Source organism: Notolepis coatsorum (genome assembly GCF_963971535.1).
Source record: "Notolepis coatsorum genome assembly, chromosome: 5".
Classification (NCBI taxonomy): domain Eukaryota; kingdom Metazoa; phylum Chordata; class Actinopteri; order Aulopiformes; family Paralepididae; genus Notolepis; species Notolepis coatsorum.
In genome coordinates, this window is record NC_140169.1 from 87171266 (window position 1) to 87458765 (window position 287500).

Here is a 287500-nt window from a genome sequence, read left to right on the forward strand (position 1 = left end):
CTGGTGTTTTAAATGCAATACAATACTGAAGAATTCTGCTAGAAGATTAGAAATCAACCATTAAAAGATACATGTTCCTATTTAACAACATGCCATGATAGTTAAATGTATTGCTATTGTACAGCCTGAAAACTGATCCTGGGACAGTTGGCTGCTATTGTTTATGATCTAAGACTAGTGATGTTTGCACATTGATGTAATTGTTCACATTGTACAGTATGTAAAAACCTGTGCCATTTCAGGCTTTGCTCACTATCCCTAACCCGACATCACCTCCCTAACACTACATCACCTCCCTAACCAGCCATCACCTCCCTAACGCTACATCACCTCCATAACACTACATCACCTCCCTAACACTACATCACCTCCCTAACCAGACATCACCTCCCTAACACTACATCACTTCCCTAACGCTAACACTACATCACCTCCCTAACCAGACATCACCTCCCTAACACTACATCACTTCCCTAACGCTAACGCTACATCACCTCCCTAACACTACATCACCTCCCTAACACTACATCACCTCCATAACACTACATCACCTCCCTAACACTACATCACCTCCCTAACACTACATCACCTCCCTAACACTACATCACCTCCCTAACACTACATCACCTCCCTAACTCTACATCACCTCCATAACACTACATCACCTCCCTAACACTACATCACCTCCCTAACGCTACATCACCTCTCTAACACTACATCACCTCCCTAACACTACATCACCTCCATAACTCTACATCACCTCCCTAACACTACATCACCTCCCTAACACTACATCACCTCCCTAACTCTACCTCACCTCCCTAACACTACATCACCTCCCTAACACTACATCACCTCCCTAACTCTACATCACCTCCCTAACACTACATCACCTCCCTAACACTACATCACCTCCCTAACTCTACATCACCTCCCTAACACTACATCACCTCCCTAACACAACATCACCTCCCTAACCAGACATCACCTCCCTAACGCTACATCACCTCCCTAACACTACATCACCTCCCTAACACTACATCATCTCCCTAACTCTACATCACCTCCCTAACTCTACATCACCTCCCTAACGCTACATCACCTCCCTAACTCTACATCACCTCCCTAACACTACATCACCTCCCTAATGCTACATCACCTCCCTAACACTACCTCACCTCCCTAACACTACATCACCTCCCTAACACTAACACTACATCACCTCCCTAACTCTACATCACCTCCCTAACGCTACATCACCTCCCTAACTCTACATCACCTCCCTAACGCTACATCACCTCCCTAACACTACATCACCTCGCTAACTCTACATCACCTCCCTAACACAACATCACCTCCCTAACACTACATCACGTCCCTAACACTAACACTACATCACCTCCCTAACACAACATCACCTCCCTAACCAGACATCACCTCCCTAACGCTACATTGTGGGATCGCAAGAAAGGATGAAACGGGAGACGGTAGTCGAGTCTTTCCTTTTACTTCCCAACATAAATTACATACATCCAACAGAGTGCAGAGACGTTTAACGTTACTACTTGAAAGTGACAGCAGCCAGCTGACAGCTGACAGGTGACATAATATAGGTCACCAAATACCCACCCCGTTCCCAGAATCCCCAGGCTTAAAGGAACATTCCTCCGCTCCTCAAGTCCAGTGAATGTCTGCACCAATTGTGCGTGATAAGTGAGTCACCACACAGGCCCCCCCAGAATTCACAATAACCCCCCAAAAGATCATCCACAGTCAACGAGGCAGGGGGCGGATCAGGCGCCCAAAACGACTCCGTATCACCCGTGCAGGGGTAGAGGTGGGGATTGGGGCGTGTGGGGGGGATTCAGGAGATATGAGGTGACTGTCTAGGTCCAAATGGGCAGGCTTGAGCCGGTCGACCGATACCCACTCTGACCTTCCTCCAATGGTCACCATGAAGTTCTTAGGCCCCGCCTCCAGGATGCGAAAAGGGCCGTCGTAAGGGGGCTGCAGAGGAGTACGGTGGCTGTCATGGTGAATGAAAACATACCTGGCTGACTGCAGATCCCTAGGCATGTAGGACTGCGGGAGGCAGTGCTGGGAAGTTGGGACTGGGGTGAAAGCACCGGCGCCATCCCTGAGCACAGTCCGAGATGAGGTGACCGACCAGGGAGCCTCGGCATCCGGGAGGAACTCCCCAGGGACTCGCAGCGGCTGTCCGTACACCAGCTCAGCAGCCGAGGCCTGCAGGTCTTCTTTGGGGGCGGAGTGCAGGCCAAGCATGACCCAGGGAAGCCGGTCGACCCAGTTGCAGTCCGTAAGGCTGGCCCGCAGAGCAGCCTTCATAGATCGGTGAAATCGTTCACACAAGCCGTTGCCCTGTGGGTTGTAGGCTGTGGTGCGGTGGAGCTTCACTCCCAGGCCCTCGGCGACTGCAGTCCAGAGCCCGGACGTAAACTGTGGGCCCCGGTCGGATGTGAGATCAGATGGTGTGCCAAAACGGGCTACCCAGGACCCAATGAACGCCCGGGCCACCTCGGCGGATGTGGTCGACAGGCCCCGGGTGCGACAGGCCATGGATGGCTTCGAATACCTGCCAGCGGGAACCATCGGACGGGGCTGACCGGTGGAGACGTCGCAGAGGAGCGTGGTGTTGGCAATACCAAACTGCACATCCTCTAACCTTAGCCCAGTGTCGGCTGTTTGGTAGTCCTGCATGTCCTTGTCAGTGGCCTGGTCGGCAGCCATGGCAGCGTAGTCCAGTCCCAAGTGGACGGCCCCCACCACCGTCCGGGAGAGGCAGTCAGCGACGTAGTTGTCTTTACCTGCGACATGCCGTAAGTCTGTGGTAAACTCGGAGTTGGCGCTGCTGGCGCCCTGACCACGGCTCGGTGGCCTTGGCCATGGGGAAGGTGAGTGGCTTGTGGTCCACAAAGGCAGTAAACCGTCGGCCCTCCAGCAGGAATCTGAAGTGCCTGATGGCCAGGAAGAGGCCTAGGAGCTCCCGGTCAAAGGTGCTGTACTTTCTTTCATTGTCCCGCAGCTGGCGACTGAAGAAAGCAAGCGGTTGCCAGCCCCCCCCCCACCCACTGTTCGTACACTGCCCCCACTGCGTAGTCTGAGGCGTCAGTTGTGAGGGCGATAGGGGCGGTAGGAAATGGGTGTGACAGTAATGCGGCATTGGCCAGTGCTGTTTTAGCGCCCAAAAAAGCGTTGTCGGTACACAGGGACCAGTCCACCTCGGCCTTGGGGTCCTTACCACGCAGGGCCTCATACAAGGGGCGCATGAGGTGAGCAGCACGGGGAATGAGCCTGTTGTAGAAGTTCACCATGCCTAGGAACTCCTGCAGGGACTTCACGGTGCGGGGGCGTGGAAAGCTGGCAACGGCGTCCACCCTGGCAGGGAGCGGAATGGCTCCCTCTGCTGAGACCCTGTGCCTGAGGAAATCAATAGACGACCGGCCGAACTGGTACTTGGCGGGGTTAACAATGAGCCCATGTGCACTGAGCCGCTCAAACAACTGCCTGAGATGTGTCAGGTGCTCCTCTGCAGACGTGCTGGCTACGAGAATGTCGTCCAAGTATACGAACATGAATGCCATATCCCGCAGCACCGAGTCCATTAGTCGCTGGAAAGTCTGTGCCGCCCCCTTGAGGCCAAAGGGCATCCGCAGAAACTCGAACAGGCCAAAAGGAGTGATGACCGCCGTCTTGGGAACGTCCCGTGGGTGAACTGGTACCTGGTGGTATCCCCGCACCAAGTCCACCTTGGAAAAGATGGTGGTCCCCGCCAGGTGGGCGGAGAAGTCCTGTATATGCGGGACGGGGTACCGGTCCGGGGTCGTGGCGTTGTTTAGGCGTCGGAAATCGCCACAGGGACGCCACCCATCATCAGCCTTAGTGACCATATGCAGGGGGGAGGCCCACGGACTGTCAGAACGGCGCACAATTCCAAGGCGTTCCATGGTTGCAAATTCCTCCCTGGCAATGGAGAGCTTAGCTGGGTCAAGGCGCCGAACACGTGCATAGACCGGGGGACCGACAGTGGCTATATAGTGCTCCACGCCATGCTTAGCGACTGCTGAGGAAAATGTAGGCGTGGTGAGGATAGGGAACTCCGCTAGGAGGCGCTGATATACATCCCCAACAGCAAGCATGTTGGACAGACCTAGTGTCCCTGGCCCTCCCAGCGTGCACGGGTAGGTAGCGAAGGAGACAGCATCGATCAGGCGACAGTTTGTAATGTCCACTAGCAGCCTGAACGCACACAGGAAGTCCACGCAGAGGAGAGGAACTGACACAGCGGCCATGACAAACTCCCACCCGAAACGGCGCCCGCCAAAACACACCTCTACATACCGGGTTCCGTAGGTACGTATAGGCGTGCCATTAGCAGCGTCCATGGGGGGACCGTGGCCCCCAGCCCTAGTGTCCACAGCTGTAGCAGGCAGGATGCTTCATTGCGCGCCCGAGTCGACTAGTAGTCGCCGGCCAAATAAGGTGTCCTTAATAAATAGCAGCCTGCTGCCTCCGCCAACGCTCATGGCTGTTAATGAGCATTGGCCCTGGCGTTTCCCTGGTCACTGTAATTGCACGGTGGGCGACACTGTTTGGCCCTGGCGCCAAACCGGTTATGGAAATAACACCATCCACTGTTACCCTGGCGACGGGCAGTCACTGCTGCAGCGGTGTCCGCAGCGTCCACTAGGTGGGTAGGTGGGTGGTAGGCTGGAAGCAGCGCATGCACAAACTGCTGCCGGTTGGCGAGATAAATCCTGTCCGCTTCGGCAGCCAGCGCGCGGTAGTCCTTGGTGAAGGAGACGGGAGAGCTGGCCAGGGCGGTGCGCACAGGCGCTGGGAGCTGACGCATGAAAACATGTTTAAACAAAAAAGAGGGATCTGCCGAGCCCAAAACGGACAGCATCCTGTCCATCAGTTCGGACGGCTTGCCGTCGCCGAGGCCGTTAAGTGACAATAGACGATCCGCCTTTTCAATTTCCGACAGTTCAAATAATTGCAAAAGGAATGCCTTGATAGCGTCATATTTGCCGGCAGCTGGCGGGGCTTCCAGCAGCCCCATAGCGCGGGCCGTCGTCTGGGCATCCAATGCTGCTACCACATGATAATATTTCGTAACATCCTGTGTTATTCCTCTCAACTCGAACTGAGCTTCAATGTGTTGAAACCAGGGTCGAGGGCTGTGATGCCAGAAGTCGGGTAACTTAATTGCAGCGGCGTAGATAATGTTCACTTCTCCGTCCGTCATGATGTAATATTCACTCAATTTCTTCAGGTCACCAATGTGGGATTGCAAGAAAGGATGAAACGGGAGACGGTAGTCGAGGTGTTGGCAATACCAAACTGCACATCCTCTAACCTTAGCCCAGTGTCGGCTGTTTGGTAGTCCTGCATGTCCTTGTCAGTGGCCTGGTCGGCAGCCATGGCAGCGTAGTCCAGTCCCAAGTGGACGGCCCCCACCACCGTCCGGGAGAGGCAGTCAGCGACGTAGTTGTCTTTACCTGCGACATGCCGTAAGTCCGTGGTAAACTCGGAGTTGGCGCTGCTGGCGCCCTGACCACGGCTCGGTGGCCTTGGCCATGGGGAAGGTGAGTGGCTTGTGGTCCACAAAGGCAGTAAACCGTCGGCCCTCCAGCAGGAATCTGAAGTGCCTGATGGCCAGGAAGAGGCCTAGGAGCTCCCGGTCAAAGGTGCTGTACTTTCTTTCATTGTCCCGCAGCTGGCGACTGAAGAAAGCAAGCGGTTGCCAGCCCCCCCCCCACCCACTGTTCGTACACTGCCCCCACTGCGTAGTCTGAGGCGTCAGTTGTGAGGGCGATAGGGGCGGTAGGAAATGGGTGTGACAGTAATGCGGCATTGGCCAGTGCTGTTTTAGCGCCCAAAAAAGCGTTGTCGGTACACAGGGACCAGTCCACCTCGGCCTTGGGGTCCTTACCACGCAGGGCCTCATACAAGGGGCGCATGAGGTGAGCAGCACGGGGAATGAGCCTGTTGTAGAAGTTCACCATGCCTAGGAACTCCTGCAGGGACTTCACGGTGCGGGGGCGTGGAAAGCTGGCAACGGCGTCCACCCTGGCAGGGAGCGGAATGGCTCCCTCTGCTGAGACCCTGTGCCTGAGGAAATCAATAGACGACCGGCCGAACTGGTACTTGGCGGGGTTAACAATGAGCCCATGTGCACTGAGCCGCTCAAACAACTGCCTGAGATGTGTCAGGTGCTCCTCTGCAGACGTGCTGGCTACGAGAATGTCGTCCAAGTATACGAACATGAATGCCATATCCCGCAGCACCGAGTCCATTAGTCGCTGGAAAGTCTGTGCCGCCCCCTTGAGGCCAAAGGGCATCCGCAGAAACTCGAACAGGCCAAAAGGAGTGATGACCGCCGTCTTGGGAACGTCCCGTGGGTGAACTGGTACCTGGTGGTATCCCCGCACCAAGTCCACCTTGGAAAAGATGGTGGTCCCCGCCAGGTGGGCGGAGAAGTCCTGTATATGCGGGACGGGGTACCGGTCCGGGGTCGTGGCGTTGTTTAGGCGTCGGAAATCGCCACAGGGACGCCACCCATCATCAGCCTTAGTGACCATATGCAGGGGGGAGGCCCACGGACTGTCAGAACGGCGCACAATTCCAAGGCGTTCCATGGTTGCAAATTCCTCCCTGGCAATGGAGAGCTTAGCTGGGTCAAGGCGCCGAACACGTGCATAGACCGGGGGACCGACAGTGGCTATATAGTGCTCCACGCCATGCTTAGCGACTGCTGAGGAAAATGTAGGCATGGTGAGGATAGGGAACTCCGCTAGGAGGCGCTGATATACATCCCCAACAGCAAGCATGTTGGACAGACCTAGTGTCCCTGGCCCTCCCAGCGTGCACGGGTAGGTAGCGAAGGAGACAGCATCGATCAGGCGACAGTTTGTAATGTCCACTAGCAGCCTGAACGCACACAGGAAGTCCACGCAGAGGAGAGGAACTGACACAGCGGCCATGACAAACTCCCACCCGAAACGGCGCCCGCCAAAACACACCTCTACATACCGGGTTCCGTAGGTACGTATAGGCGTGCCATTAGCAGCGTCCATGGGGGGACCGTGGCCCCCAGCCCTAGTGTCCACAGCTGTAGCAGGCAGGATGCTTCATTGCGCGCCCGAGTCGACTAGTAGTCGCCGGCCAAATAAGGTGTCCTTAATAAATAGCAGCCTGCTGCCTCCGCCAACGCTCATGGCTGTTAATGAGCATTGGCCCTGGCGTTTCCCTGGTCACTGTAATTGCACGGTGGGCGACACTGTTTGGCCCTGGCGCCAAACCGGTTATGGAAATAACACCATCCACTGTTACCCTGGCGACGGGCAGTCACTGCTGCAGCGGCGTCCGCAGCGTCCACTAGGTGGGTAGGTGGGTGGTAGGCTGGAAGCAGCGCATGCACAAACTGCTGCCGGTTGGCGAGATAAATCCTGTCCGCTTCGGCAGCCAGCGCGCGGTAGTCCTTGGTGAAGGAGACGGGAGAGCTGGCCAGGGCGGTGCGCACAGGCGCTGGGAGCTGACGCATGAAAACATGTTTAAACAAAAAAGAGGGATCTGCCGAGCCCAAAACGGACAGCATCCTGTCCATCAGTTCGGACGGCTTGCCGTCGCCGAGGCCGTTAAGTGACAATAGACGATCCGCCTTTTCAATTTCCGACAGTTCAAATAATTGCAAAAGGAATGCCTTGATAGCGTCATATTTGCCGGCAGCTGGCGGGGCTTCCAGCAGCCCCATAGCGCGGGCCGTCGTCTGGGCATCCAATGCTGCTACCACATGATAATATTTCGTAACATCCTGTGTTATTCCTCTCAACTCGAACTGAGCTTCAATGTGTTGAAACCAGGGTCGAGGGCTGTGATGCCAGAAGTCGGGTAACTTAATTGCAGCGGCGTAGATAATGTTCACTTCTCCGTCCGTCATGATGTAATATTCACTCAATTTCTTCAGGTCACCAATGTGGGATTGCAAGAAAGGATGAAACGGGAGACGGTAGTCGAGTCTTTCCTTTTACTTCCCTACATAAATTACATACATCCAACAGAGTGCATGAATGAATGAATGAAAACTTTATTTAACAGATTGCAGAATGGGTACAATACAGTACGGCTCAATACATACAATTGTTAAGGGGATGCAGACCTGAGAAAGACGTTTGTCTTGTTTCCATCAGGGTCCCCCCAGATACGTTTAACGTTACTACTTGAAAGTCACAGCAGCCAGGTGACAGCTGACAGGTGACATAATATAGGTCACCAAATACCCACCCCGTTCCCAGAATCCCCAGGCTTAAAGGAGCATTCCTCCGCTCCTCAAGTCCAGTGAATGTCTGCACCAATTGTGCGTGATAAGTGAGTCACCACAACATCACCTCCCTAACACTACAACACCTCCCTAACTCTACATCACCTCCCTAACACAACATCATCTCCCTAACACTACATCACCTCCCTAACACTACATCACCTCCCTAACACTACATCACCTCCCTAACACTACATCACCTCCCTAACACTAACACTACATCACCTCCCTAACACAACATCACCTCCCTAACTCTACATCACCTCCCTAACTCTACATCACCTGCCTAACACTACATCACCTCCCTAACACTACATCACCTTCCTAACACTACATCACCTCCCTAACACTACATCACCTCCCTAACACTACATCACCTCCCTAATTCTACATCACCTCCATAATGCTACATCACCTGCCTAACACTACATCACCTCCCTAACCCTACATCACCTCCCTAACGCTACATCACCTGCCTAACGCTACATCACCTCCCTAGCGCTACATCACCTGCCTAATGCTACATCACCTGCCTAACGCTACATCACCTCCCTAACACTACATCACCTCCCTAACACTACATCACCTCACTAACACTACATCACCTCCCTAACGCTACATCACCTGCCTAACACTACATCACCTCCCTAACACTACATCACCTCCCTAACACTACATCACCTCCCTAACACTACATCACCTCCCTAACACTAACACTACATCACCTCCCTAACTCTACATCACCTCCCTAACTCTACATCACCTCCCTAACGCTACATCACCTCCCTAACTCTACATCACCTCCCTAACGCTACATCACCTCCCTAACACTACATCACCTCGCTAACTCTACATCACCTCCCTAACACAACATCACCTCCCTAACACTACATCACGTCCCTAACACTAACACTACATCACCTCCCAAACACAACATCACCTCCCTAACCAGACATCACCTCCCTAACGCTACATTGTGGGATCGCAAGAAAGAATGAAACGGGAGACGGTAGTCGAGTCTTTCCTTTTACTTCCCAACATAAATTACATACATCCAACAGAGTGCAGAGATGTTTAACGTTACTACTTGAAAGTGACAGCAGCCAGCTGACAGCTGACAGGTGACATAATATAGGTCACCAAATACCCACCCCGTTCCCAGAATCCCCAGGCTTAAAGGAGCATTCCTCCGCTCCTCAAGTCCAGTGAATGTCTGCACCAATTGTGCGTGATAAGTGAGTCACCACACAGGCCCCCCCAGAATTCACAATAACCCCCCAAAAGATCATCCACAGTCAACGAGGCAGGGGGCGGATCAGGCGCCCAAAACGACTCCGTATAACCCGTGCAGGGGTAGAGGTGGGGATTGGGGCGTGTGGGGCGTGTGGGGGGGATTCAGGAGATATGAGGTGACTGTCTAGGTCCAAATGGGCAGGCTTGAGCCGGTCGACCGATACCCACTCTGACCTTCCTCCAATGTCCACCATGAAGTTCTTAGGCCCCGCCTCCAGGATGCGAAAAGGGCCGTCGTAAGGGGGCTGCAGAGGAGTACGGTGGCTGTCATGGTGAATGAAAACATACCTGGCTGACTGCAGATCCCTAGGCATGTAGGACTGCGGGAGGCAGTGCTGGGAAGTTGGGACTGGGGTGAAAGCACCGGCGCCATCCCTGAGCACAGTCCGAGATGAGGTGACCGACCAGGGAGCCTCGGCATCCGGGAGGAACTCCCCAGGGACTCGCAGCGGCTGTCCGTACACCAGCTCAGCAGCCGAGGCCTGCAGGTCTTCTTTGGGGGCGGAGTGCAGGCCAAGCATGACCCAGGGAAGCCGGTCGACCCAGTTGCAGTCCGTAAGGCTGGCCCGCAGAGCAGCCTTCATAGATCGGTGAAATCGTTCACACAAGCTGTTGCCCTCTGGGTTGTAGGCTGTGGTGCGGTGGAGCTTCACTCCCAGGCCCTCGGCGACTGCAGTCCAGAACCCGGACGTAAACTGTGGGCCCCGGTCGGTTGTGAGATCAGATGGTGTGCCAAAACGGGCTACCCAGGACCCAATGAACGCCCGGGCCACCTCGGCGGATGTGGTCGACAGGCCCCGGGTGCGACAGGCCATGGATGGCTTCGAATACCTGCCAGCGGGAACCATCGGACGGGGCTGACCGGTGGAGACGTCGCAGAGGAGCGTGGTGTTGGCAATACCAAACTGCACATCCTCTAACCTTAGCCCAGTGTCGGCTGTTTGGTAGTCCTGCATGTCCTTGTCAGTGGCCTGGTCGGCAGCCATGGCAGCGTAGTCCAGTCCCAAGTGGACGGCCCCCACCACCGTCCGGGAGAGGCAGTCAGCGACGTAGTTGTCTTTACCTGCGACATGCCGTAAGTCCGTGGTAAACTCGGAGTTGGCGCTGCTGGCGCCCTGACCACGGCTCGGTGGCCTTGGCCATGGGGAAGGTGAGTGGCTTGTGGTCCACAAAGGCAGTAAACCGTTGGCCCTCCAGCAGGAATCTGAAGTGCCTGATGGCCAGGAAGAGGCCTAGGAGCTCCCGGTCAAAGGTGCTGTACTTTCTTTCATTGTCCCGCAGCTGGCGACTGAAGAAAGCAAGCGGTTGCCAGCCCCCCCCCACCCACTGTTCGTACACTGCCCCCACTGCGTAGTCTGAGGCGTCAGTTGTGAGGGCGATAGGGGCGGTAGGAAATGGGTGTGACAGTAATGCGGCATTGGCCAGTGCTGTTTTAGCGCCCAAAAAAGCGTTGTCGGTACACGGGGACCAGTCCACCTCGGCCTTGGGGTCCTTACCACGCAGGGCCTCATACAAGGGGCGCATGAGGTGAGCAGCACGGGGAATGAGCCTGTTGTAGAAGTTCACCATGCCTAGGAACTCCTGCAGGGACTTCACGGTGCGGGGGCGTGGAAAGCTGGCAACGGCGTCCACCCTGGCAGGGAGCGGAATGGCTCCCTCTGCTGAGACCCTGTGCCCGAGGAAATCAATAGACGACCGGCCGAACTGGTACTTGGCGGGGTTAACAATGAGCCCATGTGCACTGAGCCGCTCAAACAACTGCCTGAGATGTGTCAGGTGCTCCTCTGCAGACGTGCTGGCTACGAGAATGTCGTCCAAGTATACGAACATGAATGCCATATCCCGCAGCACCGAGTCCATTAGTCGCTGGAAAGTCTGTGCCGCCCCCTTGAGGCCAAAGGGCATCCGCAGAAACTCGAACAGGCCAAAAGGAGTGATGACCGCCGTCTTGGGAACGTCCCGTGGGTGAACTGGTACCTGGTGGTATCCCCGCACCAAGTCCACCTTGGAAAAGATGGTGGTCCCCGCCAGGTGGGCGGAGAAGTCCTGTATATGCGGGACGGGGTACCGGTCCGGGGTCGTGGCGTTGTTTAGGCGTCGGAAATCGCCACAGGGACGCCACCCATCATCAGCCTTAGTGACCATATGCAGGGGGGAGGCCCACGGACTGTCAGAACGGCGCACAATTCCAAGGCGTTCCATGGTTGCAAATTCCTCCCTGGCAATGGAGAGCTTAGCTGGGTCAAGGCGCCGAACACGTGCATAGACCGGGGGACCGACAGTGGCTATATAGTGCTCCACGCCATGCTTAGCGACTGCTGAGGAAAATGTAGGCGTGGTGAGGATAGGGAACTCCGCTAGGAGGCGCTGATATACATCCCCAACAGCAAGCATGTTGGACAGACCTAGTGTCCCTGGCCCTCCCAGCGTGCACGGGTAGGTAGCGAAGGAGACAGCATCGATCAGGCGACAGTTTGTAATGTCCACTAGCAGCCTGAACGCACACAGGAAGTCCGCGCAGAGGAGAGGAACTGACACAGCGGCCATGACAAACTCCCACCCGAAACGGCGCCCGCCAAAACACACCTCTACATACCGGGTTCCGTAGGTACGTATAGGCGTGCCATTAGCAGCGTCCATGGGGGGACCGTGGCCCCCAGCCCTAGTGTCCACAGCTGTAGCAGGCAGGATGCTTCATTGCGCGCCCGAGTCGACTAGTAGTCGCCGGCCAAATAAGGTGTCCTTAATAAATAGCAGCCTGCTGCCTCCGCCAATGCTCATGGCTGTTAATGAGCATTGGCCCTGGCGTTTCCCTGGTCACTGTAATTGCACGGTGGGCGACACTGTTTGGCCCTGGCGCCAAACCGGTTATGGAAATAACACCATCCACTGTTACCCTGGCGACGGGCAGTCACTGCTGCAGCGGCGTCCGCAGCGTCCACTAGGTGGGTAGGTGGGTGGTAGGCTGGAAGCCGCGCATGCACAAACTGCTGCCGGTTGGCGAGATAAATCCTGTCCGCTTCGGCAGCCAGCGCGCGGTAGTCCTTGGTGAAGGAGACGGGAGAGCTGGCCAGGGCGGTGCGCACAGGCACTGGGAGCTGACGCATGAAAACATGTTTAAACTAAAAAGAGGGATCTGCCGAGCCCAAAACGGACAGCATCCTGTCCATCAGTTCGGACGGCTTGCCGTCGCCGAGGCCGTTAAGTGACAATAGACGATCCGCCTTTTCAATTTCCGACAGTTCAAATAATTGCAAAAGGAATGCCTTGATAGCGTCATATTTGCCGGCAGCTGGCGGGGCTTCCAGCAGCCCCATAGCGCGGGCCGTCGTCTGGGCATCCAATGCTGCTACCACATGATAATATTTCGTAACATCCTGTGTTATTCCTCTCAACTCGAACTGAGCTTCAATGTGTTGAAACCAGGGTCGAGGGCTGTGATGCCAGAAGTCGGGTAACTTAATTGCAGCGGCGTAGATAATGTTCACTTCTCCGTCCGTCATGATGTAATATTCACTCAATTTCTTCAGGTCACCAATGTGGGATTGCAAGAAAGGATGAAACGGGAGACGGTAGTCGAGCCTTTCCTTTTACTTCCCTACATAAATTACATACATCCAACAGAGTGCATGAATGAATGAATGAAAACTTTATTTAACAGATTGCAGAATGGGTACAATACAGTACGGCTCAATACATACAATTGTTAAGGGGATGCAGACCTGAGAAAGACGTTTGTCTTGTTTCCATCAGGGTCCCCCCAGATACGTTTAACGTTACTACTTGAAAGTCACAGCAGCCAGGTGACAGCTGACAGGTGACATAATATAGGTCACCAAATACCCACCCCGTTCCCAGAATCCCCAGGCTTAAAGGAGCATTCCTCCGCTCCTCAAGTCCAGTGAATGTCTGCACCAATTGTGCGTGATAAGTGAGTCACCACAACATCACCTCCCTAACACTACAACACCTCCCTAACTCTACATCACCTCCCTAACACAACATCATCTCCCTAACACTACATCACCTCCCTAACACTACATCACCTCCCTAACACTACATCACCTCCCTAACATTACATCACCTCCCTAACACTAACACTACATCACCTCCCTAACACAACATCACCTCCCTAACTCTACATCACCTCCCTAACTCTACATCACCTGCCTAACACTACATCACCTCCCTAACCCTAACACTACATCACCTCCCTAACACTACATCACCTCCCTAACACTACATCACCTCCCTAACACTACATCACCTCCCTAACACTACATCACCTCCCTAACTCTACATCACCTCCATAATGCTACATCACCTGCCTAACACTACATCACCTCCCTAACCCTACATCACCTCCCTAACGCTACATCACCTGCCTAACGCTACATCACCTCCCTAGCGCTACATCACCTGCCTAATGCTACATCACCTGCCTAACGCTACATCACCTCCCTAACACTACATCACCTCCCTAACACTACATCACCTCACTAACACTACATCACCTCCCTAACGCTACATCACCTGCCTAACACTACATCACCTCACTAACACTACATCACCTCCCTAACGCTACATCACCTCCCTAACACTACATCACCTTCCTAACGCTACATCACCTCCCTAACACTACATCACCTCCCTAACACTACATCACCTCCCTAACTCTACATCACCTCCCTAAAGCTACATCACCTCCCTAACACTACATCACCTCCCTAACGCTACATCACCTCCCTAACACTACATCACCTCCCTAACTCTACATCACCTCCCTAACGCTACATCACCTCCCTAACACTACATCACCTCCCTAACTCTACATCACCTCCCTAACACAACATCACCTCCCTAACACTACATCACCTCCCTAACACTAACACTACATCACCTCCCTAACACAACATCACCTCCCTAACCAGACATCACCTCCCTAACGCTACATTTACATTTAGACATTTAGTCATTTAGCTGACGCTTTTATCCAAAGCGACTTACAAGTTCTGTACGACAAGCCATCAGGAAGGGCACAACTCTATCAGCTGAGCAACAATGTTCATCAAAGTGTTGAGTGCTACAGTGTAGGTTAGTTTATTAGGACAAGTGCATGACAGTACGGTTAGTTAGGGTTAGATTATTTTTTTTTATATATATATATATATTTTTTTTACATCTACATCTACATTTACATCACCTCCCTAACTCTACATCACCTCCCTAACACTACATCACCTCCCTAACACTAACACTATATCACCTCCCTAACACAACATCACCTCCCTAACCAGACATCACCTCCCTAACGCTACATCACCTCCCTAACACTACATCACCTCCCTAACACAACATCACCTCCCTAACACTACATCACCTCCCTAACGCTACATCACCTCCCTAACACTACATCACCTCCCTAACACTACATCACCTCCCTAACACTACATCACATCCCTAACGCTACATCACCTCCCTAACACTACATCACCTCCCTAACACTACATCACCTCCCTAACACTACATCACCTCCCTAACACTAACACTACATCACCTCCCTAACCAGACATCACCTCCCTAACACTACATCACCTCCCTAACCAGACATCACCTCCCTAACACTACATCACTTCCCTACCGCTAACACTACATCACCTCCCTAACACTACATCACCTCCCTAACCCGACATCACCTCCCTAACGCTACATCACCTCCCTAACACTACATCACCTCCCTAACCCGACATCACCTCCCTAACGCTACATCACCTCCCTAACACTACATCACCTCCCTAATGCTACATCACCTCCATAACACTACATCACCTCCCTAACACTACATCACCTCCCTAACACTACATCACCTCCCTAACTCTACATCACCTCCCTAACACTACATCACCTCACTAACACTACATCACCTCCCTAACATTACATCACCTCCCTAACACTACATCACCTCCCTAACTCTACATCACCTCCCTAACACTACATCACCTCCCTAACTCTACATCACCTCCCTAACACTACATCACCTCCCTAACACTAACACTACATCACCTCCCTAACACTACATCACCTCCCTAACATTACATCACCTCCCTAACACTACATCACCTCCCTAACACTACATCACCTCCCTAACGCTACATCACCTGCCTAACACTACATCACCTCCCTAACACTACATCACCTCCCTAACATTACATCACCTCCCTAACACTACATCACCTCCCTAACACTACATCACCTCCCTAACGCTACATCACCTGCCTAACCCTACATCACCTCCCTAACCCTACATCACCTCCCTAACGCTACATCACCTGCCTAACTCTACATCACCTCACTAACACTACATCACCTCCCTAACACTACATCACCTCCCTAACTCTACATCACCTCCCTAACACTACATCACCTCCCTAACACTACATCACCTCCCTAACACTACATCACCTCCCTAACTCTACATCACCTCCCTAACTCTACATCACCTCCCTAACGCTACATCACCTGCCTAACACTACATCACCTCACTAACACTACATCACCTCCCTAACGCTACATCACCTCCCTAACACAACATCACCTCCCTAACACTACATCACCTCCCTAACACTACATCACCTCCCTAACACTACATCACCTCCCTAACACTACATCACCTCCCTAACACTACATCACCTCCCTAACACTACATCACCTCCCTAACACTACATCACCTCCCTAACACTACATCACCTCACTAACACTACATCACCTCCCTAACTCTACATCACCTCCCTAACGCTACATCACCTCCCTAACACTACATCACCTCCCTAATTCTACATCACCTCCCTAACACTACATCACCTCCCTAACACTAACACTACATCACCTCCCTAACACAACATCACCTCCCTAACCAGACATCACCTCCCTAACTCTACATCACCTCCCTAACGCTACATCACCTCCCTAACACTACATCACCTCCCTAACACTACATCACCTCCCTAACTCTACATCACCTCCCTAACACAACATCACCTCCCTAACACTACATCACCTCCCTAACACTACATCACCTCCCTAACACTACATCACCTCCCTAACACAACATCACCTCCCTAACCAGACATTACCTCCCTAACGCTACATCACCTCCCAAACACTACATCACCTCCCTAACACAACATCACCTCCCTAGCGCTACATCACCTCCCTAACACTACATCACCTCCCTAACACAACATCACCTCCCTAGCGCTACATCACCTCCCTAACACTACATCACCTCCCTAACACTACATCACCTCCCTAACACTACATCACCTCCCTAACTCTACATCACCTCCCTAACACTACATCACCTCCCTAACACTACATCACCTCCCTAACGCTACATCACCTGCCTAACCCTACATCACCTCCCTAACCCTACATCACCTCCCTAACGCTACATCACCTGCCTAACTCTACATCACCTCACTAACACTACATCACCTCCCTAACGCTACATCACCTGCCTAACACTACATCACCTCACTAACACTACATCACCTCCCTAACGCTACATCACCTCCCTAACACAACATCACCTCCCTAACACTACATCACCTCCCTAACACTACATCACCTCCCTAACACTACATCACCTCCCTAACACTACATCACCTCCCTAACACTACATCACCTCCCTAACACTACATCACCTCCCTAACACTACATCACCTCACTAACACTACATCACCTCCCTAACGCTACATCACCTCCCTAACGCTACATCACCTCCCTAACACTACATCACCTCCCTAATTCTACATCACCTCCCTAACACTACATCACCTCCCTAACACTAACACTACATCACCTCCCTAACACAACATCACCTCCCTAACCAGACATCACCTCCCTAACTCTACATCACCTCCCTAACGCTACATCACCTCCCTAACACTACATCAGCTCCCTAACACTACATCACCTCCCTAACTCTACATCACCTCCCTAACACAACATCACCTCCCTAACACTACATCACCTCCCTAACACTACATCACCTCCCTAACACTACATCACCTCCCTAACACAACATCACCTCCCTAACCAGACATTACCTCCCTAACGCTACATCACCTCCCAAACACTACATCACCTCCCTAACACAACATCACCTCCCTAGCGCTACATCACCTCCCTAACACTACATCACCTCCCTAACACAACATCACCTCCCTAGCGCTACATCACCTCCCTAACACTACATCACCTCCCTAACACTACATCACCTCCCTAACACTACATCACCTCCCTAACTCTACATCACCTCCCTAACACTACATCACCTCCCTAACTCTACATCACCTCCCTAACACTACATCACCTCCTTAACACTACATCACCTCCTTAACACTAACGCTACATCACCTCCCTAACGCTACATCACCTCCCTAACACTACATCACCTCCCTAACTCTACATCACCTCCCTAACTCTACATCACCTCCCTAACACTACATCACCTCCCTAACACTACATCACCTCCCTAACTCTACATCACCTCCCTAACACTACATCACCTCCCTAACTCTACATCACCTCCCTAACGCTACATCACCTCCCTAACACTACATCACCTCCCTAACTCTACATCACCTCCCTAACACAACATCACCTCCCTAACACTACATCACCTCCCTAACACTAACACTACATCACCTCCCTAACACAACATCACCTCCCTAACCAGACATCACCTCCCTAACGCTACATTTACATTTAGACATTTAGTCATTTAGCTGACGCTTTTATCCAAAGCGACTTACAAGTTCTGTACGACAAGCCATCAGGAAGGGCACAACTCTATCAGCTGAGCAACAATGTTCATCAAAGTGTTGAGTGCTACAGTGTAGGTTAGTTTATTAGGACAAGTGCATGACAGTACGGTTAGTTAGGGTTAGATTATTTTTTTTTATATATATATATATATTTTTTTTACATCTACATCTACATTTACATCACCTCCCTAACTCTACATCACCTCCCTAACACTACATCACCTCCCTAACACTAACACTATATCACCTCCCTAACACAACATCACCTCCCTAACCAGACATCACCTCCCTAACGCTACATCACCTCCCTAACACTACATCACCTCCCTAACACAACATCACCTCCCTAACACTACATCACCTCCCTAACGCTACATCACCTCCCTAACACTACATCACCTCCCTAACACTACATCACCTCCCTAACACTACATCACATCCCTAGCGCTACATCACCTCCCTAACACTACATCACCTCCCTAACACTACATCACCTCCCTAACACTACATCACCTCCCTAACACTAACACTACATCACCTCCCTAACCAGACATCACCTCCCTAACACTACATCACCTCCCTAACCAGACATCACCTCCCTAACACTACATCACTTCCCTACCGCTAACACTACATCACCTCCCTAACACTACATCACCTCCCTAACCCGACATCACCTCCCTAACGCTACATCACCTCCCTAACACTACATCACCTCCCTAACCCGACATCACCTCCCTAACGCTACATCACCTCCCTAACACTACATCACCTCCCTAATGCTACATCACCTCCATAACACTACATCACCTCCCTAACACTACATCACCTCCCTAACACTACATCACCTCCCTAACTCTACATCACCTCCCTAACACTACATCACCTCACTAACACTACATCACCTCCCTAACATTACATCACCTCCCTAACACTACATCACCTCCCTAACTCTACATCACCTCCCTAACACTACATCACCTCCCTAACTCTACATCACCTCCCTAACACTACATCACCTCCCTAACACTAACACTACATCACCTCCCTAACACTACATCACCTCCCTAACATTACATCACCTCCCTAACACTACATCACCTCCCTAACACTACATCACCTCCCTAACGCTACATCACCTGCCTAACACTACATCACCTCCCTAACACTACATCACCTCCCTAACATTACATCACCTCCCTAACACTACATCACCTCCCTAACACTACATCACCTCCCTAACGCTACATCACCTGCCTAACCCTACATCACCTCCCTAACCCTACATCACCTCCCTAACGCTACATCACCTGCCTAACTCTACATCACCTCACTAACACTACATCACCTCCCTAACACTACATCACCTCCCTAACTCTACATCACCTCCCTAACACTACATCACCTCCCTAACACTACATCACCTCCCTAACACTACATCACCTCCCTAACTCTACATCACCTCCCTAACTCTACATCACCTCCCTAACGCTACATCACCTGCCTAACACTACATCACCTCACTAACACTACATCACCTCCCTAACGCTACATCACCTCCCTAACACAACATCACCTCCCTAACACTACATCACCTCCCTAACACTACATCACCTCCCTAACACTACATCACCTCCCTAACACTACATCACCTCCCTAACACTACATCACCTCCCTAACACTACATCACCTCCCTAACACTACATCACCTCCCTAACACTACATCACCTCACTAACACTACATCACCTCCCTAACTCTACATCACCTCCCTAACGCTACATCACCTCCCTAACACTACATCACCTCCCTAATTCTACATCACCTCCCTAACACTACATCACCTCCCTAACACTAACACTACATCACCTCCCTAACACAACATCACCTCCCTAACCAGACATCACCTCCCTAACTCTACATCACCTCCCTAACGCTACATCACCTCCCTAACACTACATCACCTCCCTAACACTACATCACCTCCCTAACTCTACATCACCTCCCTAACACAACATCACCTCCCTAACACTACATCACCTCCCTAACACTACATCACCTCCCTAACACTACATCACCTCCCTAACACAACATCACCTCCCTAACCAGACATTACCTCCCTAACGCTACATCACCTCCCAAACACTACATCACCTCCCTAACACAACATCACCTCCCTAGCGCTACATCACCTCCCTAACACTACATCACCTCCCTAACACAACATCACCTCCCTAGCGCTACATCACCTCCCTAACACTACATCACCTCCCTAACACTACATCACCTCCCTAACACTACATCACCTCCCTAACTCTACATCACCTCCCTAACACTACATCACCTCCCTAACACTACATCACCTCCCTAACGCTACATCACCTGCCTAACCCTACATCACCTCCCTAACCCTACATCACCTCCCTAACGCTACATCACCTGCCTAACTCTACATCACCTCACTAACACTACATCACCTCCCTAACGCTACATCACCTGCCTAACACTACATCACCTCACTAACACTACATCACCTCCCTAACGCTACATCACCTCCCTAACACAACATCACCTCCCTAACACTACATCACCTCCCTAACACTACATCACCTCCCTAACACTACATCACCTCCCTAACACTACATCACCTCCCTAACACTACATCACCTCCCTAACACTACATCACCTCACTAACACTACATCACCTCCCTAACGCTACATCACCTCCCTAACGCTACATCACCTCCCTAACACTACATCACCTCCCTAATTCTACATCACCTCCCTAACACTACATCACCTCCCTAACACTAACACTACATCACCTCCCTAACACAACATCACCTCCCTAACCAGACATCACCTCCCTAACTCTACATCACCTCCCTAACGCTACATCACCTCCCTAACACTACATCAGCTCCCTAACACTACATCACCTCCCTAACTCTACATCACCTCCCTAACACAACATCACCTCCCTAACACTACATCACCTCCCTAACACTACATCACCTCCCTAACACTACATCACCTCCCTAACACAACATCACCTCCCTAACCAGACATTACCTCCCTAACGCTACATCACCTCCCAAACACTACATCACCTCCCTAACACAACATCACCTCCCTAGCGCTACATCACCTCCCTAACACTACATCACCTCCCTAACACAACATCACCTCCCTAGCGCTACATCACCTCCCTAACACTACATCACCTCCCTAACACTACATCACCTCCCTAACACTACATCACCTCCCTAACTCTACATCACCTCCCTAACACTACATCACCTCCCTAACTCTACATCACCTCCCTAACACTACATCACCTCCTTAACACTACATCACCTCCTTAACACTAACGCTACATCACCTCCCTAACGCTACATCACCTCCCTAACACTACATCACCTCCCTAACTCTACATCACCTCCCTAACTCTACATCACCTCCCTAACACTACATCACCTCCCTAACACTACATCACCTCCCTAACACTACATCACCCCCCTAACCCTACATCACCTCCCTAACACTACATCACCTCCCTAACACTACATCACCTCCCTAACGCTACATCACCTGCCTAACGCTACATCACCTCCCTAACGCTACATCACCTCCCTAACGCTACATCACCTCCCTAACGCTACATCACCTCCCTAACGCTACATCACCTGCCTAACACTACATCACCTCACTAACACTACATCACCGCCCTAACACTACATCACCTCCTTAACACTACATCACCTGCCTAACGCTACATCACCTGCCTAACGCTACATCACCTGCCTAACACTACATCACCTCACTAACACTACATCACCTCCCTAACACTACATCACCTCCCTAACACTACATCACCTCCCTAACACTACATCACCTCCCTAACACTACATCACCTCCCTAACACTAACACTACATCACCTCCCTAACTCTACATCACCTCCCTAACTCTACATCACCTCCCTAACACTACATCACCTCCCTAACTCTACATCACCTCCCTAACACTAACACTACATCACCTCCCTAACACTACATCACCTCCCTAACACTACATCACCTCCCTAACACTACATCACCTCCCTAACACTACATCACCTCCCTAACACTACATCACCTCCCTAACACTACATCACCTCCCTAACTCTACATCACCTCCCTAACACTACATCACCTCCCTAACTCTACATCACCTCCCTAACACTACATCACCTCCCTAACGCTACATCACCTGCCTAACGCTACATCACCTCCCTAACGCTACATTTTATTTTTTTTACCTTTATTTTACCAGGTAGTCACTTGAGATCAAAGATCTCTTTTTCGAGCAAGACCTGGCCAAAATGGCAGCAAAAACAAAAAAAACAAACATACAAAAATACATAAAAGGCAAAGTGGGGCAAGGCAAGGGGATACATTTGAGCTGCAGCAAATCAGATTGAATGGGATTGGGGGGAGATTGGAGGGTAGGGTAAAAAGGTAGAAAGAGGATGGAAGGTGAGGCCCTTCCAACTACATCACCTCCCTAACACTACATCACCTCCCTAACGCTACATCACCTGCCTAACGCTACATCACCTGCCTAACACTACATCACCTCCCTAACACTACATCACCTCCCTAACTCGACATCATCTCCCTAACTCGACATCACCTCCCTAACACTACATCACCTCCCTAACTCGACATCACCTCCCTAACTCGACATCACCTCCCTAACGCTACATCACCTCCCTAACACTACATCACCTCCCTAACACTACATCACCTCCCTAACACTACATCACCTCCCTAACACTACATCACCTGCCTAATGCTACATCACCTCCCTAACACTACATCACCTCCCTAACCCTAACACTACATCACCTCCCTAACCCTACATCACCTGCCTAACGCTACATCACCTCCCTAACCTTACATCACCTCCCTAACACTAACACTACATCACCTCACTAACACTACATCACCTCCCTAACACTACATCACCTCCCTAACGCTACATCACCTGCCTAATGCTACATCACCTGCCTAACACTACATCACCTCACTAACACTACATCACCTCCCTAATGCTACATCACCTCCCTAACACTACATCACCTCCCTAACACTACATCACCTCCCTAACACTAACACTACATCACCTCCCTAACACTACATCACCTCCCTAACTCGACATCATCTCCCTAACTCGACATCACCTCCCTAACACTACATCACCTCCCTAACTCGACATCACCTCCCTAACTCGACATCACCTCCCTAACGCTACATCACCTCCCTAACACTACATCACCTCCCTAACACTACATCACCTCCCTAACACTACATCACCTCCCTAACACTACATCACCTGCCTAATGCTACATCACCTCCCTAACACTACATCACCTCCCTAACCCTAACACTACATCACCTCCCTAACCCTACATCACCTGCCTAACACTACATCACCTCTCTAACACTACATCACCTCCCTAACACTACATCACCTCCCTAACACTACATCACCTCCCTAACATTACATCACCTCCCTAACACTACATCACCTCCCTAACAAGTTTCAAGTTTCTTTAATAGTTGTCATACAGAAGTACAGAATACTTTCATACAAAATGCTTCTTACTGTTACGCTCCAGAGACTGTGCTAGACAAGATAGTATCAAATAACATAGTATAGCATGTAATTTAGAAGTAGAAAATGAGGTCACAGTGTTCAGTATAGACATATGTACAATGTTCGATGCAGAATAGACGTAACTGAGTTACCATATAATATACAATACTATGCAGTGTACTAATGTACAGTACTATATAGTGCAAAGCAGAAATGGGATGAGGTACAATTTAGGTACAATTTACAGTAAGGTGTACGAGTTGTAGTGCAATCCTTCATCAATAAATATAAAGTGTGGGGAGTGGGTGCTACAGTGTGTTTGTTTAAAGTGAGTGTGTAATATAAAGTGTGTGGAGTGGGTGCTACAGTGTGTTTGTTTAAAGTGAGTGTGTGCGTGTGGATGTGTGTGCTATGTGCGTTTGATGGTTGTTGTTGTGTAGTGTTCATTGTTCGTTTAGCAGCCTGATGGCCTGGGGATAGAAGCTTCTTCTGAGTCTTTCTGTGCTCGCCTTGAGACTCCGGTATCGCTTGCCTGACCGCAGCAGTTCAAAGAGGCAGTTGTTCGGGTGACTGGAGTCTTCTATGATTCTCTTAGCCTTGCCCCTGCAACGCTTGTTGTAAATGTTCTGGAGGGTGGGGAGCCCCCCTCCAATTGTGCGTTCGGCTGAACGTGTCACTCTTTGTAGTCTGCTTCGGTCTTGTGCAGTGCTATTCCCAAACCAGGAGGTGATGTTGCCAGTCAGGATGCTCTCTATTGTACATGAGTAGAAGTTCTTAAGGATCTTCTGACTGATTTGGAACTTCCTTAGGCGCCTGAGGAAGTAGAGGCGTTGTCGTGCCTTCTTCACAACACACACAACAATCCCAGATTATATGAATAATTAACCAAACAGACCCAATCTCGAATTAGGACCTGGAAAAATGCCAGCGATATCCTAAACAAAAGAAAAACAAAAGACAATCCACTTTCCTCAGTTCGCATTGGGAATTGGGATGCCATCTGCCATGTAACCAGTTTATGTGTGTGTGTGTGTGTGTGTGTGTGTGTGTGTGTGTGTGTGTGTGTGTGTGTGTGTGTGTGTGTGTGTGTGTGTGTGTGTGTGTGTGTGTGTGTGTGTGTGTGTGTAAGATTCATACCAACATTACACATACAAACACAACCCTGCTATAAACTAGACACAAATTCATTATCTATAATTAAATATACACACAGATAGATCTGTTGGATTGGTGTATTTAATTAAATCAAGTAAGGTGTCACAATACCATTATTTGATTATTGTGTGTACTTATTATGTTTTGCACCAAGACAAATATACTAGGATTTTGGATCTAGAGGAAAAAACATCTCACATTTTAAAACTGTGAATGAAGTGAACTATCTTCTGTGTGCGTGTGTGTGTGTGTGTGTGTGTGTGTGTGTGTGTGTGTGTGTGTGTGTGTGTGTGTGTGTGTGTGTGTGTGTGTGTGTGTGTGTGTGTGTGCGTGCGTGCGTGCGTGCGTGCGTGCGTGCGTGCGTGTGTGTGTGTGTGTGTGTGTGTGTGTGTCTGTACTTTATATCAGATACAAGTTATCTTCTTTTTGTGCCTCTCTCCTCTCATCTTCCTCTCTGTTCTTATATCATCTTCCTCTCTGTTCTTCCTCTCTGTACAGGCGCCTTCTTGTACGCTGTGACCTGCTGGGGCAGCGGACTGAGAGCAGGGGACACAAACAGGCTGCTGGATAAGCTAGTCAGGCCAGTAGTGTGGTTGGGGTGGAGCTGGACTCCCTAGCGAGGGTGGCGGAGAGGAGGAGCCTTGCTAAGCTCCAGGCCATCAGGGAAAACCCCTCCCACCCACTATACACAGACTTGGCTGACAGGAGGAGCATGTTCAGTGCTAGGCTCAAACTACCCAAATGCAGCACTGAACGGCACAGGAAGTCCTTCATTCCAACAGCCATCAGACTATACAATGCATCACTGTGCCTCACTGCATCACTGAGCACAGAGTGGCAGTTACCATCTTCCTGGACTTAGTTTGAAACAGCACTGTGCAATATTACACCTACTGTAGACCTCAGTATATTTTTACTGTATTTATTTACTGTATATTTTATTCCATTTTTATTCTATTTTACTCTACTCTTATCCTAGGCAACTTGATTTGATTCGTTTTATTATTCTAATTCGTGACCTGTTCTGTCTAAATGTTTAAACGTTGAACGATTTGCAGTGTCAAATTTCCCACGGGATAATAAAAGTATTTCTATTCTATTCTATTCTATTCTATTCTATTCTATTCTATATCATCTTCCTCTCTGTTCTTGTATCATCGTCCTCTCTGTTCTTATATCATCTTCCTCTCTGTTATAATATTGTAGCGACCCTGGGATTTGGGTCAGCCGAGCTGTCACTCTGCACTCTACCAACCTGGGGCTGGCAGGCGACGCTGTTGGTCGCGTGGGCCCGGGTTGGTAGAGGGGAGGGGGCAGGGGCTGACCTGGGAAAGGTATAAGAGGGTGTGGCACCTAGGCTGCGGCCTCTTGAGGCATGGGCATTTACAGTGATGAGTCCATGGTACCGAAGCATTACCTGATGTTTGAATAAAGAAGCAAAGTGAGAACTAATATATCTGCCTTGAGAGTCGTCAATAACAACAACAAAAGTGGGTTTGTTACAATATCATCTTCCTCTCTGTTCTTATATCTTCCTCTCTGTGTGAAGGGACAGGTACTTATTAAATGACCACACCAGTCACTGTGTCATTCTTTTTTCACAATCGTTCAAGTCAAGTCAAGTCAAGAGTTTTATTTGTCACGGCATACAAGTATACAATGAAATGCGGGTGGTCTTGCCCGCAATGATGTGCAATACAGTAGTACAACATATAATAGAATCCAATAAAACAACATTGTGCAATAAACAGGTAACATAGTAGGGCATATCGGTATTTGTACATAAGTTATTTACAGAGCATGGAGGACATGCTAGGTCCTTTGGTAGTGCAATACACTGTTACTGTTGCTATACTATTTTTAAAGTGACCTTTCCTTTGTGGCCATAAGTGTGGGCGTGTGCAGCATGAGTGTGTGCTTGCTCATGTTAAAGTGGCTGCTAGTGTGCGAGCGTGTACAGCGTGCGTGTCGTGTGTGTGCTCATGTGTGCTTGTGTGTGGAGAGTTCAGTGTTCTGTGGCACTCAGTGTTCAGTGTTCAAGGCTCTGACGGCCTGGGGGAAGAAGCTGAACCGAAGCCTCTCTGTCCTAGTAGCTGGGGTTCGCAGGCGTCTGCCTGACCTCAGCAACTGGAACAGGCTGTTGTTGGGGTGGTGAGGGTCTTTCATTATTCTGCAGGCTCTGGATTTGCACCTCTTGTTGTATAGAACCTGCAGGGGAGGTAGTGCAATACCCGTGGTACGCTCGGCTGAGCGCACCACTCTCTGTAGGGCCTTCTTGTCCTGTGCCGTGCTGTTTCCATACCAGGCAGTGATGTTTCCAGTCAAGATGCTCTCTACAGCTCCGGAGTAGAAGGACTGGAGTATCTTCCCAGATACTCTGAACTTCCTTAACTGTCTCAGGTGGTAGAGGCGCTGCTTCGCCTTTTTTACGACTGAGTCTATGTGTGTTGACCATGTCAGATCCTCTGAGATGTGGACCCCCAGGTACTTAACGCTGCTCACCCTGTCCACTGTAGCCCCGTTTATCCTCAGTGGTGTGTGTGTCTCCTGCTGTCCTCTCCTATAATCCACGATCAGCTCCTTGGTTTTACCAATGTTCAGGAGCAGGCTGTTGTCCTGGCACTAGCGTTCCAGTACCTCAACCTCCTCCCGGTAGGCCTTCTCGTCGTTGTCCGAGATCAGCCCCACCACCACTGTGTCGTCTGCAAACTTCACTATGGAGTTGGAGCTGAACTTGGCCACACAATCGTGTGTGTAGAGTGAGTACAGCAGGGGGCTCAGAACACAGCCCTGGGGGGACCCGATGCTCAGGGTGATGGTGTTGGAGGTCTGACCCCCCACCCAGACCGCCTGGGGCCTTTCACTCAGATAGTCCAGTACCCAGGCGCTCAGAGCGGAGCTCAGACCCAGCTCGATCAGCTTGTCCACCAGTCTGGTGGGGACTATGGTGTTGAACGCTGAGCTGTAGTCAATGAACAACAGTCTCACATAGCCCCCCTTCTGGCGGTCAAGGTGACAGAGGGTGCTGTGCAGTACTTGGGAGACCGCGTCGTCAGTGGACCTGTTTGTCCTGTATGCAAATTTCATAGGGTCCATATCACTGGGGAGGGAGGCACAAATGTGATCCTTGACCAGCCTCTCGAAACATTTCATGGCCACAGAGGTGAGTGCCACCGGTCTGTAGTCATTGAGACATGTTGGGGAGGGTTTCTTCGGTACAGGGATGATGGTAGACATCTTGAAGCAGGCAGGGACCACTGACTCCACCAGGGATTGATTAAATATGGCGGTGAACACAGGGGCTAGCTGGTTGGCACAGGACTTAAGTATGCATCCTGTTATACCATCTGGGCTAGCCGCTTTCCTGGTGTTCACCTGCATAAATGCTCTTCTCACACTGTGTTCCGACAACGAGAGAGCATCCCCGCCCCCCCGCGGTTGCCCCCCCCCCCCCCCCCTCCACAACAGCCGGCGCGCGAGTGACGTCACTAGCCGTTGAGCTAGCGGCGCCACTGTCTACAGTACACCAAACCGAGCGTAGAAAGAGTTGAAACGAGTGAAACGTTTGGTAGTTATTTTGTGCCTGTTCACCACATCCATAGGCGTCCATTGTAAGAATTCCACGCTAATGTAGCGTGATTCACTCAGGGTTGTGTGGTGTAGATTGAAAAGACACCGCTACAACAGTAGGGTCAGCTTACGTCCATTTTATTCTTCTCCTGTGAGCAAACAAAGAAAGACAATACACGGTGAGCAGCAACTCTCCTCCTCTTGTGTGCTCCACCTTGTCCTTCACTGATCCAGTCAGAAAGAGCTGAACAGAGAAGCGTGCAAACAGCAACCGACACATAAAGTGTACACCAACATAATATGCAATTATATCAGGAAGATATCTACATAATGATAGAAAGTTGTGCAATTATAAATTAAATAAAAAATAAACGGAAATACAAAACAACGCTACATACCTGTGATCAAACAAAGAAAGACAATACGGTGAGCAACAACTCTCCTCCTGCCAATTATCAACAAAACCATCCTAATTACTCTACAGTATTTGAGCTGTTTGACACAGGACAAAATAGTTGTCAAAACACATGAAAATTGCAGCACCAAAGCTAAACCAATAACACACAATAGCAATGCAGACATAGTAATACAACCAAAAATATCGGAGCAACGAAATGCGTCCCTTGTCCTTCACTCATCCAGTCAGAAAGAGCGTGAACTAGCTCAGTGAACGACTTTCACCCAAAACAGGTGAATCCATTATTTACATTAATTTATATACACTAAATACCAAACCAAAAAGATGATCTATAACCACTAAACACAATGTAATAACGAAGGAAGATTTTGTTTGGCAAATCAATAACTCAACACTTGGAAATTAATATAAAACCAGGAACTTAGCAACAACAACATAAAAGTCGAACTTGCCCACTTTGCTCCTTCAAAATAAAAGTGTATCTGCCTTAACTACTAATTTAGATGAAAATAAAGGTTTCTGGTTATAATCTAGCATAATAACAACACTTTTGTTCTCCTCTGAAAAGTTGCTCTATGCATGTTCACATATACTTAAAGCCTATGGCAGTGGTGAATCAGCAGAAAATAACTACAAATGTTTCACTAACATAAAATGTTATTATAGATGTCACCTTCACCCTGGCTGATCACAGTGCTCGATGTCCATGCGGCACAACGGTGGTTAGTGCTTTGAATTGCATTCTGACTGTTAGTTGGTTTAGAAATTAGTGAGGTCCTCATGCCTGGTTACAGCCATGTAGCCTACACTGTGATTCAACACTATACACTGTGATTTAACAAATCTATACTGTACACTGTGATTCAACACGATAGCCTACACTGTGATTCAACACTATACACTGTGATTTAACAAATCTATACTATACACTGTGATTCAACACAATACACTGTGATTTAACAAATCTATACTTTACACTGTGATTCAACACTATAGCCTACACTGTGATTTAACATTATGCACTGTGATTTAACAAATATATACTGTGATTTAACACTATAATCTGTGATTTAACACTATATTTAACACTATATACCCATTCCATCCTCCTCAACCGCCTATCCAACAACCTCGGAATCACTGGCTCAGCACTCTCCTGGTTCCAATCCTACCTCACCACCCGGACACAGTTTATCACCATCACCATCGTACAGAGCCAAGGCGTCCCCCAAGGCTCTGTACTTGGCCCAATTCTGTTCACCATTTACATGCTCCCCCTCGGTCAGATCATCCGCCGCCATGGCCTCAGCTTCCACTCCTATGCTGACGACACACAACTCTACCTATCCACCAACCCATCCACCCAAGATTGGATGTCATCTAATCTTCTCAAACTCAACAACAATAAAACTGAGCTCATGGTTGTGGCACCCAAGGCCCTGCTCCGGAAGGTTGGGGATCTCACCCTCAACATAGACGGCTGCTCCATCTGCCCATCCCCAAAGGTCCGCAACCTGGGCGTTATCCTGGACTCCACCCTTTCCTACCAAGCCCATGTCAGTTCCGTCACCAAATCCGCCTTCTTCCACCTCAGAAACATATCCAGACTCCGACCATCACTTTCCGACTCTACAGCTGAGACCCTCATCCATGCCTTTGTAACCTCCCGCCTGGACTACTGCAATGGGGTCCTGTCCGGGGTCCCAAACAAAACCCTGGACAGGCTCCAGTATGTTCAAAATTCAGCTGCCAGGGTTCTAACCCGCACCAAACCCTGGCAGCACATCACCCCCACCCTCATCCACCTCCACTGGCTCCCCATCAAATCCCGCATCACCTACAAAACCCTCCTGCTCACCTACAAATCCCTTCACGCTCTGGCACCTCAGTACCTCACTGACCTCCTCCACCCCTACACTCAGTCACGGTCCCTACAATCCACGGACACTGGTCAGCTCTCCATCCCCCGAACCAGACTGCGCACCTTCGGGGACAGAGCTTTCAGTGTGGCAGCTCCCACCCTCTGGAACTCCCTCCCCGCAGAACTCTGCACCGCCCCAACTCTGGACTCATTCAAAAAACTGCTCAAAACCCACCTCTTCAACTTGGCCTTTAAACCCTAATCTCTCACTTTATATGTATATGTATATGTTGTGTCTGTCCACTGTCTGTTACTTTGTTATTCCCCCCCCCCCCTATGTAAAGCGACATTGGGTCTCTTGAAAGGCGCTATATAAAATTAAGTTATTATTATAATTATAATTATTATTATTATTATTATTATTATTATTATTATTATTATTATTACACTGTGATTTAACACTATAATCTGTGATTTAACACTGCACTCTGTAATTTAACACTACAATCTGTGATTTAACACTATACTCTGTGATTTAACACTATACTCTGTGATTTAACACTACAATCTGTGATTTAACACTATACTCTGTGATTTAACACTATACTCTGTGATTTAACACTACAATCTGTGATTTAACACTATACTCTGTGATTTAACACTATACTCTGTGATTTAACACTACAATCTGTGATTTAACACTGCACTCTGTAATTTAACACTATACTCTGTGATTTAACACTATAATCTGTGATTTAACACAACAATCTGTGATTTAACACTACAATCTGTGATGTAACACTATACTCTGTGATTTAACACTATACTCTGTGATTTAACACTACAATCTGTGATTTAACACTATACTCTGTGATTTAACACTATACTCTGTGATTTAACACTACAATCTGTGATTTAACACGGCACTCTGTAATTTAACACTATACTCTGTGATTTAACACTACAATCTGTGATTTAACACTACAATCTGTGATTTAACACTATAATCTGTGATTTAACACTACAATCTGTGATTTAACACTATACTCTGTGATTTATCACTGCTGAATTGCGAGATGGTGCTATTATATATATATTATATGGCCGCTGTGTCTTGTGCTTTTCAGCGACCTAGCAGCCTTTTGCTTATTTTATAGTTTTTTTGTATTGTTTTTACCTCTACATTTACATTTACAAAGTAGCCTGCTATGTGACAGAGACTGAACATAATAGATTCAGCGATCAGATCACTTACTCAGAGTTGGTGTTTCTCCATGAAGACCTGGTTCATCTGATGTCTGTATGTTTTAATGCTGCTGTCTTGGCCAGGTCTCTCTTGCAAGATATTCTTAATATGATGAGACTTTTTATCTTATATATATATTAGTGCTGTCAATAGATAAAAAAAAAAAGTAACTAATTAATCTCACAATTTTCTGTAATTAATCTAGATTAAAAATAGCATTTTTCTACTTAAGACCGAAGCTTGTAACAGATATTTACTTGAGTAAAATCATGGAATTAATGTAAAATCAACACAAAGAAAGTATATTTCGATTCAAAGACTATTTTAATAGCTTTCTTTGAATACAGTTTCTCTCCTGTGAAATACAAATGGTCAACAAAACCATCAACATTGACTCAGCTAGGCCTGTTTCTTATATCCGCGGCGCTAAAATTGAAGATTTTTTACTCCATAGATTAATCTAGATTAATTTATTTTAATGCTTAAAATAATTTAAATTAATCTCCAAAGTTAAAGCTTTAATTTTGACAGCCCTAATATATATATATATATTATTATTATTAAAATGTAATCAGGAGGTCTGGTGTATTCTGGGTGGAATGCCTCTTTAAGTGAAGTACCAACTGAGTAGAGGAGAGATATGAAAGAGAGCTCTGCTGGTCGGGTCACAGAGGAAGCAGGAAGAAGGCCGGAGACAAATGGATAGAATGAAGTCACTATCATCCTGCGAAGTGGCTGAGAGCCCTGATGTCGGACAGGCGGCATGATGGGTAATCAATAACGCTTCATTATTGATGAGGATCCTGCTTCATCTGCAGGAAGTTAGATCCCGTTAACAGCTCATGTTACCTTCACACACACATATTCATCACACGCACACGCACGCACGCACACACGCACGCACGCACGCGCACACACACACACACACACACACACACACACACACACACAGGGACACACACACACGCACATCACATGCACACTCATATACACACACATGCACGCAGACTCATATACACACACTCATACAGTATGCACACACACAGACACATTATCTCAGACACGAGGGAGCGTAGCAGGGTGTGTTTGGCTGACATTGAGCAGTGACCTTTATGAAAGAGAACACAGGAAACGTCCAGGCCCCGCTGAGCTGGACGGATAAGACTGTAACGTGATCCCTCCACCGAGTCCATTCATACTGTAACTGTGACACACCTCTGACTCTCTCCATGACTTCATCACAAGGTCGTCTTCATCGCCTCACAAGGAGAACACTGTTGTACAGCCAGGCATATGTAGCAGGGTGGATTATCCCTGCTTCGTGGGAACTGTGGTGTGCGGTCAATAGGTAGCGAGACACAGTAGCACTCTGGCCAGCTGCAACTCCGTCTTTGGGGTCCGGAGCGTCAACTGGAGGCTGGCAGTGGGGATGTATGAGGCCCAGGATTTACAAACCTGGTCCGGTACTCTGGTCTTCCTCCCTCTCTCTGGAGCAGTCAGCAGTACTCCCCAACACACCCTCACCCTCCACGATTGTCTCTTTTGCCCTCCCACACCTAATGACCGGATGGTAGAGAAATAACTTGGTTCCCCCCGCAAGCAGTACCCTCCCTTAGTGACACCAGAAACCTTACAATATAAATGGAAGGTAGAATAGGAAGGGGTTAAGGTTAAATATATTACCCGCATCAAAGGGTTAAGGTTAGGGTTAGGAATAATAAAAGACACGCACACAGTGCTCCCGTTCTGGATGAATGTATTGTAACTCAGCCTAGTTACAACAATGCTACGTCTGGTGATTACTGCACCATGGGTATCCATACAATAATTACACTGGCATGAATCAATGGCATGAATCAATGACATGAATCAATTATCGTATTACACCCAGGCACCAAGTGCTCTCAGGTACCCAGACTAAACGCTGCCCACGTCTGGGCGGAACACAGTATTTACCTTCTCTAAGGAATTACACTCATACTGTCCCCGGTTGAGAATATGGGGAAGGAAGGGGGAGCATAGGGAAGAGAATAAAGGGATTCACTGAACGGGAATTATTTATGAAATACACGCCTTATCCCGCTCAAAGAAAAGGAATGAAATAAAAGAGTGAGCCCACAAAATACCTATAAAGTCCTATCTTAATGCCGGCATATATTGTTCGGGGTACCCCTATGAACTGGTAGTAGCAACGTTACTTTCGCCCGCGGGCTGCACCACACTGTGTACTGTATATGGAATCGGGAGCATCAATGCTCATTTGTACTCATCCGAAATGGCCGCCTCGCCACTCCACTGTTGTCCGGGAGGCAAGATGGCGTCGAACGCTCTCGCGAGGATGTCAGCAGGCGGAGCTAGGCAGAGAGGCAGCGCCAGCTGAGAGCATGTACTGAGTGATGGCGACCCCTGTTGGATGGGCGGAACTCCCGTCGGCCGCAGGCAGCCTGGTGCAGTTCTGAGTGAAGTCCTCCGGGGCAGGCTGAATGCAGGCAGCCGGTCGCAGGTCTGGTCGAAGTCAGCCGGAGCAGACTGGTTGTTGGCCCACGTTCGTCCTGGGGCGCGCGCTCTATACCGCACACTGTAGCTACTATAACTCGGTACTTAAAGACTTGGATAATTGTTTAACCGCACGTTACCTATACCGCACACTGTAACTGCTATAACTCGATTGCTAGTGCCTGGCTCTGCACTCATTGTTCATATAATACCGCTGGTACTGCTAGGATATCGTGTCCACTAGCCAGTACTCGTTATCACCCGTTGTCCTCTTACGGGGCCCCCTGGCATAACGTCAGCAACAGGGCTATCCAGAGCCCCGTTAGCTGCGACTACTCGTTGTCAAGTTCACTGCCGAAGAGAGCGACTTCCGCTGGACTCCTCCCTTTATCATCTCCCAGCTCTCTCCGCCACTCTCTGCCTGCTACTGCCCCCTGCAGGTCCCGCCTGCCAGTCACAAGGGGAGACGCATTGTAGAATATGAATCAGTACTGTCATTTATAATCCGTATTCCAATGCTCTTCGGGAGGGGATGTTTGTGTCATTGCTCGTGTGAATCAATGACACTAGTTAGAATGTCTTTGTGTACAAAAAGGGATATAAACACAGTCAGCAGTTCTGAATAATATACCATATTTTCCAGACTGCTACATTTCCCCCCACTTTGAACTTGCTAAGTCCTCTGCAAGTTAACAACAAAACACACGCATGCATGACAACGGTCCTGAGACCAACAGTTTCACACATCGGTTGACAATTACACATTATGCCAACAGTTTTACACACTCCTTCAGGAGTTGGACACACTGTTCCGCGAACACGCTCTTGAGCACATAGTCCTGACGATACCGAGCGGGTAGCCGACCTCTGGTGCTCCTCTGGGGCCGAGCGGGCTCCACTCTGGGGGGTTCCACCTCCCCCGCCTCCGACTCCGTGTCGGATTCTTCAGTGTCCGTCGACGGGTCATGGACCACGGCCTCGCCCTCCGGGGCCATCGGTGGACCGCCCGCGGCCTCCTCTGCAACTCCGTCTCCGCCTTCCTCCCCCTCTCCTCCCGACGGGGTCGACTCCACGTCGGACCCAGCGTTCGCTGCCTCTTCCGGGGCGTCCCGCACGGGCCTGGGGTGGTTACACGCCCTAGGATGTGGTTCTCGGCGGCACCCGAAAGCATCTCCACTGTCTGACTCGGACAAGCTCCGCAGCGCCACAGGAGTCTGTCGAGGGGCCCTCACCCTTGCTTCTGGGTCGGAGGCTAGAAACGGACAGGTCTTGAGCTGGTCTCGATGCACGGTCCTCTCAGGGCCCCCTGCTTCGGGCCTGACCGTGAACACGGGCGTCCCTTCGTGGCTCTGCTTAACCACCACATATGACGTAGGCTCCCACTTGTCTTGTATCTTATTACGGCCCCGGATTCGGTGGTCGCGTATCAGGACCCGGTCTCCGGCCCGCAGGAGTGCACCTCTGCTCTTCCTGTCGTAAATCCTCTTGCGTCGATGGGACGCCTGCTTCGCCGTGGCCTCAGCGGCCTCCGCGGCGGCCTTTAGTCGCTCATGGTGACTCTGCACCCACTCGTCTAGGTCCGCCGCCCCCTCCTCAATGACGTCTCTGCCCCCCAGGACATCCCGGGGCATCCTAGCGTCCCTCCCGAAGAGCAGGTAGAAGGGGGAGTACCCCGTGGAGGAGTGCACATGGCAATTGTATGTGAGTACCAACTCGGGTAGGTGCTCTTTCCAGTCTCGCTTCTTCTCGGCGGGCAGACTCCGCAGCATGTCGTGCATCGTCCGATTGAACCTCTCGCATTGCCCATTCCCCTGGGGATGGTACGGCGTGGTGCGGCTCTTGGAGATTCCGTACAGTCGGCAGAGTTCCTTGATGACGCTCGACTCGAAATTACGCCCTTGGTCGGCATGGAGTCGGGCAGGGCAACCATAGTACACGAACCAATGCTTGATGATGGCGGCGGCGGTGGTCTTCGCCGTCTGATCTTTGGTCGGTACGGCAATAGTGAATCTGGTGAACATGTCGGTCAGCACCAGTACGTTCTCATAGCCACCCACTGATCTCTCCAACACGGTAAAGTCCATAGCAAGGACCTCCATGGGGGCTGTCACGTTGGTGCAGGACATCAGGGCCTGAGCTTTAGGAAACACGTCCCGGGCTAATGCGCATCGCTTGCATTGCTGCACCCATTTCTTCACCTCTTCTGCCATCCCGATCCAGTAATAACTTCGCCTCATCAGGTCCACTGTCCCTTGCCCTCCGTAGTGTCCTCCATCTTCATGTTGGGTCTCGTAGATCCTCCGTCGCAGGGCCGTGGGCACCACCAGCTGCAGAACCTCCTCCCCGTCCCGGGGGTCACTGACTCGTCGAAACAGTACTTGTTGGTGCAGACGGAACCGCTCCCACTGCCCGTATAACTTGCGGAGTCTCGGGTCTCCCTCCTTTAACTGTACATTGGTGGGGGGAACTCCCCGGGTCACTGCCCGCCACACCGGGCCCAACTCGGGATCGTCCGCCTGTAGCTGCCGCATTTCCGCCCAGTCATACCCGCTGTTCCCTTTCTGTGTTGCTATCCGACAAGCACTGGCGCTCGGGACTTCCCATGTCTCGGTCGGTCTCTCGGGGCCTAGCAGGGCCCGTACCTCTTCCGCTGGGACCAGGACGTAGCCATCGCGGGCGACTGAGGCGGGGGCGCACAAGGAGGCGGTCCGTTCCGGTAGACCCTAACGGGTGTGAGTGCCGGTCGCGGGTCACTTAGACCCTTTGAACCTCCCTTACGGGCGCAGTTCCAGGCTGGGTCCCTTTCCACCCCTAGGCTTTACCGTCCAGACTCCTCTGGACCGACAAGCCTTAGCTTTCTGCTTCCCGGCATTTTCTTTTCAAAAACACCGATCACAGAAACACTACTCGCTTACTAACTCATTCGGTTTCAGCTTATAGTGGCCTGACTGTACATTGAGCCGAACGCGGCGGCCATCACCATGGTCTTACTGCCATATGCGATCCGACCGGCAGGTGACCCAGTCGATAGCGATCCTAGACCCCGTAGTGATTGTTGGCCACCCAGGTAAGAACCGACGGTCTGATCCCCACCCCACTTTGCTTTGGGTATGGAAACTTTGACCGTTTTCACCCACCTTGCCTGTTCACAGAGGTGCCCGTGCATGTCTCTGCTAGGTGTGGACTGTCATCCACGTACCACGTGTTGCCCCCACACTTGCGTGTGCGACACACACGCCGACTAGACGGTACCACGGTGGTATGTTGATTCATACCTCATCAGACACGGGGGCCCTTCAGTCTCTCCCCAGCACTATATTTCCTATTTTAACGTGCCCTCGGGACTTCGCAGTCCCACCGCCGCCTGTTAACCACTAGAGGTTCGGGGCGCCTACCCCCTCCCTAATGGTTAGGAAGTCTTTTTCGGTATCTTCTACCTCAGGTTCGGCATGCGAGACAGGGCGTCTGCGTTCTGGTTGAGTCGACCAGACGCTGCTCCACTGCTCCCAGGTTGGCCGTACCTAGGTGTTTCAGTGGGTTATGGTCGGTGATCACGGTGAACTGGGCGTACATCAAGAGGTCTCGGAACTTCTCAGTGACTGCCCACTTCAGGGCGAGGAGTTCCAGCTTGAACGCGCTATAGTTCTGGTCATTCCTTTCGGACCCCCGTAGACCTCGGCTCGCAAAGGCGATGACTCGCTCCACGCCCTCTTGCTTCTGGCTTAGTACTGCTCCCAGTCCCAAATAGCTCCCGTCGGTGGTCACTATGAAGGGGAGTTGGAGATCGGGGTAGGCCAGCACCGGAGGCGTCAAGAGGCACTCTCGCAGATGATCGAAGGCCGTCTGACATTGCAGAGTCCACTTGAAGGCCTCGGGCCGGCCTTTAGCGAACCCCTTCTTTTCTTTTCCCATCAGGGCATGCAGGGGCTGGGCCACTTGGGCGAAGCGGGGCACGAACCGCCGATAATAGGACAGGAACCCGATAACCTGCCTCACCTCCTTCGCAGAGCGTGGCGCTGGCCAGTCCTCCAACGCCTTCACCTTGTCGGTGTCGACCTGTACGCCGGCCGCGGAGACAATGTGCCCCAGGAATTTGACCTCGGTCTTCAGAAGGAAGCACTTTCGGGGCTTGAGTTTGAGCCCATGTTCCCGCAGTCGTCCAAACACCAGGTCTAACTTCTGGCAATGGCTCTCGAAGTCCCGGGCGAACACCAAGACGTCGTCCAAGTAGACGAGTAGGACGTCGAGGTAGGGGGTAGGCATCTCGGTGCGTCACATTATTGAGGCGGCGGTAGTCACAGCAGAACCGCACAGAGCCGTCTTTCTTTATGACGATCACGGCCGGTGACGCCCACGGGCTGCAGCTCTCTACTAGCACCCCCTGGTCCACCAGGTCTTGTACGTGCCGCTTCACCTCCTGAAACACGTGAGGCGGTATTCGGCGATGCCGTTGCTTGACCGGGGACGCGTTGCCGGTGGGGACGTAGTGAGTGACCGTGGTAGTGTAACCGTAGTCTCCGTCGTCCACGGAGAACACCGCCTTGTGTTTCTCCAGCACTTGATTTAGTCGGCTCACTTGGGCCGGCGTGAGATCTTGCAGATTCGCCTGCACGGGCACGGCCAGTCCTCGGACTCTCCCGTACAGCTCTACTTCGGGTGGGCTGTCTCGAGCCTCAATCGCCGTCACTCGGACGCCTCCGTCTACTTCCTCCACGGTCACCCTCTCCTTAGGTCGCACTTGACGGGGGCAGTGGAGCTCCGCCAGCCTGGACCTGGGTCTGAGCACCATCTCAACATTGGTCGGGTTCAACACCCGCACCGGCACTCTTCCCTGTCGAGCGTAGGTCACCACGTTTGCCACCAGCATTCCGGGGGGGCAGGTTCGCACTTGGCGTGTTCTCTAGCATCACGGGGCGTCGCATCCCCACCGTCGTCTCGCAGCGGCCTGAGACGATCACTTCGCTGTGTGGGGGAATAACCACCGGCTCTCGGCCGGCCACTTTGACGTATCCCATACTTCCCGGGGTGGCACACTCTCTGGCCTCTTGGGCCATGGCGGTGACGATACGGCGGATGGCGATGCTCCTAGCGTCGACCCGTCTTCGGCTCGCCAGGCGCATCCCCTTGATTCCTCGGAACAGGCCGTCTACCCCACCGAACACCTTCATGCCCAGAAGTCCCTGGACGGCGTCTTCTGGTGCCATTCGGGCGGGGTCGTCCTTGAGGATGAATATACATTTCCCCGCAAACGTCATCTCTAGGCACTGCACTTCGGCGTACAGACACCCCACCACTGGGATCTCCAACCCGTTGGCGGCGATGAGGGTGATCCAGTTGGAGGGGGTCAACCTCGACCGCGGGAAGTGTCTTCTGAAGTGACTCTCGTTCATGGTAGTGACTTCGGCGCCTGTATCGAAGAGGCAGCGGGTCTCGACCCCGTCGATCTGGACGTCTAGGGTGAGGCACTCCCCGTGCACGTCCTGCATCCCCCTGCCTTCTGTAGCCGAGTCGGTGACTCCGGCTGTGACGGCGTCCACTGTTTTTCATGACCCAGGTCGGTATCCTGTCGGGCCCGGAGCTTCGGGGGCGGGGTTAGTGGCTATGCCTGGCCCGCGGGCTGAGCGGGGACACTCCCTGCTGATGTGGCCCGGCTGATTGCAGGCATAGCAGATCAGCCTGCCCTCTTCATCTCGGCGGGGTGGTTCCCGTGTGGCGGCGGTCGCGTCGTCCCGGCGGCGCCGCCCAGTGGCACCTCTCCGGGGTGCGTCACGTTCCTGTTGGAAGGCCCGGAATAGTTGCTCTTGGCGCGCACCTAGCTGTTCCTGTCCGGCCTTGAGCTGCTGAATAGCTTCTTGCAGTGCGTCGACATTCGGTGGGGCCTCTCGTCTCTCTGCGGCTGCGGCGTGTACTAAGCCCCGGGAGGAGCTCTTGTCGGAGGGGAGGACCAGCTCGTCCTCCGACCAATCGATCGCCGCCTTCAGGACTTGAGGGAACGGTCGCGTCCCGTCCTCTCTCATGTACTTCCGCATTTCTCTCCTCAGGGCCTCGTCTCTGAGGCCGACTACAAACCGTTCTTGTAGCAGGGCAGCGGCGTCAGCAACCTGCGTAGGCGCCCGACGTCGTAGGCGACGGATCCTCTCTTGCAGGTCATAGGCGAATTGGCGTACGGTCTCGCCGGCGGCCTGTCTTCGGTCGAAGAACTCCCCCAGTCGAACGCTGACCGGGACCTTGTCCCCATAGGTTTCTTCGAGGAGTGCGAACAAGCCTTACGGGGCTGGGATGGTTCCCTCTGTCCGGAAGCGTACCATCTGCTTCGCTTCGCCTTTGAGGTGAAGCTGTACGACCTCCGCTTGTTCTTCCGCGGGCACTCGACTGGCACGGAGATGGGTCTTCATGGCCTGGATCCAGTCTTCCACAGGCAGTTCCTCTCTCTCCTTTTCACCCCTGAATTCGCTGCACTTCCGCTCTCGTTGGACGTACACCACCGGGAGGGGCGCTGGAGGGAGCTGGAGGATCATGGCTTGCGCCGCTGCAAGCGACTCCTGGCGCCGGGCCCTTTCCAATTGTTCGTGTTGGTGATCCAGGATGCCCGCCTGGTCTTGGAGTTGACCCTTTAGGGACTCCACTTCGGCGGTCAAGGTCCGCACCGTCTCGGCTTCCCTCTCTTCCTCTTTGGGCGGGGCCGGCGAGTCATCTCTTTGCTGCACCCGGGACGGCCCGGCTTTGACCTCCGGCTTCGGGGCGTCGTTGTCCGACATCTCAGGCCTCTGGGTCGTCACTTACAAGGGAGTGGAGTAGGATGTTGATCCTGTTCGTGACGCCAAATGTAGCAGGGTGGATTATCCCTGCTTCGTGGGAACTGTGGTGTGCGGTCAATAGGTAGCGAGACACAGTAGCACTCTGGCCAGCTGCACCTCCGTCTTTGGGGTCCAGAGCGTCAACTGGAGGCTGGCAGTGGGGATGTATGAGGCCCAGGATTTACAAACCTGGTCCGGTACTCTGGTCTTCCTCCCTCTCTCTGGAGCAGTCAGCAGTACTCCCCAACACACCCTCACCCTCCACGATTGTCTCTTTTGCCCTCCCACACCTAATGACCGGATGGTAGAGAAATAACTTGGTTCCCCCCGCAAGCAGTACCCTCCCTTAGTGACACCAGAAACCTTACAATATAAATGGAAGGTAGAATAGGAAGGGGTTAAGGTTAAATATATTACCCGCATCAAAGGGTTAAGGTTAGGGTTAGGAATAATAAAAGACATGCACACAGTGCTCCCGTTCTGGATGAATGTATTGTAACTCAGCCTAGTTACAACAATGCTACGTCTGGTGATTACTGCACCATGGGTATCCATACAATAATTACACTGGCATGAATCAATGGCATGAATCAATGGCATGAATCAATTATCGTATTACACCCAGGCACCAAGTGCTCTCAGGTACCCAGACTAAACGCTGCCCACGTCTGGGCTGAACACAGTATTTACCTTCTCTAAGGAATTACACTCATACTGTCCCCGGTTGAGAATATGGGGAAGGAAGGGGGAGCATAGGGAAGAGAATAAAGGGATTCACTGAACGGGAATTATTTATGAAATACACGCCTTATCCCGCTCAAAGAAAAGGAATGAAATAAAAGAGTGAGCCCACAAAATACCTATAAAGTCCTATCTTAATGCCGGCATATATTGTTCGGGGTACCCCTATGAACTGGTAGTAGCAACGTTACTTTCGCCCGCGGGCTGCACCACACTGTGTACTGTATATGGAATCGGGAGCATCAATGCTCATTTGTACTCATCCGAAATGGCCGCCTCGCCACTCCACTGTTGTCCGGGAGGCAAGATGGCGTCAAACGCTCTCGCGAGGATGTCAGCAGGCGGAGCTAGGCAGAGAGGCAGCGCCGGCTGAGAGCATGTACTGAGTGATGGCGACCCCTGTTGGATGGGCGGAACTCCCGTCGGCTGCAGTCCTCCGGGGCAGGCTGAACGCAGGCAGCCGGTCGCAGGTCTGGTCGAAGTCAGCCGGAGCAGACTGGTTGTTGGCCCACGTTCGTCCTGGGGCGCACGCTCTATACCGCACACTGTAGCTACTATAACTCGGTACTTAAAGACTTGGATAATTGTTTAACCGCACGTTACCTATACCGCACACTGTAACTGCTATAACTCGATTGCTAGTGCCTGGCTCTGCACTCATTGTTCATATAATACCGCTGGTACTGCTAGGATATCGTGTCCACTAGCCAGTACTCTTTATCACCCGTTGTCCTCTTACGGGGCCCCCTGGCATAACGTCAGCAACAGGGCTATCCAGAGCCCCGTTAGCTGCGACTACTCTTTGTCAAGTTCACTGCCGAAGAGAGCGACTTCCGCTGGACTCCTCCCTTTATCATCTCCCAGCTCTCTCCGCCACTCTCTGCCTGCTACTGCCCCCTGCAGGTCCCGCCTGCCAGTCACAAGGGGAGACGCATTGTAGAATATGAATCAGTACTGTCATTTATAATCTGTATTCCAATGCTCTTCGGGAGGGGACGTTTGTGTCATTGCTCGTGTGAATCAATGACACTAGTTAGAATGTCTTTGTGTACAAAAAGGGATATAAACACAGTCAGCAGTTCTGAATAATATACCATATTTTCCAGACTGCTACACATACAAACAGTAGAAACAATAGAATAGCTGCATTTACATTTTACATTTGGTCATTTGGCTGACGCTTTTATCCAAAGTTCTGTACAACAGGCCAGCAGGAAGGGTATACCCTTGTAACAATGTTCCAATGAAGTTCGTTCCAACATTGTGGAGCAAGGACCGAGAATAGCCGGCTTCTTCTCTTTGATGACCCTCCCGGAGCTCGGATAGGAGTGGGTCTGAGGCGGCCAGAAGATGCAGAGCGGAGGGGTCTTGAGGGTGTGTAGTTAGAGACCATAGACCAGAGGTAGGCGGGAGCCGTTCCCTTCGCTGCATGATATCACGTCAGGTCAAGGACCTTGAAGCTAATTTGCGCGGCGATGGGAAGCCAGTGCAGTCGGGTAACATGGGCTAACTTTGGTAGGTTGGAGATCAGGTGGGCCGCTGCATTCTGGATGAGTTGAAGAGGCTTGGTGGCGGTAGTCGGTAGACCAGTGTGGTATAATATAATGTTCTCATGTAAAGATATTCCCCACCCCTTTTTCCCCAATCCTGTGCCCCTCTCCATTTGACCTATCAAATGGGACCACATCTCCCCCTTGTTAACTATATAAGTCTCCTCCCGAGATCAATCCAGGGCTTTTCACCTGGGTCATTTCAGCTGATCACCTGGGGCGAAGCCCTCAGCCATTCTCTCTATAATTCTATCTGTTTGGTTAATAAACCTTGTTATTATCCAAACCTCGGTTGACTGAGAACATTCTTCTTCAGGATATCCACAAATATCCCACACCAGCCAGCACTCCATTTCCAGTAGTCCAGGGCAGTCGCGGACTGGGACCATAATTCCTACCGGGAATTTGACTCAGGCAGGCCAGGCCAGGCCAGGCCAGGCCCATACCCATACCTCCAAATCATCCATCAGACTTATAGCTGTTCTATTTCACGGTCAGGTTCCAACAAACTGTCTTCTTTAACTCCCAGCAGTACATCCAATAAAGTGATCAAGTGATCAACATCCGGAGTTTTCACGTCAATTTCAATGTCCATCTGATTCAAAACTCGCGTAGTAACACGGAAGAGCCCTTCGGAGCTAAACCAATCAGAGAGCGTCTTCGCAAACTGCGGCTACGAAAAAAAATCACGTAACGTATCTGTAATCGATCGTTCTGAACTAGTATTGTTGTGAAGGATCAGATTAAACCGAATATGTATATTTATTTATATATATTTAATTGTATTTGTATATCGTTTGATATCCCCTGTATATTCCTTGTACAATATGCATTGAATATCCCCGTTTCTACTAAACAGCCCATAATAGTTTCATTCTACCATTGGACGAGAACCTGGCGCCAGGTTGCCATACCCCTAGGTCCAAGTTCAATCGTGCCGCCTAACATGTCGAGGCAACCCCCGGTTCCGCGCAGTAATATGCCGGGCGAAATACGAATGGTACTATTTGTTCATAGCGCATATGTATATGGCGCTCGTAAAGTAGAACTTTCTTTTAGTCCAGTTCTTTACCCTCCAACAGAGTGACAGACGCAAAAGCCTCCCCACGACGCACGTGCGGTGTAGTAAGGCCTACTTGGCCCAGAATAGGCATTGAGATATCGTGTAGATTAATAGTTGAATGGTCATAGTTTGGCACCATACCGTCGAGTTGGACGTATTCTATTAAGCTAATAATAGTCTATTTATGTATGGTGCATCGTTCGGTTAGAGTTCTACAGTTATCAGTACCCCCATCGTTCCTGACGTTATCTGGACGCTTAACCAGGCTGGTCAGACCCCTAGTGGTGATTGCATCCGAGGAGCTCCGGGCCAAGAGCGACTGGACCTGTATATTGGATTACTCTACCCAGACGACGGCGAGCCTTCCACGGCTTGGATTATGCTTTGTGTGCTTTGATTATTCCATGGATAAAGGCCAACACTGCCGAGTGTTGGAATTACCCCCCGGAGAGGACTCCAGGTGAGACGGCGCTCTACACGTGAGGTCGCCTCACGTCTCTCCGTTGTGGACCGGCAGATACCGTTCCACAGAGGGTCCAGCTGTATTCGTCTGCGGCCCGAGGTTCTGTGGGCACCGTGTCCAAGACTTTGGATTCTCCCAAGACACCGTCGGCCAGATGGGATACCGCCAGCGGCTTCTCTAACCCCCCCCTCCTACTGTCTTACAACCAGCGGGACCCCCCCCCCCCCTTAGTGTATCCAGCTATAATCATTTAAGTACCTTCGCTATCGTTTCCTAAATATTCCAGGTTGTATACTTACTCCCTGCGCAACCAGAGATTGGACATTCAATGTTGATTTACCTACGAATACTCATTTGCCATAAAAGTGCATATTCCATATTTCAAATCATAAATGTAATTAAGTGATCGTTGTATACACCCTTTGCTGTATTAAACTTTCGATTTGGTACATTTGTGTTGGTTCGTTTCATCAGGTGGGAAAGTGTTCATCATACTTATATCTTGTACTGGGTGGCCAGAAGTTAAAGTACATGAGGTAGTGGTATTAAATATCATATCTAACAATACAGTCAGGGAATTGTACCCCTCAGTTACAATTGGTCCTTCGAGCCGGATGGTAACTAGTGTAATATTAATATAGTGTTATTAATATCGAAATGGCCTATGATGAACACTCCACGAAACGATCCTCCTAACCTAGAACGCCCGCGGCGCAGACGACAGACACCTCAGTACTTAGAGGCTTACACTGTCAGTCAACTACCTAGCCTTCGACAAACGGTAAACGTGGTAAAAGTAGAAAGTAAAATTATGTCTGACCTTAACGACCAGGTTTCCCCGACCACAGAGGCCCTAGTAGGTCCTAATGTAACTGACCAAGCCCACGGTGGGGACCAGGAGGGAATTGACATGCCTTTACCCCCCGCCACTACTAAAGAAGTAGTCCCCGACAAGCCCCGGGAGGAAGACAACCCTACAGAGAGAGAACTCTGCACGGAGGAAGAGGAGGAGAGCGCCGAGGAACTAGAGCTCCAGGACTCCCCAACGAGTACCCCCAGGAGCGGCTCACGCAGGAGCGGCTCACCTCCACTACCGCCTTCCCCCAACGAAACGGAGAGGACACTACAACAGGCGTTCCTCGTCAGCCTGACAGCCTCCGCCGAGCGCGATTGGCTCCAAGCACAGATGCTTGGCGAGCGCGAACACCTCCAAGCGCAGCAACGGAGCGAAGAACAGCGCACACGTCTGGAGATGAGACGTTTCCAGATGGAAGAGAATATGGCAAGAGACCGGGCCGACGCCCAGCGCGCCGCTGCCGGTGCCCAAAGAGAAGCAGAGCGCGCCGCCGCCGATGCCCAGCGCGCCGCTGCCGATGCCCAAAGAGACGCAGAGCGCGACAGGATACAAGCCGAGCGCGACAAGCAACAAGCGCAGCTAATGGAGCAGCTGATCAAAAGGACAACTCCCTCTCCCTCCGCCAGGGGCTCAAGGAACTCGTCGAGACAACAGTCAAGAGCAGCGTCACCGCAACGAGCAAGCGACCCTGAACTTGACCAACAGACAAAGCCTATACCCCCCGCAGACCCCTTTCCCAGACCGGTCCAAGCGAGACCCAGCTACAAGGAAGGAGCGGCATACACTGCGGAGAAGCAAGATAAACCACTACAGGATCCGGAAGATCTGATAGAGGAAGAAGAGGGAGAGGAGGAGAACCAAGCCCGACGACAGCACAGTACTCCACCGGACCAGGAGGTCCCATACAGTCCAGGCTATAACCCCCGCGGCGCTGCGCTACAGACCCCCGACTCCATTCACGGGTGAGCACGACGCACGACCAGCCCCGAGGAATAGCACCTGGACCAGCTGGCTATGGTGCCCTGCCGGTACCAGCCCACAGAGAGACCAAGAGGACCCAGCAGCAGATGAAGAGGTCCAACACAGTGTGAAGAACAGTTTCTACGTGGACAACTGTTTACAAAGCGTCTCGACTCAAGAAGAAGCCGAGGCTCTCCTAATCAAGTTACGTGCCTCCTTAATCAAAGGTGGCTTTGATCTCAGGCAGTGGGCCAGCAGCGACCCGCACGTATTGCGCAGCCTCTCCTCCGCGGACAAGGCTGCCAGCAGCGAGACCTGGATGGCGACAATCCCAGGAGAAGCCCAAGAAATGACACTAGGATTAGTCTGGCGCTTCAAAACAGACTCGCTCCACTATAGACACAAACCCTTGGCTCCAGAGCAAGGAAGGTCGGCGGCGATACCGACCACCAGACGGAGTGTGTACAGAACACTCGCCAGACAATATGACCCGTTGGGATGTATTCTACCTTACACCACCAGGGCAAAGATGATTGTACGAGCACTATGGGACAAGGACCAGGGCTGGGACGACCCAATACCCGCACACCTTGCCTCAACATGGAGAGAGTGGGAGACGGAACTCCGCTCGCTCCCAGGTGTCAATATACGCCGCAGCTACTTCCCATCCACAGTGAGGCCAGAGACATGCGAGATTGAGCTACACGTCTTCAGCGACGCCTCCGAAGTAGCCTACGGATCGGTTGCCTATTTGCGTGCCCAAGAGATGGGAGGAGAGATACACACTGCTTTCATACTGGCCCGCTCAAGAATAGCCCCACGTAAGCAACAATCTATCCCACGTCTAGAGCTCTGCGCAGCCCTCGCAGGAGCGCATCTAGCCACGTTAATCCAACGTGAACTCACCATTCCGGTGCATAGAACAATCTTGTGGTCAGATTCCACGACAGTACTCACATGGATTAAGTCTGATTCATGCAGATACAAAGTCTTCGTGGGAGTCAGAGTCACCGAGATTCAAGAATTAACAGAAGAAGCAAGCTGGAGGTATGTGGATACCAAACACAACCCAGCTGACGTCATCACCCGGGGAATGTCCCTGGATGACCTAACCCGTCGCAACATCTACAGTGACGGACCAGCATTCCTCCAGCTCCCGGAAGGAGATTGGCCTACGCCCACCCCGAGGGAAGCAAGTAACGAGGAGGCTGAGAACAAGAAGCCTATGTTCTGTGGACTGAGCACTGTCGCCTCCACAGACCCCAACATAGATGACTGCATTACCCTAGAGAGTGCGCAACAAAGAACATTCCTGCGGCACCACCCAGAGATTCAGTCCACCACTGACATGTCAGCAGCTGACTACGAAGAAGCAGAACTTCTTCTACTACAACGAGCCCAGAGAGACTCGTTCCCCGATGAGCTAGACTGTCTACAGGGAGGAAACCCCGTCCCATCAGACAGCAGACTGATTCACCTGGCACCAGAGAGTGACGCACATAATCTCATCAGAGTGGGTGGTCGCCTGCGGAGAGCCCCCGATCTACCAGATGACATTAAGCACCCGATCGTCTTGAACAGCCGACACAAGGTCACAGAGCTGATCATAAAGAAATACGACGAGGATGTACACCACGCAGGAGCAGAGAGAGTCTTCGCGGAGATCAGACGTCGTTATTGGATATTGCAAGGGAGAGAAGCAGTACGGCGCTTCCAGCGAACCTGTCTAGACTGCCGTAAGTGGCGCGCGCAGCCCAGCATACCACGGATGGCTGACCTACCCCCCTGTCGCCTCCGAATCGGCGACAAGCCATTCCACTCCACAGGCATGGACTGTTTTGGCCCGTTGTATATAAAGAGAGGAAGAGGCACCGAGAAGCGGTGGGGTATTGTATTCAAATGCATGACCACCAGAGCGATACATATCGAGCTCCTTCCGACCATGAGCACAGACTCATTCCTTATGGCCTTCCGGAGATTCACATCACGGAAAGGAAAACCGTCTACATTGTTGTCTGATCACGGGACCAACTTCAAAGGCGGAGAAAGAGAGCTGAGAGAGAGCTTCCAAGCTATGGGCCCAGAACTTAAGACCCACCTCGCTCCAGCCCAGATTGACTTCCAGTTTAATCCCCCGAACGCACCCCACTTCGGTGGAACCTGGGAACGAGAAGTACGTTCTATAAAGACAGCCCTGTATGCCGTACTCGGAGCCCAGACTGTGGCAGAGGAAGTCCTAATGACAGTCCTCACGGAGATCGAGGGAGTATTGAACTCAAAGCCCCTCGGTTACGTCTCCAGTGATGTAGCAGATGTCGACCCAGTCACCCCCAACACACTCCTAATGGGGCGGCTGGACCCCGCGCTACCCCAGACAATGTACAGGCCTGAAGAAGCGAACGGCCGAAGAATGTGGAGGTACAGCCAAGTACTAGCTGACAAGTTTTGGAGCAGCTTCCTACTTCACTACCTACCGTCTCTAGAAGTGGGTAAAGGAGAGAGACAATTTGACAGAAGGAACAGTCGTCATGATAATTGACCAGTCACTACCCAGAGCTATGTGGCCGGCTGGCCGCGTAAGCAAAGTGATCACCGGTGCCGATGGCAAGGTCCGAGCAGCTGAAGTACTCGTCCAAGGGCGCACCTACACACGTCCCGTGGCGAGGCTCATAGAACTGCCCCGACTCCCAGATACTATCGATGATGACCATGACCCTATGACTTTGTGAGTTGACTGACCCTTACAGCGGACCTTGAGTGGAAGACAGTGCGGTTAATCTGTCTCTGCTTAGCTAATTAGGTGGGACTAATTAGGGGGCGGCTGTTGTGAAGGATCAGATTAAACCGAATATGTATATTTATTTATATATATATATTTAATTGTATTTGTATATCGTTTGATATCCCCTGTATATTCCTTGTACAATATGCATTGAATATCCCCGTTTCTACTAAACAGCCCATAATAGTTTCATTCTACCATTGGACGAGAACCTGGCGCCAGGTTGCCATACCCCTAGGTCCAAGTTCAATCGTGCCGCCTAACATGTCGAGGCAACCCCCGGTTCCGCGCAGTAATATGCCGGGCGAAATACGAATGGTACTATTTGTTCATAGCGCATATATATATGGCGCTCGTAAAGTAGAACTTTCTTTTAGTCCAGTTCTTTACCCTCCAACAGAGTGACAGACGCAAAAGCCTCCCCACGACGCACGTGCGGTGTAGTAAGGCCTACTTGGCCCAGAATAGGCATTGAGATATCGTGTAGATTAATAGTTGAATGGTCATAGTTTGGCACCATACCGTCGAGTTGGACGTATTCTATTAAGCTAATAATAGTCTATTTATGTATGGTGCATCGTTCGGTTAGAGTTCTACAGTTATCAGTACCCCCATCGTTCCTGACGTTATCTGGACGCTTAACCAGGCTGGTCAGACCCCTAGTGGTGATTGCATCCGAGGAGCTCCGGGCCAAGAGCGACTGGACCTGTATATTGGATTACTCTACCCAGACGACGGCGAGCCTTCCACGGCTTGGATTATGCTTTGTGTGCTTTGATTATTCCATGGATAAAGGCCAACACTGCCGAGTGTTGGAATTACCCCCCGGAGAGGACTCCAGGTGAGACGGCGCTCTACACGTGAGGTCGCCTCACGTCTCTCCGTTGTGGACCGGCAGATACCGTTCCACAGAGGGTCCAGCTGTATTCGTCTGCGGCCCGAGGTTCTGTGGGCACCGTGTCCAAGACTTTGGATTCTCCCAAGACACCGTCGGCCAGATGGGATACCGCCAGCGGCTTCTCTAACCCCCCCCTCCTACTGTCTTACAACCAGCGGGACCCCCCCCCCCCTTAGTGTATCCAGCTATAATCATTTAAGTACCTTCGCTATCGTTTCCTAAATATTCCAGGTTGTATACTTACTCCCTGCGCAACCAGAGATTGGACATTCAATGTTGATTTACCTACGAATACTCATTTGCCATAAAAGTGCATATTCCATATTTCAAATCATAAATGTAATTAAGTGATCGTTGTATACACCCTTTGCTGTATTAAACTTTCGATTTGGTACATTTGTGTTGGTTCGTTTCATCAGGTGGGAAAGTGTTCATCATACTTATATCTTGTACTGGGTGGCCAGAAGTTAAAGTACATGAGGTAGTGGTATTAAATATCATATCTAACAATACAGTCAGGGAATTGTACCCCTCAGTTACAAGTATAGTGGAATTTCCCTTCTCTCTGCATTGTTGACTCTTTGTTCATTCATTCATTCAATTGGTTGGTTTGAAGGAATTAGATACGGACGAGAGCGCTCGGTTCCAACCAGAAGATCTGTTTATTCATCAATAAAAGCCTCAGATCTTATTCTAAAAGTGGTTTCCAGCTGCTCCCATATTGACAAGATACAAGCTGGATTCCCTAAATGTTCACAAAGATATTGTTCAAGATGCTATGCTTCTGCGGAATCAGAACGCCGTCTTCTTCAGTTTGTTGATTCTGGTTGTCATGGTAACACGCGGCCACATCTCTGGCAATCGTCTGCTGGGGGATTGATTGGTTCCGCTGGGTTTCCGTGTGACTCTCCTTCGTCTCTCTCAGAGTTCCTGTATATAAAAACAAACAGCCCGCTCCTCCTCGCGTCGCCTAGTGACGATCACTAGGGGCGTTACTTCTTTCTAATTGGCTAAGCTTGGCGACGACCATTTAGAATCTTAAAGGGGCAGGTAATTTCTATGAACGAGGACTATTTACCGTTCTGGAGTTTAGCATTCAAAAGTATACAGTCTATTATTTGACTATCTTTAAGAATTAGATATTAGTTACTACTTGGTTCAGACAGTTAATTCAAGTCTTTTAGATTTCTGGGGCTTTCTAAATATATTTAAACCTATTATTGATCTTTAACTATGCTTATTGTATTATATATATTCTAAAATAGTACATTTGACTTAGTTTTAGCCTTTTAAACACTAAGCATCTTAATCTAACTTCTAATGTTAATCCATAATATGGTTTGTAGCGTAACTCAACTTTTAAACTGTCATCCTGCATCTTTATAGTCTTAAACTTACTTGTATCTTCTTATCTAACCATTGACTATATTTGCCTGTATTTATTATTGTATTTAAACCAGTTCTTAAATTCCTTGCACAGGGTTCTCTTGTGAACCAGGAGGAGTCATTTCAACTGTCTCCGGGCCCTCAGGAGATACAGGAAACCATTTTGTTTGAAGTAGATAGCAGCTGGATAGCAAATGGCTTATCTACACCCAGCCTAAAAAGGGGGGCTGCTATTCAGCACTTTTTCCTATGTTGCAGCTGGGTTTGTGAATCACCATAAACTACATTTAGCTGACAACCTATTCATCCGTTCTATCTTGGTCAACAAGACCATCTATTCAACTGTTAAACTTACTGGCCTCAAGGCCCCCGAGACTTCTATAGTATTCAAAATAGGGTGTTGTCTTAGTGACCTCTCCTTTGCCAGAGAGACAGACAGATAATTTGATCCAAATTAACTAACTATTGTCCAATGTATTCTCTAATCAATGCTACGTTTAGTCATTTTGTCATTTAGCTTTATCACTTGATATTTTCCTAAGAATCTATTGAATAACAGCAGAATATGGCCTATTGGTTATCTTATACCTATGTTTTCTGGGAGTACTCTATTGTATTTTTAGCATGATCTAGTTCCTTGCACTTATTTATCAAGGGTTTTTGGCCAGATATAAACTACAGATTAAATGTTTCCTATAACCACTTACAACAGGATCGCCCCGTAGAGTGTAGACCTTTGGGGAAAGTAATGTTTCATTTTGATAATATACGACAGTCCCCCGTTTGGGGGTTCATACCCACATATAGACCGTATAATTCTAAATTAAACATCTCTGTTTCCTTATTTTAACCATAATCCTGCTAATTTTCAAAAATTTCAAAAATACAAAAACCGAAATACCAAAACCCTGTTTCCTTGTGTACAATCATCATTCACTCTTCCCCCCACCCTCGTTAGACTTCTCCCCAGTCACACACACCATCAGTTATTGATACGACTTCAGACTATTGGAAGGTAATCAATCAAGAATTGGCTTCCAAATTTATCAGCTTTTCTGTTTATGACTATATTTTATCTGTGTATTTAGCTTAATGTGTCTAGTTATGCAATGTACTCTGCAAGAAAAGATTAATACATCACACCAAAAAAGATTAACATTCTAAGAAAAGAGGGAGACTTTAACAAAAACATATATACAATTTCTCCCTCCTAAGGACCACTGCTGGTCTGTTTATCCTTAGCTTCCAGCTAACCAGTTACTCCTCAATATACCTCTGAGGTTTACTGCTAACTTGTTTTAACCGTTGCTCCTTTTTTTGGTCTGCGCTAAGCGCTTGTTTCTTGGTTGTGTGCAGCCTTGGTACTGCCCTGAGATCCACAGAAGGAAATCATGTTTCCCTCTGTCCTTTTATTGCTTTTGGATTTGTTATTACAACACACCATTGATTGGAAGATCTCATTTTTCCCCCTCAGATACATTCTTCTACTGTTCTGCATTGACAATACATTTTACCCAATTTATTTATCTATTACTTTTACATGGCTTCTTATGTTATTATTCAATTAAATCAATAATGGAGGTACTATCCAAGGAGGGGTCCGGGAGGGGGGGGTTCGAGCTGGAGCATATGTGTGTAGGGTTTTAGAAAATAGGTATTAGGGGTATGTCCTATATAAGCATTTGTATAATTGTTAATTTCGCTGGATATACACTGTATACGGTTAAAATATTATTATAGACTTTTTTTTTTGTCTTGTTTCTGTACTTGCATGTAATTTTAACCACCTTGACTGTTAGTTTCATTATGTATTATGTGTTGAGTACTGACTTTTAATAATTTTTGTTTTGCAATAATAAAAAAAAAAAAAAAAAAAAAAATAAGCTCCTGAAATGACGGCGCTATAGATATTTAAATTACGAGACATTCGGAAGTCCATTAGCTCCATTTCCAGTGCAGCCTCATCTAACAAGGTTAACTATCATAATCGATCGTCCCACTATATTCCTTTATCCGTAATTGATCAGTCTCCCCAGTTAGTAGCTAGATTAATATATTTAGCGGAAGTGTCAATAATCTATCGCGGGGGATTCCCCAATCTGGATGCGTCAGCCCCAGTCTCCTCCGTAGACCAGACCATCTCATTTAACAAGACGAGGCTTGTTTGAGATTCAATAAGTATAATAATAAGTAAGACAGCGGATAAGTTTAACGAATTCCATATAAATCGATAGTTTTAACATTAAACATTCAACATTAAACCGGTCCGTGGCCGTCAGATAGACGGTTGCGTGTGCGTAATGTAGGATAGACCGATAGAGAGGCGCTTTATAATACAATGGAAAAAAGACAAAGGTATAATGTTCAGTGCAAGTATATGTCGTTTACAGTTTATTATGCCACCTATGCAGCTCGTTTATTTTGACAGAGTTAAACATTTTTCACTATCATTATATTAAATTAGCCATTGTTTTTGGTTCTGGCCCGCCAAACAATGGCTTGGGGAAAAATGTGCCCGCGGCCAACCCTAATTGCCGACCCCTGTCATAGACCTTCCTACTAGTCCCGCTGTGTCACCCACCAACCTGTACCCTGACCGACGAGAGTACCCTCTCAGCCCGTCAGTTCCTAAGAAAAAGATAGAGAAAAGAAACGAAAAAAAGAAAACGCAAAAAAATAAAAGAAATTGTGAGTGTCATATCATGCAACACACCCATCAAACAAACTCAAACTTCCATCCTGAGGCATAAATACCCCTGTAAAAAACTAGGAAAGAAATAAAACACTATATATATATTCTCTCATGACTTTTTTCTTTTTCTTTTCTTTTTTTTTCTTTTTTTTAAGTCTTTTTGACCACCCTTTGATCAAGCATGTATAATCACTACTAATCACTACTGAAGTAGTCCTTTTTTATTACACTGTCTAATATTAAAATGTTCCATTTTTCCGGTTTTAAACCACCCTTTTTTTGTTAATATGATTAGTCATGCATTGCCAGCTACTTCATTCCCTCACAACCCCAACTTACCACTGTTAGTCTTCCACAGCCGTTTTAGTAACTTGCACACATACTCTAACCATCCAACTTATACATACATACATACATTTTTATTTTTCCTCTTATCCCTTCTTCTTCATTTCCTATATATTCTTCTCTTTTTTATTCTATTCCGTCTCATGATTTAATATCTATCTCTATTTCCCTGAGCGTCATAGCGTCTCCTGTGCATTTCCTCATCGTTCTTCTCCGCCTGTGGCCTTTACAGACACAACCTTACCACCTTGCAATCGGTTTGATAATGACCCAGTACGCCACAGTTCCAGCACAGCTGTCTGCCGGTACCACAATCCCAGAGGGCCTCCTCTCTGTTATTTCCTCTACCCCTGTGTGTTGTTATTATAATACATAATATTGGTTCCGCCCTGTTGTTGTAGTACCCGGACCGAGGGACCGGGGTAGAGGAACAGTGCTTGATGTACGGATGCACAGGAGAGAGAGTGCCTTGATGTACGGATAGACAACGTGAATAAAAGCCAGTAAAGAAACCCTAGCCTGTTTATTCCTAGTTAGGAATACTGGAAACAACTAACATAACATGGTGTCAGATAATGGAACTGGCGACGCGGAGTTGAATCGACGTCAAGAAGGAATGTGCTGGATTCCGAAGGCACACATGTGCGCAGGGCAGCCTGGGAGAAATGCGAGGCCCTGTGCGAGATTTAACGCGAGGCCCCCCCCCCCCCCCCCCCCCCCCCAAAGGTAAAAAAATAAATATATATATATATATATATATATATATTTTTTTTTTTTTTTTTTTTTTTTTTATATATACAGTCAACATATTCTTAAATAATAGCGCTGCCCGAGGCGGGGCATGATACAGTCAACATATAGCAAAAGAGAGAGCGAGAGAGAGCTCCCGTTCTACAGTCAATATACAGTGTACAGAGAGAGAGAGAACATGTGTTTGTCATGTGTGTGTGTGTTAGAGAGAGACTAGAGCATGTATGACAGATTCAAAAGGACAAAGATCAAAAGAGAGAGAGAGAGAGAGAGAGAGAGACACATTGGAAAGAAATTGAAATGCTATTTGGCCCTAAACAGAGAGTACACAGTGGCAGAATACCTGAGCACTGTGACTGAAGATCCTTGAGCACAGCCTAGCCATCGAGAAAGGCCGCCATAGGCAGACTGTGTGTGTTAGAAAGAGAGAGAGAGAGAGAGAGAACATGTGTGTTTGTCATGTGTGTGTGTGTTAGAGACTAGAGCATGTATGACAGATTCAAAAGGACAAAGATCAACACTTAAATCCAACAAGAAGAGCAGGGTATACCAGAGAAACCAAAGCAAGGAGCCAATGGCCGACATCAGCTAAATAGGCTAGCCAGGTACTCTGTGACACCAGGCCACACACAGCTTTGGCCAATGGCCCAACGCTACACAAGCTACACAAGCTACACAAGCTACACAAGCTACACCATTCACACACAGCACATGTCGTATCTCCAAATGTTGTGAAGTAGCATATGTTTTGCCTGGAAAAAAACATCGTTATTAACAAAACATTCGGGAGGGGAAGGAAGTAAGAGTGGGGTAATGTCATGACATTTTCATTAATCTTAGTTACCTGGCTGCACGAGGGCGCAGGGCGAAAGGCCGCAACACAGGTCTCCACGTTGACGAAAGGCCTCAGCGCGCCTCCCTCCACCTTCGCTCCCCACCCCTCCCTCCTGGTATAGTACGGGGGGCCACGGCTCCGGCCGAGGAGACTGGGTGTGGGGAGGACGTGGTGGGCCGACAGCCAGCCAGCCAGCCCACACATGGCGTCTGGCTAACAGTTAGCTCAATCAGGCACGTGGCTCTATGTAGCTGCATACAGCCAGGTGCTCTCACCACCAGCACAAGGCACACACCGTTAGCGTTAGCTACTAGTAGTATTAGCTACAGTAGTCGACCAGTTTGGCTCCAGAGAGAGAAAGACAGATCCACGGCGGGTATATAATAATATGTTGACTCACGGTCACTCACCATAACGCAGTATCAACGTCACGTGGAAGGAGACTTTCTTGGCCCCACGGTGTAATTTCTTCTTCTTCTTCTTCGAGTACTTTCCGGCAGACTGGACACCTTTCGGCGTATTGCTTCTTTTGAAAAGACATCCACTCGCCTCGCCTCGCTCCTCTGGATAGGTTAGCCGTTAGCTAAGCTAGCTACTAGCCGGCGACAGCATCATGGCTATCCCGACTGAACCACACGGGATAGCACTCAATATTATAACGTAGCTAAAGCTAACTAGCTGTCCCTGTCTTTAGCCGGGATGGCTAGCCTGACTGAACTGTCTAAGTTACATGCAACAACTTTCATCTTCAGTCCATCTGCCGAACGATGTCCTCTTCACCTTGGCTGAGGCTCGGATAACTATTTAACTAATTAACCCAAGATCGGTAACTAAGCATAGTCAAAAGCTGCACGCGCGAAAATGTCAAACGCAGCCGACTCACGCTGCCGGCGTACTGTCTACACATGATGTAAGTAAAACCACTCCCTTCGTTGAAACCAATGCTGCTGCAGAACCCCAGAGGCTGAGCTCCAATAGTGAGTATGTCTGCAGCTGCAGGACTGCAGACCCAGGAACAAGTCAGACACATTCTACAAACGTGTCTAATGTGAAATATATAAGCATATAAGCAAAACTAGATTTTAGGTCTGTGATGAAAAAGGGCCTCGCGGGAAGGGGGGCCTCGCAAAAAAAAAATAATAAAATAAAAAATAATAATAAAAAAAATTAATAAAAAATATTTTTTTTTTTTTTTTTTTTTTTTTGCGAGGCCCCCCTTCCCGCGAGGCCCTGTGCGACCGCACTGCTCGCACACCCCCTGAGGCGGCCCTGCATGTGCGCACTGCTAGCGAGAGGATCAGCATGCGAGCATGTCTACTAGTGAAAGTGAAAGTGATCGAGCTAACGACGTGAGTGAAAACGTTTCAACCAATCAAGAAGGAGACCAAGAAAATCCTGCACCCGTAGTGTTTCCCGTCATGGATAAGCTCAGTCCTCCCACACCCATGCAGTTCAGTGGCAATCTTGCTGATAATTGGAAGAGATTTAAGCAGAGATTTAGTATTTACTTGGCTGCAAGTGGGGCGGGGGGAGATGATGAGAACAGAAAAGCGTCTATATTTTTGCATGTAATAGGAGAAGATGCATTGGATATTTACAACATCTTTCAGATAGATGAGGGAAATATAACATTGACTGAGCTAGTGACAAAGTTTGAGGAGTACTTTGTGCCCAGTAAAAATGTCACTTTTGAGAGATATACGTTTTTCTCCGCCAGTCAGAAAACAGGTGACCGTTTTGATCAGTACTTAACTGAACTACTTACGTTGAGCAAGTCATGTGAATTTGAAGATTTAAGAAACTCATTAGTCAGAGATAGAATAATATGTGGAATTCCTGATAATGGGCTCAGAGAAAGATTACTACGTGAACATGATTTAACGCTAGAGAAAACAGTTCACATGTGCAGAGCAGAAAACAGTTTGTAAAACAAAAGCCTACAGAGCAAAGTCCCAGGAGTCCAAACAGTAGATGTGGAAGATGTGGAGGCAAGCATATGTCTAGGGCATGCCCTGCTTATGGGAAAGTCTGCCACAAGTGTGGGAAGGATAACCACTTTGTGAAGTATTGCAGAGCTGAGGCTTCAGGGATGAAAGTGAACACAGTGGAAGAAGAGCCAGAGGAGTTCTTTGTGGACTCAGTAGTACAGTCTAGCATGGCAGAGGCGGCAGAATGGATAGTCCCATTAACTGTGAATGAGACCATAATTCCATTTAAGATAGACACTGGTGCACAGGTCAACCTGTTGTCCATAGACGATTACAGGACCCTCACAGTTAAGAGCAAAATACACCCTGTGAAAGTAAAAGTGACTGGTTATACAGGAGAGACTGTTCCAGTTAAGGGGTGTTGTGTAGTGACTCTAAAGCACAAGGGACAGCAGTTAAGGGCACAGGTGCTCATAGTAGAGAAGAGCATACAGCCAATCCTAGGTCTGAGTACCTGTGAAAAGCTTGACTTAGTGAGGAGGGTGTTTGTAGTGAATTCCCAGACTAGCACAGACCACAAAGCAGTCATGCAGGAGTACAGCGATGTCTTTGAAGGACTAGGATGCTTGCCTGGTGAGCACAAGATATATGTGGATGTTTTTAACAAACAGGGTTTCTGTAGATATGAAGAAATACAGAAGAAATTTAATCTCACCAAGTCCACACATCTTTTTTACTTACAGTTATTGTTATGTTTGAAGACTCAAGGTGTTCCATTAACGAAACCAATTGAACACCACAGATACCACAAATTCTTCTATGAAAGAGAGACATCAAGAGGTTTTGTTTCAGATTTTTATCATCAATTACTAACGTCCTCATATGAAACCCTCCACCTAGACTCTGTCTGGAGGAGGGATATACCAGACCTGGAAAGTGATTTTGATTGGCAAGAAGCCTGGGCAAATGTTCGACTCACATCAAGGAACCCGGACCATCAACAAATCAATCTTAACTATATTCACAGGACATACTTGACTCCTATATGACTGAAAAAAATGGGTCTTATACAAGACTCCAAATGCTCTCTATGTACAAATGGGGACGAGGGGACATTTATGCACATGTACTGGGACTGCCCACCAGTTAAGATATTCTGGAAAGAGGTGACCCAGCAATTATCAAATCTCGTAACTTGGAATATACCTGTACACCCCTCTGTATTACTGCTGAATGATGTTTTTGAGTGTGCAGTACATCCACAGCTAAAGAGATTGGTTTTATCGGGTATCACAGTGGCTAAAAAGCTGATAGCATCACGATGGTTCCAACCGGAAAAAATGTGCCGAAAGGTCTGGATTATTACATATCTCGATGTGATCTATCAAGAAATATCTACAGCAAGAATTTTGGGTCTCAATGAATCCAAAATGACATTGTGGTTAGAAGTGGTGGAGAAAATAAAAGCTAGCATATAATGGTAATGTCTGGTTAGGAGCGAGGGAAAATGGATGGATTATCCAATGGGGGGTCCGGGAGGGGGGGGTACGAGCTGGAGCATATGTGTGTAGGTTTTTAGATAACAGGTATTAAGGGTATATCCTATATATGACAATTAACTAAAATGTGATTTCATTGGATGTGCACTGTCAACTAATGCTTGTGTATCTTATCGTGTGTTGTCATGTTTGTTTATATGTTTGTTTAAAAAATTATAAAAAAATAAAATACAAAAAAGATATGTGTGGATGACACAGTGACTCCTGTAGTGCATGCGTGCAGAAAGATTCCATTTGCACTAAAAAGGAGCTAGCCCGCATGGAGAAGATGGGCATCATAAAGAAAATAGATGAGCCAACAGATTGGGTGAGCTCACTAGTAGTATTGACGAAGACAAATGGGTCTCTACGCAGTGGCGGCCCGTCGATGCTTCGCCACTAGGGGCGCTATACCAAACATTTTGCAAACATGTACAGTACCACGCAACCGACTCATGGCAAGACGTGAGCGATTCGACTCACGCTCACGGCAATGAATCGGCTCTTATGAACGAGTCGCTCAGCTGTTACTACAACAACACACAACCAGTCAAATAAAGTATAGTCTAATTCACAATCACAACTTGAAACACAATATATAAATAGAAAAGTTAGAAACAAAACTCGCTCCGTCTCCAAACACGCAGATCTCTCCCTCTCTCCTTCTCTCTCTCACACACAGCGCGACGTGGAATCGATTCGTTACACAATCAGACCTATTATATACCAAGAATAACTTCAGTATGAGTACAGGGCTGTACACATATTTTGCATATTGTTAAACGAGCCAAGGCTAGCTATTAAACTATCGATATGAATCGAAAATCTGGGACCCTGATGTAAACAAGACAAACGTCTTTCTCTGGTCTGCATCGCCTTAACAATTGTGTGTATTGAGCCGTACTGTATTGTACCCATTCTGCAATCTGTTAATAAAGTTCTCATTCATTCATTCATTCAAACATAGACGATATTGAACAAGCCATAATCCACGTATTTTCAATCCAAAAGAAGAGAGAGAGAGAGAGAGAGAGAGAGAGCGAGAGAGAGAGAGAGAGAGAGATACTCACTGTTTAGTTGACACGTCCAGGGCAGGACTCAGGGCTTGCCTTGATAAAGTGTATAATCCACTGTTGATGTATTCCAGACCACTGTCCACTGTGTCCAGACTGCATCCGCCATATAGCTTGTTAGCCAAGTGTTAGCTTGTTAGCAGAAGCACCACACAACACAAGTACTTCATTCCTTTGTCCATTTCCGCTCGAACAGACTGCAAACTACCTGGCGTTCTATCGCCATGCTCTAAGACAAACTCTAACCTTAACCAACTTTGAAAGAGTGCCTAAGCTTAACAGTCTAAAGAACTTGCAGTCACGGCACGCTCTAAGACAAACAGCTGCCTGCATCACCAACCTAGGAATAAGCTAGAATTGGAATAAGCTAGAATTGGAACATTAGAAATTGGATTCGGCCAATCAGAGATCGTCTCTGTGAAATTCTGCTACGGAAAAAAATACTGGCGTCGGCCAATCAGAGAGCGTCTCCACGAAATGCGGCTACAGAAATTCTTGACGCTACTGGCTAGACCGCTTTAAATCGCGCCCGGATTCCAACATAATAGTCATATTTCAACGCACAACGCGCGTGACGGATACAGCGATCAAACTGTGACGCGCACTCAGAGCGCTATCGCGTCTAGCCCGGGCCGAGAAATACGAAAAAATAAAGAAAATAAAAAAACGTCACTTCCTGCTCAGGAAAACGAGTGTTTTTTTATTTTAGATAATAACGTTATATTGTGCATTGGAAATACAAACATACTTAAAATGAGTAAATATTATTCATTTTAAACATGTTTATATTATTTATAGGGCTATAAAACAAAAAACAAAAAGATACTTTTTCTTGTTCTACTCTCATATAACCAGGCAGGGCCTAAAGGGGGGGCGGCGCCCTTGCGCCCCTAGTGGCAGAGCCGCCACTGTCTCTACGCACCTGTCTCGATCCACGGGATCTAAACAGGGCTATAAAGCGTGAGCATTTCAAGCTTCCAACAAGAGAAGAGATCATGTCACAGTTTGCCGGTGCTAAATGGTTTAGCAAGCTGGATGCGTCAACAGGCTTCTGGCAGATGAAGCTGGATGAGGCAAGCTCAAAACTGTGCATGTTCAATACACCAGAAGGAAGGTTTCGCTTTCTGCGTTTACCTTACGGTATTCTGTCTGCGCCCGAAGTTTTCCACAAGACAATCCATATGATCTATGAGCACATAGAGCAGGGGTTCCCAACCTTTTTTCCCCCAGGGACCCCCAAACATCTCTGATGAAATTCCTGGACCCCCCTCCTAATAAAATACCATAAAATAATTTTTTTTTGTCATTTTAATACTTTTTTTTGTCATTTTAATAACAAACTGCTTATACACAGGCATATGCATCATAATTAGACCCACTATGCTTCTTTGACTTGTGCCTTCAATCAACAAATCTCATCTTGCACCATATGTATTTCAAAATGTTGACCAATATTCAAATCCTGTATTCATCCTCTCAAATCAGGCCCTAATGGTGAACGGTTTGCATTTATGTTGAATGAAGTAAGAATCCACTGCAGTACAAATATCCTCACCTCGAGTGGTGGTAGTAAGGTTGACTGACATGAGAATGTCCTGCTTCAGATCCTCATTTTCGATATACTGCACATAAACGATGAGCACAGCCTCGTCTGCGACAGTTGTAGTTTCATCAAGTTGTATGGCAAATGGACCCTTTCTAAGCTTTTCTGACAGCTGCTGCTCGCAATCACTTGACATCTTATCAATTCGGTCTTTCACTACATTGTTCGAGAGTGGTACTGATTTTAGTTTATCCGCCACCTGTGGGCCGCACAGTTTCTAAACCATTTTGATGCAGGCTGGTTTGATGAGCTGCTCGCCAATATTGTGCGGTTTCTTTGCTTTTGCAATTAAAAGCGAACACTCAAAGGAGGCTTCGGTAGCCTTCTGTAAATCACTGCCACCCCTGCTCCACGCTACTCTAACATCAACGGGCTTGTTCGCCTTGAGAGACTGTTCTTTCCTCCGAAAAAAGTCTGGATCCTTCCCAACGGTTTCTGGGTGCTTAGGCGCCTGATGTCTCTTCAGCTTGCTGGGCTTCAGGCTCGAGTTTGCCAACTTTTCTCCACAAATCACACACTCAGGTCGTTTGTCTGGTCCCTCAGTGAAGCCCATGGTGATGTAATTTTCGCGATTGCTGTAGGTCCTAACTTTTTTTGCAGATGAGCTGCCGTCATCAGGCTGAGATCCAGACGCCACCGTACACCACTGCCCAGTATATTGCTAGCCAATGTACAATCAATTGACAATAAACTGGATGACATCCGAGCAAGGATTCAATATCAAAGAGACGTTAGGGACTGCAACGTCCTCTGCTTCACCGAGACGTGGTTGACGCCGGACGTCCCAGACCACGCAATTCAACCGGCTGATCACTTCTTTATCCATCGCAAGGATCGGACATCAGCAGAGTCCGGTAAACAACGTGGAGGAGGTATTGCCTTCATGTTTAACAAAAATTGGAGCGATCCAACGAACGTGAAGGAATTATCCAACCACTGCTCCCCAGAACTGGAATATATAACCATCAAGTGTCGTCCTTTCTTCCTCCCGAGGGAGTTAACGGCGATCGTCCTGGTCGGAGTGTATATTCCACCGCAAGCCAGCAACAAGGTTGCGCTCTCCAGACTACACGACGAGGTAAATAGAATCCAAGTGGCGAATGTTAACGCCGCCATTTTAGTTCTGGGAGATTTCAATAGCGCCAATCTGAGAAAGGTATTGCCTGACTTCTATCAGCATGTGACTTGCAACACCAGAGGCGGTAACATCCTAGATCACTGTTACACGCAATTTAAAGGTGGCTACAAGGCTCATTCTGATAGTGGCTTTGGTAAGTCAGATCACGCGTCCATCTTTCTTTCACCAAAGTACAGACAGAGAATTAAAAGTACTCCCGTAGTCTCGCGAGAGGTGCAGAAATGGGATGTGACGTCAGAGGAGACGATCCGGTCAGTGTTTCACCACACAGACTGGAATGTGTTCCGCGACACAGATAACATTAATGTCTACACGGAGACAGTGCTGGACTATGTTTGTACTAGGGTGAAAGAAACAATCCCCACTACCAAAATGAAAGTTTACCCAAATCAAAAACCCTGGGTAGACAAATCCGTCCGTGAAGCTCTGAGAGAGCGCACCAAAGCATACAACGACGGCCTAGAGGCAGGCAACATGAATGACCACAAGGTGGCGCGATACAACGTAAGGAGGACAGTGTCAGAGGCCAAACGACGCTACAGGGATAAAATTGAACTCCAGTTTGAACAAGCTGACTCTAGAGCTATGTGGCAGGGGCTCAAAACGATGACAGACTACAAAGGCGCCTCCCTCAAACTGAACAGTGACATCTCCTTAGCAAATGACCTCAATACCTTCTATGCGAGGTTTGATGCTGGTAATAACAACACCAGCTCACAAGCCTCGGCAATGGGGGGGGGGGGTCGGCTGCTGATGGAGGCGCAGTGTTCAGGGTAACAGAGCATGAGGTGAGGCGGACCTTTAAAAAAGTGAATATCAGGAAGGCAGCAGGTCCAGACGGCATCCCCGGCCGCGTCCTAAAAGTCTGTGCCGACCAACTGGCCCCAGTATTCACTGACATATTTAACCTGTCCTTAGAACAGGCTGTCATCCCCACCTGCCTGAAGAAGTCCACTATTATCCCTGTACCCAAAAAATCCAAGCCTGCTTGCCTCAACGACTACCGCCCTGTAGCTCTCACCTCCATAGCCATGAAGTGCTTTGAGAAGCTAGTAAAGGGCTACATCTGCTCCTCCCTCCCCATCAACATGGACCCCCTGCAATTTGCATACCGCCCCAACAGGTCCACGGAGGACGCCATATCCCATGTGCTGCACACAGCAGCATCACACCTGGACAAGAGGCAGGGGAACTATGTGAGAATGCTATTCATCGACTACAGCTCGGCATTCAATACCATAGTCCCCTCCATACTCATAGCCAAGCTCAGGGACCTGGGCTTGGGCTATGACCTCTGCCAGTGGGTCTTGGACTTCCTGACTGGCAGACCCCAGGTGGTGAGAGCAGGCAACTGCACCTCCTCATCCATCACCCTCAACATAGGGGCCCCCCAGGGCTGTGTTCTGAGTCCCCTCCTCTACTCCCTGTACACACACGACTGTGTGGCTCAGCGGAGTAGCAATACAATCGTCAAATTTGCTGACGACACAGTGGTGGTGGGCCTGATCTCTGCCAACGACGAGAGGGCCTACCTGGAAGAGGTCAAGGTCCTGGCGGGATGGTGCCAGGAAAACAGCCTCTCCCTGAACGTCAGCAAAACAAAGGAGATGATTGTGGACTTCAGGAGGTCGGGGGTCAAGGACTACAGCCCCCTCAGCATCGACGGGGCACCGGTTGAGAGAGTCAACAGCTTTAAGTACCTCGGAGCCTACATATCCGAGGACTTGACATGGACCACACACATTAACAGTGTTGTGAAGAAGGCACGACAACGCCTCTACTTCCTCAGGCGCCTAAGGAAGTTCCAAGTCAGCCAGAAGATCCTTAAGAACTTCTACTCATGTACAATAGAGAGCATCTTGACCGGCAACATCACCTCCTGGTTTGGGAATAGCACTGCACAAGACCAAAGCAGACTACAAAGAGTGACACGTTCAGCCGAACGCACAATTGGAGGGGGGCTCCCCACCCTCCAGAACATTTACTACAAGCGTTGCAAGGGCAAGGCTAAGAGAATCATTAAAGACTCCAGTCACCCGAACAACTGCCTCTTTGAACTGCTGCGGTCAGGCAAGCGATACAGGAGTCTCAAGGCGAGCACAGAAAGACTCAGAAGAAGCTTCTATCCCCAGGCCATCAGGCTGCTAAACGAACAATGAATGAACACTACACAACAACAACCACCAAACGCACATAGCACACACATCCACACGCACACACTCACTTTAAACAAACACACTGTAGCACCCACTCCACACACTTATAGCACACACCCACTTTAAACAAACACACTGTAGCACCCACTCCCCACACTTTATATTTATGGATGAAGGATTGCACTACAACTCGTACACCTTACTGTAAATTGTACCTAAAATTGTACCTCATCCCATTTCTGCTTTGCACTAGATAGTACTGTACATTAGTACACTGCATAGTATTGTGTATTGTATATTATATGGTAACTCAGAACATTGTACATATGTCTATACCGAACACTGTGACCTCATTTTCTTCTTCTAAATTCATGCTATATTATGTTATTATGTTATTTGATACTATCTTGTCTAGCACAGTCTCTGGAGCGTAACAGTAAGAAGCATTTTGTATGAAAGTATTCTGTACTTCTGTATGACAACTATTAAAGAACTTGAACTTGATCTCCTTTTCGTTTGTCACACATTTTCGCCTCTGGCGGCTGACTGCAGACAAGCAGAGAAAGTTAACTAGCGTGCTAGGCTAGCTACGGAAAGTGATACAGTCAACTGATTCGCGTTTTAGCGGCTACCCGGTAGCCTACTGTTAACGTTCAAAAATCATGTCTAGATGTTTATTTATTTATCTTTCTTTTTTATTGTAGTGGAGAGGCTATTCATGCTTCTGATGATAAAAATATGCTAATTAAATATTTCTTTGAAAAAAAAAAAAAACCTCAAATCATCTGTGGTCTGGTGGACCCCCTGCGCCCCTTGGTGGACCCCCAGGTTGGGAATCACTGACATAGAGGGAGTGGAGACCATGATGGATGACATCATCGTGTGGGGATCCACAAGAGAAGAACATGATGCACGGCTGAGGGAAGTACTGGATCTGACACGCAAGTCCAATCTGAAATTAAACCGAGACAAGTGTGAGTTTGCAGTGAAAAGCCTTACCTTTGTGGGAGATGTGATTTCAGAGCAAGGTGTCAAGCCGGATCCAAGGAAGACGTCAGCCATAGTGAACATGGAACGTCCACAGAGCAAAGAAGATGTGAGGAGATTTCTGGGAATGGTCACATACTTGGCTAAGTTTATCCTCCAGTTGTCTGCCCAGTCAGCACCACTCAGAGGGCTTCTAGAGCAGAAGAACGAGTGGGAATGGTCTCATGAGCAGGAAGAATACTTCAAAATGCTGAAAGAGATCTTAACCAAGGAACCAGTGCTCAAGTTTTATGACCCAGAACGGAGCACTAGGATATCGGCAGATGCTTCTCAGTACGGCCTAGGAGCAGTACTGCTACAGATGTATGACAACAGCTGGCAGCCCGTAGCCTACGCATCTCGTGCATTGACAAGTGCTGAAGTTAGATATGCACAAATAGAAAAGGAACTTTTAGCCAGCACATATGCATGTGAACGTTTCCATCAGTACATATACGGAAAGGCTTTTGAAGTGGAAACAGACCACAAGCCCCTAGCATAGACGCCTACGTAATGGAGCAGGCGAAGCGGGTGCTCTACCAGTATTGAACTTGGGGGAGCAAACTTGTCTCTTTGCTCCCTCACTTTTTGATCATATGATATATCCCCCCCCAATATATAAATATTATCTAACCATAACTACGTAATTTCAATCAAATTAATAATACGCAATGACACTTAATAGCAAGTTTTTAAGTTTCCAAAGATTGCGACACCCCCTGCCCGATATGGTTTGATCCAGCCCCCAGCAGACATAGCGGAGCCCGGCCGGCGCACTCCAGTCTCACAGCGCTGCAGGCAGCCTCCAGGTGTAAACTGGTACGCAGGCAAGCAGCGTGAACACTTTGTCACAACAGCAGGATCTTCCACTAAGTAAGTTCAGTTGTTCGAACAAACTATTATGTTAGACATCATCTTTACTATTGAGTGGTATAACTTCTACCACGCAATACAATAAAATTGTTTCACGGTCCGAAATGCCATCTGGTCATACCAATAATAATAATAATAATAATAATAATAATAATAATAATAATAATAATAATAATAATAATAATAATAACAAAGTTTCCCTCTGGTTGGTGTTAGTTTTAGTGCTAGCCGCTAGCTAACGTTGTCATATATCTAGATATGTGGTGTCGTCAGCTGGATAACGTTGACTTCGTTTGCAAATTTTAACGTTCGCTATGGCAGACGAGCAGGGCCGGATTAACGACGGCCGCGGCCCGTGGGCCTTTAGTGACGAGGGCCCCCCAATTTTTTTTTTTTTTTTTATATAATAATAATAATGCAATAAAAGTCTGAAAATGAAGGGATTATGTCCATGAGTGTCATTTTTAGAAATTAAGGCCTGCCTCTTATATAAGCCTCTCTAATAAAGGCCTGGTGCTCTTTGCAGCTGAGGTAAATAGAAGACCCGTCCTATATTTGAGGATTTACGGTAAATCAAGATGTTCAATTATCTTAAGGTACAATACCTGAAATGAAAATGTGTGTGTGTGTCCAGCCAACCAGGTAACATGGCAGAAAAAAGAAAGAATACAGACATCGGAGCATTTTTCAGTACACCAAAACGCAAAGTAAGAACCCTGGTAGCCTAATAGCTCAAAGACTTAAAGGGCGGGCTCCACAAATAATGGATTGCACGGTGTTAATTGCACCCTTACTTACAATTCATTATGAATTGTAAATGGGGGACCCTGATGTAAACAAAACAAAAGTCTTTCTCTGGTCTGCATCCCCTTAACAATTGTGTGTATTGAGCCGTACTATATTGTACCCATTCTGCAATATGTTAATAATATTTTTTATCAATCAATAACAGATTGCAGAATGGGTACAATACAGTATGGCTCAATACACACAATTGTTAAGGGGATCCAGACCAGAGAAAGACTTTCGTCTTGTTTACATCAGGGTTCCCCATTTTCAATTCATAATGAATTGTAAGTAAGGGTGCAATAGAAATGTTTCATAATGATGTTCAGTGTATTCATAAGTGTATTGCTCTCCTTAATGTAGAATGATATGGTGACTGTACAGACTCAGGAAGGAGAGAAAGAGACCCAAGAGTTACAGGTAATGGAAATATCAGACAGTCAGCTTAAAGTGTAGGATAACATAACAAATTAAGACACAAATACTTGGATTATATATCCCCCCCTCTCTCTCTTTCTTTACAGAGTAGCATAAAGATTGTGTATTCAAACCGGTTCAGTGTATTCATAAGTGTATTGCTCTCCTTAATGTAGAATGATATGGTGACTGTGCAGACTCAGGGAGGAGGCAGAGAAGGAGAGAAAGAGACCCAAGAGTTACAGGTAATGGAAATATCAGACAGCTTAAAGTGTAGGATAACATAACAAATTAAGACACAAAATAGGCTATATTTACAGCAGACCCTGTTATTGTTCCTTGTTGGTATTTTTTCTCTCTTTCTTATTAAAAACTTGGCCTATTTGAAAGGAGATTGATTTAATAAAAATAAAAGAGCGAAAAATCAATATACAGTATATATACAGTATATATATATATTAATATATTATTATTATTATAGTAATTGGCTATCATACTGCAATATAAACTGAGTTTTATAGTGAAAAGAGCAGCTTTATTAGTCAAGATTGAAGGCTCTATATTGCAGGAAATTGCACGTACAGGTTCATTAAATGAAAAAAATATCTGCCGTGGAGGGGTCATGCCGGACCCCCTCCAAACCACCCCTTGCCTGTCAAAAAATAATAATAATAATAATAACTTTCAACTATAACTAGGCGGCCATGGCCCCTAGTATCAATAATGGCCAAGCCCCTCAATGATTGTCCTCTTAGGATTCAGCGACTGTCAATCAGACTGCAGAAATATGATGTGAACATGGTCTATACACCAGGAAAATTCATGTTTGCTGCTGACACGCTCTCACGCGCAGTCAACAAAATGGAAAGTCCAAATTAACAGAAAAGCATAGAAATACAAGCCTATGTTGACATGATTGTCACATCACTTCCTGTGTCTGCTGAGCGAACAGAGAAGATCAGGAAAGCAACTGAACTAGACGACACAATGAAAGAGCTCAAGAAGACCATACTGAAAGGGTGGCCTGAGCAAAAGCGTGAATGCCTGGGTCAGATCCAAGATTACTGGGCATGCAGATTAGAGCTCTCAGTTGCTAATGACATTGTTTTCAAAGGAAGCAAGTTTGTCATCCCGGCATCCATGCGCAAGGAAATGCTGCAGAAAGTGCATGAGGGACATTTGGGTGAGGAAAAATGTAAACGTAGAGCATGTAAAGTAATGTACTGGCCAAGACTCAACCAAGACATCAGCCACACCACAGCTGCATGTGAAATATGTCTCACCTACAGGTCTAAACAACAAGCAGAGCCGCTCATGCCCCACCCTGTACCTGATCACCCGTACCAGAAGGTCGGAGTCGATTTGTTTGACTGTAACGGTAAAAGCAACATTGTAGTCACAGATTACTACTCCAACTACCCGGAAGTTGTAACACTGTAGTCAACATCCAGCAAAACAGTCATAGCCTACCTGAAAACAGTCTTCGCGAGACATGGAGTTCCCTGTGAGCTGTTTTCAGATAATGGGCCACAGTTTTCCAGCAGCGAGTTTGCTTCGTTTGCAGATGACTGGGGTTTTCACCACGCCACCTCAAGCCCGAACTACCCGAGATCCAATGGGCTCGCAGAGAGTTCAGTCAAGATCGTCAAGGCCCTCATGAAGAAGGCTCAAGATGGACAGGAGGAGTTCCAGAGGAGTCTCATGATATACAGGAGTGCCCCATTGGAAAATGGTTTGTCCCCAGCCCAGATGCTGATGGGAAGGCGCTTACGCACTAACCTTCCTATCCATGAGAACCTGTTGACACCAGAAGGAGCACACAAAATCAGCTCAAGGAAACAAGAACAAAAAGAGAAACACAAATTGCAACATGACAAGAAGGCAAAACACTTACCAAGCCTCAAGCCAGGCGATACAGTCCGTATCCTGGATCACACAACAGGCACATGGAGACAAGGAGGACGCGTGCAAAGAGAAGTTTCACCACGCTCATACCAGATCCAGACAGACCATGGTGCTTCTCTGAGACGAAACCGTGTGGATTTGAGACCACAGGTGGCAGTCCCAGAGACAGACTCTCAACAACGAAGCACTGCAGAGGTGTTAGATGCTCCCAGGAGTGAGCAGTTTTTTTTTTTTTTTTTTTTACTTTATTTTTATTTCTTTTTAGCGTTTATCGCTTTTCTGGTCAAGCATGACCGACAGATACAGGGTGAAACGGGATATAGATCAGGGGAAGACATTCTGGCAAATGACGGCGGGTCCGGGAATCGAACTCGGAGTCCACCAGATCCGTGACGCAGCACGGTTTTCCCCGACGCAGAAATAGCGCCGAGATATGCAGTGAGCTACTGGAGCTCCCCCCGGAGGAGTGAGCAGTTTTGTCAGAGTTCCCCAGACCGCAGTGACTCTGTCATGCCAAAAGGGGGCAGCACGCCCTCTGAGACCTGCTGCAGGCCTAAAAGGACTGTTAAACCTCCTGAGAGACTTATTGCACAGTGCTGAAAGGCATGTGGACTGTGGACGTGGATAGGGTAAAGAAAAGAGGACACTTGATGATGAAGGTTAAATGAAAAAGAAAATGTAAAAAAAAAAAAAAAAAAAAAAGAGGATTGTAAAGAAATATTTGATGCATATGCTTATTGTTTGAATGCATACGTTCATGTTTGAAATTAATGTTTATTATTGGAATGTACAGGTTTAAGAACAGTCGGAAACGAACGTTTTGTTATAGACGACTACAGGAAAAGAACAAGTTGTTTCTGTTTAAAAGAAGGGAAGATGTGTTGTTATTATAATACATAATATTGGTTCCGCCCTGTTGTTGTAGTACCCGGACCGAGGGACCCGGGTAGAGGAACAGTGCTTGATGTACGGATGCACAGGAGAGAGAGTGCCTTGATGTACGGATAGACAACGTGAATAAAAGCCAGTAAAGAAACCCTAGCCTGTTTATTCCTAGTTAGGAATACTGGAAACAACTAACATAACACCCCGTTCATGGCTCTCCGGGCTCGCCACCCTTTTCCACAAGACCTGGCCAGATGTCCCTGTACCCCACAAGGCCAGCATTATTTCACTCCGCCCCGGTCCCCCCTGGGCTGTTCCCCGGCTAAGTCCTGTTGTTGGGGGGGGAGATCCACATACCTGTCTTTCTCGGCCGCTCCACCTGCGGCCTGGCCTCTCATTGCTGGGCGGCCTACAAAGTCCACGGTACATCTTTCTCCCCCTCGGGCCTGTTTCTGGGAGGGAACTGGAAACTCACCCCTCCTGTGGTATCCATCACCATGCCCTTGCTGCTCAGCTCCCCGTTCAGGTAACGGAGCATGTGGCATTTTTTTATCATGGAGCCCTAGTTCTGCAGCTCGAAACATTATTTCACAAACCACATCACTCATCAGTTCATTCTTTTTAGCCAGTTCTTGCTTTAGTACTTCCATCCCGTGCGCGGCTCGATCGATAGCCAGCTGTCTCTCCACCAGGTCTCTACGGACTGTCTCATGGTGTTCGAACGCTTCTACGAACGCTCTCTGTCGTTCTTGAGAGAGGCAGGCCTGCCTCTCTTCCTCCACCCTGGTGCTGGCTGTTTGGCTCCCCGTCACCGGGCCTCTCGCCCCGTTCTGGCTCTGGTGTTGGGCATGGGGAACTTGTGGGCTGAGAAAACTGTTCATGTATATTCCCATACCTGTTGTCGGTCCCACGTCCCCGTGGCTCTGGATCGCTTAATATTGGCCACTCCATCTGCGACCCCAACCCCTGTCCAGTCTCTGTTCCAGCCGGAAGGCCAGGGTGGGCCTCTTGGGACTGCCGTGACAACGCAGCCTTCCTCTGCCTCTTTCTCTCTCCTTTCGTCAATTTGCAGTCACCTGAAATGGTTAATCCAGCATGGATCGGCTCTTGCTCGACAGACACTGGTTGGAGTAAAACAGTTGTCTCTGGTTGTCTCTCCTCAATGACTCCCTGTGTTGTAATCAAAGTCATCATTTCAAGTCCCTCTATCACATGAGGGAAGTCCATAACATCCAAATCAATCAGGTTAATTTCAGGTATCAATCCTATTTGGGGAGTGTCTGCAAAGGTTGTCGGCTCTCTCCCACTATCGGCCTTATTTTTTCCTATCGCCCTTCGTGCTTTCTTTTTCTGCTTTTTGTTTTGGTTATGCAGTCTATAGCGACCTCCTTTTTTATACTTCAATACAAGGTTTTGTAAAGGCCTGAATATTTTTGGCCATTTCTTTTTCACCTCTATTGTGATATTTCCAGTTATTGAAATAGACAGATTGTCAACCTTCGCTATTGTTATTTCATCTAAGCCTTTAGTTGCTCCTATCAACGTTTCACCAAGGTGAACCTGCTGTGTATTTGACATTCTCACCACTTTCAACCAGTCCTGGAATATTACCGTTTGAAAAAACAAGTTTCTCTGTGTTTACTGTTTTTACCAACTTGAGTTAAAATCACTCACACTTTCAGATTTTTACCGGTGCAGACAGGGATTGATAATTTCCTTATCATTCATACAATACCCCCAAGGCTTTCAATAGCCACTTTTCCCCAGTTGGAGTTGGAATCATCAGAGCCTCGTCTGTCCTCGCCGAGCACCTGTCGGGAAAGAAAGAAAAACACACACGCACTTAATATCAGCGGTATTTCCCTTTTTATTCCATAAAAAATTTACGCATGGAATGTCGGCCGTCTCTATACTAATAGGACTTAGAAAGACTTGGTGCAATTTATTTGAACATAACGACACGGCCTTAGCTTCGTTTTGTCCGTTGTCCAATCGGAAACCTGGATGTTCCAATCACTTGTCGTGTAACCCCTCACACTTCTCTGGGGAATACAAATTTGCATCAACCTCGCCCGTCCGTTCCGGTATGCTGTTGGTCCTCCTTTGAACAATGAGAATTAGTTCCACAACAGCCTATCATCTGCTAACATTCTGGTGGATATTTGTTATTTTGCTGTTAAAAGTCGGTCCTTCTTGATGATTTGTCATATAGTTCTCATACGTTACTTTGAATAACCTCATTAACTAAATGACTAACTGCGACCTTAAATGTAACAATTTTCTTTTGTTTGTTTGCTTCTCAAATCCTACTATGGGGAATCAAAAATGTACTTCTCCCTACATTACAATCAACATTTACATTTTAACATTTCATCACCTACTTCATACAACATAATTTTCATAATTAATAAACACTTCCCCTCCTTTAACACCACTTCGGTGTTAACCTCATCCGCCACCATCTACAGAGGAAAAAAATCTATTTCAGCGGTTTATACCACTGAACTCCCCGATCTTAATATAGTGCCCAGCCGCCCATGTCATAAACCACAGACGCCAGCACCATACTACAGTAATATCCCCACAGACCCTCGACTCCTCAAAGGCCTGCCATCTCTCAGCCTAAAGCACCTCCTCTCAGTTTCGAACCTGAAAGAAAAACCCCTCTGCCCCCTTTACAAGGAATATCACGATTAACGTCCAACCATATTCATACCTAGACAGGCCAGTGCCCATACGGTACCCACACTCACATTTATAATAACAACACCTCTACCCAACTAAACACATCTCTCCAACTAAAAACACACACAATATGGCGCAAAGCCAACCCTGTGTCCAAATACTCCCCCAACCCCCACTAACACACTTCTACCCCACAAAATTTATGTACAAACTCAAACTGAAAATGAGAAGTGAATTTCCTCTCATAGCCATTTCCCCTGTCACCTCAGTGACACATGCACAATGGACGACTAGTACCCTAAATAACACCAGTCTATCGCCCGAGCCAACATCTACTTAACAACCGCCGCAGAAGAAAGGGGCTGTGAGAAGCTTGGAAGGGGGGGCCACTGAAAAAGGAATTACAAAACATAATAGGAGGGGGGAGTAGGGGGCTGGTACCTTGTCTGAATGAAAAAATATATCCCATGCCCACTCATCAACTGTCCCGAAGAAATCTTAATCTAATGTAAAACATTCCCATCATAACAAACCCGACTGGACTTTGTACACCCAGTCGAAATAAATATCCAACATCCAAAGCTGAATATAACCCCAGGGCCAGTTAGGGAGATGGGGGGGCCTCTGAATGGAAAACTTACCTTAACACAACTATGCATTCCACAATCTGAACCGGAATTGGTTAGCAGTGTATCCAATACAACTTGTAATCATTCGAAGGGCAAGCATTGATGGAGAAAGGGAAAGAGGGAGGGGGGGGGGCAGGCAGGGAGGGAGGGAGGGAAAGAGAGTGAGAGAGAGAAAGAGAGATGCCTCTTCCCTTAACTCAGCGTATCTCCAATCACCTTCAGTCTAGACTAGAGAGTAGAGAGGGGGAGGGAGGGATTAATGAAGAGGGCTGGTGGGAGGGATGGAGGGAAATCAAGGGAGGGAGGGAGGGAGGAAGGAAATAGGGAGAGGGGAGGGAGGAAATTGGGAGAGAGGGATGGATGGAGTGGGAAAGAGGGAGGAAGGGAGAGAGAGGGAGGAAGGAAGGCAGGAAATAGGGAGAGAGGAGGGAGGGAGGGAGAGAGGAAATTGGGAGAGAGGGATGGATGGAGTGGGAAAGAGGGAGGAAGGGAGAGAGCTAGGGAGGGGAGGGGGTTAGGGGTGTAGGGGAGAGAGAGAGAGAGAGAGAAAACTAAGGGGGGACGGGACGCAGCCTTCTACCACAGCAGACCACCATGTCGCTGTTCACCCTACTAGTCTGGTCAACACCGCCCCCTGTCATACTTTACTGTTCACTGTCCTAACAAAAAGCTCAACTCCACTACCTATAATCCTCCACCCTTGTATCGACAGCACCGTGGCGCGCATGCGCAGACCGACACATACCGTCCATACGTTCTTAAACATAACCGCCACCCTTCACACTGCTTACTATTGGTTAAAACATTTTGTAAAGTCACAACCAAACACACACTCACCCCGTCTCGTTTTCCCACTACCGCCATCATACTGGGCTAACAACAGATATAGATTGATAACCAGATATGTATGCCGAAATATACAGTATATTAAATCCAACGTACCCCAAAGTCTCCCCGACCGGACGCTGCAGCGACGACTTCCGGTTCTAAATCATCGATTATTTTGATTTCTATTACATTAAACAACGATCTTAATACCACAGAAATTAATAATCGTAACTTACAAGTCGCTTCCTAGTCCCCCTAACTCACAGTCAGGCATTCATCAATCATACATACTTAGCAAAACACATTGTCCTAGTTATATACATTCCATCCATTTGGCAACAGTCTTCCTTAGTGCTTACTTACTCTACTCACTTGTTCCTATTTAGCAACAACCATCGTGGTAACATTTATCATTATTATATAACAACAACATTTACAAGTGCATCTCTTAATCTAAACCCCGCCCGTAATATACAAGTAATGTCCTAACCATAACTCAATGTCCTAACCATAACTCAATGTCCTATTTTAGCTCAATGTCCTATTTTAGCGCAATCCTATTTTAGCTGGCCAGCTTAAGTACTCATTATTATTCATACACAAACCAGGCCTTTGGAACAACGATCCAATCTTGCAGACGAACTGCTCCATTTCAGCAGAATTCTCATACGGAGACTTGACGCAGGAGGATCTCAACCGTCCCTAATCGATGTTTGTAACCACCCTGTGCTCCCAATGTCGTTACAAATTCCGATATCCCCACACCATTCCCCAATTTAGAAATATTCTTTCCCTCGATTTGATCACAGTACGCAAATCAAGGTCAAATTGTTTGGACGTATCGCACATAGCCTGAAGTTTACAACGAGTTGCAATTATGCAATGTCGCGAGCATCGATTTAAAACAGTTCATCCTAACAAATCAGATTTCTCCGCTACCCATTAACCTGGCGGCCGCGCGATCTAACCCAGCAGAGCCCTACTTTACCTTCCTTACTGACCACCATATCATTGTTCAATAGACGGTTTTGCCACACTTGTATGACACTCTCTCCACCCATCGTGCGAACTCCAGAGCGAGCGGTACGCTGCCGATAAGTGGACAGTGTTCCCATACTAGCACCTTCTCATTAAAAAACAACATCCTAGTCAGTCCTGTACCATTCTCTTTTCCACCCTGTTCGGCAGCAGTCTGAATGGCCTCTACCCTATTCACATCGCTACTAGTCCTGTCCAACGCAGGGCTGATAGCGATGTAAATTAATTTCAACCCATTACACTAATACTGGATTTCCTAATCGAACGCACCTCAATTCCCTAACCCAAATCTGTGCTTCTTAGACATTATTCGTGCGGCCGAGACCAGAACCAAGGTTGTGAATATTGGTTACTGGCGTCTGCCGATACCAATATATCTCCGGAAGCACGGTCCTTAATTACAGCAAACCCCAGACGGAGACTGCTCGTCCTACACCAATTTAGACGCCACATCCTCTCACTCACCTACAAATCCGTTGTCCTGGCTGATGAGTTGTTGAAGAAACAGTCGCATACCTCGATGAGAGAGAACGACTCGGTCCCTTGAGAAGTAATGCCGGCGTCTTTCATTTGGTTTCGTCTGAATTCAGCCCGGCGTCATGGCGACAATTAACGTATCTGTAATCGATCGTTCTGAACTAGTATAATGGAATTTCCCTTCTCTCTGCGTTGTTGACTCTTTGTTCATTCATTCAATTGGTTGGTTTGAAGGAATTAGATACGGACAAGAGCGCTCGGTTCCAACCAGAAGATCTGTGTTTATTCATCAATAAAAGCCTCAGATCTTATTCTAAAAGTGGTTTCCAGCTGCTCCCATATTGACAAGATACAAGCTGGATTCCCTAAATGTTCACAAAGATATTGTTCAAGATGCTATGCTTCTGCGGAATCAGAACGCCGTCTTCTTCAGTTTGTTGATTCTGGTTGTCATGGTAACACGCGGCCACATCTCTGGCAATCGTCTGCTGGGGGATTGATTGGTTCCGCTGGGTTTCCGTGTGACTCTCCTTCGTCTCTCTCAGAGTTCCTGTATATAAAAACAAACAGCCCGCTCCTCCTCGCGTCGCCTAGTGACGATCACTAGGGGCGTTACTTCTTTCTAATTGGCTAAGCTTGGCGACGACCATTTAGAATCTTAAAGGGGCAGGTAATTTCTATGAACGAGGACTATTTACCGTTCTGGAGTTTAGCATTCAAAAGTATACAGTCTATTATTTGACTATCTTTAAGAATTAGAGATTAGTTACTACTTGGTTCAGACAGTTAATTCAAGTCTTTTCCTGATTTCTGGGGCTTTCTAAATATATATTTAAACCTATTATTGATCTTTAACCATGCTTATTGTATTATATATATTCTAAAATAGTACCTTTGACTTAGTTTTAGCCTTTTAAACACTAAGCATCTTAATCTAACTTCTAATGTTAATCCATAATATGGTTTGTAGCGTAACTCAACTTTTAAACTGTCATCCTGCATCTTTATAGTCTTAAACTTACTTGTATCTTCTTATCTAACTATTGACTATATTTGCCTGTATACTTATTATTGTATTTAAACCAGTTCTTAAATTCCTTGCACAGGGTTCTCTTGTGAACCAGGAGGAGTCATTTCAACTATACCGCAGTACAAGCGTTTCAGTTTTCAAAAAAGGGTTATCCCAGGCCTACGGTATCAACGAAACTTTACTTCGGACCGGGCCCGGTGGCACGGGAAGCACAGGGTTACCAGAGGAGGTCCAAGACCACCCCAACAGCCCCCTCTTCGCCACGCGTGAGAGTGGAGCGAAAAGAATGGAGAACCAGCCCTAAGCACACCGCACTTGGTATTCCCAGGCGGTCTCCCAACCAAGTACTAACCAGGACCGAACCTGCTTAGCTACCGAGATCGGACGAGATCGGGCGTGTACAGGTTGGTATGGCCGTAAGCCATTACGATAGTGCAGAGTACAACATGTACCCAACAAAGGGTCTCCATAACGCCTAACCCTGTGACACCCGGACCGACCCGGCATTTTTCCCCCCGAAAAAAGCACAAGTCCCTCAGGGTACCAGAACAGCAGATCTGCATCCCCGGTGGACAACGGGTTAACTGACCTGGACCAGCGCGACCAGACCAGTCCCGTGTCCTAACCACGCCGACATGCCCACTCCAGAAGAGGGGGTAGGTATGCATGTCGATCTAAAACATGAAAAGAGGGCGCCACCCAGACGGTCCCCATTTGGACCGTGCTCAGTGGCCCACCCCAAGGTCGTGAGACCCCTCTACCTATGTTCTGATCTATTCCGTTAACATCCCCCAGATATGAACGAGAATTCATCGAGACAACCTAGTAAACTGCCGCTCGGAAGAGATAAAACTCCATCCCAGTTGCCCTATAAAAACGCTGTTTTAACAAGCAACCAAGGCGCACTTAGCCCCTGTGTGATTCTTTAACAGAAACACACCGAGCCAGCACTATGTATACGTCGAGACCCAAACACATCAATGGATAGTCTAGCAAGACACCAAACATTGTTCCTCCAAGTCGCCTGGGAGAACAACACGGAGCCGTCGTGCTTCATGTACCTTCCTCTTTTTATTCAAAAAAGAAAGAAACACAGACTGACATGAATCCCACGTGACGCAGCTGAGGGTAATTTTCTTTTTACATTTTTACATCCCACCACCCTCGCCATAGGGAGGAGACGGAAATCCCCAGAGAGACTTCCCACGCGCGCTGTATAGATTGAAAAGAATATATTGCAACATTGAGCTATGTAATATTTGGGTTAGGGCTCTCCGAGGAGGAGGCACTGAACCAATACACGCTCAATAATTGAATTGAATCGAATACACACACAATAGAGCAGAACTCCTTTTTGAAGTTCTACTCACCTTGACAATCTGAGGAGGAGGCTCTGAACTCTGAGGAGGCTCCCTCACAGGGAAGGAGAGTCCGAACTCACAGAAGGCCCGAGGAGGAGCTTCGTGAGGAGGAGCTCTGACAACTCCCTGAAACAGATCCATAACATGGACCTGAACAACTCACGGAAGTCTTACCAACAGAGACGTGCACAGTGACCTACTCTATGGCGGGGGAATTTCTGCGGTGCACACGCCCAATCTTCCAGGGCGTGGGACCAGGAAACTCCCCCCCCCCCCCCCTCTTACCCTGTAACGTGCCGAACAGCAACGTGACAGGAACCTTGAAGGACAGGAGGTTTTAACCCCTGACCAATCAGAAAGGGGAGGAAAGGATTACCAGTTCACCCCTTTACGACCCCACACCCATGATACGATGTAATGACAAATAGAGCATGACCCAGTCATAGTCTGCTACATGAAGTATCTCACAGCTTCACATAGCCCATGTACTAACCTGCTATCTGATTTTTACTAAGGAAAAAACACAGAATAGAGAGGGCCCCTTTAAGAGCCCCGGTACCAGACTTACACATGTGCTTCTGTGGCCAAACCTAACCCAGTTGTAGATCACAAGACACACACAACCCTTCATCACAATAAAAAATGGCAAAAGTACACTCTTGCTACAGAGGAACGCCGTTTTTCATAACGAGAGAATACAGAATCCTCGATTATGTATTGGCCACAGGCCTTGCTAAGCACACACGATAAGTGACCAAACAATCTTTTCTTTAGGAAAATATAGTTTCTCAAGCGGTTAGCACAACCCCAGCAATTAAGCTGAGGGTTACATCGTATCCCCATAAACACAGCGACACAATATATTGTAAACAACATGTCTGAGAGGAGGGTGGGGAAGCCCCAGGGAACCGGGGGGATCACCCCTCCTTCCTTACCCTTGATACGACCAAGTTGAACAGGTAACCCTGTTAATATATGAACACACTGTTCATTGTCATTACAGGCTGAGAAAAGAATTCATTCCTTAATCACATGTCACTAAGCATAGCTTTATAGGTTAAATAACCCCCTTAGTTGTGAGTTCACGTTTACATGAACACACATGTTCTCATCACAACTAACCAGATCATTTTTACACATGTAAACAACAACCCGATTTCTATGGAGAGAGAAACTATACCAGTGACAAGACAATTCACACACAACACGCGCCGTATCCTCAATGTATTGCAGCAACACACGTTTTGGAAAACATCGTTATTACAAAACATTTAGAAGGGAAGGAAAGAAGAAGTGTTTAAGGTCTGGTCGGGACCTTCCTACCCTGAGCGCCGGCCAAGAGAACTGCAATCTGGCTAACGGGGCACCGAAGTTGAACACAGCATCCCTGTGTTGACGACGAGGGTAACGCCATTGCGCCACCCAGCCGCTACGTTTCTCCATGTTTGACGCAGTCCTTGCTGGCAGGGCTCCGGTGTAGGCTCGACTAACATCCTCTGTCAAAGATGACGTCGTAGTCAGAGTGTTTAAGGCATGTTATAGTCATAGAAAACGTTCAACAGTGTAGCATTCAGCTAACAGCCGTTCGACCGATAGCAACAAGCTAACGTTTACTAGCCTGGTAACACAGCGGGCTAGCGTCGCAGCTAACAGCTGACTGGCTAACACAGTAGTCCACAACTAGCACGCAAGATAAGCAGCTATCACCTGAACTGTACACAACGACATAACAAGCCACACTTAAGACAGGCCGCTGTCCAAGTCCCTCCCCTAAGAGGGAAAAGAAAAAGAATGTCAGAACACAGTTTTCAACGGTGATCCAGACATGCAGCGGGGCCAGCACAGTTCCCATTTCGGGCTGCAGCCGACTTTGAGCATGGAACTCCCAATAAAGAAGATCCTATGCCCACATTTCCTCGTTAGGGTATACTTTCATTTGTATATGAAAGATGGGGCCTGCACGGGACAGAGAAGCATCCGCTCGAGAATCCTGGGATCACCAGGTCCTGGTCGGGGCCCACTAGATTGACCATCATGGGCGTCAGACCAAGATCCTCCGACCGCCGTTTAAGCCGAGCAGAGGACCCCAGCCTGAAGTCGGCGTTTCGTAAATTGTCAGCTAACCCCCACACCATCAACAACAACCAGAGCTCGCAAGCAAAACAGTACGTACCCAACCTGGAAACAACCGCTTCTCACAACAGTCGGTGCTTCCCACAGTCCAGCTGTGTGGCCGGAGGGCAACCCCATCCAGCCGCAGCAAGGAGGACTGTAGCTGGGGAGCATGTCAGCGGCGTGAGCTCCTAATACGAAAAAGCCGTTGAAGGTCGGAATGACCATCATCTTCCAGACACTCCAGTAACGAAGACAATATCGCCGTATTTTCTCGAAAATAGTGAGAGAGAAAATAAAGATATGATGTCAACGTATCTTCTTTTGTTTTCCAACTTTCTTCTACTAACAACCTCGTCAAGTGGGGATCTACCGAAGGCACTTCCTTGTGGTGAAAGTGAAGAAGGAGGCGAGTAGGTGACCACACTCCTGCTTATGAAGGTAAGCGGATGGGGGTGTGGCCAGACGAATGTTGGGATGTAAAGGTACATGGTGGAATTTTTTATTCAGTGCTCGTGCACGAAGTGAAGTACAGTGCAACTGGTGCTGAGCGAAGCCATAACGAAACAGAACTAACTATTGTCCAATGTATTCTCTAATCAATGCTACGTTTAGTTATTTTGTCATTTAGCTTTATCACTTGATATTTTCCTAAGAATCTATTGAATAACAGCAGAATATGGCCTATTGGTTATCTTATACCTATGTTTTCTGGGAGTACTCTATTGTATTTTTAGCATGATCTAGTTCCTTGCACTTATTTATCAAGGGTTTTTGGCCAGATATAAACTACAGATTAAATGTTTCCTATAACCACTTACAACAGGATCGCCCCGTAGAGTGTAGACCTTTGGGGAAAGTAATGTTTCATTTTGATAATATATGACACACGCATTCCTGCCTGCTTGCCTGAACTTATTATGCGCAAATATAAACATGTATACTGACCTGGCCTGCTTCGGAGTTCAGTGGCCTGACTGCGGGCACAAACAAACAAATTAAAAAATTTTAAAAGCATCTGCCAGTCTGCCAGGGCAGCCAGGCCATGCCAGTCTGCCAGGCCACCGGGAAAACTCCCTATGGTCAGTCCGCTAGTGGTCCAGGGTGAGACATGACTGTTGATTGCACGAGGAGTTGAGTGGCTTCTTTTGTCAGGAAGGGGCGGATCCATCTGACGTTTCTCCGGGAGAATCTGCAGGTTCTGGTTGTTGCTGCTACATTGTTCATAGTGATTGAGAGGTCGGTCAGCTGGGAGGATTTGGCCGGCAGGTGAAGCAGCTCTGTTTAGCTTATAGGTTCAGTTTGAGATGGTTGGTTGTCATCCAGGAAGAAATGTCGGACAGGCAGGCTTAGATATCTGAGGGAGGAAAGGAGAGGAAGAGTTGAGTGTCATCGGCATAGCAGTGATACGTGATAATGTGACCCAGAGATTTGGTGTAGAGAGAGAAGAGGAGGGGTCCAAGGGCCGAGCCCTGGGGGATGGTCAATTGTCGAATAATTGTAGATGAAAGCTTTGGTGATGTGCGTATGGTGGCTAAGCTACTCCAAGAATCACTCAACTTGGACTACACCCCGACAATTGACAGAGCGCACAGGAGTCTGCAGCCCAAGCCATAGGATGGGGATCCCCTGTGACAGATTGTGATCAAACTCCACTACTTCCAAGAGAAGATGTACATCCTGAGGAAGGCATCAAGTCAGCGACCCATCCACCACAACAATAAACAGATCTTCATCTACCCAGATTACTCGGCCGCAGTAAGGAAACAGCAGGCAGCTCTCAAGGAAGCTGGAGCGCTGCTACGTAGCTTCCCAAATACCAGGTTTGGTCTACTGTTCCCAACGAACATAATATAATATACAATTATACATCATGATCAAACACGGTTCATACCTGAGTGACAATCATTCTACAATGTGAGATGACTTCTTTTTAAAAAAAAATTTTTTACTAAAATTTTTATTTTCAGTTTAGATTTGTAAACAACTTAGAAAATACATTTCGACATACAAAACTATAAAATAAATAAAAATAAAAAACAAATAGAAGATTGACAAAAATGAGAAGAGAAAAAAGGGTGACATGGGTCCTTCGGTCCATTCTATTTTTACATTGTTTATTTACATTTCAATTTATTTTCTTGTTTCATTTTCATTCTTCTGTGATGTCGTTCCTTTTCTTCCTATATTCCTCCCACTTTACCCATTTTGACTAAAATGTCTCCTCTTGCAGCCTCAGCATATGCGTGATTCTCTCCATTTCATGTATCCCCTCTATTATCTCTGTCCATTGTTCCTTCGTCTGTACTTCTACCCTGTACCACAGTTTAGTCAATGCTTTCTTGGCTGCTACTAATAGTATCTTAATCAAATATTTGTCTTCTCCCTGAATGTCTTTCTGTGACAAGTTCCCTAGACCTGTCTGGGGTATTTCATATCCTACTATTTCATTTATTATCTCTCCTATCTCTTCCCAATAGTTTCTTATTTCTGACATTCCCAGAATATGTGTGTGTGGTTCGCTACTTCTTGCCCACATTTTCTCCAACATGGCTTTTGTGTTGGCGTGTAATTACCCTGTATTTCTGGTGTTATAAAGAATCTAATTATGTTTTTCCACCCAAACTCCCTCCATATCCTTGATCCTGTGGTTGATTGTTGTATCTTACATGTGTTATACCATTCCTCCTCTGTTATCTCTATAATTCTTTCTCCCACTTTTCTTTTATATACAAGGTTGTAATTTCCTTACTGTCCATTATTGCCTGATATAGTGCTGATATAACCCTCCCCTTCCTTCCTTCATATGATTTTATCTTAATTAACCCATTCTGTTATTTGTCTCTGTCTTGTTTTATTTCTTTGTTATAGTAATCTCTAATCTGTAAATATCTAAAGTGGTCTTTATTCTCTAGTCCGAATCTTTCTTAAAATTTTTGTAGAGACTGCATCTCCCCTCCTTCTATCATTGTACATAATGCTGTTATCCCCCCCCCCCCCGTTCCCATCTTTTGAACCCATGGTCGTCTGTTACGGTTGCGCTTTGGTGGCATGATGAAATGGAACCCAATTACAGATATAAACTCACAGAGAACTTGGAGAGAGCAGGCAGGAAACGGCGGTGTGATAACAAAAAGCTTTACTTGCAAGAAGTGGCAACATAGGATAACGTGAAACACAAAACACGAACCAAAACAAGGGTAACATCAAACAATGACCCAGCAAGTGTATGCTGGGCCCACAACACCTAAATACAAACACTAATTAGAGACAGAGGGTGATTGCTAACAAGACACAGGTGTGGTAGACAGAACTAACAGAAGACAGAACACACAGGGGAATAACTATAGTGAATGTACAAACTGAGACATACAAGACTAAAAACTAGAGGTGGGCATAGATTAATTTTTTTATCTAGATTAATCTATCTGCAATCCTGGAGTTAAACTAGATTAATCTAGATTAAAATGGCAACAACAACAAAAAAAGTCTGCCGAAGGCATTCAAAATAATGTGTGTTCTACCCAAATAATGACCAGAAGTAAGTCCTTACTTTTTCTTTCCTCCTTACGTTTCTCAGGCCAGGTGGCCCATTACACCATGAGCCCATCTCCCGTTTCCAAAATGCATTACAGACTGTTTGAAAAAGCTGTTTTGCTATGATAATTGGTAATGAAATATCAAAATAATGTAAGTGTGGTACGTGCAAACTGATGTTTAAAGTTTTATTTAATATTACATGCCGCGGTGGGTTGGTTTCAGGTTGGAATGAATATTCAGCCAGTTGGATGGTTATATGCTATGGTTGGATGGCTGGGTATCCAGCCTGAAACCAACTTAACCGTGGTAAATTAAATAAATTAAATTACATAAACGTACCCAAGGCGAACGAGTGAAGTTCCCAGCTGGCATTGATGAAGTGTACAGTAACGCTATCGTATCGTACGTTATCGTTGCTGACAGATGTCCAATGGTCCCCAGTCAGTGCTACACACGCCGCCGCGGCCAACTTCTCATCTTTCACAACTTTCTCTGTGGCGTGTTGGTCATGGATTCTCCTCATGATAGTTCGCCTCGCAGGCAGTTTGTAACACGGGTCGCCTGTTGCCGCCCGGAGAAGAAGCTCGAGTCCATTATCTTCAACCACGCTGATAGGCCGGCAATTGATTGCAATCCACTGGGCTAGGAGGTTCGTTAGCTTGGCTGATAAAGCTGTGCTGATGGGCTTGCCTCGGTTGCACTCAAACAGTGTAGTTTGACGAACACTTTTCCCCGGTGCAGCAGTGCTTGGCCCGGCGGCACCTTCCTTGCTAACATCAATTTGATGCTTTTTGCTTAGGTGATATTTGAGACTCGTGGAACTCCTACAGTAAGTCATTTGAGCTTTGCACAAAGTGCAAATCACCTTGGTCTTGTCGAGGTTTCCATCAGGAAGCTTTTTGTAAATGAAATAGCCCTGAAGCAAACCCGGCTTCACACTGCTCACAGCGTCCTCCATTGTCATGCAGCTGATGTTTTGATATGGTAATTATTTTCACGCATGCCCTGCTCGGACGTGTTCATGCCCCCCCCCCACACACACACACAGAGTAGTTCGACCAGGTATACATCAGCTAATGTCCCAGACCCAACTTTGAGAAATAGATTAACGGCGTCAATTATATTATTATATTATCGGGCGATAATAGTCTCGCGTTAACGCAGCACGTTAATGCCGTTAACGGCCCAGCTCTACTAAAAACACATTTACAAAACACAGACAGTAGGGACACAAGTCTAACACAGTGGAAATAATACAGACAACAAAGACAACGAATAAACAAAACATAAGTGGAGGAAAATAATGTTCAACAGGTGAGTGAGCTGATCCCAGATCTGCCACATCTGGATCAGCCCACCAGGTGGCAGTGTTGTAGTGTGCAGTGGTGTATTGTTATTGAAAGGGGTTCTGAAGGGGAGTTGTGAAGGTTCAGCATGACCGGGGGAAGCGTTACAGTCGTCTATCCCTGGTTTGAATTTGTTGTTGTGTGTTATCCATCTCAGTATCTTGGATTCTTTTTCTAGCTTGTATTTCTTTACTATTGTGTTCCATATGTTTATAGTGAATTTGGTAATTGGGTCTAGTAGTGAACAGTTGACAGTTGACAACCTAGGATGGCTTAGAGTAGACGACAGAGTACAGCAACTTGCAATGGGCCTGGTCTACAAGATACACTACACGACCAAGGTACCCATGTACATGTCAAAATACTTCCCAAAGGGCAGTGAATACCACGATCACAACACCAGAGGGAGCTCCACAAATCATGTTAAACCCAGATTTGGCTCAAACAAGGGACTAAACACGTTTCGCAATTATGCCACATCAATGTGGAACGCCCTACCCAAAGCTGTAAAGGAATGTGAATCACTACCCACTTTCAAAAACACTCTCAAAAAACACCTACGGGAGACTGCAATTCGAAACTGGCCCCTGTAAATGTCCTAACAACCCCCTCCAATGCACAGTAAATTACCAAGTATGGTCTTGTCAATATTCCAATGTACAGTTTTGTCTGTACAGTTGTACAGTGTCCCCCACCCACCCACCCACCCTTGATATCTGTCTATCCCATTCCCTGAATTGTTTTTGTGGTATTAATATAGGTAAAGACTGAAATAGGTATAATAACCTTGGTAATATGTTCATCTTAATGATTTCAATCCTTGAGCTGAAATCTGTCCATCTTTCTAGGTCTCTCTTGATTTTCTGATTAATCTGTGTATAGTTTGCATCGTATAACCCCTCCACCCCTCTTGTAATGTTCACCCCTAAGTACTTGATCCTGTCCATGTCCCATTTAATTTTGTATTTTTCTTTGATCTCTATCGTTGGAGTGTAGTTCAGTGCTAAAGTCTGTGTCTTCGTCACGTTGAGTCTATACCCTGAGTAATATCCATATTCTGTCAGTAAATCCATCAGTGTCGGAAAGCTTGTGTCTGGTTGTCTCATATATACTATCACGTCATCTGCGAACAGTCCCAATTTATGTTCTGTTCCCCTTATCTCCACCCCTTTGATGTCTTTGGTCTGTCTAATTAGTTGAGCCAGTGGTTCGATGAATACATCGAAGAGCGTCGGCAAAAGACAACAACCCTGTCTGGTAGCTCTCTCTAGTTTAATCCTGTCCGTCAGACTGCCATTTACCTTAATCCTTGCCGTCGGTTCTCGATATAATGCCCTAATTATTTTCATAGCGTTTTTGTCGAATCCAAATTTCTCCAATACTTTATATAGAAATATCCAGCTTACACTGTCGAATGCTTTTTCTGCATTTAGGCTAACTAATACTGCACTTCCTCTTTCCTTTTGTATATCCTCTACTATCTGCACTGTCTTCCTTATGTTATCCTGTGTCTGTCTTCCTTTAATGAATCCGGTCTGGTCTTTGTCTATAATATCTGTCATAAATGTCTCAAATCTTTTGGATATTATTGATGTATACATCTTGTAATCTACATTAAGTATGGACACTGGTCTGAAACTGCTACATAGTTCTCTATCTTTCCCTTATTTTGGAATTGTAGTAATTATGGCTTCTTTCCATGAAGGTGGCATTGTGCCTTCTTTCCTCGTGTGTCTGAATGCTGCTTCTAATATGGGGCTCAGTTCCTGTCTAAATGTTTTGTAGAATTCAGAGGGGAATCCGTCACTACCCGGTGACTTACTGTTCTTTGCTTTACTGATCGCATTCCCCACTTCCTGTTCTGTAATCTCTGCGTTTAATATTTCGTTCTGTTCCTTCCCTATCGATGGTAGGCTATTTTTTCAAAAGATTTCTCTATCTCCTCTTCTCCTGCCGCTATCGGTTGTGTGTATAGTTGATCTTTCCTCTAACTTCCTTTACCTCTCTAAGTGTCTTTTGGTTCTTTGAGCTTTAGTGTTCTTTCTCTAATTCTTTCAGTTTCTTTATCAAGTTCTGTAAATTTTCCATAAAATGTTTGGGTCTACCTCTCCATTATCATTTTCTTCTCTGTATCTAATTATGTCTCCTTTTACTTCGTTAACCAAACCTTTGTTATTTAATAGTCCTACGTTCAGTCTCCAAACTGTATTTCTCCGCCTACTTTTAAGATTCACTGTCAGATATATTGCGCTATGGTTTGATATGTCCGTTACCCCTATCCTGCAGTCTTCTACCCTGTATCTGTCCCCTGTTGTCATGAGAAAATAGTCTATCCTTGAATATGTTGTGTGTGGATGTGAATAATGTATTCTCTGTCTAGTGTGTGCATTTCTCTCCATATATCCATGATTCCTAATTCTGCCATTTGTATATTCATATATTTGCTAATGTTTGTCCTCCATTTCTTTGTGCTTGTCATGTCTATGTCATAGTTCAGTACTACATTAAAATCACCTGTACAGATTAGGACCCCTTCCCCTTCCATCGCTATGATATCAAAGATTGTTTCAAATAGATATTTCTCACTTTCTGGTGGAGCATACACATTCACTAGTGTTACCATTTGACCTTCCATTTTCCCCTTGACCATTACATACCTCCCCTCTTTATCCCTTATTTCCCTGATCATTTCAAACTTCACTGTGTTCTTAATTAGTATAGCTACTCCTCTTCTAAGGTTCTGTTAGAACACATTCTCATACCCGAATCTCTTCATTCTCTCTTTTTCATGTTCTTGTGATATTAGATGTGTTTCTTGTAAGAAGATAACCTGCGCCTCTTCTTTCTTAAGTTTCGTCATCACCTTACTCCTTTTGATCGGACTATTCATACCATTAACATTCAACGACATAATTTTGATACCCTTAACTTGTATCATATTTCTTTTCCAAATGTTCTCCCGTTCTACCCATGTCACATAAAATAATATTTGTGGTTGTAGCCTCTGCTATCCCTGTCTGATTTACCCCATGTATTGCACTATCACAGGACCTAGCATGTCTTACCATGCTTTTGAAAAACTCATGTACATATACCTATGTCTTTACTCTTATGACTTGTATTATTGCACAAATGTCGCATTCTCATCCCTTGGATTCTTATTATTGTATTATTGTATTACTGTACTATGCACAATCATTGCAGGCAAGACCCCCCACATGTCACTGTATACTTGTACATACATTCTACTATGTTACAGGAATTTGGGAACTTCCTGTTATAAATAAAATTTAAGCAAAAGTCTTCTTTTCCCGGTAAATAATATTAGTAAAGTACTGAAATACGACCAATTTCCTTTTAAAATTGAGCAACAATCCTTTAAATATTTAGGCGTATATATATCCACTCTCACAATGGCAAATTTGTATACAATGTTGGACGCACAAGAGCAGATTTCTCCAGGAGTGCCTGCTCGGCATCGAGAGCTGGATGGGGAGTAACTTCCTCCAGTTAAATGCAAAAAAAAGGCTGATCGTAGCAGCTGAAAAGACTGCAGCTAGAGTGGCCACTCACTTGGAGTCCCCTAAAGACAACATACGTCCCCACCTGAGAAACCTGGCTGTTGTCTTCGACCAGGCCATGAACCTAGACAAACATGTCAAAACACTCACACGCACCTGCTTCTTTCACCTCAGAAACATTGCAAAACTATGCACCATCATATCTCACTCTGAACTAGAACTGTCCGTGCATGCTTTTATTTCCTCTAGGCTTGACTACTGCAACTCACTTTTCACCTGTCTCACCAAATCATCCACAGACAAACTACAAATGGTCCAAAATGCTGCAGCCCGGCTACTCACAAGGTCAAAAAAATCATGTCACATCACTCCCATTCTGGTATCCCTGCACTGGCTCCTGGTACACTATAGAATTCACTTCAAAGTCCTCACTTTCACTTTCAGAGCACTTCACGGTCAGGCCCCTATCTACATCACTGAACTCATCCATCCCTACACCAACACCCGCTCACTCAGATCTGCCGATCAGCACCTCCTGGTGGTCCCCAGGTCCAGGCTGAAAACAAGGGGTGATCGAGCCTTCGAGGTGACAGCACCAAGGCTCTGGAACGCTCTCCCCCTGGACCTGCGAACTGCCCCCTCTGAAAACTCTTTTAAAAAACAACTAAAAAAACATTTGTTCAGACAGGCCTTTGGTCATACATAGGCACTTTTTCTTGTCCTCACTGTTCTATAGTTTTGTTTTAATTAGTGACTCATGATTTTATCCAAATTCTTTTATTCTACTTTTTCTATCTGGTTTCACTGTTTTTAACGGCTGTTTGTTGTTGTTGTCATTTATTTCTGATTTTGTTTTATTGTGTTTTTATATTAAGCTGTAGTGTAAAGCACCCTGTGCATTCGTGCTGTGAAGGGTGCTATATAAATAAAGGTCATTCATTCATTCAGATTTAGAACGCTGGTCATGCCTACCAATTTCCTTAGCTGGATATGTTAACGCTCTGAAAATGACAGTATTACCAAAATTCCTATATTTATTTCAAGCACTTTCAGTCTGGCTTCTGAAACAATTCTTTATTTATTTTAAATGTTTTATAAAAAAAGGATTTCTCACTTTTTCTGTATTTTTGCTCCCATCCCAATTTAGTCGTTATTCCAATTCCCTTCCTGGTCGTTGCGCGCATTGTCCCACTGTCGGCCTAGGGAGGGTGTAGAACTACCACATGCCTCCTCCAATACATGTGGAGTCAGCCAGCCGCTTCTTTTCACCTGACAGCGAGGACTCTCACTGGGGGAATGTAACGCGTGCAGAGGTTCACGCTATTTCCCCCCGATCCCCTCCCTGCTGAACAGGCGCCCCGACCGACCAGTAGGAGCCGCAGTTTACAACGACCAGGACACATACCCCGCCGGCTTCCCACCCGCTAACACTGCCAATTGTGTTAGTAGGGACGACTGACCAAGCCGGAGGTACCGCTGACAGCTGGATTCGATCCCAGAGTCTCTGCGGTGGTAGGCGACTGCATTCTCCACTGCGCTACCCAGCCACCCCAACAATTCTTTATTAAATTAGATAAATACATTTAAACTTTTATCTGGAACAAATCAACCACCGGTCTATCTGCAAAAGACCTAAATCTGAAGGAGGGTTGGGTCTTCCCCACTTTCTCTATTATTACTGGTCAGCAAATACCAAAACTGGCATATTGCGTGGCAGCTAGGGATGTCCCGATCCAATCACGTGATCGGGATTGGCGGCCGATCACGTGATTTTCAGAAGATCGGGATCAAAAAAATAAATTCTAAAAATCTGGATTTTTTCTTTAATTCAACAAACATGACCATGTTCACGTCTTAAACTCATACTGAGGCCATAGTTTTGTTTTAAATTGCATATCATCATTCATTTATTTATTGTCACACAGAGCAGAAGAATTTTGCCAAAACAAACGCATTTCCTTTGATTTAATTATACATCAAATGATTTATGTCAAGGATGAGGGACATCCACTAGTTGCAGAACTTGCAGTCACCTGATTTTTACAGACGATGGCGCCATTGCTCTCATGAAGCAGCAGGTTGGAGGCAGAGTTTTTAGATTACGGTTGCAATGCCTCGCTTGAATGAAGTTAACTTTTCACCTGGATAATGTCAACATTCAGGGTGAATGTAATGTGAGAAATTGGGATGGGAGAAAAATATTATTATTATTATTTATATTTTTTTTATACAAATCTTTTTTTGGTGGTCGGATCGGGAAAGATCGGTATTGGTAGATACTCAAAATCGCATGATCGCGATCGGATCAGGAGCAAAGAAAATGGATCGGGACATCCCTAGTGGCAGCATTCACGGAGAGGGACAATGGAACTCGACTCACATTCATCAATTTCCATTTTATCTGCTTCATTGCCAACATGCATTAATGCTATGTTTTCTAATCCAGTAGTGCTCAATTCCATTAAAATCTGGATACAATTTTGTTTAAATCTTAATCAGATGAATGGTCTATCTGCCCTGTCCCCATCTTTTCACATCCTCACAAATGGATGCTATACTTTTGCTGGTTGGCATATTAAATATTAAATCTGAATTTGTTCAACAGGGGCTTAATCTCCAGAACATAATGAGATTATCCAAAACATTGACCCACCAACAAGCACTAAAATACGGGAAGCTTGGGAACGCGATTTAGGAATGGTTTCCCCTGAGGGTATCTGGGAAGTCTGCATCTCCACTATACATACTTCCTCCATTTGTATTAGACATGGTTTAATTCAATTCAAGGTGTTTCACAGAATACACTATTCTAATGACAGACTGGCTAAAATATACCCATCTGTAACATCCCAGTTTCATCGGGCCACATGTTCTGGTCCTGTCCCTCTTTAATACATTTCTGGTCCAGAATATTTTAATGTCTGTCTGTCCTATGTAATACACCTCTTAAACCCACCCCACTAACCTCCATAATACCAGTGGGAATTCATACCACAAATGTGCAAAGGAAAGCAATAGGATTCAGTAGACGGATACAGGAGGTGCTATCTTTGTTGCAACTTGAAAAAATAAGACATACGTTGAACTATGGACAAGTTCACCAAAATATGGTCTCCTTTTATTGAATATGTAAAGGGATTGACTTTTTGATATAATATCAAACCTGACGGGTGGTTTATTTATTTAGTTCACAATCCACACCTATACAACCCTTTCTGTGTATATATATACTGTATGTATGTCTCTTTTATATGAGTAACTAGTATGAATACATATTTTTTCTCTGTCTTTCCTTTTCTCTGGTGTGCTCTAGATCCCAGGGGTGGTAGGTGTAATAGTTAACTAAAGCCAGAACCCAGATGCAGACACAAACAGGCAGAGACGATGTGAAATCAGAGAAAACCCAAATGACGGGTATATTTATTTAGAAAAAGGAGAATACGGTAACCAGGTCCTTAGACAGTCCAGGGAGTGAACGAGGACAAACAAATTCACACAGAGCAGAGTAGTCAGGCAGGCAGAGGTCATACACAGGGATCCAAGACTCAGGAGCGGGGTGTGAAAGGCAGGTAAGGAATGGTAAAGCAGCTGCGGATGTTCTAAAAAATTTCCCCAAAGAATAATTGCAAAGTCTTCAGCCGAGAGAGAGGAGGGGGGGGGGGTGTATGGAGAGTGAGGTGGGAGGACATAGTGGCGTGCAGTTAACGGAGGGTCTTAGCCGAGGCCTCGATCTTATGGTGAAAGAAAGAAGCTTTGGCAGTAGTAATGTTTTTGGAACTAAACTAAACAAAACCACATGCTTGCATTTTACAAGCTGTAGTGGTGCCACTTTAAATTATGTTTTTCCTGTTTCAGAAACGTCTACTAAGGATTTTAATCTGAACTCCATTCTCTAATACTCAAGAGCTCTGTTACCCAGACTGTACAAACTCTGTTTACACCTACCCTGATGTATAGCCACTGTAGTCTGTGTGTCACACAACATTATGTGTATGCATGGTCCAGCACCACCTAGTGTCCCAATTTGGGATTTAGAAAATCTGGTTATCCTATGGAATTATCACTTTTAAAAACCTTTTGACAGAAATGTCAGCTATTTGGCAGACCATTTAATGAATTACGAGGTATCACAGTGGATGTATTGGAGTAGCTTCAGCCTCCAGCTTGGTGTTGTCTTTCTGCTGCCTCTGGTGGTGGATGGTGGAGAGTAAGCATAACAAGACTTGACTGTGCATCTTGGAATTTGTGTGAGTGGCACTGTTGAGTTCCTCCTTCTTCTTAGTTAGACGGAGCTCCAGACTGGTGTCCTGTGTCTGGGACAGACTCCTGGTCTCTGAGGGCTTCTTTCAGCTCTTTGGCACCGTGGTTCTTCTCTCTCAGGGCACTCAGCATTAAGTCCTTCTCTTTCAGACTTAATGTAAAAAAATATTGTGCTCTCCAGGCTTCTAACATGTCCCTCTGCCTCGGCTAGTTTCTGGGTGAGGGGGCCATTATGGGCCTCTGCTCAGCTAGTTTCTGGGTGAGGAGGCCATTATGGGTCTCTGCCTCAGCTAGTTTCTGGGTGAGGAGGCCATTATGGGCCTCTGCTCAGCTAGTTTCTGGGTGAGGAGGCCATTATGGGCCTCTGCTCAGCTAGTTTCTGGGTGAGGGGGCCATTATGGGCCTCTGCTCAGCTAGTTTCTGGGTGAGGAGGCCATTATGGGCCTCTGCTCAGCTAGTTTCTGGGTGAGGAGGCCATTATCGGCCTCTGCTCAGCTAGTTTCTGGGTGAGGAGGCCATTATGGGCCTCTGCTCAGCTAGTTTCTGGGTGAGGAGGCCATTATCGGCCTCTGCTCAGCTAGTTTCTGGGTGAGGAGGCCATTATGGGCCTCTGCTCAGCTAGTTTCTGGGTGAGGAGCCATTATGGGCCGGAGCCATTATGGGCCTCTGCTCAGCTAGTTTCTGGGTGAGGAGCCATTATGGGCCTCTGCCTAAGCTGCGTTATTTTTTTCCGTAGCCGCATTTTGCGGAGACGCTCTCTGATTGGCCAGACATGTGCGCCCAATCGCGTGACGAGCTGTGTCTTTGACCATTTCCGGGTCTAACAGCCTGCAAACTATCTAACGCCTAGTTTATCACTGGTTAAGCTTAGGCGACTCTTTCGAAGTTGGTTAAGGTTAGAGTTTGGAATCAGGGCTGGTGTTCTATCGCCATGCTCTAAGTTTCTGGGTGAGGACTGGAGGCCATTATGGGCCTCTGTCTCGGCTAGTTTCTGAGTGAGGAGGCCATTATGTGCCTCTGCCTTGGCTAGTGTCTGAGTGAGGAGCCATTATGTGCCTCTGCCTTGGCTAGTGTCTGAGTGAGGAGGCCATTATGTGCCTCTGCCTTGGCTAGTGTCTGAGTGAGGAGCCATTATGTGCCTCTGCCTTGGCTAGTGTCTGAGTGAGGAGGCCATTATGTGCCTCTGCCTTGGCTAGTGTCTGGGTGAGGAAACTGCATAGTTTGAAATTGAGAAAAAAAATGCTTTAAAAGTCAAGATCAGATTCTCAACTTCTTCTTTAAAAACACACTTTCGGGCGGCTGATTGGCGCAGTGGGCAAGGCGCTCGCCACTAACGCAGGATACGAGCCCAGCTCTCGGCGTTGCTGGTTTGGCCGGTCGTTCATACTAACACAATTGGCAAGTGTTAGAGGGTGGGAAAGCCGGTGGGTGGGGATTGGACGTTGTGGACAGCGACTCCTACAGGTCGGTTGGGTGACGCCGGTGCGACGGAAAGAGGAAGTAGCGGGGGCAGCGTGAGCCTCCCACGCGTTACTCCTCGCCACTGAGAGTTCGAGCTGCTGCGGTGAAAAGATGCGACAGGCTGCCTCCTCGTGTACCGGAGGGGACACGTGATGCAAGGCTTCTATCCTCACTACAGCCGACCAGTGGGAGGCATAGTCCAGCAACGTTCAAGACAGGGGAGGGAAGAATTGGAAATACGAAATTGGGATGGGAGAAAAAAATTGAAAATGGGGAGAAAAAGTCAATAAAGAAAAAGAAAAGAAAAATTCAGACTGATGAAATTATATGACATTTCTACTACTACTATGTTTTGACAATATCTCTGAAATCAAATAAATCAATAGTGTGCCCAAATATCATTGTTTATCAGCTTGATTTTGCACTCAAATTATAGAAATCTGACTTTTAATTTAGTTGAAATTGCTCAAAGAATTATTCATCCAGAAATAATAATCTCTATCTCAGTTTAGACAGGATATTTAGAATAGAAATAAAAGACAAGACAAAATATCACATATGATGTTCCTGTGTCCTGGTTGTTCCTCAGACAAAGATAATAACTCTCTTCAGGTGCAGTTTCAGAGGCTTTCACAGAGGCTTTCTCTCTGTCGTGACAAGAGAGAAGATTATCCTCTGAGCCTCAAACATCCTTGTTAAATACCTCCAGAATGTGATGTCATAATGCGGACAATTCCCTTGTAACAATAAAATGTACTCCTCACTAAATACAGCACGTTCTAATTCTATGATTTGGTTCCCTCACATTTTTTACTCTGTACTGAAACCCATTTACACTTGCTACATTACAATGTCAAACCCTGTAATAAATGTGTGGCTTATATATTTCTATGGGTTTGATTAATGATTTGTTTTAGTCAGACTGGCTGCTGCACGACAGCAGTCTTCACCGTCTCTCTCTCTCTCTTTCATGCAGCAGTGGCGCACAATCTTTACACAGAACAGCCCTCCAAATAAAAGGCCTTGCACGGAATGTTTGTTTAGTTTTGAACCAGCAACTTACTGCTAATGGACCCCAAAAATAAACTCTCTAATCTTATACATTAAATGTTGACAGAAAGGATAAATCAGCAGGAATGTAAAATTTAAACCACCTCCAGTCCCAAGACGAGATTAAAATGGCGATGTGTTTATCAAGTGAATATAGGAGTGAAAACCAGGCCATGGACTGAAAATAGTGCAAGTGTCCCATGTTTGACCCAGTCTGGATGTATGAAATCGGAGAGGCCCAGCCGAGTCCAGAGCTTAGCCAAGGCAGTCATTTACTGTAAGCATTGCTTTATGTAAAGCCAGAGCAGTCTCTCTATGATCCTGTTGTCATGGTTCCTTCTGCAGCGGTGCTCACTAGCGGCACAGAGTGGTGAGAAGTGGGATAACTCCTCTCTGTATTGGAGTAGCAGTATCCACTGCACCCCTTGTGTGACCCAGCTACTGGAGATAATGGGGCACTGTTTTGAGTATGACTGACAGCTACTGGAGATAATGGGAGAGTGTTTTGAGTATGACTGACAGCTACTGGAGATAATGGGAGAGTGTTTTGAGTATGACTGACAGCTACTGGAGATAATGGGGCACTGTTTTGAGTATGACTGACACAGCTACTGGAGATAATGGGGGAGTGTTTTGAGTATGACTGACACAGCTACTGGAGATAATGGGGCACTGTTTTGAGTATGACTGACAGCTACTGGAGATAATGGGGGAGTGTTTTGAGTATGACTGACAGCTACTGGAGATAATGGGGCACTGTTTTGAGTATGACTGACAGCTACTGGAGATAATGGGGGAGAGTTTTGAGTATGACTGACAGCTACTGGAGATAATGGGAGAGTGTTTTGAGTATGACTGACAGCTACTGGAGATAATGGGGGAGTGTTTTGAGTATAACTGACACAGCTACTGGAGATAATGGGAGAGTGTTTTGAGTATGACTGACAGCTACTGGAGATAACGGGGGACTGTTTTGAGTATGACTGACAACTACTGGAGATAATGGGGGACTGTTTTGAGTATGACTGACACAGCTACTGGAGATAATCGGGGAGTGTTTTGAGTATGACTGACAGCTACTGGAGATAATGGGAGAGTGTTTTGAGTATGACTGACAGCTACTGGAGATAATGGGGCACTGTTTTGAGTATGACTGACAGCTACTGGAGATAATGGGAGAGTGTTTTGAGTATGACTGACAGCTACTGGAGATAATGGGGCACTGTTTTGAGTATGACTGACAGCTATTGGAGATAATGGGGGAGTGTTTTGAGTATGACTAACAGCTATTGGATATAATGCGGGAGTGTTTTGAGTACGACTGACAGCTACTGGAGATAATGGGGCACTGTTTTGAGTATGACTGACAGCTACTGGAGATAATGGGGGACTGTTTTGAGTATGACTGACAGCTATTGGAGATAATGGGGGAGAGTTTTGAGTATGACTGACAGCTACTGGAGATAATGGGGGAGAGTTTTGAGTATGACTGACAGCTACTGGAGATAATGGGGGAGTGTTTTGAGTATGACTGACAGCTACTGGAGATAATGGGGGAGTGTTTTGAGTATGACTGACAGCTACTGGAGATAATGGGGGAGAGTTTTGAGTATGACTGACAGCTACTGGAGATAATGGGGCACTGTTTTGAGTATGACTGACAGCTACTGGAGATAATGGGGGACTGTTTTGAGTATGACTGACAGCTACTGGAGATAATGGGGGAGTGTTTTGAGTATGACTGACAGCTACTGGAGATAATGGGGGAGTGTTTTGAGTATGACTGACAGCTACTGGAGATAATGGGGGACTGTTTTGAGTATGACTGACACAGCTACTGGAGATAATGCGGGAGTGTTTTGAGTATGACTGACACAGCTACTGGAGATAATGGGGGAGTGTTTTGAGTATGACTGACAGCTACTGGAGATAATGGGGGACTGTTTTGAGTATGCCTGACAGCTACTGGAGATAATGGGGGACTGTTTTGAGTATGACTGACAGCTACTGGAGATAATGGGGGACTGTTTTGAGTATGACTGACACAGCTACTGGAGATAATGGGGGAGTGTTTTGAGTATGACTGACACAGCTATTGGAGATAATGGGGGAGTGTTTTGAGTATGACTGACAGCTACTGGAGATAATGGGGGAGTGTTTTGAGTATGACTGACAGCTACTGGAGATAATGGGGGACTGTTTTGAGTATGACTGACAGCTACTGGAGATAATGGGGGAGTGTTTTGAGTATGACTGACACAGCTACTGGAGATAATGGGGGAGTGTTTTGAGTATGACTGTCAGCTACTGGAGATAATGGGGGACTGTTTTGAGTATGACTGACACAGCTACTGGAGATAATGGATACTTACACAGTGTTTTTCACAAGGGTAAATGTTCGAGAATGAGGTCCATTGTCGCTAAAGCAAAATCAATACTTAAGAACTCGACATACAGAATCCCCAGAGTCTCCATGGAGCATAATCACTCATTATCTGGTGAAACGGTTCAAATAAAATCATTCATATTTCATTTTTATGACCACCGTGACAGCGTTGTTTATTTTCCCGTGCCACCAGGCTTACAGTGGTGTTACAAGAGAGGTTTCTTTCACAGTTGAGCAAATAATTTCCCTGCAGGGACAAGACAACAAAAGGCATCATTTGTTGTTCACCGCAGTCAGCGGTGTGTGATTATTACATCCATACATCAGGAAGCAGAGTGTGATTATTACATCCATACATCAGGAAGCAGAGTGTGATTATTACATCCATACATCAGGAGGCAGAGTGCCACAGACTCCGTCTTGTGCCTCAGAGGAAAAACTCACGGCACCTTAGAGAGTATTTTCTCTCATTACAAGACATTGATCGGCAAGTTGTCCGCACCAATGAAAGCTATTCGGTGTGAACGCGACACGTGGAATCAATTCTTCTGTTTCACGGTGGCGTCCCGATGTAAACAGAATGCATTATTGCTGTTGCCTGAGAGGTGGATTAAGTGCCACCGGCTGCCACTGAGAACGACCAGAGCTGCATTGAAATTAGTAATAATCACCTCATCGTTTCAAATAATAGCACACTTTCTTCATTTTAACCGCGGTGAGGGTAAGATCAGTGAAATACACGTCTCCAAGCCTCATCTTTTTAATTGAGATGAGAGACAAGAATAAAGCAAAGAATAATACAAAACAAAAACAAAAATGGCTAAATCCCATTCATTAATCTAACGGCCATCTCTACGACTTTGTTGTTTACGTAGATCATAGTAGAATAGAACAATTCTCGTGTGTATCCACACCATGGTAGGAAATCAATAGAGGCAAGACAAGGAGATGTATACCCATGTCCTCTCTACATTCAGCTAGCCTAGCTTAGCACAAATGAATAGAAGCGGATGTGGACCGGCAGCTAGCCTAGCTTAGCACAAATGAATAGAAGCGGATGTGGACCGGCAGCTAGCCCAGCTGTTGGCCAAAAGCTCCTCTAGGCTAGTGGTCCATATTCACTGCCATTCATATTCAATGGCATTACAAATGTATCCAACACCCCATAACATTTATCAAACGCCCCTGAAACAGGATTACAATACAGGTACAAAAAATGGCCTTGCAAAAATACCGACATTGTATCACAATTCTCACATTGCTAGGAATAAGCCAATAATAATAAAAACCTGTTTTGATGACATTCCCACAGCAACACAGAAATTGTGCCCTTTAAAACCAGTTCACATGGGCAAAATAACGGCCCAATCCACACACGCGCACGCACACACAAAATGGAAACGGGAAAAGATAAAGACAAAAATAAGCATACATAAAGAGTAGGGATGCACGATAATTATCGGCCGATATCAACTATTATGACGTCATCCCGATAAACCCGATAAAATTATTGATAGCTCCAATAATAATTATTTTTAAATATATATATATTTTTTAACTTTTTTCTTTTCATGTCAACGTTCACACGCACAATATATGCTTACTTAGGATTTGACTTGATTCAACAACAAAGCAGTCGGGGCAATGGCAAGCCGAAAACGGTCGAAAATGTGGTTATTTGAAGTTTGGATAAATTTTTTTCACAACTGAGGTAGGTAGATTTTTTAGAGACTAAAGTACCGAAAAAAGGTACCGTTGGGTACCGGTATCGATTCACAGGTACCGGTGCCCATCCCTACTGACAAAGCACAATTCCTGTTGGTTTTTAGTTCACTCATTGTTCAGGGAAACACATTGTTAATGACATTGACGGATTGTGAATTTTGTGATTGATTCAAATTATATTTATTTGGAAAAATAAATATAGTCACTTTATTTGAAGAGTCAAAACTGCTCTCCTGGCTTTGTTTTGTTCATAGTAGTAACGCTCATGTCATGATAAATCTGGTTAGGTCAAAACTACAGGAATATACATAAAAATAAATATTATAATACAATAAATATATATATATCGGTTATCGGTATCGGTATCGACCTTGAGGAGCAGAAAGTTATCGGTATCGATATCGAGGTAAAAAAAATCAATATCGTGCACCCCTAATAAAGACATACAACTACATAAACAGACATCCAGACACACACTAGACCTTGGCTCTCTTGCCAGCCTCTTGGTCCCAGTCAACATCCAGATCGTCGTCGTCGTCGAAGTCCCCGGAGTTGAACAGAGACAGGCCCGAGACCAGGCCTTTAGAACCCACACCGTTGCTCGTGGTCATGGGGCCCAGTGCGAAACACTTTCTCTTCTTAGGGTTACCATGGCTCCCGGGGCCGGTGGGTTCTGTTCTACTGTCCTGCGAGAGAACGTGTGCCTGTTTAGCGGGTATCCTCATTGAGAAACCCTTGGACAGGGTTTGAGTTTGTGAGCGTTCGGTACGTCGGTCTGGGACGGCTAGAGGCACTTTGGGTCGCCGTTCTGTCGCTGGCTCCTTGGCGGTGGCCGGCTGCGCGCCCATTACTCTGTCTGCCGTGGCTGTAGGTCGTAGGCCTTTCAGTCCTTCAGAGGGTAAGGGAGTTTTGAGGACTTTAATGGCCGTGAAGGAATTCTGCTCAGTGGGGTCTTGAGTTTTATGTTCTCTAGACGTTTTAAAGGCAGTGCTCTTTGTTTTAGATGCAGTTTTCTGACCTGCAGAGGGACTGATGGTTGTAGTTTCCTGGACTACAGTGGGACTAGTGGATGTAGTTATTTGGACTACAGTGGGGCTGGTAGCCTCTTGCTCCGTGAATCCAGTGAAGGAGAAATGTGAGAGTTTGGCCAGGGTAGAGAAGGCCACAGCAGGCTTGGCCTGGTCCGGTTTGGCTGCCGATTCCGGAGCTTGACCGGCGTTTGGTTTACGTTGAAGGCCGCCAGCAGAGGAATCAGGTTCGGCCTCGACTCCTGTGAGTCTGTTTAGTAGCTGCTGCCGTTTGTGTTCCGACGCCTCAGTTCCATTTGTGTTCCCTCCCCTTTTCTTTATTCCATCATTCCTGTCACCACCCTGTTCTGGTCTCCCATCCATCCGGCCTTTCGCTCTCATCTTTCCTCCCTTGCTTCCGACTACACCAGGAGCACCTCTGCTGTTCAAAACACTCTCTCTCCACTCACCCTGAACTCTCAGCGCCTTTCGCCCTACACTGCCGCCATCTGAAGGTGACTCTTGGTACTGCTGCTGATTCTCTTCTCTCTGACCCTTCTTCCCTGACCTGGCCGTCTCCGTCGGAGAGGTAGGTGAATCGAGCCCGACTACGGGTTGGATCTTCCGTTTGCAGAGTGGCTTCTTCCCGCCGCGGTCGGAGCGGAGCTCTGAGCTGTCCACGTCAGGCTCTTTTCGGGGTTCCGACCTGTGACTCGGAGGTCTCACGTGGCTCATCCTACCCCTGGGCTTGAACGTGAAGTCTGAGAACTTGGCGTGCAGGTTGGCTCCTCCCCCTGTATCTACGTCTGCTCCTGTCCCAGCTCCTCCTGCCTCAACGATGCCACCTCCTCCTGATGTTAAACTCCCCCCTGACCCTTCCACAGCCGCTCTAGCTGCTCTCTCAGCCCCCGTCCTGCCCTCTTTCCTCCCGCCTTCGCTCTCAAACCTCCATCTCTCCCCAGAGGCGTCGTCATCCAGGGGGACGTCGTTCTTCCTAGAGATGCCTTTCTTTCTCGCTGCAGGTGTGCTGTTGGCCTGGATGACCAGCAAGGCGTCCGAGGAGAACGCCCGTTCTAAATCCTCTACCCAGACGCTACCGTTATCTTCCTCTGCTCCTCTGCCTCCTTCACCCTCTCTAAGCTGCTTGTCTCTGAGCTCCTTGGAGACTTTCTGTACGGAGGAGCCCGAGGCCCCTCGGTCCGCCGACGGTGACATTTCTTTCCTCTCTTTCCCTCTCCCTCCCCTGCTCTCCCGCTTTCTTTCCTCTGGCGTTTTAGAGTTCTCTCTCCTCCTCTCGTCTTCCCCTCTCTCTCTCCTCCTCCTCCTCCTCTCCTCTTCCCCTCTCTCTCTCCTCCTCTCGTCTTCCCCTCTCTCTCTCCTCCTCCTCTCGTCTTCCCCTCTCTCTCTCCTCCTCTCCTCTCCTGAAGCGGCGGCGGGGCTCTTGCCAGGGGCCTTCCCTGAAACAAGTATACTCCCACACCGGGACGGTGAGCCGCTGTTGCCAGGCGACAGCACCCCGGGGGGGCGTTCCGGTGCCCTTTGGTCTTCCTTTGAAGTTGGGCTGTCGTGTGGTCTGGGCACCGCGGTCGTTGTTTCAGGAGAGCTGCTGTTCAGCCGTTTCCCAACGGTGTTGTTGTCGCCGCGCTGCGTCGACGTGACGGCGGGCGAAGTGATGTCGTCCAGGGACGATGCCGACCGGTCCTGGTCGCTCTCGATTCTTACGTCGTTGGCGATAAGGTCGTCCGCGGTGTCGTCCTGGCCTTCCAGGCCGCGTGGCGGGTTGTTGTTGGGGTTGTTATCAGTGAGGCGGCGGAGCTGGGGGGTCTCTGGGACAACAGGAGTAGAGCCTAGACCCTCTGTCTTCAGCCTGGGGGAAGAGAGCAAAATACAACACCTTATAAAGGACCATACCAGTCTACGAGAGACTGCCCCTTTCTTTAATCTGTCTTTGTTGATAAGTGTATAAAGTGTATGGTTTGGTAGATCTCAGCCTACCTTTCACACCACTATTGATGTAGAAAAGGTCATTAAACCCTTGTGAAAATCACTATTATTTATTTTCACTGATGTTACTGTATTACTCTACTACAAGCTATTCAAATCCATGCAGCAACCGAGAGGTAATAACAAGAGCACCCAACTGAATGCAAAAGTGTGCTGTGCCGCGCTTCTAGTAGAGTGTAGCGAAAATAAAACAGTACAGTGGTTTTCAGAAGGATGAGTTAGATGAGTTAGACTAGCAACTTTCAAACAACATTCAAGTCTCATGGAGTATTTTCTACCCCTTTTCAACATCGAAGGCAATTTGAACGGCGTTTAGTAAGGTAAGCTGATATCAGATAAAACACACACCGTATACACCTACCGTATGAACACAAGATGTATTAAAGGGCATTAAAGTCAAAATGGGATGGGTATGGTTAAGGTATACATCCATAATGGTTTAAAATGTCTGTCTATCTATCTATCTATCTATCTATCTATCTATCTATCTATCTATCTATCTATCTATCTATCTATCTATCTATCTATCTATCTACAGTATCTATCTACAGTATCTATCTATCTACAGTATCTATCTATCTATCTATCTATCTATCTATCTATCTATCTATCTATCTATCTATCTATCTATCTATCTATCTATCTATCTATCTATCTATCTATCTATCTATCTATCTATCTATCTATCTATCTATCTGTGTCTGTCTGTCCATCTATCAAGTCCTGTCACCTGGCTAGTCTGTCCATCTCCTTGTCAAGAAGGTGAGGCAGTTTTAGTCCCTCCAGAACCACCTGACACTGGGTCTGGTACTGCTGACAGGGGTCTTTGGGGAAAGAGGTGTGCAAGGCGTTCACATCTCCCAGCAGAGCGCCCCCCTGAGGACACAACACACAGTTGAGTAGCTGGGCACAGGATATGAAACATAGTAGCATAAATGTACAAATACATGACAGGGCTCTACGCTAACCTTTTTCCCAAGGAGCACATGTGCTCCTAAATGAAAAAATTTAGGAGCACACAAAAATATTTAGGAGCCGAGTGAAAAAATTTCAAGTAACAAAAATAAATGTATATTTGTACTGTGCGTGCGTGTGCAAACGGGACACACATCTGTGCAATAGCACATACCACCAAAGTCACTGGCCCACTGTGTGCGTGTGTGTGTATCTGCGTGTGCAAACGGGAATGGGACACAGACATTTTAACTATTAAGTGATGAATGCCTACTGTGGCAAAGTTGTAGCCAACAACTAGGCCTAATAAAAAAGGCAGTGACATTGAACTATTGCTACAAAAGTAACAGTCACTTAACTTTAGCTTTTGCCCCTTTTATGCATACAATGCCTATGTTTTGGCTAGTGTTGCTCTTCTAGAAAAATAATCCTTTCAGGGTTGCCTATTGAAATACTGTACACCTCCAGTACAGAAACATTGTTTGAGTCGATTCTGCCAATTACGTCACACCGCTTGCACCCACCTCTGCTGTTGATAACGCTAGCCAAGTTAGCACACACACATACTCACACGCACAGTGGGCCAGTGACTTTGGTGTAGGGGTGTAACAATGCATCGCAATGCATCGACCCTAAGGGGAAAATTCAACTGCATCGATTTGAAAATGTTAGAATCTATTATAATCGCAATTTTAATGTGTACACAGTGTTGTTATTCTCATGTCTGTTACAGCCAACACAACGACATACGCTACTGCATCAATGTTATGATTAACAAAGCAAGGCATTAGTTTTGTTGCATTAACGTTATATTACTATTGCTATCGATAAATCTAGGTGTTCTAAAAATCTATTGCTATTGGTAAGACTAGAATAAGTTACATTAACTTAATGTTACTGTCTCGGAAAAGTCTCGCGTAGCGCAATGGCGGAAGTAAAAAAGCAAATGAGAGCTTCCGATTGGTAATTTCCTTTCTTTCCCTTGAAACCAGTCACGTCACTCTACTGTGATTGGACCGTTGGCTTGAGTGCAATGTGGGACTTGTAGTTTTTATTAGCAGCGGAGAGAAAAAAGCACGACTGAGGTTGTAATCTTCACTCGCACACTGTGCGAGTAATTGATTTTTCCGGTTCGCACACACATATTCTTAGGGGCAAATGCGAGTAAAATGGTCGCACTGTAGAGCCCTGCATGAGCACTTTTCCACTCTCCTATATGAATCATTAGGATGATGAAGAATATGAAGAGTAGGGGCGTAGGCCATGTGCCTTAGACAGGCTTGTGATCAGAAGATCGCCAGTTCCACACCTTCTCTGGGTAAGTAAAGGTATTTTCCTCATGTGTTCACAACACCTTCTCTGGGTAAGTAAAGGTGTTTTTCCTCATGTGTTCACAACACCTTCTCTGGGTAAGTAAAGGTATTTTCCTCATGTGTTCACAACACCTTCTCTGGGTAAGTAAATGTATTTTCCTCATGTGTTCACAACACCTTCTCTAGGTAAGTAAAGGTATTTTACTCATGTGTTCACAACACCTTCTCTGGGTTAAGTAAAGGTGTTTTTCCTCACCTGCATAGAACATTCCATGAGCGAAACGGCCACCACAGCATCCTCTATGGTCACAGTCTGTCTGTACATCAGCTTAGCGTGGGCTGCAGGGACAGGAGAGAAAACATTATGTTGTGCTACCATTTAACACCAGCTGGTATTCACATATTTAATGTACTCATTTACCAACAAATAGGTACTGGTATCCAAATAGATCAGCCTGTTGATGGCAGGGTTCACTTCCCACAGACATTGCAAAATGAAATTCAAGGACTTTTAAGTACGGTACTTTTCCAAGCACTATTTTTCATTTTCAAGGATGTCACTCGAAGGATACAATTCACTGTTAAATGCTGTTTTTTTCTTGGCCTGCTTGCCAGCTAGAGCATCACACGCGAAGAAATGAGGAAAAGCAGTTGGAGCGCGCGAGACAGCGACTAGTCAGATTTGATTAAAACGGAACAAAAAGAAAAAAATTCTTGATTGAGAACAATTTGATCATGGATGAACAAAACATTCAATGCGAATGGTTGATTTGAATTTCAAGGACCTTTTAAGCCCCTTGTTAAAAAAAATTCTGTTTTCAGGGCGGCTGGGTGGCGCAGCGGACAAGGCGCTCGTCACCAACGCAAGAGACACTGGTATCGAATCCAGCTGTCAGCGTTGCCTCCGGCTTGGCCGGCCGTCATACTGGCTCGATTGGCAGAGTCAGCGGGAGGGAAGCTTGTGGGTGGGTCTGGGTCGTTGTGGACAGCGACTCCTACAGTTCGGTCGGGGCGCCTGCACAGCGATGGAAGGATCTAAGAGAGGTAGTGTGACCTTCCACACGTTACACTCTCTCAGTGAGAGTCCGCGCTGCCAGGTGAAAAGAAGCGGTGGGCTGGGTACACGTGTCGGAGGAAGCATGTGATAGTCTCCGCCCTCCCAGACCGACGGTAGGGGGTAGAGTGGCGTTATTTTTTTCCGTAGCCGCATTTTGCGGAGACGCTCTCTGATTGGCCACTGACTGACGCTCTCTGATTGGCCACTGACATGTGCGCCCAATCGCGTGACGAGCTGTGTCTTTGCCCATTTCCGGGTCTAACAGCCTGCAAACTACCTAACGCCTAGTTTATTACTGGTTAAGCTTAGGCGACTCTTTCGAAGTTGGTTAAGGTTAGAGTTTGGAATCAGGGCTGGTGTTCTATCGCCCTACTTAAACAAACTCTAACCTTAACCAACTTCGAAAGAGTGCCTAAGCTTAACCGGTGTAGAAACAGGCATGACACGATTGGGCGCACATGTCACATGAAGTGGCCAATCAGAGAGCGTCTCCGCAAAATGCAGCTACGGAAAAAAATTACGCGGTAGAGTGCGCAACGACCAGGAAGGGGATTGGGAATTGGCATAACGACTAACATTGGGAGGCGAGAAAAACGGAAAAAGAAGGGGGAAAAAGATAATTCAAAAAAAGAATAATAAAAAAGAATTTCAATAAATTCCACGCCTCGTCTTTTTTTGGAAAAAAATCAAGCACTTTAAGCACTTCAAGGACCTTGTGCGAACCCTGTGATGTGTAAATATATTCATTCATACATGTGTGGAGTCGCCAGCTGCTTCTTTTCACGGTGACAGCTAGGAGTTTCACTGGGAGAGCGTAACGTGCACCCTATCCTCCCCAGATCCCCTCCCCGCTGAACAGGTGCCCAGCCTAGGACCGACCAGTAAGAGTCGCTATTGTAACGACCAGGACTCATACCTCCAATCGGCTTCCCACCTGCGAACACTGACAAGTGTGCTTAGATCTCTACATTACCCAGACGCCCCAGTGCTTAGATCTCTACACTACCCAGATGCCCCAGTGCTTAGACCTCTACATTACCCAGACGCCCCAGTGCTTAGAACTCTACACTACCCAGGGCGGCTACGTGGCGTAGTGGGCAAGGCGCTCGCCACGAATACGGAGACGCTGGGCGTTGTGGACAGCGACTCCTACAGGTCGGTTGGTGCGTCTGCGCAGTAGAATCAGGAAGTGTCGGGGGCAGCGTGAGCCTCCCACGCGTTACTCCTCGCCACTGAGAGATCGAGCTGCGCAGGTGAAAAGATGCGACTGCTGTTACCTCTACACTACCCAGACGCCCCAGTGCTTAGATCTCTACACTACCCAGATGGCCCAGTGCTTAGACCTCTACACTACCCAGACGCCCCAGTGCTTAGACCTCTACACTACCCATACGCCCCCCCTTTTTAAATTATTCCAATCCCTGAACCTGATCCATTCTTAAAACATGTAAAAAGGTAAGAACTAATGTAAAAGCTAGATGTGTTTAAATTTTGGGAGTTAAATTATGGAATAGCCTTAGTGACGGGTTGAAGTTGTGTACTTGTCAGGGGAGATTTAAAAAAGCCTTAAAGGATCAAATTATTCAGGAGTACAGTTTTCAGTAAAACATCAAATATTTGTTTTTTTCTTTAGGGGACATGCATTGCTATTCCTTGCACTATTTGGGCAATTCTACACAATTCCTGTGAGTCTATTGAACACATCTGTAAGGGTTTAAAAAAAATTCATTGTTTTATATTTCTAATCAAGTACTCAAAAGCCACATTTTTCTCCCTCCCTGGATTTCAGGCTGTGTTGGCCTGGCTCCGCCCATAAGCACTTTGAGTGACAGTCATCCACACAGTCTGTGAGTGGCACAGAGAGAGAGACAGAGAGATAGAGAGAGGGAGAGGGAGAGGGAGGGAGGGAGGGACACGGAGCATAAAGTTATCTCTCCACTGCTTCCCCGCGAGGTCCAGGTTGTGTGTAAATGAGTATGTGCTACTGCTGCTTCCTCACACACGGTTTGTTTCCCCGACAGAAGCTCCTCTCTCTCTCTCCCCCTCTCTCTCTCTCTCTCTCTCTCCCTCTCTATCTCTCCCTCTCTCTCACTTGCTCGTTGTCTGCCTCGCTCTGTTTGAGGAAGTGAAGATAATTCCATTCGCTCCGCTGTTGCTGTCAACCATAGAGGGGGCGTTAGTTATGCAAATCAGTGCCATATTCACGTCAGCAAAACCATCAAATCAGAAGAGCTTAGTTGAGTGAGGGAAGATCTCGTGAACTCGAGACTAGACTGATGAGTCAATAAGGTAATTAGAGACACAGACCCATTGATGCTAACCCCTATTACTATAAAACCATGCTAAACACAGAAAAAGTCATTTATAATGCATGTCCCCTTTAAAAAGAAATTATATCTTGCAGCATATTTTAAGTTTTTCTTTCTTATATTAAAATATATTTCGTTTTTAAGAATTTGTATAGGATAGGCAAAAATAAGCATTCAGCCTATTCCTTTTTTTTGGTCATTGATTTTGGATTTTGTGTGTGAGCTCGCCTTATTATGTACATTTGTGATTTTCTATTTAAAAAAATTTGCAAGTCCACACGGGTGTTTTTGATTGGTCTGTAAATAAGACCGTAAAATAAAAAACTTCATTCATTCATTCATTCATTCATTCATTCATTCATACCCTCGGCCAGCCTGCTGAGGCTCTCCAACATGCGGATAGTGGTGCGCGCTGCGTTGCGGCTGTCGCTCTGTCTCTGGAGCTGGTAGTAACGTGCCATGATGCCATTGGCCTCCTCGGACACCCGAGGCTGGAGGCGCTTGATCACACAGAAGTAGGCCTTCATCTTGTCCATGGGCCACAGAGACGAGGACTCGCTGGGCACGCCTAGGAAGGAGAGAGAAGATCATCACTGTGTACTCGGGCTGCACCATTAGGACATCGCGATTTGGAATGATGCAATTATCAAATCGCAAAAAAATTAAAAGCAATTTTTTATTTTTTATTTAACCAGGAAGTCCCATTGAGATACAAGATCGGTTTGGGAGAGGGAGATAAGGGGTTAGATTGTGTGTTGTGAAGTTTAGACTTCAGAGAGGGAGAGTAAAGTACAGAAAAAAAGGTACCGTTGGGTACTGGTATCGATTCCCAGGTAAAAAGAAACATTTTCAGGCTCGGTGTCCTGAAAAGACCCACCGCGTAGGCCAGATACAAGCCGCATTTTACAATAAACCTCTGTGGGGCTGTACAAAAAAAAAATATATATATATATATATATATAATCGCAAATTTTATCGCAATCGCAATATCTGTCAGAAAAATCACAATTAGATTATTTCCCAAAATCGTGCAGCCCTAGTGTGTACTCAAATCACATGGAATAACATAGAAATAACCTCTGGCTATGACAATAGGGATGTCCCGATACCACTTCTTTTCAGTGTGTAAAGTCAGGTTATGCCCAATCTAAAATTGTATCAATAACTAAAGGTGTGCCACAAGGTTAAATTCTAGGTCCTCTACTATTTGTATTAATGATATTGTGTCTTCGCTGAATGGTTGTTAAGCCCATCTGCATGCAGATGACACTGTTGTGTATTGTATCGCTGACTCTGTACAATTGGACGTTGAGAACTTACAACCTTCCTTTATTACTCTTATTAAACTTAAATTGGTTATTAAAACTATTATTAAAAAATAAATGTATGCTGTTTTCTGGAGCCAGAAACATTGAATATGATGGTTTACACATATCTACCACAAGTGGTTCTAGCATTGAGAGAGTCACTGAATATAAATATATTGATGAGAAATTTACATTTAAATTCAATGTGGACAACCTTGATCTCCAAGTTGCGACAGGAAATTGGCTTCCTATACAGAAACAGAACCAGCTTTCCTTTGATTAGTAGGAAGAGAGTTGTCGAAGCAGTTTTTTTTATCAGTCCTGGACTATGGTGATGTAATTTATAGGCCTGCTGCAGCCTCAACCCTTAAATCCTTGGACGCTGTATATCACTCTGCCCTCAGATTCATCACTAATGATAGATACGACACTCATCACTGTGTCCTTTATGAGAAGGTTGGTTGGTCCTCGCTGATGGAGAGGCGCAACAAACACTGGTATTTGTTTATTTTTTATTAAAGCCCTAATTGGTAAGCCACTTATACTACATCATTATTGGAATGGAATGTTGGTCCCTACGTATGAAACCCGCTCTATTGACTGACTGGTCCCCGGAGTTTGCTCGGAACAGGGTAAATCTGCATTTTGCTATGATGCCCCTCTAGCTCATGGAATGAACTCCAACAGTCCTTAAAGCTTGAGATTCTCCCCTCTGTTGCAGAGTTTAAAACCTTGATCTCCAACCTTTGTCAATCAAGTTGTACATGTTTTAATTGATTGTATTCCAGTGATTTTATATGCCTTTTTTTTTTTGCTTAACTCTGTTTTGCTTAACTCTGTATGTCCACTCGACGTGACTGTAAAAGAGGGACACCTCAGTTGCCTTTCGAGTTTAAATAAAGGTTTGAAATTAAATGGGAAAAAAAGTACTTACATCTGGGTACTTGCTGATACAGAGTACTGATATGAGTACTTAATAATACTATTACAGTTCTAACAATGACTTTGAAAACATGGTTTATTTGTATCAGATGTTCCTCACTTTCTGACTGTAACAAATTAAATATACAACATGACACCGTTGCATTTTAGGTTAAAATAATATAAAATAATTTAAATATAATACAATTTGTAAGATAAAATGTTGTGTTTTCCTGAACAAACATGGCACTGAGCAGTAGTATCGGGAGTAGTTTTACAAGTACATGAGCACAGTATTGTACCGGTATCGGGACATCCCAAGACAAGTAATTACTTGTAAGTGATTTCTCAGATATTTGTTATGATTTAGTCCAGAATTCCAACGGTCACGCTATACTGTAGGCGGGGTACATACTGGAGGAGAATTAAACCTGTGATCAGAATAGTCACTCTTTATCACTGTACTAATGTTTAGTGAAGGAACTATTAGTGAAATTATTTCCACATTTTTCTGGGGACCCCCTGCCTGACACCCCTCTCAAGGACCCCCTGCCTGACACCCCTCTCAAGGACCCCCTGCCTGACACCCCTCTCAAGGACCCCCTGCCTGACACCCCTCTCAAGGACCCCCTGCCTGACACCCCTCTCAAGTACCCCCTGCCTGACACCTCTCAAGGACCCCCTGCCTGACACCCCTCTCAAGGACCCCCTGCCTGACACCCCTCTCAAGGACCCCACTGCCTGACACCCCTCTCAAGGACCCCCTGCCTGACACCCCTCTCAAAGACCCCCTGCCTGACACCCCTCTCAAGGACCCCCTGCCTGACACCCCTCTCAAGGACCCCCTGCCTGACACCCCTCTCAATACTGCACCTTATGTGTATTTTATATTATATATAAAATTTGATTTAGATTATTAGATTATTAGATTATATATTGCATAATATTTAGCATTTTAGCATTTATAGATTATATATTAGATTAGATTTATATCATTAGATTATATATTGTAACTATTTATTTAACGATCTAGTGGATTAAGAACCGGCCCCTCACCCTTCTCCTCCAGTATGAAGGAGGAGATGATGCGGTCCCACTCTGGGTTCCTGGTGTCCTGCAGGATCAGAACCAGGTCGAAGCGGCTGAGCAGAGGGCTGGCCAGAGCCACGTTCACCGACACGGACACGCTGGGGTCGTACCGGCCTTTGGGGTTGGTGGCCGCCAGGATGGTGCAGCGAGTGTTCAGTTTACAGACCATCCTGAAGAGAGACAGAGAGGAAGGACTGAGAGGACGGAGGGCTGGGAGGAGGTGCACCAAATATCAAGGTACATGATTATTTTGGACAATATTGAGGTCATGACGTTGGAAACATCATGAATTTTCTTTTTATATATATATATATTTTTTTTAACAGTGTATTTCCTTGAACTTTGAATATAATTCAACTGAAAAACAAAAACATGACCTGGTTTAATAACATGACTTGGCTAAAAGTGAATTATCTTGTTTTCATAATCGCTGGATGGCAAAATCATAATTGAAAATAAAAATTGATTACTTGTCCAGCCCTAGTACTATACTGTCATGGATCAATGCAAAGGTATGGATTTTTTACTATACCATCATCCATGATATATACATATTGTAAAAAGAATACCGTACTTTTTGCACTATAAGCCGCACTGGACTATAAGCCGCAGGTGTTTTAATGTTTAATTACCATATGTAATTAGCATTGGGACACAATACTGTCGGACAAATAACAAGAATTAACTCATTTACAAGTTGTATTAAGTTTAGCAAATAAGGGAACAGATAAATAACATTTCAATGCAGTCAAAAAAGCAATATTTCGATTTTTACATTTTCGGGTTTGGTCACGTCGAGTCACATATAAGCCGCACCGTTATATAAGCCGCAGGGTCGGAAAATGGGGAAAAAAGGTGCGGCTTATAGTCCGAAAAGTACGGTATATATATACATGGTATAAGTGATTAAATAAAAGAAAATAGACGATTTTGAATGAAACAGGTCCATATCACATTGTAATTTGTTCTGGAAAACTAAATACTGTTATAGAGTGAAAACTAAGACAAATATTGTGATATGATATTTTGACAGTAATGCGAGTCTCCTCGTGTCCAGTGCTCACAAATTACCAAATGTATCCTACAAACTGAGGAGATACTGGCTGTACTGTTTCTGTGTAAGCAAATCTAAACCTCCCAATTTACAATATTCTCATGATGTGTTATATTTAGTGCTGTCAATCGATTAAATGATTTAATCTTATTAATTGCATGATTGTCCATAGTTAACTCGCAATTAATCGCATATTTTTGTTCTAAATTATATTGTCAACAGATATGGTGGAAAAACAAACAATGTTTTAAATGTAATTGTACAGTAGTTACATTGTAGTTACAACTTCTTTAATTGAATTAACTTAAACTAGAAAAGTAAATACAAACTAAATTAACAATGTAACTTGTAATTTGTTTCACAACAGAGTGGTTTCAAAACAGTCAAGCAAGCCCCCACCAATGGGTACAGTAAGACCTGCTTTATCAAAGCTATTTAATCAGTATTTGCCTTTGTTGAAAATGTTAGCCCTCTGTACAACACAACACAGCACAACTTAAGAAATGTCTCATCCTTCCAGTCTGGACCATTTGTCACATAGTGAGAGGTTCCACAGCTCAAGCAAACCCCCACCAATTGGTACAGGGCATGTATTTTGGTTTTGTTCTTCTCGTTATTTGTTATGCTCAGGGATTAAAGCAAAAAAGAATCTCCTGACTGAACTTTTTTTCAGGCCAAGTCATATTCTTATTTTAACCTCCACTGTTTTTTTTTTTTTAAATAGCGTTAGTGTTTTAAGGGAGCCTACTTGTAGAGCCTACTGTCCTGACTGTGACTATAGTGGTTGTTGTGCCAGGCAGGGAGGCTGTGTGCTGGAGAGTGTGAATGCAAGTCTTGTGGCTAGCTTCTGATTGATGGCGAGATAGCACCCTTTTCCCATTACTTTGAACCATGAACTAAAAGGCTTGTTATCATACAAACAAGGGACTAAACACGTTTCGCAATTATGCCACAACAATGTGGAACGCCCTACCCACAGTCGTAATTTCTTTTGAATCTCAGTGTTTTCCACAGGATTTAGTGAGACTGTGGTGGTGGGTGAACCTCAGCCCCTCTAGGGGGGTCCGGTGGGCATGCCCCCACAGGAATTTTTATTTTTTTTAAGTTTTAAAGTTAAATCCATCAATCTGGTGCACTTTGAGAGCAAAATTAAGAGGCTAGATCTATGATGAACTTTGTGCTCAAAACACAAAATCGACTAGACACTAGAGCATACATTTGAGCCATCAAAGAAATTAAGCAAAAGTGGTTACCTGTGTTGAACTAGTTTATTTTTTAGAAAATAAAAAAAATAGACTGGATTACTATTACGACTACTACCACTGCCAATACTACTGATACATCCCTATTGGCAAACTTCATATTACATATTTTTTTATTATTATTATTATTTGTTTTAATAAATATAAATAAAAATATTATATAAATATAATCAAATTGAGGGAATTCCGTCTCAAGACGGAATGCTTTAATGCCTGTATGCTATTGTTATGTAAAGACACGTAGCCAAGTACTTGGCGCACGGCACGACGAGTCGAGTGAAAGTTGTGGAACGCATTTTTGTGTCCATGCGCGTGCATGTGCGTGCTTCTGCTCATTTTACATTTACATTTAGTAATTTAGCTGACGCTTTTATCCAAAGCGACTTACAAGTTCTGTACGACAAGACAGCAAGAAGGGTACAACTCTATCAGCTGAGTAACAATGTTCATCAAAGTGTTGCGTGTTACAGTGTAGGTTAGTTTATTAGGACAAGTGCATGACAGTAAGGTTAGTCAGGGTTAGATTTTTTTTTTTTTTTTTTTTTAATCATTTCAGATAATGGTTGAAGAAGTGAGTCTTTAGTCGACGGCAAAAGATTGGACGGGATTCGGCTGTCCTAACTGGGATGGGTAGTTCATTCCACCATTGTGGGGCAAGGACTGAGAATAGGCGGCTTCTCTTTGATGACCCTCCGGGAGCTTGGATAGGAGTAGGTCTGAGGCGGCCAGAAGATGCAGAGCGTAGGGGTCTTGAGGGTGTGTAGTTAGAGACCATTGACCGGAGGTAGGCGGGAGCGGTTCCCTTTGCCGAACGGTATGCTAGGTCGAGGGCCTTGAAGCGGATACGTGCAGCAATGGGGAGCCAGTGCAGGTCCCTAAGAAGTGCTCAGGAAGGAGGTGGAGCGGCGTGCTACCACATGCCATGAGCACTGCACCACTGATTGCACTCCTCTCTATACTGCCCCCCTGTGGGTCAAGTTTAAGCAAGCTAGCTTCCATAAGCTCCAGGTTGCTTACAATGATTGCCTGAGGATTCTGCTGAGGAAGCCTAGGTGCTGAAGCCCCAGCTAAATGTTTTGTGCTGCTGGAGTTAACTCCTTTCATGCTCTGCTGAGACACCTGATGTACAAATGTATCTGTCGTCTGAATGTGTCTCAGAACAGGATCATCCTGTTGCTGTCTCAACCCATAGTCTCAGTGACATCAAGTTCCAGTCCTGTATCTGAAAGTATTGGTACAGTGCCCTGTTGTAGAGCTGCTATTGGTTTATGTATTTATTTATTGTGATGCAATTTGTTGTTTATGTTTGTGTGTTTTTTACTCTGCGGACCCCGTGTCTGTTAACACTTTAAGGACCAGCCACGAGTTTATACGTGTTACGGTGCCATGCGTTGTGGACCAGAGCCACGAGTTAACTCGTGGCGAGTTGTTATTGTTTTATTCCATATTAATAACGCTATTAACGTCCCCGATCGACTTGCAGGAACTACCTGCATATTTGATTTTCGAAACATGCAATACCGGCCAGATCCGCTTAGGGGCGCCATCGCTCCACTGCAGTATCATTGAGGGCGATGGATTTTTTTTTACTGTCTGTGGGCGTTTCATATGAGCCTCGATCCCAGCCGAACATACTCCATCTTTGATCCCGTTACCGAACGCAGATTTCAGCCTGGAATAATGGGATTTATGATCAGCCAATTGACATATGGATCTACCAGATTCCGATGACTAATGACGAAATGCTGCCGGCGATCACATGGGCTGACGGTAGGATACTATTCCCCCAAATTACAGCTGGATTGGACATTGTTTTAAAACGCAACGTGATCGATCAGTGAAAATGGCTACTTGAACGCACACTGTATTGCTAATCAATAATAGTAATCGGCGTCCCCCGCCGCCCCCATTTCATCCATAGATGCTCTGTAATAGTCCGGATGCTACGCAGTTTGTTTTATTTCATTCGTATATATACAGCAGAAATGGCGTTTGATATAACGTGACTAGCCTTTAGCCTATTATCTAGCTCCCCAGAAAAAAGACGAGGCGAAAACTGCGATAAACCTTATATTCACGGCGCTATAAAATGACAACCAACCGATGGATTTTTATTTTCTTTAAGCCATTATGAAGGCACGGTTTATGCACTCAAGTGACAATGAGAATGGACAGATAGCAATACTATAAAGTATATATATAGCTGTTAGAAAGTACATCGGTTTGTTGACATATATTACACTGCAAGCCGTGGTCGTCAATGTGTTAATGAAGATGATTTGATTTGATTATTTGAATGTATTTATCCAGTATAAATAAAGATTGAATGAATGAATGAGTGTGTCCTACCCAGCCTTGGCCACGCTGATGGTCTGTTGCTCCATGGCCTCGTGGATGCTGGCCCGGTCGTGCTCCTTGATGCTGTTGAACTCGTCGATGCAGCACAGCCCTCCGTCTGACAGCACCAGAGCTCCCGCCTCCAGGTGCCACTCACCTCCGTCCTTCACCGCTGCTACGGTCAGACCTGAAGACAAACCACGTCATCTAGGACCAGCGGTCAGACCTGAAGACCTGTCTAGGACCAGTGGTTCCCACAGACATTGCAAAATAAAATTCAAGGACTTTCAAGTACTTTTCCAAGCACTATTTTATTTTATTTTAAAGGGGAACTATTTTACTATTCCTAGCACTATTTGGGCAACTTTACACAATTCCTGTGAGTCTATTGAAGACATCTGTACGTTTTTTTTCAAAAAAATTCATTGGTTTATATTTCTAATCAAGTACTCAAAACCATCATTTTTCAGCCTCAAGAAATCAGGCTGTTATGGCCTGGCTCCGCCCATAAGCACTTTGAGTGACAGTCAGTCCACAGAGAGAGAGAGAGAGAGAGAGAGAGAGAGAGAGAGAGAGAGAGAGAGAGAGAGAGAGAGAGAGAGAGAGAGAGAGAGAGAGAGAAAAAAAGTGTAAACACTCTGCGTGTCCTCCCGGGAGAGGGAGCCAGGAGGACACGCAGAGTGTTACAGTTCTCTCTCTCTCGGTTCGGGAGCATGAGCTGTCTGTGGCGCAGCGCGGTGGTGGACTTCCTCGAGAGGGAGAAGGAGCGTGTTTACAGTTCTCTCGCTCTCGCTCGGCTGGCAGCTAGAGGGGGGCGGGTGTTATTATGCAAATACGCACCACCTGGCGTCCCGAATACGCTAATTTTCAGATGACTCACTTGAGGGAGGGACATTATTGTGAGAGGAGAATTGGAAGAATGCGCCAAATCGAGAATTAGAGACATAGATCCTATTACTATAAGTCCACATAGCTCGAAAATGACCCTAAACACTGGAAAAGGTCATTTATAAGATAGTTCCCCTTTAAAAGGGTATTTTACTATTTAAAATGATACCATTCACTTTTAAATACTGTTTTTTTTTTTTTATATAGAAAAAAAAATCTGATCCAATATTTATGGCTTAAAACCAATTTCCGACAATTAGTTACACTTTAAATAAAAGAAAATGCAATTTCTTGATTCAGACAAACGGTTGATTTGAATTTCAAGGACTTTTTAAGCACCTTGTTAAAAGATTTGCTGTTTTCAAGGAATTCCAGGCACTTTAAGCACTTCAAGGACCTTGTGCGAACCCTGTAGACTGTTCTACTCCACGGTCCATGAGTTTGTGATTGTAAATATCTAACCAAATCACTTGAATGTGGTGAGACAGAAAATGGTTATTCCAATTGATTATTGGGAATGACAGTTATTGGACTATAGCTGATGATGGTTTTGTTTGCATCGACTGACCTGATTCAGCCCAACTGGTTATGCGTTTCTCTTTTTCATCTGTTCCAATACATTCAACAAATTGGATTTTGTAGGGCGGCTAAGTGGCGCAGTGCGCAAGGCGCTCGCCACTAACGCAGGAGATGCTGGGTTCGAGCCCAGCTCTCGGCGTTGCTACCAGCTTGGCTGGTCGTTCATACTAACACAATTGGCAGTGTTAGGGGTGGGAAAGCTGGTGGGTGGGGATTGGACGTTGTGGACAGCGACTCCTACAGGTCGGTTGGTGCGCCTGTACAGCAGAATCAGGAAGCAAGCATCGGGGGCAGCGTGAGCCATAGATATATATAGAACACTAGATAGCTTAAGGCGGAGTCACCAGCGTCACTGAACCGCCGCCATCTTGCTCGAGTCAGCCTTGAGTGAGAGTGAGTGAGCTGCAAAGAAAAAAATACTCATAACTCGCTGAAATATTGACGGATTTACAAACGGTTTGGTTTATTACAAGCATTATTAACGTGGCTATGATTCAAGCGGTTTGTAAAAAAAACATCTTTAAAAAAAAACATTTTTATAAGTATGCAGTATCATAACTACATCTTTGATGTTTATAGCAAACCAACCCGTTTGTAAATCCGTCAATATTTCAGCGAGTTATGAGTATTTTTGTCTGTGCCGATCACTCACCCTCACTCAAGGCTGACTCGAGCAAGATGGCGGCCCTACGACGACGTCGCTCTCCATTGGCCGGCAGCGCGGGTAAGCTATCTAGTGTTCTATATATATCTATGGCGTGAGCCTCCCATGCGTTACTCCTCGCCACTGAGAGATCGCGCTGTACAGGTGAAAAGATGTGACAGCTGCCTCCTCGTGTACCGGAGGGGACACGTGATGCAAGGCATGGTCCTCACTGCAGCCGACCAGAGGGAGGCATAGTCTAGCAACGTTCGAGACAGGGGAGGGGAGAATTGAAGAGAGAATTGGCGCGGCGAAATTGGGATGGGAGAAAAAAAAGTGGATCAAAAAAATTAATTTGGATTTTGTTTCCTTATTTATTTGACTAATAAATGGAAAATAGTCGCAATTATGATTATTTGTTTAGTGAAGTAGAGGATCACAGAAGCCTACATTAACCCATTCAGTGCCAACCACGAGTATAGTCGGGTTAACTCGCCATCGCTTGAGTGCCAATCACGAGTATAGTCGGGTTTTAATCGTTATTTCTTTTATTAGCGATATCCATACATTTTTCATCCATCCAGCCTGACGTTATCATTGGGAATGGGTCTGGATACTATTGCAGCTGGATACTATTGCATTGACTGGGGGGACTGGCTGGGAGAACAGGCTGTCATCCCCACCTGCCTGAAGAAGTCCACTATTATCCCTGTACCCAAAAAATCCAAGCCTGCTTGCCTCAACGACTACCGCCCTGTAGCTCTCACCTCCATAGCCATGAAGTGCTTTGAGAAGCTAGTAAAGGGCTACATCTGCTCCTCCCTCCCCATCAACATGGACCCCCTGCAATTTGCATACCGCCCCAACAGGTCCACGGAGGACGCCATAGCCCATGTGCTGCACACAGCAGCATCACACCTGGACAAGAGGCAGGGGAACTATGTGAGAATGCTATTCATCGACTACAGCTCGGCATTCAATACCATAGTCCCCTCCATACTCATAGCCAAGCTCAGGGACCTGGGCTTGAACTATGACCTCTGCCAGTGGGTCTTGGACTTCCTGACGGGCAGACCCCAGGTGGTGAGAGCAGGCAACTGCACCTCCTCATCCATCACCCTCAACATAGGGGCCCCCCAGGGCTGTGTTCTGAGTCCCCTCCTCTACTCCCTGTACACACACGACTGTGTGGCTCAGCGGAGTAGCAATACAATCATCAAATTTGCTGACGACACAGTGGTGGTGGGCCTGATCTCTGCCAACGACGAGAGGGCCTACCTGGAAGAGGTCAAGGTCCTGGCGGGATGGTGCGAGGAAAACAGCCTCTCCCTGAACGTCAGCAAAACAAAGGAGATGATTGTGGACTTCAGGAGGTCGGGGGTCAAGGACTACAGCCCCCTCAGCATCAACGGGGCACCGGTTGAGAGAGTCAACAGCTTTAAGTACCTCGGAGCCTACATATCCGAGGACTTGACATGGACCACACACATTGACAGTGTTGTGAAGAAAGCACGACAACGCCTCTACTTCCTCAGGCGCCTAAGGAAGTTCCAAGTCAGTCAGAAGATCCTTAAGAACTTCTACTCATGTACAATAGAGAGCATCCTGACTGGCAACATCACCTCCTGGTTTGGGAATAGCACTGCACAAGACCGAAGCAGACTACAAAGAGTGACACGTTCAGCCGAACGCACAATTGGAGGGGGGCTCCCCACCCTCCAGAACATTTACAACAAGCGTTGCAGGGGCAAGGCTAAGAGAATCATTAAAGACTCCAGTCACCCGAACAACTGCCTCTTTGAACTGCTGCGGTCAGGCAAGCGATACCGGAGTCTCAAGGCGAGCACAGAAAGACTCAGAAGAAGCTTCTATCCCCAGGCCATCAGGCTGCTAAACGAACAATGAACACTACACAACAACAACCATCAAACGCACATAGCACACACATCCACACGCACACACTCACTTTAAACAAACACACTGTAGCACCCACTCCACACACTTTATAGCACACACTCACTTTAAACAAACACACTGTAGCACCCACTCCCCACACTTTATATTTATTGATGAAGGATTGCACTACAACTCGTACACCTTACTGTAAATTGTACCTAAATTGTACCTCATCCCATTTCTGCTTTGCACTATATAGTACTGTACATTAGTACACTGCATAGTATTGTATATTATATGGTAACTCAGTTACGTCTATTCTGCATCGAACATTGTACATATGTCTATACTGAACACTGTGACCTCATTTTCTACTTCTAAATTACATGCTATACTATGTTATTTGATACTATCTTGTCTAGCACAGTCTCTGGAGCGTAACAGTAAGAAGCATTTTGTATGAAAGTATTCTGTACTTCTGTATGACAACTATTAAAGAAACTTGAAACTTGAGCATCGTGGATTATGTGTTTTGGACTATAACATTGGATCAATGGACGCAATCGATATTTGGAATGGCGATCAGGAATTGGATTAATCTTTTTGCATGACATGAGATGTGAGGTAAGGCCTTTATGTTACGAATCTTGGGGTAATCAGATGTTCCTTTCTCCGCCATCGGAGCGCGCGCGCGTGTGTGTGTGAGGTTCGCACCGACCAAAGTACGGAGAAGCGATTTTTCATACCCCGCTTCTCTTCGTGCATGAGGACACATATACTATCGATAATTTAGCGTTTATTTGAAAACTATTCATAAATCAGCCGAAAAATTACAACGTGTTTTGTGTATTCCACTAAAGGGCTATTATCGTGTCTTTCTCTGGAATTACTAGAAATCATCAAAACTATACTCGTATTCAAAACGGTATAAAACGTAAATGTAGAGATGAAAAAACTATCCGTTTCATACATTTTGACTGCAAGCAAGTCATTGATAAGCGACAGGTGTATTAGACCCATAGCCATAATTTAAGATATAGTTTAGTTTATTTTCTCTACCGAGCTGCGGCGTGGGGGCGGGTCCTAAAAACACACGCTTGTAGGGATGGTTTTGACTACTGACCCCGCCCGCCCGTTGAAGTGCAATGCCCAACAATGTCGGAGACAGGATCGCTGTGGATAACTGGAATGGCGATCAGATAATTTGGATTGTTTTTTTTGCATTACATCAGAGACCAGGTAAGGACATTATATATGAAAGCTTGCGTTGATCTGATATTTATTTCTACCCCGATCGACGCTGTCTCTGTGTCTGTATGTGTGGCTAAACAACATTGCATGCGTGCACGAGGAAGGATAACAATTATGATCTAGCATTGATTTCAGGAAGATCCGATAATCAGGTGAAAAACGTGTTTATTGAATTACACAAAAACACAGTTTTCGCGGGTTTTCCCTGGAATGACTCAGAAGCACCGAAACTATATTCATATTAAAAACGGTGTAAAACGGAAATGTACGGATGAAAAAAGAATCTGTTTTTTGCACGTTGACCAGAAGCAAGTCACTGAGACTCAACAGCGTTTTTAGACCCATAGCTATACTATAAAATATAGGTTTGGCTTTACAAACTACAACTACGTTTACATGGGATTAATGGACGGCAAGGAAAAGGTCACTTCCCGGAAGGGGCGTGGCACTCAATGTGTTAACCCATTCTCTGCCGGGCATTGTACCCATCCTAAACCATCCTCTGCCAGCGCTATTTGTCTATGGAGATGTTCACCTTCTTTACAGGGCTATAACTTTTTAAATTGTATTGCTAAATTGACATTACTATGGCCCATTCAACATCAATTATCTATCGTTCAGGATGTAGGAACGTTTTACTTTTTCATTCACACATTCATACTAAAATACCGTCTAGAGTATAAATATGTTTTTATCGTTTTCTGCTGTATTTCATAGAACGTGAGATATAGGCATAAATGTAGATGATCAAATGCAGTTTGATACCGATCAACGTTATATAAAAAATTTCAACTGTACATGGTCCTAAACGTCATGACTGGTCATTTGCGGGTGAACGGAGGCGGGGGGGGGTCGTTTATAATTCAATGACCGACGTTAAATGATTCATGTAGTATGGGTGATATTATTGATCAGAGCAGTTTGTATCGAAAATGGTAAAGAAAAACGCTGAAACTCACCCCAGTCTCCTCGTAGCGTTGGGTGATGAGAGTGGAGCAAAAAGATTGCTATTATGGGATGTTGATCGATGCGATCCATTTCCGGGTTGTATATTACTAATACACGACAAAGCACTTCCGGCCACTTCCGGTTTGGCAACTCGTCGATTGGCCACGAGGTGGCGGTATTGAAGCGTTGCAGAGTTGTGATGGCCCAGACAGCATCACCCAAGACTCCGTGAGTGAAATATGAATACCATGACGAAAATATGAAATATTGATCTCAAAAACGCCTTACTTATTGGCAGACAACGCATGGCAGAGAAACCCGCCTTAACACGTGAATGGCGGAGAATGGGTTAACACTTTGGGTGCCGGGAAACGCTTTTCAGCGTCATTCCCGGCCATGCTCAAGTTGCCGAAGACGCTTTACAGCGTCTTTGATCTGTTTACATCTTTTTTCGATTTTCCCCGTCTGAACTTCACCGCGGAGCTTTTGGCAGAATATTTTAACAGGAAACTGCAATTCCTCTCAAATTACACTAGGTATCTGAAATTAGTAGTGTGTGCTATCAATGGAATTGTGCTACATGCTATGCTACACAATCCATGCATATATAGGCCACCATGTGCTGCACACACACACACACGCACACACACACACACAAAGATCAAAGGGCATGACCCCTATCCAACAGCTTTGAACTTGCAGCACATTGTGGCCTATATATGCATGGATTGTGTAGCATAGCATGTAGCACAATTCCATTGATAGCACACACTGTGTGTGTGTGTGTGCTATCAATGGAATTGGGACTATGCTAAATGAAATAGCATTGATTACAACACACACACACACACACCACATCAAAGGCTTGAACCCTCTCAAACACCTTTGAACTATGGCGAGGCCTGCATATCACACACCACACACACACACACATGTACATGTACATGCTTTGATGTACAATGGCCGCTGATTTATTTTGTGTTCATTACAGGATCTGACACCGAGTCCGGGGCCGATACACCAACATGCTTGGGTATGTACTAACTACATTTATGTATGTAAATGTATTACTATTGTGTTTTATGAGACTTACCTACTGAATGAATTTAATCCAATTCAGATTCTGGCGCAGACCCCGCAGAGAGTGACGCAGAGACTGGCAACGACATAGGATCACATTCTACTCCTGCAGGTAATTGTACATAAAATATAACACATAATGCTATATATATATATATATATATATATATATATATATCATGTAAATACAATGACAATACGTTGCCCTAGTGTAATGTATTACATCATGTGATTCTAGAACTGGATGCTAGTCTGGACATGCCGGAACCCGTTGCAGGGCGGAAACGCACATCTAAGAGCGGTAAGTTGGCCTCACTCTGCACACCACTTCCAGCTCTGACCTCTGACCCCCACACCACGTCCAGCTCTGACATCTGAACCCCACACACACTCACAGTTTGTAACTACGTGGCATATGAATGTTTGTCTACAGTAGGGGTGTTATAGTATATTTGTATAATTGACAGGTCGTGGCATGCGACGCGGAGGAGCGAAGAGCAGGGCTGCGATCCGTCAGGAAGAGGAGAATGCCTGGTCTCGTGAGGGCTGGGTGCCTCACAGGATCCCCTTCACAGCCCAACCGGGGTTGCTCCAGGACGCCGCGGCACTCAAATCGTACCGGCCTGCGAAATGGATGGATCTGTTCCTGACGGATGCTTTTCTGAATTCCATTGTTGCCCAGACCAACCTCTACGCTGATCAGTCCATTGCCCGGCTGGACCCCACGCTAACCAGTAGCAGGGCACTGCTTTGGAAGCCCCTCACATTGAAGGAGCTGAAGAAGTTCCTTGGACTCAATTTCCTTAGCAGTGTCCTGCGGAAGCCTCGCGTGGACCAGATGTGGACCACTGACGACATGATGTACACACCATATTACTCGCAGACCATGCCACGCAACCGGTTTCAATTGATCTGGCGATTCCTCCACTTTGTGGACAATACATCCCTGGAAGTTAGAGACAAATTGTGCAAAGTACGCCCTGTAGTCGACCATGTAAACGCGAGGTGCAAGGACCTGTACCAGCCTGAACGTGAGCTCGCCATTGACGAGGGGGTGATGGCATGGCGAGGCCGCCTGACCTTCCGGGTCTACAACCCCAACAAGCCCACCCGCTATGGCATCAAGTCTTACTTCCTGTGCGAATCACGCACAGGATATTGCTTTGCATTTAAGCCATATTGTCGGGAAGGCTCGTTCCTGGGGGACACGGTCGTCGGTCTGCTTGGACGTCTGTCTGGGGCTGGATATACGTTGTACATGGACAACTTCTACAACTCGGTACGTATGTCCGCCAGGCTCCGACAGTTGAGGACCAACGTCTGTGGTACCCTCAGGAAGCACCGGGGGGAGCCAGCCATCATCAAGAACGTGACCAAACGTGACATCGGTGTGGGGGAGCGCATTGCGGTCAACAACAAGGAGGTCCTGATCGTGGCATGGCGCGATAAGAGAATCGTGAAAACCATCAGCAGCTACCACGAGGACACCATGGAAATGGCGATGGTGTGGAAGAAGCAGAAGAAGGGCAAAGCGCTGAGGGTGGAGATGCTCAAGCAGTCATCAATCATGGCGTACAATAAATTCATGAACGGCGTCGATCAGCTGGATCAAAATATCTCGTACTATCCGGTTACACGTAAGACTGGAAAGTGGACCAAAAAGTTTGTGATGTATCTGATCCAAATATGTATGTTCAACGCTTTTGTCTTGTACAAAAAAAAGCACCCACAAGGGCATTCCTACAACCTCTTCCGGTTCACCAGGGCTGTGGCGCGGACCTACACAGATGGTCTGGAGAAGAATATTCCTGGGGTGACAGCGGAGATGGAGGCGGAGGCAGGGGAGGAGGCAGGGGGTGGGGATGAGGAGGAGGCAGGGGCTGAGCAGGTGGGGCGTGACGACCCTAGGGCCCCACTGGGGGACCCGCAGAGCAGATTAGTGGGTGGCTTTGTGAAGCATGTAATGGTTGCATACAAAGCCACCCCCAAGCGAAAGCTACCGTGTAGGAAATGTCGGGTCTGCAGTAGTGTTGTCAAAAATATCGAAGTATCGATACATATCGATACTGAATATTTAAAACGGCTTCAATACTCATTTCCCGAAGTACCGATACTTTCTGCAGTATCGGTACCAGCTGGCTTGCTCCCGCAAGTTGTTGACAGACAGACGCGCTGCCAGAGCCTTGCCCTTCCGCCTCCTCCTCCTCCTCGCTCAGAGCAACAGACACAAGCTGCTGCAGCCTCCTCGTTGGAAACGGGGTAGTTGTGTCGAGTTCATGCGTGTACTGGTGTAGTGGGCTCGGCTTGACGTTACTCCGTTTCCATGAAGTAATAGGTGGCCAGCTAGCTAGCATTAAGCTAACGGAGGAACGACAGCTAACGTTAGCTAATAATAGCGTTGTTTACAAACTGAAGACAGGGCTGCCTGCCCGGCTGTGAGGGGGAGGAGGAGGAGGAGGAAGAGAGAGAGAGAGAGAGAGAGAGAGAGAGAGAGAGAGATTTCTCCGGAGCTATGCTATGCTATGTAACGTTAATAAATGCTCCGAGCATAGCTCCGGAGAAATCTCTCTCTCTCTCTTCCTCCTCCCCCTCACAGCCGGGCAGGCAGCCCTGTCTTCATTTTGTAAACAACGCTATTATTAGCTAACATTAGCTGTCGTTCCTCCGTTAGCTTAATGCTAGCTAGCTGGCCACCTATTACTTCATGGAAACGGAGTAACGTCAAGCCGAGCCCACTACACCAGTACACGCATGAACTCGACACAACTACCCCGTTGCCAACGTTCGGTCGAGCGGAGCCGGAGCCCATCCTACACCAGTACACGCGTAACGTTAATAAATGCTCCGAGCATAGCTCCGGAGAAATCTCTCTCGCTCTCGCTCTCTCTCTCTCGTCATAACTAGGAAGGTGCGCTCAGTAGACCTAAAATCTCCAGCAGCCACTCTCTCTTTCTCTCTCTCTCTGATCTAAAGATAAACAAAGGGTTTTAAAAGTGTATTTATCTTCTCGTATAGTACCAGAGAGAAGCTGAGGAGAATCAACCAGCAACAAAAGCAAAATTTGTATTGGTATATATTAAATTTGGTATTGAAAGTATCGAAAGTATCGATACTTTTCAAGGTATCGTATCGAAGTCGAAATTCCAGTATCGTGACAACACTAGTCTGCAGTAGGCGTGGCATCAGGAGTGAGACCAGATATTTTTGCACATTGTGCAAAGTCCCCCTGCATCGTGACAAATGCTTCGCTCTGTACCACACAAAGAGGGATTTCTCTAAATAGTTTCTTTATTAGTTGTCATACAGAAGTACAGACTACTTCTAAATAATCCGGCACACAGAAGTACAGATTACTTCTAAATAATCCATCATTGTGTGATACAGACAGAACCATGTGTACCGGTACATAGTATAGCTAGCTGAGAGTAGTATAGTATAGTGTAGTATAGTATAGTATAGTATATTATAGTATAGTATAGTATAGTGTATGGGTAGTTGCACTGTTTTCTGTACAAGACAAATGCGTTGAACACATGTATTTGGGCCATGGTTGTCGATATTGCATAGGCATGTTTGGACCACTTGCAGATGAGACGTTATGTTAGCGCTCTAGCTGTATCGACTCCATTCATAATTTGCATTGTGTGTGTATATAGTTTATTTTTTTATTTATCTTTTTCCCCCCTCATTTTTACCGTTTGCACAGAACCAATGGTTGCCGACAGTCACCCAGTTTATAAAAGTATATACTGTAGGGAGCTCCAGTAGCTCACCACGTACCGCGAGTGCTATTTCAGCGCCGTGGACAACCGCGCTCGCGCGGATCTGGGGCTGAGTGCGTTCGAATCCCGGACGGCAACCGTGCCTTTCCCAGAGTGTCTTCCCCCCCATCTGAACCCTTTCAGCCTGCTTCTGTCGGTCGAACTTGACCAAGTATGAATGCGAAGAAAAGCGATAAACGCTAAAAGAACCAGGTGACTGGTCAAAGTTTAAAAAAAAAAAGTATATACTGTAGGTAACATACCACACTTTTCTAATGCAGTCCATTGGCCTCTTATTTATATACTTTGGAAGCATGTATTGGATATTTTTTGGTCCACAGATCATCTGGCGCTTCATCCATTTATCAATGGACAATGTAGTCATCGATGCGAGAGACCAAGTAAGATACGCCCTGTAGTTCATGTGACGTGCCTGTACTGTGAATGTTACCAGCAAACTTCTAAATGCACTGAAACAATGGTTGGTTATCCTCCAGTGTTCACTTTTTATAAGGTATTGTCTTGGTAAATTACCATAATCCTATACTGTGAATGTTACCAGCAAACTTCTAAATGCACTGAAACAATGGTTGGTTATCCTCCAGTGGTCACTTTTTATAAGGTATTGTCTTGGTAAATTACCATAATCCTATACTGTGAATGTTACCAGCAAACTCCTAAATGCACTGACACAATGGTTGGTTATCATCAGCCAGTGTTCACTTTTTATAAGGTATTGTCTGGGTAAATTACCATAATCCTATACTGTGAATGTTACCAGCAAACTTCTAAATGCACTGAAACAATGGTTGGTTATCATCAGCCAGTGTTCACTTTTTATAAGGTATTGTCTTGGTAAATTACCATAATCCTATACTGTGAATGTTACCAGCAAACTTCTAAATGCACTGAAACAATGGTTGATTATCCTCCAGTGTTCACTTTTTATAAGGTATTGTCTTGGTAAATTACCATAATCCTATACTGTGAATGTTACCAGCAAACTCCTAAATGCACTGACACAATGGTTGGTTATCATCAGCCAGTGTTCACTTTTTATAAGGTATTGTCTGGGTAAATTACCATAATCCTATACTGTGAATGTTACCAGCAAACTTCTAAATGCACTGAAACAATGGTTGGTTATCATCAGCCAGTGTTCACTTTTTATAAGGTATTGTCTTGGTAAATTACCATAATCCTATACTGTGAATGTTACCAGCAAACTTCTAAATGCACTGAAACAATGGTTGATTATCCTCCAGTGTTCACTTTTTATAAGGTATTGTCTTGGTAAATTACCACAATCCTATACTGTGAATGTTACCAGCAAACTTCTAAATGCACTGAAACAATGGTTGATTATCCTCCAGTGTTCACTTTTTATAAGGTATTGTCTTGGTAAATTACCATAATCCTATACTGTAAATGTTACCAGCAAACTCCTAAATGCACTGAAACAATGGTTGATTATCCTCCAGTGTTCACTTTTTATAAGGTATTGTCTTGGTAAATTACCATAATCCTATACTGTAAATGTTACCAGCAAACTCCTAAATGCACTGAAACAATGGTTGGTTATCATCAGCCAGTGTTCACTTTTTATAAGGTATTGTCTTGGTAAATTACCATAATTGTATACTGTGAATGTTACCAGCATATGTGTCTAATGCACAGCAACAATGGTTGGTACTGATGACTTGTCACCCAGTTTATTGAACATATTTTGCAATAAAAATGTTCATTTCATCAAAGTTTCAAGTTTTCTGCATTGTAAAGTATTCTGTATTTTATAATAATGTTTTCTGGACCTACACCAGTAGTTATAACTTACTTGTTCATTAGCGCCAGGCATGGTGGTTGATAAGGTAGTAGTATTTCCAGGTGAAACTAATTGATATATTATCAATACAAGATATTATTACTTTATGAATGTGTTTATCATGTATGGACGAATAAATTGGAAAACAGGTAGGTACAGAGCAACACAGTGTCTACAACACAGGAGCAGATTATGCACAGTACATGAATGAGAAACAGTCGAAATGTTTTTTTTTAGTTTATTGCATGCACATGATCTATAATACCTGATCGGTACAATATCTACTAACCTGATCAATACAATATATTCCCACCTGATCGATATAATAGTATTACTGCATTTCAAGTTTGTCAGTCAGTCGGACTGTCAGTCAGTCGGACTGTCAATCAATCAATCAATCAATCAAACAATCAACAAAACAATCAATCAAACAACCAATAAAACAATCAATCAATCAAACAACCAACAAAACAATCAATCAAACAAAACAATCAATCAATCAAACAACCAACAAAACAATAAAACAATCTATCAATCAAACCAATAAAACAATCTATCAAACAATCAATCAATCAAACAACCAATAAAACAAACAATCAATCAAACAACCAACAAAACAATCAATCTATCAAACAATCTATCAATCAAACAACCAATAAAACAATCAAACAATCAATCAACCAACAAAACAATCAATCAATCAAACAACCAACAAAACAATCTATCAATCAAACCAATAAAACAATCTATCAATCAAACAACCAATAAAACAATCAATCAATCAAACAACCAACAAAACAATCAATCAATCAAAACAATCAATCAATCAAACAACCAACAAAACAATAAAACAATCTATCAATCAAACCAACAATCTATCAAACAATCTATCAATCAAACAACCAATAAAACAATCAAACAATCAATCAAACAACCAACAAAACAATAAAACAATCTATCAATCAAACCAATAAAACAATCTATCAAACAATCTATCAATCAAACAACCAATAAAACAATCAATCAAACAACCAACAAAACAATCAATCAATCAAACAAAACAATCAATCAAACAACCAACAAAACAATAAAACAATCTATCAATCAAACCAATAAAACAATCTATCAAACAATCTATCAATCAAACCATCCATCCATCCATCCCAGTCTAAATTGCTTTATAACACGTTCGGTACCTATTATCATCCCGGCCGGCGCGGCGGCACACCTTTCATAAAAGTGCCTGTAACTCCTGTTCTAAAGAATTTACCTGTATTTTTACCCTTTGTTGACGTTTTTTAACTTGTAATTGTGAACAAACGAAGACATGCAGAAACAAACGTTTTTTTTCATTGTGTACATCAACTTGTCGTCGTCAAATGAGCCAAACCATTTCCCCATAGTTATAATATAAAATATAGAAATAGCTCCGCTAAGATCATGAGATATGCTAAAATCGCCCAGGAATCCTGGCAATCCACAGTCATTTTCCGGATTTCTGGCCGGCACCCAAAGTGTTAAGAGAGCTGCACACTTATAATTTTTTGCAACATTATGGGAAATGCGCTTAGCACAAATTAATGGAAGCAAATACAGACCACTAGCCTAGATTAAAATCTCCATTAAAACTGTTGTCCATATCCGATGCCAATAATTTGTGCTAAGCTAGGCCAGTTTGCAGCCAGATAGCTTTCCACTTTCTAACGCACAGAGGAAATTGGTATTTATCTATTTGTCTGACTCTGGAGAAGATGGTAAGTGCATTTCCCATAATGTTGGAATGTTCCTTTTAAAAAAATCTTTTTTTTACAATCGATATGATAGAATATTCAAATATTGATATGCCTTCAAATGTCCATACCTAGAATGTGATACATTACCTGACACCAATCAACCTCTACTGTCTTTAACTATGAATGTACACCAATCAACCTCTACTGTCTTTAACTATGAATGTACACCAATCAACCTCTACTGTCTTTAACTATGAATGTACACCAATCAACCTCTACTGTCTTTAACTATGAATGTACACCTCAACCTCTACTGTCTTTAACTATGAATGTACACCTCAACCTCTACTGTCTTTAACTATGAATGTACACCATGTTTACCATCTATTGATAATGGGGTTTGAAAACATTGTTGAAGTGGTGTGTTTTATATGGGTCTTTGTCTTAAATATTCAGTTGTTGATGCATTACAGTTCGAGTGCTTGTTGAGTTCTGTTGTTTGCAGTGACCAGGTCTTTTTGTTTTTAACCATTATTTATCCTGGGAACATCTCATTGTGTTATGCTCAACATATGCACTCAAATAAATTGTATTTACTACCTAAAGTGTCCACGTATATCATTTGAATGATTATCTATCTAATAAATTAAATCAATCAATCAATTGTAAAGTATAATGCATCAACCCATGAGTGGTTACACACGGAGAGTGTAATGTATGGGTGCAGCCAGTAGAGGGCGTACCTGCATTCGTAGATCCTATCCCCGCGGTGAGGACAGAGCGAGGCGTGATCTTAGCAGCGTACTTGAGGAACTGAGACTTCCCTGTACCTGGGTCTCCTACCAGCAACATGTGAGACTCACCTAGAGGAGGGGAGATGTTACCAGGAGGCGTAGATGTTTAACAATAATGAAACAAAGAGAACATCTTTTATACTTTTAGACAGACAGACAAACAGACAGACAGACAGACAGACAGACAGACAGACAGACAGACAGACAGACAGACAGACAGACAGACAGACAGACAGACAGACAGACATATTTGTGCGTGCACACGTGCCGCCGGAATCCATATTAGCGCACGCTGCCGGAGAAATAACTTAAAACTACGTTAGAATTGTTCGAGATAGGTTATTCATGTTCATGGAGTCATGTGCGTGTGAATTTGCTAGGATGTTTTTGGTGCGTGTGTCCGCTGACACTAGAAGTGCTCTGGAGGCCCAGGTAGCTGACACTAGAAGTGCTCTGGAGGCCCAGGTAGCTGACACTAGGAGTGCTCTGGAGGCCCAGGTAGCTGACACTAGAAGTGCTCTGGAGGCCCAGGTAGCTGACACTAGAAGTGCTCTGGAGGCCCAGGTAGCTGACACTAGAAGTGCTCTGGAGGCCCAGGTAGCTGACACTAGGAGTGCTCTGGAGGCCCAGGTAGCTGACACTAGGAGTGCTCTGGAGGCCCAGGTAGCTGACACTAGGAGTGCTCTGGAGGCCCAGGTAGCTGACACTAGGAGTGCTCTGGAGGCCCAGGTAGCTGACACTAGAAGTGCTCTGGAGGCCCAGGTAGCTGACACTAGAAGTGCTCTGGAGGCCCAGGTAGCTGACACTAGAAGTGCTCTGGAGGCCCAGGTAGCTGACACTAGGAGTGCTCTGGAGGCCCAGGTAGCTGACACTAGGAGTGCTCTGGAGGCCCAGGTAGCTGACACTAGAAGTGCTCTGGAGGCCCAGGTAGCTGACACTAGGAGTGCTCTGGAGGCCCAGGTAGCTGACACTAGAAGTGCTCTGGAGGCCCAGGTAGCTGACACTAGAAGTGCTCTGGAGGCCCAGGTAGCTGACACTAGAAGTGCTCTGGAGGCCCAGGTAGCTGACACTAGAAGTGCTCTGGAGGCCCAGGTAGCTGACACTAGGAGTGCTCTGGAGGCCCAGGTAGCTGACACTAGAAGTGCTCTGGAGGCCCAGGTAGCTGACACTAGGAGTGCTCTGGAGGCCCAGGTAGCTGACACTAGGAGTGCTCTGGAGGCCCAGGTAGCTGACACTAGAAGTGCTCTGGAGGCCCAGGTAGCTGACACTAGAAGTGCTCTGGAGGCCCAGGTAGCTGACACTAGAAGTGCTCTGGAGGCCCAGGTAGCTGACACTAGAAGTGCTCTGGAGGCCCAGGTAGCTGACACTAGAAGTGCTCTGGAGGCCCAGGTAGCTGCATATTTGTACACTGCAAAAAAAATTATCTTATCAAGTGAAAATATCTTAGTAGTATTTGGTACAATAAGTCCAATATTGAGTAGAATTATCTTGAATTATCTTATTTCACACAGATAATTTTGCTTATTTTCTTCTTGATTGGTAAATTTAATCTTGTTTTAAGAAAATGTTAATCTTGTTTTCTTAAAAATCAGAAAAAAAAACTACATTATCTGCCAGTGGGATAAGATAATTCAAGATAATTCTACTCAATATAGACTTATTGTACCAAATACAAGATATGTTCACTTGATAAGATACTTTTTTTGCAGTGTAGTTGTAATCAAAGTAAATGTCAAGATGAATGACATGCCTCAACACTTGTACACTATTTGTATTGAACATAGATATAGATGATTTAATAGATAATATAAATACTAACATACTAACTGTCTAACATACACAAATCATAACACTACAACAGCACTTTACACCTAAGAAGTCTCAGTGGCATAGCATAGGCTACATTCTGCCTTAGAGCATTTCATTTTCCTGGGCTTTTGAAAGAAAAGCTCCAGGGCTCTTTGGTGGGGAATTCACTGGTAGGGGTCCATTGATGCTGAGACGCATACAAGCGGCCAGAGGGTCTCCCTGCAGCCTGTTCCTCAGGCCAGTCTTTTACATTAAGCACCACGCACAATTTTTTTTTAAATAAAGTATAATTATATATATATTTTTTAATACTCTTTTTTTAATAGTCTAGTAACAGTTCATAGCAGCGGCGGTCCTAATTCAGCAGCGGCGCAGGGACAGACTGGATATATAGATAGATAGATAGATGGACTAATGGACACCAGTGAGAATAATACCCACCCCTGACCGTGGTCCATAATACCCACCCCTGGCCTTGGCTCATAATACCCACCCCTGACCTTGGTATATAATACCCACCCCTGACCATGGTCCATAATACCCACCCCTGACCGTGGTCCATAATACCTAACTTACCCCTGACTGTGGTCCATAATACCCACCCCTGACCTTGGTCCATAATAACCACCCCTGACCTTGGTCCATAATACCCACCCCTGACCTTGGTCCATAATAACCACCCCTGACCTTGGTCCATAATACCCACCCCTGACCGTGGTCCATAATAACCACCCCTGACCTTGGTCCATAATACCTAACTTACCCCTGACCGTGGTCCATAATAACCACCCCTGACCGTGGTCCATAATAACCACCCCTGACCGTGGTCCATAATAACCACCCCTGACCTTGGTCCATAATACCCACCCCTGACCTTGGTCCATAATACCCACCCCTGACCTTGGTTCATAATACCCACCCCTGACCTTGGTATGTAATACCCACCCCTGACCTTGGTCCATAATACCCACCCCTGACCGTGGTCCATAATACCCACCCCTGACCATGGTCCATAATACCCACCCCTGGCCTTGGTTCATAATACCTAACTTACCCCTGACCATGGTCCATAATACCCACCCCTGACCATGGTCCATAATACCCACCCCTGACCTTGGTCCATAATACCCACCCCTGACCATGGTCCATAATACCCACCCCTGGCCTTGGTTCATAATACCTAACTTACCCCTGACCTTGGTTCATAATACCTAACTTACCCCTGACCTTGGTCCATAATACCTAACTTACCCCTGACCTTGGTTCATAATACCTAACTTACCCCTGACCTTGGTTCATAATACCTAACTTACCCCTGACCTTGGTCCATAATACCTAACTTACCCCTGACCTTGGTTCCAGAAGGATCAATTCTCTGCACCCCGCCAGCCAGCACCATGGCAACAGCCAGTTTAACCACATACAAGCCGAACACCTGAGGACACAGGCTCAACAAAATCTGGTTCCTGCCTGGGAGGGAGAGGGAGAGGGATAAGAGAGAAACAGTGAGAGAAGGAGAGACATAAAGAGAAAGAGAGAGAAAGATGGAGATAGAGAGACATGGAGAGGGTGGGTTTGAGGTGAGGGGAGAGACAGACAGACAGAGGGAGTGGGAGTGAGAGACAGACAGAGGGGGGGATGAGGTAAGAGAGAGAAACAGAGAGATGGGCAGACAGACAAATGTAGAGAGAGACATAGAGAGACAGAGGGGGTGAGGGAAGAGACAGGGAGAGAGGGGGAATGCGGGGAGAGAAAGAGACAGACAGAGGGAGTAAGAGAGAAAGAAGTGTCAAAACGTAATTCCTTGAAATGTGATCAGCCTACATAGTCCAGAGTCCAGACCTCATTCCAACTGATCAAATATCTCACAGACTACACCTATAATGAGTCAAAGTCTTCTCTACCAGCTGTAAATGTGTCTGTATGGCCCACAACTCATTAAACAATCTGGGGGGCGACAGTGGCTCTGGAGGTAGATCAGTTGTCTGGTAATCCAGAGGTTCCCGGTGTGTCGAAGTGTCCTTGAGCAAGACACTTAACCCCTAACTGCTCCCGATGTGCAGGTTGGCACCTCGCATGGTTGTCTCTGCCATCGGTGTGTGAATGTGTGAGTGAATTGGATAAAAAGCGCTATATAAATGCACCATTTACCATTTTACCATTTACAGTCTCCCTCTCAGCCTTCCTACCGTCTCAATAAAGAAGAGGAGTGGTCTGTCCACGGTCTTTGCCTACCAGCTAAGGGGTCGCGTCTGTAGCCGTCCCAGAACTCATTGAACTCTTTCTGGATGTCCTCCATCAACAGAGTAGCGGTCGTGTGCTGGTTGTTGACTTCCACGTTGTTGGCCTTGATGACCAGCTCCACGTCACAGCGAGCGTCGTCGTACAGTGGCTTCCACCGTTGGCGCACCACCCCGTACACCGTCACGTCGTCACCTAGCGACACCACCACATACAATCACACTGTAACAGCACCTAGCAACACCACATACAACCACACTGTGTGTCGGCGCTACACAATAGCTTGTTTGGGTGCATGTCATATATACTGAAATTAATAATCCCATAATTATGAGGACAGCAACCCTCAGGAATCGACTGCAACCCTAAGTTCTTACTTGTTTTATTGGAAAAAGCTTGACAAAAGTTTTGACAGTGATCAATATAAGAGAGGGAGGGCTGAAGAGGACTTCTCAGGGTTGCTTTAACTTTTGATAAACACATACAATACAAAGCACACTGTCATTATCGGAAACAACCAGATTCACAGACCATGTCATCATCAGGAAGACACTGCATGCTTCCATCAGCTAGCAAATTAGATACTTTCATCAATAACTGTCATTTATTTTCTAATTTCCTTTCAAAAGACCTATTCTAGAAAATCTATCAAAAAAGAAGGTACTCAAAGACTGGCTAGAAAGACTCAAATGTCTTGGAATTCAATTTGAACTACCGTAATTCCTCTAATAGTAACCGGGTCTCAAATACAAGCCGGGTCTCTATTAATGGCCGGGTGCGCTCTTGAGCTAAGCAATTATAAGCCGGCCTCCTAATACAAGCCGGGTTACTAATATACTGAGCTGCATACTGAGCTAGTTACTTGATTTCACTTTGAAAACGTTGAAATGACCAGTGACCACCTGTAATTGCACTGTTTACTATTTCATACAGTACTTGGTTTCAATAAATGAACCCAGTACATTTTACTGGGTTCAAACTGACACAAAATGTTGATTTATTCATTATGATCCGTTTGAAAATTTGAAATATAGGCCTCCCTCTTATACAGGCCTCCTCCTAATACAAGCCTGGTACCCGCTACAGTTGAAACAAATACAAGCCGGGGTTACTATTAGAGGAATTACGGTATGTCCTTTTGATTTTGACATTTTTATTTAGAAATAAGAGATATTCTTATTTAAGCTAAATAAGATAAAAAAAAAACACTAAGGCTTTATCATTGAAATGTTGAGTCTGTGCTGTCTTTATTGAATCATTGTTAAATCAAATAGTTTCGGTCCCTCAGCCCTATTTCCTACTTAGCCAGTGAGGCCAGGCTCCCGTCTGTACAAACCTTGAAACAATGAAAAATGGCATTTTTCATTATATGGACAAAATATTAAACATGTTAAGAAAGTTAATGCAAAGTCAATGAAGCCACACTCCAAATAAACACTGAAACAGATTCCAGTGTCAGTGTTTCTTTCAGGGCTTGTACAGACTGGAGTGTGGCCCATTTGTTTTGTGGCTAACTAGCCAGAGATACAGTGTCCGGTATAAAGAACAGCGTGCATTGCGCTGAGAAAGGACTCGACAACACCATTGGTAAGAACGACATATAGAATAGAATAGAATAGAATAGAATAGAATAGAATAGAAATACTTTTATTATCCCGTGGGAAATTTGACACTGCAAATCGCTCAACATTTAAACATTTAGACAGAACAGGTCACGAATTAGAATAATAAAACAAATCAAATCAAGTTGCCTAGGATAAGAGTAGAGTAAAAATAGAATAAAAATTGAATAAAATATACAGTAAATAAATACAGTAAAAATATACTGAGAGGCATCATAGCAGCATGGGGGAAGGGGGGGGGGTACAGGTAGTAAAAACAACACAAGCAGTGTGTAACTGAGGGGTACAATTCCCTGACTGTATTGATAAGTATGGTATCATTAAACCACTACCGCTTTATGTACTTTAATTACTGGCCATACAGTACATGATATATAAATATGATGAACACTTCCCACAATGAATCGGTTCCACACAAAGTGTAATCAAGTATTTATTGCAGCAAAAGGTACATAATATACTTATCTATTATACTTTGGATGCGCTTATAAGGCAAAGGAATGTGCGTAGGCAAATCAATAATGAATGTCCATTCTCTGGTTACGCAGGAGGTAGTTATACAACCTGAATCTTAGGGAATTATATCTATGGTACACTAGTAATATATAGCGGGAGATACTGGAAGGGTCCCCCCGGTTGTAAGCCAGCAGGGGTAGAGGATCTGTCGGTAGTAGAGAGTCTGGTCAACGATGACTAAGGAGACTCCAAGTACAGGAGACGGTGCAATAGTCTCTTGATCCACAGACGAATACAGCTGTTCTCCGTAGACTGTAGCTCCACAGTGAAGAAAGCTAGCCGGCCTCAGGCTCTCTGAGGCGCAGACTCGACGTGGCTCCTCGGTAAATCCCACACGTGTAGGCGTCGGCGATTCTCCGCTCCATAAATCACAGGACCAAAACAAATATAATCCAGCCGCAAAGGGCTATGTAGTCGTCGGGTAGATTAATCCAGTGTACATGTCCACACGGTTCTCGTCTAGGTCTCCTCGGGTGAAAGCGCCATGAAAGCAGCCCAGCCTGGATAAGCACTCTAGCTGGTACGAGGAAGCGTTGGTGATGCTGGTCACTGTAGAACTTTAGCCGCACGATACACTATACACAAATAGACTATTACTGACTTAATAGAAATATGTCGCACTCGACGGTATAGCGCCAAACTCTGACAATTCAGTTATTAATTCGCACGCGGTCTCAATGCTCTATTTGGGGCCAAACAGGCCATACTTCACCGCACGGAGTATCGTGGGTGAGGCTTCAACTTATTGGGTAACTCTACTTCTGTATTCACCTGCGCCATATTTATATGCACGGCGAACAATCTAGTGCCAACCTCATTTCTGTCTCGTATCCCTGGGCAAGGCCGGGCATGTACAGACATGTCTTGTCGGTGGCCTTGAACCTGACTCTGGAGGCATGGCTCTGGCGCCTGTGGACCGCTGTCCAATAGGAGAATGAAATATTATGGTCTGGTCTAAAGGGATATTCCGTGTATATGTACAAGGAATATACAAGGGATATCAAACGATATACAAATACTATGCAATATATATCAATCAATAAATATATATATTCGGTTTAATCTGATCCTTTGTAACAGCCGCCTCCTAATTAGTCCCACCTAATTAGCTAAGCAGAGACAGATTAACCGCATTGTCCACTACTCAATGTCTGTTGTGAGGGGTCGGGCAGTTCACAAAGTCATGGGGTCATGGTCGTCATCGATAGTATCGGGGAGCCTTGGCAGTTCTATTAGCCTCGCCACAGGTCGGGTGTAGATCCGTCCTTGGACGAGCACTTCGGCTGCTCGGACCTTTCCGTCGGCACCGGTGATCACTTTGCTTACGCGGCCAGCCGGCCACATAGCTCGGGGTAGTGACTGGTCGATAATCATGACGACTGTTCCTTCTGTCAAATTGTCTCTCTCTTTCACCCATTTCTGGCGGGTCTGTAGAGACGGTAGATAGTGGAGTAGGAAGCTGTTCCAAAACTTGTCAGCCAATACTTGACTGTACCTCCACATTCTTCGGCCGTTCGCTTCTTCAGGCCTGTACATTGTCTGTGGTAGCGCGGGGTCCAGCCGCCCCATCAAGAGTGTGTTGGGGGTGACTGGGTCGACATCTGCTACATCACTTGAGACGTAACCGAGGGGCTTTGAGTTCAATACTCCCTCGATCTCCGTGAGGACTGTCATTAAGACTTCTTCCGCCACGGTCTGGGCCCCAAGCACGGCGTACAGGGCTGTCTTTATTGAACGTACTTCTCGTTCCCAAGTTCCACCGAAGTGAGGTGCGTTCGGGGGATTAAACTGGAAGTCAATCTGGGATGGAGCGAGGTGGGTCTTAAGTTCTGGGCCCATAGCTTGGAAGCTCTCTCTCAGCTCTCTTTCTCCGCCTTTGAAGTTTGTCCCGTGATCAGACAATAATATAGACGGTTTGCCTTTCCGCGATGTGAATCTTCGGAAGGTCATAAGGAATGAGTCTGTGCTCATGGTTGGAAGGAGTTCTATATGCATCGCTCGGGTGGTCATGCATTTGAATACAATACCCCACCGCTTCTCGGTTCCTCTTCCTTTCTTTATATACAGCGGGCCGAAACAGTCCATACCGGTGGAGTGAAAAGGCTTGTCGCCGAGTCGGAGGCGACAGGGAGGTAGGTCAGCCATCCGGGGTATACTGGGCTGCGCTCGCCACTTACGACAGTCTAGACAGGTTCGCTGGAAGCGCCGCACTGCTTCTCTCCCTTGCAGTATCCAATAACGACGTCTGATCTCCGCGAAGACTCTCTCTGCCCCGGCGTGATGCACATCCTTGTCGTATTTCTTTATGATCAGCTCTGTGACCTTGTGTCGGCTGTTTAAGACTATCGGGTACTTGACGTCATCCGGTAAGTCTGGAGCTCTCCGCAGACGACCACCCACTCTGATGAGACCATGGGCGTCGCTCTCGGGGGCTAGGTGGAGCAGTCTGCTGTCTGATGGGACGGGCTTTGCTCCCTGTAGACAGTCTAGCTCATCTGGGAACGAGTCTCTCTGGGCTCGTTGTAGTAGAAGAAGTTCTGCTTCTTCGTAGTCAGCTGCTGTAATGTCAGTAGTGAGCTGAACCTCTGGGTGGTGCCACAGGAATGTCTTTAGCTGCGCACTCTCTAGGGTGAGGCAATCGTCTATGTCGGGGTCTGTGGAGACGAGTGTGTTCAATCCACAGAACATAGATTTCTTGTTTTCGGCCTCCTCTTTACTCGCTTCCCGTGGGGTGGGTGTAGGCCACTCTTCTTCCGGGAGCTTGAGGAACTCTGGCCCGTCACTGTATAGGTTATGACGGGTGAGGTCATCCAGGGACATTCCCCGGGTGATGACGTCAGCTGGGTTGCGTTTTGTGTCCACATACCTCCAGCTTGCTACTTCTGTTAAATCTTGAATCTCTGTGACTCTGACTCCCACGAAGACCTTGTATCTGCACGAATCAGACCGGATCCATGTGAGTACTGTCGTGGAGTCTGACCACAAGATTGTTCTTTGCACCGGAATGGTGAGTTCACGTTGGATTAACGTGGCGAGTTGCGCTCCTGCTAGGGCTGCGCAGAGCTCTAGACGCGGGATAGATTGTTGCTTTCGTGGGGCTATTCTTGAGCGAGCCAGGATGAAAGCAGTATGTATTTCTCCTCCCTCCTCTCGGGCACGCAAGTAGGCCACCGAACCGTAGGCTACTTCGGAGGCGTCGCTGAAGACGTGCAGGTCCATCTGGCACGTCTCCGGCCTCACTGTGGGTGGGAAGTAGCTGCGGCGTATGTTGACACCTGGGAGTGAGCTGAGTTCCGTCTCCCACTCTCTCCATGTGGATGCAAGGTGTTCGGGTATGGGGTCGTCCCAGCCCTGGTCCTTGTCCCATAACGCTCTTACAATCATCTTTGCCCTGGTGGTGTAAGGTAGAATACATCCCAACGGGTCATATTGTCTGGCGAGTGTTCTGTATACACTCCGTCTGGTGGTCGGTAGTGCAGTCGACCTTCCCTGCTCCTTGGTCAGGGGTGTGTGTTTATAATGGAGTGAGTCTGTTTTGAAGCGCCAGACTAGTCCTAATGTCATTTCTTGGGCTTCTCCTGGGATGGTCGCCATCCAGGTCTCGCTGCTTGCTGCCTTGTCCTCGGGGGAGAGGCTGCGCAATACTTGCGGGTCGCTGCTGGCCCACTGCCTGATATCAAAGCCGCCTTTGATCAGGGAGGCGCGGAGCTTGAGTAGAAGGGCCTCGGCTTCTTCTGGCGTCGAGACGCTTTGCAGACAGTTGTCCACGTAGAAACTATTTCCTACACTTTGTCGGACCTCTTCATCAGCTGCTGGGTCCTCTGCGACGTGTTTTTGCAGTGCAAACGTAGCACAGCATGGGCTGCATGTGGTTCCGAAAGGGAGGACTTCCCATTGATAGATGGCTGGTTGCTCATCCCCGATCCTCTCTCTCCATAGGAACCGCAGCAGGGGCTTGTCCTCCTCCACTAGTCTCACCTGCAGGAACATCCCTTTGATGTCGCCGCTGATGGCCACCTTGTCTTGGCGGAAACGTAGTAACACGCCTAGTAGAGAGGGGCCGAGTGTTGGGCCGGGCAAGAGCTCTTTATTCAGATTTTGTGATCCGATCTGGTAGCTGCAGTTGAACACAATACGATCCTTGCCGTTGTGGTGGACTTTGTGGTGCGGCACGTACCATGATTCGGTCGTCTGATCGGCCTCTTTAATGTCAATTTTCTTTATGTGTCCCGCTGTGATTAGCTTGTTAATCTCAGCGCGGTACACAGTCTCTTGAGCGGGGTCTCTGGCTAGGCGCCGCTCTGTGTTCAATAGATACCGCTCCGTCGCTTCTTTTGGGGCGTGGAAGGTAGGCATACCCTCTCGCCTCAGGAGTGGAGTTGCGTATCTCATCACTCCGTTGACTTTGACTCTCTTTGTCCCCTGCTCGAGGAGGGCTATAGCGTAAATGTCTTCCTTGGAACGAATGTCTTTCTTTTCGTTCTTAAAGGGCATTGTCTCTAGTGTCCATAGCCTCTCGACATGCTGTAGGAGGGTGGTGTCTTCTTCTGTCACTCTGGAGTGGAGGCAGTTAGTGGCTGCTGTTCGGTTAAGAGACTTAGCGAGGGGGCCTTGTAATGTCCATCCTAGGCGGGTCTCGACTGCTGCAGGACAGCCTCTGGGCCCTGTGTGGACCCGGTCTATCGGGACGATGAGGTCTGCATGGTCGGAGCCTATCAGCAGGGTCGGGGTGGCACCGTCTATGAGCGGTATAGGTAGTTGACGCAGGTGCACATATTTATCCATCAGCTTGGCGATGGGGTAGGTGTACTGCGACAGGCCTATTTCTTGGCTGGTGAAAGCGTTAGTAATCCTATACCGTCTCTCTGGCTGCCCGCTTGCTGCGATAGTGAAGGAGACATTCTCGCCCTTTATCGTCTTTAGATCTCTTCTTATTGTCCGAATCGTCATCTGGTTTTCGCTCCCCCGCAGCCCCAGCTGGGCCGCAGCGGACGCGAGGAGAAGGGTCTTCTCTGACCCGTCGTCAAGGACGGCGTAAGTGTCCATGACCTTATCTTGGTAACTCAGTGTTACGCGGACCACCTTTAAGAGCACCCGGGCGCCCCCGCTGCTGGCGGGGTCAATGTACATAACACTTGCCTTTGTGCTGCTTGAGGGTGCAGGCTTTCTTCTGTTACTGTCGTGTAGGACATCTAGGTGGGCTCCGTCACACCGACTACACCTCTTCTTTAAGCGGCAATCGGCTGCCATGTGACTGCGCGCACATCGGTAACAGCGTCGGTTGGACTTTATCCATTGACTCACCTCGTCGGCGGTCATCTTCTTGAATGTGTCACATTGTGACAACCAGTGTTCCTTTTCGCAGTACGGGCACACCATCTTCCACTTCTCTTTCATCGAGGGGGTACTGTGGTTCTTGCTGCTCGGTACTGATTCTGATTGGTGCATGACGGTCACCAATCTGCGGCCATCGTTTGCTCTCCTAGGTCCCTCTCTGGAGCTTGGTGTGCTCCGCATGAACGTATCCAACCGTAGGCTGTTGACTTCTCTCGCCAGGAAGTCGGCTAGGTCTAGGAGGGATGGCTCGGGACCGTTAGGATCACGGTGGTCTCTTTGCCGCCTGAAGCGCTCTTGTCGGGCGGGCGGAAGCTTCTCTAAAATCCTCTCGACATTAGAGTTCGCGTACAGTTCGTGCATACCCTTTTCTCTTTGCGCCCCCAGCATCCCTACCAGGGATTGTACCTTGATAGACAGGTCATCTAGTGAGCGATTGTCTGTGGCTGGGGGTAGGCGGTCAATATGCCTTATCTCTTGTATTACGTAGTCCCATATGCGTCCATATCTTTGGTCGAGTGCTGCTAGAGCCGCTGTGTATGGGGTATTATACAACGGCATGCAAATTTCTCGATTCTGATTGGCCATTCACACGTCTTTATTGACAACAATCCACGGTCCTGGGCTCAGGACCCGCCCACAACCAAATCACATAACCCTCCCCGGCTCACTCCGGGAGAAAACAGGATCGCGGAGATCAAATGGTTATGTTGAAAGCACCATAACGACTAAATATGAAGCGATTCTGTCAAGGGGAATGTGTTAGTATTTTAAACAATGTTGGATGATGTAATTGATGGGTCTTGACTCAATCTAGAACAAAAGAAAAATCGCGGATTGATTGATAGATTAATTGATTGATTTAAATTTCTTCCTTCCTACTTTCTTGCAGCGTTCTCTCTCACACTGTCCGACGCTGGCGTACCCACAAACACACACACACACATACACACACACACACACACACACACACACACACACATACACACACGCACACACACACTGTGACACACACACACACACACACACACGCACACACACACACACACACTCCTGTCTGCAACAGCGGGGGAGTCAGACTGAGAGAGAAGCAGCGCTGTTTTAAGTGAGCATGGTCTATTGAATTGATTGATTGGTTGATTGCTAATTTTATTACTGTACCCCTGGTTTCCAACTGGTTAAGTTTAGGCTAAAAGAAATAAATAAAAAAATAGGGCGAAGAAAACGTTTTTTTCCTATAGGGCAAAGAAAACGTTTTAATAAATTTTCAATCAATCATTCCAATAATACACAGTTGGATGTGTTAGTTGGTTGGATGCACTTCAAGCTGCTTCCACATGAGGCAACTTCTCTCAATCATTCCAATAATACACAGTTGGATGTGTTAGTTTGGTTGGATGCACTTCAAGCTGCTTCCACATGGAGTTGTGGGAACTACTTTTTCTGGCGGATGGTTTTTTCAATAAATCTTCGATTAATGTGTGTTTATTGTATAGAAATAAGGTTGGATGAATCTGGCAGTTGTATAAAAGCTTTACACCACGTGCAGTCGTGATTTGTGACCAATAAACCATGCCTAGGGGGGTCTAACGACCCTCGGCTGCGCCTCGGGCCTAACAACCACCCCTAGGCATGGTTTATTGGTCACAAACCACTCCTGCGTGTGATGTAATGCTTAAGTAGAGGTGGCATAGGCCAGCGCTATATTGTGCGCTCGGGGCACCTTGAGGTGCTTCAGTAGGATAGCATACTTGTACGGTTCATCAGCTACATCGGACATCATTGTCTCTAAGCACATTCGTAGCTCCGTGTACTGTGCTCTGTTCTCGTGGGTGAAGTCCGGAAACGTCGGTGTGCCAATGTATGATGCCATGGATGGCTGGCACATCGGTGAGCGTTGGAAGAGAGGCCTCCTAGGCGAGTCTCCTCTTACGCCTCTTGGTGGGCTGGTACCTGCTGGGTACCATGGCCCGCGTATCCAGGTGCTGTTCCTCGGGGCTGGTCGTGCGTCAAGCTCACCCCGTGAATTGAGTCGGGGGTCTGTAGCGCAGAGCCGCGGGGGTAGAGCCTGGGCTGTACTGGACCTCCTGGTCCTGTGGAGTACTGTGCTGCTGTCGGGCTTGACTCTCCTCCTCTCCCTCTTCTTCTTCCTCTGGCAGGTCCTCTAGATCCTGTAGTCGTCTATTTAGCCTCTCCGCGGTGTAGACCGTTTCTTCCTTGTAGCTGGGTCTCACTTGGACCGGTCGGGGAAGGGGTTCGGAGGGGGGTATAGGCTCTCTCTGGTGGTCGGGCTCAGGGTCGCTTGATCGGGTAGGGGAGGGTGCCCTTGACCCTTGTCTTGACGAGGCCCTGGAACCCCGTGCGGAGGGAGGGGGTGTTGCCCTGGTGATCAGCTGCTCCATTATCTGCGCTTGTAATCGGTCGCGCTCGGCTTCGCGCTTGGTGAGAGCGAGGTCGCGCTCTGCTTCTCTTTGGGCACCGGCAGCGGCGCGCTGGGCTTCGGCGGCGGCGCGCTGGGCTTCGGCCCGGTCCCTTACCATATTCTCTTCCGTCTGAAGGCGTCTAATCTCTAGACGTATGCGATCTTCGTCGCTCCGTTGCTGCGCCTGAAGGCGTTCTCTTTCCATGGAAGAATGTTCGCGCTCACTAAGCGTCTGTGCTTGGAGTCGATCGCGCTCTGTTGAGGCTGCTAGGCTGGCGAGGAATGCCTGTGCCAGCATCTTGTCCGCCTCGCTGGGGGAAGACGCTGGTTGAGGTGATCCGCTCCTGGCAGTACTCGTTGGAGATCTGTTCTCCTGTGGCGAGTCCTGGAGATCCATCTCCGGGGTGCTCTCCTCTTCTTGTAGCGGGTAGAGTTCCATCCCTGGAGAGCTGTCTTTATCCTGGAGCTCTCCGGGGACTACTTCTTCGGTCTTGGCGGGGGGTAAAGTCATGTCGGGTCCCTCCTGGTCCCTACCGTGAGCTTGGTCAGTTACGTTAGAACCCACTAGGGCCTCTATTGGCGGGGTAGCCTGGTCGATAGGGTCGGACATAATTTTACTATCTACTTTTTCCGCGTTTACCGTCTGTAGAAAGCTAGGTAGTATATTGGCAACGTAATCCTCTAAGTACTGAGGTGTCTGCCGTCTACGCTGCGGGCGATCTACTTTAGGAGAACCGTTTTGTGGAGTGTTCATCATAGGCCATGTCAATATTAATACCACTATATTAATATTACACTAGTTACCATCCGGCTCGAAGGACCAATTGTAACTGAGGGGTACAATTCCCTGACTGTATTGATAAGTATGGTATCATTAAACCACTACCGCTTTATGTACTTTAATTACTGGCCATACAGTACATGATATATAAATATGATGAACACTTCCCACAATGAATCGGTTCCACACAAAGTGTAATCAAGTATTTATTGCAGCAAAAGGTACATAATATACTTATCTATTATACTTTGGATGCGCTTATAAGGCAAAGGAATGTGCGTAGGCAAATCAATAATGAATGTCCATTCTCTGGTTACGCAGGAGGTAGTTATACAACCTGAATCTTAGGGAATTATATCTATGGTACACTAGTAATATATAGCGGGAGATACTGGAAGGGTCCCCCCGGTTGTAAGCCAGCAGGGGTAGAGGATCTGTCGGTAGTAGAGAGTCTGGTCAACGATGACTAAGGAGACTCCAAGTACAGGAGACGGTGCAATAGTCTCTTGATCCACAGACGAATACAGCTGTTCTCCGTAGACTGTAGCTCCACAGTGAAGAAAGCTAGCCGGCCTCAGGCTCTCTGAGGCACAGACTCGACGTGGCTCCTCTGTAAATCCCACACGTGTAGGCGTCGGCGATTCTCCACTCCATAAATCACAGGACCAAAACAAATATAATCCAGCCGCAAAGGGCTATGTAGTCGTCGGGTAGATTAATTCAGTGTACATGTCCACACGGTTCTCGTCTAGGTCTCCTCGGGTGAAAGCGCCATGAAAGCAGCCCAGCCTGGATAAGCACTCTAGCTGGTACGAGGAAGCGTTGGTGATGCTGGTCACTGTAGAACTTTAGCCGCACGATACACTATACACAAATAGACTATTACTGACTTAATAGAAATATGTCGCACTCGACGGTATAGCGCCAAACTCTGACAATTCAGTTATTAATTCGCACGCGGTCTCAATGCTCTATTTGGGGCCAAACAGGCCATACTTCACCGCACGGAGTATCGTGGGTGAGGCTTCAACTTATTGGGTAACTCTACTTCTGTATTCACCTGCGCCATATTTATATGCACGGCGAACAATCTAGTGCCAACCTCATTTCTGTCTCATATCCCTGGGCAAGGCCGGGCATGTACAGACATGTCTTGTCGGTGGCCTTGAACCTGACTCTGGAGGCATGGCTCTGGCGCCTGTGGACCGCTGTCCAATAGGAGAACGAAATATTATGGTCTGGTCTAAAGGGATATTCCGTGTATATGTACAAGGAATATACAAGGGATATCAAACGATATACAAATACTATGCAATATATATCAATCAATAAATATATATATTCGGTTTAATCTGATCCTTTGTAACACAGTGTATAGGGCAGACATATAGGGCCAGGGGTAGAAAACTCACCCTTTAACAACCTAAATCAACCTTTAGTCAGTTCTTACCAGATTTGCCCGGTTCTTACCAGATTTGCAGCTGTCCACCAGGTCATCTTCCAGGACGACCACCATCGAGCGTGGAATACTTCCCACTGAGAGCCTCTGGACCTGGGGAACAAACACCAGGGAGACCACTCTACACTGATCAACCACGTTTAAAGGCCTGTGCCCAGTTGCATAAAACCACTTAACCATTTATATCAGGCCTATAAATTACCTTATTATAGCAATAACGTTGAGGTTTGTTCGACCCGTGAGATATAAACATGATTTTCAAGTCAATATTTGTAAAAGAAAAATGATTGGACTACGTGTGTATGTGGCTGGTATGAGCTGGGTAGTGTAGTTTTATGAAATGTAGACGTCCATCGAAAGCCCTGGGTCTCCTTTTCTTAGGACTACAACAATTTCACGACAGCTTCCTGTTCTCGTTTCTAAATTGTCCGTTTTCCGGTGCAATGCGCAGAGATTTTTATAAGATCGCTAACACTTAAAATCATTGGTAACAAACATAGTGCTGAAAATATACACTTTGACTGCTGTTTTGACAGGGTTAGGGTCTTTACTAGGGATGCTCGATATTGGCTTTTTTACCGATACCGATATTCCGATATTGTCCAACTCTTAATTTCGATACCGATACCGATACCGATATCAACCGATACCGATATATGCAGGGTTTCCCCCCAAAAAAACTGAATAATTTCAGGTAATTAATAATTTCACTGGATGCATTCAAAAGGCTTTCTAAATGTAAGCATTATCTGTGCAAAATATGATAATTAAAAAAGTAAAAATTAACATTACATATCTCTTGTTGTTGAATTAAACCAACATGCATACTTTTGACAATAAATAAAATAAGAATTGGTTCTTACTTGCTTGCCTGGGTAAATAAAGGTTAAATAAATGTAAAAAAAAAAAAAAAAAAAATTATTTTTTTTACCGATACCGATATTTTCCGATATCACATTTTACTGCCGATATCGGCCGATAATATCGGTCGGCCGATAATATCGGACATCCCTAGTCTTTACTCTTGGCTACATTTGAAAAAGAAACGCAACATCACTTAATACGGACTGTATTGATCTATTTGTGACGTGAAACCGGGCCGATCGGGCTTAAGAGGTTAAGATAACGAATTACAGAAAAGGAGTGTGTTTTTGTTTCATCCTTGCCAGTTCTATGCCTTAGCGGAGAGGGAGAACAGAGTGGAGAAGAGACGATATGCTTTGCTAATCTTTTGTTTCAATTTCCTAAACTTTGGAAGCCTTTCTATTTGCATTTCATTCCGTCTAGAATCGTCTGTTGAACTGGACTGTGTACGCTTTTCTTAATTTTGCTCCGGGAAAATATCAGGTGATCCATTCCAGAAATTCCACCGGCAGACAGGGCCTCATGAAAAACCAAACACAACGCAGAGACAAGCATTTTTGAGGCAATCAGGAGCGGGACATCGTGATATCTAACACTAGGCACTATGACAACGCATCATTGTCAACCTTATACACTGTACTTATTTGGAACTTACCCTTGCTATTTTATTTGGACCCCTGCTGGACTAAATACTTAAACAACCATAAACAATAGATAAACAACCAAGCATACCTGTTCATACTTCACTGACTCACTCTTTTCACATAATTGCCCAATTGCACAGCCCTGGCCTATTCCTATTTTATCTTTATTGTAAATTCTCAGATTCTATTGTGCTATATTTAATTTAGTTTATATCCCATTGAATATTATTCAACCTCTTATTTACAGTTGTACAGCCCCTGGCCTATATTTTATTTTATCTCATAATTATATTATATTCTATTGTGCTCCACTTAGTTCATATTTCATTTGATCTTACTCCACCTCTTTATTGTATGTCGCACCGAAAACGACCAAAGCTAATTCCTTGTATGTAAAAACGACTTGGTAAATAAAGACCTTTCTGATTCTGATCTATCTGGCTGTCACAAAAATATTTTCATATTTCTTGAGAAGTGCAATCTCATCTTCTGTCTCATTGGCTTTCTTTTCCGTTTTGTATATAAAAAAAAATCAAACACTAAAACACTGACAATAATGTTGTTTCTCAAAGTAAGGATGATGATGTGAATGAGGTGTAACCATGGTAACTGAAGTATTGTATTATGACAGTAACTATGAAAGCCTTAAGTGCACGGCTCGCACGGTGCTCGCCTGCCGTGTGCTTTTGACTTTAGTCTAAACACTTAGGTAAGGACACAACCTAAGAGGCTTCATGAAACGCTCCTAAATTAACTCCTGAGCTTAGGGAAATATTTTGCATAAGGAACAACAGTTAAAGTGACAATGTGCGTTTCTGGCATCTGCTGGCCGCAAGCGGTACTGTCTTTGTGTTTTTCAATACATTTCCCATGAGGCTCTTTGATCTGTTGCTTCTGTGCGCTTTTTTTAATTAATTTTTTTAGATGCAGACTTTTTGCAGAGCAAATTCTTGGTGGTCGATTTTAGGTGGTTTTCCATTGTTGCAATAAATACCCTGCGCTCTGTGCGAGAAATATACTTCTGGTATCACGAGAAGGCTGACTCACCAGACCATTTGAGGCTAGAGAAGTGAAGGTGAGTGTCATGTTGAAGAGTCTGTGATCTCAATTTGTTTTATACATACTCCAGAACTTAATTAATTACTTGTAAATATAGGGTCTGAGCTCCGCCCTGAGTGCCTGCATACTGGACTTTCTGAGTGAAAGACCTCAGGCGGTCACGGTGGGGGGTCAGACCTCCAACACCATCACCCCTGAGCATCGGGTCCCCCCAGGGCTGTGTTCTGAGCCCCCTGCTGTACTCACTCTACACACACGATTGTGTGGCCAAGTTCAGCTCCAACTCCATAGTGAAGTTTGCAGACGACACGTGGTGGTGGGGCTGATCTCGGACAACGACGAGAAGGCCTACCGGGAGGAGGTTGAGGTACTGAAACGCTGGTGCCAGGACAACAGCCTGCTCCTGAACATTGGTAAAACCAAGGAGCTGATCGTGGATTATAGGAGAGGACAGCAAGAGACACACACACCACTGAGGATAAACGGGGCTACCGTGGACAGGGTGAGCAGCTTTAAGTACCTGGGGGTCCACATCTCAGAGGATCTGACATGGACAACACACATAGACTCAGTCGTAAAAAAGGCGAAGCAGCGCCTCTACCACCTGAGACAGTTAAGGAAGTTCAGAGTATCTGGGAAGATACTCCAGTCCTTCTACTCCGGAGCTGTAGAGAGCATCTTGACTGGAAACATCACTGCCTGGTATGGAAACAGCACGGCACAGGACAAGAAGGCCCTACAGAGAGTGGTGCGCTCAGCCGAGCGTACCACGGGTATTGCACTACCTCCCCTGCAGGTTCTATACAACAAGAGGTGCAAATCCAGAGCCTGCAGAATAATGAAAGACCCTCACCACCCCAACAACAGCCTGTTCCAGCTGCTGAGGTCAGGCAGACGCCTGCGAACCCCAGCTACTAGGACAGAGAGACTTCGGCTCAGCTTCATCCCCCAGGCCATCAGAGCCTTGAACACTGAACTCTCCACACACAAGCACACATGAGCACACACACGACACGCACGCTGTACACGCTCGCACACTAGCAGCCACTTTAACATGAGCAAGCACACACTCATGCTGCACACGCCCACACTTATGGCCACTAAGGAAAGGTCACTTTAAAAATAGTATAGTAACAGTAACAGTGTATTGCACTACCAAAGGACCTAGCATGTCCTCCATGCTCTGTAAATAACTATGTACAAATACCGATATGCCCTACTATGTTACCTGTTTATTGCACAATGTTGTTTTATTGGATTCTATTATATGTTGTTACTACTGTATTGCACATCGTTGCGGGCAAGACCACCCGCATTTCATTGTATACTTGTATGCCGTGACAAATAAAACTCTTGACTTGACTTGCTTCTTCCTCATTTGAGACTCAGTGGTGGTTGGAAGTCCCAGCTGCGTCTATTTTTTTACCAACGGATTTCCAGTTCTGCGTTCGCGTTCTGCGATTTGATTGGCCACTGACGTTTCTGGTGCGATCTGATTGGCCACTGACGTTTCTGGTCATGTGACATGTGCGCCCAATCACGTGACGCCTGTGTCTTTGCCCATTTCCGCCTCGAACGGCATGCAAACTACCTAACGCCTAGTTTATCACTGGTTAAGCTTAGGCGACTCTTTCGAAGTTGGTTAAGGTTAGAGTTTGGAATCAGGGCTTGTGTTCCATCGCCCTGCTCTAAGACAAACTCTAACCTTAACCAACTTCGAAAGAGTGCCTAAGCTTAACCGGTGAAAGAAACAGGCGTCACACGATTGGCCGCACATGTCACACGACCAGAAACGTCAGTGGCCAATCAGATCGCAGAACGCGCACGCGGAACTGGAAATCTGTTGGTAAAAGTATTGACGCGTCCCAGCCCTACTGCATACGTTGTAGAGGATCATGTGACTCAACAAACACCAGTTCCTCTCACCTGCTCCTGGATCTTGACTTCCTGGTAGTCTCTGCAGGCGGCCGGCTCAGACCCTTCTGACAGACAGGTGAACTTGTAGGAGTTACAACCATCCCGATTGGTGCAGGCCGTGGGCGGGGCAAAGGTGTAGAACTGGTCGAAGTCGGCCTGTGCCGTAAAGACGTGACGACACTTGGCGCACATGTAGTCGCGCTCATACTCCAGGACCTGTGTGAGCGGGAAGGGAGCGTTTCAATATACTGCAACGACCCTGGGATTGAGTCGATTGGTCAGCCGAGCTGTCACTCTGCACTCTAAGGGAGCGTTTCAATATATGCAGCTCTCTTTATTCCATGATTCAATTCAATGACTGAATCGTTAATACTCCATGACTGAACTCAAACTAAATATAGACCTTTTCAATGGAAGTAATGGTAAATGGCTGCATTTATACAGCGCTTTTATCCAAAGCGCTTTACAATTTGTTCCTCACATTTTTACCCATTCACTCACACATTCACACATCAACGGCGGAGGCAACCATGCAAGATGCCAACCTGCTCATCGGGAGCAATTAGGGTTAAGTGTCTTGCTCAAGAACACATCGACTCACTGCCCGGGAGGAGCGGGAATCTAACCGGGAACCTCCGGATTGCCAGACAACTGCTCTACCTTCTGAGCCCCCACTAGGGAACAGCTTTGGTTCAAGTAGATTTCTTGTCAGCTTTTTTATTAGCATTTACATTTAGTCGCTTTTATCCAAAGCGATTTACAAATTGTGTACAACAAGTCAGCAGGAGGGTACAGCTCTGGCAGCTAAGGGTCAACGAACTTGCTACACTCTGAGTGCATAGTAGTATAGACATATTAGCATAGTAGGTAGTAGTATAGGCATAGTACATAGTAGAAAGTAGTATAGACATAATAGCAAAGTACATAATAGTAAACAGTAAGAAGGTTATTATTTTTGTATTATTATTTAAAATATTGATTGAAGTAGTGTGTTTTTAGTCGATGGAGGAAAATTGGGTGGGTTTCAGCTGTCCTGACTGTGGTAGTAAGTTCGTTCCACCATTGTGGAGTGAGGACAGATAATCAGATAATAGCCTACTTCTCTTTGATGACCTTTTTGGGCCTTTTTGTCTGGATCTGGAGGATATCGCGGTCGTATTGCTCCAAAAGGAATCTATTAACGCGACTGGTAAGCTATGGAGACTTGTCACCACAGGCAGCTTGTCAAACATAGCTGGCTCACAGACGGAAAACTTGTCGGACATACTGTAGAAACAGTAACCAAGGGGGGCAGGGCTTTGCGAGGTCAATTAGTAACACTTTAAGTAAAAATAAAACATCTATTTCTTGATTCAGAACTATTTTATCATGGATGAACAAAACTTTCAATGCGAATGGTTAATTTGAATTTCAATGACTTTTTAAGCACCTTGTAATATATTTAGCTGTTTTCAAGGAATTCCAGGCCTTGAATTTTTTTTGTCAAAAATCAAGCACTTTAAGCACTTCAAGGACCTTGTGCGAACCCTGTGAAAGGGTTCATATATTTTCAGTGGGGTTACCTTGGCAACGCTGGTGCGTATGACGGTGCCGGTGACAGACAGGAAGTGTCCTACGTCTCTGGATCTGGGGATTGTGTCTCTGGTCAGCTCAGGGCACACTGGAAGACCTGGAGACACGGAGCAGGAGCAAGACAACCATGAGATACTTTTCATTATGTTACATACAGTATATTCTAAATTGGCAATTCATTTGAATTACATTTTCATACAGTTATGATCCTGTATCATCAGCATCCAACACCAGGTGGCAGTCTTTATCCCCTTTTCAACTCACAAGTCAAAGTCTAGCAGTAGTGCTTCTAGTCATGAGTGAAATTCTGAATAGAATTAGAATACAATTCTAAATGTGTGATTGTATCTAGCTCTAGTGAACCTTTTAATTTCACTACAGCTTGCTTTCAGAGAGGGCTATTGTTACTTCATAAGTTGTATTGTAAACAGAAGGTCACCGTTTTAACACTTTGATTGCCTAAGGCTAAATTCATTATATACCATAGGTTGCCGGCTCTATTTGTCTATGGAGAAGTACCCCTTCTTTGCATGGCTATAACTTTTTAAATTCTATTGCTACATTGCCATTATTAGGGCCCATTCAAAGTCCTATATGTATTGTTCATTGTGTAGCAACGTTAAACTTTTTCATTCACATATTCATAGTAAAGTATGGTCTAATGTATAAGTATGTTTTCATCTCTTTCTGCAGCTTTCTCCAGAACGTGATCTATAGCCCCAAATGCATTATATTGATGATGAAATACAGTTTGATGGCAATCGGGGCGATATAAAAAATTTCAATTGGACGTACTTCTAGAATGATCTACGTATGATCTGATGATGACCGGATGGGCGGGGGATCGTTTATAATTCCGTGGGCAGCGTTATATCATTCATCTAGTGTGGGTCATATGTTCATCATAACAGTTTATATGGAACACGTTCAAAGATAACGCTGAATCTTACCGGATCTTCGTCGCGCCGTTGGACGATCAGCGTGGTGTAGACCGTTTTCGATTATGGGATGTTTATCCTGATGAACCATTTCCAGCTTGTATAATACTATATACGTCCAAATCATGTTGTTTATCGAGTTATTGGCAATGGATCGCTATATATTGTGACGAGCCAGAGTGCCGGCAGCCAAACCGAGTGCCCGGAAGTAATATGGCCGACCAGCACAACCTCCACAGCACTTCCTGTTTGGCGATTGCGCCGATCGGCCACCAGATGGCGCTCCTGAACCGCCAGAGAGCTCAGTGGGTCCTCCTGGTGGATCTCAGGCCAGCGGAGGGGAAATATGAATCCGATCACAGATTTTTGAAATATTGATATTAAAGACGCTGTAAAGCGTCCTTCGGCAACTTGAGCATGGCCGGGAATGACGCTGTTAAGCGTTTCCCGGCAGTTAAAGTGTTAATCTCCAGACCAGTGGGGGGGGTCTCACCAGCTGTAACTGTTGCCATTATATTGTTTACATAATTTATTTAATTTGTTTAAGGCCAATGTCATAATTGAGAATTTATCGAAGTTGCATTTTTTAGTAATAGTAATAAGTAATAGTTTAGTAATAGTAATAGTACTAGTATTTTGAAGTCTCAGTTCAAAGTTATGTACAAGCCTTGTTGGGCTGCTCTCGCGTGAGTCCAAGACTTCTAAGCGACACCTGCAAGCAGCAACAAGGATGGACATCATATGCTCCGGTGAACGGTTTATGCTCGTCAATAACAGACTTTAATTGATATGACGGTTATAAGGAAACCTCTGAAGACTCAGAGACTATTCCCTTTTTCATGATAGCATGCAGTCAATGAGGTATTTGTTCTGTTCCTCTGTATTTTTTCTGTAAAATGTTATTCCACATGCTGTTGTTTTATGTTAACCCTTTCACTACCACTACAGAAGGTTAACCTTTCACTACCACACTACAGACGGTTAATTTCTGTAGTGTGGTACTAGTGAATTTGGAGAGAACTAGGCTGTAAGGTGAAGGCTGTATCGTTTCATCCCATTCCCACCTCCCCAAACTACACAATTTTCACTCTGGGTGAAAGATAGATTGGTGTAGATTTAGGAACAAAAAGTTCTCCATTGACAAACTAGCCCATTTTGCGCAATCATCATTTTAAAGTCGGGACTAGATCTTTCCTCGCGAACGGATATTTGGTCAGAGTTTTATTTGACGCAATTGGTGCGAGTTCGGTCACGTATCTTGCGCTCGACCAATAGCAGCTCTCCTTGTTGCCAAGTTACAGACAACAAGAGATTGTGTAAACAGTAACGTGATGTTATCGTGTCATTCACGGAGTACATCTCGACGCAAATGAACAACAAACACATTCTAACGCTCGCAAAATAGGTTTCTAAACAATGTTATATGCATATACGCTACTTGCTATAGGCAATCGATTGAATACAGCTGTGAAACGGGCCATAACGTTCGTGTTATTATTAACCATACTGTACATTTAAATCATATCGCCTTCCATCTACACCAACAACACAGCATTTCACACACCGATGCATGACGTCCTGTAGGGGCAATTATTCAATAAACCTCCATAAACACACAATCCGTGATGCATGCAGCACATTTGTATCAAAAACACTTTACTTTGTGATTCCCAACCTGCAATATTAAAGATGCTGGTACAATTTTCTAAAGATTGAGGTCGTACACAAAACAGTTCAGTGGATAGTATAATGACAAAAATGTATTAATAATTAATTTGGAATAATGGAATAATGTCAAACAATTTACAAATCAATAAGTTACTCATTAACCTTTTTATTTTCCATTTAAAGACTAAATAGAATGCAGGTACAAAAATAGATTCAAGAGGTTTATTCGTCACATACATAGACAAGTTTCAAGTTTGTTTATTATTTATCACAATAAAATATAGTAAATAGTAAAATAGGTAGTTTACGATGAAATGCTTGGTTCTGTATGAGCCCCTGAGAGTGTGCTTCATACAGTAAAAAAGTAAGTAAGTAAAAAGTAAAGTAAAGAGGAATATTCAATATACATATATACAATATACACTACAGAGTAAAATGAGTAAACAGTGAGGTGTGTGGAGAGATCAGTGTCAAAGTGATCTCAACAAATAAACAAATAACACTACTACTGTATAACCCTAATCCCCTCACCCTATACATCCGAACCCCAGTCCACACGCTCATCCACCACCACACTTCCCAGGCAACACTGATGTTAATCATCCTCACCACTATCATCCGAGTCATCCTCTAATGTAGCCCTATCCTCCGTTTCCATAGAAACATTTGCACAGTTTTGGCATTGACAAAGATCTGTACATGGCAGTTTTGCAGACACACATGAACATCTTCCTGTCTCACATTTTCCTTGTTTGCAACCGCAATGGACTACCTGCAACACACTATCAGGGGCCGGATTTGTAGTCATCCAGGTCACTGTTAACTCTCCATCCTCGACGTGCCACCCATTGCCAACGGGTGAAGGGGCACACATTACAGCGTTCAATGAATGTCTCATTATAGCTGCTTGGTAATTTGCCCTTTTGCAGTGTTGGTACAATGCGTCACTTGTCGGAGGCATAGAGAGTTATGGCAAAGCCGATGATGCCATGCAGAATGCTTTATATCTAGCATCATTCACATTCTTAGCTGATGGCTGGCCATACAGGTGGCACACATATTTGCTGGGTAAAACTGCTACCCAGTTCTGTAAATGCAGTCAGGTAGTAATTTTTTTCACAGGCAACTGTAAATGTTTTTCCTCTTGCCCTTGCCATGAAAGGCGAGTCAATTTAACCCCAAAAAAGGTTTTTCAATGGATTCTGGTAGTATTGGGCGTGCTAAATAACATACTAAAAGTCGACCAAAATCGACCCCTCCGAAAGCCGTCATTTCCAAGATGGCGTCCCAGATGGCGCCGGGGCGATTCAAATGGCTATATCTCAAATTAAGAAAATGGTGCAAAGGATTTCTCAACTGATTCTGGTACCTCTGGGCATGCTCACTAACATACAAAAAATCGAGGAAAATACACCTTCCAGAAAGGCTTCATTTTCAAGATGGCGTCCAAAATTGCGGCTGGCCAAGCTTAAAATGGCTATATATATGTCAATATAAAAATTATATAAATGATTTTGTCATTTGATTCTGGTACCCCAAGTACCCCTAGACATACTTAGGAACATACTAAAGTTTTAGGGAAATACACCTTCCGAAGAGGCTTAATTTTCAAAATGGTGTCCAAAATGACGACTGGGAGCTTAGAATGCCTGTATCTCAAATGGGAAAACATTTCTAAATGATTTATAAACTGATTCTGGCACCTCTATACATTAATAACGAGCAAAATATCTAGCTAAATATATCTGCTAGGAATGCATCATTTGCATCATCAAAATGGCTGCCTGTAGCTTATTTTGGCTAAAATTAAAATTGGTTATTATATTCAACCTAGAAAGCTGGCTTTGGTGTTGAACACAAAATAAATGACCCACTTATTGTGGTCTTTAGGCCTACTCATCATCATCTTCAGGATCCTCTGGGAGAAACTTGTTATGTGGATTGTCACATTCATGAAGTTGACATGGTCCACAGACAGTAGTACAAGGTAGTCCATATTTTCTGCATGAGCAGCGAAGTGTCTTGCAGGCAGTGGTACAGTTACAATGAATGACCTTCAAGAGACTGTCTGGAGCAGCATTCATTGTTGACATGAGTGGGACAAATCTATTGTCCTGCAGGTTCCAGCCCCAGTCTAGAGCATCTATACCATCATCTGTTCCCATCCAGAATGGGACCTGGTAGTATGCTCTACGACAGTGGAATTTGGTAGCAGATTCAGTTGGTGGTAGACGTTCAGGCGTTACCGTTGATGAAGCTGAGACAACCTTCTTGCTGAAAATGTTATATCTCATTTTTGCAAGCGAATCTGTGCACTTTCCACCAAAAAAGACAGCCATTGCTTGGCACCCAAGGTCATCGATCACATCTGTTGTCTGGTTTGGTACAGTGAATGCATTGGCACAAGCCTGAAGGACAGGATCCCCTTTTACAAGTTTTTGGAATGCTGTCTTTTTGCCAACTCCGAAGATCCGGGAAGTTGTGTCACAGCCAGTCACAGCATGGATGAACAGCAACTGAGAACACACATCCTGTCCGAGTACTTCTTTCAAATGGTTTATGGCGTACACTTTAAAACTGCCATCAGCTTTCGACTTGTCTGATCTGAAATAAAGGCCCTTGCTATGTCTCTGTGCATAGTAAAGAAGTAAGACGAGGAGATCAGTATCTTCTCCAATCAGCGTCGTGGTGTGAAGAAGAGATGATCCCACTGCGGCCCTTACTATGTCTACATCAGCATCTCCAAGTGAATTGACCACAGTGCAATCCCGTTCTTTCAGTTAATCACTTATCATGTGGATCAGTTTCTGTTTATTCAGATCTCTTGACAGGAACTCCTCCTTCTTACCTGAGAACTCTGTCTCAGCAGTGAAGTTGACAATGGGATGAATATTGTTTCCTCTTCTTTGATGTGTGTTGTCTTTAATGGATGGCCCATCCTCATAGCCATCAAACACAATGGTTGTAGCTGAGCCATAATGTTGGATGGTGAAGTCTGCATATGACTGTGCAATTTTACCATAGCTTTGTCCGTGCTTCCATTGTATTCGGTGAAGGAGTGAACCACCATCAAGAACATAATGCTCCGTTTCTGGTACAGAATCTAGGATTGCATCACTTGCATGATCACAGATCGCGTGCGCTAGTTGTGGTTTATCAGCTTTGCGGAAGACGTTTCCGGCTTCAAAGAGGGCAGGAGGGAAAGGACTGAGTTCGTAACGCATAACCTCCTCCAATGACAGCTCTCCAGTTTGGGAGACAATAAGGAAACGTTGAAAAAGAAGTGCAGAATCAATGATTCGATCAGGAGCAACCTTGATAGACGATTTTTGTACAAGGGTTATGGCTTTATCCTTTCTACTAAATGAAAATGTGAATGCCGGCTGTCCGATCATTTTGTGCATGATGTTGCGTCATACAGAGTCATAATCATGCACGTTCACTCCATCCTCAGCGACAACACCTGTAACAACATTCCTTAAAGAAGAGTCTGGAGAGAAAGCTGAACATATAGCAAGTTTTGAAGTGATCTTCTCCAGGTCAGCAGCATCCCTTTTCATCCTTGCCTCTGTTGAATCCTTGTGCTGTTCTGATGTTGTGTATGTCTGGTTTGAGAACTCCTGCATTGCGGTGTTATACTCTGATGTTATGCCCTTTGACATTGTCCAAAGGGATCTCTGATTGTCGGTCATTCCACTTCCATGTGTCATCCCTCCTGTAGTCTTCAATGACCTCATCAATGTTGTTTCGATTACAAGATCTGAGCTGAGGCCTGCCCATGATTGGCTGCTGCGACGGATAACATGAAAACCCTTTTCAAATTGTCTGAAGACATCTGGGTGGTTGATGTGAAGCTGACTCATCTCTTGGACATAAAAGTGTGCCGATTTCAAGTAATTGTAATGCCCAGCCGCAGCGAATATCGGCATGCATTCAGAAACAGCGCGTAGGTGCAAAAGCCAGGAACCTGTGCGATCTGCTGTTATCAGTGACCTAGCAACTTCTAACATGTGTTGGTAATTTAGCCACAACTGACTAGTTTTGGATCTAGCACACAGTTCCATCTTCCTTTTTCCCAGCTCTTCATTTATTGTAATGAGGGTCTCTGATGTGAACACTGTTTCCAATGGCATTTCACCCTTAACTATTGAGGTATACATTGCTTCAGACTGTTCAACCATTGCTGCAAATTCATGACTATCATCTACCATTTCTGATATTATCATGCGGTTAAGACATTTGTCAACCAGAAGATGGCCACGGAATGCTCTCTGAACTGATTTGCCTGTCATCATATGGGCTACTGAGTTCTCCCCATAGACTACCCCTAGAATGTCCTTAAGTCCTGTACCGTCCATCAGTGTACCAATTGCTCCTAGCAAATTCATAAATGTGTGAAATCCTCCTAGGAGCAGGACAAAGGACTTGAGGTGACTGCACTGTGGTGAATCTAGGATTATCTCTGCTGCTTTCCAATATAGGGGTTGGTCAAATGTAACTACTGGGGCAAGGTGGTGTTTGGATGCCAGACCACAAATTAACTCCAGTGTTGACAGAATGCATGTTTTGTCTCCGGAGTACATGTCTATCATTGGTAAGTATCTCACTGAAGACTGCCCTGGATGTTCATCTCCCTTATGAATAATGTGCATCATCCCCTGCCAACCAGGTGCAGGCTGTAATTGAACGATAACTCCCAAAGCAGATCAACCATCTTGTTACATTCTGCGAGTCTTGGAAGTTCTTTAAATGTGGTGTCTCTGCAAAAGTGTTTGGCAAAGTGATAATCTATTATCACAACTTTTGACCTCTGCACAAGATTCAGTTCATTAATTCTGAACCTCGGAATCCTTTGGTATGTCTTCTGTCCTGGTGTCAAGGCAGCTATCATGCCCATCCCATGAAATGTCCCTTTCCCATCAATTGTTAGAATATTATGATCTACATTGTCTGCAGCAAATAAGACGGTCGTGTTCAACACATCAATATCCTTACCAAGCATGTTTGGTGCAGTACAATTTGCAGCATTCATTTCAAACCTCTGCAGTTCAGAATAGGAAGAGCAGAATCCCATCTTATTCAGCATATCTACAATGAACCGAGACCGGTTTAAGTGGTGCATTTGCACTGCTAGGCCAATTTGCAAAGGGGCAAGGACAGCTCGTGGTCGGACTGCCTGTATGATTGCGTGGCCAATACTAGCAATTTTCTGCTCTGTCTCTTTACCGACTGTTACGACCCCTGTGTGTCTAAGGGTAAAGGGCTGTAACATAACAGTTGGTTGACAGAAAAGATGGACCAGGTTTGTAAACAACAATGATATTTATTGAATAGAGGCAAAGGAAGCACATGTAGCTCAGGGGTGAGCCCAGGCCAAAACAACAAACAAACACCACTATACTCCAAATAAACACAATCTAATCTATGGTAAAAGAGATTACATTACCTAAACTACTCTTACCTAACCAAAACAGGAGAAAAACAATGTTCAAAGGAAATGGCAGCTCACCCCATCTGTGCTTCCTGAGAAAGAGAGAAAAACACATTAATTATACAGAAACAAAAGCAGAATATATACAAAAACAAACTATGGCTAGCAATGCTCTCTCTGTGGCCATACACACACAAGGAAATTACTACTAAGCACCAAAGGCAATAAACGAAATGCAATACTGTCAAAGTTACAGGTTTACCAAAAACACAACATGCCTAGCCTCATGCCAGAGAGAGAGAAAGACTGAAGTGAGAAGCCATGTTTTAACAGGTGTGGGGTGATCCATGATTGGGTGGTGTGGATTGAGTGTTGGAGTCTGAAGCCATCCACCAATCGGTGCTGTATTGCAATAATGGAAGAATTGACCAATGGTGAAGGGAACAATGGCTGGAGGGAGGAAACAAACAAAATGGAGAACACACACACATGGAGACACACACTGGGGAATATATACATTGGGATGTAACACCCCCATACATAAGACAAAAAACATGTCTGACACTTAACACCAACTAAACATGTTTTTTTTTTAACAACGATATAACATCTGAGATAACATGCACTCCAAAACAAAGAGCTATGAAAAAACTAGCAGCAACATAAAACGAGTCCACAGCAACATAGACCGAGTAGACAGCAAAAATAGATCAAGTCGACAGCAATATACAGTAGAACGAGTCGACAGCAAAATAGAACAAGTCGACAGCACGAGAGATTTAACTCCGAGATAGAGCATCCGCCAACACATTCTCAGACCCCTTCTTATGCTTTATGCTGAGGTTATAATTTTGCACTATGAGCGCCCAACGCATGAGGCGCTGATTGTGGTTGTACATCCGCGACAGAAAAACCAATGGGTTGTGGTCGGTGTATACTACCACTGGTAATACGCTCGAACCGACATACACCTCAAAATGTTGCAACGCATACAACATAGCCAAAGTCTCCTTTTCAATAGTGGAATAGTTTAGTTGATGTTTGTTAAATTTCCGGGAGAAATAACAAACCGGGTGACTGACACCATCATGATCTTCCTGTAATAACACCCCTCCAGCTCCCACCCCGCTGGCATCCACCTCCAGCTGGAACGGCAGGGAGAAATCTGGAGCAGAGAGAACAGGGGAACTGCATAAGAGAGCTTTAACACTATCAAATGCATTTTGGCAATCAGCTGTCCAAATGAATGGTTTGGACGGGCTACACAGGCTAGTGAGAGAAGTGACGACAGAAGAAAAGTTTCGGCAAAAACCACGGTAATACCCAGCCATCCCAAGGAATCTACGCAATTCCCGCCTAGTAGTAGGCACTGGAAAAGTTGTGATTGCAGATATTTTTGCATCCACCGGACGCACTTGGCCTTGTCCTACCTGCTTACCAAGATAGGTAACCGTAGCCTTGCCGAACTCACACTTGGCAAGGTTAAGGGTCAGGGAGGCTCCAGCTAAGCGGTCAAAGACAGTTTGCAAGGTTGTCATGTGGTCACGCCAGTTGGTCGAATAGACAACCAGGTCATCGAGATAGGCATTACAATTTGGAACACCAGCCAGGACTAGGGTCACCAGTCGCTGGAAAGTGGCCGGGGCATTACGCATTCCAAAAGGCATTACAGTATACTGCAAAAAATTGTCAGGAGTAACAAACGCCGAGATTTCCGAGGCACGGGGGGTCAAAGGGACCTGCCAGTAACCCTTTAACAAATCTAGTTTGCTAACATAGGTGGCAGATCCAAGGTTGTCAATACAATCTTCCATGCGGGGCAGTGGGAAGGAATCAGGCACGGTGACAGCATTTACCTTTCGGAAATCAGTACAAAATCTAGGAGTTCCATCCGATTTGGGAGCTAACAAGCAAGGTGAACTCCAGGGACTGCAACTTGGCTTGGCTAAACCATGTTTTAACAAATAGTCAACCTCCTGTTGCATCATGGCCCTCTTGGTGACGTTAACACGGTATGCATGTTGCTTGATAGGCACAGCATTGTCAACTTTAATATCATGGGCCAATACAGAAGTACAGGAGGGAACATCACCAAACAGAGCCATGTAGGCCTGAATCAAATTTGTGATGTCCTCTCGCTGCTCCTCAGGTAAGTGTGCTAAGTGAGTGGGCAGGTTCAATAACATCTCAGTGTTGGACAATCTAGCACCCTGATGGGCTGCATTGCGCAACTCCAAGCCATCTACATCCTCACCACTAACGTCAGGAGAGTCCGGAACTATTGGAGTTGAGGCAACAGCAGAGACGGCCAGTCCGGCTGTCTGGTCTGAGGTCTTCACATGCACACTATCTCTGGAAAAATATGGTTTAAGCATATTGATGTGGCAAACACGAGAGTGACGTTTACGATCAGGGGTGCGAACCACATAGTCTGTATCACTTATCTTCTTGTCTATTGCATACGGTCCGGAAAAACGAGCGGAAAGAGCAGAACCAAGGATAGGTAACAGGACTAGAACCTTATCACCTGGCTGGAAAGATCGAGAAACAGCTTTCTCGTCATAGCGCCGTTTCATAGTTCTCTGGGAAGAAGAGAGCGCTTCTTTTGCGAGAGAGCACGCCTGATGCAGTCGCTCTCGAAACTGGCTAACAAAATCTAGAACATTAGTGGGTGTGCTGGCACCCTTTGACATGAACCGTTCTTTAAGAACTTTCAGAGGCCCTCTAACAGTGTGCCCAAAAACGAGCTCAGCAGGACTGAAACCAAGAGACTCCTGTATGGTCTCTCGTGCAGCAAATAGAACAAGGGGGACACCCTCATCCCAATCCTTCTCTGTGTCTAAGCAATATTTACGCAGCATGGACTTTAAGGTCTGATGCCAACGTTCTAGAGCCCCCTGAGTTTCAGGGTGGTAGGCACTGGACACTATATGTCGGATACCCAGGGACTGTAACACTTGCTCAAATAACCTAGACAGGAAGTTGGTGCTTTGGTCCGTTTGTACTACCTTAGGCAGTCCAAACGTGGAGAAGAACTTCGTCAAAGCCATAATTATTACAGGCGCTGTAATTCTGCGAAGAGGGATAGCCTCAGGGAAACGGGTGGCGGTACACATTATTGTCAACAAAAACTGATTGCCGGCTTTGGTCCTTGGCAACGGACCAACACAGTCAACTATGACATGTTCAAATGGTTCACCGACCGCTGGTATAGGACAGAGGGGAGCAGGTGGAATTACCTGGTTTGGCTTTCCGGTGATCTGACAAGTACTACAGGTACGACAGTACTGTGCTACATCGGACTTCAAACCGGGCCAAAAGAAATGTTGAAGTATTCTGTTGTATGTTTTAGTGACTCCCAAGTGTCCAGACCAAGGGTGGTCATGGGCCAAGAACAGTACATGCTGACGATAAACTGCAGGGACAACAATCTGATAAACAGTGCTCCAGTCTGGTACCTGATCTGGTAGCCCTATCTCCGATTGTGCATGCTCTGCCAGTCTAGTACCATGGGACCTCCATGTACGCATCAAAACTCCTTCATCCACAAAATAAGAATGCAACTCTCTCCTCTGTTCTGTTTCAAGAGAAGAGAAACATTTTGCAAGAGAAGGGTCAGCCTTCTGGGCAGTAATTAGCATTTCACGAGTAACGGGTAACTTCAAAGCGTCGGAACTAGTTACAGTTGTCTGTGGGGGTACCTTACTATGAGTCGGTGGTTTGTCAGCGGTATCAGAAGTTGGAGCCAGCAACTCCTCCCTGACAAAGGCTGAAGCAAAAACAGAGTCAGACAAATTAATTTCATCACCTCTCTTTTTCAATTGAGCACGAGTGACAACACTTGCAGAAAAAACTTCAGGGAAGTTCTGTGACAAGTCATCAGGCAGAGAATCTGTGTCTGGGTGATCCAACACTTCCAGCACAGCGTTCACCTGTCCTCCAGCTAAATCATTTCCCATGATAAAGGAAATGCCTTTAACTGGCAAGGAAGGTCTCACCCCTATTTTAAAGAAACCAGTGACCAAATCAGATTGTACATGAATACAGTGTAACGGGGCTGGCACGAAACCCATCTCAATACCTTGAACTAGGACACTAGAACCACAGGAAGATTTCTCAGACAGAGGTAGTACATCAGAGAGGATAAAGGATTGTGAGGCTCCAGTATCTCGTAAGATCTGAACTGTACACTGATCTTTTGGATCCCCCGTCAAGGAAACTAAACCCTTGGAAGTAAATGGCCTGAAACAAGGATCGAGAACATCCTGATCATTGTGCATCTGTTGATCGGAATCAGGTGCCATTTTAATCAGACCAACCCCTTTGGGTTGTCTAAAGTTCTGAGAGGACGGTTGCTGCTTACGTTTCAATGTTAAACAGTCAGAAATAACATGACCAGATTTATGACAGTAGTAACATGTCCGCTCATCTTTTGAGCGTGGAGGTGACATTTTTGGTCGGGGGTGTGTGAATTCTGAATGGTTGGGGACAGAAGGTCTCTGAGAGAAATCATGGGGGAGAAACGAGTCACGCCTATCTACAAACAGTTTTATGGGTTAGCGCAAACTCATCAGCTAATACAGCAGCTTGCTGCAGAGTGGACACTTTCTGCTCACTCAGGTAAATTACAATACGCTCTGGCAAACGATTCTTAAACTCTTCTAATAGAATGAGTTCTCTGAGAGAGTTAAGATCTGAGGCCTTGCTTGCTGCACACCATTTATCAAAGAGAGTTCCCTTCTCTCTAGCAAACTCTACAAAGGTCTGGTTGACAGCTCTCTTGTGACTGCGAAACCTCTGCCTATAAGCTTCGGGCACAAGCTCATGTGCACGAAGGATGGCAGCCTTCACAGTATCATACAGTAAACTATCTTCTAGGGAAAGTGTTGAACAAACCTCTTGGGCTTTACCAGTCAATTTGCATTGAAGCAACAAAGGCCAGACCTCTCTTGGCCAGCGCAATGAAGCAGCAATACGCTCAAACACATTAAAATAAGTATCAACTTCTGTCTCTCGGAACGGAGGCACCAAAGCAATGTGTTTACTTATATCAAAAGTGTGTGATGAATAAGCTGTGGAGGAGGACATACCCGGGCCTTGTGGAGGAGTCGGTGTAGCAGAGTTGGATTCACTCCTTTGGTCTCCCAGCTCCAACTCCCGCAGTCTGAGCTCTTTTTCCACCTCAAGCTCCAACCTACGGATGTTAATAGCCCTTTCATTTTCCGCCTCAAGCTCCATTTTACGAAGCCGATACTCCGCCTCACGTGCTTGTGCCTTCTCCTGAGCCTCCATCTGGAGACGGGCTATTCTAACCTTGACCTGGGCCCCTTCTCGAGACCCAGTTGACACAGGAGAGGTCAAGTGAAAATGTGGCAATGTGACATTCACACCTGCCTTTTCAGCACCATGGGCTTGCTCCTCAGAAGGCGGTGCTTCTGTAGGTTCACCAGGAGGACTTGCATGTTCATCAGAGACCGCAGGTAAAACAAGCGTCCCCTGCTCCAACAGCTTATCTACCACAAGACACCTGATATCCTGCTTAAGATGCTTTTGTTGAACCGAGAGTTGAAAATGTGTGTCAATCTCCACTAAGTCTGCCTTGCGGCAGCTATCTAGCGCTTCCCAAGTAGGATTGCTCAAGAATTTCCCCAGATCAAAAGTACTAACTGCCATTATTTTTTCTTACACAAATGCCATTTTTACACAAAGTAATTAATAACTATACAAGTGTAAACAAACACAGTTCACCAAATCCATCAACCAACAATTGAACACGGGTTACAAAATCCCGGACGAGCCCCCATTTATGTTACGACCCCTGTGTGTCTAAGGGTAAAGGGCTGTAACATAACAGTTGGTTGACAGAAAAGATGGACCAGGTTTGTAAACAACAATGATATTTATTGAATAGAGGCAAAGGAAGCACATGTAGCTCAGGGGTGAGCCCAGGCCAAAACAACAAACAAACACCACTATACTCCAAATAAACACAATCTAATCTATGGTAAAAGAGATTACATTACCTAAACTACTCTTACCTAACCAAAACAGGAGAAAAACAATGTCCAAAGGAAATGGCAGCTCACCCCATCTGTGCTTCCTGAGAAAGAGAGAAAAACACATTAATTATACAGAAACAAAAGCAGAATATATACAAAAACAAACTATGGCTAGCAATGCTCTCTCTGTGGCCATACACACACAAGGAAATTACTACTAAGCACCAAAGGCAATAAACGAAATGCAATACTGTCAAAGTTACAGGTTTACCAAAAACACAACATGCCTAGCCTCATGCCAGAGAGAGAGAAAGACTGAAGTGAGAAGCCATGTTTTAACAGGTGTGGGGTGATCCATGATTGGGTGGTGTGGATTGAGTGTTGGAGTCTGAAGCCATCCACCAATCGGTGCTGTATTGCAATAATGGAAGAATTGACCAATGGTGAAGGGAACAATGGCTGGAGGGAGGAAACAAACAAAATGGAGAACACACACACATGGAGACACACACTGGGGAATATATACATTGGGATGTAACACCGACAAACAAAGCTTTTAACACAATGTGGAGTGATTGTGGAATATAATCAAGGGCATTCTGTAGTTTTAGTGTCTCTGTAGTCGGGTACTCATTAACAGGTGGAACATTAGTCATTATGTCACTTTTTATGAGTTTTGCAGCTGTTTCAAGTAAGTGTCTCTTCTCAGACTCTTCATCACTGTTTTGTTTTGTGTTGTTATAGTAGGATCTGAGTATGTCTGATGTTTTCTCTCTTATTGTAACAATACAATCCAAGCCATCTCCTTCTGCAATAAATATGCTATTTGCATATCGTTGCATCAGCAATGTTTTTAGGTATTGATTACTATATGGGATGGAATCGGCCTTAGACAAATACTCTTGCATTTTACACCTAAGTGCAGAAACGGTCAGCTGTCCATCATCATTCGTTTCAAAGTAAGCACACATTTTTGAGAAGGCTTGTTCTTGGTCCTAATTCTTTGGCCTTCCAGACTTTCTCCGCTTTGGATTACAATCAGGCTGAAATTCCATGGGAACATCACGGTCACACCGGAAATGTGTGCTACAAGCATTATGATACACACAGTCTGCAGCATGTAGATCACTATTATAGTATTCAATTCTACCTTTGACTTTGAATGACCACTCATCATTTCGTTTATCACAGCTTTGCAATATAGACTTTGCAAAGTTGTCTGTTTTCACGTAACTGTAGTCGGCACGTCCTTCATGAACATTTGTGCCGCAGAAAAGGCAATCAGTTTGGCTATTGAATAGAGCTTCAGACTGCCTAGTACTAGTCCTTTTATTAGTGGTACTTGATTCACCGCTCTGTTTCCTCTGTAAATGTAAATCAATATCTCGGCTATGTATGTACATTTTGCGGCATTCTGAATGTACTTTCATGCCAGCAGTCACATGAACAGTGTCACCTCTTTTAACACTAGCTTTATTGATCCCATCAGCACCTTTCTGACGAATCTCAACAAAATCACTTCCATCTTCCAATTTACAAATGGGACAGATCTGGGCACTGAATTCACTCATCACTTTAGAAATCAGATAATGGTCAAAAAGAAGGATTCAACTATGCTAGCTTGAAAGCTGGAGAGTGCAAACACCTCTGGCAAAGACTAGGATGAAACTGGGGCTTAAATAACACTGCCAGGCCAGACACGCCCAGGCATGCCCAAACACAGGACTAGGTCAGAAAAGAAAGAAAGAAACTGATTCAGAAAAAGAAGGCTTCAACTATGGTAGTTTGGGAGCTGGAGAGTGCAAACACCTCTAACTATAACAACTATAATGGTCAAAAAGAAGGCTTCAACTATGCTAGCTTGAGAGCTGAGAGTGCAAACACCTCTGTCAAAGACTAGAATGAAACTGGGGCTTAAATAACACTGCCAGGTCGCGTGAATATTAAAGGCAACCAACTTGTGTTCGGCTTTTCTCTGATTGGCCGCGCCCCCACGCGCAGGCAAGCGCAGCCGTCCCACGTCCCAAATGAAATCCAAGGAGCAAGCGAGCGGCAGCGCGGGCAACCAACTTGTGTACCAACGCACTTGTGTTGGGCTGCTGTTCCAACCAACTTGTGTTCAGCTGCGGTAGCAGTGGAGCGCTATGAAATGCGCTGAACTAGAAAGCGTAACGTTATTATGTTTCGCGTTTTTAACAACCAACTACCAGATTCACTCGTGTATAAACAAAGCCCATACAGTTATGAAATGCGCTGAACTAGAAAGCGTAATGTTATTATGTTTCGCGTTTTTAACAACCAACTACCAGATTCACTCGTGTATAAACAAAGCCCATACAGTTATGAAATGCGCTGAACTAGAAAGCGTAACGTTATTATGTTTCACGTTTTTAACAACCAACTACCAGATTCACTCGTGTATAAACAAAGCCCATACAGTTATGAAATGCGCTGAACTAGAAAGCGTAACGTTATTATGTCTCGCGTTCCATTGATTAACGCCATCCTACAGCACAGCACCTGCTGTGCTGTAGGAAGCAGAGGTACAGTAAGTTACAGTAGGTGTAGGTTACATGTTTAATCAAAGCCCATACAATGTTTTAGATGAATGATTGTGGATATAATATAGAAAACACATCATTATGATATTGTCAGATGGCGCAAAATACAATGGTGAGTGAGAAATATATCTCCAGTGATAAAACCCAGTGCTCTATGTCTCTATGATACACAGCGTGACAGCGTGGATGGGCTTTCAGAGGGAGAGGCATGACTTCGCGACAGCCATATTAGACACTCACTGTACATCAGTGTGGAACTGTAACGTTATATGTTATTTCGCCCGTGGAGGCTGCTGAGCCTGAAGCGCCAGCGGGGCGACGCGGTGGTTTATCCCCAGCTTCCGTGCGCCGCCCGCGGCTTGACTCGGTTCAGCTCCAGCAGCAGCAGCGGCCGTTCCTCCGTTGTAGAAGCCCTTCAATGACAGGCAGCGCTCTCATATTTTGCGAATGCATAAACTATATCTTAAATTATGGCTATGTGTCTAATATGGCTGTCGCTTATCAATGACTTCGCGACAGCCATATTAGACATATCGCCATAATTTAAGATATAGTTTATGCATTCGCAAATATGAGAGCTCTGTCATTGAAGTGGGTGGTGGCAGCATTACTAACAGTAGCAATTTTTATTGTTTTGTCATGACCAAACATAATCCCAACATAGATAGGAGGTGTACTGTATGTCAAATGTCGGTCATGTGGTGGAAGAGTTTAGTACAGTCACACAACAGAACACCGCTGTAGTAGTCACACAACAGAACACCGCTGGTTCGACCAGCGCTTCTGCCGCGTCTCTCTTGCCGCAAGGGCGTGTGCTAGTGGATTGATTGATTGGCCGTGTGGCCAATCAGAGAAACGCTGAATGAAAAGCTGAACACAAGTTGGTTGCCTTTAATATTCACGCTGCCAGGTCAGACACGCCCAGGCATGCCCAAACACAGGACTAGGTCAGAAAAGAAAGAAAGAAACTGATTCAGAAAAAGAAGGCTTCAACTATGGTAGTTTGGGAGCTGGAGAGTGCAAACACCTCTAACTATAACAACTATAATGGTCAAAAAGAAAGCTTCAACTATGCTAGCTTGAGAGCTGAGAGTGCAAACACCTCTGTCAAAGACTAGAATGAAACTGGGGCTTAAATAACACTGCCAGGTCAGACACGCCCAGGCATGCCCAAACACAGGACTAGGTCAGAAAAGAAATAAAGAAACTGATTCAGAAAAAGAAGGCTTCAACGATGGTAGTTTGGGAGCTGGAGAGTGCAAACACCTCTAACTATAACAACTATAATGGTCAAAAAGAAGGCTTCAACTATGCTAGCTTGAGAGCTGGAGAGTGCAAACACCTTTTTTAGTAAGCTATTTGTATTTGTATAGTCATTTTAAGCTCCTGGGCGCCAGTTTGGACGCCATCTTGAAAATGATGCCTTTCCGGAAGGTGTATTTTCCTAGATTTTTAGTATGTTCACAAGCATGTCTAGAGGTACCAGAATCAAGTGAAAAATCATAGTTATATATTTTTTTCTATTGAGATATATAGCCATTTTAAGCTTGGTCTGCCGCCATTTTGGACGCCATCTTGAAAATTAAGCCTTTCTGGAAGGTGTATTTTCCTAGATTTTTAGTATGTTAGTGAACATGCCCAGAGGTACCAGAATCAGTTGAGAAATCCTTTGCACCATATTCTCAATTTGAGATATAGCCATTTTAATATCTCCACCGCCATCTGGGACGCCATCTTGGAAATGGCGGCTTTCGGGGGGTCGATTTTGGTCGACTCTTAGTATGTTATTTAGCACGCCCAATACTATCGGAATCCATCGAAAAACCTTTTGTATCATTTTTTTTTGGGTTAAGTGCTTTTTTTTCATAGATTGACTCGCCTACTAGTAGAGTCACAACTTGAGAAGGTATGGATCCCAATAAGTGCTGAACACACATTGGTGCCAAGGGCTGATGACACCTTAGCTATGTCAATGATCCTTGTTCTGTTGCCAACTCCTGTGAAAAAATACAATCTACATGGCAGTTCTGCCTGCAGAGTTGCAGCAATCACTGCCACATCTGTATCAGGGCTCTTGATGACTACAGTTTGATATATCTGTGCAGCATGTTGTGCGTGTATAAACACCCTGGTGTCACATTCCTCGTGGTCACATGTTAGCTCATCAACAGCACAGAGTTTGTGAACCGTTTGTTACAGTCACACAGCTTTCCATGTGCTATGTACAAGCTGATGTCCCTGCCCACAATGGTAAGATCAGCATCTCGCCACGTAACAAAGGAATTCAGCAAGTGTTACCTTGTTTGTTCCATCCGATAGAAACTGTATCCAAGCGTTTTTTGTCGATAAAACGCCTATAGCAAGTAGCGTGAAAACCAGCATCTCCAGGAACATTGGCAAACTCGATCTCTAAACAATGTTTGTATGTATCTGCAATGATACGATTCTCGCCTGGCAATTTAAGCCACCGCTCGACGCAGTTTCTATATCTATCCCACCGTGTCTGTGTAACATCTTGTACACTTTCTTTCTGAACGGACGTGAGATTTGATTTGATTTGAAATCTTTATTTCGAACATGCAATGAATACAAACAAACAATAACAAAAGCAAAACACAACTCAATCTACATGTTCAAAAAGGAGTAGGAAGAAGTATACACTTATTTAATCCTACCCCTTTTCCACTACTCAAATGAGTGTACTATTTTAAAACATTAAAAAAAAAATATATATATATATATCTTATATATATATGCAAAACAAAACAAAAAAAACTATATATGTAAAACATGAAAGAAATAAAATAAAAATGTAAACACCTATGAATATCAAGTCCCTTCCTCATCCCTGTACCTTGTGAACATAATTTCCTTATACATCAGTTTGAATTGTCTCATGTTTGGACATTGCTTTAGCACCACATTTAGACTGTTCCACAGTTTCACTCCACATATCGAGATGCAGTGTCTTCTCATGGTAGTGCGTACATTTAGCACTTTTAAATTGTGTTCTCCCCTCAGATTATAACCCCCCTCCCTATCAAAGAACAATTATTGAATGTTTCTTGGAAGTGCATGACTTTTTGCTTTATACATTAATTGTGCCGTTTTAAATTCCACAAGATCATTTAACATCAATGTCTTTGACTCCAAAAACAATATGTTAGTGTGATCACGATAACCTGCAATGTGAACTATCCTTATGGCCCTTTTTTGGAGTATAAAAAGTGGTTGTAGTGTAGACTTATAATTGTTTCCCCAGACTTCAGCACAGTAATTTAAATATGGTAAAACTAGTGAACAGTAGAGAATGTAGAGTGATTTTCTATCCAGAATGTGCTTTACTTTACTCATGACTGAAATGCTTCGTGAGAGTTTAGATTGGACATGTTTTATGTGAGGTTTCCAATAGATTTTATGGTCTATTATTACACCTAGGAATTTATTTTCATAAACTCTTTCAATAATCACATCATTTATTTTAACTTGTACCTGAGTATCCAATCTACAGTTTCCAAACAACATCATTTTAGTTTTGCTCAAGTTCAATGATAATTTGTTTCTATCAAACCATTCCTTCAATTTCTTCATTTCAGATGTGATGACCTCTAAAAGCTGCTGGACATTCTCACCAAAAAAAAAAAGATTAGTGTCATCCGCAAATAAAATACATTTAAATATATTGGATACTTTACATATCTCGTTAATGTACAAGATGAACAGTTTTGGACCCAACACTGACCCCTGGGGGACACCACAAGCAATGTCCAAACATTCAGATTTATAATCTCTCATTGTCACAAATTGTTGTCTTTTATTTAGATAGCTTCGCACACAGTCCAATACTACCCCCCTGATCCCATATCTCTCCAATTTCCTGATTAATATATCATGATTAATAGTATCAAATGCTTTTTTTAGGTCAATGAATACTCCAGCTACATGTTTTTTTTTATCTATGGAATTTGATGCATATAACATTGTTTAGAGCGCCAGATACATGACCGAACTCGCACCAATTGCGTCAAATAAAACTCCGCGGTGACAAGTATCCGTTCGCGAGGAAAGATCTAGTGCTGACTTTAGACAAATTATTGCGCAAAATGGGCTAGTTTGTCAATGGAGAACTTTTTGTTCCTAAATCTATCTTTCACCCAGAGTGAAAATTGTCTAGTTCGGGGAGGTGGGAACGAGAATCGTTTTCTAGCCACTTCTCAGCCTTCACCATACGGCCTAAACAGAGACGCCTTCAAATAAACCAGTAGCAACTAGCAACCACCACTTGTGTCTTCCAGGGAATTATACCAGGGGAAGTGAAGGAGTAACGCTCAAGGTGCCCGTGAGGGAGGTACTCAACCCCCAGCTGCTCCAGGTAGTAACGCTCAAGGTGCCCGTGAGGGAGGTACTCAACCCCCAGCTGCTTGATTGATTGATTGAAAACTTTATTAACAGATTGCAGAATGGGTACAGTACAGTACAGCTCAATACATACAATTGTTAAGGGGATGCAGACCAGAGAAAGACTTTCGTCTTGTTTACATCAGGGTCCCCCATTGCTCCAGGTAGTAACGCTCAAGGTGCCCGTGAGGGAGGTACTCAACCCCCAGCTGCTCCAGGTAGTAACGCTCAAGGTGCCCATGAGGGAGGTACCCAACCCCCAGCTGCTCCAGGTAGTAACGCTCAAGGTGCCCGTGAGGGAGGTACTCAACCCCCAGCTGCTCCAGGTAGTAACGCTCAAGGTGCCCGTGAGGGAGGTACTCAACCCCCAGCTGCTCCAGGTAGTAACGCTCAAGGTGCCCGTGAGGGAGGTACTCAACCCCCAGCTGCTCCAGGTAGTAACGCTCAAGGTGCCCGTGAGGGAGGTACTCAACCCCCAGCTGCTCCAGGTTACAGCTGCTGAAGTCAGAGGTACAAGGCTGGGGTTGTACTGAGCAGCACACAAGTGTGAAGGTGCATAATTGTATGCATTTAAAGCAGAATGTGCCTCAAGTCAAATTCCCTGGATGAATGTTATAAAATTAAATACAGCAGCAGAGGAGGAGCAGACAACTGTTGCTCTACTCTTCTCTCTATTTATGCAAACATACATAATAGGAAAGATAGAGAGAGGTCTTTATGAATCCACTGCATTCATATACCACAGACGTTTCCACAAAGGGATAATGTAAAAAATATATATATTACACGCCCACCAGGCTCGTTCTCTTTGTCCTGGCATTCAAATGGTATTTCCAATGCGTGCAACTGAGCAAGCCTTGGTGTATACTGTATGTGAAAACAGACAGATTGTGTATTCAAAATTCTCGATATAACAGACAATATTCTACGTACAACAGTATATCAATATATTGCCCCGCCCTACTCTAAAAAGTCTTAAAGTGCTGCTTTAGCTTGATTTAAAAAGCCCATGTTAAAGTGCTGCTTTAGCTTGATTTAAAAAGCCCATGTTAAAGTGCTGCTTTAGCTCGATTTAAAAAGCCCCTGTTAAAAGTGCTGCTTTAGCTAGATATCATTCATGGGAAAAATAAAACGCAAGTACATTTAAATTTAAATGTATTTCAATCGATTACTTACATTACTTACTCTAACCTTAACCCTTACCTTGACCTCACGGCCCACCCTTACCTCAAGTAGAGATTAAACTTTAATCTGGAAGGTCTCAGCAGTCTCACCCACCTTGCTCTACCCACTGAGCTACTCAGAACCACCCACCTTGCTCTACCCACTGAGCTACAGAACCACTTCCTACTTAATCGCGTCCCGAAAGGCTTTCGTTATCAACCACTCTATATGGACCCACTTTAGACGCCTCCCAGTGAAGCGATTTTAGTCGCAGGACCCTCTACCCACTCTAGGTTGACAGGCATCAATGAGAGTAGACTGTACATTATACAAGGTCATCTGGACTCAACAGGACCCTCTCTGTCTCCGCTGCAGTCTTCACTTCGGCTTCTCACTCTGTCTGCACTAGGGCTGACCTCGACTAGTCGAATAGTCGACTAATCGATCGAAAGGAGCCGTAGTCGACTGCCAACCTCTCAGTCGAATGCAAAAAGCAAAGAGGCCTAGAAGCGTGGCTAACGCTAATGGCGCGCATACCAGCGAAAGAAAACGGGCACAGAGGCACTGAAAGAGGATTTCCCCCGTCTAATGAACACACTAGACAAATATCAAGATGTATCCATCAGTGGACCAATTGCATGCTTTCGCAGAGGACAAGAAGCCTTCAGTCGACTCATTCAGACATTAAGCACCCCCCACAGACCAAATGGAATGATACAATTTTTTTTTTAAATAAATTAAAAATATTAAATATTTATAAAAATACATTTCATTCGGGGGGGTAGTCGACTACCAGTTGACTATCGTAACATTTTGGCCAAACAAAGTCGACTATACAAATCCTTAGTCGGGGACAGGCCTAGTCTGCACACATCATTAGGCATCATCAGCCACTTACAGCCGATAACAGAATGGTAGAATCTGGGAAACCATGACCTCTATGGTATTTTTTGTTGTTGGGACGAACCAGGGGCGGAGCTACATGAGTCCCTCGCCATGGCATCGCCCCCTCAACAAATATCCCACATAGACCACCGCAAAACACTTCCGGTATTCTGAAATCATGGAGGAGAGAGCGGGGGGAGAAAATTTATGAATGTGGATGAGAGCCTTGACATTAAGTGGTTGTAGCTACGGCTCTGGGGGTGCTGGAGACATGCTCCAATAGACTTGTATACACCCGAGTCTCCTGAACGCGGAGAGACCAATCCCAAGTCGATCTGCACTTTCTCGGCAGAGCTATAGTCGCTTTTCCGCACCTACTCCCGAACTCTGCATGCGCAGATTGCCCACGGAGTCTCTGGATTGTCCAGAGATCTAGGTTTATCAATCTGTGCATGCAGAGTTCGGGATGTCTCCAGCACCCCCAAAAGTTTAATTTGCTGCCTTTCGATCATCACCACACTCAACCTATTGCGTGCTTCGGGTCTTGAGTTACAAGACGAAATGTCCGGCGAGCGTCATTTGACAAGCCGCTCCGACGAGTGACCACGTCCAGTTGTAAACGGGCCTGAACTGACCAGTCACCGCTGATGGCGAAAATTATTGACCACCATTGTAGCCAAGGAGCATCTGCTCAGAAAGCGATCCCAGACAAGCGCTGATTACAACGAGAAGCAGGCAGAAGAAGACGAACAAGTTCTTTGTTTTGACTTGCGTGTCTGAAAGAATGGAAGTGGACGGCCATTTTGAATAATCACGCTGAATTATTGCGGTACATTACCTTTGTTAAACACAAATCTTTCGTGGGATTTTTTATACACTTTGGACCTGTACTACATAAGACTTCAGTTCAGGCTATGGAAGTTATGTTTTCCAGCTCCTACCTCTCAGCTGGAACCCAAAAACAGGCATCTGGCAAGTAAACACAAAAGTAAGGAGCAAATATTTTATTTCAGTGTGTTTCTCTAATACATTAGCACTCAAAGTGATTATTCTTTATTGTGTAAGACACTTCAGAAATTATCTTCTTTCCTTGTGACAATATTGTCACCCACTGTAACTGAGAAGCCGTCGGTCTTGCTGAGTTTGTTATTTGAACCGAACACCTTTCACTACCACACCACTAGACTGTTAACTGTCTGAAAGGGTTAACCTTCTGTAGTGTGGTTGTGAAAGGGTTAACCATTTGTCGTGTGGTAGTGAAAGGTTAACCTTGTTTTGTAACAGGGGCCAGTGCTCCCTTACTTTCTCCGGAGCCCAGGATTGGAACAAGCTGCCTATCCCCATCAAGCAGAGCTCGAGCCTCCACAGCTTCAAGAGAAGCGTCAGGAAATGGCTCATGGACAGAATAGAGGAATAGCCCCCTATAGTTTTAATGGGTTTCCAATCAGTTTTTAGTTATTGTGGGGTATAACATTTTAGCTACTGTATAGGTTAGTCTTCTAATGTTTTAAATGTATGTGTTTTGTGTTATTGTCGTGTTTTTGTTGTGGCCTAACAGCCCTGGGACCATGACGGAAATAAGGGTTTTACTCTCTCATGTTATCCTTTGGATCCTTGTTGTGTGTTTTTAATCCATCAATAAAATAAAATAAATCAAAGCAGACCCACAACAATATTGGGATTTTAAAACAATAAAGCCATAAAAGTTCATGTAAAAATACTCAACACGTTTGTTAATGGCATCAAAACCACTCTCAAAGAACACCTAGAGGCAAATCTTTCCTGTGACAAAATGGCATCCAATGTAATAAAAAAAAGTCAACCAACTAACTAGATTCTTGTACCGGATCTCCTCTCTGGTAAACAAGAATACCCTGAAGACTCTGGCAGGAGCACTCATTCAAGGGTACTACGACTATGCTTGCACCTCATGGTACCAAAGCACCTCAAAGGCGCTAAAAACAAGATTACAAACATCACAGTATCAGTATCAGTACTAAATACCTATATGTCCCTATGCCATAAATGTCATGTATGTTGTGTATGTCATACATGTCTATATGAATTGAAAATGGGGGACCCTGATGTAAACAAGACAAACGACTTTCTCAGGTCTGCATCCCCTTAACAATTGTGTGTATTGAGCCATACTGCATTGTACCCATTCTGCAATCTGTTAAATAAAGTTTTCATTCATTCATTCACAAAACAAACTGGTCAGACTACTGCTTGACCTTACCCCCAGAACCCACCTCACCCCTGCCCACTTTGACAACCTAGGATAGACAACAGAGTACAGCAACTTGCAATGGGCCTGGTCTACAAGATACACTATACGACTAAGGTACCCATGTACATATTCAGCAATGTTGCTGAATAAAATAATTAAACCGTTAAGACCTGTCGAATTAGCAGTCAATGTGTATATTTTCATTACACCCTGATGTAAACAAGACGAAAGCCTTTTTTTTTTATCTGTCACCATGGTACAGTGTGAAGGAAACGGGTGCTTTTGGGTGTTTTTCAATGTATGTGATGTATAGATTGGGGGGAGAGGGTAGCATCTAAAGGTGCCAGGTCAGAGAGGTCGAAATGTGCTTGGCTTAGAAGACGGTGATAGAACGGTGGTTCAGGATAGCAGCACACTGCCAGCGAGAGAATGTTGACATTCCGATCTAAGACACAACATTGATAAGAGCGAGTGTGGGCATAGAGCGAGGGAGAGAGGTTCATCTTAATGAAACGTTCTAATGTGTGAAAGGTTATTAGCAGTTGTCATGACAGCGTGGCATGACAACCAGGAGAGGGGCGGGGGCTGTCGTTGCTATGACGAAGATCTATAAGTCGAACAGTGTTTCCGGGTGTGAGGCAGACCAAAGAAACGAATCCCACAGGAGGGAAGAGACCAAGAGACTCTCTCCTCTCATAGAGAGGGGGGGGGGGAGGAAGGATGCCACATCATCATTAGCTTCGGCTAACGCGAGGAGAGTTAGGCTAAAGACCAGGCCTGACCACCAGTGGACTGAATAGCAAAAGGACGATAGACTGAACACACCGAAAGATCATTAGAATAGACTTTTCAAGGACAATACAATCCGTTAACATCTGAGCTGAGGTTTCTGTTTATAGAAATAAACAACGCTTTTCCTTGTAAGGTATTTCACGTTGTCAAAGTGTCGAATTCTTACGAAGGTGGAGAATTATTATGGTTTGCGGATCGTACTAACGGGGAGAGATAAGGATTATATTCAGCCAGTATCTGAGACGTCAGGACCATTAAAATTACACAACGCAGAGGAATTGGATGGAGAGAGGATAACACAAGAAGACGTGATACTGGCCAGATTGATCAGAATCTAACAAGTGGTACCATTCCCGTTTCGCAAACACTAACACTTTGCAAAAAGCTGGTTCGAATCTAGTTTTTTCCCCTTTTATATATAATTCATTTATAAAATGAAATGGTGTTCTTCCAACGTGTTTTGGCTAAATACATTATTGTACATGTACTGTATGTCGTTTTAATAATCTATTCCTCCCATGCTGTCCATCTGCGGACCACAAATGACATCACAAATCAGACAAAAGTATCGTTTTATTTTTCAAACGTATTCAAATTATACATCATAACCATGTCACAACAGCAGTTATAATGTGTATATTATCATCAATACGTTAGTTTACCAATAGGTTAAAGTGTCATTAGATAGAAAGTTATTCCTTTTTCCAGATATTCTCTCCGGAAAAAACAAGATTGGAACCAGCTTTTTGCAAATTGTTAGTGTTTGCGAAACGGGAATGGTACCACTGTACCATGGTGACAGATAAAAAATAAGCTTTTGTCTTGTTTATATCAGGGTGTAATGAAAATATACACATCGACTGCTAATTCGACAGGTCTTAACGGTTTAATTATTTTATTCAGCAACATTGCGTACACAAACTTATTGTTACCAAGAAGCATTACACTAACGCTTTCTTCTGATGAAATGAATGGACAAGAGAGCCGTACGTCGGCCGTCTAATGAACTTAGATTTGACACGTTTTAATATATACACTTTGACTGCTGAATTGACACGTTTAACTGAGTCTATCTCTTTATTGAGATAGTAGAAAGGCTGAGAGGGAGACAGAGTAGGGGAGACACAGGAGAGAAGGTTCTTCATTGGGACAGTAGGAAGGCTAAGAGGGAGACAGAGTAGGGGAGACACAGGAGAGAAGGTTCTTTATTGGGACAGTAGGAAGGCTAAGAGGGAGACAGAGTAGAGGAGACACAGGAGAAAAGGTTCTTTATTGAGATAGTAGGAAGGCTGAGAGGGAGACAGAGTAGAGGAGACACAGGAGAAAAGGTTCTTTATTGAGATAGTAGGAAGGCTGAGAGGGAGACAGAGTAGGGGAGACACAGGAGAGAAGGTTATTTATTGAGACAGTAGGAAGGCTGAGAGGGAGACACAGGAGAGAAGGTTCTTTATTGAGACAGTAGGAAGGTTGAGAGGGAGACAGACTAGGGGAGACACAGGAGAGAAGGTTCTTTATTGAGACAGTATGAAGGCTGAGAGGGAGACAGAGTAGGGGAGACACAGGAGAGGTTATTTATTGAGACAGTAGGAAGGCTGAGAGGGAGACAGAGTAGGGGAGACACAGGAGAGAAGGTTCTCTATTGAGACAGTAGGAAGGCTGAGAGGGAGACAGAGTAGGGGAGACACAGGAGAGAAGGTTCTTTATTGAGACAGTAGGAAGGCTGAGAGGGAGACAGAGTAGGGGAGACACAGGAGAGAAGGTTCTCTATTGAGACAGTAGGAAGGCTGAGAGGGAGACAGAGTAGGGGAGACACAGGAGAGAAGGTTCTTTATTGAGACAGTAGGAAGGCTGAGAGGGAGACAGAGTAGGGGAGAGACAAGAGAGAAGGTTCTCTATTGAGACAGTAGGAAGGCTGAGAGGGAGACAGAGTAGGGGAGACACAGGAGAGAAGGTTCTCTATTGAGACAGTAGGAAGGCTGAGAGGGAGACAGAGTAGGGGAGACACAGGAGAGAAGGTTCTTTATTGAGACAGTAGGAAGGCTGAGAGGGAGACAGAGTAGGGGAGACACAGGAAACAAGACTGGTGTATATCTGATTATTTGACTGAATAATCATCGACTGATTATATGATGAATACATTAATAAATTGGCTCTCCAGTAATTGCCATAGAAACATCAGCTAAATCAAGCAACCATAAAATACTATGTGAAGCTAATGACCATGTTAACGTGTCAATAAAATATTTCCCCCATGAGGAAGCAACAAAAGGAAGTAGGCTTTCAACACGCAGAGTGAACTAGTTCAACACCCATTGGAGTTGAACTAGTCTTAGTCTTTCAAGACTCTCCACAATCTTTGAATGCTCCAGAAACAGCATAACGTATGAGAAGAGGAAGCTGTCATCTTGTCATCATTATTGGACCAATCAAAATGATAAAAGTATCTTTAAAAGAAATATCCATTTCTACTCAGCAGCTTGCTAGCTAGGCATCGACTAATTTGTCGACTAAAATGACTGGATATCCGCCTAATTTACTACTCACTTTGAATTATAGATGGGTAGGCGGAAGCGTTTTTAAATTGCGGGAGCCAACGCATCCGTCTTGAGAGACTACACTAGTCTTAATATACAGTAACTACCTTCTCAGCTATGCTTTCTCGGCTTGTGCCTCCAGCTATTGACTTCCACAGCGTGCTTCTAGAATGCATAATGCGGGCAGTGATCCTGACTCACCCAGAGGATGAAATGATGTGTACTGGATAACTGTAGTTAGGTGTTGATGGAAAGCTTGTTAGAAAAGCCTCTTCTTAGGTGTCAGCCTATCCTACATTCAGCGGCATAGAAGTGGGAGGAATCGTGGAACTGACTACCCAGGGCCCCCGAGCTGGGGGAGGGTCCTCCTCAGAGGGTCTTAACTAAAAGATTTAAAAGATCTTTACAAAACAAGTTAGGGTTAGATATAGGTGCGTATGAGGGGAGGGAAGAGGAGGGGAGGGGAGCCAACATTAGTGTCGTCACGATACTGGAATTTCGAACTTGGATACGATACCTTGAAAAGTATCGATATTCTATACCATTTTCGATACCACAGGGAAAAAGGTTCAATCTTACAATGTAGAAAAAAAAAGATAAATAATTTTTTTTTTTATACATTTTGCTTTTGTTGCTGGTTGATTCTCCTCAGCTTCTCTCTGGTACTATAAGAGAAGATACATATAACACTTTTAAAACCCTTTGTTTATCTTTAGATCACACATTTAAAAATAACTAAATGATATAATCTTAGAAATTAAGTAAACACTGTAATCTGTGTTGCATGTACCTGACAAACTGAACTGTTTGTATTACAGTCATATTCCAACTTAACTGAATGCACATGTGTGTGTGGACTACTGTACTATTACAGGTATTGAAATAAACAATGCAATTTCCTTAAAAAAAATATATTATGAATACCGTAATTCCTCTAATAGTAACCCCGACTTGTATTCGTTTCAACTGTAGCTGATACCAGGCTTGTATTAGGAGGAGGCATGTATAAGAGAGAGGCCTATATTTCTAATTTTCAAACAGATCATAATGAATAAATCAACATTTTGTGTCAGTTTGAACCCAGTAAAATGTACTGGTTTCATTTATTGAAACCAAGTACTGTATGCAATACGGTAGTAAACAGTGCAATTACAGGTGGTCAAAACAAGTTAAATAAAGTAAAATAGTGCAATCACAATACTGGTATAATAATAATAATAATAACAATTCTGAGGTAGGCTTACTCTCTTGGTAAACATTAACACCATACCATTATATGGTATTTACTGCACAGCCAGGCCAGCATATACATGAAACCCGGCTTGTATTAGGAGGCCGGCTTATAATTGCTTAGCTCAACAGCGCACCCGGCCATTAATAGAGACCCGGTTTTTAATTGAATACCGGTTACTATTAGAGGAATTACGGTAATTAAATATCAATATTGCAGGAAATGAGTATTGAAACTGTTTTAAATATTCAGAATCGATATGTATCGAAAAATCAATATTTTTGACAACACTAGCCAACATGAAGAACTAAATCCCTAAATCCTTCTATATTTCATTGGAGAGTATACATGTTACATATCTTGAAAATGGAGCAACGTGTGGTAGGAAATGACAATTGTATGTCTTGATTGAATTTCTTTTAAATAGAGCCTATGTATGGGAAACACTGAATCCAATACATTTTAAGACTTATCAATATCATATTTAAGACCTTATTTAAGACCCCGCGGGAACCCTGCTCGTAGTTACACTCAGTCCCCTACATGCATTTCATCAGAGAGGTCAGGACATCAGCAGAGCAACGCCCCTGGAGTAGTTTGGCGTTGAGGCAGAGAAGGTGGGTCATCAAAGATGTAACACCGACCCAGTAGTGGAGATCCAAGCAGCCACCTTTCTGTTATTAATAGTGGGACTCGCCACCGTAATATCCTTCTAGGCGACATGTTTCTGACAAGCATTTATCTCAAACCAATTAGCTTCAAAGGGAAAGAGCAGAACGCAGCACAGCAGTCTAAGGTTCCTGGACCCTCCTCTGCTGTGGGTCACTGCTGCTTATATCACTCTGCTTATATCACTCTGCAGCATCTAATGAACTCATTTACATCTATTAGGAGGGAGAGGAAAGCCCCCCCCCCCCCCCGGCAGGACCTGTGTTACGTGCATGTCAATGAGAAAGCACCTGATAATATGTAGATATATATTTTTTTGTGAACAAATTTTTTTATAATTTTTTTGACATGACATAAAACTAGACACACAAGCATGAACAGTAAATATCACAATAAATCACAGGATTATACATTCCAATATTTGAATCAATATAAATGTAGTTTACGAGATATATACACTATACTTGCAATACAATACATACATATGCTCTTACTCGCTCTTCTTCCCCCCCCCTCCAGGACACCCCTTGGATAATCCATCCATTATTTCGCTTCTAACCAAGGATTAGAATTCCGATAGTATTGGGCGTGCTAAATAACATACTAAAAGTCGACCAAAATCGACCCCCCCCCGAAAGCCGCCATTTCCAAGATGGCGTCCCAGATGGCGGTGGAGATTATTTTATTTATTAAAATGGCTATATCTCAAATTGAGAATATGGTGCAAAGGATTTCTCAACTGATTCTGGTACCTCTGGGCATGTTCACTAACATACTAAAAATCTAGGAAAATACACCTTCCAGAAAGGCTTAATTTTCAAGATGGCGTCCAAAATGGCGGCAGACCAAGCCTAAAATGGCTATATATCTCAATAGAAAAAAATATATAACTATGATTTTTCACTTGATTCTGGTACCTCTAGACATGCTTGTGAACATACTAAAAATCTAGGAAAATACACCTTCCGGAAAGGCATCATTTTCAAGATGGTGTCCAAACTGGCGCCCAGGAGCTTAAAATGACTATACAAATACAAATAGCTTACTAGAAAAGGTGTTTGCACTCTCCAGCTCTCAAGCTAGCATAGTTGAAGCCTTCTTTTTGACCATTATAGTTGTTATAGTTAGAGGTGTTTGCACTCTCCAGCTCCCAAACTACTATCGTTGAAGCCTTCTTTTTCTGAATCAGTTTCTTTCTTTCTTTTCTGACCTAGTCCTGTGTTTGGGCATGCCTGGGCGTGTCTGACCTGGCAGTGTTATTTAAGCCCCAGTTTCATTCTAGTCTTTGACAGAGGTGTTTGCACTCTCAGCTCTCAAGCTAGCATAGTTGAAGCCTTCTTTTTGACCATTATAGTTGTTATAGTTAGAGGTGTTTGCACTCTCCAGCTCCCAAACTACCATAGTTGAAGCCTTCTTTTTCTGAATCAGTTTCTTTCTTTCTTTTCTGACCTAGTCCTGTGTTTGGGCATGCCTGGGCGTGTCTGACCTGGCAGTGTTATTTAAGCCCCAGTTTCATGGGATGGGCATGATAGCTGCCTTGACACCAGGACAGAAGACAGACCAAAGGATTCCGAGGTTCAGAATTAATGAACTGAATCTTGTGCAGAGGTCAAAAGTTGTGATAATAGATTATCACTTTGCCAAACACTTTTGCAGAGACACCACATTTAAAGAACTTCCAAGACTCGCAGAATGTAACAAGATGGTTGATCTGCTTTGGGAGTTATCGTTCAATTTCAAACAGCCTGCACCTGGTTGGTAGGGGATGATGCACATTATTCATAAGGGAGATGAACATCCAGGGCAGTCTTCAGTGAGATACTTACCAATGATAGACATGTACTCCGGAGACAAAACATGCATTCTGTCAACACTGGAGTTCATTTGTGGTCTGGCATCCAAACACCACCTTGCCCCAGTAGTTACATTTGACCAACCCCTATATTGGAAAGCAGCAGAGATAATCCTAGATTCACCACAGTGCAGTCACCTCAAGTCCTTTGTCCTGCTCCTAGGAGGATTTCACACATTTATGAATTTGCTAGGAGCAATTGGTACACTGATGGACGGTACAGGACTTAAGGACATTCTAGGGGTAGTCTATGGGGAGAACTCAGTAGCCCATATGATGACAGGCAAATCAGTTCAGAGAGCATTCCGTGGCCATCTTCTGGTTGACAAATGTCTTAACCGCATGATAATATCAGAAATGGTAGATGATAGTCATGAATTTGCAGCAATGGTTGAACAGTCTGAAGAAATGTATACCTCAATAGTTAAGGGTGAAATGCCATTGGAAACAGTGTTCACATCAGAGACCCTCATTACAATAAATGAAGAGCTGGGAAAAAGGAAGATGGAACTGTGTGCTAGATCCAAAACTAGTCAGTTGTGGCTAAATTACCAACACATGTTAGAAGTTGCTAGGTCACTGATAACAGCAGATCGCACAGGTTCCTGGCTTTTGCACCTACGCGCTGTTTCTGAATGCATGCCGATATTCGCTGCGGCTGGGCATTACAATTACTTGAAATCGGCACACTTTTATGTCCAAGAGATGAGTCAGCTTCACATCAACCACCCAGATGTCTTCAGACAATTTGCAAAGGGTTTTCATGTTATCCGTCGCAGCAGCCAATCATGGGCAGGCCTCAGCTCAGATCTTGTAATCGAAACAACATTGATGAGGTCATTGAAGACTACAGGAGGGATGACACATGGAAGTGGAATGACCGACAATCAGAGATCCCTTTGGACAATGTCAAAGGGCATAACATCAGAGTATAACACTGCAATGCAGGAGTTCTCAAACCAGACATACACAACATCAGAACAGCACAAGGATTCAACAGAGGCAAGGATGAAAAGGGATGCTGCTGACCTGGAGAAGATCACTTCAAAACTTGCTATATGTTCACCTTTCTCTCCAGACTCTTCTTTAAGGAATGTTGTTACAGGTGTTGTCGCTGAGGATGGAGTGAACGTGCATGATTATGACTCTGTTGGACGCAACATCATGCACAAAATGATCGGACAGCCGGCATTCACATTTTCATTTAGTAGAAAGGATAAAGCCATAACCCTTGGACAAAAATCGTCTATCAAGGTTGCTCCTGATCGAATCATTGATTCTGCACTTCTTTTTCAACGTTTCCTTATTGTCTCCCAAACTGGAGAGCTGTCATTGGAGGAGGTTATGCGTTACGAACTCAGTCCTTTCCCTCCTGCCCTCTTTGAAGCCGGAAACGTCTTCCGCAAAGCTGATAAACCACAACTAGCGCACGCGATCTGTGATCATGCAAGTGATGCAATCCTAGATTCTGTACCAGAAACGGAGCATTATGTTCTTGATGGTGGTTCACTCCTTCACCGAATACAATGGAAGCACGGACAAAGCTATGGTAAAATTGCACAGTCATATGCAGACTTCACCATCCAACATTATGGCTCAGCTACAACCATTGTGTTTGATGGCTATGAGGATGGGCCATCCATTAAAGACAACACACATCAAAGAAGAGGAAACAATATTCATCCCATTGTCAACTTCACTGCTGAGACAGAGTTCTCAGGTAAGAAGGAGGAGTTCCTGTCAAGAGATCTGAATAAACAGAAACTGATCCACATGATAAGTGATGAACTGAAAGAACGGGATTACACTGTGGTCAATTCACTTGGAGATGCTGATGTAGACATAGTAAGGGCCGCAGTGGGATCATCTCTTCTTCACACCACAACGCTGATTGGAGAAGATACTGATCTCCTCGTCTTACTTCTTTACTATGCACAGAGAGATAGCAAGTGCCTTTATTTCAGATCAGACAAGTCGAAAGCTGATGGCAGTTTTAAAGTGTACGCCATAAACCATTTGAAAGAAGTACTCGGACAGGATGTGTGTTCTCAGTTGCTGTTCATCCATGCTGTGACTGGCTGTGACACAACTTCCCGGATCTTCGGAGTTGGCAAAAAGACAGCATTCCAAAAACTTGTAAAAGGGGATCCTGTCCTTCAGGCTTGTGCCAATGCATTCACTGTACCAAACCAGACAACAGATGTGATCGATGACCTTGGGTGCCAAGCAATGGCTGTCTTTTTTGGTGGAAAGTGCACAGATTCGCTTGCAAAAATGAGATATAACATTTTCAGCAAGAAGGTTGTCTCAGCTTCATCAACGGTAACGCCTGAACGTCTACCACCAACTGAATCTGCTACCAAATGCCACTGTCGTAGAGCATACTACCAGGTCATGGTCTGGATGGGAACAGATGATGGTATAGATGCTCTAGACTGGGGCTGGAACCTGCAGGACAATAGATTTGTCCCACTCATGTCAACAATGAATGCTGCTCCAGACAGAAGGTCATTCATTGTAACTGTACCACTGCCTGCAAGACATTTCGCTGCTCATGCAGAAAATATGGACTACCTTGTACTACTGTCTGTGGACCATGTCAACTTCATGAATGTGACAATCCACATAACAAGTTTCTCCCAGAGGATCCTGAAGATGATGATGAGTAGGCCTAAAGACCACAATAAGTGGGTCATTTATTTTGTGTTCAACACCAAAGCCAGCTTTCTAGGTTGAATATAATAACCAATTTTAATTTTAGCCTAAATAAGCTACAGGCAGCCATTTTGATGATGCAAATGATGCATTCCTAGCAGATATATTTAGCTAGATATTTTGCTCGTTATTAATGTATAGAGGTGCCAGAATCAGTTTATAAATCCTTTAGAAATGTTTTCCCATTTGAGATACAGGCATTCTAAGCTCCCAGTCGTCATTTTGGACACCATTTTGAAAATTAAGCCTCTTCGGAAGGTGTATTTCCCTAAAACTTTAGTATGTTCCTAAGTATGTCTAGGGGTACTTGGGGTACCAGAATCAAATGACAAAATCATTTATATAATTTTTATATTGACATATATATAGCCATTTTAAGCTTGGCCAGCCGCAATTTTGGACGCCATCTTGAAAATGAAGCCTTTCTGGAAGGTGTATTTTCCTAGATTTTTAGTATGTTAGTGAGCATGCCCAGAGGTACCAGAATCAGTTGAGAAATCCTTTGCACCATTTTCTTAATTTGAGATATAGCCATTTTAATCGCCCCGGCGCCATCTGGGACGCCATCTTGGAAATGACGGCTTTCGGAGGGGTCGATTTTGGTCGACTTTTAGTATGTTATTTAGCACGCCCAATACTACCAGAATCCATTGAAAAACCTTTTGTATAATTTTTTTTGGGGTTAAACCATATTGACTCGCCTAATAAGTAAGAGCCCATACCTTTAGGCACATTTCATCCGGTTGAATCCAGCGTGATGCTATCAGCTTTTTAGCAGCCGTAAGACCGGACAAAATTTCTCTCTTTAGTTGTTTAGTGGCTGCTATTTGAGAAACATCATTCAACAGCAATACAGAAGGCAGTACAGGTATGTTCAGATATAACAATTCTGATAATTGCGTGGTTACTTCTTCCCAGAATATCTTAACAGGGGGGCATTCCCAGTACATATGTATAAATGTACCGATATCGCCCCTTGAACACAAGGAGCATAGAGAGTCTTGTTTAAGCCCCATTCGGTTCAATCTTATAGGAGTCAGGTAAGTCCTATGAATATAATTAATATTAATCTGTTGATGATCCGGGTTGTGTGACGCTAGTCGAACGTTTGCCCAGACTTCTTGCCAATCAAAATCCACTTCCAAGTCTGGTATATCCCTCCTCCAGACTGAGTCTAGGGGGAGGACTCCATACGAAGAAGTAAGTAAGTGATGATAAAAGTCTGATACGAAGCCTCTCGATGTCTCCCTTTCATAGAAGAATGTGATATCTGTGGTGCTCAAGTGGTATCTTTAATGGGACTCCATGAGCCTTCAAAGTTGCTAATAACTGTATATAGAAATAATAAGTGGAGTTGATGAGGTTAAATTTGTTATAAATTTCATGATAGCTACAGAAACCCCGTTTGTTGAAGATATCTCCCAATGTATGTATGCCTTGCTTTTCCCATTTGGGATATCTGATAGGTCGATGTGCAATAAGGAGTGCATTGTTATTGAATAGGGGAGTATGGCTATGCCATTTATGTGGGTTAGTGCATTTTTTCTGTGTGTCACGCCATATCCGAATTACATGTGTAATAAGAGGACCAAATTTCAAGTCGCATTGCTTAATTGATAATTTGGTGTATACTATATCCTGCAGTCTATGTGGTGCCACTATGTTTTCTTCTAATGTTCTCCAGGATACAGATGCTTGAGAATCAAACCAGGTGATCAGTGGTCTTAAAGAGTACGCTTTAAAATAGTGGTAGAAGTCTGGAAATGCTAAACCTCCGCCGGCTTTGTTTCTCTGTGCGGTGGATCTTTTTATTCATGGAGGTTTGTTGTTCCAAATAAATGTATATGCGGTGGAGTGTAATTTTTTCCAGTAACCATCAGGGGGAAGTAACGGTAACATTGAACTAAAGAAGTTGATTCTAGGTAGGCCTGTTGCAATAAGCAATAAATCAATTTATCGCGCAATAATGAAAATGAATGCAATGATTTTGATGGGCGCAATTAATTGCTATTTGCATGTTTGTTTTAATGAGGCGGGAACCAGTACCTCTCCGTGTGGGGAGGCGGGCCGCATTAGCTCAAAAACACAGAACCGGACGACACAAGTTGTCCGCTCATAGGTTCTGCTAGGATAATAACAACAATACTTCCGGTCGGTGGGTTTCAAAATAAAAGAGCAAAGTCTAAAACACCGGAAAAGACGTTTATTTTGTACAGCGTTTTCCTCCATGAGTACTCAAGTACATCATGTGATCAATCGATCTGTTTTTTTTTGCCCATCCCTAGTTTATCCTGTGCTGAAAAGTCTCCATTCCAATAGAGATAGTATATATTTGTGTTTATTTGATTATTGTTGAGCTATATTTTAATCGAGAGTAACTGGTAGTGTAGCTTACTACATTTTCCAAGTAGCTTGCCCATCACATAATCCACGAGCCACAGTAAACAAACGCGAGCCACAGTTAGGGTGACCAGGTGTCCCGCTTTTGGTTGTATACTGCACAGCCATTTTACCTAATGTCCCACGTCCCGCATATTGAGAGGATGTCCCTCTTTTCGAAGCAAAAAATAAAAACATGGGTCTAAAAGCCCCTTCCTACAGTAAACGTAGCAACCCGCCTCTTGTCCACACACATTGCTCTGCTCGTTTTATCATTGCTCTCACAGAGATAAAACTGGGAACGAGGTTACTCTGCTTCTGACGCTACCTCATATCTGATTGGTTTAGTAATTTAGGATATTTAAAATGTCTTCCAATGTTAAATAAAGGTTTATTGCACTTTGAAACGGTTTCCTTGCATTATTATGCTATTATCATTATATTAGTAAAAAAAAAAAAGTTGATTGAAAACTTTTGGGAAATACATTTCTCAAAAAAATTATTTCTCTCAAAACCGCAATAATATCACTTATCGCAATAATTTCTGGGACAATTAATCGCCCAGCAAAATGTGTTATCGTGACAGGCCTAATTCTAGGTAAAACATCCATCTTAACTATTGATACTCTGGCCTGTACTGAGTTTTTAAGTTTTGACCATCTGTCAAAGTCATTTGTGATGCTATCTTGGAATCTTGTATAATTATACTTCACCGTTTGGCCTATAGTAGGGAATATTTCAACTCCAAGACATCTAAAGTGTTCTACCATTGGTATACTTCCTGGAAGGATTGTAGTCTTCGCAGAGACATTAAGTGGGAGGAAGGCCGATTTTGGCCAGTTTATCCTAAATCCCGATAGATTGCCAAAATCATCAATCAGCTTGAGAAGATAAGGCAGTGAGGTGGTAGGGTTTTGCATGAACAATATTACGTCGTCCGCATATAAACTAATATGATGCTGTGTGCCCTTAATTGAGATTGGCTCTATGGATTGGGATTGTCTTATATACTGTGCTAAAGGCTCTAAGGATAGAGCAAATAGTCCGGGACTAAGAGGGCAACCCTGTCTGGATGAGCGCGACACAGGAAAGAGTGAGGTGATTTATAATCATGGCCGATGGGTCTTTTATCATATTAATGAATCCGTTTCCTAACCCCATCTTTCCGAGTACTGCCCATAAATAAGACCATTCCAACCTATCAAAAGCTTTCATCGCATCCAAGGATAATACAGCTGTAGGTGGAATGGCATCCTTACTGGCGTCTAATACATGTAGTAACCGTCTTATATTATCCGTGATCAGGCGGCCTTTTATAAAGCCAGTCTGATCAGGATGAACTAAAGATGTCATATGCTTTTGAAGTCTGATGGCTAGTACCTTAGCATACAGCTTGAGATCGGTTCCGAGGAGACTTAAGGGTCTATAACTACCACATTCGGTGGGTTCTTTGTCCTTTTTAAGGAGGACAGTTATGAGTGCCATATTGACGTCCCTGGGGAAGTTCCCCTCTTTGATTGAGTATAAAATCATATCAAGTAATAGGGGTCCAATTACATCCCAACATGAGAGGTACAGTTCTGGTGGTATACCATCCCAACCAGGAGCCTTACCAATTTGCATTTCAGATATAGCCTCCCTAAGTTCCTCTAATGTAATAGGTGTATCTAACTGTTTAGCGTCTTCCATTTAGAGTTTAGGTAGGTTAATTTGATTAAGGAATGTATCCAGTTTATTTTGATCGAAAACCATTTCTGATTTGTACAAGTTGGAGTAAAACTTTTTGAAAGTCTCGTTAATTCTTTTGGGGTCTGTAACAAGTCCTTGTTGGTCCTTAATGGTAGGGATATCTGCAAATTTTGCATTGGATCGTATCTTCATAGCTAGTAGGTGACTTGGTTTAGAACCATGAAAGTAATAATGTTGTCTTGTGCTACGTATTTGAAATTCAGATTGTTGTCTTAAAATGGAGTTAATCTCTTTTTTTAACACATTAATTTGAGTCTCCAATTGAACCGAGTAGTTGTATTGTAAAGAGGAGAATAACGACGAGTAAAGCGTTTCCAGCTCTACCAATTTTGAACAGCGATTCTTGCGTAGGTTGGAGGAAAAGCCCGGTGTAATTCTTGATAAAACTCTTTACCGATATCCATAATATTCTGGGGTCCTGTACGGAATCCGCATTACCGCAGGAATTTAATAAGTTCAACTTTGAATTGTATAATGTATTCATTGTTTTTCAGCAGTGTCGAGTTAAATCGCCATCTTGGGGCTCGGGATGATAGTATACCAAATGAACCTTTCAGGAGTAAATAGCTGTGATCCATGTCATAATTATCAAATAGTCTTGGGGATGCAAAAACATAATCTATTCTGGAAAATGTCTTGTGTCTTGCAGAGCGAAAAGAGTACTCTCGGGCCGTTGGGTTGAGTAATCGCCATAGGTCATTTACACCTGTATTCTTGGCCCAATCCTTTAGTGCATTAGATGCATGTTTCTGATCATTGGAAATGGTGGGACTAGATTTATCCAACACGAGATCCCAAATAGCATTAAAATCTGCGCCAATTATAAATGAATACTCGGGAAGGTTCAACATTGCTCTAGTGAGTATAGCGTAAAAGTTGGTGTCGTAAAGATTTGGGGCATATGCCGCTACCAACACGATTTTCCTGTTGCTGTATTTTATTTTAGTTATGGTTCCTCGACCATCCACATCAGACCATACATCCAGCAATTCAATATTCAACTTCCGTTTCACGACTATAGCAACCCCACGGGATCTCGTTCCAAAAGATGAATAGCTAATGTTATGATATATTTTGTCCGCTAGCATTACATTGTCTTCCACTAATAAGTGCGTTTCGCTTAAAAAAGCCACATCAACCGGTTTGTTTTTCATCAGTGTAAGCACGCTTTTGCGTTTATGTTGTTTGTTTAGTCCCCCAGTATTCCAAATCATTATATTCAAACTAGCCATAATCTAAACATGTTGTTGTATTCTTGTGTATAATTCGTATGGAGTACCAGTTCACAATAGATATATATCCAATTATTGAGATCCTGTTGAGAGCCAAGCATAAAAACATGCATATATACATATGTGACGTACATGGGTACGTGGGTTGGTCATTACCATTATTACTGTATTTATGACACCATCTGAACATCAGGTTAGTATATTTAATGTGTTGTGTTTTGTATGTGATGTGTGTGTGTGTGAACATGAGAGCTAATGCTGTCTCTTTTCTCTTCCTGTCAGGTGCTGCCCGTCCCTACACTGAAGAGTGCTGATTGCCTAATGAATGACAGCTGATGGCAATCACCTCGAGAGGGACGGGTGGACAAATACCTGACAGCACACACACGTCTGGGCGCCTCACTGTGTCATTTGCCAGTGACCAAGTGGAGTGAGGTTGCCTCTGTTTGCCACTATTGAGTGGATTATTGTATTGGCCTTTTTATGCCAATTGCCACTGTGTGTGGACTATTAATTATGTGCTGCCTGCGTGGACCAAACCCTGTGTGGGGTATGTATATTGTTGGCCATTTTAGATTCATCCTACACTGTGAGCTATATGGTTAGAGTGGTGATTCATCCTACACTCTAAACATTGGGGTTAAAGTGGTGTTCATCCTACACTGTGAGCTACATGGTTAGAGTGGTGTTTCTTTGTATAACCAGGTAAGCTTGATTGTGTCTTATGGCACTTATAGTTATTTGTAAAATAAATATTGCTGGGTGGTTCCCAGATTGCCAACCACGTGGCATGTGGTTGTGTGTTTAGTGTTTAACTTGTTTATTATTATACTTACCTTGTCTGTTCTCCAATTACCTTTTTCCCTGTTTGTTTATATGTTTGTGGGGATTACTTCCCCTCCTTAGAATAATAAATCAGTGGAGGTTTGAATTCCTACCCTATACAATAAATATAATTTACTATTTTGGAAAAGCGCCTTGTGTACTAAATAAGAACGATATTCCATTTGTTCCATCCAGTTTAATAAAGAAGAAAACAATATACAAATAAGTCTCGGACGACTGCAGGTGTATTTACAAGTAGCGTCTCAACTTCCTGTTCCGGTCGCTGCGCTACTGTGCAGGACCGTCTGTTATAGAGGCGCTGTCTAGATATTCTCTATCTCCCCCAGAGTCTTTAACATACTGTGTAAAGGCTGAGAAATAATAATAAACAAACACACAAAAACGTGGACAAATACCTGTGTAACCCACACCCAGGCTATGTGACTATAAATCATGTGTCCATTATGTGACTAGCCCATGGAATAGTCCCTGTGCCAGGCAGGCACTCTGGTCGCCCTGGTGGATCGGCGTAAGTCCGCCCTAGGTGCAGGGGACGACACAGTGGGCCCCGGTGGGGGATCGGCTCCCGGGTCCAAAGGGGCCGGTGGTGACGCCTGAAGGACCGTGTGCAAAGCAGGCGGCGTCCCGCGCCGGGGTTGGCTCGCCAACGTGAGTACCGGTGGCGATGTGGGGACACAAGGTCGCAGTTGGGGTCAGGCAGACGTGGTGTGACAACGAGTGCTGGTGGCACGGTGACACGGGCCGCCAGGTCGTCGTAAATTGATCGAGGAGGTGGAAGGTTGTTGCGAACAGGGCTGAACCTGCGCAGGAACCTCCTGTTCCGAAGTGTACCTCCACAACACTGCCAGTCCTGTCCCATTTGTTGGGGTAGGGCCCTGTCTGGTTCTGTACACGGACCATGTCCCCTACCATGAGTGGCGGGAGGCGTTTTGTGTGCTCTGCCCAGGCATCCGCTGTGCGGATGTGGCGTTTGCGGAGAGCCTCCTCCCTTGCCGTCAGTGTCTCACGCCAGGTCTCGTGTGGTCTGTACTTCCCAGGTACAACCGGGATGAAGTCACGTATCGGGCGGCCGAAGACACACATTGCCGGAGATATTTTCGTGTCAGGGTCAGGTGTGTTACGATATTGCAGGATCGCTCTCTGCACAGCATCTGTGTCAAGCTCCCCCTTTGGGCCGGTGTTGTCAGTGATAAGGCGTTTCATTGTCTTTACCCCAATCTCAGCGCGGCAGTTGCTGTGGGGGAAGGCCACAGATGAGAGGCGGTGGTGTACGCCCCATCTGTATAGAAATGACCTGGTCTCGGTGGAGGTGAACTCTGGGCCCCCGTCTGATGTGAGCTCTTCTGGCGTCCCGTACGTCACGAAGGTGATTTATGAGGCCGGCGGCGCCCCCCGTCGCCTTCGAGATGATCGGCCAGTTTGAGTACCGGTCCACCGTCACGAGGTAGTGCACGCCCCTGTGCATGAAGAAGTCCGAACACACCGCCTGAAAAGGGTAAACAACTGGGATCGGCGGGGTTGGCGGCGCTCCAGGCTGTGAAGGTGCCATCCGGTGGCAGTGCTCGCAGTTCCTCCGAGTGGCGCTGATGTCAGCCGACATGCCTGGCCAGAACACAGAGGATTCTGCGCGGGCGGTCATCATCGATACGCCCTGGTGGGCAGCGTGTAGGGCGCTCAGCACTTCTCTGCGGAGAGAGAGTGGTATAATCACCCTGTCCTTGTACAAGACCACCCCATCAGTTGATGTGATGTTCTCACGGTACTGGTGGAAGTCACGGATCGTCGTCGGCATCTCGAATTTTGAGTCGGGGATGCCGTCCGTCGCCATTTCCTCCAGGGTGCGCATCTCACCATCGCTGCTGGTGGCCTCCCTGACACGATCCCATGTCACTGACCGCAATGATTCAAGGCCTGCAGCACACCATGCCAGGTCATCCTCCTCAGTGTCGTTGTCATTCCCTGGCTCGGTCTGGCGTAGGAAGGACAGTACATCAGTGTGCGTACTGGGTGGGAGGTGGGCGTTGTCATCTGGAAGGTCCATAAGTGATGGCCGTGTGGTGCCAACCGGCCTATGTGACATGGCGTCCGCCGCCTTGTTCCTCATGCCCGGGACATGCACAATGCGGAAACGATAACGCAAGGTCTTCTCCTTGAGGTTCCGTAGGCGTGGGTTTGGTATGTCATCGAGCGCCCTGTCTGCAAGGAGTCTCAGCAGCGGCTTATGGTCTACAGCTACAATCAAGTCCTCGCATCCCAACACAAAGTAGCGTGCCTTGTCCAATGCGTCCGCGACCGCAAGAGCCTCGCCCTCTATGGGCGCGTACCTGGACTCCGCCGCATGCGTGAATCTGCTGCCAACCAGGGTTATCTTCCACCCATCAGTGCAGCAGAAGGGTCTGACTGGCATACATCGGCAATGTTTCTGGAATAACCAGAATCCAATGCCCTCCTTTGACCAGTCGTGGCGATACATGTTGGCCTGGTTTTGTCAAAAATGCGGACACCACGCTCAATTTCTTCGACGATCACATCCTTTGACTCACGGAATATGTCTTCCAACTCCGCGGACCACTCGAAGCGTTCTCCACTCTTCAGGAGCTTCCGGAATGGCTGCATACGCTTGGCCATACTGAAGGCGTAGGCCACCTGGTTGACCAGCCCGAACCACGACCTGATGTCCGTGACATTACGTGGTTGTGGGAAGTCGTGTATCGCCTCCAGGTAGCGACTGCACGGTCGCACATCAGTCATGGTGATTGTAAAGCCAGCGAAGTCCACCGTGGGTGCGCTAAAAATGAACTTCTCCGGGTTGAGGACTATTCCATTCCGGCCGCATATGTCCAGCCACTGGACCGCCTGGAAGTAGCTCTCCTCAATCGTATCCGACCATAGTAGCGTGTCGTCTATGCACTTAGTTTTGTTGCCTATGTCCGCGACAACCTCGTCATACCGTCGCGAGTAACCGTCCCCCGATGCCATGTACCCCTGCGGGGCCGACAGGTACCGGTAGCGGCCCCATGGGGTTATGAACGTCGTCTTGTGGCGATCGTCCTTGTGTAATGGGACGCTGTGGTAACCATTCCAGGCATCGAACACAGTCTTGAGTTTCCCGTTAGGCACACATCTCGCTTGGTGGAATGGAGATTGGGTGTGGTGGGTCTCGCGGAGTGCATACTTGTTCAGGGCCTGGAAGTCGACGGTTTGCCTGTCTTCTTCGCGCAGATCACCATGCGATGACACCACGTCACCGGTGTACCGATTGGTACTTCCTCCAACACGCCGAGGCGGACGTCCTGGTCGAGGCCTGCCTTTACCTCCTCTTGCCAGTGTAGGGCCACGGGGATGGGGGTGTGACAGGCGACCGGTGTCGCATCCTCATTAAGCATGAGGCGGAGTGGTGGGCCGGTCATTTTCGGTAATGTCTGGTGGGGGCATGTGTTAAATGTGCTCTGAGCGTACAGTTCTAACAAGTGTCCCCGTAACGCCTCCCTGTTAGCCTCGATCGCCAACATGGGGAGTGTGGTTGGCCTGGTCGGCGGCTCCGCACGCCGCGGGCAGTCACATACTTCTGATGTCGCCAGATTCACCTCCCCGAGTGTTGGGAACTGGGCGGAGATCATTCCCAGGTCCACGCAGGCTGCGCGGGAGAGAAATATGCGGTCTGAGGTGTCCGTCACATACGCGATTTGGCGTGTCTCCAACCTTCGAGCGTCACCACTGTTGCCGGCGAATCTGACTACCGCAGCTCCGAGGATCCGAATTCCCTTATTGTTCGCAGCTTTCATGGTCATGGATACGGGGATGAGGTCCTCTGTGCTTAGGCCCATTTGTCGAGCGACTTTAATGCCGATCAGGCAGCTTTGGCATCCCGTATCGGCCATAGCAGGCAGGGATACTGCACGGGTGCGTTTTAGGAGGTCAAAACCCAGAGCCTTGTAATCCTCGTGCTCGGTGGTGAGAGTGAGGTTGACGTATGGCTGCGGGCTGGACGCACGCTTCATCCACTTGTCGCACATATCATCGTACAGGTGGTGAGCGAGGGGAAGCGTGCGTAACTCGCCATCTGTGCTGATTGTGCATAGCTCAACGAATGCTGCTGTCTGCTCGTCACACGTCCAGTCTGTCTCTCCGGGTGGGGGCCTAGTCGATCGGCCACCCAGGCAGGCCCTCTCGAGGTGATTCTGGCGGCCACACTTCCGACACTTTTTACCGTATGCTGGGCACTCGGCACGTCTGGCGTGCCACTGGGGTGTTTTGCCGTGGCCCACCTCGCCGCAGTGGATGCATACCCCTTCGGGCTTGGCCTTTGGTTTCTCTAGCCTGGCTCCTCCTCTGGCGCGGGTGTCCTGTTGTCTCACCCGCCTGTACGAACTGCTGACCGTGTCCGCGCTCTGAGGGTCAAGCAGGCGCGATGCCGAGCGCTTTCCAGACTCCTTAGCCTTGATATACTCGATCATGTCCTTTAGTGGCATGTTCTGGTTCTTCTCACCGAGCAGGTCGAGCTGTATTTCCGAATCTGCAATGCCACGGGCAATCACGTCTCGTAGGATCTCTTCCGTGAAGTCGTTGACTTGGTCGCACCCTGTCCTAGTGCATTTCATCTGGTACTTGCACGTGTCCGCCTGCCCCTTGATGCGGGCGTGGAACGACCGGATGGGCTCTTCATAACCCTGCCGCATGTTAGACAGGGCTGCCCGAGCTACCATGGTGTTCTCTGCGCGAACGGCGAGTGCCTTCATGGCAGCGAGGACGTCCTCCTCGTCGTTGCCCGCTAGGCTCCTGCCTGCCGCGCGTGTGAGGTCCTTCCTCGGATCCTCCTCGCAGCACTCCAGTAGCTGTGAAACTATGTCGGGCCCGACCAGCTTGGTGCCTGTTTTATACTCACCCCAGCGGGTTACGAAGTATGACCAGGCCTCGCCCGTTCCGGCCAGTGCTATGGAGGGACGCTTTAGCTTCTCCATTTTAGCATTTGCGCCCGGCGCCCAGGGGGCTGCGCCTGCGACATGTATAGTGGCGTGTACACTTAACATGGCCGCCACCACGGCCGCCGCTACATGCTCAGCTACATAGTCACAATCCTCAATAGGGCACTCTGCATTTATAAGCACCATTGTCAGTAATTTGGATGAATAATTAATAGCTTGCTTCCAATGTATAAAAATTACTTCAGACTACAGCTGTAGCTCCAAAAAAATAATCCCTTTTGGCATCTTCCGTTGGAACTAATAATAAAAGTCCACTATAATCCAATGAAAGCAAAAAAAAATCCATACCAATTGTCGACGTGTCCTGGTCCTTTAAGTCGACAAGGTGCCGTGTTGTTTGCCGACGGCTCCGTCGACTATCCGACTTTCTCCGGTCTGTTTGCGCACCTCGTCGTCCTCCTCTGATCCACAGTCCACTGATCATATCCGTTGGACTACATCCAGTTATTTGTATATAAATAAGAACGATATTCCATTTGTTCCATCCAGTTTAATAAAGAAGAAAACAATATACAAATAAGTCTCGGACGACTGCAGGTGTATTTACAAGTAGCGTCTCAACTTCCTGTTCCGGTCGCTGCGCTACCGTCTGTTATAGAGGCGCTGTCTAGATATTCTCTATGTACGTTATTACCTACCTGCCCGGGACTGTTTTGAAAGCATTTACTGAGAGAGGCTGTTTTTGCTCATGTGCAGCCGGCTCCAGTTATTATTCTGTGTGGTCCTTAGACCTTTGTACATGACAACATATAATCCCCTATTCCCCCCCCCCCCTCCCTCCCTTACACGACCAGTTAGCCCAGAATGAGCCATTTATCCTTAACTTAGCCACTCTCCCGTTAAAATAATAAAATAAAAATATGCCTCAAATATCATAGTATATTCACTTAAACCTTATACTAACATGTATAAGTTAAAACACACCGAAGAGTAAGAAAGGTGTATAGAACCAAATTATAGACACCTCAAAAAATAGAGAACATTTGTTTAAATCTTAATCTAACTTTGCCAAACTTAAACACCTAGATGAAAAGGAAGGTTATAAATACGTGTATGCAGTTCGTCCCCCAAACAAGGGTAGGCAGTATTCCGTTGTAAAGGTTGTTGTTGTTCTTCCAGATATGATTCTTGTGTATAGTCACAAATTGTTGTTTTTGTTCCAGGGCTTTCTGCATGCCATAGGGTGATATTATTCCAGAATATTCCGATATGACACAGAGTGTTGAAAGAGTCCAGAGTATTCCAAAATGGCAACTACATAGCATGACTTGCATAAAACCCATTAATCTAGCGGGCCCAAACAGCGAACCTTTACAATAATATAGTATCCGGCGTCACATATTAACCTATCTCTACATCAATGTCATCAAAGCTTGTTTGATGCCACTTTTGGTGTCCAAGTTATAACGAAGTAATCAAAAAATAAAAAAGAGAATAAGACTTAGCCTCCTCCGAGTAGTGGGTCACTCATGTAATCCTCGGCTTCTTCAGGCGAGGAAAGCTTTACCCTTATTCCATTTCTATCCATGATGGAAAGATTTGCAGGGTAGCGTAGTGTAGGTGGGAACCTCTTCTCAAAAAGACGAGTCATCACTGACTTGTAACTCGCTCGTAAGGCTACAACCTCGCGACAAAAATCTTCGTAGAAATACACTGGTTTCTCGTTGTATTGCAGATTTCCCCTCTTCTTTCGTGACGCCCGGATAATCGTATCTCTTATTCCAGTTTGACGTAGGCTAGCAATAATCACTCGCGCTTTATTGTTGTTGACGTCTCGGATGCCAATTCTGTAGCGCTGATCCACTATTGGTGTTGTAGAGAGGATATCTGATCCTAGGATTTGAGCTAACACTGTCGCGAACGAGTCGTTTGTGCAGTCAACTGATTCATCCAGTCCCACTATACGGATATTAAATCTACGGGAATGACGTTCCATTTAGAATATCTTAGCTGTTAGCTTCTTGTTGTTGTCAACTATCGTATCCGTTAGTTTCCCGTTGGCCTCATCCATCTTCACCGTTAGTTCCACAATGCCGTCATTTAAAGCCCCTTCGCCCCTTATGAATCTCAGTGTATGTTCAACCAAGGTGGCTTCAGCTACATTAATGAGTTCGGTTTGTACTGCAGCCGCTACTTTTAAATCCTCGATTTTGGATTCGATAGATTCTTTGATAGCGTCAGCCTTAGTATCAGCCTTATCGGTTAAGATCTTTATTAGTTACACAGATCAATCAGAAAATCAAGAGAGATCTAGAAAGATGGACGGTGATGCCCCTAGATTTCAGTTCAAGGATCGAAATCATTAAGATGAACATATTACCAAGGTTACTATACCTATTTCAATCCCTACCTATATTAATACCACAAAAACAATTTAGGGAATGGGATAGCCAGATATCAAGATTCATTTGGGGGGGGGGAAAAGGCCAAGGATCAGATATGTGACTCTACAATTACCAAAGGAGAAAGGAGGGATGGCAGTACCCAGTTTAGAAAGCTATTACTATGCAGCACAGCTTAGAACAGTAGCATGCTGGTGCAATGTGAACTATAAGGCCAAATGGAAAGATATAGAGACCAAAAGAGAGGGATTCAAAGTGCAGGCACTGATAGGAGATAGGGAGCTGTTCAGGAGACAGGAACAACTACTAGATCCAATTACCAGATTCACTATAAACATATGGAACACAATAGTAAAGAAATACAAGCTAGAAAAAGAATCTAAGATACTGAGATGGATAGCACACGACAACAAATTCAGACCAGGGATAGAAGACCATGGGTTCAAGAGGTGGGAACGGGGGGTATAACAGCAATGTGCACAATGACAGAAGGAGGGGAGACTGCAAAAATTGAAAGAAAGATACGGACTAGAGAATAGGGACCACTTTAGATATTTACAGATTAGGGACTACTATAACAAGGAAATAAAGCAAGATAGAGACAAAGAACAGAATGGGGTAATTAAGATAATGGTAAAGTCATACGAAGGACGGAAGGGGAGGGTGATATCAGCACTATATCAGGCAATAATGGACAGTAAGGGAAATACAACATTGTATGTAAAAGAAAAGTGGGAAAGAGAGTTGGAAATAGAGATAACAGAGGAGGAATGGTATGACACATGTAAGACACAACAAACAACCACAGGATCAAGGATATGGAGGGAGTTTGGGTGGAAAAATATAATTAGATACTTTATAACACCAGAAATACAGGGCAACTACACACCAGCAAAGAAAACATGTTGGAGGGAGTGTGGACAGGAAGGGGCGAACCATACACACATATTCTGGGGATGTCAGAAGATAAGGCACTACTGGGAAGAGATAGGAGGGATAATAAATGAAATAATAGGATACGAAATACCTCAGGGAGGCCAAGTGTTGTATTTGGGGAATCTGTCACAAGAAGGAATCCAAGGGGAAGACAAATACTTGATTAAGATATTGATAGTGGCAGCCAAGAAAGCTCTAACTATGTGGTACAAGGTAGAAGCGCCGACAAAGGATCAATGGATAGAGTTGGTAGAGGGGATACAGGACATGGAGAGAATCACACATCTGCTGAGGCTGCAAGAAGAAAAGTTTGAATGGAAATGGGGAAAATGGGAAGAATACAGGAGGGGAAGTAACGACATCACAGAGGTTTGAAAAGGATACAAGGAAATGAATAAAAATGTAAATAAATAATGCAAATGTAGAAGGGACCGAAGGACCCATGCCACACTTTTTCTTTACTCATTTTTTGTCTATTTGTTTTATATTTATGTACTGTGTATTGTCTATGAATGTTGTCTATGTATGTTGTTGAAAAAATGAAAATAAAAACTTAAGTTTAAAAAAAAAAAAAATCTTTATTAGTTTAGCAAGAGACTCTATATCGGATGAGGTGGTGGGGACGATGGAAGAGGTGGCAATTTCAGCTGTTTTTCTTTCGATCTCTTCGGCCAATTCCCGAACGGAGCCCGTATCCACAGGCGGATCCTCTGTAGCTTGTTTGGTTGCTGCGTGTGTATCTTTCTTTGGTCCCATCTCTTTCTTTGGTCCCATCTTGATTCTTTCAGTCGATATAGTTAGTTGAAGATCTCAGTTAATATATACGTCGAGGTTTAAACACATTGGTGTTGTAAAAAGTGGTTTTTGAAGCAAAAATAAAAAAGACTGGAGGAGCTGTGACCAATGCGACCATTACATGCTGACGCTAAACCGGAAGTCGATAATATGTAGATATATAATAAATAGTCCAATGAGAAAGCCCTTGATATATGTAGATATATAATAAATAGTCCAATGAGAAAGCACTTGATATATGTAGATATATAATAAATAGTCCAATGAGAAAGCCCTTGATATATGTAGATATATAATAAATAGTCCAATGAGAAAACACTTGATATATGTAGATATATAATAAATAGTCCAATGAGAAAACACTTGATATATGTAGATATTAGGGGTGCACGATATTGATTTTTTGACCCCGATATCGATAACTTTCTGCTCCTCAAGGTCGATACCGATACCGATATATATATATTTATTGTAAAAAAAAGTGAAATTATGTATATTCCTGTAGTTTTGACCTAACCAGATTTATCATGACATGAGCGTTACTACTATGAACAAAACAAAGCCAAGAGAAAAGTTTTGACTCTTCAAATAAAGTGACTATATTTATTTTTCCAAATAAATATAATTTGAGTCAATCACAAAATTCACAATCCGTCAATGTCATTAACAATGTGTTTCCGTGAACAATGAGTGAACTAAAAACCAACACGTATTGTGCTTTGTCAGTAGGGATGGGTACCGTTCACATTTGAACCGATACGGTACCGGTACCTGTGAATCGATACCGGTACCCAACGGTACCTTTTTTCGGTACTTTAGTCTCTAAAAATGTAATCTACCTACCTCAGTTGTAAAAAAAAAATCCAAACTTCAAATAACCACATTTTCGACCGTTTTCGGCTTGCCATTGCCCCGACTGCTTTGTTGTTGAATCAAGTCAAATCCTAAGTAAGCATATATTGTGCGTGTGAACGTTGACATAAAAAAAAAGTGTAAAAAATTAAATTAAAAAAGTGTAAACAAATAAATAAATAAATAAAAAAGATTATTATCGGAGCTATCAATACTTTTATCGGGTTTATCGGGATGATGTCATAATTGCTGATATCGGCCCGATAATTATCGTGCATCCCTAGTAGATATATAATAAATAGTCCAATGAGAAAGCACTTGATATATGTAGATATATAATAAATAGTCCAATGAGAAAGCACTTGATATATATAGATATATAATAAATAGTCCAATGAGAAAACACCTGATATATGTAGATATATAATAAATAGTCCAATGAGAAAACACTTGATATATGTAGATATATAATAAATAGTCCAATGAGAAAGCACCTGATAATATGTAGATATATAATATAATAATAATATATAATAGCCGGGGATTTCAATCAGGCAAATCTGTCATGCCGTCTTTCTTCCAGCACATCGTCTGCTCCACAAGGGGAGGAAATACACTCGACCACTGCTACACCCCGTTTAGAGCCGGATACAAGGCTGTACCGGCTCCACCATTAGCGGGAGCAACAAACACATCGGATCACGCCGCCATCTTTTTGGTCCCAGCGTATAAACAGAGATCACGTGACGCCGTCGTGTCACGTGAGGTAAAAAAATGGGACGACCAATCAGAGGCCACGTTTCAAGACGCACTGGATGACGCCGACTGGGGAATGTTCAGGAGGAGTAATAGTGACGTCAGCGATTTCACAGACGCTGTAGTGTCATTCATAACAACACTGGCTGACACTATCGTCCCCACAAAGAAGGCGAGGGTGTTCCCAAACCAGAAACCATGGGTGGACAGTACCATCAGAGCAGCCCTGAACTCTCGCACCACTGCTTATAACCGGGGCAGAGAGTCAGGAAACATGGAAGAGTACAAGACAACAGTCTACACTCTGCGCAAGGCTGTCAAACTTGCTAAGAGGACGTATGCCGACAAGATGGAGGCACAAATGGCACAGAATGACACAAGAGGATTATGGCAAGGACTGAGGGCTATAACTGACTACAAAGTCAGCGCCCCCTCAATGGGGAGCGACGACGCCTCCCTTGCGGACAAGCTCAACACCTTTTACGCTCGGTTTGGTGCAAACAGTGGCACTGCTAGCCCAACGGCTAGTGACGTCACTGGTGCGCCGGCTGTTGTGGAGGGGGGGGGGGCATCCGCGGGGGGGCGGGGACGCTCTCTCATTGACGGTACACAGTGTGAGAAGAGCATTTATGCAGGTGAACACCAGGAAGGCTGCTGGCCCAGACGGAATAACAGGACGCATACTTAAGTCCTGTGCCAACCAGCTAGCCCCTGTGTTCACCGCCATATTCAATCAATCCCTGGCGGAGTCGGTGGTCCCTGCCTGCTTCAAGATGTCTACCATCATCCCTGTACCGAAGAAACCCTCCCCAACATGTCCAAATGACTACAGACCGGTGGCACTCACCTCTGTGGTCATGAAATGTTTTGAGAGGCTGGTCAAGGACCACATTTGTGCCTCCCTCCCCAGTGATATGGACCCTATGCAATTTGCATACAGGACAAACAGGTCCACTGACGACGCGGTCTCCCAGGTACTGCACAGCACCCTCTCCCACCTTGACCGTCAGAAGGGGGGCTATGTAAGACTGTTGTTCATTGACTACAGCTCAGCGTTCAACACCATAGTCCCCACCAGACTGGTGGACAAGCTGATCGAGCTGGGACTGAGCTCCGCCCTGAGCGCCTGGGTACTGGACTTTCTGAGTGAAAGACCCCAGGCGGTCAGGGTGGGGGGTCAGACCTCCAACACCATCACCCTGAGCATCGGGTCACCCCAGGGCTGTGTTCTAAGCCCCCTGCTGTACTCACTCTACACACACGACTGTGTGGCCAAGTTCAGCTCCAACTCCATAGTGAAGTTCGCCGACGACACGGTGGTGGTGGGGCTGATCTCGGACAACGACGAGAAGGCCTACCGGGAGGAGGTTGAGGTACTGGAACGCTGGTGCCAGGACAACAGCCTGCTCCTGAACATTGGTAAAACCAAGGAGTTGATCGTGGATTATAGGAGAGGACAGCAGGAGACACACACACCACTGATGATTAACGGGGCTACCGTGGACAGGGTGAGCAGCTTTAAGTACCTGGGGGTCCACATCTCAGAGGATCTGACATGGTCAACACACATAGACACAGTAGTAAAGAAGGTCGAAACAGCGCCTCTACCACCTGAGACAGTTAAGGAAGTTCAGAGTATCGGGGAAGATACTCCAGTCCTTCTACTCAGGAGCTGTAGAGAGCATCTTGACCGGAAACGGAAACATCACTGCCTGGTATGGAAACAGCACGGCACAAGACAAGAAGGCCCTACAGAGAGTGGTGCGCTCAGCCGAGCGTACCACGGGTATTGCACTACCTCCCCTGCAGGTTCTATACAACAAGAGGTGCAAATCCAGAGCCTGCAGGATAATGAAAGACCCTCACCACCCCAATAACAGCCTGTTCCAGCTGCTGAGGTCAGGCAGACGCCTGCGAACCCCAGCTACTAGGACAGAGCGGCTTAGGCTCAGCTTCTTCCCCCAGGCCATCAGAGTCCTGAACAATGAACATTGAGTACCACTGTAACACTTTAGCATGAGCGGGCACACACTCAGGCCGCACGCACCCTCACTTATTGCCAAAAGGAAAGGCCACTTTAAATTAGTATTAGCAACAGTAACAGTGTATTGCACTACTATTACTACTACTGTTAACTGTCAACTGTTACCCGTCATTGCACAAATTTATTGTTACCTACTACCTGTTATTGCACAATTTTATTGCAATTTTTTTTTGTATTGGATTCTATTATATGTTATATGTTGTACCAATTGCACATTGTTGCGGGCAAGACCACCCGCATTTCATTGTATATCCGTATGCCGTGACAAATAAAACTCTTGACTTGACTTGACTATAGTCCAATGAGAAAGCCCTTGATATATGTAGATATATAGTCCAATGAGAAAGCACCTGATAATATGTAGATATATAATATATAGTACAATGAGAAAACACTTGATATATGTAGATATACTGTATAATATATAGTCCAATGAGAAAGCACTTGATATATGTGATATATTGATAGATATTTGTTGGATTATGGGGATGTAGTTTATAAACATGCTGCTGCTTCCATTCTAAAGCCCCTGGACTCTGTATTCTGCCCTTAGAATGATCACTGGTGACAGTTATGGTACTGTAGGATTTGGGTAGCGTTTTCTTAGAAGATAAAACCATCAAGACCATTATACAGGTCTAAGTTCACCTTAAGCCGAGAGAGAAAGTTCAAATGAAAGAACAGTCTATTCTCATTTCTGACCTGATATTATGCTAAATGTCAAAATTGTTGTTAGCTAACTGGATTAAGACTCCGTTAGTGGCACTCCAGGATAATCAGCAGAGATGTTGGGGTATTTGCTGCTTGATGGCTTTTTGTAGGAACAGAATGTTGCAAAAGAAATCATCTGAAGCCACTAGAAGGGCTCATTGAACAATTTCGGAGAGAGAGCACGGACAATTTGGACAACTGGATCAAAGATCCGTTCATTACGCATGGCGCAGCAGGCCACTGTCTGAGCGGGAGGCGCTCAATGATCTCTCATGTGACGAGCTACTGAAAGTCACGTTCACTGGACAGCTCCTCGCAAAGTTCTGGATATCAGTCCGGAACGAGTACCCAGTGTTGTGTAATGCTGCGCTGAGAAAGCTTGTCCCCTTCGCATCAACATACCGGAGGCCGGATTTTCAGAGTAGAGGTGGATCTCCGACAAAGCGCACGTGAATGCATTTTCTTTTCATGTTCTGGCAACATATTTTGTTTTATAAATGTGTATATACAGAAACAATTCCGTTGCTTTTGTTGATAACATATTCATTCATTTCATTGATAACACAGTGCTGTAATTTCATGCATATGCATGATCAAGTTCAACAACGTGTGCTTTTATTTTGATATTCCTTATTTCCATGTTGAAATTATGCGATACATTAACACATTCGGGGCCATTGGGATGAGTCTAATTAATGTCAAGAGGACCGGGGAATGTAAACAAACGTGGGGCTGTTTGTACAGCTAAATCTTTTTTTTTGTATCCACTTTTTCTCCCATTTTCTATATTTTCTCCCATCCCAATTTTCGTATCATCCAATTCAACCCTCCCCTGTCACGAACGCTGTTTCTTGCCTCCCACAAGCCGGCTGCAATGTGGACTAAGTCATACATAGCACAAGTCCCCTCCGGTACTTGAGGTAACAGCAGTCGCATCTTTTCACCTGCGCAGCTCGATCTCTCAGTGGCGAGGAGTAACGCGTGGGAGGCTCACGCTGCCCCCGACACTTCCTGATCCTACTGCGCAGGCGCACCAACCGACCTGTAGGAGTCGCTGTCCACAATGCCCGATCCCCACCCATCAGTTTCCCACCCCCTAATACGGCCAATGTGGATTAGTATGAACGACCAGCTAAACGGAAAGCAATGTGGAGCGCTGGGCTCGAACAGGCGAGCCCAGCGTCTCCGCATTCGTGGCGAGCGCCTTGCCCACTACGCCACGTAGCCGCCTTTGTACAGCTAAATCTATACTTTATAGTATTGCTATCTGTCCATTCTCATTGTCAATTAAGTCCATAAACCGTCCCTTCAAAATGGCTTAAAGAAAAAAATAATCATCAATAGGTTCTCATTATATAGCGCCGTGAATATAAGCGTTTGAGACTAGTATATTTTCTGGAAGGCTGGATAAAGGGCTAATAGCTGCTAACGTTATATCCAATGGCATTTCCGTTTTACAGATGCTACAGAAATAACTCAAACTGCATATGATCGGCACGATCCCAAAGCATGTATGCATGAAAGGGGGGGGGGGGGGCGGGGGACGTTGTTTATTATTATTGATTACCAATAACCGTGTTCGTCTAACTAGCCACATAGGCCGATCGCCTGGATGGCTATCACAATGCCCGATCGGGCTGTAATTTACGTGAAAAAGATCTTACCATGAGCCGGTTGGATCCCCCGGAGCATTTCCCCGTTATCGATCACCATCTGGTAGATCGATATGTCCATTGGCTGATGATAAATCCCATTGCATAGTGAAATCCGCAATTCAAAACGTATCCCGTGCAACAGACAATAGCTATCGCTTCAGATGAGTAGAAAACTACATTAGAGATCCAAAAAAAGAAAGACAACTTCTGCCACAGGGAACACTCTATTATCGCGATAACGCCCCTAAGAGGATCTGGCCGGTATTGCATGTTGGCGAATTCAAAGAGTAGGGTAAATCTGCAGTGCCGCTCGGCGACCTTGAATAGGTTATTAAAATGGAATAAAAGCAATAACAACTTGCCACGGATATATCCGTGCTTCTGTCCACAACAGGTGGAATCGAAACACGGAGTTCTCCGTGCTTGGGCGCCATTGTGTTAAGTGTGGGGTCGCCAAAAAGAATCCTAAATAAAATGGGGGGGGTCGTGGTCTAAACGTTTGTGAGAACCCCTGGTCTAAGTGTATACAGTTCAGTAGAAACCCTCAGCCCCTCCTCTCTCTCACCTGTGATGCGGGCGTGGAGAGAGTGTTTCCTCCTCCTTCCTCCTCCCTCCTCCTGAGAGGCACTCTGCACCGCCTCCACCGCCGCTCTGCGGAGCGCCTCGTCAAACACAGCCAGGACTTCGTTGGGAAAGGCGTTGAAATAGTCCCCGACCTGTAGGCGTTAAAAGGGAGGATCTGTGTTTATGTTTATTGTTACAAAGGGTCAGATTAAACCGAATATATATATTTATTGCTTGAGATCCCTTGTATAATATTTGTATATCGTTTGATATCCCTTGTATATTATTTGTATATATACACGGAATATCCCTTTACCTGGGTACAAACCAGAGTAATATGCGCTCTCCTTTTGGACAGCGACCCCTAGGCGCCAGCGACCAAGCCCCCAACGGCAAGTTCAAAGGCAACTCCGGGCATGTCTCAACATGTCCAGGGTCTGCGTAGTAATACGAGACAGAACTGAGGTTGGCACTAGATAATTCACCTTACGTATAAATACGGCGCAGGTGTACACAGCAGCACTTGTCTTCTAAAACCTTGATGCCTTCACCACGAGACAACGTGCAGTGAAGTGAGCAACTTTGCCTCTAAATAGAGCCTTGAGAACCGCGTGCGAATAGATTGCTAAAGTGTCAGAGTTTAACGCAGTACCGCTGAGTTCGACTTATTCTAATGTGAAGTAATAGTCTATCATTTATAGTGTATCGTGCGGCTACCGTTCTTCAGTGACCAGCATTACCACCGGTTCGTAGTGTATATAGCTAGTGCACTTATCCAGGCTGGGCGGCCTAAACTCGTGCCCCCACCCGAGGAGTCCTAGACGAGAACCGTTGGATATGTACACCGGAGAACCTACACCGGCGACTGCAGAACCATTTCTGGTTGGATTATATTGCTTTGGTACCGTGACTGCTGGAGCAGAGAACCGTCGACCCCACTATCGTTTGGGATCTACCCCCCGTGAGGATCATCACTCGAGCCCGCCTCTAGGAAGAGGCTGGCTAGCTGTCTTCCATGCTGTCGAGCATACTGGATTATAGCTGTTGCTTTGTCTACTGATCAAGGGAGTACTGCACTGGCTCCTGTATCTGGAACCTCGTTATTCCTCGTTGACCCAGACTTTGTACCCGAACATTCCTCTACCCCGGCCGGCCTTACACCCGGAGGGAACCCCCCAGTGTCTCCAGCTGGTACTAGTGTGCCCCATGTAATTGCTATGCCACAGGTGGCGTCAGTTTAGACCCATCTTAGTATTCATACTATTCTCATTGACTTACGCTCTTGACTTACTTTACGTGTGTTCTTCGCCATACAAGCGCAAGCATAAATTCTCAATCTGTAACCTAACGTTGCTTGATAATAATAAATACCCTCTAAATAGTACTTTATGTGTCATTGCCGTATTCTTGTGTGGGTGTTCACCATATATATATTCATGTACTGTATGGCCAGTAATTAAAGTACATAACTAGTAGTGGTTTAATATACCATACTCTTTAATACAGTCAGGGAATTGTACCCCTCAGTTACATTTATGTTTATGTTTATTTAGGATCCCCATTAGCTTTTGCACTTGACAAAAGCTATTCTTCCTGGGGTCCGGCACCTAAAACAATACAACGATATTCAAGACATTACATCATTATCAACATCAATTACATCATTATCAACATCATTAACAATATAATCCTCAGTTAAGGATGACATTGTACAAGATACTTATTAGTATAAAGTATTAAAATAAAAGAAATAGTGCTTCCTGAGCAGCACTCACTGCCATCAACATAAATACAATTAACAAACAGTCAATTGGTTTTCACCACTATGCCATAAGGGTTCAGTGCATGCTCGTTAGTAGATGGTATTTAATTTTTTTTCTTGAAAGTGGTTTTGGATTCTATTTCAGCAAAGTAGCGTGGCAATGAGTTCCATTCCATGAATGCTCTGTAAGTCACAGAAGATTTGAGTAGATTTGTTCTGGGTTTAGGTGCCAGTAGCTTGCCTGACGTAGCTTGTCTGGTCATATGGTCATGTTCTTCTCATATGTAAACTATATGATCATAAAAATACTGTGGTTTTTTGACAACTTGAAGATATCTGAGAAAAGTAATGAGACGAGATTGCAGACGTGTCTCAACCGGAAGCCATGATACATTTCTGTGCATAACTCCAATGTTAGTGCGCTTTGAACAGCTAGTCTGGCAGCCTTATTTTGAGCTATTTGTAGTTTCTGTATATGTGTTTTTGCTGCTGATGACCATATGACCGGACAGTACTCAAGATGTGACAAAACCAGAGCCTGGATGACTTCTTTCAAAGTGTTAAACACTTTGTGCATTTTCTTGTCACAGCTATGCTCCTTCCTATTTTTGTTACGATACTGTCAATTTGCTTTGTCCACTTTAAACCCGAATCAATGTCAAGCAACTTAGCCTCTTTTACCTGTTCCACTGGCTGACCAGCCAGTGTCAGGCTTAATTGTGGATCACTGCTTAATATGTGCCTGGATCCGAACACCATTGCTTTTGTTTTTGCAATGTTGAGTACCAGTTTGTTATTGTTGACCCAGTCTGTTATGGCTTTACGCTCTATTTTAAGTAGATTGTTTAACTCACTACATGTTGATGCTGTACTGTACATTGTCAAATCATCAGCATACATGATTACACTGGATTTATTTAATACAGAATCTGTGATGTCTGTGATGTCGTCAAACGGCGACCTCTAGACCCAAGAAAGTTCAATCATGTGTGAACATGAGCTGCTCTCTCCTAAAGCCAGAAACAGAGGTAAGACTTAAACCTGGGATGTAACCAAGTATAAAGTCTGGAGCTGCTCCATAGACAATGAATGGGAGAGTGTTTTGTGGACCCTCAAGATGTGTGTTCTCATTCACTCACACATTCACACACCGATGGCAGAGGCGACCATGCAAGGTGCCAACCTGCACATCGGGAGCAATTTGGGGTTAAGTGTCGTCTTGCTCAAGGACACTTCGACACGCTGCCCAGGAGGAGCGGGAATCGAACCGGGAACCTCCGGATTACCAGACGACTGCTCTACCTCCTGAGCTCTACCTCCTCTACCTGAGCTCTACCTCCTGCTCGCCATGTCGCCCCAACAACATTCCAACAGATTTGTCCTGAGCTTATTAAAAGGGTAAATGCTGAAATCTACTTTGTGTGAACTGCCGAGTAGGTTTCAGCATGCATGGCCAGGCCTTGTACAGACAGGAGCACAGCCCCATTGACTTTAGCTGTACATTGTAACATAACATAACTGTATATTGTATAGTATTGTATATAGGACTCATTACCTTTCATTCTTAAGCTTAGCATTGTATTGTATTTTATCTTAGTACTTTTTATCATGTCTATTTTATTATTCAATTTTATTATTTATATTTTTTGCACAATCAAGGCGGGCATGACCACCTTCATTTCACTACATGTCTCATGTATGTATGTGACGAATACATCTCTTTACATTGGTTTTGTGGCTAACCAGCCGGAGCGGAGGGCATCCAGCGTGGACTGTGCCGAGAAAGGACTCATATCCATCCACAACATCATTGGTAAGTTCTGAACTTTATTAATGAAAGGATATTCCAACTATTTCAAATGTGAGGCCAGACTTTAGAGCAATGAACCTGGGGTGACGGGCCCGTTTCTCCGCTGCCCCAACCCTCTAGAACTCTCTGCCTACACACATCAGGACCTCCGTCTCACTCCCTTCCTCCAAAAAAGCACACTTGTGTCTTTTAAACTGCACCTGTTAGCCCGTCATTGTTTGGTTCATGTGTGTCTATTGTATTTGTTTTATTATTTTGTAATGTTCTCGCCATGTGGCCCCGGGTCATTATTGTAAATGAGACCGGCTGGTTCTCAATTAACTTACCTGGTTAAATAAAGGCTAAAAACTAACAACAACAAAAAATACCTCACCTCTTCAAATCTGCTTTCAATCTCTGATCATATTTTGTATTTTCTTTTGTATTTCAACTGTTTTCCATTATCGTATGTAATAAAAAAGAAATCTCTCCTTTGTTCTGATTGTACTTGTTCTTGTTTACTTGTGTCCTGAAAAGCGCTCATACTGTAAATGTAATGTATTATTATTATTACAGAGACAAAAAGAGACAAAAACATGGCTGCCATCACCTCCATATTGGCTTCGAAAAGCGTCATGGCGTTGACAACCACGGGGTGGTGGGCGTCCTCATCGGTGTCCGTGACGATCTGCAGGATGTCGCCACGGTGATGCTCTGTCACATAGGACTCGAACACCTGGCCAATCAGGGCTTCCTGCTCCGGGCTCATCACCATGATGAAGGGGTGGAGCTCCGGGGCACTGGGGTGAGAAATCAATACATGTTAACAAGGGGAGTGGCCAGCGTCATTGATGATGCAACTTAGGATCTAAAGGTTCCCGATTCAATCCCCGCTCCTCCCGACAGCAGCTCTACAGACTATCTCAGTCTGATCAACACTGCTATTGTTTAACCGTGGGGGGATTTTGTCAGTTGACTTCTATTTGACGTTCAATGGAGTGACAGCATCCAGTGTAAATTACAAGGTGTTTCAAAAGAGCAGTCCAGGCTGGGTGGTTCAGATAGTCTCATGATATTTGAGAACTTCCTCTGCTAGCTAGACTAGACATAGCTAGACTTTCCTCCTTCATAGACAAAAGGGCCTTGGTAACTTTGGCAAATGTGCTGATTCAATGTAATTTTGATTATGCCTGCTCCTCCAGGTTCACAGCCATCTCCATAAAACTTAAAAACAAAACAAATGAGTGAGGGGGATCCTGAGCCTACATTACACCCCCAGAACCCACCTCTTCCCCTCTCACTGAGCCTACACCCCCAGAACCCACCTCCTCCCCTCTCACTGAGCCTACACCCCCAGAACCCACCTCCTCCCCTCTCACTGAGCCTACACCCCAGAACCCACCTCCTCCCCTCTCACTGAGCCTACACCCCCAGAACCCACCTCCTCCCCTCTCACTGAGCCTACACCCCCAGAACCCACCTCCTCCCCTCTCACTGAGCCTACACCCCCAGAACCCACCTCCTCCCCTCTCACTGAGCCTACACCCCCAGAACCCACCTCCTCCCCTCTCACTGAGCCTACACCCCCAGAACCCACCTCCTCCCCTCTCACTGAGCCTACACCCCCAGAACCCACCTCCTCCCCTCTCACTGAGCCTACACCCCCAGAACCCACCTCCTCCCCTCTCACTGAGCCTACACCCCCAGAACCCACCTCCTCCCCTCTCACTGAGCCTACACCCCCAGAACCCACCTCCTCCCCTCTCACTGAGCCTACACCCCCAGAACCCACCTCCTCCCCTCTCACTGAGCCTACACCCCCAGAACCCACCTCCTCCCCTCTCACTGAGCCTACACCCCCAGAACCCACCTCCTCCCCTCTCACTGAGCCTACACCCCCAGAACCCACCTCCTCCCCTCTCACTGAGCCTACACCCCCAGAACCCACCTCCTCCCCTCTCACTGAGCCTACACCCCCAGAACCCACCTCCTCCCCTCTCACTGAGCCTACACCCCCAGAACCCACCTCCTCCCCTCTCACTGAGCCTACACCCCCAGAACCCACCTCCTCCCCTCTCACTGAGCCTACACCCCCAGAACCCACCTCCTCCCCTCTCACTGAGCCTACACCCCCAGAACCCACCTCCTCCCCTCTCACTGAGCCTACACCCCCAGAACCCACCTCCTCCCCTCTCACTGAGCCTACACCCCCAGAACCCACCTCCTCGCCTCTCACTTCCTCAGCCTCAGGTGGCTCAGAGTGGAGGAGAGGGTCTCTCAAATTAAACTGTGTCTGGTCCACAGGATGTTTAAACGGGAGGCTCCACGCTACCTCACTGACTATTTTTGTGAAGTCAGTGACGTACACGGCTACTCCACCAGAGGGAGCTCCACCAACATCGTACCCTTCCAATTTAAAACGTTAATGGGCAAATGTACCTTTTTATATTCTGCAGCAATTTTATGGAACAGACTACCTGAAAATATAAAAGCTACTTGCTTCCAGGTTGACCTTCAAGACCTCCTTAACAAAATGGCTGCAAAACGGTTTGTTTTTGTATCTGTCCCCTGTATTGGTTTTAAATATTGGAACCCCTGTACAGTAGGGTCATTGTTATTTGGTGAGGTCTCTATTAGGGATGAACCGATCCGATATTGATATCGGATATCGGCCCTGATATGACAAAATTATTTTTTATAATAATAATGTAATATAATAATAAATAAAATAATAAATAACAATTCAGTACATTTATATCTATGTGTTAATTTGTTACATTTTGTTTCACTAAGTTAGGAAAGTAATGTTTTAAATCAAGCCTGATGTTGCCTTGCACAAAAGAATGATCCCAGTCTCTTCCACACAGTGAGGCATACAGTTTATTAACACAATGGGGACCAGCCACGAGTTAACTCGGGTTTCGGTGCCATGCGTTGTGGACCAGAGCCACGAGTTAACTCATGGCAAGTTGTTATTGTTTTATTCCATATTAATCACCGTATCAATGTCCCCGATCGACTCTGCAGATCTACCTGCATATCTGATTTCCGCAACATGCAATACCGGCCAGATCCTCTTAGGGGCGCCATCGCTCCACTGCAGTATCATTGAGGGCGAATGGGGAAACATTTTTTACTGTCTATGGGCGTTTCATATGAGCCTGGATCCCTAACGACCATCCTCCACCGTTGATCACGTTTCGATTAGCAGATTTCAGCCTGGAATAATGGGATTTATGGATCTGCAATCCAATGGACATATCGATCTACCAGATGCCGATGAATAATGGGGAAATGCTGCCGGCTATCACATGGGCTGACGGTAAGACATTATTAACCTAAATTATAGCCGGATTGGAGCTTGTTGTAAAACGCAAGCGATCGATCAGTGAATGTGGCTACTTGAACGCACACTGTATTGCTAATCAATAATACTAATCGGCGTCCCCCGCCGCCCCCATTTCATCCATAGATGCTCTGTAATAGTCTGGATGCTAAGCAGTTTGTTTTATTTCATTCGTGTATATATACAACAGAAATGCCGTTCGATATAACGTGACTAGCCTTTAGCCCTATACATAGCTTTCCAGAAAAAAACCGAGACGAAAACTGCGATAAAGCTTATATTCACGGCGCTATAAAATGACAACCAACCGATGGATTTTTATTTTCTTTAAGCCATTATGAAGGCACGGTTTATGCACTCAAGTGACAATGAGAATGGACAGATAGCAATACTATAAAGTATAGATATAACGCTACAAAGACACATCGGTTTGTTGACCATATTACACTGCAAACCGTGGTCGTCAAAGTGTTAATTGAACAATGGGTATCGGATCGGTACTCTGTATTGGATCGGTACTCGGTATCGGCCGATACTACCAAAGCCCAGGTATCGGTATCGTCACTCTATTGATGTGAAGTATTGTTTTTGTTTTTATATCTTGTTTTATGTTCCCTGCGCACACACACGCTCACATATGCACACTTACATTCACTTCACTTCACAAGGACCACAATGGAAACAAGCTCTAGGGCTTTATTGTGTTATTATCCTTTTGATCAATATTCTTTGTATTTAATTGACATTGCACAATCCATGTTTTATTGCTTCAATAAAGACATCAATCAATCAAAAAGGTTGCAGATTCAATCCCGGCTCCTCCCGACAGTGTGTTGAAGTGTCCTTGAGCAAGGCACTGAACCCTTAAGCCTTAACTGCTCCAGGAGACCACTCTGAAGAAATGTATGTGTTGGGGACTGTGTGTGTGTGTATGCCAAAAGACTCAAAGATTTAAATTGGCCTTGTGTAAATTGACAATAAAGCAATCCTAAAGATGTCGCACAAAAAAATGGTAAACGGTGCATTTATCCAAAGCGCTTTACAATTTTGTTCCTCACATTCACCCACTCACTCACACACACACACAGAGGCAACCATGCAAGGTGCCAACCTGCTCATCGGGAGCAATTAGTTAGGGGTTGAGACACTTCGACACGCTGCCCAGGAGGAGCGGGAAATCAAACCGGTAACCTTCCGACTACCAGACGAGCGCTCTCCTGAGCAGGGATGTGCACAGGTACGGGCTATTGTTACCCGGGCAACAGCCTGTTTACTCTGATTGGCTGAGTTGCCCCTCTGGGGAGCCTTTTTATATCATTTTTTTACATAAAAAAAATTACAAGCAGCTCCGCTGCAAATACAAGGAGGGGCAAGAAGAAGGCACACTGCCGCACCCCCTGGTGCTCCCACGGTTGAAAACCATCACGCTAAAGTGCCCTTTTGATTGGCGAAAAAGAGAGGATGTGCCCCATTTTTGGTGCCCTTTTTTTTTATATTCATTGATATGAGATATAAATACAATCAAATAGGCCCTACTTCGTTTTTGATGTTACAGTGAATGAAGTATATACAATTTAGCAAAAAATGTCTAGCTAAATCTAATTTTGAATTGTATGTATTGTATTCAATAGCAATATCAACTCTCAATCACCTGAGTTCAAAGAGTTTATATCTGCAATTATGTACTGATTTGCACTGAGAGTAAATTTTTTGTAATATCATTCATCTTTAAAATGTAAAACAATCTAAATATTTTGAATAGATTTGTGATTTTGGTGTCAGGTTTCGGTGTAGATTTGCAGGTTGTAGATAGTGGAGGGGTGCCCCTTTTCCAGGTTAGAGCAATAGCCCCTCCAAAATGTGTGTGTGCACGTCCCTGCTCCTGAGCCACTGTCGCCCCCAATGTGCTGAATGAATGAAAACTTTATTTAACAGATTGCAGAATGGGTACAATACACTGTACGGCTCAATACACACAATTGTTAAGGGGATGCAGACCAGAGAAAGACTTTTGTCTTGTTTACATCAGGGTCCAAACCCTGATGTCCAAACCCCCCCACCCCCTCCTAATAGACAGTCTCCTCCCCACTGCATGTATATACTCTCTCCCCGCCGTATGTATATTTCTCTCCCACCCACCCACCCCCTCCTAGTGTACAGTCCCCTCCCCATCATATGTATATACTCTGTCAGGATCTATGGGTAACAGTACTGTATATTTGAATACCGTTTATGTCACAAATGTATCAGTACTAAATACCTGTATGTCCCTATGCCATAAATGTCATGTATGTTGTGTATGTCATAAATGTCAATATGAATTGAAAATGGGGGACCCTGATTTAAACAAGACAAACGTCTTTCTCTGGTCTGCATCCCCTTAACAATTGTGTGTATTGAGCCGTACTGTATTGTACCCATTCTGCAATCTGTTAAATAAAGTTTTCATTCATTCATTCACATTCATTCATCATTCAGTCCCCCATTTTCAATTCATCATAATATGACATACATGACATACAGATTAGACAGTACTGCTACATCTACTGGTGATCTACTGAGCTCCATTTATGATACTGTTTGTGGCAGTCAACGCCACCATCAGTTCGATTATTAAACAGTTGAATAATGTCAGGTTGTCATGGTGATGTTTACGTCCATATCTGAGTTCACGTTAGATTAACAACATAATTCATAAATAAATAGCCGACCAGACCTGACGTTTTTTTTTTTTTTTTTTTTCAACCGCAGCTTGACGCATTGAGCAAACTAAATAAAATCACAGATTTATGACGGGTTAGAGTAGGTACTGTACATACCCCTATCTTTGAAGAAGTTGGTATACTTCTCTAGTTGCGTGTTGTGCTCTGTTCGTCTCTCTCTTCCGTAACACTTCACAACTTCCCGCTGCTCCTTCTTCTTCTTCTGTTCGGTTTTACGGCGGCTGGCATCCAACAAGTTGCATTACCGCCACCTACTGTTGGAGTGTGCTTCAATTCTAATAATAATAATAATAATAATAATAATAATAATAATAATAATAATAATAATAATAATAATAATAATAATAATAATAATAATAATAATAATAATAATAATAATAATAATAATAATAATAATAATAATAATAATAATAATAATAATAATAATAATAATAATAATAATAATAATAATAATAAAATAAGTTAATTCATTACTCATTCATGCTGTCTCTCTCAGGTATGTAAATATACTATCTATACAACATTGTTGTTTAAACCACATATCTATTTTTATTGATTTTCTCCAGGGTCCATACAAACAATTCACAATCATTTATCCGAGCCTTCTGTAGTACAATTTTCCTCCAGGGTTACTAAATTTGAGTTAAAGTGCAGAAGTACAAGTACACCAATGAGGACCAAAACAGTCAATAACAGTCAATATAGTAAATCTGAGAAATCTTGGGTGATTTTAATCTAAATTGGTTGACTAGTCACTATTGGACAGAGGTGTGTGTGGTCATCTCAACCTAACCCAACTGATTACTGAGCCTACCAGTCTAATTTAAAGTGATTTGAAGTCAACTCTAGTAGATCTGATCTTATCCAATAGGAGTGAGACAATTGTTGCTTCTGGTGTCTTTGACCTTGGAATAAGGGACCTTTGCCCCATAGCCTGCATTAGGGATATGTGACTAAAGAAAGTTAAACCATGAGTTGTTGTCAAGAGACACTTTAGTCTCTGTATAGTTCTATAGTTGAATCAAGAATCAAGAGGTTTATTTGTCACATCATACCAGGGCATACAGTGAAATGCGGGTGGTCATGCCCGCATTGATTGTGCAAAATACAATAATAAAAATAGGCACAGGAAAAAAAAAGAAAAAATAGGTAAGACACAAGATATGCATGATAAAAAAATACATGCTAAGTTCCTGAGAAACTGGTTCCTATACACTACTATACAATTTACAATTTTAACTCTTAATGTATCTGATTGATTGAAAATATTAACAGATTGCAGAATGGGTACAATACATACAGCTCAATACACACAATTGTTAAGGGGATGCAGACCAGAGAAAGACTTTCGTCTTGTTTACATCAGGGTCCCCTCATTTTCAATTCATCATAACATATAATGACATACATAATAATAATAATAATAATAATAATAATAATAATAATAATAATAATAATAATAATAATAATAATAATAATAATAATAATAATAATAATAATAATAATAATAATAATAATAATAATAATAATAATAATAATAATAATAATAATAATAATAATAATAATAATAATAATAATAATAATAATAATAATAATAATAATAATAATAATAATAATAATAATAATAATGATAATGATAATGATAATAATAATAATAATAATAATAATAATAATAATAATAATAATAATAATAATAATAATAATAATAATAATAATAATAATAATAATAATAATAATAATAATAATAATAATAATAATAATAATAATAATAATATTAATAATAATAATAATAATAATAACTTTATTTGTATAGCACTTTTCATACAGAGGTTGCAGTTCAAAGTGCTTCACAACAGTAAAAAAAAATACAGGCATAAGCGAGCATAAAAAAGATAGACAGGTAGCAAGGTATGGTAAATCACAGTGTTTCACATTAGGATCTAGCATCCCAATAGGCTCTCTGTTTACAGTTTCATTCAGTAATACAAATAATAAAAATAGTTTAAAATGATTCAGTTTAAAAATAGTCTAAAAATTATTAAATAGAACGGACATACAACAGGGTATTTAACATACAACAGAGCAGTGCATCAGTAAGAAGTAAAAATTGTGATAAAATAGTTCTCTTAAAATTACAGTGCATACAGTAGGAGGTAGTGAGATAAAATTAGCATAGAACCGACACATGAATTTGAGAGGCAGTGTATACAAGTAGGCAGGGTAAAAATAGTGCAGGTAAGTACAATTTGTGTCAGGATATCCCTGATGTTTCATTGAAATGCCTGAGCAAAGAGAGTCTTTTGAAGATGTCTAGCGAGTTGGCTCCCCTGATGTTTTGGGGTAGTTTGTTCCACAGTTTTGGGGCATAGTTGATACATGTCATACAGGTAGACTGTACTGCTACATCTATACATTTATGACATACCAGATTTACAAATACAGTACTGTTTGTGATACAAAAAGAGTTAAAAAAAGAAAGAAGAGAGGGCGGCTACGTGGTGCAGTGGGCAAGGCGCTCACCACGAATACTGGAGACGCTGGGTTCCCCTGTTCAAGCCCAGAGCTCCACATTGCTTTCAGTTTAGCTGGTCGTCCGTACTAATACACATTGGCAGTATTAGGGGGTGGGAAACTGATGGGTGGGGATCGGGCGTTGTGGACAGCGACTCCCACATGTCGGTTGGTGCGCCTGCGCAGTAGAATCAGGAAGCGATGGGGGCGGCGCCCCTCCAAAGCGCAGACCCCTGATGCTGGAAGATCGCGCCGCGCAGGTGAAAAGATGCGACTGCTGTTACCTCGAGTATCGGAGGGGACTCGTGCTATGTATGACTTAGTCCACATTGCAGCCGGCTTGTGGGAGGCAAGAAACAGCGTTCGAGACAGGGGAGGGTTGAATTGGATGATACGAAATTGGGATGGGAGAAAAATAGAAAATGGGAGAAAAAGTGGACCAAAAAGAAAAAAAGAAGAGAGTATACGTTTGACGAAGAAACTGTACATTGTAGGAGGTGGGGTGGGGGGGGGGGGGGAGGGGGTTTGGGTTGGGTAGATGGGGTTGGGGGGGGGGGGACTGTACATTGGAGGTGGTTGGGTGGGGGGGGGGGGGGGGTGATGGGTAGGCGGGGGGGGGGGATAACTGTACATTGGATTATCGACGAAACCTTACTAGGTTCAAGAAGAGGGTATTACTGGGTTAGGACATTTACTGTACATTGGAGGGGGTTGGGTTAGGATATTTACAGGGGCCAGTTTCGAATTGCAGTCTCCCATAGGTGCTCCTTGAGAGTGGTTTTAAAAGTGGGTAGTGATTCACATTCCTTTACAGCTGTGGGTAGGGCGTTCCACATTGATGTGGCATAATTGCAAAACGTGTTTAGTCCCTTGCTTGAGCTGAATCTGGGTTTAACATGATTTGTGGAGCTCCCTCTGGTGTTGTGGTCGTGGTATTCACTGACCTTTGGGAAGTATTTTGACATGTACATGGGTACCTTAGTCGTGTAGTGTATCTTGTAGACCAGGCCCATTGCAAGTTGCTGTACTCTGTCGTCTACTCTAAGCCATCCTAGGTTGTCAAAGTGGGCAGGGGTGGCCTGTACGTTAATGCCAAGCAAGCAGTGCAAAAATGCTTCCGCATTCGTCACCGCACGCTAGTGCGGTAAAGCGCCCTTCTTTTCAGACAAATGCTACCGTGCGTGCACCGGCGACGGCGTGCTCGCTCAGGTGCGTGCGTGCGCCGGCGTGCTCGCGCGAGGTGCCCGCGCATGCGACACGAGCGGAGCTCAATATATATAAGTCACCGCCCCTTATTCAGTATCCAACAAATAGCTCAATTGGCAAGGACACATGGCTGTGGATCCTATGGCTTGTTTGCTGGCGAGTTCGAATCCCATCGAAAATATTTTTTAACGTGATTTTTTTTTAACGTGTATTCTTTCGCCGATTAAGGTTAGGCATTGTTTCGGAGTTGGTTAAGGTTAGAACGGTTAAGTTTAGGCGCTGTTAAGGAGCTGGTTAAGGTTAGAGTTTGTCAAAGAGAATGGCAATATAATTTCTATGGTTAAGGTTAGGCATGGTTAAGGTTAAGGTTAAGGTTAGGCATTGTTTCGGAGTTGGTTAAGGTTAGAACGGTTAAGTTTAGGCGTTGTTAAGGAGCTGGTTAAGGTTAGAGTTTGTCAAAGAGAATGGCAATAGACAGCCTATTTCCGCGAAAATGAAAGGCGCATTACTGCATGCCACTACGGTAAATTTTTGCACTGCTTGCTTGGCATAAAGCTACACGCGCAGGGGTGAGGTGGGTTCTAGGAGTAAGGTCAAGCAGTAGTCTGACCAGTTTGTTTTGTGATGTTTGTAATTTTGTTTTTAGTGCCTTTGAGGTGCTTTGGTACCATGAGGTGCAAGCATAGTCGTAGTACCCTTGAATGAGTGCTCCTGCCAGAGTCTTCAGGGTATTCTTGTTTACCAGAGAGGAGATCCGGTACAAGAATCTAGTTCGTTGGTTGACTTTTTTTTATTACATTGGATGCCATTTTGTCACAGGAAAGATTTGCCTCTAGGATGGAACCTAGGTATGTAATTTCATCTTTCCTTGTGACAATATTGTCACCCATTGTAACAGAGAAGCCGTCAGTCTTGCTGAGTTTGTTATTTGACCCGAAGAGAATGGACTCTGTTTTGCCCAGGTGTAATGATAGTTTGTTGTCAGCGAGCCAGGTGCAGATTCTGCCTAGTTCCGAGCTGCGGGTTTTTTCAACCTGTAACTTGTTCTTGTCAGAGACCAGCAGGGCAGAGTCGTCCGCGAACAGGAACAAGTTGTAGTCACAAGCTGACGACATGTAATTTGCATAAATTAGGAACAGTAGCGGTCCTAGTATGCTTCCTTGTGGAACACCACAGCTAACTGGGAGGGGGGGGGGGGATAGGGTACCGTTTACCTCCACCATCTGTTCTCTCCCCTCCAGGTAGGATTGCATCCAGCTCACTGATGGACTATCAAAACCAATTGCTTTTAGCTTGTCAATCAGAATGGAGTGATTGACAGTGTCGAAGGCCTTTTGTAGGCAGAGCATGACCATGCCGCAGTATTTGCCCGCGTCCACCTCTTGTTTGATGTGGTCGTTCAAATAGAGAAGACATGTGTCAGTGGAGTGGGATGTTCTGAAGCCAGATTGGAATTAGAAGATTCGATTTTTTTCCGCACTGTACTTTTCGACCTGTTTGTATAAAAAAATGTCCATGACTTTCGAGATGGAGGTAAGAATAGAAACAGGGCGGTAGTTGCCTGGGTCTAATTTGCTGCCCTTTTTGTGCAGGGGGGTTACTCTCGCAATTCTAAACTATACTATACAGTACCTCCTTTAAAGTGATTGTTTTAGCGGTTGCCGCATGAGTGTGTGTGTGTGTGTGTGTGTGTGTGTGTGTGTGTGTGTGTGTGTGTGTGTGTGTGTGTGTGTGTGTGTGCGCACACACACACACTGATGAAATACTGATACAAACTAAAGAACAAAGAATGGGAGAACGTGACAACTCGCTGTTTCCACACACTCCTATAGCCACAGACCTCCTGCATGTGTGACTGAAGGACTGGTTTTAACCTGCCAGCAGGTATCCAATCAGCAGCAATTAGCTAATTAGCAGCTGTGGTAAATATTGAGTTGAATTTCATAAATAATATGTGTGAATAATCAGAGATCATCACAGCTACCTTTCAATAGCAGAGTGGACTCAGTGGCTAAATAAGGAACCATACTTGAGACAGTTACATCAGATAACAGCAGCAACAGTTATTTCAACCCCCACTCAAGCAATGACTAATTTAGAGAACAAACAACACCTTCTCGAATTGACAGTATGTAAATGTAGAAGCAGAGACAGCTGGGTTGAACACAGGGCAGACCAGTTTAGACTTGTTGAAGCATGGACACTAACTCACAAACAAAGTTATCTATTAATCAACTGTTTAGTATCAAAAGAGTAAATCATAATATTAGAAATGTGTAAATTCATATGGAGATACAGTTGGTAAAAGGTTTATTGGAACAGGCCTCTGGACTCACACAGCAACCACACGGACGGGGGCCACCAGCAGAACCCCTCTGTACTCAGCGGGGGACCACACCGACGGGGGCCACCGACGGGCCCCCTCCGTCTCTGTCCCATCGCGTCGCCACGGCCCGGAGGTGGGGGCTGCCAGCCCCCACAGGAGATCGCCCACAGGAGACGCATGATTGGATCAACTGTGTTGGTGAACTGTATTCTATTATTGGCTAGAAATTGTAGTATATAGGAGGAGACAAATTGGTAATTCGGGAGCCCCAGACCAAACCGACCCCAGGGGTCTGTGGGCTCCACCGCTCCACCACCGAGAGAGACTGACTGATGCATTTTATGTGAGTAAATACATGGGAAAACACCATTTGTTGTTTAAAGTTTAGTGTAAATCCTTAATGTCTGAAACCAGATTTACTCATGTATAATGTGTGCAGCATGGTCAATGTATGTTCAAATTATGTTACCAAGTGACTGTTTATGTACATTATTGAGGTTTGAGAATGCAAACCTGATTGTAATTTCTGTACACAGATAGCCCTGTTAATGTTTTCTGATAATCTTTTGTCCTATTCACCTTGGTCTCCTGGCTCTGATCAAATAAATGTTGAATTGGACTATAGTTCATGGTTTGTCTGGCCTACACGTTTATTCCTCATCTGCTTAAGTCAGATGAGGAGGTCAACAATTCTATCACGTATGATCCCTTTCTCCTCCTTCCAGATAATCAATCTCGTTGTACTGTACTACAATAACCTCAAATTATTGTAGAAGTTCTGTGGGAATTTACCACACAGCCCTCACCTGCATGCCCAGTGACACAGGAGTGATCAAGTTCATGGTACATAACACCTCCCCCACCAAACTGGTTGCCCAAGAGGCAACCACTACACATCAAACCCATAAACAAAAAAGAATTGTGACCCATTAGTTGTCAGGGCCACTACCACAACAGCGATAACGGGCACCACAATCACCGGTACTATGACCGTGAGAGGGCGTACGTTGTCCCTCCCACGAATGTGGCGAATATCCAAGTTATACGCTTGGAGGAACAAACTCCATCGCATCAAACGATGGTTCGAGTTCACCATGCTGCGAAGAAAAACCAAAGGGTTATGGTCTGTATACACAACAAGGGGCAAACTGGACGATCCAACGTAAACATCAAAATGGTTCAAGGCAAGAACCAAAGCGAGCGCCTCCTTCTCTATAGTAGAGTAGTGCAGTTGATGCCTGTCAAACTTTTTAGAAAAGTAGCACACTGGGTGCTCCACCTCTAATGCATCCTCTTGCAGGAGGACGGCTCCAGCACCGAGGTCACTAGCATCCACTGCCAACTTGAATGGCAGTTGAAAATCAGGATCTGACAGAACGGGAGCACTAATCAGAATGCCCTTGATGCTCTCAAAAGACTGTTGACAGGTCTCAGTCCACACGAAAGGTACCTTAGGACTGAGCAGATTAGTCAGAGGGGCAACAACAGAAGCAAAGTTCCTACAGAAACTCCTATAGTACCCTGCCATACCTAGGAAGCGCTTCAACTCCCGCCTGGTGATGGGAGCAGGGAAGCCCACTATAGCCTCCACCTTAGCTGCAATGGGGCACACATGCCCACGTCCAACCACCTTACCCAGGTAGGTAACCGTGGCCTGTCCAAACTCACATTTTGCAAGGTTAACTGTCAAGTTAGCATCACCCAACCGCTTGAACACTTCCGCCAGATGCTCCACATGTTGTGACCAAGAGGAACTGTGGATAACCAGGTCATCCAGATATGCCTCACAGAACGCTACCCCTGCCAGGACCTTGTTCACTAGCCGCTGAAACGTCGCTGGGGCATTTCGCATGCCAAAGGCCATCACTGTATACTGGCAGAAACTCTCTGGTGTGACAAAAGCGGATATCTCACGTGCTCGCGGAGTAAGCGGAACCTGCCAGTATCCCTTTAGCAAATCCAATTTACTTACAAAGGCTGCTGAACCCACCCGATCGATACAGTCATCCATCCGAGGAAGAGGGTACGAGTCCGGCTTGGTTACTGCATTAACTTTACGGAAGTCAGTACAGAACCGATGAGTGCAGTCTGGCTTATCAACAAGCAGGCAGGGGGAGCTCCATGCACTAGAACTGGGCTCCGCAATGCCATGTCTCACCATATAGTCTACTTCCTTACTCAATATCCGTCGTTTTTCCGGATTCACCCTGTAGGCATGTTGCTTAATTGGCCCTGCACTACCAACATCAATGTCATGCTCGAGTACATTAGTACGACTAGGGACATCAGAAAACAAACGTATATGCTGTCTAAGTAGGCGCACAACATCCGTACGCTCAGGAAGTGGCAAGTACGACAGGTGGGAGTCCAAGTCACCTAGTATCTGAGTGTTTGGCAACCTGCCCTGAGAAATCTCCTTCGACACAGAACAGTCGGCTACAATAGGAGATGCAGAAATCATTAGAACAGCCACAGGCTTGACCTCTGACTGGTCAATCTGAGCCTTATCATTGTACGCCTTCAACATATTGACGTGACATAATCTACTCTTGCGCCTGCAGTCGGGAGTCTTAATCAAGTAGTCGACCTCACCAACTTTGCGCTCAATGGAGTATGGCCCACTGTATTTAGCCTGTAATGCAGAACCAAGAATAGGCGAGAGAACCAACACCTTGTCTCCCGGGGAGAACACCCTATGTCGGGCCCGCTTATCATACCACACCTTCATTTTTCCTTGGGCTACCTTTACTGTAGGTTCTCTTTCGCTAGTTCACATGCTCTACTAAGCTTAAGCCTGAAGTTACACACATAGTCCAGCAAATTAGTAGAGGAAGGAGTCTGGTCAGCCAACCACTTTTCCTTCAGCAGTTTCAAAGGACCCCTCACTGTGTGGCCGAACACCAGCTCAGCCGGGCTGAATCCAAGAGACTCCTGGGTTACCTCCCTAGCAGCAAATAGAAGCAAAGGGATTCCATCATCCCAGTCTTTTTCAAACTCTGTACAATATGCCCGCAGCATTGTTTTGATAGTCTGGTGGAACCTCTCCAGCGCTCCCTGGGACTCTGGATGGTAGGCAGAGGAAGGGCAATGCTGGATAGACAACTGTTGGAGGACCTGAGCAAAGAGACGGGACATGAAATTAGACCCTTGATCTGATTGAATAACCTTCGGTAGGCCAAAATTCGAAAAAACCTAACCAGAGCCTTGGATATAGCTGGGGCTGTGATCTTGCGTAGAGGAATGGCTTCAGGGAAGCGGGTCGCTGCACACATAATAGTCAAAAGGTACTGGTTCCCTGTCTTAGTTCGAGGGAGGGGACCAACAGTCAATGAGGATCTGCTCAAAAGGTTCCCCAACAGCAGGGATAGGCTGCAGAGGAGCCTGAGGAATCTTCTGGTTTGGTTTACCAACAACCTGACACACATGGCACGAGCGGCAATATTGTGCCACATCTGACTTCAAACCAGGCCAACAAAAATTTCTTAGCACACGATCATACGTTTTCCTGACTCCCATGTGACCAGCAAGATCATGATCATGTGCTAGATGCAGTATATCAGGACGATACACGGCTGGAACAACAATCTGAAACACACTGCCCCAGTCATCCAGACTGGACAGGTTAGGTGGTGTCCACTTTCTCATGAGCACGTCATTGCTAACAAAATATCCTTGAGACGTATCTATCATTGCATCCTCTAAAACCGCCTCTTAAAAGAGGGACGACAAGGAGACATCCTTGTTTTGCTCTAGTACTAGCTGTTCATGAGATGGTATCACCTTACCAAAACCCTCATCAGGGCCACTTTTCAACTCAACAAAGAACGTGTCACTAAGTGTCATATCACAATCTGAGTTACCAACATCATGGGTGTCACATTTGACCTTTGACATTGCGCGTGTTACAGCACACACAGGGAACACTCCTGGATGTTTCTGTGCCAGCTCATCAGGAACCGCAGAAACTACAGGGATGGGAATTACAACTGGAGTAGCCAGCACTTTGCCACCGGCCAAATCGTTCCCTAGAATGAAGGACACACCTTTTATGGGGATGTGAGAGCACACTCCTACAACAACATTGCCTGATACTAGGGGAGAGTTTAGCGAGACCTCATGCAAAGGGGTATTCACAAAGCCTCCTCCAAAGCCCTGAACAATGGCACTGGAATGCAACGAAGAATCTTCCGAAAATGGCAAAATCCCATCCAGAATGAAACAAATCCATTCATCATAAATGTTGAGGAGCCCTCTAGCTCCCTGTCCGCACCTTTGATACTTCGCACACCACCCTCTAATGCCGGCATAGGTGTCCTGCCTATGGTTTCTACCAGAGCCACAGTTTTTACATTTTTCTGCTTAAGCACAGGGCACCCAGCAACGATATGACCAGGCTCCTTACAGTAAAACATATAACCCCCTCTGGGAATGCACTAGCAGAACCACCTTGCCTAGGAGTCGAAGTAAACCGACCAGCAGACACGGGTGCCGGGAAACGGCTCCCCTGAAAAGGACGCCTACCCCTGGACTCAACACGGCCCTCCTCTACAAAGACAGATTTGTGTATCAACACAAACTCATCAGCCAAGACAGCAGCGTCGCCTATCTTCAATACCTTACGCTTATTTAGATGCGTGGAAACGGTATCAGGAACACGTCTTTTAAATTCCTCTAGGAGAATCAACTGCCTAAGCTGCTCCCTTGACTCTGCTTTCTGAGAGGTGCACCACCTGTCAAACAGTTTCTCCTTCTCTTTTCCAAATTCAACATACGACTGTCCCTCCGACCTGCGGTAGCCTCTAAAACGCTGACGATAGGCCTCGGGGACCAACTCATAAGCCCTCAATATGGAAGCCTTAACAAGCTCATAGTCAGCACTTTGGTCAAGGGACAGAGCAGTATATGCTTCTTGCGCCCTACAAACAAGAACACACTGCAGCAGCAGTGTCCAGGCTGTATCAGGCCACTTCAATGTGGTTGCCACCCGTTCAAAAAGGGGAAAATACCTATCGACATCCTTCTCAAAAAAAGGAGGCACCATCCTAATATTTTTGCCTACATCAAAACCGGAACGCGACTCTGAATGCAGAGCACCGGCCTGCAAGGCAGCATGCTTATACTCTAGCTCCTTCTGCGCACGCTCGTGCTCCAGAAACATTTGCCTCTCCTTAAGCTCACGCTCCTTAAGCTCACGCTCATGCTCACGCTCCTCTCTCCTCTCTCTCTCCTTAAGCTCACGCTCCTTAAGTTCACGCTCACGCTCATGCTCACGCTCTCTCTCCTTAAGCTCACGCTCCTTAAGCTCACGCTCCTCTCTCCTCTCCTCACGCTCTTGCTGTAGCTGTCTTTCCTTAAATTCTAACTCTCTAAGCCTCCACTCACCCTCCGCCACCGCAGATAGCAGCGGAGACACATCAGACAAAGGAGGCTCCTCCACCCTCGCCGCAAGCACCTGCTCCCTAACGAGCAAAGCCCTCAAAGCACCCAAGGCAGTCGGTTTCAAACGCTTCTCACTGGCAGTAAGCTCCACCTTGTAGTGCACAGCAAGCTCCAGAAGCTGTTCCTTGGAAAACCTTTCCAACAACTCATCAGAAGGGTGATCAACAAAATCCTTTATGGAAGCCATCCCTACTGCACCAGCGCCACAACCTGCTCACTTTAGAGTCACCAAAAACACCCTAGCATACACACAATTTACCTGAGAACCACTGAAGAACCACTAAAGAGCCACTAAAGAACCACTGAAGAACCACCAAAGAACCACGAAGAACCACTGAAGAAACACTAAAGAACCACTGAAGACCGCTGAAGCACCGCTGAAGCACCCCTTGTTAGCGTCAGCATGCTAATGCCAATACTAATAACTACAAGGAGACGCGGTGGAAATGTGTGCTCTACTGAGCGCACCTTTCTAGTTTGCATAAAAAAAGAAAAAAAATAAACACCCTGAAATAAATAGATGTGTCATACGCGCAGAAGGGCAGGTGCTAACAGGTAGGCTATCCAAACACTCAAAACAAACAAAATAAATACAACAAACAAATTCAAACAGGTGCCCCTTATAACCTGATATGACACTTACAGCTTCTACATCTAAACTGCAGTCAACACGGCCCACCACATGTCTACCCTAAAAAAACTACATCAGGCCCTACCACACTACCTGTGTTTTCTGGCCCCCTATCCTACCTACCGTTAAGCTAATGCCCTGTAGACCTAACCCTCTTCAACCACACCTGCTACCAGCCAAAGATCATATTGACCATCCACCTGTCAAGTATATGGTATGGTACAAGACAAGTAGATGGTGCTAATCACTTCTCTGACTGCCCCAGGAGTATGTGGTGCACAGGAAGCTAACAAACAACCAGAAAATAATGTCCCTACCTACATGTGTTGTCCACTAAACTATATATTTTAACAGCAATAAGTAGTCACATCAAATTACAAACAAATAAGGGCATACTCACCTGTTTGATGATCGGCTCAAGCCCCCATGTTACACAACATGTAACGAACACCACCCACACTATAGCACCACGACACACCATGCAAAAAAAAGAAAAAAAAACACCAAACAAATTCTAGGGGTATTTGTTTCCAAATTCACTCCCGGACGAGCGCCCAACTGTTACGACCCTGGCTCACACACTCCTATAGCCACAGACCTCCTGCATGTGTGACTGAAGGACTGGTTTTAACCTGCCAGCAGGTATCCAATCAGCAGCAATTAGCTAATTAGCAGCCCTCACCTGCATGCCCAGTGACACAGGAGTGATCAAGCTCATGGTACATAACACCCATTCTACAGTGTGTTGGTGGTGTTTAGTTCATTTATTCATTTAACCCCTTCATGGGTGCACACCACAGTGGAGGTTGCTGGTTGCAACCACCACTGGTGCTCCGTGTTTATGAAGCAGGTGGCATCAGTCCTTGGCCTCTGGCATGTTGAAACAGTGCCCCGCCCGGCCGACGCCATGAGGTGAGTCGGCCCGGCGGGTGGCTGGTGGGCTGTTAAAGCCTATACCGCCACGGTATAGAATTAGCAGAGATTAGTGACTTTGTTCGAATTGCTGTTTTTTCTGTCAAAAATGGTGTCTGGTGGCGGGGCCATGAGGGCCAGTTGACGTCGAAACATCGCGCAAGGTTTTTGACGTTATTAGCTTTGACCTAGCCGCAAGCTATAACCGCAGGGAGGGCTAGGATGCTTTCAACGCTTGTTTACAGACATCTTGGTTGGATTAGTCTCCCTTTGAGGGGGTGAGAAGTTAAAAAGAATTTTTCCCTCCTGAGGGCAAAATTTCCTCCCCTCTCCGCAGAGGATCTTTGGTCTTCCGCTGGAGCGCGGGCGGTATTTGTCCTAGGCCCCACACGCCTCACGCTGCGCAGCCAGAGGTGAGAGCACGGCCTCGCCAGCGGCTGTGACGAGGCCCTCGACCAGCGGCCATGTTTCCCCCGCCTGAGGTACCCTGGGCTCAATGTCAACAGGTGTCCACAAGGCCGACAGCCTTGGCGGCCGAGGGATCGGCTACATTGGATGAGCACGCCCTAAAAAAACTTCGCCGTCCAGCTGTGTGCAGCCCGCTCTCCGGTCACTCCCTTCCCCAACACCAGCGGAAAAGGGGCTCTGATTTGTTTCCTTTGGCTGCGGGCCGCGTGCTTCATTGAAGCGCAGGCGGCCCCACGTTCGCGTCTCATGGGGACAGGGGCTGACACCCAGTTGATGGCTGAGCCTGGGTCTGTCCATGAGAATGTTGTGCTGTCAAGCGGCTCCCACACCATAAGCTGTGTTTGGTTGAGCCTGGTGTTACGTCTGTCAACTACAAGTGTTGTCAGCAGGGGGGCTCGAGACCTTTTTTGAGGCAAACAGTGCGGGCTTCCCCGACCTCGCCTTCGCCGGCCGGGTATCACGTTGGTGCCACCCACTCCTGAAAGATTGGCAGTGGTCTCGCAGGCGCGCGTGATTTGGTGGTAGTAATATCACTGCAGGGCTACGGTGTGTAGGAACCCATGGGGGCCTCACACCTTGCATGTCCAGCTGCAGAACAACTCCTCGGCATGTTCTGGAGGGGTGTTCAGTGGGGGTGCTTTTGTCACCTAGTATGATGTCAGCTTCCCCCGTATCAAACCTGTCGGGGTCCCCCCTTGGGTGCGATTGCCTCGTGGGTAGTGTCAGGGTCCGATGTCCCGACTCCACGGAACGCTCTGCTCGCACAGGTCCAGGGTGGGCTACGCACAGCGGGTGGGACCGGGCCGCCTATCTACAGTTCCTAGCGGACCTGCGCCAAATGGCGGCGGGTGCGTTTGCGAGTATCATCACATATGGCTACAGCAGTACCATATGTCGAGGTGGATGGAGAGAACGCTGAGGCGGAGACTTGTATTTACACAACCCCACCCGTTTTCGGGTTTGGTACAGACCCTATTGTCAGGGTCACCAGCAGTGACAGCTCTGGTCAACGAGATCCAATCTCTGTGGGCGAAGCAAGCCATCGTTGTGGCTTTTTCCTCCCGGTATTCTCTGGTGCCCGAGAAATCGGGAGGGGGGGGTGTCAGACCCATGCTGGACCTGTCCCATGGGAAGGTTCAGCATTTTGGACCATCTCCTACCTGTTGAACACTGTCAAGTGGGGGCCTGGTTCTCCTCCATAGACCTGTAGGATGCGTATTCGCATCCCCGATCTTCCATCCTAGGGCTTACCTACGCTTCCTTTGCAGGGTTTAGCGTATGAGTACCAGAGGCTGCCGTTCGGTTTTTCTCTGGCTCCCCGCATCTTCACCAAGTGTGTGGAGGCCGCACTGGGGCCTCTGCGTCGTCAGGGGTTACGAAGTGTATTCTGCCCTGACGACGTTCTGGTCCTTGGCGGTCAAGGTGGATCGTCAGGTCTCATACCAGGCAGGTGGTGGAATTCCTCACCAGCCTGGGGTTTGCTGTAGACTGGAAGTAGAGTACTCCTCTTCCCAGTCAACGGGTGGAGTACTATGGGCATCCCTCTCAGAGCATGTTATCGACACGCTCGGGAGGTTCCGTCCTAGGACGGTTACGGCGCTGTCCGTGATACGCCTGCTCGGTATGATGGCATCTGCTCATTCCGTGGTCCCTCTTGGCCTCCTCTTCACCTCATGAGGAGGATACGGAGGTGGTTTTTCCAGTATGGAAATAGACCCGGTGAGAGGCAAGTGGAAGCGGCTAAGGTTCCCGTGTCAGTACTGGGGGACCTCGCCCTCTGGGGAGGGCCTGGGGTCCTCACCAGGGGGGTCCCCATGGGCTGTAGGCTGTCACATGTCACGGTTTTCACCGACGCCTCCCTCACTGGGGACGCGTCGGGCCAACGCAGTAGGGGGCAGCTGGCAAGACCATGCTACCCGGTCTGCGCTACGTTCAATGTGTTGGTATTGAAGGCGGTCCTTTTGGTCCTCAAACGGTGTTTGATCAGGACGGACAATACGATGTCAGCGTCGTATATCGACAGACAGGGAGGAGTACGCTCCCCCCGTCTGCACCGGGCGGCGGGCGGCTGGCTATGGGCGTTCTCCATCTGCGCAGCCTGAGGGCTCTCCACATCCCCGGCAGGGTGAATGTGGGTACAGGTGTGATGTCGCGGGGCGGTCCTCACCCTGACGAGTGGGGATTACGTCCGGACATAGTCAGGCAGGTCTGGGACCGATGCCGTGGCCGCCTGGGATTCTTTCCCCCCATACATCTGTTAGGTCAGTTGTTGGGGCGGGTACGTTGAGGAGCGCAGGACCTTGATCCTGATTGCGCCGGACCGGGGCGCAGCTGTGTGGTTCCCGGTCCTGATCCAGCTCTTGGTAGCCCCGTCGTGGCCTGTTCCTTGGTCATCGCGGGCTCTCTCTCAAGCGCACAGGTCTCTGTGTCAGTTCCCTGTGCTGGGCCAGCCGCTGATGGTTTGGCTGGTGAGAGGGTGAGTCTGGAGAGGATGGATCCTTCTGTGGTTGACACCATCCGGAACGCGCATGCTCCCTCCACTATCGCGGTTTACGCAGGTAGGTGGTGTATTTTCCAAGAGTGGTGTAATGTGGGGGGCTGGGACCCGGTGTCCTGCCCCCTGGACGCTGTCCTTAACTTCCTTCAGTCTATTTTTGATAGACTGTCGGCTTCGACGGTGAGGGTATATGCTGCGGCTATATCCTCTTGTCATGAGGGGTTTGAGGGCGTTACGTTGTTCAGCCACCCTCTTGTGAAGCGTTTCCTGCTTGGCGCTCGGCGTTCTCTGTCTCCGAGTTGGGATTTTCAATTGGTCCTCGGTCGGTTGTCCGAGGCCCCATTTGAGCCTCTTGAGCAAGCGCCTTTGGAACAGCTGTCTTTCAAGACTGCGTTCCTGCTGGCCATCACCTCCGCTAAGTGCGTGGGTGAGCTCTGTGCTCTCTCGGTGCGGCCTGAGTGCCTGTCTATTCGTGTCAATAGCGGTGCAACTCTGAGGCCTAATCCAGTCTTCGTGCCAAAAAATATCCGGAGCTCTTTTCGCTCCAGGGATATTGTGGTTCAGGCGTTTCATCCGCCTCCTCACGCTAGTGATATGGAGGCGAGCCTTCACCTGTCATGTCCGGTCCGAGCTTTGGGGATTTACCTCAGCCGGACTCAGGACCTCAGGGCTACCGATCAGCTCTTTGTCTGTTACGGTGGCTCTCGCGCTGGTAAGGCACTGTCGAAACAGCGCCTGTCCCATTGGTTGTGCGAGGGCATTGCCCTTTGCTACACGTTGGCTGGGCTGGCCCCCCCTGGGGGTGTCAGGGCGCACTCCACTCGTGGGGTGGCGGCCTCTGCCGCCCTGTTAGGAGGGGCCTCGGTGGAGGACATCTGTGCTGCGGCCTCATGGTCCTCCCCGGGTCCATTCGTTAGGTTTTACCTCATGGACATGACTGGGGGTTCTGTCTCCCAGGCGGTTCTGAGGTCTGGTACCTCCCCTGCTTCCCGCCTTTCGGTGGGTTAGCAGGGCTGTGTGGGTGTGTGCCACAAGGTGTTGTGTCACACGTCGTCCCGCCTGTGCTGTGCGTTAGAGGTTTCTAGTTCCCTCTTTTCGCACTTGGGTGGAGTTGACTGCCGTCCCCTCTTCGCCAGGAAGGGGGGGTGACGGGACTCCCCTCCCCCCTGGTGTAGGGCTTGCGGGTCCTCAGGGGGTACATTTGTCGGTCCTCGCGTCTGCTCTGTCCCCATATCTCGATAGGCGAAAGAGCGAGACGCGATTCGCCAGTACGACTATATAACAATAGGTTATGTATATAACCTAGTTATATGAGTACTGGCTGAGCGTCTCGCTCTTTAGCGCGCCCTGAGGTCCCTTGGGGGGGGGGGTTCTGATGGAAAACTCTTCCCGAGGAAGGGCGAGTGTGACCACGCCTGGTGACTTATAGGGAGGTCACTGGGGCGGGGCCTGGTCAAGTGCAAGGGTGTTTTGTTTTCGTTCATGTAGTACAGTAGGTACAGGAGATGAGGTATATCTCGATAGGCGAAAGAGCGAGACGCTCAGCCAGTACTCATATAACTAGGTTATATACATAACCTAACGTTATCTAACACAATTTGCTGAAGGAGAGGAGAATGATAAAATGGTTTCCCCCCAAGACTCCACTAGCTAGGGAGAAAATGAGTTTGCTATCCACAACAAAGGTCAGTTGTTTTCCCATATTTATTGAGGTGGTGAGACCCAGAGAGAATTTGGTTCAACACAAGGGAAAAATGATAATATTGTGCATTACATGGTTATCAATACTCGTTACATTCACCTGGTCCAGTGCATTGACCTTACATTAATCTAGTCAACTAACAGTTGTTCAATATACATTCAAAAGCACAGTTACTCACGTATGGCACAGTATCTCAAGATGGGGTGGAGGAGGTCCAGACTTCCCGTCTGGCCTAACTCCTAATACTTTCAGATGGGGTTTAAATACCCGTTATGACATCATACACTGTCACACTTGCCTGGCCAATCAAAGTGACATTCAAGCATTGTCTTCGTGTTCAGGTCTTCCTAATATGGTCATGTATGTGTTTTTCACACCTGGTTTCCTGCTCACGGTGACATCTGGCTTCCTCTGATCAGACTGAGCCACTCTGTTTAACATATGTTACAATAAACAGTTCTATTGCCTAACTTTTAATGTAATAATCTATATATATCCAGAATTAAACAGTGTATTAATTAGCTGCAATTTAATACTAAGCATTCTATTTGAGACAAAACTGTACTAACAGACATTGGCATTTTACTGATACTGCAAGTAAACTTACATTTTATATATAAACATTTAAAAGAGAAATAGAGAATACATGTTCTATCATCTTATAAACAGTTGAAACTCTGACATTCAAATATAACTTTTTAACTTAACAAGTCACATTAATGTCCTGTATGCAGGGCCGCCTGGGAGAAATGCGAGGCCCTGTGCGAGATTTAAATGATTTAAATTTGTAAGGTCTATCACAGTCTTTAGAGGGTCTATCAGTGTTTAGAGGGTATGTCACAGTGTTTAGAGGGTCTATCACAGTGTTTATAGGGTCTATCAGTGTTTAGAGGGTCTATCACAGTGTTTAGAGGGTCTATCACACCCTCTAAACACTGATAGACCCTCTAAACAATGTGACAGACCCTCTAAACACTGTGACAGACCCTCTAAACACTGTGACAGACCCTCTAAACACTGTGATAGACCCTCTAAACACTGATAGACCCTCTAAAGACTGTGATAGACCCTCTAAACACTGATAGACCCTCTAAACACTGTGACAGACCCTCTAAACACTGATAGACCCTCTAAACACTGTGACAGACCCTCTAAACACTGATAGACCCTATAAACACTGTGACAGACCCTCTAAACACTGTGACAGACCCTCTAAACACTGTGATAGACCCTACAAACACTGTGATAGACCCTCTAAACACTGTGATAGACCCTACAAACACTGTGATAGACCCGACAAACACTGTGATAGACCCTCTAAACACTGTGATAGACCCTACAAACACTGTGATAGACCCTCTAAACACTGTGATAGACCCTACAAACACTGTGATAGACCCGACAAACACTGTGATAGACCCTCTAAACACTGTGATAGATCTATCACAGTGTTCTATCACAGTGTTTAGAGGGTCTATCAGTGTTTAGAGGGTCTATCACAGTGTTTAGAGGGTCTATCACAGTGTTTGTAGGGTCTATCACAGTGTTTAGAGGGTCTATTACAGTGTTTAGAGGGTCTATCACACCCTCTAAACACTGATAGATCTATCAGTGTTTAGAGGTGTCACAGTGTTTGTCGGGTCTGTCACAGTGTTTAGAGGGTCTGTCACAGTGTTTAGAGGGTCTGTCACAGTGTTTAGAGGGTCTAGCAGTGTTTAGAGGGTGTGATAGACCCTCTAAACACTGTGATAGATCTAGAAGTGCATGGATACACATTGTATTGCCTAGATCAGTGGTGCCCAACCAGTCGATCGCGATCGACAGGTAGATCGCGGGCTGATTTCAAGTAGATCTTGATTAATAAAATTTTATTATTACATTTTTTTTTTTTTCTTTTTTGCTAAATCAACTCTGCCTCTCCTTGTTAACTACAACAAGCAATGCTGTTTGTTATTTAAGATGAGGTCAGACTCTGCACTGACAGATTTGTGTTCATTATGCTGCTTTTATAAAGCCTCAAATGACTGCTTACAATTATACAATTTTGGCTGGTAGCTCTCGGCTAGGTGGTAAATTAAAAAGTAGATCTTGGTTCAAAAAAGGTTAGGCACCCCTGGCCTAGATGGTGTCAGGCTAGGCGATTGCTTAATTCTCTTTCCTGTCCAGTCTAACTGGATGCTGACTGTAGCTTGTTACTGTAGACCTACAGAGTGAGTAATTGAGTGATTAAAAAAAATCGCACTCGTGTGAAGTGAGGGGTGCTCTTATCATCGTACATCATCTCACCTCTCTTCCTCACTTTTTTATTTTTGTGTCTATCAGCTGCTGCTCGACAGTTTGACCCCAAGCTGACCGACCAGGACTACAGCGAAACTGTCAAGAAGTGGCTTCGTTATGCGCCAGACCAGGAGGGAGGCATCTCAAGGAACCGAAGTGACCCAAACTTAAGTCAAGCGAACCAGAGTCAAACTTAGGGTACCCCAGCACAGCACACACTGTTTCCCTGGTTCATACTGTACAAGGAATTACCCTCATGGACACTGTTCTTCCATGGACGGCATCTACTTGAATGACTTGCTGCTTCAGCCTGTTCTTGGAACCGAAGTGACCCAAACTTAATTGTCAAGCGAACCAGAGTCAAACTTGGGGTACCCCAGCACACTGTTTCCCTGGTTCATACAGTACAAGGAATTACCCTCATGGACACTGTTCTTCCATGGACGGCATCTACTTGAATGACTTGCTGCTTCAGCCTGTTCTTGCAGTGTTTATTTTTTTTATTTTTTATTTTAACCTTTATTTACCCAGGGTAGGTTCGCTGAGCACGGATGCTCTTTTTCAGCTACGCCCTGTTTCACATTCACAGAGTTCCATTCACACCTGGGAGCTGCCCAGGCCTAACAAAATTAATAGTTGGTTTCAGGTTACCGACCGACCCTGCCGATTTAGGTGCGACCCAATATATTTTATGAGTTTTTAGAAAAAATTATATAAAAAAAAAAAAAAATCATTTTTATTTTTATTTTTTTTAATAAAGTTTCATAGAAATCTTAGTCAAACATTTAGTATTATGGATATTAAACATGCTGGCAGAGTACATGCATCCATGTTGTTGTGAACATTTTAATTAAATAAAGAAATTCCCTATCCATAGTCGCCGTGGGAAAGAATAAAATAAAAAAATAAAATAAAATAAATTCCCTACCTACCCATGGCCAAACTGACAACCAACCTGAAACCAACTATTAATTTTGTTAGGCCCCAGTACAACCACAGTCTGACACTGTTGGCCACTGAGCAACTCCACTGGAGCAGTTGGGGGTTTAGTGCCTTGCTCAAGGGCACTTCAGCGGTTGGTGTTAAGGGTATGGGAAAGAGTTATATGGGAGAGAGTTATAGAAACATTAGGGGTGTAACGGTACACAAAATCCACGGTTCGGTACGTACCTCGGTTTTGAAGACACGGTTCGGTATTATTTTCGGTACAGTGGGGGGGGGGGGGGGGGGGGGGGGGGGGATCCAAAAAAAATTGCTTTTCATTTATCTATTTATTTGACTGTATTAAACAATATAAAACGAATTGGCCATAATTGACTGAGCAAACTAATGCTTACTGCTGTAACCTACTAATAACACTTAAGTAAATCTGAAGATTATTATATAGCAGATGCCTTGGAGGATAAGTCGTGGACAACTGTAGATCATCTAAGCTCCACTGTGTTTAAATTCAAATCCTCTGCCATTGTTATTTAACCCTTGTGTCTGAAAACTAAAGTATAATACTCTTATTAGGGGACTAAATTGAAAAACTCCATAAAAAGATTATGTTGAAATAATTTCCCACTTTCTTTTCCATAAATATTTTATTCAACTTCAGCCCTGATCATAATCATTTTTTATATTATTTTTGTAATGAAATACTCCCACTTTTCTGAAAAGAGTTGTTAAATATGACAAAAAAAACAATATGTGGTGGTTATGATCGGGCTGAAGTGGAATAAACAATTTATGAAGAGTAAAAAAAAAATACAAGATAATTAAAAGATTATGCCACATATTATGTTGGCTACAAACATAATCACTGCAAAGTTATGAAACAAATACGAATCTGATCAGACACAAGGGTTAAGTTGTTGTTCCCTTTCTAATTTCCTCAAAAACATCTAGTCTAGTTAATGTGATCAATATTATTTGACAATTGATGCTTTTTGTTGGACATTTCAGTCAGTGAGCTCATACTTTGAGCTCATAAATGTATAGTTAAAATGATTGAGACAACGCAATCTTGTCTTCGTTGTGCATGAATGCGTGTGCTCACCACACACAATACGTGTGTCACTATTCTGGCAGTGGCTATATAGTATTGTTAATGAAAGCCTGTTATAAGGTCTGTTATTTTTTTGTGTGTAAAAGGTATGGTCACTGGAAGTATGATATGAGACCCTAGAAAAAAATAAATTTTCATATTAAAGCCATGTTGTCATTTTTGTTCACACATTTTTGGAAATATGGTCATATAAGAATTTTATTATTATTTATTTAACAATAGTGTGTTTAACAGCAGGAAAAAAACATGTAATGTTATGATGTATACATATCAGCAGCAATATTTTAATGTAAAATGTACATTAATCAGTATTGATTCCTTAACTTTACAAGTTACAAGTAGATGTACAAGTTACAAATGTACAAGTAGAGTACCATTTAGATTATGGTTGAATAAACATTGATGTCTAACATTGATTCAATATAAAATCAACTAAAATGTGCATGTAGATTACCATTTAGATTATGGTTGAATAAACATTGATGTCTAACATTGATTCAATATAAAATCAACTAAAATGTGCATGTAGATTACCATTTAGATGATGGTTGAATCAACATTGATATAGTATCAGTTATGGTTGACACCTAACGTTGATTCAACATGTAAGTCATAGACAACGATCTGTATAATTTCGATGTCAGGCTTCAACATAGATTCAATATTTCTGCCTAACCCTATTTCAACGTTGATTCACTCATTTTTTGCTATCTGGGTAATGTCTGTCTTAAGTCAAATAAGACACTGAGCACCCCCCACAGCCCAAATGGAATGATACAAAAAGAGAAAAAGAAAAGATTTTATCTAATACATTTTTCTTTTTTTGCATTCGACTGAGAGATTGGCAGTCGATACGGCTCCTTTTGATCGATTAGTCGAGGTCAGCCCTAATACATACATACATATACATAAATACATACGTACATAAATAAATACATACATAGATGGGGTTGCAGAAAGGATTAGATCATGTAGAATGACAAATTGTGTGTGTGTTTCAGATGCTTTTGAGGCCAGGTGGAACTTCATATTATTCAAATGGACCTCAAACATGTTCCGTTGTGATGTCACAGTATGATGTCATAATCAAACATTCTAAAACATTTGTGATGTCACAGTATGATGTCATAATAGAACATTCTAGAACATTTGTGATGTCACAGTATGATGTCATAATAGAACATTCTAGAACATTTGTGATGTCACAGTATGATGTCATAATAGACCATTCTAGAACATTTGTGATGTCACAGTATGATGTCATAATAGAACATTTGTGTTCTATATATTATATTCAACAATTCTCTCATTATTATTTTTTTGGATCACATTTTTTTATTATTATTCACATGAAACAAGACAACACATTAACCACAATCACAATACATAGAACTTCACAAGAAAATAACAAAAACGATAATAATACAGACTAACAATTTATACAGACAAAGAGAAAAGAAAACAGAGTTCAACCTTCTAAATTTTAATTCCAAGGGGTACTATCTAATAAATGGTCTTTCCCAGTGTTCAGCCCCGATTCCCGGCCGTGTGACCCTATATTAATAAAACGTACATCTCCAATCCACCACAAGGACAATTTTTTGAGAACACGACCGGAAAACAGAGCAATGAACCTTCATGAAAAAACAAAAACCTGTAGAGGTGTTCCATAGACTCACAGAGACCGTGTAAAAGTGGCCAAACAGTGAAGAAATAGTTAAATAGCTGCCCCCCCAGCTAAACTCAAGATGACAAGACAAAAGACAAGACAGACAAAACATTTCCTCCTCCCCCTCCCAAGAGACCGCCGGACTCACCCGAACACGCACCTCAACCCCGCTCAGCCGCACACGGCGGTCCTGACCTTTTCGGCTGCTGCAAACCACAGGTCAATACCTGCCTGTCCCACCCCAATCACCCGCGCCGTTGATATCTCCAGATAAATCACATCCAATAGTGTTAGGGACCAGTTAATCACTGTAAGCTTCTCAGGCTCCTTCCATCTCATTGCTATTAGCTTCTTCGCTGCTGTGACACCCGCTAGGACAACCCTTTTTAGTTGAACGGACGCAGGTAGTGTCGTTATATCGTTCAAGAGTAGCGTAACAGCTGTGAATGGGATAGTTAAGCCACACAGATCTGAAAGTTTGTCCGTTATTGACCTCCAGAAGCGGGCCACTGGTGGGCAATCCCAATACATATGCATATAAGTGCCAGTGGCCTTTTGAGAGCACAAAGTGCACCGAGAGTCGGTTATCAGTCCCATAGCAAATAGCTTCCTAGGTGTAAGATAGGTCCTATGAATATAATTAAAATTAATTTGCTGGTGATTGGGGTTGCGGGAAGACAATGCCACATTTGCCCAAACATCATCCCAGTCAAACTCGGGGTCCAACTCCGGGATATCCACACGCCAGATTGTATCCAATGATAGATTTTTATACGTGGATTGAATTAAGAGCGTATAAAAGTCTGAGACAAACCCTCTGGAGGTCGTCCTGTCCACTATGAGCCTGAGGAAGGGGTGTGGGTGCAAAGCTTGAGCCCACGGCACGCCATGCGCCCTCAGTGCTGACCTTAGTTGAAGATAAAGAAAAAAAATTCTCTTAAGTCCTGAAACGCACAGAGGCCGTTCTTATCATAAATATCCTCCAGAGTATGCACCCCCCTCCTTTGCCATTGAGGAATATTAACCGGCTTGTGCCCAACAAGTAATTGCTGGTTATTAAAAATTGGAGAGTCCAGGTGCCATGGGCATTTAACCCCACACGACCTCTGTACATTACGCCACGTTTGGATCACGTGAGTTATGATCGGTCCATACCTCAGCCGGCATTTCGAAATAGAGACAGTGGAGTACACCACATCCTGCAATCTTAGCGGTGAGACCGCCGCCGCTTCTAAGGAGCGCCAAGATACAGCATCTACAGCAGGGGTGGGCAATTATTTTTCCCGGGGGGCCGAATGAGCAACTGAAAATATGTTGGAGGGCCGGGCCAAAATTCCAAACTCAATTATGCATAATATACATTTTATTTCTATATAAAAAGCAGTAAATGGCATTGTTTTGACCCCTGGTAAGAGTGTATGTTATTATTTGGCAATTAAAAGGTGAGGTTAGCTTTCAAAAATATCATTTATTCAAATAGAATTTATTTCCAAAATGATAAACAAAATGTGAAACATTAATAACAAAGGGCATGTATGAAAAAGTGCTATACAAATAAAGTTATTATTTTGAGTTTCATATACTATTGAAACAAGGATTTTCTTAGCTTTCTAAAGACATCACATCATCTTATAGCCAAAATAAACAAGACATGTCACTGAACTGTGTAAAGAAAAGTGTCCCAGTAGCCTTTTTTACTTTACATGCCTATATTAAACATTTAATGTTTTCAGAACTGTGCAAAAAAAAGAAAAAAAAATATCAAGTGTCCCATTTCACTTGTTATATTTCCACATTTTAGTGTTCTTCAGCTATTTTTTTTTTTCATTCAGTGTGATAAATCCAGTCTCTGTTGAGCTTTAACAAGTCCATCAAAGTCAGGTTGCATGTCTGAGGTGGAGATGCGAAGCACAGCTGCCAGATGTTCATCAGTGAGAGAGGATCTGTACCTGGACTTGGTGACTGAGAATGTCTGTTCACATATAGGTGGATCCAAAGAGAACCAACATCTTCTGAGCATGTCTCCTCATGTTTGGAAAGTTCTCCTCCTTGAGAGCAGAGTAGAACTCTAGCAGTGATGCTGACTTAAAGTGCTCTTTCAGTAGTGAATCAGACTGCAGGTCAATGAGTTCAAGCTGAACATCAGTGGGTGCACTATCAACACTGCAGGTAAAGGGAGAGGAAACCAGCTGCATTTCATCCTCAACCTTTTTGAAATCTTGAAAACGCCTTGAAAATTCATCATGCAGTGCTCCCAACATGGATGAGTACCTGTGCCGGTGATCAGCTGATGGTTTGACTTATTTCAGGGTTTTCATGTGTTTGAGATTGTTGCTGCCTAGTTGCCTTGAAATTAATTGCAACTTTGTCATGAAGGCTTTCACATGGCTATGCATTTCATGGGCAAAAATGCCCTTGCCCTGCAGTTGTGTGTTCAGTTGGGATGGGTACCGTTCACATTTGAACCGATACGGTACCGGTACCTGTGAATCGATACCGGTACCCAACGGTACCTTTTTTCTGTACTTTAGTCTAAAAAATGTTTATCTACCTACAGTACCTCAGTTGTGAAAAAAGAAATCCAAACTTCAAATAACCACACTTTCGACCGTTTTGCCCCGACTGCTTTGTTGTTGAATCACGTCAAATCCTAGGTAAGCGTATATTGTGCGTGTGAACGTTGACATAAAAAAAAATATATATATATATATATATAATTTTTTTTTTTTTTTTTTTTTTATTATCATGTAATCTTTCGCGGGCCGGTCAGAATCATCCCGCGGGCCGTATCCGGCCCGCGGGCCGTACAATGCCCAGGTCTGATCTACAGGGTCTAGCCAGCACATCAGAGGTCTCAGTGAGAAGGACCAGAAATAAAGCTTAAAATCAGGGATTGCGAGGCCCCCATCTTGTTTCCTACGTTGAGTAGTAGCTCTTTTGATTCTCGGGCGTTTGTTATTCCAGATAAACTTAGATACCATCGATTGTACCTTGCGCCAGTGGTCTATTGGAGGGGGCAGGGGGAGCATTGAGCTAACAAAATGTATCCTAGGCAGAACGTTCATTTTGATTATGGAAGCTCGGGCTTGTAAGGAGTTAGGAAGGGACGACCATCTGTCTAGATCCTGGCGTATTTTATCATAAGTACCCGTGAAGTTGTACTTAGTAGTTTGACTCAGCGTGGGGAATATCTCTATACCTAAGTATTTAAAATGTTCCACTATGGGGATATCAGCTGGTAGTCGCACCGCCTTGGCCAGCTCATTAAGAGGTAGGCAGGCTGATTTGTTCCAGTTAATCTTAAAGCCTGACAATTTACCAAAGTCGTTGATTATTTCCAATAATTTTGTGGCCGACCGGGAAGGGTCATCCATAAAAATCAGTAGGTCATCCGCATAGAGAGCAATTTTGTGTGGTGTATTATTGATCATTATGGGGACGATGTCCTCTGATTGCCTAATAAATTGGGCCAATGGTTCGAGGGAAAGCGCGAATAGTCCCGGGCTCAGAGGACAACCCTGTCTAGAAGATCTGGAGACTGGGAAAAGTGTGGAACAGTTTTTGCCTGTCAGTATCATTGCCGACGGCGAGGCATACAGGACTTTAATCATATGAATAAAATTCTTTCCCAGACCCATGACCTCAAGTACCTTCCACAGGTATGACCATTCTAGTCTGTCAAACGCCTTCATGGCAGCCAAAGACAGAACAGTGGACGGAGCTGTATTGTCTTTACTGTTATCGACTACATGCAACAGCCTCCTAAGATTATCTGCAGCCAGGCGCCCCGGGATAAAACCAGTTTGATCGCAGTGTACCAATACCGTCATAAATCTCTGCAGGCGGCGGGCCAGCACCTTGGCAAACACTTTTAAATCGGCCCGAGAAGACTCAAGGGCCTATAGCTACCACAATCATTGGGATCTTTGTCCTTCTTGAGAAGTAAAGAAATCAGTGCCATGTTGACATCTCTTGAGAACTCCCCCTGTTCGATAGCGTAATTGATCATATCGAGCATCAATGGGCCCAGTTGGTCCCAGAAAGCTAAATACACCTCGGGTGGAATACCATCCCAGCCTGGTGCCTTACCCCTCTGCATTTCAGCGATCGTCTCCCTTAGTTCCATAAGGGTGATCGGTTTCCCCAGTTCCTTAGCCTCTTCCTCAGAAATGTGGGGTATCTCAAGCCCGCCAATGAACGATTCAAATTTAGAGTCGTCGAGATTAACCTCTGAGCTATATAACTGAGTAAAACTCTTTAAAAGTGTCGTTGATCTTTTTCGAATCAGTAGTGATTGTACCCTGTCGCGTCTTGATCGAGGGGATATCCGAGAAATGATCATTCGAGCGTATTTTCATTGCCAATAGATGGCTAGGCCTGGAGCCGTGAAAGTAGTAATTTTGCCTTGTCCTATGTATCAAGAACTCAGACTGTTGTTTAAGTATGGAGTTTATTTCCTTCTTGACTATCTTACGTTGTGTGTTTAGTCGTTCACTATAGTTAGTTTGCAAAGATGCGTATAGATCCGCATATAATGTTTCCAGTCCTTCTAGTTTTTTTGATCGGGATTTACGTAAATTGGAGGAGAAAAGTGTGACATGACCCCTGATAAATCCTTTCAGTGCGTTCCATAGGACCCTGGGGTCATCGACCGTGCCAACATTGATCTGCAAGAATTCAGCTAGTTTACTCCTGAACTCAGAGCAGAAATCATCGTTCTTTAATAAGGTTGAGTTAAAACGCCACCTGGGAGCTCTCGTGGAGAGCCTGCCAAAGGTTGCCACAAGGAAAATCCCCTTGTGGTCCGAGAGAGCCAGGGGAACCAATGAGACGTCGAAACTATCAAACAAATTAGGGGATGCGAATGCATAGTCTATTCGAGAGAAGGTTTTGTGTCTGGCAGACAGGTGAGAGTAATCCTTGAGGGTGGGATTGGATAAGCGCCATAGGTCTGCGAGCCCAGTGTCCTGGGCCCACATCCTGAGGGCCTTAGAGGACCGTTTTTGGTCGCTTGTTTCAGAGGATCCGGACCTATCCATCTCCGCATCCAGCACGCATTAAAATCGCCACCCACAATGAGAGCGTATCCAGTAAGTTCCAACATATTCTTTGTGATTGTATTATAGAACGCTGAATCAAATGTGTTAGGGGCATACAATGCTATTATTGCCATCTTCCTATGAGAGAACTCAACTTTTGCTATAGTAATCCTTCCCTCCGTGTCCGACCACACATCCAGGACTTTGATATCAAGGTTACGTCTTGTAACTATGACGACTCCTTTCGTCTTATCATCGGCTGAGGATGAGGAGATAACATGATATTGTCGATTTGCTAGCCTTGACACATCACCCACCAATAAATGCGTCTCACTAAGGAGAGCAATGTCAATATTTCTTCTCTTCAATAACCAAAGGACACTGGCACGCTTGTGTGGGGCGTTAAGACCTCCTGCGTTCCAAATTAAAATATTCAATTTAGCCATGGTCGAGTTTGTCTAAATGCGTAGAGAACATACCAGTGCAGCCAGGCTGAGTACAGAGGCGCTGATCCAGGCGGGCCCAGACGGTCAGTCCCAGGAGTTCAGAGGAGGAACAATTACACACATATAAGACAACAGTACATAAAACACATAAAAATCCCACCCCAGTTACAACCCCCCCTCCTTCTACTCTAAACCCTAACCCACCCGTCCTATTATAAGTCCTCCTATACCCACTCTCCAATACCCTCCCTATGCCCCATCCACTAAGGATGGTCATCTTCCTATCATTTCCCACTGGAGTCATGGATTCAATAAGACGCTCCCCACTCCGACCCCCCTCTAGATAAAACCCTGATTAAACCCCCACTAGTCCAATAAACACAATTAATAATAATAATAAAAATAAAATTCCAATAAAGATATCGGTCGAAAACCACCTGAGCCTTGGCCCTAACATGAGATAACCATAATGCAACCATCTATTTCCGAGTCTGCGCATCAATGTCGCAATGTTATAGCACAAATGGATAAAGGAAAATTCAAAACAAAATTTAATTAAAGCATACCAGCATATAGTCTAAGGCAGGATCGGATCACAGGTAAATTGTGCAGACAGATGTCATTTAAACAACGACAATAAAAGAAAGGGAAAAAAGGGGGATTATGGTCAAAGTGCACACCTGTAAACAGCCCCTCTGAACAGGCACAACGGTTGGAATGACATAACCTATGTAAGAATAGAATTAAACACATTCATTAACCCGGGGATGGTAATGCAATACCTGACACAACCTGTTATCATATATTGTTTCAATAAAGATATCGGTCGAAAACCACCGTGAGCCTTGGCCCTAACATGAGATAACTGTAATGGAAAAAATAGTAATTATTATATAATAACTCAACATAACTTATGTAAGAATAGAATTAAACACATTCATTAACCCGGGGATGGTAATGCAATACCTGACACAACCTGTTATCATATATTGTTTCAATAAAGATATCGGTCGAAAACCACCGTGAGCCTTGGCCCTAACATGAGATAACTATAATAGAAAAAATAGTCATTATTATATAATAACTCAACATAACCTTTGTAAGAATAGAATTAAACACATTCATTAACCCGGGGATGGTAATAAACAATACCTGACACAACCTGTTATCATATATTGTTTATATATATATTCAACCGATCTTCTCCTACCGGAGCCCAAAGCTCAAAACAGCCTGGATATAAAAATAAAAGCATACAAGAAGTTAGTTAGGGACCCGATCACCGTTGAATTGTGCGAACCGATGACACTTAAACAGCAACAACAACCAAAGTGCGTAAATATTAACGGGTCTCGAATGTATCAGCGCAGACGTTAGATGCAGCCCGCTAGCTAGCCCGAGGCTAGCGCGTAAGCTAGTGATGAATCCGGATAGCACGTTAGTCTATTATGTACATTGTTCAGCTAGCTCGTTAGATTCCAAAGAGGCGATACACAAGTACGACCATGAGGTCAGCTTTAGCAAGTAACAGAAGTCATTGGGAAGCCCCGCTAGTTGGATGGGCAGTTAGCAGTTAGCATGTCTGGGCATGACAGCAAGTGTTTGTGAATAGCCGGCCCTAACAATGTATTCCGGCCCACATCGCCAAGTCACTCACCCGATATAGTTATCAAGCTACAGTCTCGGGTATCCCCTCGAGATATTCCTTCGCTTTAGCCAACGACCAAAATGAACGCCGACCATCGACCTTATCCAACACAGATAATTTCGCGGGAGCGAATAGCGTGGGCCTCAGGCCTAGTTTCCATAGCCTGTTCATGACCACTTTGTATTCGCCTCTCTGTGCTTGAACCTCCGGTGTAAAGTCTTCGAAAATGGCCACTTTGTGATCGCCAAGCCTTAGATTACCCCTTCTGGCCCGAGCCGACCGCATGATGAGTTCCCTCTGCTGAAGCCTGTTCAGCTTGACGATGATGGGCCTCGGCTCCTTGTTCACACCAGGAGTGGACCTGCCCGCTCTGTAGGCCGACTCACAGACGGGAGGGGAGGAGAGGACGTCATTCCCCAGTATTTTTTGCAGGAATTCCGGCATGGTCTCAGAGAGACAGCCTTCCCCGTTGCCCTCCGGTACTCCAACAATCCTGATGTTGTAGCGTCTCTCCCGGGACTGCATTTCCACAATTACCGACCGTAGTTTGGTAACTTCAGCCAGCCTAGCCAGCAGGGAGGACTCTATATCCACCATCTTCTTGCCCTGTAATGATACCTCCGTCGATAGCGCAGCTAGTTCGATAGCATTAGCCGAGGAGACAGCGTGCAGCGACTCCATCTTGTCTATCAGCGGGACGACCGCCAACCTTATTTCTTCTGATATCTCTCGATGAAGGTTATCACAAAAATCCGCCAGCACTTTCTTTTGTGCTTCAGCGAAGCGTGTCTCAGATTCTGCATGGAGCTTGGTCATGACCAAGAGCACAGCTTCGCTTATCTCACCGACACCGGGCGATGGTGCGGCCAGGCCCGGTGGTGGTTTGCCGGCTGAGTGTCCACAACTGCTACCTGTTTTTTCTTATTGTTTACTATCTAATTTTGCTATTTTAACTATGTTATTTTTCGGTCTTTATTATTATTTTATTTGTAATCTTTTATTGTCTTATGTTATTGTCTTACTGTTTGTCTTTAGCTATTTTTACTATCTTATCTAATTGTTTTATCATTTTAATGTCTTTAAAAAAACGGATGAGTTATATTCATTAGAAAGTTGATTTAATTGATTTAGTTAGAAACCTGCATTTCTCAAACAAGATGCCTTGCCTACCGTTTAGCCGTGGAAAGGTGAGTGTCCACTAGGGCTGAGCCCAAACGTTCGAACCTTTGTTTTAAAAAAAAGAAGAAAAAAATATATATACATATTTAATTTTTTGTAAAAAAATAATAATAATATCCTATGTTGATTTAGAATTCGAATGCCAACGTAACGAACGAAGGTTCAAACGTTTGGGCTCAGCCCTAGAATGCAAATAAAAAGCTTGCTGGGTGTGAGTAGGCTACTTTACAAAAAAATAAAAAAAAATCCTCAAACTAAATCCTCAATTTGAATAAAGTGATTAATCATTAAATTAGTATTGATTTCAACTTTTCAATCAACTTTTAAATATATCTCATCAGTATTTAATACTATAATATTAGTGTAGCCTAATCTTTATCTGCAACTGTGAAAAAAAAAACCATTGGTTTAAACCAGTGGTTCTCAAACTATGGGTTGCGACCCACGGGTAAGTGACACATTTTATTATTTATTTTTTGTATGTTCTGGCAACATATCCTGGCTAAATATGTCTCGTTTTATAACTGTGTATTGATAACATAGTGCTGTAATAACATTTTCTAATAAATATGCATGACGCTGCTGGCGGGACAAAACCTCGTAACTCAATTTTTTTTTATCAACTCAGTAGATCATCCTCCATGTGTGTATGGTTTGAAAAGTTGGGTTTTTGGAGTTACGATGTTTTGTCCCACCAGCAGCGATGATCAAGTTCAACAACGTGTGCTTTTATTTTGATATTCCTTAATTCCACGTTGAAATTACACGATGTGGGGTCCCCAAAAAATTCCTAAATAAAATGGGGTCACGGTATGAAAAAGTTTGAGAACCCCTGGTTTAAACAGAATGAACATTACATTTTTTTTTATATATATATATTTTTTTTAAATATGTCATGATGTCATAATGATGTCATAATAGAATGATATAACAGAATGTCATGATGTCATAATGATATCATAATAGAATGATATAACAGAATGTCACGATGTCATAAAGATGTCATAATAGAATGATATAACAGAATGTCATGATGTCATAATGTCATAATAGAATGATATAACAGAATGTCATGATGTCATAATGATGTCATAATAGAATGATATAACAGAATGTCATGATGTCATAATGATGTCATAACAGAATGTCTCAACGGAATCTTCAGTTTTGAAGCGTAAAACGAACTGGTATCTCAATATCATTGCGTATTTTGGAACAAGACTGAACAAACAACATATAGATTGAAACCTGCATTTCTCAAACAAGATGCCTTGCCTACGTTTAGCCATGGAAAGGTGAGTGTCCACTAGGGCTGAGCCCAAACGTTCGAACCTTCGTTCGTTACATTGGCATTCGAATTCTAAATCAACATTCGAATTTTTTATTTTTTATAAAAATATATATATATATAAATAAACGCAGGCTTTGGGGACAGCCTTACTTACCTTTAACAATTTCAATTATGTAAATTGTGTGTATTGTTTTACTCCAAACAGAAGGAGAGACGTGGCAGTAACCATGGTAGTGAAGGAAATTTTTTATGTCTCTGCACCCGATGACCGTTCACCCCCAAGGCCGTGTAGGCTGGTTCGTCTGGCCAACCGGGTATGTTTCACAATATGTAACATAAATTAACCAATGAACACAATTCAACTAAAGCAACTAATTTAAAAATCTGATTGGGATTAATTTGACAGGTGAAGAGATACTTCTTGGGGAAATGCCCAGGTGCAGCTGCCGTCAGAGGAGAGGAGGAGGAGGAGGAGAAGGAGGAGGCTCCCCCAGGCAAGCAGGGCATGGCAGGGCAGCCGTTCCGAGCCACCTTCATGTGGAACAGCACCATCGCCAACCTGCAGTCTCACGTGGAGGTGAAGCGGCTGCGCCACAACCTCAAGTCCTTCCACGACTGCTTCGTGGGCTCCGAGGCCGTGGACGTGGTCCTGGCACACGTCATCCAGAGCCGCTTCCGCGGCGACGAGGAGGTGCCCCACTTCAAGGCCGTGCGCCTCTGCCAGGCCATGATGGACTCGCGGGTGTTCGAGGCGGTGGGGCACAAGGTGTTCGGCAAGGAGAAGAGACGGGCCACGTTCAAGGACAGTAGCTGCAGCCTCTACAGCTTCCTCCACCTTACCTCCACCTCACCGGCATCAACTCCACCTCCACCTGCACCATCGAGAGCAGAGGAGAAGGAGGAGAAGGAGAAAAAGGAGGATGAGGAGAAAAAGGTGGACGAGGAGGAGGAGGAGGAGGAATGTGCTGGCATCCATCCAGCCGATGGTAGATAGCGCCAGCGCCTTCCCCTCTTACCCCACCCGCAAGACGCTCAGCCAGTACTCATATAACTAGGTTATATACATAACCTATCGTTATATAGTCGTACTGGCGAATCGCGTCTTGCTCTTCGCCATCGAGATATGGGGACAGAGCAGACGCGAGGACCGACAAATGCACCCCTGAGGACCCGTAAGCCCACATCAGGGGGGAGGGGAGTCCCGTCACCCTTCCTTCCTAGTGAAGAGGGGGCAGCAGTCAACTCCACCCAAGTGCGAAAAAGAGGGAACTAGAACCCTCTAAACGCACAGCACAGGCGGGACCACGTGTGACACAACACCTTGTGATCCACACCCACACATCCCTGCTAACCCACCGAAAGGTGGGAAGCAGGGGAGGTTCCAGACCTCAGAACCGCCTGGGAGACAGAACCCCCGGTCATGTCCACGAGGTAAAACCTTACGAAGGGACCCGGGGAGGACCATGAGGCCGCAGCACAGATGTCCTCCACCGAGGCCCCTCCTAACAGAGTGGCAGAGGCCGCCACCCCACGAGTGGAGTGCGCCCTGACACCCCCAGGGGGGCCAGCCCAGCCAACGTGTAGCAAAGGGCAATGCCCTCGCACAACCAATGGGACAGGCGCTGTTTCGACAGTGCCTTACCAGCGCGAGAGCCACCGCAACAGACAAAAAGTTGATCGGTAGCCCTGAGGCCCTGAGTAAGGCTGAGGTAAATCCCCAAGCCCGGACCGGACATGACAGGTGAAGGCTCGCCTCTAACTCACTAGGGTGAGGAGGCGGATGAAAACGCCTGAACCACAATATCCCCGGAGCAAAAGAGCTTCGGATATTTTCTGGCACGAAGACTGGGTTAGGCCTCAGAGTGGCACCGCTATCGAAACGAATAGACAGACACTCAAACGGGGCCTCGGACAACCGACCGAGGACCAATCGAAGATCCCAACTCGGAGCCAGAGAACGTTTCACCGGCTTAAGGCGCCGAGCGCCAAGCAGGAAACGCTTCACAAGAGGGTGTCTTACACCACTCTTGGAAAATACGCCACCTACCCGCGTAACCCACGATAGTGGAGGGAGCATGCGCGTTCCGGATGGTACCAACCACAGAAGGATCCATCCTCTCCAGACTCACCCTCTTACCAGCCAAACCATCAGCGGCTGGCCCAGCACAGGGAACTAACACAGAGACCTGTGCGCTTGAGAGAGGGCCCGTGATGACCAAGGAACAGGCCACGACGGGGCTACCAAGAGCTGGATCAGGCCCGGGAACCACACAGCTGCGCCCCGGTCCGGCGCAATCAGGATCAAGGACCTGCGCTCCTCAACGTACCCGCCCCAACAACTAACCTAACAGATGTATGGGGGGAAAGAATCCCAGGCGGCACGGCATCGGTCCCAGACCTGCCTGACTATGTCCGGACGTAATCCCCACCCGTCAGGGTGAGGACCGCCCCGCGACATCACACCCGTACCCACATTCACCCTGCCGGTGATGTGGAGAGCCCTCAGGCCGCGCAGATGGAGAACGACCATAGCCAGCCACCCGCCGCCCGGTGCAGACGGGGGGAGCGTACTCCTCCCTGTCTGTCGACATATGACGCCGACATTGTATCGTCCGTCCTGATCAAACACCGTTTGAGGACCAGAAGGACCGCCTTCAATACCAACACATTGAACGTAGCGCAGACCGGGCAGCATGGCTTGCCAGCTGCCCCCTACTGCGTTGGCCCGACACGTCTCCAGCGAGGGAGGCGTCGGTGAAAAATGTGACGTGTGACAGCCTACTGCCCATAGGGACCCCCCTGGTGAGGACCCAGGCCCTCCCCAGGGGGCGAGGTACCCCAGTACTGACACGGGAACCTTAGCCGCTTCCACTTGCCTCTCACCGGGTCTATTTCCATACTGGAAAAAAACCACCTCTGTAACCTCCTCCTGGGGTGAAGAAGAGGCCACGAGGGACCACGGAATGAGCAGATGCCATCATACCGAGCAGGCGTATCACGGACAGTGCCGTAACCGTCCTAGGACGGAACCTCCCGAGCGTGTCGACAACACGCTCTGAGAGGGATGCCCATAGCACTCCACCCGTTGACTGGGAAGAGGAGTACTCTACTTCCAGTCTACAGCAAACCCCAGGCTGGTAGGAAACCTGCCTGGTATGAGACCTGACGATCCACCTTGACCGCCAAGGACCAGAACGACGTCAGGGCAGAATACACTTCATAAACCCTGACGACGCAGAGGCCCCAGTGCGGCCTCCACGCACTTGGTGAAGATGCGGGGAGCCAGAGAAAAGCCGAACGGCAGCCTCTGGTACTCATACGCTAAACCCTGCAAAGGAAGCGTAGGTAAGCCCTAGGATGGAAGATCGGGGATGCGAAAACGCATCCTACAGGTCTATGGAGGAGAACCAGGCCCCCACCTGACAGTGTTCAACAGGTAGAAGACGATCCAAAAAATGCTGAACCTTCCCATGGGACAGGTCCAGCATGGGTCTGACACCCCCCCCTCCCGATTTCTCAGGCACCAGAGAACACCGGGAGGAAAACGCCACGACGATGGCTTGCTTCGTCCACAGAGATTGGATCTCGTTGACCAGAGCTGTCACTGCTGGTGACCCTGACAATAGGGTCTGTACCAAACCAAAGCCTCAGCGTTCTCCCCATCCACCTCAACATATGGTACTGCTGTAGCCATATGTGATGATACTCCCAACGCACCTGCCGCCATTTGGCGCAGGTCCGCTAGGAACTGTAGATAGGCGGCCCGGTCCCACCCGCTGTGCGTAGCCCACCCTGGACCCGTGCGAGCAGAGCGTTCCATGGAGTCGGGACATCGGACCCTGACACTACCCACGAGGCAATCGCACCCAAGGGGGGACCCCGACAGAAAGGGCCGGTTTGATACGGGGGAAGCTGACATCAGTCTAGGTGACAAAAGCTCCCCCACTGAACACCCCTCCAGAACATGCTGAAGAGTTGTTCTGCAGCTGGACATGCAAGGTGTGAGGCCCCCAAGGGTTCCTACACACCGTAGCCCTGCAGTGATATTACTACCACCCAAATCACGCGCGCCTGCGAGACCACTGCCAATCTTTCAGGAGTGGGAGGCACCAACATGATACCCGGCCTGGCGAAGGCGAGGTCGGGGAAGCCCGCACTGTGTGCCTCAAAAAGGTTTCGAGCCCCCCTGCTGACAACACTTGTAGTTGACAGACGTAACACCAGGCTCAACCAAACACAGCTTATGGTGTGGGAGCCGCTTTACAGCACAACATTCTCACGGACAGACCCAGGCTCAGCCATCAACTGGGTGTCAGCCCCTGTCCCCATGAGAAGCGAAACGTGGGGCCGCATGCGCTTCAACGAAGGCTCGCGGCCCGCAGCCAAAGGAAACAAATCAGAGCCCCTTTTCCGCTGGTGTTGGGGGAGGGAGTGATCGGAGAGCGGGCTGCTCGCGGCAGGACGTATATTCCAAGCCGAGCTCATCCAACATGGCCGATCCCTCACACCTGTTGACTCAACGCCCAGGATACCTCTGGCGGGGGAAACATGGCCGCCTGTCGAGGGCCTCGCCATAGTCGCTGACGAGGCCGTGCTCTCACCTCTGGCTGCGCGGCGTGAGGCGGTGTGGGGCCTAGGACAAATACCGCCCGCGCTCCAGCGGAAGACCAAGATCCTCTGCGGAGAGGGGAGCCCTGAGGAGGGAACCTCCCTGCGGTTATAGCTTGCGGCTAGGTCAAAGCTAATAACATCAACAACCTTGCACGATGTGTCGACGTCGGCTGGCCCTCATGGCCCCGCCACCAGACACCATTTTTGACAGAAAAAACAGCAAGTCGAACAAAGTTACTAATCGCTGCCAATTCCATACCGTGGCGGTACAGGCTTTAACAGCCCACCAGCCACTCGCCAGGCCGACTCACCTCATGGTGTCGGCCGGGCGGGGCACTGTTTCAACATGTCATAGGCAAAGGACTGATTCTAAACATGGAGCACCAGTGGTGATTGCAACCAGCAACCTCCACTGTGGTGTGCACCATGAAGGGGTTAATGAATAAATGAACTAAACACCACCAATATACTGTAGAATGGGCTAGCCCATACACACACGTTAAGGGGATGCGGACCAAAGAACCAGTCCTGCATATCATTCATATATTCACAAACAGCACACCAGCCCTAGACCTCAGCCCATTCACCCATGAAAAGGTAAACAAAGCCCCCCCGCAATACTCCCACATTAGACACCGATTGACCGTCAGCATGAATGGTTAAGAGAAGGGAAGACTGTAGACATACATCCCGCAGCGGGGAGACAAAACAGAAACAGTAGCCCAACATAGCATAGCGTTAGCCGCGCGCTCCAGGGTAACGGGGAAAACAACAGCGTTTACCCAGACATCCTGCCCCTGGCGCCGATACACAACTCGGTTGTCTCCCGGGACAACTCGAGCAACATCACCAACGCCAGCATTGTCATGCCTAGTGACATCCCACAGCGGGGAACATTAGAACAGTGACCCAGCATTATAGCATTTAGTATTAGCAGCGCGCTCCAGGATAACCTGGAAAACGTCCAACTCAGAGGGACGTTTACCCAGACATCCTGCCCCTGGCGCCGATACACAACTCGGTTGTCTAACAAAACAACAAGCAGCATTACTAACACCAGCATTAATGCCTAGTGGCGCAGATCCTACCTGAGTGTGAGGTAGCTCGATAGCTACACATCACACGCCGTCCCTCTGTCTGCTGTCAACAAGACGAGGAGACCCCAGTACAGACTTGAAGCGGAGATGCATCGAAATGCATCCAGCTGCAGAGTCGCAGAACCCATACGAGCGCCGTCGGAACATGCCGAAGATTCCAGGGGTTGGCAAATCTCCGGCGAATACTCAACATTGCGCACTTTCTCTATACTTTTCATAACGCTAGTTCACAGGGTGCAAGCATCCGCCATGATGGAAACGAAATAGAGGAAGGGCGAGTGGTGACCACGCCTGCTGCCTTATAGTACGGCACTGGGGCGGGGCCTGGTCAGATGCTGGGTGCATTTGTTTTTTCGTTAATGAAGTACAGTAGGTACTGGAGATGAGGTACATCTCGATGGCGAAGAGCAAGACGCGATTCGCCAGTATGACTATATAACCTATAGAGGTCAATGGAATGGGAATTGAATGCTCCCAAGCACTGGAATACACAAACATTATGTAGAATGCATACATTTACTTTAGATACTTAACCCTTTCCCTACCACACTACAGACGGTTAACCTTCTGTAGTGTGGTAGTGAAAGTGTTAACCCTTTGTCGTGTGGCAATGAAATGGTTAACCTTCTGTATTGTCACAGTGAAAGGGTTAACCCTTTGGTAGTGTGGTAGTGAAAGTACATTCAAGAGCACATACTTCTCTACTTTTACTTAAGAAACATAGTTGACCCTTCAGGTAGTTTCATTATGAAACATAGTTCTACCTTTATAAGAAACATAATAGTTCTGCCTTCAGGAAGTTTTATAAGAAAGATATAGTTCTGCCATAAGAAGGTTTTTTATAATAAACACAATAGTTCTACCTTCAGATAGTTTAATAAGAAACACATAGTTCTACCTTCATGAAACTTTATTAGAAACATATACTTGTTAAACATATACTTGTTGTTAAAAAGTCCCATATACTTGTTGTTAAAAAGTCCCAGCAACGTCTTTTCTTTCTTAGGAAACTGAAATAGTTCACTAATAACAGGGTGATTCTACACAACTTCTATCACTGTGTGATTGAGAGCGTTCTTACTTCCTCCTGTACTATATGGTTTGGTAACATTACAGACCAGGAGAAGAAATCTCTGAACAGAATTGTGCGTCTCGCACGCAAGACAATCGGGGTTAGTCTGCCAGCTATAGAAGAGATCTATGGTGCCAGGCTGCTTTCCCGTGCCTCTGGCATTATCAACGACCCCTCTGGTCACCCAGCCGTAGGCCTCTTTGTCCCCCTCCCGTCGGGCAGACGCTACCGCTCTATCACATGCTCTACCTCTCGGTTTACTAAGAGTTTCTTCCCCAGTGCTGTGCGCAGCCTGAATAACTCCAAAGGCTAGATTTGTATATTATCCTATTTTTATTTGGTGTGTTATTAGTCAGGTTGTGGAAGTGCTGTTTCTGTGTGTCTGTGCATCACGCACTTTGATTATATGCACTTTTACTGTAAATTGTGCCTCTATGGATTATGCACTTTTACTATGATATGCACTTTAGGATATGTTGATATCAACTTTAGCATTTGTCCTTTTATACTGTCTGTGTTTAAAAAAAAATTCTGTACTGTTTCTACTCTGCTCCTGTATTGGATTAGTTGTAGACACACAGTGTTTGCTCTGTACCTGTATTCCAATGTGGATTCGTCCATACATGGCAAATAAAATCTCTGACTCTCTGATACTGTAGTTCTGCCTGCAGGATGTTTTAAAAGAAACATATATTTCTACCTTCAGGAAGTTTTATAAGAAACATAGTTCTGCCATCAGACGACTTAATACAAATAACAATGACATATAATTCTGCGTTCAGAAAGTTTTATAAGAAACTATAGATCTGCCTTCGGATAGTTTTATAAGAAACATAGCCCTGCCTTAAGAATTTTTTATAAGAAACATAGCTCTGCATAAGAAGGTTTTATAAGAAACATTATAGTTCTGCGTTCAGAAAGTTTTATAAGAAACTAGATCTGCCTTCGGATAGTTTTATAAGAAACATAGCTCTGCCTTAAGAAGGTTTTATAAGAAACATATAGCTCTGCCTTAAGAAGGTTTTATAAGAAACATTATAGTTCTGCTTTCAGGAAGTTTTACAAGAAACATATAGTTCTGCCTGTTTTATAACATAGCCTAAGCCTACATATACTGTAGTTTCTGCCCTCAGATATCATTACCTAACTCATCTCTTTTCTTTTTTTAAAACTTTGGCCATTTCCCTGGCTCTTTTATACGTTTATCGCATTTATACTTGGTCAAGTTCGACCGACAGAAGCAGGCTGAAAGGGTTCAGATGGGGGGGAAGACACTCTGGGAAAGGCACGGCTGCAGTCCGGGATTCGAACTCGCTCAGCCCCAGATCCGTGACGAGCACGGTTGTCCACGGCGCTGAAATAGCACTTGCGGTACGTGGTGAGCTACTGGAGCTCCCCCAACTCATCTCTTTTCACCTATGTTTTTTATACTATTATATGTAGGGATGTCCGATATTATCGGCCTACCGATATTGGCATAAAAATGTGATATCGGAAAATATCGGTACCTATCGTTCTTTTTTTTTTTTCTTTTTTTTTACATTTATTTAACCTTTATTTACCCAGGCAAGCAAGTAAGAACAAATTATTATTTTATTTATTGTCAAAGTATGCATAATGTTGTGTTAATTACACGACAAGGAAATTAAGAGTTGGACAATATCGGTATATCAGTATCGGTAAAAAAGCCAATATCGAGCATCCCTAATTATATGTTAGATTACTGCAGTTGCTCGGGCATGTATGGCAGATTCCTTTTAAGAATCATATATGTTTGACTTACAATTTATTTGGTAGACCATATCTACCAAAGACATTTAATATTATATGGTCTACCAAAGAAATTGTAAGTCAAACATAATGATTCTTAAAAAGAATCTGCCATATATGCCTGGGCAACTGCAGGGATCTAACAGTTATATGTTATTATTTTGTATACATCTGTTCCATATACAAACTACAGACTTTACCATTTTGCAGAAAAAATAACAAAAAAAATGTATTCGTTTGTTCACTGAAAGAAAACACAACACAAATAAATGTCACAATAATTATTTATTAGTTAAGCATACACATTATATTATAAATATAAAATATGCCATTTTATTTTTAAAACTGGTGAGACATCATTATATCTGTGTTGAGACAGACGACCATACAAACATTTTTTTTTTTTAATATTCTACCAAAATCTGCTGAAATTTATATGCGGCTGTAACAAACTCGTCATGGTGGTGCCATCCTAAAGTCAGGGCCTATATCCACAAAGTGCCTAAGAATGGGGCTACAGATCCAGGATCAGTGGTCAAGTCATATAACCAGAGAAAGTTCACCACAACTTCTCAGGCAAACTAGTCTCAGATCCACCCTCCTATTCTGAGATCCGTTATGAATATGGGTCATAGTACTGAGAGAGGACAATATTACTATATATTTCTCTTCTTTTCTTTAATCTGTAATCCAACTATGATACAGTATTTAGCAGCATGATAACGCACCACTCATAATCTTTTAGTTTTTATTCCAAGAAACATCAAAGTAAATAAATTAAATAAAAAAATAATAAAAAATAAACATCAAACATACTTGTTTTTCACTGTACAAAGAGAATGCCCCATTTACAGTGAAGCAGCTTAAATAATCAGGACCGACCGACAGATTGAGAGAATGGTGTGATAATGGCGTCTGCATGATCAGAGGTCAGAGGTCAATTCACTTACACGTCAGTCCATGTGTGGACAGTTGTTAAAAAAAGAAAAAGATTAAATCAAATTCTTCTACCTTATATGACCCATTGACAGAAGAATGTGACAAAAGAGTGAATGTTCTCATGTCCAACCCGGCGGATCGCAGCCGGGGCCAAAACCTATAAGCATCGACCGAATTTGTACGTGAACTGACCTCCCTGATGATGACAATAAATAATAAATCGTTTTTCGTTTTGTTTTTACATTGTTGTTGTTTTTTTTCTCTTGAGATCTTTCGTTTTGGCAGACATGCTTGTTGTTTGCTCATGTTGGCGGGGAGGAGGGGGAGGAGGGGGAGGACCTGGGGTGGAGTCGGTCAGAAGGAGAAGTACTGGGCGAACCATTCCTGACGCTGTGGATCCGGAGAACCGACGGGAGAACCCTCCGCTTCAGGAGGGCTGGAGGAGACGGCCACACAGAACCCACCGCGACCACGACAACAACAAAAACAACAACAAAATGACAGTGATTAGGGAACACGGTGAGTTCATTCGACACATCAGTCAGATCAAAACTACAGCACTGGACTAGCACTGCGTAGAGTGCGGAATAGCACGGCGTTGCTTTTATTTATTTTATTATGTGTTTTTCTCTTGCCTTTTTAATTATTTTAATTATTCTTTGCGATTATTTTCTGTGAAGCACATTGAGTCACACTTACTGTATTAAATGTGATATACATATAAAGTTTTATTGATTGATTGATTAATAGAAGGGAACTGTTGGGATCTTTCTCTCGTCACACAGTATGTTGTCCCCCCCGCCTGTCCCCCCCCCGCCTGTGTTCCCTTATTAACATGTTGTCGTTTATCAATCAATACATCTGCAGTTTTAGGCCCTATGGTCCATAGGAAGACTACTTCTGCATACATGAATAAAATACTTGGGGAACAGGTGCGTCTGAGAAAAGAAAAGAGAACATCCCACGCCGTCTTGAGCTTAGAAATGGAACGTTCTTGTTTCTAGAACAGACAACGTTCAAGACAGACTGTGGAATGTTTTTTCCCCCCCTTCAGCCCTACGGTCCCTCGTTGTATTTTCTCTCCCAGTTTTCGATCTACGAACCTACATTCCCATGGCTGTTTGTCACTGCATGACGAGGTAACATAGAAGTAAGGGAACACTGGGCTTAAAATAGAGGCAAAGGAACACATAAGTGATCCCATCCTTGGCGTTGCTCTGTCCTTTGCGGACAAGGTAAAGGGAAAGGGGACGCTGATGTAAACAAGACAAAAGTCTTTCTCTGGTCTGCATCCCCGTAACAATTGTGTGTATTGCGCTGTACTGTATTGTACCCATTCTGCAATCTGTTAATAAAATGTTCAATCAATCAATCAATCAATCAATCAATCAATCAATCAATCAATCAATCAATCAATCAATCAATCAATCAAAAGCTGTGGAGAAAAAGGGGGATCTCTCTATTGAAACGACCCACTATTCCAGTGCAGGGCTTCGTCTGCTGGCAAACGGCTGTGTTGTTTATCTCGTAGCGGCAATACTAGAGCAGTTCAAATGTGAACAGCGTCTTTGCACAATATACGTTTGAAAAATGTTTATTTGATTTAAGCATGTTTTATGGTAATGATGGAATACATTTCCTGTTATTGCGTTAGAGTGTGTGTGTGTGTGTGTGTATGCGAGAGAGCAAGAGAGAGAGAGAGAGAGAGAGAGAGATAGAGAGAGAGAGAGCGAGAGAGAGCAAGAGCAAGAGAGAGAGAGAGATAGAGAGTGAGAGAGAGGAGATAGAGATAATGAGAGTATGTATGTGTCTATAGTTGCGTTTCTTGTACTCATAATGATTTTTGAGGCTTTAATGTAATTTTGATGCACCGCTCTATAAAGACAATACTTCTCTAAAAACAACAATAACAACAACAACAACTTCACAGAGACGACTCACTCTCTGAACAACAATCACTTCATCGTCTCCTTCCTGCTCCTTTTATCAAATCAACTTGTATTGCTGTGCGAAACCTCCACCGATCCACCATCGAGGCGTGGAGTTTGCATTACGAGATGCAGTGTTTTTCTTGTTTTAACAAATTGGACTGTGTGCATCTATCAAAAAGTTAAACCGCCCCTAATGTTGCTACTTCTCGCCTCATAATTGGCCGTTTCTAAAACAGGCTCATAACTCCAAGGAGACAATTTACATTCTAAGAGGGAAGATTGAGTTTTCCCCCCCTCATTGTTGCTGTTATTGTTTGATTGAAGCATGCTTGTGTGCACTTTAAATCAGCCCAAAATATATAATGTCATATCAGAAATACTATTTGCATTATATAACTTTGCTATAATGAAACTCTGCACACTATTAACACTTTAATCGCCGATGACGTGTTTAGACGTCATTCCTCGCCATGCTCATTCTGCCGAAGACGCCGTATCTCGTCTTTGATGTCAATATTTCAAAATCTGTGATCGAAATCATATTTCTCCTCCGGGGTCTTGAGATATACTGCTGATCTCCACTCAACTCTCTAGCGGTTCAAGAGCGCCATCTCGTGGCCGATCGGCAGATCGCCAACAGGAAGTGACTCGTCAAACAGGAAGTGCTCATCCATATATCGTCCGGGCACTCGCGATCATTAGCAGGACTCTATCTCAACACACTGGATAATCAATCGCTCGCCCTAACTCAATAAACAACGTTATTTGGACGTATATAGTATTATACAACCTGGAAATGGTTCATCAGGATCAACATCCCATAATCGAAAACTGTCTACTCCAAGCTGATCGTCCAACGGCGCGAGGAAGATACGGTGAGTTTCAACGTTATTTTCTAACGTCTTCTATACTAACTGATCTGATGATCATATGACCCACACTAGATGAATGGTATAACGTTGCCCACGGAATTATAAACGCCCCCTCGCCCATCCGGTCAATATCAGATGATACGTAGTAACTTCTAGAAGTACCTCCAGTTGAAATTTTTCATCTGCCACCGATCGCTACCAAACTGTATTTGATCATCAATATAATGCATTTGGAGCTATAAATCAAGTTCTGGAGAAAGCTGCAGAAAACGATAAAAACATACTTATACTTTAGACCAGGGGTGTCAAACTCATTTTCACAGAGGGCCACATCAGCATTATGGTTGCCCTCAAAGGGCCAAAGACCGTATAAATGTTAATGTAATGTAAAATAAATGTAGCTACTCATTTACATATTGTTAAACATGTTGTTTCTGTATTTATTACTTATTCAAGTTATACATATTGCATATGCATTTGCATAGATGTAAAAATATATGTTAGCTTATGTTATTTTAACAAATAATTTTAGTTTATCAGAACCACATATTACTCCATTAATCAATGATCAAACCATTCAAGTAAATAACAAAGAAGAAGATCATCAAATACAAGCTATGACATTAAGTTTGTTCAAAACCTTTTTGTCACAGTCAAGAGGGGCAGAACTAACAACTGAGCTGCAAAGAACACGTGGGACAGATGTAGCAGATGTTACAAAAACAAATGGCTGCACACAACCTTGCAGAGGCCATACATCCAACTAATGGAAGATAGTTTAATTAACTTTAATTAACAGATTGCAGAATGGGTACAGTACAGTACAGCTCAATACACACAATTGTTAAGGGGATGCAGACCAGAGAAAGACTTTCGACTTGTTTACATCAGGGTCCACCATTTCAATTCGTAATGAAATTGCTAGTATGTGTCTGCATGAACACACAACTGTAACTGTACTCAAAAATAACAAAATAAGGGTTGTCTCAGTTCACAACTATATTGGTCAAGTTTTGGGTGGGACTTGTTTGCGTCCCTGCATCTGACAGTTCAGACAATATTTCTTCAACCCTTTGTTAACTATTCCGCCTGGATATTTTTTGTATTTTGGGCTGTAAAATTGTCAAAGAATGTCTGAGGAGTAAGTGCTTTTGGCTTTTTTCCTTTGTTACTTCATCAATACCTCAGATGTTCAACATACATGTATGTGTAAGAATGTGTAATAACTAAGGCTGTCAAAGTTAAAGCTTTATTAACGCATTAACCCACAATTATTTTAACGCCGCTATTTTTTAACCCAAGATTAATGTTTAAAAAAAAAAAAAAAAAAAAAAAAATCGCGGCGTGGCGGGCCACATTTGGCCCGCAGGCCATGAGTTTGACACCTATGCTTTAGACCATATTTTAGTATGAATATGTGTTATGAAAAAGTATATCGTTGCTACACCCTGAACAATGGATATAGGACATTGAATGGGCCATAATAATGTCAATTTAGCAATAGAATTTAAAAAGTTATAGCCCTGCAAAGAAGGGGAACTTCTCCATAGACAAATAGAGCTGGCTAGGGATGGTAAATTATAAATTTAACCATGGCGATCAAAGTGTTAATGTAGGATAGTCTTGTAAACTTTTTTTTATGATTTACGTATATTTCTACATTGATGATATTGTTTTCTACGTTGATGATTATTGTTTTCTGCGTTGGTGATATTGTTTTCTGCGTTGATGATCATTGTTTTCTACGTTGATGATTATTGTTTTCTACGTTGATGATTATTGTTTTCTGCGTTGATGATTATTGTTTTCTACGTTGATGATTATTGTTTTCTACGTTGATTATTGTTTTCTGCATTGATAATTATTGTTTTCTACGTTGATGATTATTGTTTTCTATGTTGATGATTATTGTTTTCTACATTGATGATTATTGTTTTCTACATTGATGATTATTGTTTTCTATGTTGATGGTTATTGTTTTCTATGTTGATGATATAGTTTTTTCAGCTGCACTCTGTTTAACACCTTGACGATATTGTTTTCTACTGTACTCTACCAAAAATAATGTGATTCTTTTCACTTTTGGTTTTTAACTGAACTAGCCAAAGGGTCAAAGGGCATAACTTCACAACTCTGCAACTCGTGCATCAAAAACTTTCGACAGTTTCCGACTTGGTAGGCCATTCACATACTACTTCCGGGTCAGAAATCAGTATCTGGGGGGAGAAGAGAGGAGGCGAAGAGAGAGGTGGGTAGATGAGTTGAGGATGGGGAATGAGGAGAGTTGAGAAAGGCATAGGATGAATGGATGAAAGTAGGGAGAGGGAGAGAGAGCTGTCCTTGACTAAAGAAATTCTTAGTGGACTAATAAGAGCTCCACAGTGCCCGCCCCCTCTCTAGATCCAGAAAGATTGTCTCTATGGCCCGCCCCCTCTCTAGATCCAGAAAGATTGTATCTATGGCCCGCCCCCTCTCTAGATCCAGAAAGATTGTCTCTATGGCCCGCCCCCTCTCTGGATCCTGAAGGATCGTCTCAATGGCCCCGCCCTGGTTCCAGAAGGATTGTCTCTATGGCCCGCCCCCTCCCTGGTTCCAGAAGGATTGTCTCTATGGCCCGCCCCCTCCCTGGTTCCAGAAAGATTGTATATATGGCCCGCCCCCTTCCTGGTTCCAGAAAGATTGTATCTATGGCCCGCCCCCTCCCTGGTTCCAGAAGTTTGTATCTATGGCCCGCCCCCTCCCTGGTTCCAGAAAGATTGTATCTATGGCCCGCCCCCTCCCTGGTTCCAGAAGATTGTATCTATGGCCCGCCCCCTCCCTGGTTCCAGAAATATTGTATCTATGGCCCCGCCCCCTCCCTGGTTCCAGAAAGATTGTATCTATGGCCCCGCCCCCTCCCTGGTTCCAGAAGGATTGTATCTATGGCCCGCCCCCTCCCTGGTTCCAGAAAGATTGTATCTATGGCCCGCCCCTCCCTGGTTCCAGAAAGATTGTCTCTACCACATAACACCAGTCCTGGCTTCACTCCACTGGCTCCCCGTCCGTTTCCGCATTGATTTTAAATGAATGCTGACTGTTTTTAAAGCACTAAAGGGGCTGGCTCCATTATACCTCGCTGAGCTCCTGCGCCACCACACCCCATCCAGAGCCCTAAGGTCTGCTGACCTGCTGCTGCTGGAGGTGCCCAGGACCAGGCTCAAAACCAGGGGAGACAGAGCCTTCGCTGCTGCTGCCCCTCGGCTCTGGAACAGCCCCCCCCCCCCCACATAAGATCTGCCCAGAGCCTAGAGGCCTTTAAATCGCTGCTTAAAACGCACCTCTTTTCCCTGGCCTTTGACCAGAGTTAGCCTGCCACCTGTACACTACGTTTGCTGTTACTCTGGACTTTTCATCTATTTTCTTGTCTCTTGTATATTGCACCTTGCTCTTGTTTAAATTTTTCTGTAATTTTAGTGTATTTTATTTGTTACTACATTGTATGTGTTTTTTATCATGTCCTACCTGTAAAGCACTTTGGTTGGCTTTTAGTCATTGTAAATGTGCTATATCAGGGGTGGCCAACCGGCTCTTTGCCCGTCAATGTGCAGCTCTTCCATCCATATTTTTTTTTTTTTTTTTTTACTTTTTTTTTTTTTTATCTCACTCATTCCATAAGGACGTAGAATAAACATTTACAATTTTTTTTAAATGGTCCATTTGCATGTTCTTGGTATCTGAATCTAGGGACATATATGGATCAGTGTCAGAAATAGTGTGTCTGTTACTAGGCTTGAGTAAATTGTAATGAACCAAAGGAGAATATCAATTCTATTTTAAAAATGTTTTATCTTTGACTGTGAATAACACCATGCTAAAATTGACCAGACCTGAAAAATCTAAGCAAATGAATAAAGGGAAGATGATTAAACAGAAGGTTTTGTAGATACAGTACTGAATTCTGCCATCTTTTTTATAATGTCAATTTCTCCACCATTTTTCATCATATTGCAACACCGTTTTTTGCAAGACGTTCACAGAAAGGTAGAGAAACTAACTGCGTTCTGTTTTATGGCAATAACGTTCAGGTTTGTGGGAGATAATCCCAAAAAATAAGAGAAATAAAAAAGTTAATCCAGAAGTCAGATGATTGACAGGGGCTGGTGTGAGCTGGGTAGGGTAGTTTTTCGAAATTTGAAAGCCCTGAGTCTCTTCCTTCAAAAGACTACACTCACTTTTGGATGTGCCACTTCCTCCTGTCAATATGCGCCGGTTTCCGACTCAATGCCCTGAGATTTCTATAATCTTATATTTCACTAATAACAGTTAAAATAATTGGTAAACAAACATAATGCTGAAAATATACACTTTTACTGTATATCTCGGGCTTAAGAGGTTAACCCTGTGAGGCCCAAATTAAAAAGACATTAGCAACTTCAGAGGCCAGAGGGTGGGACATATAAACACATTTACTATCAAATAGCATTGTGAGGCTGAACAACAGGACCAATTGACTATACATGTGCTTAAAGGGGAACTATCTTATAAATGGCCTTTTTCAGTGTTTACCATTGTTTCTTAGCTATGTGGACTTATATTAATAGGATCTATGTCTCTAATTCTCATATTGGCGCATTCTTCCAATTCTCCTCTCACAATATTCACCCTCACTGAACTGAGTCATCTGAAAATGTGCATATCTGTGATGTCAGAGATTTCTCAGCTGCATAATAATGTAGCAGTTGATGTGGCAGTTGGCACCAGGCCACACAGTGGTTGGAGCCCAGCCTCAAAACGGCTTAAGATCTTGAGGTAGAAAATGCGGTTTTTGAGTACTTGATTAGAAATACAAAACAATGCATTTTTTTTTGAAAAAAACCTAGGTGTTCCATAGACTCACAGGAATTGTGTAAAAGTGCCCAAATAGTGAAAGAAATAGTAAAAATAGATCCCCTTTAACATTTTTTAAATAAACATTATTTTTTTAAATGGCTAAAAGTGTTTGGTAATTTTGCAACCGTGGGTCTCACAGGGTACTTTTAACCCTGTGAGGCCCAAATAAAAAAGACATTAGCAACTTCAGAGGCCAGAGGGTGAGACCTATAAACACATGAAGGGTGCCGTGACTGAAAAAAAAGTTGAGAAACGCTGGTATATGGTGTGGCTCTTTTTGGTACCACAGTAATTTTTGTGGCTCTTAGTCTCTGACTGGTTGGCCACCCCTGTGCTATATAAATAAAGCTGACTTGACTTGACTCTATGGCCCCGCCCCCCTCCCTGGTTCCAGAAAGATTGTATATATGGCCCCGCCCCCTCCCTGGTTCGAGAAAGATTGTCTCTATGGCCCCGCCCCCTCCCTGGTTCCAGAAAGATTGTATCTATGGCCCCGCCCCCTCCCCGGTTCCAGAAAGATTGTATCTATGGCCCCGCCCCCTCCCTGGTTCCAGAAAGATTGTATATATGGCCCCGCCCCCTCCCTGGTTCCAGAAAGATTGTCTCTATGGCCCCGCCCCCCTCCCGGGTTCCAGAAAGATTGTATCTATGGCCCCGCCCCCTCCCTGGTTCCAGAAAGATTGTATCTATGGCCCTGCCCCCTCCCTGGTTCCAGAAAGATTGTCTCTATGGCCCCGCCCCCTCCCTGGTTCCAGAAAGATTGTATCTATGGCCCTGCCCCCTCCCTGGTTCCAGAAAGATTGTATCTATGGCCCGCCCCCTCCCTGGTTCCAGAAGGATCGTATCTATGGCCCCGCCCCCTCCCTGGTTCCAGAAAGATTATATCTATGGTCCGCCCCCTCCCTGGTTCCAGAAGGATTGTCTCTATGGCCCGCCCCCTCCCTGGTTCCAGAAAGATTGTCTCTATGGCCCGCCCCCTCCCTGGTTCCAGAAAGATTGTATCTATGGCCCCGCCCCCTCCCTGGTTCCAGAAAGATTGTTTCTATGGCCCCGCCCCCTCCCTGGTTCCAGAAAGATTGTCTCTATGGCCCCGCCCCCTCCCTGGTTCCAGAAAGATTGTATCTATGGCCCCGCCCCCTCCCTGGTTCCAGAAAGATTGTATCTATGGCCCGCCCCCTCCCTGGTTCCAGAAAGATTGTATCTATGGCCCCGCCCCCTCCCCGGTTCCAGAAAGATTGTCTCTATGGCCCGCCCCCTCCCTGGTTCCAGAAAGATTGTATCTATGGCCCGCCCTCTCCCTGGTTCCAGAAAGATTGTCTCTATGGCCCCGCCCCCTCCCTGGTTCCAGAAAGATTGTATCTATGGCCCCGCCCCCTCCCTGGTTCCAGAAAGATTGTATCTATGGCCCGCCCTCTCCCTGGTTCCAGAGAGATTGTCTCTATGGCCCGCCCTCTCCCTGGTTCCAGAAAGATTGTATCTATGGCCCCGCCCTCTCCCTGGTTCCAGAAAGATTGTATCTATGGCCCCGCCCCCTCCCTGGTTCCAGAAAGATTGTCTCTATGGCCCTGCCCCCTCCCTGGTTCCAGAAAGATTGTCTCTATGGCCCCGCCCTCTCCCTGGTTCCAGAAAGATTGTCTCTATGGCCCCGCCCCCTCCCTGGTTCCAGAAAGATTGTCTCTATGGCCCGCCCCCTCCCTGGTTCCAGAAAGATTGTCTCTATGGCCCCGCCCCCTCCCTGGTTCCAGAAAGATTGTCTCTATGGCCCCGCCCCCTCCCTGGTTCCAGAAAGATTGTCTCTATGGCCCCGCCCCCCTCCCTGGTTCCAGAAAGATTGTCTCTATGGCCCCGCCCCCCTCCCTCTCTATGGCTCCGCCTCAAGTCGCAGTTATTTGGTGGATCTTGACATAATGATGGGTACGGATGCAGAGGGGCTTTTACTTCTATGTTAAAACATTGCTATAAAAATGCCACTTCAAGAACTGAAATAGTCAAAACTATTTTTTTGATAGTCATCCACTTTTTTTCTTTATTTTTCTATTTTTCTCCCATCCCAATTTCACCTCGCCAATTCTCCCTTCAATTCTCCCCTCCCCTGTCTCCAACGTTGCTCAGCTGCAGTGAGGACCATGCCTTGCATCACGTGTTCCCTCCGGTACACGAGGAGGCAGCTGTTGCATCTTTTCACCTGCACAGCGCGATCTCTCAGTGGTGAGGAGTAACGCGTGGGAGGCTCACGCTGCCCCCGATACTTCCTGATTCTGCTGTACAGGCGCACCAACCGACCTGTAGGAGTCGCTGTCCACAACGTCCAATCCCCACCCACCAGCTTTCCCACCCCCTAACACTGCCAATTGTATTAGTATGAACGACCAGCCAAGCTGGTAGCAACGTCGAGAGCTGGGCTCGAACCCAGCATCTCCTGCGTTAGTGGCGAGCACCTTGCCCACTGCGCTACTTAGCCACCCAAATAGTCAAAACATTTAAAAACAAAGGATTTTTTTTTTTACCGCTGTAGTTTTTGTGTTATGAAATATATGGAAGTGAATTAGTTGATCGAATAGTTGATTTAAGTCACAAATCTGCAAAACATTATGGTTCTGCAAGTGAACACAAACAGAGAGGAATGGTAAGACATCCCTGTGTTGGGACCTCTAGAGATCCACTTCAGCCACAGGGAAAGACCACATTACCATCGACTGAAGTTGACTTGAATGACTCATGGATCAACATGTTTACTGGCCTCAGCATGTACTGGAGATTATATTGAATATATTCTCATTATTCTCCAGTATGTGCTGAACTCAGCTGCCAGGGTTTATCACCCGCACCAAGCCCTGGCAGCACATCACCCCCCACCCTCATCCACCTCCATTGGCTCCGGGTCAAGTCCCGTATCTCATACAAGATCCTCGTCCTTACCTACAAATCCCTCCTTGCCCGTGCCCCCCCCCCCCCCCCCCCCCAATACCTATGCAATGTCCTCCACCCCCTCCTGGAGGCTGCTCTTCTCCGACACAGATCTGCCCTCCATCCCCCACACCCACCTATGAATATTTGGGGATAGAACCTTTGGCGAGGCGCCCCCCACCCTCTGGAACTCTCTCCCGGCTGAGTCATATCCTTGGACTCCTTTAACCCTTTCACTACCACACTACCGACAGTTAACCCTTTACTATCACACTACAGACTTTGTCGTGTGGCAGTGAAAGGGTTAACCTTCTGTATTGTCGCAGTGAAAGGGTTAACCCTTCGTCATGTGGCACTGAAAGGGTTAACCTTCTGTATTGTCGCAGTGAAAGGGTTAAGACAGCGCTGAAAACCCACCTGTTCATGAAGGCCTCTAGTCATCTCCCTGTCCTTTATTGTTATTATTATTGATTTTTCATGTCTTATGCATCTCTTTTTTGCTGCTTTGTAAAGTGTCCTTGGGTTTCTTGAAAGGCACTATATAAATCGAACCTATTGTGATTATTATTATTATTATTATTATTATTATTATTATTATTATTATTATTATTATTATTATTATTATTATTATTATTATTATTATTATTATTATTATTATTATTATTATTATTATTATTATTATTATTATTATTAACTCAATGGACACCATACCCGAATAAAGTCGGGTTAACTCACCGACGCTTGAGCACCAAACCCGAGAAAAGTCTGGTTTTCATTGTTATTTCTTTTATTCGATATTTCCATTCATTATCCAGGGAGCCTGGTGTTATCATAGGGAATGAGTCTGAGATCTCAAAAGTGCAATACCGGCCGCATCCTACCAGGCGGCGGTATCGAGCACCCTTTGAAACATTATGTCTTGGGCTGTGCGTCGATCTAAAGTGTCCGGTCTGATTTTTCCATGTCGGGCAAGGGGAGCGGTTGTCCCAATTGGCTTGAGGAGCGTCAAATGCTCCAGATGGATGATGTGTGGCGGATTATGTTGGCGACACGATCGACACCAATACTGGGACTCGCGATCAGATAATTGGAATATTCTTTTTGGGACACATCCTAGTCAAGGTAAGGGCTATATGATATTAATCTTACGTTGATCAAAGCATGCCTTCATTGTGATCCGAGCGTATGTGTGTAACGCTAGTTCATAACGTATTCCGTTGGTAGGTAGGTAGGTAGGTAGGTAGGTAGGTAGGTAGGTAGGTAGGTAGGTAGGTAGGTAGGTAGGTATTTATTTAGACAACAAAACATATACAGATCATTACATCACATATTTGCTTTAGTCAAGGATAGGAACGAAAAAGCCAATGACTTATTTACATTGTTGTACCTGGAAGTCAAGGATGCTTGATACAAACTCATTACAGAAAATCATTCACAATTATTACATTTGATAGCAATAATGGCACAATCATTAATTAATACAAACATGCGCATTTGTTGAGACATGTTAAACTAGCCTTGAGTCTGTGTGTCTCAGAGCACCCCGAGGGGAGGGGGTGGTGGGGGGGGGGGGGGAGGAAGGACGGAGTGAATTTCCGGACTCGACTCTGACTACAGTTGCCATCAGCTAGGACCGGAGGGGGAGGGGCTGGGAGATGACTACCGTTGCCGTCATAGGGGGTGGGATTTTGGCGATGAGACAGTCACTTTGGCACCCCTCCAGCATAGGCGCCAGGCGTACACGCAGGAAGGGGGATTGGGTATAGGGATTGGGGGTGGGGAAGCCGCTTGCCACTTTTATCTCCCAGAGGGCCTTCGACTCCATCAGCTCCCTGGTTCGACCTTGGTCCAGGAATTTGTTTTGGCTGAACTGACTGGCAACATTTATCCCAGCCACGTCACTTTAAATTTGATTTGAGTAGAGTGAAATATAACTCTATTGATTTGAGTGGAGTGAGTTTTAACAACTCCGTCCAAATGACTGAATGCATTAGTCCAAGTGTCCAAGTGTCTTAATAAGTTCATTTTGGTAGGTCCTGTGCGCAGTAAACAGATCCAAAATCTTCTTATTGCAGTCCAAAAGCTTCGATAATCCAAAAATGACCACGTCTTCAAGTTGGTAGCCCGATTATGATGTCCCAAGAGGCAGAGAGGGTTAGCCTTATTCTGCTTCTTGACGAAAATATGCAATCCACTGATTAGATCCATTTCGAGTTGATTTGAGTATAGTCCGGCAACCGGCACGAAGCACAGAGCATAGCAGCGTCGGGCTTCATGGAGCAGTAGAGGCGGCGCTAGGAACGGCCTTGAGGAGCCTGGGGAGAGGAGAGAAATGCGACTGTCTCTGGCTGGAGAGGAATTGCGATGAGGAATTGGGTGACGATCAAAGCATCAAAAAACGACCCCCCCCCCCCCCCCCTTCATGCATTCATGATGGAACATAATACCTATCATATGCATTTGATTTTTTAATTGTAGCGTGTGTAGGGACGGAACGCCAATGCATGAATGCATGAATTACCCTAGACCGCTCTAAAACCATACTTATTATTCACCACGGTATAAAATGGGAATGTATGGATAACATTTTATTTTCTTTTTCACATATTGAACGATAGATACTCGATGTCAAATGGGCCATCGTTTTGTATCCATAGCTATAATATATAATATAGTTATAGCCCTGCAAACACCGCCACGTATTCCTATACTTTAGAACGATGGCCTTTTAACCACACATTAGACATATCCCTCTGGCGCTGATTGAGTTAATGAACAGAGCTGCAGTCTGAACACAGTGGTCTCAGCTGTGATAAAGAACTGTGGAACTCTAAAGCCCCCGATGAATCCGGTTCCACGGTTGCCCTGACAACTAGAACGTCTCGCTGTCGGTCGTCTCCCCGCTCTGTCAGTCTGCCATCCGCAGCGCTGAGAACGATTCTATCTGATGATGACGGAGAGAAACCGCCACAGAGCTACGTTTAGACGGTATGTTTGATCTCATACGTATATAAAGCAATTGAACAATTTTGAGGGTTTGATTTAGGCTAATAACCTTGTGTTGCGTGAGGCATGTCTCTAATATATCACAACTTACCTTTTACTGGGATATGATGACACTATGACAGTTACCATGGTGATTTTACTGGGATATGACGACACTATGACAGTAACCATGGTGATTTTACTGGGATATGATGACACTATGACAGTAACCATGGTGCTTTTACTGGGATATGATGACACTATGACAGTTACCATGGTGATTTTACTGGGATATGATGACACTATGACAGTAACCATGGTGATTTTACTGGGATATGATGACACTATGACAGTAACCATGGTGATTTTACTGGGATATGACAACACTATGACAGTTACCATGGTGATTTTACTGGGATATGACGACACTATGACAGTAACCATGGTGATTTTACTGGGATATGAGGACACTATGGCAGTAACCATGGTGATTTTACTGGGATATGACGACACTATGACAGTAAAGAATAGTAAGTGAACAGATTAAATGCTACTTTTCTTTTAACACATTGACCACTGATTTTCAACATGCATATCGTGAAGGACATTCAACAGCGACTGCTTTAACCCAAATGACGGATGATTGGCTGAAAGAGATAGATAAAAAGAAAATGGTTGGAGCTGTCTTGCTTGATTTTAATGCAGCATTCGACATCATAGATCACAAATTCTTACTTAAAAAACTTGAATGTTACGGTTTCTCCTCATCTGCACTATCTTGGATGCAAACTTATTTAGCAAACCGGAAACAAATCGTTTTTTTTAATGGGAGTTACTCAGAAGTTAAAACGGTAAGGTGTGGAGTACCCCAAGGAAGTTGCCTTGGGCCTTTGCTCTACACCATATTTACAAATGACATGCCTCTTGTCCTAAATAAGTCCTATATTTCTATGTATGCGGATGATTCAACGATTTACACATCAGCCTCAACAGCCAATGAATTAAATACGGTCCTAAAGGCAGAGTTGCAATCAGTGATGGAATGGATAAAGAATAACAAACTAGTTCTAAACATATCAAAGACAAGTAGCATCATTTTCGGTTCAAACCATACTCTAAGAATGAACCCAGTCTTGAAACTTTTGATAAGTGATGTGGTAATTAATCAAGTCCAGGAGACTAAACTCCTAGGGGTAACATTAGACAGTAAATTGTCATGGTCACACCATATAAACAATATAGTAGTGAAAATGGGAAGAGGGATTTCTGTTGTTAAAAGATGTGCTCATTTGTTACCACTAAATTCTATCAAACAGGTAATTCAAGCTCTGGTTTTGTCAAATCTTGACTATTGTCCTGCAGTATGGTCGAATGTAACGACGAATAAACTGAAAAAATTACAAATGGTACAAAACAAAGCAGCACGTATAGCGCTTCGCTGTGAGTACAGAACTAATGTTGCAGCGATGCACAGTTGTTTAACTTGGTTACTTGTCAAACATAAATTACTCTGCTCACTCCTTGTATTCACTAGGAATATTCTTGTTACAAAGATCCCCTCAATTGTATATAACAATTTATCTATAAGTCTTGACAGACATGCTTCTGCACGAGGTTTTACACTTCCAAAAGTGAGGTCGAATGCAATGAAGCGAACTGTCATGTTCCGTGGTATGCAGGAATGGAACTCTCTTCCCAAACATGTTAAGCAAGAGAATAGTACATGTTGTTTCAAAATCGTGGTAAAACAACATTTTCAACCAAAGAAATTGACATTCCCTAATAGATTGTGTGTACGTAAATGAAAATGTATGTGTCTGATAAAGGGATAGGTATATATGGATGAAAAGGCATGTGTCTGATAGGGATATATTATTAAAATATTGTATAATTGGCTGATATGAACATAGATAATGTATGTAAAAGCTAAATAGTATATTATGCTGTATTGTATTATGAATGAATTATGAGTAGGAATTATTGTATTGTATTATGAATTCATAAGGCGTATATTGTGAGGTTTGGTTCTTTCCCCATCACAGGCTTCTTAAAGTACTGTGATGATTGGTCCGCTCCCCACCCACTCGCTCCGTTCCTTTAAGGTACTTTGTTGATTTATTGCATTCCCTGCCTCGCTCCGTTCCTTTAAGGTACTGTGAGGATTCTGTGTTGATTGGTCCGTGCCGAACACACACTTCTAAGTCAAGTATCAATTACCATCACGCACCTGATGTGTGTTCTAATCAGCGCCCCAAGAGGCTTTATAGACTCTGATTCCCCTAGTATCGATGTTGGATCGTTCTGAAATATTCCCTGCATTTGCCTGTTCCTTCCGTCGCTGCTTTCCCTGTTCTTTGCCTCCCAGGACTCTCGAGAAATATTCCGTTTGGAGAACCTGCTTCCCCGTTACGAAGCGTTCGCCCTGTTTGATCCGCCCGCTTCACGCGCTGCGCTCTGGTGAGTTTTTGTAAACAGTCTTTTTGGATCAATCGTTTTTTGTGTGTGTTAAAGCACTGAAGAGATCCTGTTTTAGTTCAGACTGTTCTCACCTTTTTTTTTGTCTGTTGGATTTTCACCTTTGGATTACCTAATTGTTTTCACTCTGGACACTGCTCACTGTGTGTTTCACACCGAAGATTCTGTCACTTGGATTTATTGTTTGGACAATTCACTTCACCAGTCACCTGTCAGTTTTCAATTGTGCACTGAGCTAACTCGGACTCTCTCTCTCCCTATCCGCCTCCACCCGGAGTATATGCTGGGAGGATCTGCAGAGCGGCTCAGACGTCACGGACAAATTCCACAACGTAACCTTCCGGGAGAAGCTGCAGAGCAGCAAACATTCCTCACATGCCTGTTTCCCAGTTTGTTCTGTTCACCACCAAATTCTTTCTTGTTACTCAGTAAATAAACACGCCCTTGATTTTGGCTAACTCTGAAACAACTCTCTCTGTGCCGTTTGCGTTTGGGGTCGGTGTCAAACCATAACATATATACTGTTATATTGTATTATGAATTTGATTAGGGTTTTTATTGTTGTTTTAATTGTCTGTATGACATGTAAATGTTGTGAGTGTATAAGTCTGTAACTGTATTTTATGTGTTATGGACCCCAGGAAGAATAGCCCCAGCACTGCTGTGGCTAATGGGGATCCAAATAAACTTAAACCATGGTGATTTTACTGGGATATGATGAAACTATGACAGTAACCATGGTGATTTTACTGGGATATGAGGACACTATGACAGTAACCATGGTGATTTTACTGGGATATGATGAAACTATGACAGTAACCATGGTGATTTTACTGGGATATGAGGACACTATGGCAGTAACCATGGTGATTTTACTGGGATATGACGACACTATGACAGTAACCATGGTGATTTTACTGTGATATGATGACACTATGGCAGTAACCATGGTGATTTTACTGGGATATGATGACACTATGGCAGTAACCATGGTGATTTTACTGGGATATGGGTACAAGCCCTACATTTGAATAAAACTAATTTGGATGTAGCAGCTCAAACTAAACTACTTTATGAGCCACAAAGTTGGTCACTAATTCAACTCAAAGTATCACCTGATGTCACCGCAGATTCACATGTTGATCCTCTGGTTTACAGCTCATGTGAAACGTGTGTCTATGTTTATAGACATTGATTTAACAGTCCAAGATCATTGAAACAGCACAATGTAAACTGAATTCAGTTTTAGTATGGACTTTCCCTTTAAGGCAATAACTTTCATCACATAGATTATCTTCTGCTCATGTTCTGTTGTTTTCCCCATCAGCCCAAGGGGCCCAGAGTCTGGCTAGAACAATTTACTGCTCAGCTGAGCATATGGATGAGCTTTTCATCAAAGCTAGGAGATCTGTGTGTCGCCTATAGCCAATAGCAGACAACACAAAGATTACCTGGGCTGGAGCACGTTATACTACACCGATTGTGTGTGTGTGTGTGTGCGTGTGTGTGTGTGTGTGTGTGTGTGTTCCCGGGCCTGTTAATATGCTAATAGATCTAACAAGCAATAAACAATATGTGATGTCAACAGCAGTACCTATCTTGAGATAGGCCTACATAATAGAAAACTTACAGATGGGAGGGCATATAGAGTTGTATTATTAGACAGAGGGGAGGGCATATAGAGTAGTATTATTAGATAGAGGGCATAGAGTTGTATTATTAGACAGAGCGGAGGGCATATATAGTTGTATTATTACTAGACAGAGGGCATATAGAGTTGTCGCTTTCTATGTCGTACACAACGCAGTTTGCATTAAAACAACATGGTCATCAAATAAACATTTCTACAAACAGCGTAAATTCTGAGGCCGTTGATGCAGTGCTTGGAGAGATGGATCACAAAATCAGTGAACGCAGCTCACAGTTGGCTTAGTGCACTTGTTGCACTGAATCTATTATTAAGCCTATTTAGCCTATAATTAAGACAGAGTATGATGTTGCTAAGTGTTTTTTCAGCTCACAAAGTTCAATCACAGCCAATCAAGGGGGATTGGATCATACAACACGTTCACTGCTTTCAAACACGCCTCAACGTTTGGTGCCGCCACGGTAATGCGAGCGTTCGTTCTCCACTCTGACACAGTGGGGACATGCCATCAGGAAGAGCAGTCGCTTTCTCCACAATGTGACCCTTCAGGCTTCCTGCTGTTAGTGATGAGATCAATCCTCCACCCGTACCCTCAGATCTGCAGATAGCCTGCTCCTCCGGGTCCCCAGTACCAGGCTCTGCACCATGGGGGACCGAGCCTTCTGCTCGGCTGCACCACGCCTGTGGAACAGCCTCCCCATCCAGCTGAGGGCGCCACAGAGCCTGGACTCTTTTAAAGCAGGCCTGAAAACCTACTTATTTCAAAAGGCCTTTGATTGCTAGCTATTACTTGTTATTTAATTTTTTTCTTGTGCTGTTGTTTTAAAATTTCTGTTTATACTATGCTTTTAACTATGTTTTATTTGAATTGGATTTTTATTCTGTATTTTATTATTATTAACACATTGACCGCCACAGCAGGGGGCGCTGATACCCCATTCATCGCCAGGTCTTTATTCAATGGATATAGTTTTAGACTGTGACATTTGCAAGTGCTTAAAGGGGACATGCATTATAAATGGATTTTTTCTGTGTTTAGCATGGTTTTATAGTAATACGGGTTAGTATCAATGGGTCTGTGTCTCTAATTACCATATTGACTCATCAGTCTAGTCTCGAGATTCACGAGTTCACGAGATCCTCCCTCACTTAACTAAGCTGTTCTGATTTGACGGTTTTGCTGACGATAATATAGCACTGATTTGCATAACTAATGCCCCCTCTATGGTTGACAGCAACAGCAGAGCGAGTGGAATTATCTTCACTTCCTCAAACAGAGCGAGGCAGACAACGAGCGAGTGAGAAAGGGAGAGAGAGATAGAGAGGGAGAGAGAGAGAGGGAGAGAGAGAGAGAGGGAGAGAGAAAGAGAGAGGAGCTTCTGTCGGGGAAACAAACCGCGCCCGAGGAAGCAGCAGTAGCACATACTCATTTACACACAACATGGACCTTGCGGGGAAGCAGCAGTAGCACATCCACTCCCTCTCCCTCTCTCTATCTCTCTATCTCTCTCTCTCTGTGCCAGTCGCAGACTGTGTGGATGACTGTCACTCAAAGTGCTTATGGGAGGAGCCAGGCCAACACAGCCTGAAATCCAAAGTGAGAAAAATGTGGCTTTTGAGTACTTGATTAGAAATATAAAACAATGAATATTTTTTTAATAAAAGCTTACAGATGTGTTCAATAGACTCACAGGAATTGTGTAAAGTTTCCCAAATAGTGCTAGGAATAGCAATGCATGTCCGCTTTAAAATATATCTTATATTATATCAATCGGTCTAATAACAGTTGCTTCTAGTCAACATGCCTGAGACAGATTGTTTTTTCATCCGTACATTTCCGTTTTATACCGTTTTGAAAAGAGTATGCCAGTATGGTTTGGGTGTTTTTCAGTAATTCCAGGAAAAAGGAGAGAAAAGGCATTTGACTGTAATCCAGTCATCACGTTGTAATTTTTCGGCTGATTATCTAATCATCCTGAAATCAACACTAGATTATCATTAGTATGTCTCCTTGTCCATACATGAAATTACCGTCGTAGCGGGGCGCTCGCACCCCCCCCCCCCCCCCCCCCCCCCCCACCGCAGCCAAAGGTAAACAGCCATACACGGTTCACACAGATAGCTGTGATTGCGGTAGAAATAAATGTCAGATCAACGATCAAATTCATATATAATGTTCTTACCTTGTATCTGATGTAATGCAAAAGAGATAATCCAAATATCTGATCGCAATTCCAAATAATACTTGTGGCGGTCCGCACCACACTACCGACCGTTTCACAATGACGGGCGGGCGGTGTTACTGTTGCATGCCATCATTGTATAGAACAGGCTCGCCTGAATATTTAAACCCTGCCCGCTCGGCTCAGATCGCCTCCTAAAACACACCAGCTCATTTTCAATGAGATTCAATAGCTCCGCCTGGCAGTAGAGGGCGGTGTTGACCGTCTGCCAGCTCAGACAGGCTCTGAAGGGTCTGCAGAGGCTGCAGCTATGAATTATGAATAGATATAGCGAATAAACGAAACAACGATCCCAAAAACAAGTAAATTGGCGTTATTTGGCGTTATTCGATTGGCGGCCAATAACGAGTAAACTCGTTGTTGGCGGCCATTGTGTTAATAATTATTTTTATTTTTTAACTATGTTTTAACCCTGTAGCACTTTGGGATCCTAGTGAATGAAAAGTGCACTACAAATACGATTTATTATTTATTATTATTATTATTATTATTATTATTATTATTATTATTATTATTATTATTATTATTATTATTATTATTATTATTATTATTATTATTATTATTATTATTATTATTATTATTATTATTATTATTATTATTATTATTATTATTATTATTATGTGACCCTTCAGGCTTCCTGCTGTTAGTGATGAGATCATGTGACCCTTCAGGTTAATGATGAGATAATGTGACCCTTCAGGTTAATGATGAGATAATGTGACCCTTCGGATTAATGATGAGATAATGTGACCCTTCGGGTTAATGATGAGATAATGTGACCCTTCAGGAGATCATGTGACCCTTCAGGCTTCCTGCCGTTAGTGATGAGATAATGTGACCCTTCAGGAGATCATGTGACCCTTCAGGCTTCCTGCCGTTAGTGATGAGATAATGTGACCCTTCAGGAGATAATGTGACCCTTCAGGCGTCCTGTTGTTAGTGGAAGCTCCGCACCATGGGCGACCGGGCCTTCTGCTCGGCTGCTCCTCGCCTGTGGAATGCCCTCCCTGACTACATGAGAGCACCACAGACCACTGTCTCTTTTAAAAGAAGAATCCTTTAAAAAAAAACTTTAGCTCACGTTAGCTCACTGTTTAACCCTTGTGCCTTGTTAAGTAACTGACAGAGTTGTCACGTTAGTGCATGAAAAGATTGCATCACGTTCAAGGTCATGAAAAACGTAATTTGTAATATTTCGTTCCAATTCTTTTTTCATGAATACCACTATGAACCTAACTCAACATATCTATAAAAAATTCCAAATATTTCCATTTGTAGGGTTAGGGTTAGGGTTAGGGTTAGGGTTAGGGTTAGGGTTAGGGTTAGGGTTGGGGTTAGGGTTAGGGCAGGGGTGGGCAATTATTTTTCCCGGGGGGGCCGAATGAGCAACTGAATATATGTTGGAGGGCCGGGCCAAAATTCCAAACTCAATTATGCATAATATACATTTTATTTCTATATAAAAAGCAGTAAATGGCATTGTTTTGACCCCTGGTAAGAGTGTATGTTATTATTTGGCAATTAAAAGGTGAGGTTAGCTTTAAAAAATATCATTTATTCAAATAGAATTTATTTCCAAAATGATAAACAAAATGTGAAACATTAATAACAAAGGGCATGTATGAAAAAGTGCTATACAAATAAAGTTATTATTTTGAGTTTCATATACTATTGAAAGAAGGATTTTCTTAGCTTTCTAAAGACATCACATCATCTTATAGCCAAAATAAACAAGACATGTTACTGAACTGTGTAAAGAAAAGTGTCCCAGTAGCCTTTTTTACTTTACATGCCTATATTAAACATTTAATGTTTTCAGAACTGTGAAAAAAAAAGAAAAAAAAAAGATCAAGTGTCCCATTTCACTTGTTATATTTCCACATTTTAGTGTTCTTCAGCGCTTTTTTTTTTCTTAATTCAGTGTAATAAATCCAGTCTCTGTTGAGCTTTAACAAGTCCATCAAAGTCAGGTTGCATGTCTGAGGTGGAGATGCGAAGCACAGCTGCCAGATGTTCATCAGTGAGAGAGGATCTGTACCTGGACTTGGTAAACGTCATGACTGAGAATGTCTGTTCACATATAGGTGGATCCAAAGAGAACCAACATCTTCTGAGCATGTCTCCTCATGTTTGGAAAGTTCTCCTCCTTGAGAGCAGAGTAGAACTCTAGCAGTGATGCTGACTTAAAGTGCTCTTTCAGTAGTGAATCAGACTGCAGGTCAATGAGTTCAAGCTGAACATCAGTGGCAGGGGCGGAGCTAGGGGGTGG

The 287500-nt window shown here is 45.2% G+C and overlaps 1 protein-coding gene across 1 annotated transcript; it reads right to left on the bottom strand.

Moving 5' to 3' along the window:
• Positions 1 to 101380: 101380 nt before the first annotated feature.
• mcm9 (minichromosome maintenance 9 homologous recombination repair factor) lies at positions 101381 to 222676 on the bottom strand. The gene is made up of 16 exons (XM_084314167.1): positions 222618 to 222676; positions 217063 to 217252; positions 212903 to 213053; positions 155979 to 156085; positions 154426 to 154632; positions 149944 to 150025; positions 137793 to 137993; positions 136902 to 137027; positions 133698 to 133817; positions 118366 to 118540; positions 113668 to 113870; positions 110748 to 110951; positions 107274 to 107356; positions 105481 to 105626; positions 104175 to 104613; positions 101381 to 103916 (listed from the first exon to the last, which is right to left on the bottom strand). The coding sequence occupies exons 2-16, from the start codon at positions 217225 to 217227 to the stop codon at positions 102216 to 102218; spliced, it is 4110 nt and encodes a 1369-aa protein (XP_084170293.1). The 5' UTR covers positions 217228 to 217252; positions 222618 to 222676; the 3' UTR covers positions 101381 to 102215.
• Positions 222677 to 287500: the final 64824 nt, after the last annotated feature.

Coding starts and splice junctions, on each gene's coding strand:
- mcm9 (XM_084314167.1), bottom strand. CDS start 217,227: ATGGTGATGAGCCCGGAGCAGGAAGCCCTGATTGGCCAGGTGTTCGAG. Junction 110,952..113,667: donor CTTCATACTGGAGGAGAAGG/GTGAGGGGCCGG, acceptor TCTCCTTCCTAG/GCGTGCCCAGCGAGTCCTCG. Junction 105,627..107,273: donor TCATGGAATGTTCTATGCAG/GTGAGGAAAAAC, acceptor TTGTGTCCTCAG/GGGGGCGCTCTGCTGGGAGA.